Genomic DNA, 288,358 nt, shown 5'->3' on the forward strand with positions numbered 1-288,358 from the left:
ATCTTTTTTGTTTGTTTGTTTTTCAAGGTACGGTCTCACTGTAGCCCAGGCTGAGCTGGAATTTTTTTTTTTTTGATTATTTTTTTCTTTTTCTTTTTTTTTATTATTTGAGATGGACATATTTTATATGTAAACATCATATGTTGGCACCATCTTTTCCCTCTTCCCAGCCCCTTTTCTGGAGAGGCCTTCCTCATTGCAGATGCAGGTCAAGCCCATGGGGATTGTGGGTCACTATGGGGGCAGCAGTCAGTTATGGGGAGAGGCAATGTCTCTGTGAAAAATGTCCCAACTTGTGGCTCTAACAATCTTTCCACACCCTCTTCTGCAAAATTCCCTGAGCCATGCTGGGAACATTTTAAATCTACTGACCTGGAATTCTTTGTTGTCTCAGGGTGGCCTCAAACTCATAGGCTTTCCTCCTAGCTCTGCTTCCCAAGTGCTTGAATTAAAGGCATGCGCCACCACACCAGGCTAAGAATCTTTATTTGTGTGTGCTGCTGTATTGAGGATTTATTAAGAAACCACCTTGCCGAGTGTGGTGGTGCACGCCTTTAATCCCAGCACTCGGGAAGCAGAGGTAGGAGGATTGCCGTGAGTTCGAGGCCACCCTGAGACTCCATAGTGAATTCCAGGTCAGCCTGGGCTACAGTGAGACCCTACCTCAAAAAACAAAAAACAAAACAAAACAAAACAAAAAAGAATCCACCTTTAAACTGGGTGTGGTGGTGCACGTCTTTAATCCCAGAACTCGGGAGGCAGAGGTAGGAGGATCACTGTGAGTTCAAGGCCACCCTGCGACTACGCAGTGAATTCTAGGTCAGCCTGGACTAGAGTGAGACCCTACCTCGAAAAACCAACAATAACTAACTAACTAACTAAATAAATAATCAACCTTTAAATGTCATTCTATTTGAATTAACCTCAACTGTTTAATTCATCACTCATTTAATTTAATTTTAGTTTAAATAGTCCCCCCTTTATTGGTTAGTACAACTACCCAAACTTGGAACAAGTCAACTCTTCAGACTGAAGCCCCGGCTGGAGAAGAGATTTGCAAACATTCCACACAAGCGTGTCGCTGAGTTTACAGAAATGAGGTCTGGGGGAAGGTATGCCGTTCATTTCTAGGTAAGTCGTAGCTTCTGCTTGTTCTTAAGTTGTCCTGAGCAATGTGTCATGCAATCAATGTGGGGACTCACGTGTGGGCGCTGCCTGTTGGCCATAGGGTGGCCGTACCACTAAAATGACATTTGCGTCTATAAAGGGATGTGGGGAGATGCCTAAGTGGTCGGTTATTGAATTGCACTGAAATCCCTTCAAAGATACTGAGATGTTAACTGGGGAGAAAAAAAAAAATATATCCTGTACTTTTTCTTCTCCTTCATTTCTGTCAAATTTAATTTTCTTATTTTCTTTTCCTGAAACTGTAGGAGCTGTCAAGAACATATTGCTGGAAGCCAAATGTGTCATTTTGTCTTTGGCAGTTGAAGAACTTTGATTTTTCTTTCGAGGAGTAATGCATCTCCACTTAGAGGGCAGCTAAGTGAAAGCGCACTTCTGAAACAAGATTTGTTCTGCTGGCTTCCTTCAATTTGTCAAAAAAAAAAAAAAAAGAAAAAGAAAAAAAAAAAAAAGAAAAAAGAAAAAAGTGTCGCACTTTGTAATAACGCCCTGAAGTCTGGGAGTCGTTCCGTACCTGCTGTCTTGTCGGGGTTTTCTCACGGGTGTAGCAGAGAAGAGAGTGATAACATGTATACTGTAATGCTCTGCTTATACAATGACTGGTAAAGCTAATTGTTTAAGCAGGATGCTTCTTATTTATTTTTGATTTTATTTATTTACTCACTTATGAGAGAGACAGACAGAGAGAATGGGCACCTCAGCCTCCCAAGCACCCGGATTAAAGGTGTGCGCCACCACGCCTGGTGTAAGATGAGCTTTCTACATGAAGCGCAGTAGGTGTCATTTAAGAGAAGCATGGGGCCATGGAGAGAAAGTCAAAAGTCAAACTGCTGTCACTTTCATCTGGATAGGGTCGAGGATTGGCAATGAGGAGGGACAGGGAGGGAGTGGTCTAGAAGGAAGTCTCTGAGACTCTGTGTAGGAGTTTGGACTTTATCCTGGATCTGTGAGAGGGTATTGGGGGGCTTAAATCAAGGGGGACAGGAACCTGTGTCAGCAGTGGTGCCACTGAATTGAGACCTTTATTAATGTCAGCATTGTCACCCGCCTTCATGCAGCGACCAGGCAATATGCAGACTCACCCAGAACAAGGCCTCCTCGTTTATCTCTCATGGGTACAACACTTTGGAATGGCCACGAGAGCTGAACAGGCCTTCCTTACCAGCGTGGCCATGGTCTCTGCTTATGTCATTGACGCCTAGGTGAGCAAGCCGGTACTGCCCAGTCTTCCAGTTCCTCAGCTGGAATTGCATGAAAGACTAAAGGATGCTGTAAGGCCAAAGCCTCTAAAATTATACTTTCCTAGTTCAAACTCTCAATGCACCAACTCTAGAAAGTTTTTATTGTTTTAAAAGAGAGAGGTAGAACAAGAGACAGAGAAAGAAAAAGAGAGACAGAGAACTGGTGTGCCAGGCCCTCAGTCAATGCAATCAAACGCCAGATGCTTGGACCACTTGGTGGCCATGTGTGACCTTGCGCGTGCCTTACCTTTGTGTATCGGGCTTACGTGGGATCTGGAGAGTTGAATATGGGTCCTTAGGCTTCACAGGCAAGCACCTCAACTGCTAAGCCATCTTTCTAGCCCTAGAAAGTTATTTAACCTCCTTTTTTTCATCTATAGCATGAAGATAATATTAATAACTGTCCCATAGGTCTTTATAAAGATTAGAAAATTAGAGCCAGGCATGGCAGCACATGCCTTTAATCCTAGCACTTGGGAGGCAGAGGTAAGAGAATCGCCGTGAGTTTGAGGTCACCCTGAGACTACATAGTGAGTATTCCAGGTCTGTCTGTCTGGATTAGAGTGAAACCCTACCTCAAATAAACTAAAAAAAAAAAAAAAAAAAAGATTTAAAAATGCCTATAAATAGCCTATCACTTAACAAGTACTCTTGGTTAGCTATTATTGAAGCATTTACTGTTGGGTTTAGAAATCAAGTCCCAAGACTTGTGGCCTTGGGGATCCAACTTAATCTTACCTCACCTCATCTTCCTCATCAATACGATGAGGAAGACGATAATCTATATTTTTGAGATTTTCAGACTTTTACCATGAAAATCTCTCAGAACACCAGGCTCATAGTGAGCTTTCCAAGAATATTAGCTTTTATTTCAGGGGGGTAAGCCAGGCAGACGGTGATGAGAAGGCCAGACTCTGGGCCCAGAAGGATGAGTGAGTGCCTTAAATAAACTGAGAAGAGAGTGGACATCACCTCCTGGCCAACATCAGGTGGACAATAGCAACAAGAGAGTGTGCCAAACAGTGGCAAGGGGTCACTGGCTATAATACCCATAAGCCTACCCCCAACAATATACTGCCTCCAGGATGCATTAATTCCCAACTCTCCATCAGCTGGGAACCTAGCATTCAGAACACCTAAGTTTATGGGAGACACCTGAATCATACCACCACATTCTGCCCCTGGCCCCCCAAAATTGATAACCATACATGATATAAAATGCAATGCATTCAGTCCAACTTTAAAAGTCTCTATAGTTTTTGTCAATCCTAATGATGCTCAAACATCCCCATAATCCAAGGTCTTTTAATTGAGCCATAATAACAAAAAATCCCCCCCAAACCCAAAATGGCACAGAATAAACACACTGCAAAAGGTGGCATTGAGCATAGGAAAGAAATAGTTAACCAATACAAGATTTCAAACAACTAGGGAAAATATCAAACTCTGTAGCTCCAAGTCCAAGAACTCTAGCCAATAACATGTCTCCAAGTCTGATAATTCTAACCAGCAACAGTTCTCTGGAGTTCCGATTCCACTCCAGCTAGGCTGCTCATAGTCCTGGAAAACTTCATCTGGGGCTGGCAGCTCTCCTTAGCAAACATCTCATAGTCCTGGCATCTCCATTGGGTTTCCACTGCAAGCCATGATCCATCCTCATGGCTCCATCATGTCTCCATGCAGGCATCCAGCAAATCTGCTTCACATTGCCGGTGGCTGTTTCCACAACACAAGATTATGTTGCAAGTTCAATGATCCTCTCTTTCCTGCATTTCTTGTACTCCACAATACCAGGTAGGCAGCCACTTTGTTAATTCAGGGGGGAACAAAGCAGACTTTGAAGAATAGGACACTCGTTCAGCATTTAGACACCTTCAAAAGACTCCATTCTTTCTGTTGTCCCAATGCAAGTCAGCTGGCCCAATCTCAATAGTTGTAATCTCTCATGAAATTGCAGCTGAGCAGGCAAAGTGTCAGACCAAAGATTTCATTTCTGTGTCATCTCCCTCTGCTCACACCAGTCCATTTCTTCTCAAAGCAACTCTGCACAAGTTCTCAGGACACAGGCATAACAGCAAGCCTTTCACATAAACTGCTTCTAGTGCAGTCCAGGCAAAGCTCTTTCTCACCCTCACAAGCCAAACCTCACAGTCCATAGTTCTTACTGCATTCAGGTCTTTCTACCCTGACCAGAATAGTCCATCAAGCAGTACCTACAGCACTGCAGGGCATCTCTTAGGCCAAGGGTGCAAAACCTTCCACATTCTTCTTGAAAATCAGCTTGAAAAGTCCAAAGCCACATAGTCAGGTATTTAACAGCAATTCCACTCCTCTGGTACCAACTTTACTCTTGCAGTCAGGTTTGCATTGTTGGAAGAAATCACCTAAGCAAGAGCAACTTGTGGAAAAAATGGTTTATTTTGACTTACAGACTCCTGGGGAAGCTCCATGATGGCAGGGGAAAACGACAATATGATCAGAGGGTGGACATCACCTCCTGGCAAATATCAGGTAGACAATAGCAACAGGAGAGTGTGTCAAATACTGGCAAGGGGACATTGGCTATAGTACCCATAAGCCTGCCCCCAACAATACATTGCCTGCAGGAGGCATTAATTCCCAACTCTACATCAGCTGGGAGCCTAGCATTAAAACACCTAAGTTTATGGGGGACACCTGAATCAAACCACCACAAAACCAATATCCTTTGAATGCTTAAAAGATATCTGAAATTGACATTGAAGGCAAAATAAGATACCCCACCCCCAACTCCCTCTCTTTTCTTTCCTTCTTTCCTTCTTTCCTTCTTTCCTTCTTTCCTTCCTTCTTTCCTTCCTTCCTCCCTCCCTCCCTCCCTCCCTCCCTCTCTCTCTCTCTCTCTCTCTTTCTTTCTTTCTTTTTTTGAGGTAAGATCTCGCTCTAGCCCAGGCTGACCTGGAATTCACTGTGTGTGTGTGTGTGTGTGTGTGTGTGTGTGTGTGTGTGTGTGGGCCAGAGAACAACTTATTGATGGTTCACTGGTTGGAGATCGGGAGCTCTGTGGTGTGATTCCTTACAGTGGGAGCCCGAGTCACTGAGTCCATGTTGAACGAGTGTTCCTGGATCCTGGTCTGGCCTGTGGGGCATTGCTTCAGAACACAGGCAAGGGGAATGAATTGTGCTTTAGCAAGAGTGGAAATGGAGAACCAGTGAGCTGCTTGAGGGCAAGGACACTGGGCAGAGAGCAGCTGTGTAGGAGCACTGCCTGCAATAGAGGAAGAACAGAAGGCTGAAGAGGAAGCGCAGTAAGAAGTGGAGATTACTCTGAGGCTCAGAAACAGAGCTCTGGCTTCTTCAAAGGATCTCTTCAGACTCCTGCCAGGTAAGGATGCTCCTCTGGGCTCTGACATCTATGCTGTGTCATAACTCAACCCTCCGTAGACAGATTGCATTCCAACTCAGTAGCTCTTTCAATAGACTGAGGAAACTTGAGAGCTTGGGAAGTATAACAGTGATGATTTGCTGCCATCCTGTGGCAGAATCTCAGATACATCCACAGGAGACCAACCTCGGGCAGAAAAAGTTAATGATGCCAATAATAACAAGAGCTGGAAGTGAAAAAGCCTTTTTAACTGCTGACTGTCCAGAAGTGACATGAGCATAAATAGCCTCTGTGTTTGTACCAATGTTCTTATTTTCAGTTTAATTTCAGCTCTGGGATTGGCTATAGTTTATTGAACACTGTATTGCTGGGTATGAGCTTAGTGTGAACTGACTAAACCTTGAAACCACAATTTTGGGGTTCCTTGCCAATGCACCAAGATGAAATAGGAATTGGGGTCCCTTGGCCAAGGCACCAATATATGTACAAGAATTTGGGGATGTACCTGGATTCTTATCTTGTGAATTCAAAGAATTGAAATCCACAAAACAGAGAGTAAAGTTTAGAGAGGCTAATAGATTAAGAGAAAGAAAAAGGAGAGAGTATGAAGAGCTCTTGATCTCATGAGAAGGAAGGGTTGCAAAGCCCACCTCGAGACCCAAATTAAGGTCATTTGTAAGCTCTGAATGGGGGCTGAGCTAACTAACCACAATGCCAGGTTCAGGTTTAATTCTCATTTGTTTATTTGTGTGTGAGAGAGAATGGGCACGCCAGGGCTTCCAACCACTGCAAATGAACTCCAGACACACATGCCACCTTGTGCATCTGGCTAACGTGGGTCCTGGGGAATCAAACTGGGGTCCTTTAGCTTTCTAGGCAAGCGCCTTAACCGCTAAGGCATCTGTCTAGCCCAATTTTTTTTTTCTTTTTTTTTCAAGGTAGGGTCTCACTCTAGCCCAGGCTGACCTGGAATTCACTATGTATTCTCAGGGTGGCCTTGAACTCACAACAATCCTCCTACCTCTGCCTCCTGAGTGCTGGGATTAAAGGCATGTGCCATCGGCAGGTTTAATTCTCTTAGAGAATCTTAATTCTAGGGAAGGGGAAATCCTTCCTAGGAGTTTCCATAAACAGCTCAAGAAAGATAGATCTAGGCAAGAGGTAAGGAAGCCAGATTCTTCTCTGACCTCTAGCAAAGTGGAGACTGCAAAGGCAGGCTTACGGACATTCTCTGCTTTTCCTTTCAGGGGCCCAGTCACCCGAAACTGCCTCAACCTCTCTGATTCTAATGTAGCTTTACTAGAGAAGGAGATGCTGGGTTTGGAGACATGAAGCCACTGGGCCAGGTAGCACAGTGCATCAGAAGAGGAGAGGGTCTGGTTTTGAACTGGAGCTCCTGGATGCCAAGCCAGTGAATAGACATCAGTACTGGGGCTGACCCATGGTCTGGAGAGCTCATGGCCAGCACTATGTGAGAGATCAGTCTGCCTGGAGTTTGAAGCAGGTGGGCTAGAGAGATGGCTTAGGGGCTAAGGCATTTGCTTGAGAAGCCTAAGGACCCAGGTTCAATTCCCCAGTACCCATGTGAGCCAGCCGCACAAGGTGGCACATGTGTCTGGACTTTGTTTGCAGTGGCTAGAGGCCCTGGTATGCCCATTCTCTCTCAATATCTGCCTCTTTCTCTCTCAAAATAAGCAAATAAATCAAATATTTTAAAAATTTATTTATTTATTTATTTGAGAGTGACAGACACAGAGAGAAAGACAGATAAAGGGAGAGAGAGAGAATGGGCGCGCCAGGGCTTCCAGCCTCTGCAAACGAACTCTAGACGCGTGCGCCCCCTTGTGCATCTGGCTAACGTGGGACCTGGGGAACCGAGCCTTGAACCAGGGTCCTTAGGCTTCACAGGCAAATGCTTAACCGCTAAGCCATCTCTCCAGCCCAAAATATTTTTTTTAAAAAAAGAATTCTTTTCCATCCTGCATGGATGGGTCCTTGATTTCTTCCTGCAGATTGGGTACTGGAGAGGAGATGTTATTGTCAGACCATCTCTGCTCCCTATTTGGGCCGGAAGCAAGCGGTCAATGGCAGCCTCTTCTATGTCAACATTTCCCTTGATCTTTGGGGGAGAGATATGAAAGGACTCCCATTAATTTTATGTTAAGCTTCTCCTCTACAACATGGCTCTTTCATGAGGAAATGTTTCAACTTGACCAAGCAATGACCCTGCTGGGACCTGAAGATGGGGCCAGTATCTATGAGTCAGACCTGTAGGATGGCTTCTTCTTTTCTCCAGGGAGGGCCCTTCATCTGTTCTCTCATGGTGCCTGTGCAGTCCAGGGTGAACTGGCAGTGTGATCTGTGGCAAGTCCCAGTCTCAAGAAAGGGAGAAGTGAACGAAATTATGGAGGAAAAACTCCATCAGATAGAAAAGACCCAAATAGTTTGAGTTTCATAAATGAATCAAATTCAAAGGGAGAACGAAGACATGGAAAATCAGTCTTTGGAAAGTCTGTTGTATGAAAAAGAACTCCAGTGAAGATTTCTCTGCTGCCCGTACTAATTCTTTTCTATAATGCATGATCTAGTATTTGGGAAAGGGCTGATATGATTTGCTCTTATTTAAATTTTTTAGTGTATTGATTGAGACAGAGAGAGAGAGAGAGAGAGAGAGGACATTGAGGTCTCCTGCCACTGCAGATGAATTCCAGATGCCTGTATTTGTGATTCTGGCTTTACATTGGTGCTGGGGAATTGAACCCAAGCCCCTCTAACTACTGAACCATCTCCCTGGCTCTGATTTCCCCTCTTACTTGTCAAAGTATGCTTTCATCAAGCCAGCCAAGGCCACTCGTTTTATTTGCCTGAAGAAATTAGGATCATTACAGAGGTGAGAAATCGATCGTCTCCAGGCTCAGATTCTCAAAATAGGATCTTGTTTCAGGACTTGAGAGCAAGCGTTACAGACCGAGTTGATTTGCTAACTTCCCTCATTTCCTTCCTCATTCATCTGAGAGCCAACCACAGAGTTTTCATGCAGGAAGGGAAATGGGCAGTGGAAACACAGTCCTCCCAGCCATGGTTTGGCTCCAAAAAGAAACGCAGCAGTAAGGTTGGAGGGATGGCTTGCAGTTAAAGTGTTTGCCGGCAAAGCCCAAAGGACCAAGGTTTGATTCCCCAGGACCCATGTAAGCCAGCTGCATTAAGTGGTGCATGCGTCTGGCATTCGTTTGCAGTGGCTGGAGGCCCTGGTGTGCCCATTCTCCCTTGCTATCAGCCTCTCTCCCTCTCAAATAAATATATAAAAATAAAAAAGGAGGTAGTAAGGGAAGTTTCTGGCCCAACAGGAAAAGTTATAGAAGCTGGGGGCATCCTAGAGGGATACTCCATGAGTGTGCTACATGTCCTGACCAATACAGGGTGTGGCAAGCGCATCTGAGTCCTTGATCACTCCTGTGAGAGGAGGGAACCGAGATCTGATAGGGATCTGTTTTGTGGGAGCAAATTCCAAGGCCAGTTGAGGACAATGGAGAAGACAGAAGGGAGCAGAAAGACTGGGGGATGGCATTGAAAGGTGCAAATCACTGAATGGAAAATAGCTGAATTACTCAGAAGAGCTTACTTAAATGGGCAAGGACTAGGATTGTTGAGTCAAACTATAAACAAGTAAGCTGGAGAAATGGCTTAGTGTTTAAGGCATTAGCCTACAAAGGCAAAAGACCTCGGTTCGATTCCCCAGGACCCATGTAAACCAGATGCACAAGGTAGTGTATGGATCTGGAGTTCATTTGCAGTGGCTGGAGGCCCTGGTGTGCCCATTCTCTCTCTCTCTCTCTCTCTGTCAAATAAATAAATAAAATTTAAGAAAAAAAAAACAAGTATGTTACAAATTGTCTTGGTCCATTTTGTGCTGCTGTAACAAAATGCCTGGTGCTGAAAAATTTATAATGAATAAGAACTTAGGGGCTGGACAGATTGCTCAGTGGTTAAGGTGCCTGGCTGTAAAGCCTAACAATGTGGGTTCAATTCCCCAGTACCCATGTAAGGCCAGATGCACAAAGTGGCTCATGCTTCTGGAGTTTATCTACAGTGTCCTGCAGGCCTGGTATTGTGCCTATTCTCTCTCCCTTCTTGCAAGTAAATGAATAAATAGGATTTAATTTCTCAAAATGCTAGAGGCTAGGAGTCAAAGATAAAAGGACTATCAGGTTTAGATATGTGGTGAGGACCTGATCCTCTGGAGTGAAGAATACTTTGTCCTCACTTGACAAAGGGCTGGATGGCAAGAACCAATGCTGCATGGAGTCTCTTCTTTTTTTCCTTTCCTTTTCCTCATACAGATTTACTTAATCTATACAGAACTGGGAGATAAAACCAGAGTCACATTAGTGAAAGATTTCTACAAAATGTCTTTGAAAATGAAAACTAGACTTCCTTTTAACATTCCATATCCTCATGAAAGGCGTGGGTTGTAAAAACGAAGCAGTGTATTTAGCATAGACTCGAAGATATCTGTAGTATTTTTTCACACTTATTTCCATCAGCAGTCTGAAAGAGGCAGATTTTTCTGCACCTGAGACTCAAATTGTAATAACCATTGTTGGGTAATAAAGGCAGTTGCACACATCCCCCGAGTCTGAGGATGAAATGGTCCTTTATCAAAAATCCAAGTTTTAAATTTTTTTCTTTTATGGTTTTTTTGAGGTAGAGTATCACTCTAGCCCAGACTGACCTGGAATTCACTCTGTATTCTCAGGATGGTCTCAAACTCACAGCAATCCTCCTACCTCTGCCTCCCGAGTGCTGGGATTAAAGGCATGCGCCACCACACCTGGCTTTTAAAATTTTTATCTATTTGAGAGAGAGAAAGAGGCAGTAAGAAGAAGAGAGAAAGAGAATGGGCATGCCAGGGCATCCAGCCATCGTAAATGAACTCCAGATGCATGCACCACCTTGTGCATCTGGCTTACTTACTTTTGTCCTGGGGAATTGAACCTGGGTCCTGTGGTTTTGTAGGCAACCCCTTAACTGCTAAACCATCTCTCCAGCCCAGATCCCAGTTTTTGCTACACATTGTGGTCTACTGCCACTATAAACAAAATTCACCAAGATTGCATGATGGTGCAAAAAATTGCAGAGTGGGGTTGGAGAGATGGCTTCGTGGTTAAGCACTTGCCTGTGAAGCCTAAGGACCTCTATTGGAGGCCGGATTCCCCAGGACACATGTAAGCCAGATGCACAGGGAGCACATGCATCTGGAGTTCATTTGCAGTAGCTGGAGACCCTGGTGCGTCCATTCTCTCCCCCCACCCGTCTTTTTCTCTCTCTGTCTGTCACTCTCAAATAAAATAAAAAGAAATAAATTTTTTTAAATGCAGTGTAAGTGAATTCAACATTTAAACCTTTTCTGGGCCAGCCTAGTAGCATTACAGTGTTCTAGAAGGTACAGGATGTTGCTACAAAGCCACAAAACTGGGTTGGTGAGGTGATCACTTTAAGGGAGGATGTCCTCAGGTCCCAGTTGTTTCGATTCATAAGGTAATAATAGAAGAGATTCTGAATCCACAGCCTCTAAACATCTAGCTAGAGATATGTGAAAAGCTAAAAGCAGCGGGCAAAATACTATGAATCACACTGCTTTATAAGGCCCTTGAAACCATGTAGCAGACCCAAGATTTAGTCTTCCACACGGAACAAACACCACACAAAATGTAGTGGGTTCCAACGTGGCTTGAGAAAAATATTAAGAGCTGTATGTCCAACAGTCTGTTATGACAACAGTCTGTTATGAAGTGTGATCATTAGTACTAATTTCAAAGTGGATTGTTTTTCTAATATATACTTCATTTCGTCTCGAGGGAGTGCGTTCAGTGCCATTTAGTACCTGGAGGAGAGTATTTACAAGAAGCTGTTGGGGGGAGTATTTATTTTGCTTCTGTTGCACGTTTCTTTCCCTCCACTGTCTGATCCCTTGTTTAACGTGACTGATGGTGAAAGCTTAGATAGTTCTCTACTCTCAACCCAGTTTCTACCAGACAGGACTTTACAAATAAAACATTTTTTAAGGTTTTTTTTTTTTCGAGGTAAGGTCTCACTCTAGTCCAGACTGACCTGAAATTCACTACGTAGTCTCAGGGTGGCCTCCAACTCACGGTGATCCTCTTATCTCTGCTCCCCTTCCCCAGTGCTGAGATTAAAGGCGTTCCACCACACCCAGCTAAAACTTAAATTTTTTTAAAAAAACTTATTTATTTGAAAGACAGAGAGAAAGAGGCAGATAGAGACAGAAAGAGAATGGGCACACCGGGGCCTCCACCTACTGCAAACGAACACCAGATGCGTGTGCCACCTTGTGCATCTGGCTTATGTGGGTCTTGGGAAATTGAATCTGGATCCTTTGGCTTTGTAGGCAAATGCCTTAACTGCTAAGTCCTACCTCCAGCCCACAAGTAAGACTTTTAACAAAGAGAAATAGAGTTTATTCAGTCCACAGAGCAACTTAACAAGTAGTCTGATAGTTTTGCTCAGTACGATGTGCTGTATCCATTTTAGTAGAACCTGGTTTTATAAAATATTTCAGTGCAGATCTTTCCAGGGGCAGTAAAGATGTTCTAGTCATTTGCATAACTTAGCCACATTCAACATGGAAGAAAATTAATTCCAAAATTATGTGCTTAATTTCAGATTTCCCAGATTCAAAGAGTTGGAAAAAGAGATTTGTAATAATACTGTTTCCCTACTGAAAACCTAATCAAAAGTATGGCAGGGGAGGTCATGAGCCTTAGGGGTATAAAGCCTGCTCTTGTCTGGATAAATGCATATACTACTCTCATATATTACTCTACACATAATGTTCATACTCATATATTAATGCTACTCTTACTTCTGGCTAGAGAAGCTTCACTTTTCAGATGGTGATGACCACTGGGATGACCCAAAAGGCAACATAGTGTTGAGAAGAAGGGACGGAGGAGTGGCCAGCACTGAAACATCTCACACCTTCCAAGGTTCAGGGTCCATTGTGGAAGAGGTGGTGGAAAGAATGTAAGAGCCAAAGGAAGGGTACCACTCCTTACATACAACTGTCTGGACGGAACTTGGCCATGATATCCAAAACCTCACAGTGCCTAGCAATACCCACACAAGACCCTCATAATATGAGAAAAAGATGATGACATCAAATTAAAAGAGAGACTAATGGAGAGAGGAAGGGGATATGACAGAGAACAGAGCTATGAAGGGGAAAGCAGGGGAGGGGAGGTAAATACCATGGTTTGTTGTCTGTAAGTATAGAATGTCAATAAAAAATATAATATATATTAAAAATAATAATAGTGTTTCCCTTCCCCACCCCCAGTGACAAAAAGAACTTGAACTGAAGACAGGACCGTGGCTATCTCAGTTTGTCAAGCGAATCAAGAAAGTTAATTGGAGCTGGGCGTGGTGGCGCACGCCTTTAATCCCAGCATTCGGGAGGTGGAGGTAAGAGGATCGCCATGAGTTCAAGGCCACCCTGAGACTCCATAGTGAATGCAGCCTGGGCTAGAGTGAGACCCTACCTCAAAAAACAAAAAAAAAAAAAAAAGAAAGTTAATTGGAATTGAGTGTGCGATGCTTGTTTCTGACCCAACACTAGAGTCCCTTTGGAGCTTTCTGTAAGGGCCTTAATATTCTTCAGTCCTCATGGAGAAGCTCTCATGATCTAATAACATCTTATGTGCTGTGTGTGTGTGTGTGTGTTTGCACATGTTCTGTGCAAGTGCACTTGCACATGTGTGTATGGAGACCAGAGGTTGATGTCGGGTACCTTCCTCAATCACTTTCCATCACTCTCTCCCTCTATCCTCCCTCCGTGTGTGTGTGTGTGTGTGTGTGTGTGTGTGCACACACGCACACGCTCTCATGGTGTCCCATGCACACCCCTGTGGTAGGGTGTACTCTCTTGTGGTGGCTGGATCAGAACTTTGGGTTTGTTTGGCTCCACACTCTTCTGCCAATTCTTTTATTTTTATTTTTAATTAATTAATTTATTTTTGTTTATTGTTATTTATTTGAGAGCAACAGACAGAGAGAGAAAGAGGCAGATAGAGAGAGAGAGAATGGGCGTGCCAGGGCTTCCAACCACTGCAAACGAACTCCAGACACGTGCACCCCCTTGTGCCTCTGGCTAACATAGGTACTGGGGAATCGAGCCTCGAAACGGGGTCCTTAGGCTTCATGGGCAAGTGCTTAACCACTAAGCCATCTCTCCAGCCCCAGTTCTTTTTTTTTGGAATATAACTTTTTATTGACAACTTCCACAAAAATAGACAACATACCATGATCATAATCCCCTCCCACCATCCTCTTCCCAAATCCCGTGTCCATGAATCTCTTCTTTCCAACTAGTCTCTTGTCTATTTTGATGTCATCATCTTTTTTTGCTCCTGTCATGCAGGTCTTGTGTAGGTAGCATCAGCTACTGTGAGGTCATGAATGCCACGGCCATGTTCCCTCTCACAGAGCAAACAAGTCTGATCAGAGAGCAGTTGGTTTCACCCATAACAGATGTGCCACCATTGTACCAGGTGGTGCATTTTGCCTGGCTGACCTTCATAGTCTCTTTTCTAGCTTACTGCCCTCTGCTACTGACTTATTCCAACTAACATACATTTGAAGCTACATTCCACATATGAAAGAGAACATGCAATGTTTGACTTTCTGGGCCTGGGTCACCTCACTTAGTGTAATACTTTCCAGATTTATTTCCCTGCAAATTTCATATTTTAATTTTTATTTACAACTGAATATAATTCCATTGTGAGCCGGGCATGACAGCACATGTCTTTAATCTCCATACTCGGGAGACAGAGGTAAGAGGACCGCCGTGAGTTCAAGGCCATCCTGAGACTACATAGTGAATTTCAGGTCAGCCTGTGCTATGGTGAGACCCTACCTTGAAAAACAAAAACAAAACCAGGCGTGGTGGCGCATGCCTTTAATCCCAGCACTCGGAAGGCAGAGGTTGGAGGACTGCTGCGAGTTCAAGGCCACCCTGAGACTACATAATGAATTCCAGGTCAGCCTGAGCTAGAGTGAGACCCTACCTCGAAAACACAAAAATTTAAAAAAAATCCATTGTATAAATATACCGCTTCTTCATTCTTCATTCTTCAGTTGAAGGGCATTTATGCTAGTTTCATTTTCTATCTATTGTGAATCCAGCAACAGTAAACATGGATGAGCAAGTATGCTTATAATAATGAGCAGAATTTTAGGATGTAGACCAAGGAGTGCTATGGCTGGGTCATGTGATAAATCTATTTTTAGCTGCCTTAGGAGCCTCCACACTGATTCCACAATGGTTGTACCAGCTTACATTCCATTCCATGAACAGCATAGAAGGGTTCCTCTTTTTCCACATCCTCATCAGCATTTATTGTCATTTGATTTCTTTTCCTTTCATTTTTTTTTTTAAATTTTTAATTTATTTATTTGAGAGCGACAGACACAGAGAGAAAGACAGATAGAGGGACAGAGAGAGAATGGGCGCACCAGGGCTTCCAGCCACTGCAAACGAACTCCAGACGCGTGCGCCCCCTTGTGCATCTGGCTAACGTGGGACCTGGGGAACCGAGCCTCGAACCGGGGTCCTTAGGCTTCACAGGCAAGCGCTTAACCGCTAAGCCATCTCTCCAGCCCTCCTTTCAATTTTGAGGTAGGGTCTTGCTCTAGCCCAGGCTGACCTGGAATTCACTCTGTATTCTCAGGGTGGCCTTAAACTCACAATCATCCTCCTACCTCTGCCTCCCAAGTGCTGGGATTAAAAGTGTGTGCCACCATGTCCGGCTTTCATTTGGTTTCTTTCTTTCTTTCTTTCTTTTTTTGTGGTTTTTTCAAGGTAGGGTCTCACTCTAGCTCAGGCTGACCTGGAATTCACTATGTTGTCTCAGGATGGCCTTGAACTCTTGGTGATCCTCCTACCTCTGCCTCCTGAGTGCTGGGATTAAAGGCATGTGATACCATGCCCAGCTCATTTGATTTCTTGATGATAGTCATACTGACAGGAGTGAGATGGAATCTCAAAGGAGTTTTATTTTGTATTTCCCTGATGGCTAAAAATGTAGAACATGTTTTTAGATGATTATTGGCCATTTGTAGTTCTTCTTTTGATAATTCTCTGTTCAATTATATATATATATATATATATATATATATATATATATATATATATATATATATATATATGTATATAGTTTTATTTATTTATTTGAGAGAGAAAAAGAAACTAGAAAGAGAGGATGGGTGCATCAGGGTCTCTAGCCACTGTAAAGGAACTCCAGATACATGTGCCACTATGTGCATCTGACTTATGTGGGTACTGGGGAATTGAATCTAGGTTCTTAGGCTTTGCAGGTTAGTGCCTTAACTGCTAAGACACCTTTCCAGCCACCCCCCCTTTTTTATTGGGCTACTTGATTTCTTATTATCTATTTGTTTTTAAAAATATTTATTTATTTATTTATTTGAGAGGGGGAGAGAGAGAGAGAAAGAGGCAGGTAGAGAGAGAGAATGGGTATGCCAGGGCCTCTATCTGCTGCAAATGAATTCCAGATGTGTACTCCACCTTGTGCATCTGGCTTATGTGGATTCTGGGGAATCAAGCCTGAGTCCTTCGGCTTTGCAGGCAAGCTCCTTAACTGCTAGGCCATCTTTCCAGCCCAGTTGTGGAGATTTTTGAATATCCTAGCTATGAACCCTTGTCAGATGTACAGGTGTCCTCTGCCCGCTCTTACTGGAACCACATCACTTACTGACCCTGACACATACCTTAAAAAAAATTTTTTTTGAGAGTTCCAGTGATTCCCTGATTTCTGTTCCCTATGGGACTGGGGTTATAGGTACATGTGGCCACGCCCAACTGTTTATATGGCTTCTGGGGATTTGAAGTTGGTGATCTCAGCCTCCCTAGGCACTCACTCATGCTTGCATAGGAATCACACTTACCACTAAACCATCTTTGCATCCCTCTACTTTATTCTTTTTTTTTTTTCATTTTTTCATTTTATTTATTTATTTCTGAGAGAGAGAGTGAGAGAGAGAGAATGGGCATGCCAGGGACTTCTACCCTTGCAAACGAACTCCGGATGCATGCTCCGCCATGTGCATCTGGCTTATGTGGGTTCTGGGGAGTTGGACCTAGGTCCTTAGGCTTTGCAAGCAAGCATCTTAACAGCTAAGCCATTGATTGCTCCAGCCCAGTCCTGGAGAATCAAACCTCGGTCCATTGGTCTTTCTGACAAGCACCTTAACCACTAAGCCATCTCTCTAGCCCTCCACCTTATTATTTTTTATTTATTTGAGAGAGAGAGGAAGAGGTAGATAGAGAGAAAGAGAGACCGGGCACACCAAGGCCTCTAGCCACTGCAAATGAACTCCAGACATGTGTGCCCCTTGTGCATCTGGCTTATGTGGGTCCTGGGGAATCAAACCCAAGTCCTTAGGCTTCTACAGCAAACGCCTTAAACACTAAGCCATTTCCCCAGCCCTCCACTTTATTTTTTTAAATTTATGTATTTATGTATGTATTTATGTATTTGAGAGAGAGAGAGAGAGAGAATTGGTGCTCCAGGGCCTCCAGCAGATCCAAATGAACTCCAGATGCATGTGCCATCTTGTGCATCTGGCTTAAGTGGATACTGGGGAATCGAGCCTCTTAGGCTTCACAGGCAAGCGCTTAACCACTAAGCTATCTCTCCAGCCCAACACCTGGCTTTTTTAAAAAATTATTTTATTTTATGTGGATACTAGGAATCCAAACTGAGGTCCTCATGCTGCATGGCAAGCATTTTAGTGACTGAGCCATCTCCCATAATCACAGTTTTTTTTTTTTTTTTTGAGGTAGGGTCTCACTCTAGCCCAGGCTGACCTGGAATTCACTATATAGTCTCAGGGTGGCTTCGAACACAGGGCAATCCTCCTACCTCTGCCTCCCGAGTGCTGGGATTAAAGGCGTGCGCCACCACGCCTGGCTTCATAATCATATTTTAAAGGCCCACTGCTTAACAGCACCATGTTGCTAACATGTGAATTTTGGAAAAGCACATTCAAAGCAAATAATCTGTTAGTGCTCATTCACATTTCCAGGGGCATCTCATTATGCCTAGACTAGAATTCTCATCTTCAGCATGGTCTGTAAGACCCTTTTAGCTGGCCCTCGGTCCCTCTTGGGCTCCAATCCCTTCACCCCACACTTGCTCCATATAGCACCTCCATCCAGTGCAGCTCACACTGCACACCCAGGGCTTGGCACTGACCCTTCTTCCCTCAAAATCCTGGGGCTGGTGTCTCTCCTCACGTAGCTCCTCCTCAGAGAGCCACCTGGACCCCCCTATACACAGTTCTCCAGACCCTCTCCAAGCTTCTCCTGGCTTCATGACTTGTAACGCTGATTACACTTGACCCACGTCTTGGTGTGCTTGGGCCACCCTAACAAAGCGCCAGACTTTGTGGGTTATATAAGACACATTGATTCCTCACAGTTCAGAGGATGGAAGCCCAGGACTGAAGTGGACAGTATGACTGATTTCTGGTGAGGGTCCTTTTCCTGGCTTGCGGACAGCTGATTCCTTAGTGTGTTCTCACATGCTCTGCCTCCAGATGCATTTGCACGAGGGTTACAGTTTGAAAACATACATTTTTGGAGGTGGGGCATGACTTAGTCCATGGAACTTGATGCTACTCGTATATTATTAAAACATAGCTCCAGGGCTGGAGAGATGGCTTAGCGGTTAAGGTGCTCGGCTGCAAAGCCAAAGAACCTTGCTTTGATTCCCCAGGATCCATGTAAGCCAGATACACAAGGTGGCGCGTGCATCTGGAGTTCGTTTGCAGTGGCTGGAAGCCCTGGCCTGCCGGTTGTCTCTCTCAAAAACAAAAACAAACAAAAATAAACACAGCCCCACAAAGGGAGGGTCTTTGTCTACATTGCCCATTTTCTGTGCCTGGAACACATCTGAGACTCTGTAAGCATCTGTTTAAGCACATGAAAAGAAGAAATTGCATTTTCTCTGTGATTCTAGTGGTAGTGAGTAAATTTATGACATCATAGTAATAATAACGCTCCAAGCTAGTAAGTACCCTTTATCAAGCATGAACACAAGCCAGTGACTCTACCTTTGTTTCTTAACTAATCCTCACCAATCCTGAAAAACTGAAGTCATTTTGACAGGACGAGCATGCTGAGGCATGGGAAGTCAAGTAACTTGCCCAGGAGCCACAGCTTGCAGCCAAAGCCAGGATTTAGGAAGCTGCTGGCAACTTCAAAATCCATTGCAGTTTAGAGCAGGTGTCCAATCTCTTGACCTCGTGACGCCGTCCACAAATGGTGCCGTCGTTCACGCCCGTTTCCGCCTCCCCACCAGTGTGCAAGGGAACCTCCTAGAGGGCGTGCTAAGACAGGTTGCTGACCTCTCTGCCTTCCCGTTTCTAAAGGGCTAGCTCTGAGAATTTCCTTTTCTCTTGTTCCCAGCGGGGGGAGGATGTTGATCCCTCCCGTTGCACACGCTGAGAATCAGGCCACAAACGCAGATTGCGTCGAGTCCCTTTTTCTTTTTGGACTCCGATTCTCTTCTGGGTCCACACTCCTCCTTGAGCCCATCAGCGAGGAGTTTTCAGAACACATCCACGTTTCCCCATGATCTGGGCTGCCCAGGACCACCAGGCCTTTGCCACAGGGTGGCAGCAGCTCCCCAGGCACCGGGTGCTCATTAGCACCGCGACCCCCGGGGTCCCCCCACCATGCCAGGCCTGGCTGGTTCTCCAGTTCCTCTTGGCTGGAAGGAGGACGGCGGGAGAGAACCAGGAGGAGCGGGGAGGTCACCGGCGCACAGAGGGGCAGTTTTGTTCTCTGGGAGAGGAAGCTGGGTGGTCTCCCCAGAGTGTCGAATATGCCTTTCACAAAACCATCAAGCTGCGCGGAGTTGCTGGGAGAGCCAAGGTCGACAAAAGCCTTGGAGATCCCGTGCAGCGGCCTGGCCCCTCCTGGAAGAGGAGGGCGACTCTCACGACGCTGGTTTCCAGGGTGACCGCCTCCCGCCCAGAAGATGCTTCCAGCGCTGGGCTCCGATGGAGCTGAGAGCCACACTTCCCTCCTCCAGGGTCACCTCCACGCCTCTTTTTAAAATTTTTAGTTATTTATTCTTGGTTTTTCGAGGTAGGGTCTCACTCTGGCTCAGGCTGACCTGGAATTCACTATGGAGTCTCAGGGTGGCCTTGAACTCACAGCTATCCTCTTACCTCTGTGCTGGGATTAAAGGCATGCACCACCACGCCTGGTCTCTTTTTTATTTTTATAATTTTCTTTTTTTGCATATGTTTATTTTACTTATTTATGAGAGAGAGAATGGGCACGCCAAGGCCTCCAGCTGCTGCAATCGAACTCCAGATGCATGTGCCACCTTGTGCATCTGGCTCACGTGGGTCCTGGAGAAACGAACCTGGGTCCTTTGCCTTTGCAGGCAAGCACCTTAACCGCTAAGCCATCTCTCCAGCCGCACGCCTCTCTCTCTCTCTCTCTCTCTCTCTCTTTTTTTTTTGCTTTTTCGAGGTGGGGTCTCATTCTAGCTCAGGCTGACCTGGAAATCACTCTGTAGTCTCAGAGTGGCCTCGAACTCATGGCGATCCTCCTACCTCTGCCTCCCGAGTGCTGGGATTAAAGCCGTGTTCCACAACGCCCGGCTTTTTAAAAATATTATTATTATTGGGGTCGTTTTGTTCTGTTTTAAGAATCTTCCCCGAGTTCCAGGAACTGTGCTGGGATTTCGATACATTATATAGACGATGTATGTGTAGTCTTACTTAATGTTCATTACACCCCCTGAAAAAAGAGTGAACATCCCCAGTTAGGGTGAGGAAGTCACTGCAAACTCTAGCTTAGTGGTTCTCTGACTTTCTTGACCAGTTACGTAAGTTCACTCTATTAACATCCCTTCCAAATGTGATGGTTGGCTTGGAAATGGTGGACTTTGTCTACCCCTCACCCCCACCCAATGAACACATAGGGGTACAGAGACCAGCTTCGTGTTGTTTGAGATTTGCCATGTGACTGTGGATTCAACGCACCCAGTGCACAGCTTTAAATTCAAATGCTATTCTGACTGTCTTTTTAGCTTTTAGTTTTTCTTTGTCTTCTTAGTTTCTTCCCCTCTCCTCTCCTCCCTTTTTATTTATCTACGTAATTTCGTTTATTTGGTTGAGACAAAAAAAAAAAAAAAATCTGGCTCTACAGCCCAGGCAGGCTTTGAACTTCAGCCCCAAGCTTCCCAAGTGTTGGGATTACAGGGGTTCTGTGCAATGTTTGTTGTTCTAACGTACAGGCTACCTTTGTCATTGTTGGACACTCATGGTTCCTCATGAGCTTAAAGGGAAAAAGTGTCTCCTTGTGGCCCTGTAGTGCCAAAGCTGAGGAACTGGGCAACAGTTTTCAGGCTTGACTGGCTGACAAAAATCTTGGCTCTGTTTACCCTAGGGCAGGCCAACTGATCAGTTTGTTCATTGGACTGAGCTGACTCCTGAAGGGTCTTTATTTTCTCCCACAACAGCTATGTCTTCAAGCTGCTGGCTGGCTGGCTGTTTGCTGGACTTTGTATGCTCTGACCTTGCAGAGCAGTAAGAAACAACCTCAACTTGCCACCTAACTCAATAGATTCACTGCCATTTTTTTTTTTTTTAAAAATAATGTTTCATGCTATTTATTTGAGAGAAAGCAAAAGAGAGAGAGAAAGAAAGAAAGAGAAAGAGACAGAGAGACATAGAGAAAGGATGGGCATGCCAGGGCCTCCAGCCACTGCAAACGAACTCCAGACACATGCGCCACCTTGTGCATCTAGCCAATATGGATCCTGGGGAATTGATCCTGGGTCCTTTGGCTTTGCAGGCAAGTGCCTTAACTGCTAACTCATCCCTCCAGCCCTTCACTGCCATCTTTAAAGTGGCTATATACCTGTCCCTAACTGGGTTGGAGTTCACATTTTAATGTTGTCCCCTTCTGCCCATTGAGTCCTGCTTCTCATGACCTTCAGTCCTGGCTTTAAAGAAGAGGCTTTTGAGCCTGAAGGGATGGCTTAGTGATTAAGGCACTTGCCTGTTAAGCCTAAGGACCCAGGTTTGATTCCCTAGTACCCACGTGGTATCACAAGCATCTGGATGGCTAGAGGCCCTGGCACACCCATTCTCTCTCTGTCTCTCTTTCTAATAAATAAAAATAAATATTTAAAAAAGAAGATGTGCCGGGCGTGGTGGCGCACGCCTTTAATCCCAGCACTCGGGAAGCAGAGGTAGGAGGATCGCGGTGAATTCAAGGCCACCCTGAGACTCCGTAGTGAATTCCAGGTCAGCCTGGGCTAGAGTGAGACCCTACCTCAAAAAAAAACCAAAAAAAAAAAATAATAAAATAAAAAAGAAGATGCTTCTGTAGGAATGAAAATCATTCCCAGAGTCTGGAGTTCTCTGAAGAGGCTTTATAAAGTGCCCCATTCTCTCTTTATGATGACTGGACGGTGATTATCTCTGCGTTACATAATATGAAAACCGAGTGTTTTTATTATATTTTGTTTTGTCGAGGTAGGGTCTTACTCTAGCCCAAGGTGACCTGGCACTCTGTCTGCAGTCCCAGGCTAGTCTCAAACTAACTCAAGGTGTTTCCTTTTACCTCTGCCTTCTGTGATGGGACTAAAGGTGTGCATCACCATGCCGGGCACAATGAGTGCTTTTCTGAAAGGCGTTCCATCCCCCCACCCCGGTGAAATAAAAAAAATGTGCCCATTTGCCGGGTGTGGTGGTGCACGCCTTTAATCCCAGCACTCAGGAGGCAGAGGTAGGAGGATCGCCGAGAGTTCAAGGCTACCCTGAGACTCCATAGTGAATTCCAGGTCAGCCTGAGCTAGAGTGAGGCTCTTCCTCCAAAAACCAAAAAAAAAAAAAAAAAAAAGAAAGAAAAATGTGCCCATCAAAACGATATATTAGTGCCAGTTTTTGTTTTTGTTTTTTGAGGTTGGGTCTCACTCTGGTCCAGGCTGACCTGGAATTCACTGTGTAGTCTCAGGGTGGCCTTGAACTCACGGCGATCCTCCTACCTCTGCCTCCCTAGTGCTGGGATTAAAGGCGTGCGCCACCACGCCCGGCTAGTGCCAGTTTTTTTTTTTTTTTTTTCCTCCAGTACTGTAATGCATTACAGAAAATATTCTATATTTGAGTAGGGGAGGGTGGTAGTAAGGGGAGAAGGAAAGGAGAAAAAGAAAGAAAACAGATGTGAGTCTTGAACTATTTCAAGCATGGATAAGTAAAACACGATTTAATTTATTTAAGATAGCTGTGTGACGTCCTTAAAGGTGATTCATCAAGCTTTTAAACTGTGCTCACCAGATTTACAAGCACATGAGTGATGGTGTTACCAATACAAATAAATAGCAGCAAGTGCCAGACATGCACGTTTTGAAGAATGTTTTTGCTTTGGCAGAAAATCTCAAGAGTAGACTATTACAGTGAAGACCCTCTCCCAGTACACACTTCTTACATAGGTCCACGCACTGAGGCAAATGGCAATGATCTTTACTCTTCAGTTAATTTGTGTATTTTATTGCCACATTCATAAATAATACAGGGCATAGAATGCCATAGTTAACACACACACACATATATATATATGTGTGTGTATATATGTGTGTATATATATATATATATATATATATATATATTTTTTTTTTTTTTTTTTTTTTTTTTTTTTTTTTGAGGTAGGGTCTCACTCTGGCTCAGGCTGACCTGGAATTCACTATGTAGTCTCAGGGTGGCCTCGAACTCACGGTGATCCTCCTACCTCTGCCTCCCGAGTGCTGGGTTTAAAGGCGTGCGCCACCATGCCCAGCTAATAGTTTACATATTTAACTATTATTTGTTATCTAATACTTAATCATCATTTCTTATTTATCTGAGGTTCAAATTTAACCATGAGGAGAGGAGAGGAAGAGATGAGAGGAGAGAAGAGGAGGGGAGGGGATGAGGGGAGGAGGAGAGAAGAGAGGAGAGGCAAGGAGGAGAGGAGGGGAAGGGAAAAAAGAGGAGAGGGGACAAGAGAGGAAAGGTACAAGGATGATCAAGAAAATGGGAGCTCCTTTAGAAAGACCATTGCAGAAACGGTGTGACCAGAAGGAAAGGTGAATTGAAGGCTTTGAGCAATTTCAAACCACTTGATGGCTTTTACATATTATACGGATTAATCCACCTTTTCCTTGCAGACCTTGGAATTTGGTATTAGCCAGGTGAGTTCTCAATAGACAATTCAGCTCCACAGTGGGGGGTCACGGAGAAATCCGCCCAGCGTGAGTTCTGGACTCCCCCCCCCCCCGACTGGCTATTATGACTATGGCTTTTCCGTTTTTTTCATCACTTTCCCTCTGAGGACATTATTCATCATTTCTCTCCCATCTTCCGTTTCCCCTTTTCTGTTGGCTTATTCATTCGGAGTCTGGTCATGACACCTCCCAACTGCTTTGGCCCCTGGACGAGGCCACACAGAACTGGGCATTGTTGCCCCAGATCTGGGACCACCCTGGTGGGAGCAGGGGAAGCTTCTCAGTAACTCACAGGAGGTCGGGTGACAGACAGCAGCCTCAGGTCAAGTGCCCAGCGGGCTGCCCGGAAAGAAGCCCTGGGCTCCGGTCTTCTGTAGGGTCAACACCACAAAGCCCCTTCCAGAGGGAAACCAGTCTTTCCTCCCAGTGTCCTTTAGACCCATGCAAGTAACAGTCCTGGAAAGTCCATGATGTATATAAATAAAGCATAGAAGAAAAAAAGATTATACTGGTGAAGTGAGATTTTTTTTTTTTCCCACATAGAAAAGGGAATGCTATTGTGTTGGGCAGTGAGGAGGGGAGGCAGAATGAATATGGGAGGGCAAGCACAAAGACCCTTACTTCTGAAAATCTAGGATTAAAACAAACAAACAAACAACAACAACAAAAACCTAGAGGCCAGGCATGGTGGTGCACGCCCTTAATCCCAGCACTCGGGAGGCAGAGGTAGGAGGATTGCTGTGAGTTCGAGGCTACCCTGAGACTCCATAGTGAATTCCAGGTCATCCTGGGCTAGAGTGAGACCCTACCTCAAAAATCCAAAAACAACAAACAAACAAACGAAAACCCTAAAAGGTATTTACTCATGACACATTCAAAACAATTTAGCCTAAACAGTTTTTATTTATTTATGAGAAAGAGAGACAGAGAGAATGGGAACACCAGAGCCTCTAGCCACTGCAAAGGAACTCCAGATACATGTGCCACCATGTGAGTCCCGGAGAAATGAACCTGGGTCCTTTGGCATTACAGGTGTGGTGGTTTGATTCAGGTGTCCCCCATAAACTTAGGTGTTCTGAATATTAGGTTCCCAGCTGATGGAGATTTGGGAATTAACGCCTCCTGGAGGGAGTGTATTTTTGGGGGCGGGTTTATGGGTGTTACAGTCAGTTTCCCCTTGCCAGTGTTTGGCACACTCTCCTGTTGCTATTGTCCACCTTATGTTGGTCAGGGGGTGATGTCCGCCCTCTGCTCATGCCATTGTTTTCCTTGCCATCATGGAGCTTCCCCTCAAGCCTGTAAGCCAAAATAAACCTCTTTTTCCCACAAGCTGCTCTTAGTTGGGTGATTTCTACCAGCAATGTGAGCCTGACTGCAACATAGTCTTAGGCTGTCCTCAAACTCACTGCAATCCTCCTGAGTGCTGGGATTAAAGGCATGTGCCACCACATACAGTACAAAGAGAGAAAGAGACTGGGTACACCAGGGCCTCCAGCATCTGGCTTTACATAGGTACTGGGGAATTGAACTCTGGTCATTAGGCTTTACAGGCAAGTGCCTTTACTGCTGAGCAATCTTTCCAGCCCTGAAGTGAAGGTATTTTTTTATGCTGTATAAATATGCTAGATAGCTTTTTAAAACAAGTTTATTTTTCATTTTGTTTTTATTTATTGATTTGAGAGAGGCAGACAGACAGAGGGAGAAAGAGGCAGAGAAAGAGGAATGGGCATGCCAGGGCCTCCAGTCACTGTAAATGAACTCCAGATACATGTGCCACCTTGTGCATCTGGCTTATGTGGGTTCTGGGGAATCGAGCCTTGAACCTGAGTCCTTATGTTTCACAGGCAAGCACTTAACCGCTAAGCCATTTCTCCAGCCCCTAGATAGTTTTTATATACTTCCTTCACCTTCCTTCCTTTGACTTCTACCAGCAATGCGGATCTGACTGCAATAGCAGGCAAGTACCCTAACTGCTAAGCCGTCTCTTCAGCCCCTGAACATTCTTTAATAGTTCCATTTGTGAATAGATTTGTGACTACCCTCTGCCTATGAACTCATCTTTCTGGCCATACCGAGCTGAGTGGCTGTGTTCTTCAACTCTAATGGCCTCTCCCCATTCCAACAGTGACCAGATTCTTAAGCTCCCACTGGAGTGGCTCAGAGTTCATCTTGAGCCCCAAATAGGAAGGAAGCTGGTCCCAGGACCACTTTCCAGTTGACCTTTTGAGACAATTCCCAGAATGTTTCTAATTTATTTTTAAAATTTTATTGATGAGAGAGAGGCTGATAGAGGTTGGGTGCACCAGGGCCTCCAGTTACTGCAAATTAACTCCAGATGCATGGCCACCTTGTGCATCTGGCTCTCTTGGGTTCTGGGGAGTTGAACTTGGGCCCTTAGGCTTTGCAGGCAAGCACCTTAACTACTAAACCATCTCTCCAGCCCACTCATCCCCCCGAATGTTTCTAAATGTCCAGAATCATTCCAGAGATATGCAGATATTTATCCTCTAAATGTTACCATGTTTGGTTCCCTCAGATGTGATAAGTAGCCTCCTTCTATTCCCAAACTGTCTATGTGAATGAACATTGCATATGCTTAGGAAAAAAAAAAATTAGCATCAAGCATAGTGATTCTTAAAATTTTTCATCCTAGGGCCAGGTGTGGTGGCACACGCCTTTAATCCCAGTACTCGGGAGGCAGAGGTAGGAGGATTACCATGAGTTTGAGGCCACCCTGAGACTATATAGTGAATTCCAGGTCAGCCTGAGCTAGAGTGAGACCCTACCTTGAAAAAAAAACAAAAACAAAACAACAACAACAACAAAATTCCATACTAAGATCCTGCAGAGAAAATTAAGTACTTCATCCATAGAAAAATGCACACAGGAAACTTTTTTTTTTAATTGACAGGGCTATAAGCCAACTTCAGTCATGGTCATGACCTGGGTTTCCTGGACCCTGCTTACGAGCCTTTTCTGTAGGTGGTAGAGTAAAACTGGAGGCTCTCCACATATAACTTGAAGCTAGAGATTTATTTCATTGGCAATAAATTCTTTTTGTTTTTACATTAAAAATTTATTTATTTATTTATTTGAGAGTGACAGAGAGAGAAAGAGGCACACCAGGGCCTCTAGTCACTGCAAAGGACCTCCAGACGCATACACCCCCTTGTGCATCTGGCTAACGTGAGTCCTGGGGAATTGAGCCTTGAACCGGGGTCCTTAGGCTTGACAGGCAAGCACTTAACCGCCAAGCCATCTCTCCAGCCCAATAACTTCTTAAAATTTTTGTTTTAGTTATTTATTTGCAAGCAGAGAGATAGCAGAGAGAAAAAATAGGTGTGCCAGGGTCTCTTGCGACTGCAAATGAACTCCAGATGCGTGCACCACCTTGTGCATCTGGCTTTACGTGGGAACTGGGGAATTGAGCCAGGGTCGTTAGGCTTTGCAGGTAAGAGTCTTGACCACTGCGCCATTTCTCAAGCCCAACAAATTCTGTATTATAAAGCTTGAGGGAATGTAACCTTACATAAGTGGTTCTTCATGCATATAGCACTCAGCAGCAGCATGGCTGTGTTTTAAATACCAGCCAAGGACTGGAGGGATGGCTTATCGGTTAAGGTGTTTGCTGTAAAGCCAAAGGACCCAGGTTCAATTCCCCAGGACCCACATTAACCAGATGCACAAGGGGGTGCATGTCTGGAGTTTGTCTGCAGTGGCTGGAGGCACTGGTGTGCTCATTCTCTCTCTCTGCCAAATAAATATATAAATAAAAATAAAAATATTTAAATAGCAGCCTAGAAGTTCCTCACCTCCTTTCACAAATGATAGTAGGAGGAGGCAAATATACCTAATCTGAAGGACAGACAGGAAATCATTTTCTTGGTAATTCTCTTGGTGGTGTTACTGTTTTCTAACCCAATATGAAAATAATTCCATTTATCTGAGAAACTGGAGTCTGGCCTCGGTAGGTATTGCAGTCAGCTTTGCATTGCTGGTAGAAATCACCCAACCAAGAGCAGCTTGTGTGAAAAAAGAGGTTTATTTTGGCTTACATGCTCAAGGGGGAAGCTCCATGATGGCAGGGAAAACGATGGCATGAGCAGAGGGTGGACATCACCCCCTGGCCAACATAAGATAGACCATAGCAACAGGTGAGTGTGCCAAAAACACTGGCAAGGGGAAACTGGCTATAACACCCATAAACCTGCCCCCCGACAATACACTCCCTCCAGCAGGTGTTAATTCCCAAATCTCCATCAGCTGGGAACTAGCATTCAGAACACCTAAGTTTATGGGGGTCACCTGAATCAAACCACCACAGAAAGGCAAGTGCAAGCTGTTACAGCAAAGTGGTCCCTTCATCTGCTCCTGCTTGACCTTCTGTTTTAGAAATTGTGCAGCAGAGGGCTGGAGAGATGGCTCAGTGGTTAAGGCATTTGCCTGTAAAGCCTGAAGACCCAGTTTCAATTCCCCAGGTCCCACGTAAGCCAGATGCACATCATGGTCCATGCATCTGGAGTTCCTTTGTAGTGTGTGCCCTTTCAAGTAAATAAATAAATACTGAGAAGAAGCTGAGGAACAGAACATGCCATTATGTATTTTCCCTATGGCTGACTCCCTGAGCTGGCATCTGCCAAGATGTTACCATGCTGAATGGCACCCTTCCTCAGCATGCCCAGAGCTCACTGCCATATTTCCATGAAAGGAAATTTCATTTTCCTTTGGGAAACAAGAATAATAACAACATGCAGAGACATTAATGTAAAACTATCTTTGTCTTTATTGAAAATACACCTACAAAGTAATGCTTCCCAGTCCACAATGGGTCCACATGTGTGCGGAGTCTATGATGGACTGATGAGAGGCCACCTAGAGGAACTGCTTTCATAAGAAATGGTTAGTATAAAAAAAAAATCACACCATGTAACAGCATTAATCTGACATGATTAATTTTTGTTCTACTAGTGACATAAAATGACTGCCATGTACATTAACTTTTGTAGTGTATTTCCCAAACAGAGCTCCACGTAAGAATGGTTACTCCATCACAGCCTAACATTACCTTTATATGCATGTAATGCTCAGGATCTCTATGAACAACAACAACAAATCTGTAGTTGTGGATCAGATGATGCATGTATAGATTTTCAGTTTGTTAGCATAATTAAGTCCATTCTTCACCATTTTCGGTCAGAAAGTCAAACATGGCCGGTATTATGTGATGGCTCTCATTGAATGTTTTTGACTAGATCCTCCTTAAGGGATTAAAAAAAAGAAGAAGGAAAAAAAAAAAATCTTCTTTACACCTAGGAGCTGCCTTGCTGGAAAGCAATATCCCTGCTATCTTTTTTTGCAACTTCATTGACGTTACCACCATACTGACTCATCGTCTACCATTTTTTTTTTTTTTTTTAGGGACACAAACAAAACTTAAGTGAATCCCACTGTAGTTGAGAGTTCTGAATGATTTGGTATGTGGAATTCCATACACAAAAAATACCTTTACTTGACGGAAAAAAAAAAAGACCCTCCAGGGCTGAAGAAAAAAAAAAAAACACCTCGTTTCCTTCATTCTAAGAACTGATTAAAAGACAAAAAAAATTCAGATAGGAGACCACCTACCCAGCTCACGGACCTGTCCCAGAGAACTCTTCCATTTGACTTTAAGATATCGAAGAAGTGACATCATATTTCGGTACATAGATTTCTTTGGGGAGTGATTCGGAACTGAAGAGATACAGTGCTCAGGTTAATAAAAAGGTTAAAATGCAGCTCTTTTTAGTCTTCCTTCAAGAAGAGCCATACTCTCAGTGTTTTAAAACCTTCCCTTGATAGCATCAACCATCTTCTAGTCTTTCTCAGCTCTTTATAGTGTTCCATGGAAAGACCATGAGCATACTCACTAGTTGCTAGTCTCCTAAATGTCTAATGGTCATTTGAAGAGTGGTGGGAAGCCTTCTTAAGAGCAGTCCCTCCGTCTTGGGAAGAAGAGATTACTTTTCCTGTTGGGAATAACAAGGCAAAGGGTTTCATGAAAAAAATCCTACTTCCGGAATGGTCTTCCACCTGGCCAGTGTATGACCAACATTTTGGACTCAGGCCCTGGTGAAGCACATACCATCCTGCTCTGGAGAAGAATGTCCACTCTCACTAGTGCCCATTCTGAGAACCCTGTGCCCCATGGAATGGCACTTGTACAGGGTGCTCCAAGTGGAAGTAGAAGGCAGGCTCTTTCAGGATATGGAACAGGAAGTCTGGGTTCTAGCAACCCAGGACGCCCAGAGAAGTCACTCATACTCTGGACAGGGACACTGAGGCCTAGGGATGCAACTCGCCTGAGGTCACATGGAAGTGTCACTTCCTGCCCCTCTTCACAGCTGTGCTGCTTGGGTGAGGACATTGTCCAGCTATTGATAAAGCCAAGGACAGAAGAGAAACTAGAAAACCGCTTCTGCTACCCAGCTGGCAACTGATGGCTGATCATCCAGTTGTCAGGTTTTTAAACTTAAATTCAATTGTGTTCTTATGGAATTTTAAAATTTGAAATTTGATTTAAATCTACCCTTTGTTTACTTTCTTAACTCATAAAACAATCACGTAGGATAATTGTGCCATATAAATTTGTAAGGTAATGATTTTTTTTTTATCCTGATACCTTTCTAGGTAAGACTAATATGAAATGTTTTTTAAAATTTCAAATGATGGTGTGTGTGTGTGTGTGTGTGAAATCTATATATTTTGACTGCTGCAAAGTCCTCCCTTGTGTTTGGATGAATCGTGTCCAAGCCTATTGGATAGGGAGGAAAGAGGAGGAAAGAGGCTCACTGCAGGAATGAGCTTAAGGAGATGGACACATTTCATATGGTTTTCCAACTCTTCAGGAAATGCTCAAGAAAACATTTCTGTGTCGGTTACATCTTGGTTTCACTGTCCACAGGTTTCTCAGTTTCACTGTCCTGGGCAATCAGCTGATAGGGTTTTTTCATTTCGTTCTCTTCAATCACAGAGTTACCCATTTCAACATCTTGGTTCTTCAGTTCATGTCGTGACAAGTGCTCAACAATGCCAGCTCCAAGAGAGTCACCCAGCACGTTGGTGGTGGTTCGGAGGCGGTCCCTGTGGGTGGGGCAGGAAGGAAAGGAAATAGCCCTGTTAACATCACCGGAGTCCATCTTCTGTTGTGAACCGACTGGGGAAGGTTAAGCTCTGTGTGGCGTACCCAGCGACTGTATCACTTCCTGCTAAACGCACAATGCCTATAGTCATTTCTGCTAAAAGTTATAAGGAGGGCTGGAGAGATGGCTTAGCAGTTAAGCGCTTGCCTGTGAAGCCTAAGGACCCCGGTTCGAGGCTCGGTTCCCCAGGTCCCACGTTAGCCAGATGCACAAGGGGGCGCACGCGTCTGGAGTTCGTTTGCAGAGGCTGGAAGCCCTGGTGCACCCATTCTCTCTCTCTCCCCCTCTATCTGTCTTTCTGTGTCTGTCGCTCTCAAACAAACAAACAAACAAACAAATAAATAAATAAATAAATAAGTTATAAAGACATGCGCACAGACGGTGAGGATTGACTTAACTTGTTTTCTTTTTACTTTAATTTTCTCTTTCCTCCAATTCATAAAGTATGGTTCAGAGGCCCCTGGAAGAGGGTAAGGGTATCCTTGAGGTTTAAAAAAATAACTATTGGGGGGGGGTGCTGGAGGGATGGCTTAGTGGTTAAGGTGCTTGCCTGCAAAGCCTAAGGACCCAAGTTTGGCTCCCCCAAACCTAAGCCAGATGCACAAGGTGATGCATATGCATAAGATGATGCCTGTGCACAATGTAGCGCACACCCACAAGATGGTGCACGTGCCTGGAGATGGGTTGCAGTGGCTAGAGGCCCTGGTGTGCAAATTTCCAGCCCCCATAAGTAATAAAAAAAATCTTTCAAATAACTGTTCTGTAATAATAAGATCTCTTTTGTCTCCCTAACTCTCATGTTCTCATGAATTTTTCAGACTACATGATGTGTAATGTCACAGCACACTGAATGCAGAGACAGTTAGGACAACGTCAGCTGTCTGATACTATTCAGTGGACTCACAAAACCTAAAACAGTGCCATTCTTTTCACCAACTTCTTTTTGGGGGGAAGGAATGTAATGATTAGTTTCCACAAAAATATTACTTGTTTCAACATATAATGAATTCATTATTGTAACCTTTAAATACATGAAAAATATTAGACATTTTTATAATGATAAATTTTTAAAAATTTATTTATTCATTTATTTTTATTTATTTATTTATTTGACAGCGACAGAGAGAGAAAGAGAAAGAGAGAGACAGAGAGAGAAAGAATGGGCGCGCCAGGGCCTCCAGCCACTGCAAACGAATTCCAGACACCCAGACACGTGCGCCCCCTTGTGCATCTGGCTAACGTGGGTCCTGGGGAATCGAGCCTTGAACTGGGGTCCTTAAGCTTTACAGGCAAACACTTAACCACTAAGCCATCTCTCCAGCCCTATAATGATAAATTTTAATAGACAGAAACCATGTAGTAGATTAAAAGCTTTTGTAGATAATGTTTATATACAAACATATATATACATATATTTTTTTCCCCATGGTAGGGTCTCACTCTAGCCCAGGCTTACCTGGAATTCACTATGTAGTCTCAGGGTGGCCTTGAACTCATGGCAATCCTCCTACCTCTGCCTCCCAAGTGCTGGGATTAAAGGCGTGCGCCACCACGCCTGGCTGATAAGGATAATTTTTAAGTGCAAATCTCAAAAATCTTGAGAGTGGAAGTTTTTATTGTACTAAAATATTCATTTTGTTTTCTTTCTTTGAGGCATGGTCTCATGGATTCCAGGCTGTCCTCAAATTTGTTATGTAGGGCTATAGAGCTAGCTTAGTGGTTAAGGCACTTGCCTGTGAAGCCTAAGGACCTAGGTTCTATTCTCCAGATCCCAAGGAACCCAGATGCACATGGTGGCACATGCATCTGGAGTTCATTTGCTGTGGCTAGAGGACCTGGCGTGCCCATTCTCTCCCTCTCTTCCTTTCCCTCTCTCTCTAATAAATAAATAAAAATAAAATCTTTTTAAAAAATTGGTATGTAGCTGAGAATGATTTTAAACTTCTATTCCTCCTGCCTATACCTCCCAAGTGCAAGGATTACAGGCCTTCAACACCATGCATGGTTCTTATAGTGGTGAGGATTGAACCCAGGGCTTCCTGAGCACTTTATCAACTGAGCTGTATCTCCAGCCCCAAAAGTAGTGGTGTTAATTGAGTGCTGCCGCAGAGCCAGACAGAGGGCTCAGCACGTTCATATGGTAATGTTATTGCAATTGATCCTCCCGGTATCTGTGGGAGGCAGAAGACATGGGCGTCTGTTTTACAGAGGTGGAAACCAATGCTAGTGACATGCCTGGTCCCTTGGCCTTAGTGCCCACCTTGTGCTTGTCCTTGTCACAGTGTTCCAGTGAGGTGATGACCCGTGGACCCCAGCATTCATGTGCTGTGGGCACCTGCTTTGGGACAAATTTACCAAAAGCAGAAGGGAACTTAAAGAGAGAGACAAAGGACAGAGCATGTCTCCTGGGAGGGTGACGGAAGAGTGCACCAAGACTCCCCTAGGTTAGAGTGTGAGGATGCATGGGGTACAGTTCTTGGAAATTTCCCCAGAGCCCCAAATGGATTCCACTTAATGCTGTCTGTCTGCAGGGCTGGTTCCCCGCCCCGCGCGGTGCAGACGGGAACATCTGCCCTGCATTACAGCGTTGGAACGGGAGGAAGTGCCTGAGCCAGCATGTGGGGTCCGCAGCATCGTTCCAGCTGCTGGGCGATGGACGTGTTGTGCAATCCACAGAGGGCCTGGCTGATTTATGGTGGCTTTGCAGACAGCAGGTTTCCCAACTCCGAGATGCTTTATGGAGTGGGAAGGAGAGCAGCCACATGTGCCCCACAGCCCTAGAGGGGAGGGACTCTGCATGGCTTCTCAGCCTGGCTCTCCAGAGAAGCGCCAGGGTCAGGCCACGAGGACAACTTAGTTGCAAGCCAAGCAGCCCCTTTACTTAGCGTGTTCTTGAGTTTTTAAAAAATATTTTATTATTTATTTATTTATTTGACAGAGAGAGACAGAGAGAGAGAGAGAGAGAGAGAGAGAGAGAGAGAGAGAGAGAGAGAGAGAGAGAAGGAGGGAGAGAGAATGGGCGCTCCAGGGCCTCCAGCCACTGCAAACGAACTCCAGACACATGTGCCTCCTTGAGCATCTGGCTAACGCGGGTCTTGGGGAATTGAACCTGGGTCCTTTCCCTTTCCTGGCAAATGCCTTAACCGCTAAGCCATTCCCTGCAGCCCCTTCTTGAGTTCTTTAAGCACGTGTGCCAGGCTGCTTGCCACCCTAGAATAATGTGAGGAGTGGAGCTGTTAGGAGCTGGGAACGATTGGGGGATACTCACAAGAACCAGTCCACAGCGATGATGAGCGTGATGTCGTCTGTGGGCAGGCCCACGGATGTCAGCACGATGACCATGGTGACCAGGCCCGCCTGAGGGATCCCTGCTGCCCCGATGCTTGCAGCCGTGGCTGTGATGCTGTGGGAACAGGTAACACTTACAAATACTCTCACTGGGGAGCTTCCTGCAAGCGCACATGTCCCAGCGCCCTGTCAGGTCCCTGATGCTGCAGCTAGATGATCAGCAGAGGAGCAAACACTTCAGAGATCTGGAAATGAGCTACAGAATCAACGCACAAACACACCACCTAAGATCCATCGTGTACTTGTTATTTACTTTTAATTTCTTTGTTTGTTTATTTATTTGAAAGTGACAGGCAGAGACAGAAAGAGGCAGAGAGGGACAGAGAGAGAGAGAGAATGGGTGCACCAGGGTCTCCAGCCACTCCAAACAAACTACGGATGCATGGGCCCCCTAGTGTGGGTCCTGGGGAATGGAACCTCCAACCAGGGTCCTCAGGCTTCACAGACAAGCGCTTAACTGCTAAGCCATCTCTCTAGCCCCAGTTTTTTGATTTTTTAAAATTTCTTTAATATTTTATTTATTTGCAAGTAGAGAGACAGATAGATGGGAAGAGAGAGAAAGAGAGAGAGAGAGGTGGGGAAGTGGGGGTACGGGCATGCTAGGATGTCCAGCCACTGCCAACAAACCCTAGGTGCATGTGACATTGTGCATCTGGCTTACATGGGTACTGGGGATTTGAACTCCACTCGTTATGCCTTTTTTTTTTTTAAGGTAGGGTCTTGCTCTAGCTCAGGCTGACCTGGAATTCACTATGTACTCTCAGGGTGGCCTTGAACTCATGGTGATCCTCTTACCTTTGCCTCCTAAGTGATGGGATTAAAGGTGTGCACCACCACACTTGGCTTAGTACAGCTTTTTTGTTTTTCTGAGGTAGGGTCTCACTCTAGCCCAGGCTGACCTGGCATTCACTATGGAGGGTGACCTCAAACTCATGGCAATCCCCCTACTTCTGCTTCCTGAGTGCTGGGATTAAAGGCATACAACACCATGCCCAGCTTACTATAGCTACTTAAAAAAAAATTACTTCTTTGTTTATTTTTATATATTTATTTCAGAGCGACAGAAAAAGAAAGAGGCAGAAAGATAGAGAAAGAATGGGCGTGCCAGGGCCTCCAGCCACTGCAAACAAACTCCAGACACATGCGTCCCCTTGTGTATCTCTGGCTAATGTGGGTCCTGGGGAATCGAGCCTCGAACCGGGGTCCTTAGGCTTCACAGGCAAGCACTTAACCACTAAGCCATCTCTCCAGCCCTACAGCTGCTTTTAAATGAAGGAACTGGTAGCTATATTCTTTTCTATGTTCTTGAAAACATTTTGTAAGGTCCAAGAGGCTGGGGGGGTGGGTGGGTATTGCTTAGTGGTAGAGCGCTTGCCTAGCATGTGGACCCCAAGCACTGCAAAGTAACTCACAGGTGAACTTGAGCATTTAAAATGCAATGGTTGGGCTGGAGAGATGGCTTAGCGGTTAAGCGCTTGCCTGTGAAGCCTGAGGACCCCGGTTCAAGGCTCGATTCCCCAGGACCCATGTTAGCCAGATGCACAAGGAGGCGCACGCATCTGGAGTTCGTTTGCAGTGGCTGGAGGCCCTGGCGTGCCCATTCTCTCCCTCTCTCTCCCTCTTTCTCTGTCTGTCGCTCTCAAATAAATAAATAAAAATTTTAAAAAATGCAATGGTTAAGCTGGGCGTGGTGCACACGCCTTTAGTCCCACCACTTGAGAAGTAGAGGTAGGAGGATGGCCATGAGTTCGAGGCCAGCCTGAGACTACATAGTGAATTCCAGGTCAGCCTGGGCTAGAGTGAGACCCTACCTCAAAACACAAAAAAATAAAAAATAAGTAAAAAATAAAAGCAAATAAAATGCAATACTTCCAGTAATGATTTTCATCTAATAATTCCCCTACTAACGTGGAAGACTAACAAGACTGAATTCATATAATTAATGTGGTCAGAAAAAAATTTTAATTTATGAATTCAAAAGCAAAATGACTTGTGAACAAAGTTCTATAGCACTGCGTTTTTTTTCTGGCTTTTTTTTTTTTAAATTTTTGGTTTTTCGAGGTAGGGTCTCACTCTGGTCCAGGCTGACCTGGAATTAACTCTGTAGTCTCAGGGTGGCCTTGAACTCACGGCGATTCTCCTACCTCCGCCTCCCGAGTGCTGGGATTAAAGGCATGCGCCACCATGCCCGGCTTTTGCACTGCGTTTTTTTATATGTGTGGAGTTGGTGTGGACTCTGCTTGCATGTCTGTTACTCATCTGAGATCGTTTGTTACGTATCTGTTTGATAGCATGATATCAGGAATGTGAAACTGCTTTATGAATAGTATGATACTGGCTAGATCTAGTACAGATAAAGTCATGAGTCTGGGTGCAAATGCTCATGGCGCCCCACAATGTTCCCCTTTTATACTAGCATGTCTAGCTGCTATATGGTCACTGAGTGCTGAATCAGAAGGCATAGATAGATGTGAATGGCCAACTTGTGGTTTCCCTTCTTTCCACTGGGTGAAATTTGGAGGTGGTGATGAACCACCCTGAACCACCTGGATAAGAGAAATACACAGGGACGCTAGAACAGCAGCCTTGCTTTCTGATACTGTGGGTGCCTGTCAGCCTTCAGGGCTTTGTGGGGCAGAGCCAAAATTTATTTTTTGCCTTGTTTGGGTCATTATCATTAGTTTAAACTCTCACATGCAGATGGATCTTTTTCCTAATTCAAAGCTTTTCAGTCAATATGCCAAGGCATGCCCAAGAACAGGCTACAGGTGACTGAGACGTTGATCTTCCGGACTCCCCTGTGGTGAGATTGGACCAGGGGCTCCAAGGACCTTGGGTTAGTCCATGACCCTTGGCCACAATTAACTTAATTTTATTATTCTAGTGCACCCCACAACCATCACCCCTTTTCCATAGTACACAATATGAAAACAGAACATGTTTCTAAATAAATGTAGCACAAAAATGTGGAGTAACTGATAGACACTAAAAGAGACCATAAAACCTACACGGGACATAAGTCTGGATTTGATCATGGTCTGGGAGGAGAAGCTGTCAAAGCCGTTTTGCAGAGGTTGTTGGGGGAAATCTGAAGCTAGATTGGATATGCTGCAATTCTTTTCTTATTTTTACTAGCATGTGTAGAAGAATAACTCTTGTTCTTAGATGTCTCCTGAACCATGTACCAGTGAGCTAAAACGTCATGATGAGAGAGAAGAAAGAATGGAAAAACATTAACCATTTTAGATCCAAGTGGAGGATGTCTATTGCAATATTGTTTCACTGTTTTTGTATATATAGGATGACTTTTCTAATAAAAGTCTGATAAGAAAAATGAAAACAATCTGTGGTGATTTGATTCAGGTGTCTCCCATAAAATTAGGTGTTCTGAGTGCTTGGTTCCCAGCTGATGGAGATTTGGGAATTAATGCGTCCTGGAGGGAGTGTATTGTTGGGGGTGGGCCTATGGGTGTTATAGCCAGTTTCCCCTTGCCAGCGTTTGGCACATTCTCCTGTTGCAATGGTCCATCTTATGTTGGCCAGGGGGTGATGTCCACCCTCTGCTCATACCATCATTTTCCCTTGCCATTGTGGAGCTTCCCCTCGAACTGGTAAGCCAAAATAAACCTTTTTTTTTTTTTTTTTCCCCCACAAGCTGTTCTTGGTTGGGTGATTTCTACCAGCAATGCGAACCTGACTGCAACAGTAAAGTGGAATTGCTGCTAAATGCCTGAATGTGCGGCTTTGGCCTTTTGGAGCTGATTTTCAAGAGGAATGTGGAAGGATTTGAAACCTTGACCTAAGAGATGTCTTGCAGTGCTGTAAGTAGAGCTTGATGGACTATTCTGATCAGAGTTGAAAGACCTGAATGCAGTAAGAACTATGGACTGTGAGGTTTGGCTTATGAAGGTGAAAAAAAGCTTTGCTTGGATTGGGTTAGCAGTTTGTGTGAGAAGCTTGCTGTTATGTCCGTGTCCTGAGAAGTTGTGCAGGGTTGCTTTGCATAGAAATGAACTGGTGTGAGCAGAGGGGTATGGCACAGAAAGAAAAATCTCTGGGCAAATTGCTGCCTGTTCAGTTGCAATTGAGAAATTACAACCTTTGAGAATGGGCCAGCTGACTTGCACTGGGGCAACAGGAAGAATGTAGTCTCTTTTGAAGGGGCCTGAGTGTTCAAGAAGTGTCCTGTTCTTCAAAGTCTGCTTTATTCCCCCCTGGATTAACAAATTGGCACCCTCCTGTTATTGTAGAGTACAAGAAATGCAGGAAAGAGAGGGTCATTGAGTTTGCAACATGCTCTTGTGTTTTGGAAATGGGCAGTGGGAAGCAGGTTTGCTGGATGCCTGCATGGAGACCCCATGGGGCCATGAGGATGAACCATGGCTTGCAGTGGAGACCCAGTGGAGATGCCGGGACCTCGAGATGGCTGCTAAGGAAAGCTGCCGGCCCCAGTGAAGTTTTCCAGAACTATGAATAGCCTAGCTGGAGGGGTGGAATTGGAATACCAGAGACTTGTTGCTGGTTAGAATTATTGGACTTGGAGATTTGTCATTGACTAGAGTTGTTGGACTTGAAGCTACAGAGTTTGATGTTTGCCCTGGTTGTTTTAAATCTTGTATTGGTTGAATATTTCTTTGCTATGACCAATGCTATCTTTTGCAGTGTGAATGTTTATTCTGTGCCATTATGGGTTTTTTTTGGGGGGGTCTTTTTGGTATTATGGCTCAGTTAAAAGACCTTGGACTATGGGGATGTTTGAACATCATTGGAATTGTAAAAACTATGGGGACTTTTAAAGTTCGATGAATGCATTGGATTTTATTTCATGTATGGCTATCAGTTTATGGGGGCCAAGGGCGGGATGTGGTGGTTTGATTCAGGTGTCTGCCATAAACTTAGGTATTTTGAATTCTAGGTTCCCTAGCTGATGGGAATTGAAATAAAAGCCTCCTGGAGGTGGTGTATTGTTGGGGGTGGGCTTATGGTGTTATAGCCAGCTCCCCCTTGCTAGTGTTTGGCACACTTTCCTGTTCCTGTTGTCCACCTTATGTGGGTCAGGGGGTGATGTCCACCCTCTGCTCATGCCATCGTTTTCCTCTGCCATTGTAGAGCTTCCCCTCGAACCTGTAACCTGACTGCAACACAATCTGATTTGTTTTGATTTCTAATATACATTGTTAATAATAATTAAAACCCAAGCCCACAACAATGAAGAGCCATTCTGGATAAGGAGGCTTAAAGTCTCCCATTGCTGGCAGACTTATTTGCTCCTTGAATATAGTCATTTTCAGTAGATTAAAGGGTGCAGAGGGTTGTATATGTGTGTGCATGCACACACATACAGGCTATCTTTGGATGGGTACCAAACTAACTGGCTGTAACACTATTTGCCACCGCAGAAGGAAGCAAGGAAGCAAAGAGATTGACAAAAGGTGTGGAAAGGAAAATTATTTTGCACTCGATATTTCAAACATAGTAGAGAAATTCTCTACAAAATTAAGTTTTGAACCTTACTTGTGTGATAAACATTTATCTCATATTGCCTAAAAGTTAACTCAAGAGAAAAAGTTTATGTAGTTATTTATTTATTTGAGAGAAAGAGGGAGGGTGAGAGAGAGAGAAAGAGAGAGAGAGAGAGAGAGAGAGAGAGAGAGAGAGAGAGAGAGAGAATGAGGAAGAGAGAGTGAGAAAGGGTACACCAGGGCCTTCAGCCATTGCAAAAGAACTCCGGGAGTATGCACCACCATGTGCATCTGGCTTACATGGGTACTGGAGAATTGAAGCTGAGACCTTTGGCTTTGCAGGCAAATACCTTAACCTCTAAGCCATCTCTCCAGCTCCATCTAGTTTTTCATAAGAAAAGTTCCTTCAAGGGCTGGAGAGATGGCTTAGTGGTTAAGCACTTGCCTGTGAAGCCTAAGGACCCTGGTTCGCGGCTCGATTCCCCAGGACCCACGTTAGCCAGATGCACAAGGGGGCGCATGCATCTGGAGTTTGTTTGCAATGGCTGGAGGCCCTGGCGTGCCCATTCTCTCTGTCTCTCTGCCTCTTTCTCTCTCTGTCGCTCTCAACTAACTAAATAAAAATGAATAAAAAAATTTAAAAAAAAGAAAAGTTCCTTCAAAACCAAAGCATGAACAAAGGTCACCTACATAAAGGCATGGAATGAAATGTAGTTGCTAGGTTTACTTGTACCGAATATTCTTCTGTATAATTTGACTTCAGAATATTCACATACGAAATGACAAGCTGATTAAATGCACAAGTCTAAAACCAAACTTTTTCTCCCACAGCCCCAAACCCCTGTTTATGCATGATTCCCCTTCCCAAGCAATTTCCTTGTACAACACTGATCTTGCTCTCATTTGTTAAAACCATCCTAGGGCTGGAGAGATGACTTAGCAGTTAAGGCGTAAAGCTGAGAGATCCAGGTTCAATTCCCCAGGACCCACATAAGCCAGATGTGCAGGGTGGTGCATGCATCTGGAGTTCCTTTGCATTGGCTGGAGGCCCTGGTGTGCCCATTCTCTCTGTCTCTTTCATTCTCCTCAAATAAATAAATAAAAACCAAATATTAAAAAAAATTCTTAAGAGAATACTGAGCAGAACTATTTCTTTGTACCTGATTGTGATAATCTGTCCAAAGTTCAGGTCAAAGTTGTTAACTTGAGCGATGAAAATGGCAGCCAATGCCTCATAGAGTGCAGTGCCGTCCATGTTAATGGTGGCCCCCACCGGGAGCACAAATCTGGTGACACGTTTGTCCACGCCGTTGTTCTCTTCCAGGCACTTGAAGGTGATGGGCAGAGTGGCAGAACTGAAAATGACACAACAGGACCTATCAGCTGACCATCTTCCTAGAAATTCTGTGTTTGGCCTTTTGGACAGACAGTTCCTTCCTCTCCTTCTCCCATGTTCTGACTTAAAGGGAACTAAGTCAACACGTGTCTCAGTGGGGGAGAGGGCTCCAGATCAGTGTGGTGCCTTCACGCAGGGTCACTTGGCACTTGTCCTGTGCCTGGCTTCCCCTGAGGCATCACTTGTGATGACTATTCCCACACCACAACAGCCTGTGCCAAGTCACTCTGCCATTTCTCTACTTCTCCCCCAGGCAGATGTCAACTGGAAGATGTGGATGCCAGTGGTTAAGGAAAGGGCGTGGGACTTCCCTTTTGCATCCCTCACCCAGCAGTGTATGAAGACAGCCATTCCCCGAATCCCAAGCGGATGGCCTCAGCACCACAGGTAAAAATGTCGGGCTGGAGGGATGGCTTGGCGGTTAAGGTGTTTGCCTGCAGAGCCAAAGGACCCCGGTTCTATTTCCTAGGACCCACTTAAGAACAAAGGGGTGCATGTACCTGGAGTTGGAGTTCATTTGCAGTGGCTTCAGGCCCTGGTGTGCCCATTCCCTCTCTTTCTTTGCCCCCCTCTATCTCTCTCTCAAGTAAATAAATAAATAAAAATTTAAAAAAATGTCAATTAGATACTCTGAGTTTTAAAACTCAGAACAAAGTACTTCAACTTACCTCCAACATGAGAGGCTCAAGGCGGCCTCGAACTCATGGCAACCCTCCTACCTCTGCCTCCCAAGTGCCAGGATTAAAGGCGTGTGCCCCCACACCCGGCTTAGACACATTTTGATTTTAGGAGTATGCACCCATATGTACAAACCTTGAGGAGGTCCCCAGAGCTGTAATGAGCGCTTGCAGCAACCCTCCAATGAAGACCCAGGGGTTCTTCCGGGTTACCAGAAAGTAGAGGAGCGGCAGGACAATGACAGCATGAATGAGGAGGCCCACAATGACCGTCACTGTGTACATGGCAAGCTGGCCCCCAATCACCCCCATGTCTTCCATCTCAACGATCTTGCCTGCGATCAGGAAGAGGATGCCCAGAGGTGCATACCTATGGAGAAACAGCAAACACAGCCATGGGAGTCGGGATTCCTGCAGGTCATTGGCATGTGAATTACCAAGTAGAGAGAGAAAAAAGACCATAAAATAAAATAAAATAAAGGGTTTCTAAATCTCTACCCAGGAGACTATCAACACTCGTAAGAAACTATTAATTTCTCTTTTCCAAATATTGCCAAATTGGGTTTGTCTTTCACTCAGAATTGCCCGAGGACACATTTCCTCCTCCATTTTCTTTTCTTTCTTTATTTATTTGAGAGTGACAGACACAAAGAGAAAGACAGATAGAGGGAGAGAGAAAGAATGGGCGCGCCAGGACTTCCAGCCTCTGCAAACGAACTCCAGACACGTGCGCCCCCTTGTGCATCTGGCTAACGTGGGACCTGGGGAACCGAGCCTCGAACTGGGGTCCTTAGGCTTCACAGGCAAGTGCTTAACCACTAAGCCATCTCTCCAGCCCTCCTCCTCCATTTTCTTAAGCCAGTTCTCTCATCATACTGGGGGTCACTTTTCTAGTCTTCAGATGCCACCCATCCATTCTTTTGCCTCTTGACCCCTGCTCAGTTCCTGAGTCATATCAATGCCAACATTTGGGCGCATTTTCCTTGGATCAGCCTGCTTCCCAAGCCAGACCCTCCTGCACACCACGCCCGGTTAGTGTTTCTGATCGGCAGTCAGCGTCTCTTACCCTAGGGCCTCTTTGTGACTTTCTCTCTTTGCCACATATCACTGAAAACAGTACTTAGTATTTTCCTTTAAATAATCTATTTTACTTAATTTATTTTCAAAGAAAATTTTGTGTCATTGTATAAACTGAAAACCACTACCATTTGCTACAAATCAGAAGCTCTAAAATGAATTCAGAGCTATTAAAAATCTTAATGTATGGGACGGAGGGGCTGCATAGAGGTTAAAGGTGCTTGCTTGCAAAACCTGATGGCCTGGGTTCGAATCCCTAGGACCCATATAAAGCCAGACACACAAAGTGGCACATGCATCTGGAGCTCATTTGCAGTGGCAAGAGGCCCTGGCATGCCCATCTTGTCTTTCTCTTTCTGTGCCTGCAAATAAATAAATAAAAATATTGAAAAAAAATAATACTGTGTGTGGATCTACTGGTACAATTAGGCTGTAGGTGTTCTAAGTGAGTAATTATCCACAGGCTGCTAGTCACATTTGTAAAGTTTCCCCTCGCAGACTCTGAGAATGAGCAACTGATCAGGCAATGACTTATACAGACTGAAACAACCGTGCCTATTCAAAGGCCCTGCTGCCCGACTTCAGCTCCCTTTGTGAGATGTGCACACTGAGCTACAAGCGAACACAAGGCCAGAGCCAGAGAAGCCAGTCACTCTTAAGGAGCGGGACCTGCTGGGAACTGCGGAGGACTTACTGCAACTTGAATAACACAATGCCTCTTTCAAAAGTCCTTTAAAAATGCAGGCCAGGAAACCGTAGAAATACCTGTTCTCCGAAACGTAATAATTCAATTTTGAATGTGTAGGCGAGTGTACGGCTAGGAAAGCTCTCTCTGAGGTTCATTCAGTGGCCTTTGAATGGACTTCTTTCATAAAAGAGGTGGAAGGTGGGGGCATTCTAATAATATAAAGATAAATGTCCACTTTCAGTCCTGCCAGGGTTTCAAAGGGGCCCTCCAATTGGAGGCTCCTGTGGGGGGAACCACATTATGACCCGTCTTTGTGCCCAAGTTCACATTCATCTTGTGCAAACTCCTCAAAACTGGATTTCTCTGGGCTTCGGGAGCACGAGTGAAAAAGGACAATTTTAATCACGTTGGTAAGTGAGTGCTTTTCTTAGCAATCGATGCCTTCCTGCCCCAGGTGCCAAGGAGGACTCTGGATATTAAAAATCAAGGATAAAAGAAAAAGCAACCCCCATATGAGGCCTATAGCAAGCAAAGGGCTCTCTCCCTCCTGGGGAGAGTTTACTTTCCAAGGTCAGCGTTTCTATTTGGGTTTAGTCTTTCCCTTTGTCTCCTGCTCTGAACTTTATTAAAGGAAGTTCTGTTATAAATCGTGGCTTAGTATTCCATAATTCTTCCCATGAGCCTCCTGTACATTGCAGGAATCTGCCACGTACAGATCTTTCTCAGGGCTCAGAGAAGGGAAACGACATTTTTCCTCATGATCTGGGGTGTCTGTGTTTGCTTTTCCCTCTACTGGGAAAGTTCTTCTCCTGGTCCTTTGTGGGACTGGCTCTTTTTATTCACTTTGGTCTTAGAAAAAAGGAGGTACTGAAGAGACCTTTTAGGCCTTCTTTTCCATCCCTTGATATTCCATGTTACTTTTTTCATAGTATTTGTGACTCAAGAATATGACACATTTGTTTGCTTATTTGCTGCCTGTACCTCTTAAGAGTGTATAAGATGGGGCGTTCTTGTCTTCTCTCTCTCCTGGGGCATCTATAGTGCATGACACTCCAACCTTATCATATAGTAGACACTCAATGACTATATATAAAGTGGGTGGATGGGGTCAAAGGAAGTCAACTTATTAAGAGAGGCTTTACAGATAGGTTCAAGGCCTCTGAGGTCCCAGAAAACTCATTGCAGTTTCCAGAGTGAGATCATTACAATTGCTCTTCTGACTCAGTGATCTTTCTCAGCACAGAACCCATGCTGATGGCAGTAAGCATTCTGTACAGAGCTACCGAGCGCATGAAGATACATACCACATGATCACTGCTACCAATCTCATGATGGCTTCATTAAGCGAATCGAAGAAATCTCTCAGGGCTTGTCCCTGCTCCTTCATGTTCCCAATCACAAACCCGAAGCACATGGAGAACACAACTAGTCCCAGGGCATTGACCCCATTTACAGATCCTGGGATGGGAACCATCTCCTCTCGGATGCGGGTCAGCGTCTCCATGGCCTCCGACACATTGTTGATCACGGCATCCACAAGCGTTTCATTGGACTCGATGGGAACTTTAAAGCTTCTCTTCTCATAGTTGGTTTTAAACTTAAATAAAATAAAAAGCACAGGAGGAATTAAGTAAGTTTTATTCTTTCCTTTACACTTCGCTACTGTCCAACTTTCCTTTAGTGATACATGGTATTTTGTATTGAGAGGATAGTGCTAGAGAAAATATTTGTCTGATATCTATCTGTCTGTCTGTCTGTCTGTCTATCTATCTATCCATCCATCCATCCAGTGGTAAACCCCTGTTTTACAAGGCAGGCACACACACACACACAAATATATAACAAATTGCAATAAGAAAGAGGTAAGTGGTTAAAGATATACTAAACATACACTTTATTTCCCCCCTCAGTGCTTTTGTTTTCCTCTGAGACCTTAATAAAACGATAATGGGTCATAAACCCAAAATATTCAATAAGTGCTTTTAGGATCATGGGCAGATCACCTAACACCCTTTCTTTCACACGTGGCATCTGTGATGCCAGGGTAACTGTTCTGGATTCACCTCCCAGTATTTCACAATGCTCAAATTAAGCATCATATATGAGAATGTCTCATAAAATGCAAAGGACTCTATTCATATCGGCCAAAGGTACTCAGTGAAAATATCCTTCAGAATTAGATCTGGCTGAAAACCTCAGAGGATACTAAAAAAAAAAAAAAAATCCCCCAACCAATGAGTCTTTCAGTCCTTCCTGATGCTATAGGTTTTTATTATTAGGTTCCTGCTTAATAATTATGAATGATGGTACCCTACATTCTCCAAGTCTGTATTATCATTTCTCTCCTAATTCAAGGCATGATTCCCCCCCCCCCCCCCCCCCCGTAGCTTCTACAGAGATGCCCCGGGGAGGAGACGCTGAGAAGGTGTGAAACAATGGAGAACATCACTCTACAACAGAACGAGAGGGGACGCCTAGCCTTGACAGCGCCAGTCAAGCATCACTTACTGGAATAGCCTGCAGGTATTGACTGGCTCTAGAGTCCAGGGAAGAAAGCATGGTGAGACATGGCTGGCCTGGCCATCTTTCTTTTTTTGTTTGGTTTTGTTTTTTGAGGTAGGGTCTCACTCTAGCTCAGGCTGAGCTGAAATTCACTCTGTAGTCTCAGGGTGGCCTCAAACTCACGGCGATCCTCCTACCTCTGCCTCCCAAGTGCTGGGCTTAAAGGCGTGCGCCACCACACCTGGCTATCTATGGCCATCTTTTTGCCACAAATAAGCAGGGGCTTTTCTGATCTATTGGAAAACCACTGTGCCCAAATAAGGACACTGCAGTTGGCAATAGTGTGGCCATATCACAGACAATCACTGGATGGCTGTTAATCTTAAACAGCACAGAAAATTCAACTCTGGTAACTCAAAACTCTTTACTCTCAGGCATTTAAGCAGTTTCTGGCTTTCCCAGGGCAGATTTTCAGTCCTGATCATCCTTTCTTATGCTTCCTGCTCTTTCCCCTTAAGACTCAGTTTTATCACCTGCTCAGAAGATGCAACCTTATTTGCATCCTGATTCAAGCCAAATAGATCTGGGGGGTGATACCTAACTCCTATAAATGTGATACCAAACTAAACACAGTAAATCCGCAAGATTCAGCACTTTTCCCATCAGAAAGAACTCAAAGTCAGTGTTTTGATATCACCTGTGCCAGATGGTCAATAAATGGCCTTGTGTGCTGGGGTTGGCTGGTTGGATTGAAAGAGCTTTATCATTTATGTTTATTGTACTTTAAGGTTTATTTTATTTTATTTTAGACAGAGTGAGTGAGCAAGCGAGAGAGACAGAGAGAGAGAATTGGCACACCAGGGCCTCAGACACTACAATTGAACTCCAGATGCTTGCACCACCTAGTGGGCATGTGCGACCGTGCACTTGCCTCACCTTTGTGAGTCTGGCTTATGTGGGATCTGGAGAGTCGAAGATAAGTCCTTAGGCTTTGCAGGCAAGTGCCTCAACCGCTAAGCCATCTCTCCAGCCTTATTGTACTTTCTGAACAAAGAAATTTAGAGTTTGGTTGCCTAGGATTTTTGTAGAAGGATTTTCTCTGAATCTTACAATGTACTTTCATATCTCCTATTACAAATAGTCAATCTTTTTTTTTTTTTTTTGGTTTTTCGAGGTAGGGTCTCACTCTTGGAATTTACTCTGTATTCTCAGGTGACCTCGAACTCACTGCTATCCTCCTACCTCTGCCTCCTGAGTGCTGGGATTAAAAGTGTGTGCCATCATACCCGGCTCTCAATCATTTTTTAAGGGGAAAACAAAGGAGGTCTTAATGTATAAAACCCAGTTCTCCATGAGGTCAGGGTTTTGTTTTGTTTGTTCATAGGTCCCAGGCAGAGAGGCTAGAGTACTCACACCAGCCGGAGAGGTGTTTGGGAGCTACTATTCTGTCTACAATGTCTGTTTCCTTTTTCATATTTGGGCAACAAAACTTTATAGTCAAGTGAGGTTAGCATGACTTATTTTTATTTATTTGAGAGACAGAGAGAGAATGGGCACACCAGGGTCTTCAGCCACTGCAAACAAACTCCAGATGCATGTGCCCCCTTGTGCATCTGCCTTTCATGGGGTCCTGGAGAACTGAACCTGGGTCCTTTGGCTTTGCAGGCAAAGGTCTTAACCGCTAAGCCATCTCTCTAGCCCAACTTACTGATTTTTTTGTTCCTGAAGAGAAGAAGATATTTTTATCCACTATGCATAGAGCCAAGAGCTACTTGGATATGAGGCTGAAAGGCACCAGATCTCTATAGCCTCTGGGTAGGAGTCTTAGTCATCACCGGGTGCTGCTTTCTAGGAAGCAACACAGAGTAGCAGGAAGAGGACAGAAATATAAGTCAGCACACTGGGTCTGAGTCTGGGCCTCCACTGACCGCTTGTGAGCATTTGTGCCTGTTACATAACCCTCGGTTCTCATAGATGAGGTGAGGTATTCATGTGAGGACTACGTAACACGTCAGTACTTGATATGTCATACTCTGTGGTAGGCACTCCATAAAGGATGATGTGCCTCTCCTTTAGGATCCCTAAGGGCCTTCCCTTAGTAGATGTTTCATAGGTAGGTCAATGATTTTTTTTAAGTTAAACCTAAGTACCAGAATATTCTCTCTACTTTTCATTAAGGCAAATTTATTTGACACATGTCATTTAAATTGGAGTCTGTTTGCTTTGGTGGGCTTTTTGCACGTGAGTGATGGGGAATGGGACATAGGAAGGGCCTTTTGCTCAGTCATTAATACAAGGTAAGAGTCACCCATCCCCAAAGTTATACAGAAAGTCCTGGTGCTTTCTACTTGGTTGACAAGAAAAGTATTTGCTATTGTAGAGAAATGGGAAGGGCAGGGAAAATGGGTCCCCATGGTTTGGTTTCCAAAGAGGAACTATAAAGGTGAGTTAGTGTGTGTAGAGTGTTTACCTGTTTAAAGCAGGCTTCTACCAGATTTGGAGGGAACATGTTCCTGCAAAGAAAATAGTAGTCACTTGAAAATTTTCCCAAATGATAACTTTGTCCCTTAAATACTGTTTCATGGCATCAAAAGTAAAGATGCATTGAACCAAACAGCAAATGGAAAAAAAGAAAGATTTTGGTGGATTTCGTGACTTGAAATGGAACATATGTTTATTCCTAGATGTGGCCCACATAATTTATATTTTTCAAGGAAATCCAAACTTTCCCTCAACTATCCTCTTTTCAGTCTATGGTATTACTCATTTAGTTAATTTGACATCAAACCCTGCTCCTAAGAAAAGTCAGTGAGAACAAAAATGCTTTTTCCTTAATGGCAGCATGGCTGACCAAGGTATTATTCCATGGTGGTCGTTTTGCCACGGGGGTCAGGGGAGAGGCTTCGGGGGCAAATGTTTTGAATCAAAAGCCATAGGTGGGCTGTGGAATTTTCTTCTCTAAAACCTTTCAGAAAGATAGGACACTAACACTGAATTGTAGAGTTTCCAGGGCTCTTAGGTGGTCAATGGGGACAGATGGCCCACAGTATCTGAACTTGAGGCCTCTGTGACAGGGTTTGTCACCTCCTCGGAGACTGTCCAAGTAATGTTTGAGTTCCTTGTGGGGAAGGATAAACACTCTGGCTGGGGAGTATGACAGTGGCTAAGTCATAGCACTCACTTATGTCTCAGCTGACTTCTGGTAAAGAACAGAGGAGATTAAACCGTTATCAGGGCTCCAAGACAGAAGACTAGAAGGAGAAGAGATGAACCAGATAAACTGTGCTGAGCCTGAGATTCTAGAGTTTATACTTAAGGTTACAAACTCTTACTCATCTCTTCCTACTATCTAGATCACCCTAGTCCCTTTTCCTACCCATCTGAGGCTTATGGATTGTTTTCTATGATAGAAGCAAACAGTCAAAGAGGTCATAGGATAAATACTCAAGGCAAACATGTGGGTAGGGCAGGATATTTATTCATAAGCTTAGCACTGGGGTAAAGAAGGGTAGAAACTCACCATGCTCTGACGGACCAACCAGGCTGGGGATGACAAGATCCCAATTCTTCAAACAAAGGTAAAAATTACAAAGACAAAATAATATTCCTAATATTCCTAATTCAAGCTAGCCAAGGGCAAAGCTCATGGAAACACAGTAAAAAAGCTTTCATTCATTGCATAAATCCATTACTAATAAAAAAAAATCATAGTTATCGGCTACAACATGGTAGGAAATACTTTTGTGGGCTGGAGAGATGGGTCAGGTGTTACGTGGACTTCCTACACAAGCATGAGGGCCCGAGATGGCGTGAGGTGGAGTTTAAATCTCCAGATCACATATAAAACAGCTGGGGGTGGCCAGTGCACCTGTAACCCCAGTCCTAGAGGGGAGCAGAGACCTGAGACTCTGAAGAGCCCTGCAAGCTCTGGGGAGACTTTGGCTCAAAACAAGACCAGGGCCAGGCGTGGTGGCGCACACCTTTAATCCCAGCATTCGGGAGGCAGACGCAGGAGGATGGCTGTGATTTCGAGGCCACCCTGAGAATACAGAGTGAATTCCAGCTCAGCCTGTGCTAGAGTGAGACCCTACCTTGAAAACCCAACGAAACAAAACAACAAAAAGGACCAGGTGCAACAGGACACCTGATGGATGTTCTACTCCAGCCACTGCAGGCAAGCAACCCCCGACACAGGTGAGGGTATGGGGTACCACAAGGGCACACTTATGTCCACACACTTCACACACACACACACACACACACACACACACACACACAAAGGCAAGCAAAAAAAAAAAAAGTAAAAATATCAAAAGGAAACATTTTATGGCAGGTGTTACCATTAGGTCATTGTGGTTGACACTCTGAAAAGGTTTTCAAGAAAAGGTCCCATGAAGTGGGTGGGGCTAACAGGCAGATGGTGCAAAGACATCATGGTGGGGATGGAGAGGTGCTGCTAAGGAGACCCTCTGTCCCCCAAATCTCTCTGGACTCTAAGGGCCATAGACACACTCCTTGGGATGGTGGGCAGCATCAGTCCCTTGATGATCAGTGGAAAAGCCCTGCAGAGGAGCATCCAGTACAGGCCAGCGAGGCCGTTGGTAGGTCAGTGGCAAAGAAGGGAGGAAACGGTTAAGTTCTGAAGGGACAGGCTGGGTGAGGTGACCTGGTGGGGGAGTGCAAAGCAGATAGGACTTAGAGGCTTGTGCTGGAATATCTTCCCTTTGCCTGCCTAGATGCACCCTGCTTTCTGCCTGAGTCTTGGGAGATGACACTCAGGGAATTCAGCGTCTAGGTTTGCCTGCCTTCTGGCTCCCTTGGGGTTTGTGTAGTGCACGCACTGACAACCCGCAGGGCAGTCAAAGGAAGAAGTCCAGCGCACGTCCTTGTGGCCCCTTTGAGGCCCTTCTCTGAGACATGTCTCACATGGCTGCAACTCCTTCTGGGCTCCAGTCACACTAGCTCTCTTTCTGTGTCCCTTCATAGCCAGGGGTGGTCACAAAGTCGCTACCTACCCTTGACAAGTCTCCTAGTGTCTGATGGCTCCTTGGAGTCCCATCAGCCTATGTGCACCTTGAAAGCCTACTTTGGAGTGCCTTGTCTTTTCATCAGTTTAGAGAATAGGGACTTGTTACTGGCTGGCTTCAAACTTTGATTTTCCTGCCTCGACCTCCCAAGTGCTGGGAGTATAGGTGTGTACCACCATGCCCAGCTTCAGTGTTCCTTCTGGCTACATATCATGCTTTTTTTTTTTTTTTGGTTTTTCGAGTTAGGGTCTCGCTGTAGCCCAGGCTGACCTGGAATTCACTACGGAGTCTCAGGGTAGCCTCGAACTCACGGCAATCCTCATACCTCTGCCTCCCCAGTGCTGGGATTAACATATCATGCATTTTGTTAAGATGTCACTGATGCCAGGGAAGGTGCATGGAGAGAGAAAAAGTATGAAAGTGCCCACATCAAGCTTATATCTTTCTTCACAGTTCTGTGTAAGGCCAACACTCCTTATTTTTTCTTCCAGTGTTAGATAGAATACATTTTTAATCACTGTCACCCCTCAGTCTTTTATTACTGATCTGCCAAATCCTTCCTTCACAAATAATGCAAACGGAAAACCTTGGGTGAGGAATGATCCGATTCATGTCCCTGCTGACCCATGTTGCTCTGTGTAACGGGCAATGGCACAGATCACTGACTAGATTATGGTCCAACGAGCAGGCCATACTTGACTAATAAACGATCCTCAGAGAGCAGGACTCGAGAAAAGAGTGTTAAGATTATCAGCATTCCAAAGGCAAACTGTACGGTGGGGAGGGTTTGGTGACGGGAGCCTGAATCTGAGCACAGCGCTCACAAGATCACCTCTTGTTCTTCTCACCTCTTTCACAAGAGATCAGAAAAAGACAGATCCTTACTTCCACTTCTGTGAGAAAGAAGTAAAGACGTGTGCCCTTTCCTTTCAAGGCTGGTTTGGTCAGGTACCTCTTCCTGGCTGGCGGGGGGGGAGGGCGGAGGGGGGTTGATTAGCTTTCCAAATTAAGAGGGATCAGAGGGTGGTTAGGACATAGCCCAGGCACGGGTTTGCAAGGACATACCTGATTAAATCCAGGAAGGCATCTGCAGCAGTCACTTGTACAATTTTGCCTTCTCTGTGCATGTTTTCCTTGGTGCCCTTCCCGGGGTGGATGATGATGACAATGATTATGCCAATCACCACAGCAATGATGGTGGTCGTCATGTAATAGACTACTGCTCGCATTCCCATCTTCCCCGAGGCCTTACTATCTAGGGCCGCCATTCCTGGTGAAGGGAAACAGAAGATGTTCAGCAAGTCAGTCCAAGGGATTGATTTTTTTTCCCCCCCAGTGGAAGACATCATGAAAAACATTTCCTTCTTCCCTTATCCTCCAAAACATATAGTATGAGGGATTTGGCCCCACATTTAAACAGGAGATCACACACAAAAAAGATAATGACCTGGGCTGGAGAGATGGCTTAGCGGTTAAGCTCTTGCCTGTGAAGCCTAAGGATCCCGGTTCGAGGCTCGGTTCCCCAGATCCCACATTAGCTAGATGCACAAGGGGGCGCACGCGTCTGGAGTTCGTTTGCAGAGGCTGGAAGCCCTGGCGCGCCCATTCTCTCTCTCTCCCTCTATCTGTCTTTCTCTCGGTGTCTGTCGCTCTCAAATAAATAAATAATTAATTAAAAAAAAAAAAGATAATGCCCTAGGGTGGCTAGCAATCAGTCACCCTCTGCTCACTCACATTCTGCCCCAGGAGTTCATGTGGCCAAGAAACATATGCTCTCCAGTGGCTCGAAAGTGCAATGAATTTCTTCCCTCAATCACAATTAGTTGGGGAACCTCTAAGTGAGAGTAGTGTGTGAAGAAATACTTAAGGGGGAAAAAAAAAGATTTCCAGTGGGATCATCTGACTTTAGCAAAGTTCAAGCACTGTGGCGATTTACAGATGAACTGCTGCTGAATTCTTGCTGAAGAATTATGTTCTGTGAGGTCCTTCTTTGATGTATTTTATACAACATTTGCTTTTATTCTAGTTATTTTGCTGACCTATTCTCAGTTTGCATTTCAGGCACACGTGTTCTAAGCCCAGGGGCCTCACGTAACTCTTCGGCTGTTTGACTTTATCTCATCTAACCAGATGTAAAGATATATATTTTTTAAATTTTATTTTAGCAGAGCCCTTCTTGTTTTGGAGTGCAGTCTGTCTCTCTCTTCTTGTCCCACAGGTCTGGGATACTTCATCCCATGTTCACACCACCTCTCTTCCTCATTTCCAGGACATAGTCACAGTTCACCTAAGGCCAAGTCAAATGTTATCCAAGGTGAAAAAGAAGGCATGACTTTCAAAGTCTTCCCAATGACACAAGCTAATGGGACACACCTCTGCTTCTTGGGCTGGAAAACATGGAAATGATACACTCTCAAAAGGCTGACAAATATAATAAGACGGGCTCTTATGTTTCACACGCTGTTTCCTGGCTTCTCTTCATCCTCCCCAATCCCATTACAACACTAAAATCTAGTTAGAGTTAGACTGCTTTTTTTTTTTTCATTTAGAATTATGTTTCCATAAATGTATTGAAAGGTAATAGTGCCAGGTGTGGTGGCGCATGCCTTTAATCCCAGCACTTGGGAGGCAGAGGTAGGAGGATCGCTGTGAGTTCAAGGCCACCTTGAGAATACATAGTGAATTCCAGGTCAGACTGAGCTAGAGTGAGGCCCTAGCTAGAAAAACAAAAACCAAAACAAGATAATAGTATATTTCAATAATGGATATCAGATCCCAACCATAGCCTAATATTTAGATACTGCCTACATTTATTGAAATGTTCTTAGTTTAAAGTAAATATAAAGAAAAATGTCCACGATTGTTAAATAACTGTTTGGCTCTTTTGTTAAAGATGTTGGTAGCTGACGGTAAGAATTTAAGTAAGGCTTTTCAATTTATAATTTTATGCATAATTGAATTTTATCATCTGTAATTTTTATAAACATTTATTTAATATCTGATGTTTTCATATTTTTTTTCAAGGTAAGGTCTCACTCTAGCTCAGGCTGACCTGGAATTCACTATGTAGTCTCAGGGTGGCCTTGAACTCACGGTGATCCTCCTACCTCTCCCTACAAGTGCTGGGATTAAAGGCGTGCACCACCACGCCCAGCTCTGTTTTCATATTTTTAACAATAGCCTAGATGGCTACATACACTAGAAAGCAATCAAAAGTTGAAGGTTTTAGTTAATATCAAGTAGAATAGAGAGGGAACTTGGGTTCAGATCTTACATATCTACATTTGGTGAACTTGCTGCCTCTGAGGAAAACACTGCAGCTCCCACAAATGAGGAGGCTAACTGTGGCTTTGGGGCGTGAACTTGACTTCTTTTTTCTTTGCCCACTTTCGTGATACCCAGGGTAAGCATCCGCTGACTGAGACGGCACCACTCAGCACTTAGCTGCATGATAAATGGCTGATTTGTTCTCAGCAGAAGCGCTCCATATCTCCTATGCTCATTGTCAGGCTTGGCTCATGGTCCAAAATAGCTTGACTTTGCTGTGTTCGCAATGGTATCTGTGGGAAGGGGCCCACTCTCTCTTGCATGGTGGCCTAACCTGTCACCAGTGAAGCCTGTGGTTCTTCTGGCTCTTTCCCTATCTACTTCAGAAATGGGGTAAGCGCAGCCGGCTGATACCTCCCAGGAGAAACCAGGTATTTTCTTCCTCTGGGAGGGCTTTTTTCCTCCCCTTGCTTCCTGACCCTTGGTGCTGCTCCGTTTGCAGACACGTTCTCTGATGCCCCTGCCCACTACTGCCAACCTGCACCTCTACAGAGGGATTACACATGGTCAAAACAGTGCTGGCCAGAGGGGTGGGAAAAGTATCAGCTATGGGGATGGCACCTCTACTAAGCAGAGTTTATAGGTTTAAAATAAAACAAAAACAAAACAACAACAAAAAAACCAACCCAGAACTGGGGCTACAGGGATGGCTTAGCGGTTAAGGCACTTGCCTGCAAAGCCAAAGGACCAGCTTCGATTCTCCAGGACCCATGTAAGCCAGATAGATGCACATGGTGGCGCATGCATCTGGAGTTCACTTGCAGTGGCTAGAGGCCCTGGCGCGCCCATTCTCACTCTCTCTCTCTCTCTCTCTCTCGCTCGCTCGCTCTCCTTCTCTCTGTCTCTAATTAAAAAAAAGATGGGCGTGGTGGTGCATACCTTTAATCCTAGCACTCAGGAGGCAGAGGTAGGAGGATCGCCTTGAGTTTGAGGCCACCCTGAGACTACATAGTGAATTCCAGGTCAGCCTGGACCAGATTGAGACCCTACCTTGAAAAACAAAAAATATAAAAAACAAACAAAAAACCCAACATGAAACTATTTTCTTCATACTTTGAAATTCTGAAACAACTAAAGACAACCAATCCAAAGGCACTTTATTTTATTTTTGGTTTATTAAGGTAGGGTCTCACTCTGGCCCATGCTGACCTGGAATTCACTATGTAGTCTCAGGGTGGCCTCCACCTTATGGCAATCCTCCTACCTCTGCCTCCCTAGTGCTGGGATTAAAGGCATGTACCACCATGTCCGGCCTTGAAGGGACTTTTTTAGTAACAAGCATCAAATAACAGTCAATAGTCAAAGGAGAATAAGCTGCTATTCTTTCAGCCAAAACCAGATATCTTCATTAACCATTTCTCCATGGAGGTCGTCTTAAAGGAGGGCGGGGGGATCCCTGATGTCCCACATAGGACCACTTTTGCTCACTTCTGCTCCTGGGATACTCCAGCTTGTAAAACTGGAGATCACCAGGAACAAGGCCATATATTGTTGTCAGGGGGACAGCAGGACAGATGTGTACAATCTGATTCACATGCAATCGCCTGATTACTGATGGGACCAGGAAAATGAAGGGTGAACTCTGGAAGACAAAACCCCGAGTGAGCGGGCCATCAATCTTCTCACACCTGAACTTTGCGACCATCCTTTCCCCCACACTGTGAAATATGAGTGACCCAGCTCTTCGCCAGAGACTAAACACACACGAGGGTTGTCTGGGGAAAGGTTCAAGTACTAAATCACATTGGAGAAAAGGGGACCTGAACAGAAATGGCTTAGGCAGGGAAAGTTTGCATAGATTCCTGTCACTCACTTTAAAATGTAGGGCAGAAATGGAGGCTGGGGAGGTGGGGAAATGGGAAGTCACTGGAGTATTGGGATGCTTGTAGGAGTGTGTTACAATAGCCATGTGTCTGCCTAAGAGCAGATTTAAAAGCATATTTGGGGCTGGGGAAATGGCTTAGCGGTTAAGGCGTTTGCGTGCAAAGCCTAAGGATTGTGGTTCGATTCCCCAGGACCCACGTGCGTCTGGAGTTCGTTTGCAATAGCTGGAGGCCCTGATGTGCCCAATCTCTCTCTCTCTCTCTCTACCAGATAAATAAAATAAAAATAAAACATTTTTTAAAAAAGCATATTGTAACATTACAGAGCAAGTAGTAAAGGTAATGGTCTCATTGGCTTCTTGTTTCTCTCTCTTGATGTCTTTTTAAAAATTTTATTATTGGGCTGGAGAGATGGCTTAGCGGTTAAGCGCTTGCCTGTGAAGCCTAAGGACCCCGGTTCGAGGCTCGGTTCCCCAGTTCCCACGTTAGCCAGATGCACAAGGGGGGCGCACACATCTGGAGTTCGTTTACAGAGGCTGGAAGCCCTGGCGCGCCCATTCCCTCTCTCTCCCTCTATCTGTCTTTCTCTCAGTGTCTGTCGCTCTCAAACAAATAAATTAAAAAAAAAATTTAAAAAAATTTTATTATTATTTTTATTTTTGGTTTTTCAAGGTAGGGTCTCACTCTAGCTCAGGCTGACCTGGAATTCACTATGGAGTCTCAAGGTGGCCTCGAACTCACGGTGATCCTCCTACCTCTGCCTCCTATGTGCTGGGATTAAAGGTGTGCACCACCATGCCCGGCTTTCTAAATTTTTTATTTTTTAAAATCTTTTTTGTTTATTATTTGAGAGTGACAGAGAGGAGGAGGCGAGGAGGCAGAGAGAGAGAATGGACATGAACGAAAGCGTTCGACAAAATCCAACATCCCTTCATGATAAAAGTCTTACAGAGACTGGGAATAAAAGGAACATATCTCAATATAATAAAAGCTATTTATGACAAGCCTACAGACAACATATTACTAAATGGGGAAAAACTGCAAGCTTTTCACTAAAATCAGGAACAAGACACTTTTATTTAATATAGTTTTGGAAGTATTAGCCATAGCAATAAGGCAAGAGACACACATAAAAGGGATACAAATTGGAAAGGAAGAGATCAAGTTATCATTATTTGCAGATGACATGAGTCTATACATAAAGGACCCTACAGACTTTACTAGCAAACTGTTAGAGCTGATAAAAGCCTACAGCCATGTAGCAGGATACAAAATAAATACACAGAAATCAGTAGCCTTCATATATGCTAACAACAAACACACAGAGGATGAAATCAGAGAATCACTCCCATTCACAATTGCATCAAAAAAAATTAAATACCTTGGAATAAACCTAACCAAGGAAGTAAAGAATCTATACAATGAGAACTTTAAAACACTCAAGCGAGAAATTGCAGAAGACACTAGAAAGTGGAGAAACATCCCTTGTTCCTGGATTGGAAGAATCAATATTGTGAAAATGGCAATCTTACCAAAAGCAATCTACACATTTAATGCAATCCCTATCAAAATTCCAAAGGCATTCTTCATGGAAATAGAAAAAAACAATCCAAAAATTCATTTGGAATCACAAAAAACCTAGAATATCTAAAATAATACTGAGCAACAAAAATAAGGCTGGTGGTATCATCATACCTGATTTTAACCTATACTACAGAGCCATAGTAACAAAAACAGCATGGTATTGGCACAAAAACAGACATGTAGATCAGTGGAACAGAATAGAAGACCCAGATGTAAGTCCAGGTAGCTATAGCCACCTGATATTCGATAAAAATGCCAAAAATACTCACTGGAGAAAAGACAGCCTCTTCAGCAAATGGTGTTGGGAAAACTGGATATATATCTGCAGAACGATGAAAATAGATTCTTCTCTCTCTCCATGCACAAGAATTAAGTCCAAATGGATTAAAGACCTTAACATCATACCTGAAAGTCTGAAACTGCTAGAGGAAAAAGTAGGGGAAACCCTTCAACATATTGGTCTTAGGAAAGGCTTTCTGAATACAACCCCAATTGCTCAGGCAATAAAACCACAGATTAATCACTGGGACCTCATGAAATTACAAAGATTTTGCACTGCAAAGGACACAGTGAAAAAAGCAAAGAGGCAACCTACAGAATGCGAAAAAAATCTTTGCCAGCTATATATCTGATAGAGGATTAATATCTAGGATATACAAAGAACTCAAAAAGTTAAATAATAAGGAATCAAACAAGCCAATCAAAAAATGGGCTATGGAGCTAAATAGAGCATTCTCAAAGGAAGAAATACGAATGGCATATAAGCATCTAAAAAAGTGTTCTACATCACTAGTCATCAGGGAAATGCAGATTAAAACTACATTGAGATTCCATCTCACTCCTGTCAGATTGGCTACCATCATGAAAACAAATGATCATAAATGTTGGTGGGGATGTGGAAAAAGAGGAACCCTCCTACACTGCTGGTGGGAATGCAATCTTGTCCAGCCATTGTGGAAATCAGTGTGGAGATTCCTCAAACAGCTAAAGATTGATCTACCATATGACCCAGCTATAGCACTCCTAGGCATATATCCAAAGGACTCATTTCCTTAGAAGTACATGCTCAACCATGTTTATTGCTGCTCAATTTATAACAGCTGGGAAATGGAACCAGCCTAGATGTCCCTCAACTGATGAGTGGATAATGAAGATGTGGCACATTTATACAATGGAGTTCTACTCAGCGGTAAAGAAAAATGAAGTTATGAAATTTGCAGAAAAATGGATGGATCTGGAAAGGATTATACTAAGTGAGGTACCCCAGGCCCAGAAAGCCAAGCACCACATGTTCTCCCTCATATGTGGATCCTAGCTACAGATGATTGGGCTTCTGCGTGAGAATGAAAATACTTAGTAGCAGAGGCCAGTAAGTTAAAAAGGAGATATAAAGGGAAGAGAAAGGAAGGGAGGAGGGTACTTAATATGTTGGTATTGTATATATGTAAGTACAATGATTGAGATTGGGAGGTAATATGATGGAGAATGGAATGTCAAAGGGGAAGGTGTGGGGGGGAGGGTATTACCATGGGATATTTTTTATAATCATGGAAAATGTTAATAAAAATTGTGAAAAGAAAAAAAAAATCTTTTTTTTTGTTTATTATTTGAGAGCGACAGAGAGGAGGAGGCAAGGAGGCAGAGAGAGACAAAGAATGGACACGCCAGGGCCTCCAGCCGCTGCAAACGAACTCCAGATGTGTGCGCCTCCTTGAGCATTTGGCTAATGTGGGTCCTGGGGAATCGAGCCTCGAACCGGGATCCTTAGGCTTTGTAGAGTAGTGCTTAACCACTAAGTCATCTCTCCAGCCCTCTTGACATCTTTTTAAAAAGTGTGTGTGTGTATGTGTGTGTACGCACATGTGTGCCGCAATGCACCTAGGGAAGTCTGAGAACAACCTTAGGGTGTTTGTCCTCTCCCTCCACTCTGCTTGAGGCTCTCCCTTCTTATTTTGCTTGAGCAACTTCCTTTCATGTCTACCTGTCTAGCTGGACCGTGCGTTCTCCAGTTCTCTGGGCTCCACCTCCCATGCTACAGGTATGTGGGGCTCACAGACCCATGGATTGTTCTGTGGCTGGTTTACATGGGTGCTGGGGAATTGAACTTGGGCTGGAAGACTTGCAAGCAAGTAGTTATACTGAGCCATCTCCCCTCTCTCCTAACACTTTTATTATGATGAAGCCTGTCATCAGAATCAAGATCTTCTTAAAATCCACAGAGATCTTACATTGTGCTATTGTGAAAGCATCATGATGGCTCATCTAAGTATAGCATATCTGCAGGTTTTGGATAAACCTTATGCTGGTTCACAGGCTTATTCACAAACTCTGACTTCCTATGGAAAACATACATTGACTTCCCTGACATTGTATAATGCAGATATAGTTGCTGCTGTTTTGTAGGGAAAGAGACAAGAACCCAGAAAGTAACCTGCCGGTAATAAGTTTCAGTGGCTGGATGCAAACTCACACATCTTATGGAGTTACCTGCCTTGCATGTACTTGTTATATTGACTTTCTCTAGCCTTCGTGCACTGAGCTGACATAAACTACTTGATGGGAGGAAAAGTCTGTTGGAGGGATGTAATTATGGAAAACCACTTTCCAATTCCTCTGCACTCCCAAATTCAGAAGGCAGAGCTCAGTAGTATTGGTCACTGGGAAGAACAGCAAGTCAGTGTGGAATCTCTACACCTTAAAAACAACTAGTTTGGGTTAGAGAGATGGCTCAGTAGCTAAGGCGCTCGCCTGAAAAGCCTAACAACCTAGGTTCAATTCCCCAGTGCCCACATAAAGCCACATGCATGGATGGCACAGGCACACAAGGTGGCACAAATGCACGAGTATGTGCAGGCATCTGCAGTTCACAGCAGTGGCTAGAGGCCCTGGCATGCTCATTCCCTCTGTCCCTTCTCAATCTCTCTCTCTGCTTGCAAATGAATACAATATACTAAAAAATAAACAAACAAAAAACTGTTTCAGGGCTGAAGAGATGGTTTAGTGAGAAGTCTAAGAATAGGTTCAACTCCCCAGAATCCACATAAGCCAGATGAACAATGTGGCACATGCACACAAGCTGCTTCATGTGCACAAATTGCTACAGGCTTCTGGAGATCATTGGCAATGAATACAGGCCCTGGGGAGACAATTCTCTCACTCTTTCTCTCATATAAAAAACAATTACTTGAAAAAAAAATGGTTCAAAGCATGCAAAGTCTAGTGGACATGACAGGGATGAGGGGACATGCATGTTCTAGTGGAGTGTAGAGGAGAGTGGACATGCATGTTCTAGTGGAGTGTAGAGGAGAGTGGACATGCATGTTCTAGTGGAGTGTAGAGGAGAGTGGACATGCACGTTCTAGTGGAGTGTAGAGGAGAGTGGACATGCATGTTCTAGTGGAGTGTAGAGGAGAGTGGACATGCATGTTCTAGTGGAGTGTAGAGGAGAGTGGACATGCATGTTCTAGTGGAGTGTAGAGGAGAGTGGACATGCACGTTCTAGTGGAGTGTAGAGGAGAGTGGACATGCATGTTCTAGTGGAGTGTAGAGGAGAGTGGACATGCACATTCTAGTGGAGTGTAGAGGAGAGTGGACATGCATGTTCTAGTGGAGTGTAGAGGAGAGTGGACATGCATGTTCTAGTGGAGTGTAGTGCTCAGTGGGACATGCATGTTCTAGTGGAGTGTAGAGGAGAGTGGACATGCATGTTCTAGTGGAGTGTAGAGGAGAGTGGACATGCGTGTTCTAGTGGAGTGTAGAGGAGAGTGGGACATGCATGTTCTAGTGGAGTGTAGAGGAGAGTGGACATGCATGTTCTAGTGGAGTGTAGAGGAGAGTGGACATGCATGTTCTAGTGGAGTGTAGAGGAGAGTGGACATGCATGTTCTAGTGGAGTGTAGAGGAGAGTGGGACATGCATGTTCTAGTGGAGTGTAGAGGAGAGTGGACATGCATGTTCTAGTGGAGTGTAGAGGAGAGTGGACACGCATGTTCTAGTGGAGTGTAGAGGAGAGTGGACATGCATGTTCTAGTGGAGTGTAGAGCTCAGTGGACATGCATGTTCTAGTGGAGTGTAGAGGAGAGGGGGACATGCATGTTCTAGTGGACTGTAGAGGAGAGTGGACATGCGTGTTCTAGTGGAGTGTAGAGCTCAGTGGACATGCATGTTCTAGTGGAGTGTAGAGGAGAGGGGGACATGCATGTTCTAGTGGAGTGTAGAGCTCAGTGGACATGCATGTTCTAGTGGAGTGTAGAGGAGAGTGGGACATGCGTGTTCTAGTGGAGTGTAGAGGAGAGTGGACATGCATGTTCTAGTGGAGTGTAGAGGAGAGTGGACATGCATGTTCTAGTGGAGTGTAGAGGAGAGTGGACATGCATGTTCTAGTGGAGTGTAGAGGAGAGTGGGACATGCATGTTCTAGTGGAGTGTAGAGGAGAGTGGACATGCGTGTTCTAGTGGAGTGTAGAGGAGAGTGGGACATGCGTGTTCTAGTGGAGTGTAGAGGAGAGTGGACATGCGTGTTCTAGTGGAGTGTAGAGGAGAGTGGACATGCGTGTTCTAGTGGAGTGTAGAGGAGAGTGGACATGCGTGTTCTAGTGGAGTGTAGAGGAGAGTGGACATGCGTGTTCTAGTGGAGTGTAGAGGAGAGTGGACATGCACGTTCTAGTGGAGTGTAGAGGAGAGTGGACATGCACGTTCTAGTGGAGTGTAGAGGAGAGTGGACATGCATGTTCTAGTGGAGTGTAGAGGAGATGGGGACATCTATGTTCTAGTGGAGTGTAGAGGAGAGTGGACATGCATGTTCTAGTGGAGTGTAGAGGAGAGTGGACACGCATGTTCTAGTGGAGTGTAGAGGAGAGTGGACATGCATGTTCTAGTGGAGTGTAGAGCTCAGTGGACATGCATGTTCTAGTGGAGTGTAGAGGAGAGGGGGACATGCATGTTCTAGTGGACTGTAGAGGAGAGTGGACATGCGTGTTCTAGTGGAGTGTAGAGCTCAGTGGACATGCATGTTCTAGTGGAGTGTAGAGGAGAGGGGGACATGCATGTTCTAGTGGAGTGTAGAGCTCAGTGGACATGCATGTTCTAGTGGAGTGTAGAGGAGAGTGGGACATGCGTGTTCTAGTGGAGTGTAGAGGAGAGTGGACATGCATGTTCTAGTGGAGTGTAGAGGAGAGTGGACATGCATGTTCTAGTGGAGTGTAGAGGAGAGTGGACATGCATGTTCTAGTGGAGTGTAGAGGAGAGTGGACATGCGTGTTCTAGTGGAGTGCAGAGCTCAGTGGACATGCATGTTCTAGTGGAGTGTAGAGGAGAGTGGGACATGCATGTTCTAGCGGAGTGTAGAGCTCAGTGGACATGCGTGTTCTAGTGGAGTGCAGAGCTCAGTGGACATGCATGTTCTAGTGGAGTGTAGAGGAGAGTGGGACATGCATGTTCTAGTGGAGTGTAGAGCTCAGTGGACATGCATGTTCTAGTGGAGTGTAGAGGAGAGTGGGACATGCATGTTCTAGTGGATTGTAGAGCTCAGTGGACATGCATGTTCTAGTGGAGTGTAGAGGAGAGTGGACATGCATGTTCTAGTGGAGTGTAGAGCTCAGGGGGACATGCATGTTCTAGTGGAGTGTAGAGCTCAGTGGACATGCATGTTCTAGTGGAGTGTAGAGGAGAGTGGGACATGCATGTTCTAGTGTTGCGTAGAGCTCAGTGGGACATGCATGTTCTAGTGGAGTGTAGAGCTCAGTGGGACATGCATGTTCTAGTGGAGTGTAGAGCTCAGTGGACATGCATGTTCTAGTGGAGTGTAGAGCTCAGTGGACATGCATGTTCTAGTGGAGTGTAGAGGAGAGTGGACATGCATGTTCTAGTGGAGTGTAGAGGAGAGGGGGACATCCATGTTCTAGTGGAGTGTAGAGGAGAGTGGACATGTGTGTTCTAGTGGAGTGTAGAGGAGAGTGGACATGCGTGTTCTAGTGGAGTGTAGAGCTCAGTGGGACATGCATGTTCTAGTGGAGTGTAGAGCCCAGTGGACATGCATGTTCTAGTGGAGTGTAGAGGAGAGTGGACATCCATGTTCTAGTGGAGTGTAGAGGAAAGTGGACATGCATGTTCTAGTGGAGTGTAGAGCCCAGTGGACATGCATGTTCTAGTGGAGTATAGAGGAGAGTGGACATCCATGTTCTAGTGGAGTGTAGAGGAAAGTGGACATGCATGTTCTAGTGGAGTGTAGAGGAGAGTGGACATGCATGTTCTAGTGGAGTGTAGAGGAAAGTGGACATGCATGTTCTAGTGGAGTGTAGAGCTCAGTGGGACATGCATGTTCTAGTGGAGTGTAGAGGAGAGTGGACATGCATGTTCTAGTGGAGTGTAGAGGAGAGTGGACATGCATGTTCTAGTGGAGTGTAGAGGAGAGGGGGACATCCATGTTCTAGTGGAGTGTAGAGGAAAGTGGACATGCATGTTCTAGTGGAGTGTAGAGCCCAGTGGACATGCCTGTTCTAGTTGAGTGTAGAACTCAGTGGACATGCATGTTCTAGTGGAGTGTAGAGGAGAGTGGACATGCATGTTCTAGTGGAGTATAGAGGAGAGTGGACATGCATGTTCTAGTGGAGTGTAGAGGAGAGTGGACATGCATGTTCTAGTGGAGTGTAGAGGAGAGTGGACATGCATGTTCTAGTGGAGTGTAGAGGAGAGGGGGACATCCATGTTCTAGTGGAGTGTAGAGGAAAGTGGACATGTATGTTCTAGTGGAGTGTAGAGCTCAGTGGGACATGCATGTTCTAGTGGAGTGTAGAGGAGAGTGGACATGCATGTTCTAGTGGAGTGTAGAGGAGAGGGGGACATCCATGTTCTAGTGGAGTGTAGAGGAAAGTGGACATGCATGTTCTAGTGGAGTGTAGAGGAGAGTGGACATGCATGTTCTAGTGGAGTGTAGAGCACAGTGTGGCCATCCATGTTCCAGTGGAGTGCAAATTGGTTGGGGACTGACTCTTTTTGTGGAACACAGAAGGCAATTAATTTGTTTTGACCTTGAATACTTAAGCCTTGTTTTCATTGCTTATTTCCTGTCATCAGTAAGATCATCAGTTACTTTGTAATGGTTGATACCATGTCCCAGTTCAAGGGAGGTAGGATTTATTTCAGTTTAGAGTTCCAGTATAGTTCACTATGGCAGGGAAGATGTGGTGGCAGTCGCAGGAGGTAGCTCTTCACATTCAGTCCACTGAGAGGATGCCGATTGATGAATGCTGTTGCTCATCCAGCTGTGTCCTTTGTTTTTTTTTAATATTTTTTTTTATTAATTAGTTTTGTATTCAGCAAATAGTCAGTTTGGTACCATTGTTAGACTCATCCGTGACCTACCCCTTCCCTTTTCCCTCCTTGTTGAGGTGTATGGGTCATGCATTGTGGAGTTAGCCCACAGTTATGGGTAGGATAAATTTCCCTGCATACCATGACCCTACATGTGGCTCTGACATTCTTTCCGCCCCCTCTTCCACAAAATTTCCCTGAGCAGCTGTGTCCTTCTGTCCTATCTTGGACTCTATCCCTCCTGGAATGGTGTGCCCACAGTGAAGGTGGGTCTTCCCACCTCAACAGATCTAACCAAGAAACTTCCCCACTGGTGATCCTAGATCCTGTCATGTTGACGAACAATTTTTTCTAAATTTCTTATTTTAGAGGGAATAAGAGCGAGAGGGAGATAGAGAGATAGAGAGAGAGAGAGAGAGAGAGAGAGAGAGGAGAGGAGAGGAGAGAGAGGAGAGATAATGAATTGGCACACCAAGGCCTCAGCTACTGCAATTGAACTCCAGATGCTTGCATCACTTCGTGGGCATGTGTGACCTTGCACTTGCCTCACCTTTGTACATCTGGCTTATGGGGGATCTGGAGAGTTGAACATGGTTACTTATGCTTTTCAGGCAAGTGCCTTAACTGCTAAGCCATCTCTCCAACCCATGCTAATGATTGACATAAACCATCACAATAAGCAATCCTTAAGCAAGTAACCATGTCTGCTAGTCTACCATATGTCCACCAAAGGGTCAAGTAGTAAAAGGAGATCAGACAGGATGTGACCTAGCATATACTAGATTGTACTTTTTTGCTTCTAATACCTGGGTATCTTAGGAAGTAGTTACTTAGAAGAGAGGATCAGAAGGCTTTCTTGAAGGCAATATGAATTTTTTTTTAATTTATGAAGGCAATCCTTTGGTGATTTGTTTAACACAGCAGATATGTACAAAATTTATAGGATTTTGGGGAATTGGTAAGGCGATGTTGCTTAAATATAGATGTAGAACTCTATAAACTGAATTATAAATTAGCTTTCTTTTGTACAATACCTCAGGTGACTTCTTGGAGTAATGAAACATGTCTTTTGCCAAGTATTAAAGGGCAACATAAATGCCAGGTTCCCAAGATTCTATCAACTTCATGGGGTTTCATTCTCTCATCTGTTTAAAAAAAAAATCTATGTCTTGCAAGTTAACGTGCTCCAGCCTGCTCCCCCACGATTCCTGTCTCTGGTTTAGAAACAAGACATCTAACACAGCGGCCTTCTGTTTTGAGTTGACTTTCCAGCTATTCTCAGGATGCTTCATTGTTCTTCCAAGGCCCCTGGACCTGGCCCAGGAGGAGCAGAGCAGGGAGACAGCAGCTGCTGATGCAAGAAGACAGCTCTGCTTCAGTTCTGAGTTCTTTTTAGGTATGTCCCTTTGCCACAACGTGCTCTCAAGCACTCATCTAATGAAAGCCGCCTGTTCTCAGCCCTCCTAGCATTTCAAGACAGGCCGACTTACAGCAAGGGACCCAGCATGAGCTCTAACACGTACCATATTCATGGGAATACAGGGTGATGGGGTTATTATGATAGGAAAACTGAGCTCCAAAGTTACAATATCCTTCATATGTGTACATGGAGAATTAGGTACTATGTCCCCAGCAACTATCCACTGCACGATGCAGGGCACATAGTCACCTAGAAATGAGCTGGAGCCAGAGGGCCAAAAGTTCACAGTGGGAAGCCCACAGGGGGTGAGCATCCAGCAAACCATTTTAAGTCTCTGATTTAAAACCATGTAAACACCAGAATTTTCTTCTGTCTCCTTTATAGACTAGGCGGTAAAAAAATGAAAAACTTGAGCTGGAGAGCTGGCTTAGCGGTTAAGCGCTCGCCTGTGAAGCCTAAGGACCCCGGTTCGAGGCTCGGTTTCCCGGGACCCACGTTAGCCAGATGCACAAGGGGGCGCACGCGTCTGGAGTTCGTTTGCAGAGGCTGGAAGCCCTGGCGCGCCCATTCTCTCTCTCTTCCTCTATCTGTCTTTCTCTCTGTGTCTGTCGCTCTCAAATAAATAAATAAATAAATAAATTAAAAAAAATTTTTTTAAATGAAAAACTTATATGACGCTAATTTACCTTCAGGTAACTCTGTAAAAAACAGATTTCAAATTATTGGTAAAGATTGATGTTATGGGGCTGAGATGAGAGCTCAGTCAGTCAAAGCAAAAGTACAAGCATGAGGACCTGAGTTCGAGACCCAGAATCCAGGTAAGATTTCCAGGCATAGTAGCACGTGCTTCCCAAATCCCAGAACTGGGGAGGTGGAGACACAAGGCCCCCTGGGGCTCAAAGAGGTAGGAGGATCACCATGAGTTCAAGGCGACCCTGAGACTACAGAGTGAATTCTAGGTCAGCCTGAGCTACAGTGAAACCCTACCTCGGGGGGAGGGGGAAGGTGGACAGGGCTGGAGAGATGGCTCAGCGGTTAAATGCTTGCCTGTGAAGCCTAAGGACCCTGGTTCAAGGCTCCACTCCCTAGGACCCACATTAGCCAGATGCAGAAGGGGCTGCATGCGTCTGGAGTTCGTTTGCAGTGGCTGTAGGCCCTGGTGCGCCCATTCTCTCTCTCTCTCTCTCTCTCTCTCTCTCTCTCTCTCCCTCTTTCTCTTTCTGTTTGTCAGTCTCAAATAAGTAAATAAAAATAAACAAAAAAATATTTTTTTAAAAAAAGGTGCACAGTAGCTGGGCATGGCAGCTTTAAATCCCAGCACTTGGGAATGGGGGAAAAGAGGTTGGAGAATTGCTATGAGTTTGAGGCCAGCTTGGAACTACAGAGTGAGTTTCAGGTTATCCTGGGCTAGTGTAAGACCCTACTTCAAAATAAATAAATAAATTAAAAGGTGACAATGTTCCTGAGGAACAATGCCCGAGGTTGTTCTCTGGTCTTCACATGCATATGTGCACGCATGTACATGTGCACATACACACACATTAAAAAAAAAAAGACTATATCATTCTGGTCCTGGTGTTGTAGGTCAGTAATCTCAGCTATTAGGAGGTTGAGAATAAAGAGCGGAAAAGTGAATGAGAAACACTCTTTGTGAAAGACTATTAAATGGAAAAATTGCTAAACCAGACATATTATTAGTGGGTTGCAAGTTCAAGGCCATCCTGACCATCTCCACAAGCCTCTATTTCACAATAAAAACTGTGAAGAGGGCTAGGGATATAGCTCAGTAGTAGAGCACCTTCCACTCCCATCTTACTTTTCCCTCCTTTGCTGATGTATTTCTATCTTTTAGATAAGCCTATAGAAGTAATTGCTATTTTTCTGCACTTTCCATATTTAGCAGAAGGGAATGAATAAAGAAAAATAGATGAAGAGGATGAGGTCTAAAGGAGACTGCTTACTATGCAGGTCGTGAAATCCATTTAGTGCATCATGACTGGTGTTTTTAATCAATTAACGGAAGAGAATAGAAAATAATACTAGAATGCTTTATATGTGCTGAAGGTCAAGTAGTGTTTGGTGGACATATTGCCAGATGTGGGTATGTGTGCCAGACCACACTGTAAAATACATTTATTATTGCAGGGTCAGGTTTGCAAACACTGGTATCCACTGATACCTGACTCAGCTGACAGCGGGGGCTTGAAAAAGGAGCCAGGAGCCCCTTCCTCTTTGCTGCCTGTGACCCTGGGCTGCCCCTCAGACCCAAGAACTTACTTATTTGCACTAGAAGAGGCCAAGGGAATGAGGCTACTGGTCTCTTATCTGGTCAATTCATCTAAACAGGACATTGTGAAAAGGAAAATGTTTTAGAAAAAATTCACTTCATGGAATTTTGAGCAAAGAAGGCAATTTACTGTGTTTTTTTTTTTTTTTTGGTTGTTGTTGTTGATACTCTATTACTTTATTTTTTTATTTATGAGAGAGAGAGAGAGAGAGAGAGAGAGAGAGAGAGAGAATGGGCATGTCAGGGCCTCCTGCCACTTCAAATGGACTCCAGACACACGTGCATCTGGCTTATGTGGGTCCTGAGGAATTGAACCTGGGTACTTTGACTTTGAAGGCAAGCGCTTGAACTGCTAAGCCATCTGTCCAGCCCCTTTGTTGGCTTTTCAAGGTAAAATCTCACTAGGAAGCTCTGGGCGGCATGCAACTCATTATGTAGACTGCATTGGCCTTGAATTCATGGCAATCCTCCTGCCTCTGCCTCCCTAAAGGTGTGAGCTGCCACACTTGGTTTGGCACTTACTTTTCTTGGTGACTTACTGTAAAAAGAGTCAAAACATCTCTATGAAGAGTTGAGTTTTTACAGCTTTCACAGTCCATTAAATCAGAAGCATTTTCACATGGATTTTGACCTAGGCCAATATTTCTTTGTTACTGATGGCTGATCATAATATCACAAAACTTGCTGTTTCATTAGCCTGGTTTAGTTTTATAAGGCTATATGCTTTAAAACAACAATGCTTTGCTGCTTAAATCAGGCAAACCAAGTTTTTCATTTGACCCCTAAAATTTGTCAACAGTCTGGAGCTCTAGTGTTCCCTAGGAGAATAAAGAGCAGAAAAGCAAAGGAGAAACACTCTCTTTTTGAAAGCCTGTTAAATGGAAAAATTCCTGAAGCAGATAATATTATTGGTGGCAGAAAGAAAGTCACATCAGTCACTTTTGTCCTCAGACTGGCAGGACTAAGCATCTCCTGTCCTTTGGCTAGCAGCTGTTTTCTTAAGAATGAATTTAAACAGCAGGAAGCAGGGAGGGGAAACTGTGGCCCAGCATTCACCACTGGTACCTCTAATGCAAGAGTCTCTAGTACCAGTTAGCCAGTCCCTCGGGGGTGGTAGGATCTCTTTCTTGGGGTGCAAGCAGTAAGGTTCCTGAGTGGTCAAGGTTTTATTTTTCTCTACACTGACCATTCAATCAATTCACTGGGATGGTTCCGCTCACACAGTTTGCCCAGTGCCCACCCCCCGGCGACTTCTTCTTACACTGTGCCAGGTCGCTGGAAATGGTTGTAGAGGGCAGCCCTGAAATTCTCTTCTCAGAGGCCCCCAGCTGTGGGTGCGAGACCCACTGCGATGTGATTCAGATACCCATTTACCCCTCACATTAGCCCATCCTTTGCTCACAGTATTGGAATGTGCCGCACAATATGCTTTTTTTGAAGAGGAACCAGAGAGTAATTCATCTTCTTTATGAGTGCTAAGCAGAGCAAGAGGGAGAGGCGAGTGGCCCCGCGACGGGCTGGGCACTAGTGATTAGTAACAGCTGACAGCCTCGGACCAAGACCCTTTCTTTGGTTACCTCATTGTCACAGTGGAGCACAAAGGAAGGACTGTCTTCCTGCCAAGATTTAGAAACCCAGGACCATGGAAAACAGCAGCAAAAAAACCCAAAAAAGACAAGTGTGTGTTGGGCAATGGAGACAACGGGATGACCAGAGTGGCTTGTAGTGGTACCTGTAGAGCTGGCTTTGGGGGCCAGGGGGAATGAACCTGTGGGAAGATGTGCCCATCCACAGGGTGGGTCATCCTCCAGCACCCACCAGGAACATTAATGTTAGTGGGAAAGCAGACGAATTCACTAAGGGAAAGGACCTGCGGAGGCAGTTGAATTGCTTGGGGCTAATGAGAGGAAGTTGTTTGAGGGCCAGAGCCCCAGCCCCAGCCCCCTCGGTCTTTCTCCCCCTAAAAAAAAAAAACAAAACAAAAAAAAAATCAAGACTAGCTACCAGTCACTGGGTGAGTAGTTTGTTAATTTCCCAAATAGCCTTCTTTACATTGGGTGGTATTTCCTGCCCTGGAAAAGACCTTCCCACACGCCTTTCTTATGAAGATGAGCAAGACAGTGTGTCTCCTAGCTGGCAGAAAGCTGAATGGCCATGACCGAATTCTACAACGGGGGCTCCACTTGTCCAGAGTTAACCAAGGGCGTCTAGAGTTGACTGCTGAACATGTCAGACTTCAAGGGGTGCCCTCTTCCCACGGAAGGCCTGTCCCTCACAGAAGAAAAGGAACTGATATGAAAGCCTCATAGAAGTTGGAAGCAACATAAGATCCTGAAAACAAATTCAACCTGACCCTGCTTCCCAAAAGAACAGCTGAAGCAGAAGAGTGGGTTGGACTCAGCATGAAGGCTGAGAAACAGCAGACCCACCCCTGGCGTCAAAGAAGCCACACACATCTGCAGGTGCCATGCCCACCCACTGCCCATTCCTACCCACATTCCTTGGCACGCAAACATTCTGGAGCCAAAAACCAACCTGAGCACTTGGAATTGGACTGAGGTTTGAGCTTGTGGTCTGAGACTGAAATGCAGATGTTTTAAGATGTTTTCCTACTAAAAACAAATAGAATGAACCTTGCTCACTTATTTTCTAAATTAAATCCAGAGAATTTTATCTGCCCTATAAGAAAATACACTTTAGATCAAATTCAGGTTCCCATTTAGGCCCGTTAAGAGTGGGGATGGAGTTGGGGACGAAGGAAAGCAGATTGGAGAGGAGAGAGCTGACAGAATGACCGGAGGAGAGGAGGCTGAGAAGCAGAGGTACACGGAGGGGGAATAGGCTCTCCAGGTGCTTTTATCGCAGTGTATTTCTTGGGCTCTTGGCCAGCATCACCCCTCTACATTCTGATTAGTTTTCTCAGCATTTAAAAGCTCATCAACTGCTCTTATCTAATCTATAAAGGAATGGTCACACCCAGGGAGTCAGAGATTATATTCCTCCAGCTACCCAGAGCCAAACAATCAAGCAATATCACTTCATAGAGTGAAAAAGTTGTCCTCGGCTCTGGAATTGGTTGGTTTTCCTCTTCTCTGCCTTCTGCATAGTAAGAGAACATTCTCTCCTTGGAACAGGAAAAGCATTTTTGCCTGCAGGCATCAGGGCGACAATGGAAGTGAATTTTTCCTGATACGTTCCACGAGTGGCGGCCAACACTCTCCTAACTTTCTTCTTTCTGCAGAAGGGATCTGCCTCTGCACATTAAGCCTGGTTTTGTAATGCTTCTATGCACCATTTCTTTTTGTTTCTTAACTTCCTATTTTGATGCCCCCCCCACCCCAAGGAGTATTTAGGGTTTCTCAAACCTGCTTCAAACAAAATTGTGGACTGATATCATATCATATCATATCATATCATATCATATCATATCATATCATCATATCATATCATATCATACTTCACTTAGCCCCAGTAGACTTTCCAGGATCTAGGAGAGTCTACCAAGAAAGGATATGGAAGTGATTTTTGGTTGCATGGAACAAGGTTGCTAGAATAACAATTTAATTTAACATGGGATTTAGGAGTAAGGTAGATGGTGATACAGTCACTGAGAGTGACCTGGAGATATTGCTGTTAAAAAGGAATATGGAGGGCTGGAGAGATGGCTTAGCGGTTGAGTGCTTGTCTGTGAAGCCTAAGGACCCCAGTTCAAGGCTCAATTCCCCAGGACCCACGTTAGCCAGATGCACAAGGGGGCGCACACATCTGGAGTTCGTTTGCAGTGACTGGAAGCCCTGGTGCGCCCATTCTCTCTCTCTCTCTGCCTCTTTCTCTCTGTCTGTTGCTCTCAAATAAATAAATAAAATAAACAAAAAAAATTTAAAAAAAAAAAAAAGGAATACGGAGGGCTGGAGAGATAGCTTAGCGGTTAAGGCATTTGCCTGCAAAGCCAAAGGACACAGGTTCAATTCCCCAGGACCCATGTAAGCCAGCTGCACCAGGGGCACATGCATCTGGAGTTCGTTTGCAGTGGCTAGAGGCCCTGGTGTGCCCATTCTATCTGTCTGTCTCTCTTCTCTCTATTTACAAATAAATAAATAAATTAAAAAAAAAAGAAATATGGAAATAAAAGGCTTATCTCCTTTTAGATAAAAAAGACTATGGAGATAAAAGTGAAACAGGTTTTAAAGCACTGATTTTAAATCAATTATTCAAGGGCTATGACTGCCCCATTACAAATAGTCAAAACGAGTTGGTGAGGTGGCAGTTATATTATTTTGTGTTATACTTTGTATTTTGTATTATACTTTGCTTCTCATATAAGTGACTATTAATTACTTCTCTACTAAAAAGCTTTAGATTATTCATGAATCAATTCACTATTTATAAAGGGTCTAAATGTTCTGGCCAAAGACCATCTGTGATGGAGTTTATCAACTCCTCCTCACTGGGCAGCTTTGATTAAAAACAACAAAAACAAAAACAAACAAAGAAAACAATGAAACCAGAACTCCTTTGAGGTACATTTTTGCTTCTGGAAGAAACCAGAGACAATCTGGTTCACAGTCACCAGGGTGATTGGTTGTCTTTTCTCCTAAAGAAATATGTACCTTTCTCTAATGGTCACCCACCTTCAATGCTAGTCATGCCCACATGCTCTGGCCCAACTGTCTTTTCTCAGCCCCATCTCTTACTTGGGCTTAGCTTACCCTTTCCTCCCAGACTCTATAGACTACTCAGTATTCCCTGGACGTGACTTGGTTTTCCTGTCTCTGCATCTTTACTCCCCAGGCCTTCTCATTTCCTACACAAGATCTCCAGCTGGTCCAGCCCCTGAATTCTCACAGTGCATTCTTTGTGCCTCTTGGCATCCTGGTCTGCTTTGTTTTAGTCATGTGCATCCCCGTTGGGCTCGCCATTTAAATTTTCAACTCCTGGAGTCTAGAGACCAGCAATGTCTCTTCACGGCTTTATTACCTGCACTGGCTAGCATGCTGCCTGCTCGGAATAAGAGCCCAATCAATGTTATCTTGGACTGGATTCAGCACTCTCTAAGTAAGTGCTTTGTCAAAGTCTCTCCTGAATGTGCTGGAACTCAACAAATTACTCCCAACACAGTGTGATCACTGCAGAGCCTAGTGAACTATTAATATTTCTACCGAGGAAGCGCACAGCTAGGGTCAATTTTTTTTTTTTTTTTTTTTTTTGCCAGCCCTTCCTACTGTTGGTTCCTATTAAGCTTTTAGTCACACCAGTTGCTGCCAAGCTCAGTTACTCCCTACCCTGTAATTGCACAACTGCCTTTTGAATGTAAAAGCAGAAGTGTCCATCTCTTCCCTGGTGGACTTCTTCCTGTTGTCTCTATCCAGTGTCACAGCCTATTGAAGTCATTTTGATTGAGAGCGAATGCGTATGTGGTGAAAGCCATTCTGAAGTTGGGCTTATGTTATCGAAAAACACTAATAGGTGCTTTCTCTGTCTTTCAGACGTGGCTAAAGCTAATGTATCAGGTCACAAAAAATACAAGGTGTAGCTGGACATGGTGGTGCACTCCTTTAATCCCAGAACTCGGGAGGCCGAGGTAGGAGGATCACCATGAGTATGAGGCCACCCTGAGACTCCATAGTGAATTCCAGGTCAGCCTGGGCCAGAGTGAGACCCTACCTTCAAAAGAAAAAAAAAAAAAAAAACAAAAAAAAAAACAACCAAGGTGCACCAGGGTATTTTACTGGAGCATTTCTGGTTATGTCCAGTCTTGTTCAAATCCAGTTCACTGCTTGAGACAGAGCATCACTAAATAGACCAGGCTGGTCTGGAACTCACTATGTATCCTAGGCTGGCCTCATACTTGAGGCAATACTCCTGCCTGTGTCTCTCCAGTGCCGGGATTAAAGGAATGCACTGCCATGTCCAATCATTTCATTTTTTTTTTTTAAAAATCAAGTCCTATCTCACTGTTAAAAGTGGTAGAGAAGATTCCATATTTTTTAGAATAGCCAAAATAAACTGAATCAGAAACTCACAATCAAAATGTTATGATAGGAAGAGACTATTTTTAAAATTTAAAAAGACTCCTGATGGTACATGGAATCTGTGATAGCTGTCTTGTGAGAATATTTTAAGACTCTTTGTAAAACTAGCAGTAATGCAACATGTATTGGTAGTCAGCACCTAGCACATTATTCACACTCAGTAACTGCTAATTATAGCAGGTACAATCAAATGTGTCACCGATCAAGCATTCTGCAAGTTTAAGGTGGAAATCCACATGCTTTGAGCTACAAGACCAACACATGTCAACTACACATCAGTGTATGTAGCTAATTACTGAGAGCTGCCAATGCGCCAGGCCAGTCCTAGTCCAAGGCAACCATGTACTGTTGTCTCTAACTTGCCTTAAACACTTTTATTTATTTTACTTTATTTTTGGTTCTTTGAGGTAGGGTCTTGCTCTAGCCCAGGCTATGTAATCTCAGTGGCCTTGAACTCACAGCGATACTCCTACCTCTGCTTCTGGAGTGCTAGAATTAAAGACATATGCCACCATGCCTGGCCCTTAAACACGTTTATTGTTATTTTGGTCCTGGAGATTGCACTCAGAGCTTGTATAATCTAAAGAAAGCATTCTACCACCGAGCCGTATCCCCAACACTGCACTCATTTTAATGTAAGGGAAACTCAGTTAAGGAGACCATAATGACACAGGGAATCCGCAAACACTCTTAGAAACCAAGTGTGTCATCAGAAAGCCACAATTAGCCACCTAAAACAGGGGCAAAGGCACAGCAGAAACTCTTCTGGTTTGGCTGGTCAAGTCGAGCACTCCAGAAAGTCCAGTCATACACAAAATGATGTCACTTGTTACTGGCGAGGTGGGAACTGAATGCAAACTTCATGGTCTTTGTTAACTTGGGGCAGGTTAAAACTGATTTTTTATTTTATTATTTATTTACTTTGTTTCTTTTCAAGGTAGGGTCTCACTCTAGTTCAGACTGACCTGGAATTCACTATGTAGTCTCAGGGTGGCCTTGAATTCACAGCGATCCTCCTGCCTCTGTCTCCCAAGTGCTGGGATTAAAGGCGTGTGCAGCCACGCCCGGCTAAAACTGATTTAAAAAAATATGTTTATTTATTATTTGAGAAAGAGGGAGGCAGATAGAGAGAATGGGTATGCCAGGGCCTCTAGCTACGGCAAACAAACTCCAGACACATGCGCCACCTGGTGCATCTGGTTTATGTGGGTTCTGGGAAATTGAACCTGGGTCCTTTGGCTTTGCAGGCAAGTACCTTAACTGCTGAGCCATTGCTCCAAACCTAAAACTGATTTTTTAAAGTACCAACTTGCCATTGCTTACATTCATGACGAATGAAATTTTCCCTATCCTGGAAAGTTACCTGCTTTCCTGCAAAGTCATTCCTTTTCTTCCTTCCTTTCTTTCTGTCTCTCCTCCCTATTTCCTTCTTTCTAATTCTAATGTAAAAAATTAGTGATTTTGGGCTGGAGGGATGGCTTAGCAGTTAAGGTAGTTGCCTGCAAAGCTAAAGGACCCAGGTTCGATTCCCCAGGACCCATGTGAGCCAGATACACAAGGTGGCGCATGCTTCTGGAGTTCATTTGCAGTGGCTGAAGGCCCTGGCGTGCCATTCTCTCTCTCTATCTGCCTCTTTCTCTCTCAAATATAAATAAAATAAAATAGTGACTTCACTTGTTTACTGGGGGGGGGGGTGTCACAAGCAGCAAGTCATCTTTCAGGAGCATCTACAACCTGCAAGGCAAAGCAGGACTCAGAGGGCACACTGCCTGAGAGTAGTGAAAAACCCACAGCCCGACCTCTGAAACGGGTCATGGATGAATGACCAGTGAGATCCAGCAAAACACCACGGCGATGTGGACTGGGACTGAGGAATGCCCTCTCTCGACAGACTGCCGAATCAAGCACGAGGAGAAGGGACCTCATGCCTGGTCCTCTTCAGCAAGGAAGCCGAAAGGTTTCTAACATTCACGTTCCAGTTTACAGACATCACTCCCGTGCCTGTAGATTCAGTGCTCGCTCACAGCCATGGTCTTCACTGAGCCACCTCTGGGTGCTTCCTGAGGCGTGCATACCAAATATTTTTATTACCCTCTCTGCTATTATTGTTTCTCAGCATAAATGAGCCCTGAATATTGGAGACCCTGGCATGCCAGTTCTCTCTCTCTCTCACCCACACACACTCTGTCTCTCTCTCTCTCTCTAAAATAAAGACTAAAAATATATATAAAAGAAAATTGACCTCTCTCATAGCTCATCGGGGCTGCAACTGCTATAGAAACTAGTTTGGTAGCTCCTAATTTTCTGGGGGTATTTTGGTACTTTTTTATGAGAGAGAGAGAGGGAGAGAGAGAAAGAGAGGGAGAGAGACAGGGAGAGAATGGGCATGCCAGGGCATCCAGATACTGCAAACGAACTCCAGACACAAGCACCACCTTGTGCATCTGGCTTACCTGGGTCCTGGGGAATTGAACCTGGGTCCTTAGGCTCCGCAGGTGAGTGCCTTAACTGCTAAGCCATCTCTCTAGCCCCAAATTTTGGGTTTTCAAAAACCAAGCAGGATTCCCACAGAGAAGCCCAGGCAGCCTGAGTGTTTTTGGTGGGCCCCTGCTCAACTTCTCAGATGTAAGCATCTTGCTGGGCTGCAGGAAGGAGATGGAGGGGGTGGAGGCCAGGGTTAGCAGCTCCGCGTCTTCCCTCGTCAGGGGTGTGCAGAATGAATGGAACAACAATCCCTGCAGCTCAGGACTCGCAGCATCAATGAAATTGAGGGCAGGAAGGGAATGAAGCATGAACACCCATGGCAGATGCTGCTGGGACTATTTACAGCACGTTCCGTGAAAGCCCAGAGCTATACAGGGTTTGACAGGGAGATAAAGAAAACGGTACAGTCTGTGCTCCTGAGAAATGTATTGACAGTCTTCCAGCAGCCACGGCACAAGTAAAACGTCTCCTGGCTGCTTGTGGCATAGTTTTCTAGTGAGTGGAAGGGTAAGGAATTTCAAGGGGGCGGGGTGTGCGGGGGAGATAAACCGTGTGAAGCATGGGAATATTAATGAATGAGGGATCAGTAATAAGATATGCAGATGAACCTTGTTCTACCACCCACTGTTTTGAAGCCTGAGCGCCTTTCCACCAGCTCAGCCAACTCACACTGCATTTCAGGATACACACAGCTTTCAGTATATTTCTTTAACAGTCCCTGCAGGAGCCTGGAAACCCCTCAGAGGCCAATTGCGAGTCTTCTGAAGTTAAGCAGAAAGCATTTACATTTTCCATATCCTTAGCTAACCATCCTTGGCTCGTCTGAGGCATATGCATGGAGCACTTATATTGTATGCCAGATGCAGGAGCTATAGACAAGGAACACAAACTAGTGTTTGCCAGATCTGGGCATGTAGGGTTGAGAAAGAAGGCATCTGCATGTGGTAGAAAGAGAGGGGACCCAAAGAAGAGGGTATGGGGAGCCCTAATAACATATATGATGGAATTTTGGCAACACCACTCGGGACAACTGGAAAAACTCATCCAAAAAAAAAAAAAAAAAAAAACAGTGATTTTAGTGCCAAATCATCTCTGCTCGTGCATGCTCACCAGTTATGACTCTCAAAGCCAAGAATTTAGCAGTGCTTGTCAGAACCAATAACTAGGTTAGGAGAGTTGGTGAGAGGGAAATGTGCAGCCAGAAGTTAAGTATTTTCGTGAACACGGGAACACACGGAAAGACTAAAAGCTGTTGAAATTCTGTATATGAGACATGAAATAACCCAACTTTGGAGAAACCAGTATCCTTTCCCAGAGCTGCCAGACACCTAGCATCTGTTCACATCTATTATGAGCCCTCTCCTTGGGGAGGGCCACAGAGGAATTGAAAGCAGCTGCTGAGAAGTGTGCTCACAGGGGAAGCCGCGTACACTGCAGCTCTGTGTGTGTGAAACGATTCACTAAACAATACCATTACTGATCAGGGGTACCGCAAAATGGGTGCAGCATTCAATCACGGAGCTTGTGTGAGGTCAATGCGTCAAGAGGTGCAGGATAGGGCTGGAGAGATGGCTTAGAGGTTAAGGCATTTGCCTGCAAAGCCAAAGGATCCCAGTTCAGTTCTCCAGGACCCACGTAAGCCAGATGCACATGGTGGCATATGCGTCTGGAGTTCGTTTACAGAGGCTGGAGGCCCTGGTGTGCGCATTCCCTCCCTCTCCCTCCCCTCTTTCTCACTTAAATAAATAAATAAAATATACATATTTTACAAAAGAGGTGCAGAAAAGCTTATGGAATACACATTAGAAAATGCATTGGAGCCTGGTGTGGTGGTGCACGGCTTTAATTAATCCCAGCACTCGGAGGCAGAGGTAGGAGTATCACCGTGAGTTTGAGGCCACCCTGAGAATATAGAGTGAGTTCCAGATCAGCCTGGCCTAGAGTGAGACCCTACTTCAAAAAAACCAAAAAGAAAAGAAAATGCATTCAAGAGCACATTAGCGCACTGATATGACTTCTCAAATGGCTTCTCAAAGCAGCCTCTGTGCTCTGCAGGGGAGGCTGTTCAGTTTTCTGTACTTTCACCCAAACCATTTCACAGCCTGCAATTTACAGTAGCTAATGTTAATTTGGCCAATTCATTTTTTTAAATGAAGCATTAACTTTATGTTGCGATCTGGAAAAAGTATGTGTGTAAATTTCCTAAGAATTGTTCTTGGTAACATTTTCTTCCTCTGTGCGTTTCCATCCTAGGGTTACTATGAAAGAAGTTTAATAAGGCACCATGTGATACAGCAGGATTAGTAATACATAGCTATATTGGGTTTCTTTCTTTGTTTTTTTTGCTGAACATTTAGGTCCAGTCCCTTGCTTGATGGGTAACTCTGGGAATTCTCTGGAGGCCTTGGAAGACATGAATCTGGCTCTTTGTGTGCGTAACTGTATACCTGTTGTTGATGTGGAGGGTGAAAAGAACGCAGCAATCACACAATGTTCTATTTTAAGCAGTTGCATTCAGCTCTAGGGGAGGAAGAGATGCCCTTTCTCCCCTTGGAAGTCACTAAGAGCTTGCTATTCGCTATTCTACTGTGGGGTAAACTCAAGTTCCAGACTCTGAAGACACCTAACCTGAAGTACTCAGGGAAAAGAAATTGTGTGTGCATGTGTGTGTATGTGATTACACACATGCCCACTCCTCCAGTTGGAGCTGGGGTGCCAAAATAAATCTTTCTTCACATCCGGAAATGCCTGTCAGAGCAGCAAACTAGCTGGCAAGAGAAAACTCCCATGTCATGCTCACTGTTTTCAACAGCAGCACACACTCTCATGTCCTAGGGTGGAATTGCATGCCACGACTTAACTAAAGGATTGAGTCAGTGAATCTTTCCAGGAAAAGCATGGCCAAGCTCTCTCTGCTTGTGTAAAAATAAGTGACGGAGAGGAAAAAGCCACTGCCTAAGTTGGCAGTAAGATAAAATATTTCTTCAAGTCAAGTGACCAGCCCTTTCTCCCTTCCTTCCTTCCTTCCATTTTTTTTTTGTAATTATTTTGTTAATGAGAAAGAGAAAGAATTGGTGTGCCAGGGCCTCTATCCACCTGCAATTGAACTCCAGATATGTTTGGCACCTTGTAAGCATGTGTGACCTTGTGCTTGCCTCACCTTTGTGTGTCTGGCTTATGTGGGATCTGGAGAGTCGAACATGGGTTCTTAGGCTTTGCAAGCGAGCACCTTAACTGCTAAGCCATTTCTCCAGCCCTTTCTCTCTCTCTCTCTCTCTCTCTCTCTCTCTCTGTTTCTTTCTTTTGGTCTAATACTGTCCAAGGAGGCAGAATACCAAGTACAGACTTTGGAACACTGATACTTTCTCCTCCCACAAGAATCTCCAAAAAATGTTATGCAGCATAAACGACTTTTGAAAATGAAAGTGGAGACAGTCATTACTTTGTAAAATAATTTAACACTCTGGAATCTACAAAAAAAAAAAAAAAAAAAAAAAAAAAAAAGACAGTCGTCAGCCCTTATGGGACAGAGAGTTGAACAAATTGGTCTCTGCTTCCAGGATGCAATCTGTTGGAGGAGGAGAAGATAAGATAACAGGTTCACCTAATGACAATGCCAGAGCAGAAAAGGTCAGAAGCACGTGACCTGCAAGGTGAGACCTGAGGGTGAGAAAAGATTTCAGGTGGAGAGGCTGGGCAAGGAGGCCAGGTAGGCGGAGGAGCTAGAGCGCAGCAGGGTGGTGAGCTGAGATGAGAAACAAGACCGAAAGATATAAACAGGCGCTGTGCCAAAGAGGCTCAGAAGTTTGAACTTTATTCCAAAAGCAATGTGGGGAATAAGCTCAGAGCTGAGTTTTGGAAATTTCATTCTGGTTTCATGTAACAGCAACAACAACAGAAAAGCAGACAGGAAAAGAGCTATATACTGAGGCAAAGGATTGAGGAAGGCAGGGAAACCAGAAAAAAAAAAAAAAAAAAAAAGCTATTATAGATCAGAATCAATATGGTATTGACTGGACTAGAGGGAGAGAATGGCCATAGTCAAAAACCAATGGAGTTAAGAATGTAAAATCAGGGCTGGAGAGATGGCTTAGCGGTTAAGCGCTTGCCTGTGAAGCCTAAGGACCCCGGTTTGAGGCTCGGTTCCCCAGGTCCCACGTTAGCCAGATGCACAAGGGGGCGCACGCGTCTGGAGTTCGTTTGCAGTGGCTGGAAGCCCTGGCGCGCCCGTTCTCTCTCTCTCCCTCTATCTGTCCTTCTCTCTGTGTCTGTCACTCTCAAATAAATAAATAAAATATGAACAAAAAATATTTAAAAAAAGAATGTAAAATCAATACGAATGGCCAAAAGAGAAGGAAGTTTCCAGTTTTAACCTCTACTTTCTGTGTATTTCCCTTGATTTTACAAACTCTTCAGTACTTTCCTCCTTTTCCTGTATATATAGCTGAGTTCTCCTCCATATTGATGTTCTTTATTTTTTTAATTTTTTGGTTTTTCGAGATAGGGTCTCACTCTAGTCCAGGCTGACCTGGAATTCACTATGTAGTCTCAGGGTGGCCTCGAACTCATGGGCGATACTTCTACCTCTGCATCCTGAGTGCTGGGATTAAAGGCGTGTGCCACCATGCCCGGTTTCTTCTTTTTTTTAAACCAGAAATAATATACAGCTCTTCCACTTGAACTCACTGTCTTCAGAATAATGAAACAGCTCAGCCAAATTTGCTATTTTGAAATAAGGAATTTTAATGGACGGAAGGAAGCAGCTATCACACGTCAAAGGCTGGCCCTGCCTAACTCCTCGGCCACCTGACAGCTGTGGTTCCCAGGGCTGCGGAAGGGTCTTTCCTCCTGCTTCTCTGTCTGTGACTCTCATGACTGCAAAACAAGCGCCCAGTGGAGAGGGGGAGATGTTAGACAATGCCACAGAGATGCGCCCATCAAGATACAGATGTGGAAACTCAATCTCACATGACAATCTGGTCTCATTGATAAACAAGTTGCAAAAAGAAAAGAGACAGAGAGAACTCCAACTGGCTCCTAAAGATGACACAAATTTTATATTTGAATGTAGCCTGATTTAAACCAACAAACTCAAAAGGAAGAAAAGACATGGACTTTTCTTTATTTCTCTTCTTATCCTCCTCCTCCTTCTATTTTTAAAAATATTTTTATTTATTTATTTATTTGACAGAGAAAGAAGGGGAGAGAGAGATAGAATGAATGGGCGCGTCAGGGCCTCCAGCCCCTACAATGGAACTCCAGGCGCATGCGCCCCTTTGTGCATCTGGCTAATGTAGGTTCTGGGGAATGGAACCTGGGTCCTTTGGCTTTGCAGGCAAACACCTTAGCCATTAAGCCATCCCTTCAGCCCTTTTGGTTTTCTTTTTCAGACAGGGTCTTTCTATGTAGCCCAGGCTGGCCTTATACTCAACTCTGTAGCTAAGGCTCACGATCATCTTTGCTTGGCCTCTCGATGCTGGGACAGCAGCTAGGTTTCATCATTCTAGGCCTAGAAATGGAGATTTTGGAAACTTGACTGATAGTAATACGAGATTCCTGCTAAATTTTAAATACTGATAATGAATAATATGGTTATGTGTATGGAGCGCCTCCCTCTAACCCCAACATTTTTTTAACTGTCCTTAGAGGTAGATAAATGACTCCTCAGAAAATACAGTAGTCCCTCTTTACTCTGTGTTCATGAAAGGAAGTGTCTATTCTCATCCTAGAACCATCAAGGCAGGGACAGTGAGCAAGTTCACCTCCCAGTTAATCTTACCTCCCCACAGGCCTCTCTACATGCAGAGGCGGATGTCTCTCAGAAAGCAAGGGCAGACAGACATTCCCAAGCTTGACTTTCACATTTGCTTAGAAAGAGTGATCTTATTCCATTTCCATCAGCCGGGTATTTTCTCAGCATAGGAGATGCTTAGAACAAACCTGTTGGATCTTTCTCTCTCTCTCTCTCTTTCCCCTCTCCCTGCCCTTGAGCTAGGGTCTTGCTCTAGTCCAGGTGGATCCGGAATTAACCATGTAGTCTCAGGGTGGTCTCAAACTCGTGGCAATCCTCCTACCTCGGCCTCCCAAGTGCTGTGATTGAAGGCGTGCACCACCACTCCCAGCTTGAATCTCTTCTTCTTAATGGACAAAATAGTAAGTTACAAAAAGTCGGTGGCCTGCTCTTTTTGCCTGCCCCCTTTAACTTGGATATGTCAAACAACAAAACACTAGCATCACATATGTTTCTGGTGGGACGTAGAAACTTACTCTGCTCTTTAGTATGTACGTGATAGATAATGGAATTTTCAGAGGATCTTTTTATCAGTGAGCAGATCAGATAAATTCATTTAGCCATGTTGGCTTTGTGACTATGACAGCTAAGCACTCATAAAGAATTTGATAACGGGCTGGAGAGATTGCTTAGTGGTTAGTTGCTTGCTTGCAAGGCTTAAGGATCCAGGTTTGAGTCCCCAGTACCCACTTAAGCCAGATACACAAGGTGGCGCATGCGTCTGGAGTTGGTTGGCAGTGGCTAAAGACCCCGATGTGACCCATTCTGTCTCATTATCGGCCTCTCCCTTTCTCTCAAATAAATAAATAAATAATAAAAATATAATAATAACTGCTGTACAGTCAGGGATGCTCATTATATGTAGTAGAAAAGTGCATTTTTTGGTGCTGTTCTTGAACAATTCTCATTCTCGTGTTCCTTTTTCCTTTTATTGAAATCATAGCAGCCTTTGAATGAATCTCATGAATGTAGTGAGGGTCATGAGAGAACAAATCCTATACAGTTGCCCCCATGGAGTGTTTTCAATGTATATGGCTGAAGGGAAAAAATATATAGTTGTTGTCCCTAAAGACCAGTTACATTCTGCCTTGTCTGCTTACATTCTTTTCAAGTCTTACTCCCAGTGAGGCTGTACTTTTTGAATGTAGATTTGGAGGGTCTATGTAGGTGGAAGTTGCTATCTGTAGGTCAGGTGGGTCATAAGAAGGAGGTGGATGGTGCTTTCAAGAAAACACTGACTCTGACAGAGCCTCTGGACCCCACCAATACTTTCTGAAGCAACCAAAGGTGGAAAGAGCCAGATCCTCAAACTATTGGGAGGCTCATGGGCCATGGCTCAGATGCAGAGGGAGACTATAAGGATCGGGCTAGGTAGATGACAAAGGGGTCAATTTCGCAGGTTTAAATTGGGGTCTGTATTCCAAGTTACAATAATTAATAAAAAGGTTTCTCAGAATAAACCTCAAATTCCCTTGAAAAATTCCTCAGGGGCTGGAGAGATGGCTTAGTGGTTAAGCGCTTGCCTGTGAAGCCTAAGGATCCCGGTTCGAGGCTCGATTCCCCAGGACCCACATTAGCCAGATGCACAGAGGGCGCATGCGTCTGGAGTTCGTTTGCAGTGGAAGCCCTGGCGCGCCCATTCTCTCTCTCTCTCCGTCACTCTCAAATAAATAAATAAAAATGAACAAATAAAAAGAAAAATTCCTCGGGTGAAAATTTGGATGAACTTAAAGTGCTATAGTCTATAGGTGACATGATTGGTCAGAGAAACTCTCCCTCCCCCCTCATTTCTTTTCTATATTGAGACCTAATGGAAAGGCATTTGGAATAAAACTATTTACTGTACCTCTGTGTATTTGGTCCTCAAAGAAATGAGCAAGTTTAATGGTAGGCAGTCTCTTAATTAAATGAAATATTTACATGACTGCATATAGCATCTGTAATTCCACAATAAATAATGGATGATTGACCAGTACTCCTTTTTAATTTTTTATTTTATTTTATTTTTCGAGGTAGGGTCTCACTCTAATCCAAGCTGACCTGGAACTCACTATGCAGACTCAGGGTGGCCTTGAACTCACAGCAATCCACCTACCTCTGCCTCCCGAGTGCTGGCTGTGCGCCTCCACGCCTGGCTCTAACCAGAACTCTTAAGGGCTCACTATAAACTTATGACTGATTTTAGCCTTGTCTAAATAAATGTAGGGATAAACAAAAACAAGAATCAAAAAAGCCATGGAGTTACTGTAATAAATTGTGATGAAGTGCCTTAAATGATAGTAATTGTGGTAACCACTGCCTTTTCTTAAAATCTGATTCCAGTTACAAAATAAAATCAGGGCTGGTGAGATGCCATAGCATTTAAAAGCATTTACTTGCAAAGTCTGACAGCCTGGGTTTGACTCCCTGGTACCCATATAAAGCCAGATGCACAAAGTGGCACATGCATTTCATTTGGAGTTCATATATAGCAGCTGGGAACCCTGGCATGTTCATACTTACTCACTCTCTACCTCTCCTTGCAAATAAATGAAAAATTTTTTTAAAAAATAAGTAAAACAGATCTTTGGAGTCTGGGATATTTGTTAAAGAAGTGTCCTTCAGTTAAAATTTAACCATAATCTCCCTTTCTCTGGGGCTGAAAAAATCCCTACCAACGACTGATTCTCATTATTATTATTATTATTATTGTTGTTTGAGATGGGGTTTCTTATAGCCCAGGATGGCCTTGAACTCACCATGTAGCTGAGGCTAGCCTTGAACTCCTGATACTCTTGCCTCTACCTCCCAAGTGCTAACATTATAGGCATGTACCACCACACCAGCTGGCTCTATCTTAGTTTTCGTAAGTGTTCTGATTATAATGATGGGTAGAGTGGCAGAAATAATTTGCCAATGATTTTATTACATTTTCACTGCTACATTTGTCCTCCTTTCGCCTCTTCTTTCTTCTGAGCAACATTTGGAAAATTTTGAATGCCAAAGAAAATCTTCTCCTTAGCAAAACTTCTATTTGAATCCGAATGTATCTTGATTGAATGTCAAAAGTGAAAACATTTATTTGGAAGGATCAAGGAAGCTTTGCTCCAGTGAAATTCGTGGCAGCTAATTTTGCCTTTTGTATGTTGAAAATAGTCAGTTTATTTCATTTAACTCCTCCGAATCGGCTGCCTTATGAATGGTATGTGGCTGAAAATAGAAACTGATCAACAGTGAGTGTTTGCTGAGAACTTGCAGAGCTTGAAGAGTTTTCAAAAGGAAAAGATCAAATTAGACTTTTGCCTCAGAAAATAATCATAAAAGGAAAACACTCCACATTTCTAATAAAATAATTAATGAAAACATATTTTATATAATGTGGTGTGTCCTTGGGATCTATATTTTATTAGGCTAGAGCTTGGCTAATATCATTAGGAACTTGGATCAGGGATCATTTCAGTCAGAAACACTCTGTTCAAGCCAGGTCTCTCCTTGACCTTTGTGGGTGAATAAAGTGTGCTGTAAAATTCCTGTCACTTCTGCCTCTCATGGCAGCCATATTGTTGCACTGAGGCAGGACGGAGGCACCCACAAAGTTCTATGTAGTCTTTTTCTCTGAAATATCCTTTCAACAGCATCTTGGGTTACTACTGAAATAGAAAGTTCTCAAAGACTTAGGGACTTTTCCCCTGAGAGAAACCACAGCTATGACGCTGCGGTTTCCCTCTCTTACACAATACAAAAAGGCATCCTTTCGGACAAGAACAGAGCTTGCAGAGCCCTGGCCTGTGGGGCATGCGTTGTGGAGGAGCCTGACTACGAAGCTCAAAGCCTCTGCCTTCATGCAGCTTGCATTTGGGGAGGAACCTGGCACCGAGCCACCCAAAGCAAATCACAGGGCCAGAGAACAAAGCTCACACACAAACCCGAGTGTGGCTGCGTACAGGCATGGTGGTGGATGGCGTGGAACAATGCCCAACATTCAGATTTCCAAAAAGTTTGGGATATTTTGTTTACTTTTTTTTTTGAGGGTTTGTATTTTATTATGCCCCTGTGTAGATTTCAACACAGAAAGATAATCTGAAAAAGCAAAATAAGCAGAAGAAACCAGTTGTTAGTGAAAAATAGCCAGCCCTTGTTAGCAAGGACAGCGCAGGCAGTCCTTGCTCAGTGCTCCTGACAATAGCGTATCCTCTGTCTAACCAGCAATCCATTCTGTCTCCATTAATTGTACCAAGATACCTTGAAAAATCAAAAAAAAAAGGAGATTTGAAATGTGATAATGTGGTCCTTATCATACAAGAGTAGGCCATGTTTATTTTCCCTTAACATCATAGCTCTGTAGCTTGGAAGATTACTTAATCGCTTACATGGACTGGAGCGATGGCTTAGTAGTTAAGGCGCTTGCCTGAAAAGCCTAAGGACCCATGTTCAACTCTCCAGATCCCACGTAAGCACACAAAAGTGAGGCAAGCACAAGGTCACACATACCCACTAGGTGGCGCAAGCATCTGGAGTTCGATTTCAGTGGCTGAAGCCCTGGCCTCTTATCTCTCCTCTCTCTCTGTCCCTCTCTCTCTCTCTCTCACTCTCTGTAGAAAATAATAATAATAATAGCTTACACTTCTACGAAAGAATTTTTTTGCAGTGGGAGGCAGAGGGAATCTTAAATAAATATACTGGAATGACATAATCCACACATTATGCCAGGCTCTGGTATCTATGACTTCTGCAAGAGTGGATTAAACCCATTGTAGATAGAAAATATTTAGGAAAAAAAACTTACATTTGTACTGAATACATACGAACTTCTTTTAAAAAAAAAGCCATTATCTCCTAAACAGTACAGTCTAATACCTATTTAACTAGCCCTTCATTGTATTACTTAGGTACTATAAGTAATGCAGAAATGACTGAAAGTGCTTGGGAGGGTGTGCGTAGGTTCTATGAAAACACTATACCACCTTATGTAAGCAACCTGAGCCTCGGCAAACTCTGGTATTTAAGGGAGTTTCTGTCACCAACTGACTTTGAAGGACCTTGAAGGATGACTGTCTTTATATTATATATAAAACCAGGTGTCAACAGCAATACAAGAAATTGCTGATGTTGGGCTGGGGAAATGGCTCAGCAGTTAAAACATTTGCTTGTAAAGCGTAAGGACCATGATTCGATCCCCCAGGACTCATGTAAGCCAGATGTACAAAGGGGTGAATGTGTCTGGAGTTCATTTGCAGTGGCTGGAGGCCCTGGCACGCCCATTCTCTCTTTCTCTCTATCTGCCCCTCTCTCTCAAATAAATAAATAAATAAATAAATAAAAATGCATTTGAAAATTGTCATTGTCTCTCTGGTTAAAAAAATTACTGATGTTGGGCTGGAGAGATGGCTTAGCGGTTAAGCGCTTGCCTGTGAAGCCTAAGGACCGCGGTTCGAGGCTCGGTTCCCCAGGTCCCACGTTAGCCAGATGCACAAGGGGGGCGCACGTGTCTGGAGTTCGTTTGCAGCGGCTGGAAGCCCTGGTGTGCCCATTCTCTCTCTCTCTGGCTATTTCTCTCTCTGTCACTCCCAAATAAATAAACAAAAATGAACAAAAAAAATTTTTTTAAATTACTGATGTTGTATTTAAAATTTAGCAATAATCTGTACTGTGCTAAACTGGGTTTTCTTTGTGTGTGTGTATATATACATGTTCATATGTGTATGAATGTGTAGGACAGGGTTGTGGGAGCCAGAGGTCGAAATCAAATTATCTTCCTCAATTGCTCTCCACAGTAGTTTTTTTTTTTTAAATTTTTTATTTATTTATTTGAGAGCGACAGACACAGAGAGAAAGACAGATAGAGGGAGAGAGAGAGAATGGGCGCGCCAGGGCTTCCAGCCTCTGCAAACGAACTCCAGATGCGTGCGCCCCCTTGTGCATCTGGCTAACGTGGGACCTGGGGAGCCGAGCCTCGAACCGGGGTCCTTAGGCTTCACAGGGAAGCGCTTAACCGCTAAGCCATCTCTCCAGCCCTCCACAGTAGATTTTGGAGACAGAGCCTCTCACTGAACCTGGAGCTCATTGAGTTGGCTAGCCTAGCTGGCCAGGAAGCCCCAGTGATCCTCCTGTCTCCACTTCCCTAGTGCCCCAGCCTGTACTTGGATTCTTGGGGATTGCACAGCAAGCCCGACACTGACTGAGCCCTCTCCCCAGAACAGCACATACGTTTTCTGCGGCCTCTGCTGGGAACTTAAGGCATGAAACGGAAGTGCATTGAAACCAAGTCTGGTGCTGAGGATGGCTGGTTCAGAAAGCTTTGCTGGCCTGCTTCACTTTGCTCTTTATTGAGAGCCAGAAGGTCTTAGAAGTCATTACTCAATTATAGAGCGTTTAGGGCTGGAGAGGTGGCTCAGCAGTGAAGGCACTTGCCTGCAAAGCTAAAGGACCCAGGTTCGATTGCCCAGGACCCACGTAAGCCAGATGCACAAGGTGCTGCATACATCTGGAGTTCATTTCCAGTGACTGAAGGCTCTGGTGTGCCCACTCTCTCCTCTCCCTCTCTCTAGCCCTCTTTCAAATAAATAAATAAAAAGAAATTTTTTTTTTAAAAAAAGATAGAGAGTTTAAGATGGATTTGAAGTCTTATTTGCAAATGTTGACGATCTCACTTGAAAACAACCGTAGAAAGAGCATTATAATGAGAATAAATTCAATCTATTTTCAAAGACCTAAAAAGAACTTTGAGCAATAGACACTCTGTAAATTGAGCTACAGGAGACCATGCAGCTTGTAAAATCCACTCTATACCAGTGAGATCTGTATCAGCCCCGGACTCTTAGCATCCACATTCCTTGGCAGGAACTCCTGTAGAATCCAGGGGACCTCTTGCTGCAGCCTGTCCTTTTCCCACCTCTACCCTTGGCCCCAACCACCTCCTTGGGTCAATCATCAGGGTGGCTGAAGAAGGTCTGAGCTTAGAGATATCAGATCGTTGATTCCAAGACCTCTCATTCTGGATACCCAAGTATTTACATGACTCACCTCTGAAAATAAAATCCAGGATAGGCAGAAAGGAATCTAACTCAAGGCAGTGAGTGACACTGCTTTGAAAGCTCTGGGTAGTAAAAGCTTGCAGATCCAAAATAAAACCCAAATACCTGTAGCTGTAGTAAGTTATACTAATAGTCAAATAATAAACATTGAGAGAAAAGGAGAGAAGGAGGGAGGGAAAGAGAGAGAGGCAGAGGGACGGGAAGGGGGAGGGGGAGACTACGCTGATGGCATTTCATCTAGACATAAATAATGAAATGATACCATTTGTTGGAAAATGGAAATAACTGGAGATCATATTTAGGGAAATAAGCCTTTTCTTTCATGTGTGGCCCATCGATTGTATACAGATACATAACATCTTTTATGTATATATGTATAGAACATGAACTAGGGAGTATGACTGTCTAGGAGGATGAATTGGAATAGCAGAAGTGAGGGGACCAGGAGAAAGCAGAGGATGAGAGATGAATATGGTCAAAGAACAAGACGTATTTGTATGAAAATGTACAATGAATGTATGCCAATAAAAATTCATACTAAAATGTTCTATCAACCTTATTTTTTCTTAATTTTTTTGTTTTATGTTTATTTATTTATTTAAAAGTGACAGACAGAGAAAGAGGGAGAGAGAGAGAGGGAGAGAGAGAGAATGGGCACACCAGGGCCTCCAGCCACTGCAAATGAACTCCAGATGCGTGTGCCCCCTTGTGCATCTGGCTAACGTGGGTCCTGAGGAATCGAGCCTCGAACTGGGGTCCTTAGGCCTGACAGGCAAGTGCTTAACCGCCAAGCCATCTCTCCAGCCCTCAAACCTTATTTTTAACTATAAAAATGTGACAAATTTATGCCACCTTAACAATTTTAAGGTGTGCAAGCTCAGTATATTCAAACTGTTTTGTTATTTGCCTCATTTTAAAATTAACTGTTTTTGCCGGGCGTGGTGGCGCACGCCTTTAATCCCAGCACTCGGGAGGCAGAGGTAGGAGGATCACCATGAGTTCGAGGCCACCCTGAGATGACAGAGTTAATTCCAGGTCAGCCTGGACCAGAGTGAGACCCTACCTCGTAAAACAAAACAAAACAAAACAAAACAAAACAAAACAAAACAAAACAAAATTAACTGTTTTTATGAAGTACAACTAAAGGAGTTGATGTATATTGTATTTTTTGTTAATTTTTTGGTTTATTTTTATTTATTTATTTGAGAGTCACAGACACACAGAAAGGGACAAAGAGAGAGAGAGAGAGAGAGAGAGAGAGAGAGAGAGAGAGAGAGAGAAAGAAAGAAAGAAAGAAAGAATGGGCACACCAGGGCTCCAGCCACTGCAAATGAATTCCAGACGCATGCACCTCCTTGTGCATCTGGCTAACATGGGTCCTGGGGAATCAAGCCTCGAACCAGGGTCCTTAGGCTTCACAGGCAAGCGCTTAACCGCTAAGCCATCTCTCCAGCCCAATGTATATTGTATTTTAATGGAAGAAAAGCTTAAGAAGGATTTTAGAATCTCTCTTTCTGTATGTATATATATAGTAATAATTTTTTTGAGGTAGGGTCTCACTCTAGCCCAGGCTGACCTGGAATTCACTATGGAGTCTCAGGGTGGCCTTGAACTCACGGCGATCCTCCTACCTCTGCCTCCTGAGTGCTGGGATTAAAGGTGTGTGCCACCACGCCGGGCTTAGAATCTATATTTTAAAGTATTTCAACAATTATCTTAATGGAGCCAAAGTCATTTGAATACACAATTATAATACCCAGGCTACTTATCTTATGACTGGAAGTTTTGGCTAAAATCTCTACACATGAAAGCAAGATTCTTCCTGTGCCTAAGACAACCAAAGTGTATTTGTAATGAATCATCACTATAGGACAATGTCACTTGATTCCTTTTCTGAAAAACAATTTTTTTTTTTTTTTAATTTGAGAAAGAGAAACAGATACAGACAGGGAGAGAGTACTGGCATCCAGGGCCTCCTGCTACTGCAAACAAACTGCAGACACATGTGCCACATAAAGCACCTGGCTTTACATGGGTACAGGGGAACTGAACCCAGGGCATTAGGCTTTTGCAAGCAAGCACCTTTAACTGCTGAGCCATCTCTTCAGCCTTCAACTCCTTTTTCTATTTTTGGGGGGACAAGCCCAATAGACTGGCCTGTGTGTGTGTGAGAGAGAGAGAGAGAGGGTGGGGGAGAGAAGGGCATTCCAGGACCTCTGGCCACTGCAGTTGAACTCCAGATGCATGCGCCCCCTTGAGCACATGAGTGATCCTGCGCTCTTGTGTCACTTTGAATGTCTGGCTCACGTAGGACCTGGAGAGTCAAACATGAGTCCTTAGGCTTCACAAGCAAGCACCTTAGCCACTAAGCCATCTCTCCAGCCCTCAGCTCATTTTTAAAAATTTTAAATATTTTTATTTATTCATTTGAGAAAGAGAGAGAGAGAAAGAAAGAAAGCAAAAAAGAAAGAAGGAAAGAAAGGGTGCATCAGGGTCTCCTGCCGCTGAACTTTGTATATCAGGCTTTATGTGGGTACCGGGGGGATAGACCCTGGGTCATTGAGCTTCACAGGTAAGCACCTTTACCACTGAACCATCTCTTTAGCCTCCTTAACTCCTTTTTAAAAATTATTTATGGGCTGGAGAGATGGCTTAGCGGTTAAGCGCTTGCCTGTGAAGCCTAAGGACCCTGGTTCGAGGCTCGGTTCCCCAGGTCCCACGTTAGCCAGATGCACAAGGGGACGCACGCGTCTGGAGTTCGTTTGCAGAGGCTGGAAGCCCTGGCGCGCCCATTCTCTCTCCCTCTCTCTGTCTTTCTCTCTGTGTCTGTCGCTCTCAAATAAATAAATAAATAAATATTTAAAAAAATTTATAAAAATTATTTATTTGCAGAGAGAGAGAGAGAAGAGAGAGAGAGATAATGGGTGAGCCAGGGCCTCTTGCCATTGCAAACAAACCCCAGATGCATGCACTACTTTGTGCATCTGGCTTTACATGGGTACTGGGGAACAGAACCTGGGTCATTAGGCTTCACAGGCAAGAGCCTTAAGCACTGAGCAATCTCTCCAGTGCCAGCTTCAACTCCTTTTTTTGGGTGAGAGAAGTTTGTTTTCATAGAAGTGGTAATTTTCATGTGTTTTATTATTTGCACTGTTTGGTAACAAGCATTTAAGAGTACTAATTTATAGTACTAATTACAGCAAAGAATCCTTAAGAATGTACATTGCTATGACTCATGACAGGTTATACAGTAATTGCTATATAGTATATGATTTTTAAAATTTTTTATTTATTTGAGAGAGAAACACACACACACACACACACACACACACACACACACACACACATAGAGAGAGAGAGAATGAGGGAAGGGGTATCAGGGCTTCCAGCCCCTGCAAATGAACTCCAGACGCATGTGCCACCTTGGGCATCTAGCTTATGTGGGTCCTGGAGAATCAAACCTGGGTCCTTTGGCTTACTATATGATTTTTTGAAAGTGCAACTTTAATATGGAAGGAATAGTATAATTCAGTAATAAAAAGTCAATGTAACTAAAGGCAAGCAAAGAACTAGTCATGCCTCCAAGGACAATTTAAAATAATAGCACATGAAAAACATTCAACATTATTTTCATCAGAAATATGCATGTTAAAATATAATAAGATAGCACTTTCATATTCATTCAGACAAAATATATATAATAACAAAATGGCAGTTAACAATAAGTATTGGCTAGAAAGTGGCAAAGACAGAACCCTCACATACTGCTTTCAGGGATAGAAGAGTGCAGCCATTTTGGAAAACAGTGGCAGTTCTTCAAAAAGGAATTGTTACTATAAGATATAGTAACATGGCAAGGTGTGGTGGCACATGCCTTTAATCCCAGCACTCGGGAGGCAGAGGTAGGAGGATCGCCAAGAGTTCAAGGCCACCCTGAGACTACATGGTGAATTCTAGGTCAGCCTGAGCTATAGTGAGACCCTACCTTGAAAAACAACAACAAAAAAATAGATATAGTAACTATTCATATACATATAGTGAGGAGAAATGAAAACATATTTTTATAAGTGTTCACAATCTAATGAAAAGAACAATTCTAATATCTTCCAACTGATGAATGGATAATTAAATATGGTATGTTCTTATAATTAAATATTATTTAACAATAAAAAGGAACCACACACTGACACATGAAATGACATGAATAAACCTTGAAACCATTATGGTAAAGTTAATGAAGTCAGTCACAAAAATAGTGTAGGATCCATCTACACATGTTAAGAATAGGTGGATGAACAGGGAAAGAAAACAGTTTAGTGTGAGTCTAGCATTGAGGGAATGGGTGAATTGAGAGATAATGGTCATGAGTGCGAGGTTTCATTCTAGTGTGGGGAATGTCTTCTAAAATTGATTGTGGGTCTAGAGAGATGGTTTAGCGGTTAAGCGCTGGCCTGTGAAGCCTAAAGACCCTGGTTTGAGGCCATATTCCCCAGGACCCACGTTAGCCAGATGCACAAGGGGGCACATGCATCTGGAGTTCTTTTGCAGTGGCTGGAGGCCCTGGTGCACCCATTCTCTTTCTCTTTCTCTCTATCTGCCTCTTTCTCTCTCTGTCTGTCACTCTCAAATAAATAAAATAAACCAAAAAATTTAAAAAAATATACACTTGATTGTGATTATATATAAAGCCATTATTACATTGTTGATTTAAAAGGGATAATGTGTGCAAGTGTGAATGACTTCTCAAGAAACTGATTATAAATAAGTGTGATCTCAAAATGAAATATATCTATCTTTACCAATTCCAGGCAGTAACTTTTGGGATTTCATATAAATGAAAGGATCTCTTTTTTTGATTGTAACTTTCTAAGGAGTAAGTGGTGAGTGGCAAAATGTTGGCAATAAGTCCGGAGGTAGCGACCGCATGTCTGATATGTATACGAAAACACTGGAAAATGTGCTTGCTTGAAGTACACAGCACTTTTTAGGCACTTGACCTCACTTGGGAGTTAAGTTCAATTCTGATGTTTACTTAATGGTAAATTATGTGGTGACTGCCAGTCATGTTCCCACAGAACATCTGTGTTCTATAAGCTGCACTTAAAGTGTTTTCTGCTAAAACCAAATAATGGTGCCTTGTATCCAATTCAAAGAAAAATAACAGAGTAAAGGTAATAGGAGAAATCTCTCAATTTAAGGATTTTTTCACTATAATTTTTCCTTTAGCCTCTTTCCCTTCACTTATGTGAATGCTAACAGAAAAAGGGCTTGAAAGCAATGAAGTATTATACATATGTGACATTAAAAATTTTGAGCCAGGCATGGTGGCGCACGCCTTTAATCCCAGCACTCAGGAGGCAGAGGTAGGGGGATTACCATGAGTTCGAGGCCACGCTGAGACTACATAGTAAGTTCCAGGTCAGCCTGGGCTAGAGTGAGACCCTACCTTGAAAAACCAAAAAAAAAGAAAGAAATTATCAGTCATGTTCAGATATAATAGGTTACAAATAATACAATTTATTCTTATACTGCATAATAACCATCTTATATCAAATGTCTTCTTTGTATAGAATTCAACATATAAACTTTCTATTATTTTTGTAAAAATGTGAATTTTCAGTGTGTTTGGGCATACTGATGTCTGGCTCTTTGAGATATCTTCAGATAATCAAGCACAGGGTCCTAAGATAAGACTAGATTTCTACTCTCATTTTTTTTTTTTTTTTTGTTTTTGTTTTTGTTTTCTAAGGTAGGGTCTCACTCTAGCTCAGGCTGACCTGGAATTCACTATGTATTCTCAGGGTAGCCTTGAACTCTTGGCGATCCTCCTACCTCTGCCTCCTGAGTGCTGGGATTAAAGGCGTGTGCCACCATGCCCGGCTTTTTTTTTTTTTTCTTAAAAAAGGCCAGATTTCTATGCAGAAGCTATTAATGTTTCCATTTTTTGTCTTAAACACTCAGTGTATAGCTTAGGTATGCTGGTATTAAGGTTTTGTTTATGGATGGGTTCTTTATATTGCAATTTGAAAAAACTTAGAATATACTTGAGGAAATTAGTTTTAGAATAACGACACTCAGCTCTGAGAATATCATGTGCAATGCATTCAAAATGCAGCTCAATTACAAATAATTTAAATATCATGTTTACATAATATACTTAGAGCACACTTGGTATTCTAACAATTCTGCTTTTAGAAATCTACCTTTCAGAAATAAGACACAAACTGATATTGATATTGAATGTCGAGTTTTTTTTGTTTTTGTTTTTTTTGTTTTTTGTTTTTCGAGGTAGGGTCTCACCCTGGCTCAGGCTGACCTGGAATTCACTATATAGTCTCAGGGTGGCCTCGAACTCACGGTGATCCTCCTACCTCTGCCTTCCTAGTGCTGGGATTAAAGGCGTGTGCCACCACGCTCGGTTGTTGTTTTCTTGTCCTGTTGGGGCAGGGTCTCACTATGCAGCCTAGACTGACCTTGCACTTGTATGAAACTCCAATTTATTTTTTCCAATATTTTCATTTATTTACTTATTTGTAAAGAGAAAGAGAGAGACAGAATGGACATGTCAGGGCTTCCTTCCATTGTAAATGAACTCAAGACACATGCGCCACTCTGTACATCTGGTTTTCCATGGGTACTGGGGAATTGAACCCATGCTATCAGGGTTTGCAAACAAGTACCTTTAACCCCTGAGCCACCTCTTCAGCCCCTGAAACCCAAATTTCTGCAGTCCTCCTGCTTTTTTGCCTTCCAAATGCTTATATCACAGGTTTGTACCACCCAAATGGCCAGTGTGGATTTTTGAAAGAGCAAAATGCTGTAGAAAATTTATTCATACAGTAATAAGACGTACCAGCATGTATTATTATATATAGTAGAATACTGATGAACTATTTTTGACCAAACACACTGTAGAACAGATAAGCTTCTCTCTCTTTCTCTCTCTCTTTCTTTTTTTACAGAGAGAGAGAGAATTGGTGCACCAGGGCCTCAGCCACTACAATCAAACACCAGATGCTTGAGCCACCTAGTGGGCACATGCGACCTTGTGCCTGCCTCACCTTTGTGCATCTGGCTTACATGGGATCTGGAGAGTTGAACATGGGTCCTTACACTTCGCAGGCAAGTGACTTAACTGATAAGCTATCTCTCCAGCCCTGCATGTAAGCTTTTTTTTAAAAAAAATTAGTTTTTATATTTTATTTTTATTTATCTATTTGAGTGAGACAGATAGGCAGAGAGAGAGAGAGAGAGAAAGAATGAGAATGGGTGCTGCAGGGCATCTAACTGCTGCAATCAAACTTCAGACGTATGCTCCATCTTGTGCATCTGGCTTATGTTGGTCCTGGGGAATCGAACCTAGGTCTTTTGGCTTTGCAGGCAAATGCTTTAATTGCTAAGCCATCTTTCCAGCCTTGCATGTAAGCTTTTTAAAACAAAGTAGGAGGCTAATAGGACACATTTTCTAGTAGGCATTGTGTGTCAGGAGATACTTAAAATGCTTTATGAGCATTAACTTGGATCTTTTCAACAGGCTGAAGAAAGATTACCATTATTTCTTTTTTGTAGTTAAGAAACTGAGGGAAGCCAGGTCTGGTGGCGCACGCCTTTAATCCCAGCACTTGGGAAGCAGAGGTAGCAGGATCATTGTGAGTTCACGACCACCCTGAGACTCCATAGTGAATTCCAGGTCAGTCTGGGCTAGAGTGAAAAAACCCTACCTCAAAAAAGAAAAAGAAAAGAAAAAGAAAAGAAAAGAAAAAAGGAAGAAACTGAGGGAAAGAGGTCTAAGTGTCTGGTTCAAGGTCGCTGACCTGGGAAGGGGCCCACACTGGGTTTTTCACTAAGTCTAACCTCAGTGCTTAAACACTGTGGTGGTTTGATTCAGGTGTCCCCTGTAAATTTAGGTGTTTTGAACGCTAGGTTCCCAACTGATGGAGATTTGGTAATTAATGCCTCCTGGAGGGCATGTATTGTTGGGGGTGGGCTTATGGGTGTTACAGCCAGTTTCCCTTTGCCAATGTTTGGCATACTCTCCTGTTCCTGTTGTCCACCTGATGTTGGCTAGGGGGTGATGTCCACTCTCTGCTCATGCCATTCTCCCCTGCCATTGTGGAGCTTCCCTTTGAGTCTGTAAGCCAAAATAAACCTCCTTTTTTCCCCACAAGCTGCTCTTGGTTGGGTGACTTCTACCAGCAATGCGAACCTGACTGCAACACACACTGTCATACATCGCTTCACCAACAGCTGATGGTGACTACCTCTGTCTACAAGGTAGCATTTTCCTCTTCCTTATTTGCATGTCAATACTTACATGGGCCATTTTTAATACATTATGCATGGCTTTTGTAATTAAGGATCACCACTGTCAGGCTGCAGAGATGGCCTAGCAGTTAAGGCGCTTGCCTGCACAAGCCTAAAGACCCAGGTTTGATTCCCCAGTACCCACATAAGCCAGCTGCACAAGGTGGTGCATGCATCTGGAGTTGGTTCGCAGTGGCTGGAGGCCCTGACACACCCATTCTCTTTGTCTCTACCTATTTCTTCCTCTCAAATAAATAAAATTAAATTAAAAAAAAAAGAGTCACCATTGTCATGGTATACTGTCAGTTAGGTAGGATGAACTAAGTGTCATTAAAAATACACAAAACATGGTCCTCAGGGACGCCTTTAATCTAGATGGGAGGACAAAACATTGCTGTGTTCGTTGGTGACGCGTGAATAAGGAAGGGGATCATTGTTGTCAGGTCGAGACAACAGGGAGAACTTCGTGTATGGGTTAAAGCTAAGCTGGAAGAGTTAAAAGGGCTTCTGTAGCCCTGGGGAAGAAGTTGTGTCAAGAGACAACCACACCAGGAGGGAAGATTGAGGAGTGGAGGCCACTAGAATGACAGAAAGCAGGATTTGCACCAGGGAAGCCAGGGTCAGCAAAGCTGGGAAAGTGGCTTGGAAAGGCTGTCTTGGGTTTGGGTCTCCTTTGCCTCACCTGGAATTCAGACCTTTTTTTTTTTTTTTGAGAGAGAGAAAATGGGCACATCAGGGCCTCCAGCCACTGCAAATGAACTCCAGCCGCAAGTGCCACATTGTACATCTGTCTTACGTGGGTCCTGGGGAATCGAACCTAGGTCCTTAGACTTCGCAGGAAGTGCCTTAACTGCTACGCCATCTCTTCAGCTCCCAGACTCTATTCTTGAAGCACTGCAAAGAATGTAGGAGGTAAAGGCTCACTGGTTTCCAGAATCCTTTGTGAGGAAGAGAAAACACAGTGCAGCTGGGCACTTGGGAGGCTGAGGTAGGAGGATGGCCATGAGTTCAAGGCCACGCTGAGACTCCATAGAGCGACACAGTGCAGAGCATGGTAGTACAGTCCTTCTGAGATAGACGTGGACTCATACCTTGGGGTACATCTATTAGAAGAGAGACCCGTGAGAAACCACAGAAGGCTTCCCCACCCAGAGAGTAGCTGAGCTAATTAGGGCCTGAACTAAATGGTGCTTGGGGGACTGTTGCAGTCAGGTTCACATTGCTGGTAGAAATCACCCAACCAAGAGCAGCTTGTGGGAAAAAGAGGTTTATTTTGGTTTACAGGCTCGAGGGGAAGCTCCATGATAGAACGGGAAAATGATGGCATGAACAGAAGGTGGACATCACCCCCTGGCCCACATAAGGTGGACCATAGCAACAGGAGAGTGTGTCAAACACTGGCAAGGGGAAACTGACTATAACACCCATAAGCCTGCCCCCAACAATACACTGCCTCCTGGAGGTGTTAATTCCCAAATCTCCATCAGCTGGGAACCTAGCATTCAGACCACCTAAGTTTATGGGGGACACCTGAATCAAACCACCACAGGGACTGTGGCATGAGAAACTAACGAATGATTCTAGAAGAATTCTGTTGGAAAATGGTGGTTGTCAACTATGAGTCCATACTAGAATCACCAGGAGAAGTGAAGGAAACTTCAATTCTCAAGCTTCATACGTCCTACCCATACACTGAAGATCTCGTAGGGAAGGAGTGATTTGGGGCCTGGGTGCTGCCTCCAGGGAGTGTGATTAATCTGGATAGGACAGTATGTCCTCTCAAACTGAACTCTGGAAGTCAGAAATGCCTAAGACAGCAGTGTCTCACTTCAGAGACAGCCCCACCCCTCCCCCACCCGCCACCTGCTGCCCTCAAGCATAAATATCCGGGACAGAAGTCATTCCCTACCTTGCTTTTCTGGAGCTGTTATCTTATTACAGTAGAAAACCTTCCATTCCCACAAGCCTGAGCTCCACACTGGTCTGAAGGCATCATCACATAATAATGAAGGGGGAATACTGTTTGTTTGTTTTCTTAGACATGAAGGACACTTTTAAATTTTCTTCCTTATTCATTGAAAAAAAACCAAAACAAAACAAGATTTTCTTCCAAACCAGAACTGATCCAAACCACAGGCTAACTTGAAGCTACTGAGATTCACAGATAAGAGTTTCCAACTCACTAGGCCCAACCTTTTGGAAAGCAGTATCCCATGTGTGAAGAACTTCTGTTCCTCTTTCGCCATAAAAAAATCTTTCTAGGGTTGGAAAGATGGCTTAGTGGTTAAGCACTTGTCTGTGAAGCCTAAGGACCCCGGTTCGAGGCTCGATTCCCCAGGACCCACGTTAGCCAGATGCACAAGGGGGTGCACACGTCTGGAGTTCGTTTGCAGTGGCTGGAGGCCCTGGAGCACCCATTCTTTCTCTCTCCCCACTCTTTCTCTCTCTGTCTGTTGCTCACAACTAAATAAAGAAAAACAAACAAACAAACAAACAAAATCTTTCCACCTCATCCAGTTTTGTAGGATTTATTGTTTTCTTGCAGCTGGTAATAGCCATGTTAATGGAGAGCTGGTTCCAGATTGTGTCTCCACTCAGTTGCACAGCAGTTAGAGCATTAGGTTTATTTGGGATGGGGGTGGGGCACATCAGGGTGTGAGAGGTGGCCAGGATGGCAGACAGGCTCCAAAGCAAGCCCATCAGAAACACACAGGGACACTTTGGTGTTCAAAAGGCACCATCTGAGAGTTCCAGGTCAGCCTGGGCTAGAGTGAGACCCTGGCTGGGAAAAAACAAAGTACCATCTCACAACTGCTCAAATTGGATGTGGTGGCACACGCCTTTAATCCCAGCACTCAGGAGGCAGAGGTAGGAGGATCACGGTGAGTTCCAGGCCACCCCGCAACTAGATAGAGAATTCCAGGTCAGCCTGGGCTACAGTGAGACCCTATCTTAAGAAAAATAAAACAAAACAAAACAAAATAAAAACTGTCCTCTTGGGCTGGAGAGGTGGCTCGGTGGCTAAAGGCTTGCTCAACACTTGCCTCTCTACTGTTCCACTGGGCACAAGTAGGGTGGTATCAGGTGGAGCTGGGTGGCCTCCTTCCAGGGTGCTGGGCATGTCCAGGAGCCAGGCATTACAGCTCAAGAGCTCAAGTCTCCTGGCTCCTCTCTGAAGGGACCGTTTCTAGGGCTGAAACCCCAGCAGGCACCTTATCTCCCTGACTTTTCATCTGCAACACATTCCCCACGGTGACTTTATGGTATTCCAAGATCTTTGTTGCCCAGGGGGGCTCACAGGACCCCACCTCTGGCTCTCATTTCATTTAACGGCTTGTCATGAAACGTCCAGGTTAACGGGACCAAACACCCAAATGGACAAACCCTTCCTCCCTCTTAGAGTTACTCGCTGGCAAAGGAGCCCAAATAATGGAGAGGGAGAAGAGAGCTGATGGGTGCAGGGTTCCTGCCTCACATTGTTCCCCTGGTAGATTTCTACCCATCACTGTTTCCCTGAATGCTGTAATAATCATAAACCACACTATGAACTCTTGGAGGACAGGAATATGCCTTGTTTCCTTGGGCTCTAGGGAAATACCTGTCATGTATATGTCCTTCATAAATGCTGACTGAATGAAGTTGTCTGTAATGGGAAAGTATATGCTTGCTTTCTTTTTAAAATTGTTATTGCAGTTATTTATTTATGTATTATTTAAGAGCTAGACAGAAAGAGGCAGATGGAGAAAGAGAGAATGGGGGCACATCACGGCCTCCAGCCACTGCAGATGATGCATGTGCCACCTTGTCCATCTGGCTTATGTGGGTCCTGGGGAAGCGAACATAGGTCCTTTGGCTTTGCAGGCAAGAGCTTTAACCGCTAAGCCATCTCTCTGGCCCAAGTCCATGTTTACTGTGATAGCAAGACTTTAGTAGTTTTGTCTATATCTCACTTAAACCTAAACCCATGGGGGGTAAAAACAAACAAACATAAAATAGACATTTAATTACTCATAGATGCAAAAAGTCAGAATTTATCTTATCCGTGGGATGGGCTCCCCCCACTATATCCTAACCCCCGCCCCTTTTCAGGTAGGAATTGTTCAGTCTCCCTTCCTTCCCAAATGTTGGTGAACAGCTTTTGGGAGACAGTGATTTGGGAAAAGCCTACAGGCTTCAAATAAAACTTCATTAGGACCAGGAGTGGTGGCGCACGCCTTTAATCCCAGCACTTGGGAGGCAGAGGTAGGAGGACTGCCAAGAGTTCGAGGCCACCATGGGACTACAAAGTGAATTTCAGGGCCAACTGCTCTTGATTTGGCTAACTGATCTGCTCAGTGGAATGGATCCCAAAGCTGGAGCTGGGAATCAAGTGAGAACCATATCCAAAAATGAGCTCTCTCTCCATTATCAAGCTCCCACCAATCGCGGGCTACAAGAGGGCCTACACCCATTAAATTCTCTCTAAAAAACAAAGGTTATCCCATTTATCTGGCACTTTCACTCTCTATTGGAGAATTTGCTTCTCTTTTTCAGATGAATGCAGATTCTAAGGAGAGAACCACCCCATCACACCTCAAAAGGGCCCCAGCTGAAACTAAGAATAATTGGGGAAATGGGTAAGAGTGCTGCTTTCTTGGTGAACCTGGTACCAGCACAAGGGTGAAGGAGATAGACACAGAAAACAATCAACTCTTGTCAAACCAGAGATCCAGAGACCCAGAGGCTTCCAGGACCTTATCACTGAAGTAGAACCTAAAACGAACCCATCATGGCTCAGGGAAATTTGCGGAAGAGGGGGTGGAAAGAATGTCAGAGCCACACGTTGGGTCATGGTACATAGAGACATTTCCTCTTCCCCATAACTGATGGCTAATCCCACAATGCACAACCCACGTTCCCCAATGAGGATGGTACCTGCGGAGAGGGAAGGACAGGGGGGAGGAGGGCAGTAACGATGGTACCAACTTGACTATTGTATACACTGAGTACAACACTAATAATAAATGAAATAAATGAACCTTCATTAGGGTTGGCTCCTTTCCAGGTCTCCATGAAGCGGGGTTGGGTGTTGAATGGATGCAGGTTTCAGTGAGCCAGCAAAGCTCCGCTCCCAACATGTGCAATTCACTGGCCCTGTGGAATCCGGGGAATCCCTCACGGGCCGAGGTTCTCAGGAAAGACTGGGGAAGTTGTAAACCCCATGACAATGTTTAGAACGGTGCAGCCGTGATAAAGGAAATCGAATCCCATGCCGCAGGCCAGAAACCAATCCCCTCCAGTGGGGAGGGAAAATTTTTCTTTAGTTCCCATGTTGTTACTAGATTAGCTCTATGGGTTCTTTAGTTTACATTAACAGGAACGTGGTTGCTGCAGGGGCCTTAGACAAATGAGGCTCATGGAAGTTGGAGCCTTCATGACATGCCCCTAAGTTCAAGTCCTTTCTTCTTGCTGTTGAATGTTCATTTGTACAGTGGGAGCTGCCGGATGATAGCTCTGGCTGCTATCTGTTCTGGTCCATAAATGCCCTGAGTATTTATTCAAACTGCCCTTCGCTCCACACCAGAGCCTCATTAGCAGATATATTCAATTTCTCTTAAGTGACCTTGGCTATCATTTTTGCAAAGATCTGTCCTTAGAAATGGTCAAGCAAAGAGGGGCAGACAATTGGAAGGTAAACAGCAGCAATGGCTGGAGCATAGTTACATCAGTGTTTCCCATGCAGGGAAAATGCAAGGGCTCAGGCAGGACAGAAACTCTTCCTTCCTTTATATGAAGTCAAACACCATGCAAAAGGTCATTCTTTTCAATCCCCTTCATTTTTTTGAATGTTATTGGAAAGTCTTATTTTGGGGCTAAAGTGTACTGAACACCTTGTAGACATTGGCTAATTACTTCTTTTTAAAAATTATTTATTTGAGCCGGGTGTGGTGGCGCACGCCTTTAATCCCAGCACTCGGGAGGCAGAGGTAGGAGGATTGCCGTGAGTTCGAGGCCACCCTGAGACTACATAGTGAATTCCAGGTCAGCCTGAGCCAGAGTGAGACCCTGCCTCAAAAAACCAAAAAAAAAAAAAAAAAAAAAAAAAAAAAAAAAAAAAAATTATTTATTTGAGAGAGAGAGAGAGAAGCAGATAGAGAGAATGTGCATGCCAGGGCCTGTAGCCACAGCAAACAAACTCCAGATGTGTGTGCCACCATGTGCATCTGGCTTATGTGGATACGGGGGAATTGAACCTGGGTCCTTAGGCTTCACAGGCAAGTGCCTTAACTGTTAAATCATCTCTCCAGCCCTAATTACTTTCTTTTTACAAACCATGGCAGTGGGTGTTTTTGTTAGGCAGCTATCAATTTATAATTTCATAATACTGTAATTTATTTCCTTCACAAGCCAAAGGATAGGAGGTTTCCATTGTTGGTAATGATTTGGAACTGTGTAAGAAACATGTGCTAACTTAAAGAAAAATTTAAGCAAATGCCAAGGCATGGTGGTGCATGCCTTTAATCCCAGCACTCGGGAGGCACAGGCAGGAGGATCGCCATGAGTTTGAGGTCACCCTGAAACTACATAGTGAATTCCAGGTCAGCCTGAGCTAGAGTGAGACCCTACCTCAAAAAACCAAAAATAAATAAATAGAATAAAATTTATAAACACCCCCCCTAAAAAAAAGAGGGAAGCAGACAGAGTGAATGGGCATGCCAGACTGACCTGGAATTCACTATGTAGTACCAGGCTGGCCTCGAATTCACGATGATCCTCATTTACTGAATTTTGACTTTGGGATGGAGTTGCAAAAACACTATGCAGACCTTGTGTTTGGAATTGTGTTCTTAAATGCCAACCAGATTGTCGCTATCTTTTTAGGAATGCAGAGGACCAATGGAATTGGAATAGGACTTTGCTTACTCATATTGCTGCTGAGGGAGTTGTGGGGTTTGGGAGACATTTCTCCTCATCCTCAATGCACATCTTCTTGGAAACTGTATCTTTGGACTCAGGTATGCCCAGTGCCTAGCTCAGCTCGGTGTCACACAGTGTGTAGCTGTGAATGAATGAATGAATGAATGAATGATATAAGATGAACTTCATCCATTTTATGGCCCCAGCATAGATGTGACCGCATGGCACTACATTTGCTACCTTGGTCACTGCCCCTCTCTTTCACTTGCTGCCCCGCTCCATGGAGACCATCTGCTGAAAGCATCCCTTCCCACAAAACTGGGGTGACAACAAAGCTTTCTTCTGTGGTGAGTGACTGCTGGGGGAGGGGGTAATGTGTACCCTTAGCCTGACAACATGAGCTTTTTGCAAGGGTTCTGAAGGAAGGAGGCATTCAGAAGGATAGCTATGTCCACACAGCACAACCGGAGATGACATTTAATTATTATCCAGTGAATGAAATCAGGCTGCACCAGCCAAACAAACTCATATTTCTGGCATGAAATAGCTAGCTTGGCTGCCTGTCCTGACCAACTCAATAGAAAATGGTGCCAGACTCCTATTTTATTGTGTGGTGTGTTGGCACAGAAATATTCTTCTTGTTCACTTAAAAAAAAAAAGGTTCTTGAGTACAAATGTAGCCGTTAGGCTTCCACCCAGCTTCTCCTGGTGGCTTCTGGAATGTTAAGACACACCAGGGGTGCTTGGGAAGATTAGATTTCAGTTCAGGACAAGGAGAACATGGCTTACAGGGGCCTGAGAACAGTAACTCACAAACAGGAGAGTTCCAAGTACAAAAGTCTAACTTGAATTTCTCAGTGTTCAAATGTGACTTTGAGGGCTCTGGATGTCGCTCAGTGGTATAACACTTGCCCAGCATGCACAAGACAGAGAGTGTGATTCCCAGCATGGCATCAGAACGCAAAACAAAACAAAATAAGATGTGATCACAGTAAAGCAAATGCATAGCCATGTTCTCTCTATAGAATCTTCCAAAACAAAATGTCTAGTCCAACAAATGCAATAATGATTTTATCCAATTTAATTTTCATTTGCACAGGCCCAGCCACTTTTGAATGTAGGAGCAGAAAGTCTGTGAAGCATTTTTCTTTCTTTCTTTCCTTCTTTCTTTCCTTCCTTCTTTCCTTCCTTCTTTCTTTCTTTCTTTCTTTCTTTCTTTCTTTCTTTCTTTCTTTCTTTCTTTCTTTCCTTTCTTTCTTTCCCTCTTTCTTTCTTTCCTTCTTTCTTTCTTTCTTTCTTTCTTTCTTTCTTTCTTTCTTTCTTTCTTTCTTTCTTTCTTTCTTTCTTTCTTTCTTTCTTTTTTGTTTGAGAGACAGAGAGGGAAAGAGGCAGAGAGACAGAACGGGTGTGCCAGGGCCTTCAGCCACTGAAAACTCCAGACGCATGAGCCCCCTTGTGCGCATGTGTGACATTGCGCACCACGGTGTGTCTGGCTTATGTGGGACCTGGAGAATTGAACCTGAGTCCTTAGGCTTCATAGGCAAGCACCTTAACTGCTTAAGCCATCTCTCAAGCACTGTGAAGCATTTTTCCACTGGGAAATACTTCCTATAGCAGAGTGACTTCTGAAATCGTACTATGATGCTCTTGTCTAGGGCAGAAAACACCCCCCACCACACACACACACAGACATCTACTACAAACACCTCCTACACACACACACACACACACACACACACACACTCTTACTAGTACTATACAATGTGATCATACGGAATAAGGAGAAGAGAGTCTTGCTTTATAAGAAGCTGTCTGCGAGGCAGTGATAGACACAGTGCTCAGTAGCTAATTCCACAAGAGGTGGGCTTTGACACCAAAGACTAAATCAGGTGACATGAGATGACCAGTGAAAACATGTTTGTACAAATTTAGTGAACATTTCTCATAATTGGTAGAATTAACATCCACTTGTGAGTTTTGGTATTAGTTACCCAAGTGTTAGACTGCTTTGTTCTGTTTTATTAACTGACTAATTGATTGTATTTACTTATGAGAGAAAGGGAGAGAAAATAAGAAGGGATGTTCAAGGGCCTCCTGCCACTATGAACACTCCAGATGCATGATCGAACCCAGGCTGTCAAGCTTTGTAAGCAAGTACCTTTTAATGGCTGGGCCATGTCTCTAGCCCCTTGTTTTTGCATTCCTGTGTGTGTGTGTGTGTGTGTGTGTGTGTGTGTGTGTGTGTGTGTACTGTATCAATATTAAAAAAAAAAACAAAAAACAAAAAACACCTAGTATCGAAAGCCAGGCATGGTGGCCCATGGCTTTAATCCCAGCACTTGAGAGGCAGAGGTAGAAGGATCGCCATGAGTTCAATACATAATGAGACTACATAGTGAATTCCAGGTCAGCCTGGGCTAGAGTGAGACCCAACCTCAGGGAAAAAACAAAACAAAACAAAACAACCCCAACTAGATCAGAATTTTCTTGAAAACAGAGAAGATTTTGCCCTTATTGGCCCATGGAAACACTCAGTGGAACTGTTGATCTTCTACTTTTCAGGCCCCAGCCATCCCCGTTTGTCCACATTACTGCACTATAATCACCCCCACTAGTACCACACTTAGGTTCTTTCTTCTGGCGAAGAGAAATATTTCTCTGTTTCCATGACTATAAAAGCAGGCGAACAAACAAGCAGCCTGAAAGGGCATCTTCATAGAACTATGTCACCCACTTGATGACGTTTGAGATTACTTTCCCACTCCTGAATAATGGAGCCTTACTTGGTTCCCTCCCTAGGTAACACACATTCCCCAGTTACATCTCTCAACACAGAGATCCTCCAGGGGCCTGTGTGATTTGCAAACACTTTTTTTTTTTCCCTCTTTCCGTCCCTATTGGTTTCGAATCTTTGTACTCAGGACCAGAAAGGAACTTCTCATTGAATCAATCATTCCTTCTAATTAGTCATAAGTAACTAAATTACTGCATAGCTTGGAAATGATTCCTTCGAGACTAACACCTTAAGTAAGAAGATCTTTGCCACAGCTAAATTATGCCCCTGAAGTTCCTTGTCTTAACACAGTCCTGCAATTAGATTACATCATAAGGGTTCATTTTATAATGGTTGCTTGCAACTTAAACAATATACATATATTGATAGTTTAGCATTTCCCCAAAATGTGTTTGGAAATCTAGGATTGTTCAAAGAGACAGTACTAAGCTAATGACAAAAACTTATGGCTAAATATACTTGGGAAACAGTTGCTTTCCTACATGATTTCTCATATGCATTACTTCCAAAATAATGCTAATAATATTGTTATTATTATCATTTTATTTTACTTAGTGGTGCTGGCAATCAAATCCAAGCCTTGTACATGCCAGCTAAATGCTTCTACTCTGATCTATATACTCTGTCCCCAAATTATTATTATTATTATTATTATTATTATTTTGTTTTTTCGAGGTAGGGTCTCACTCTGGTCCAGGCTGACCTGGAATTCACTATGTGGTCTCAGGGTGGCCTCGAACTCATGGTGATCCTCCTACCTCTGCCTCCCAAGTGCTGGGATTAAAGGCATGCGCCACCACACCCAGCTCCCAAATTATTTTTGATTAGCCAACACCCTTCCCATCCACCATCTTGTCTATGGAATACACGCTGCACTATAATGCAAATTAGCCTGGAATATATCATAAACAGCATAAAGAATGACTGTGTATTGCCTCATAAAATAACATTAAGTGTAGTTTTCTCTAGATTTATAAAAACAAATAAATATTGGTGGTTTCTCAAAGGTTTGAGCAAAAATTTCTTTTTAATCATACAAAGGGATTGCATCATAGTATTTTTTCCTGAAAAATTATTCAACCACAGCTCTTATTGCTTCAGTGAAATTCAATAACAAGTATCTAAAACACCAGGGAATTTCATTGCAGGGTAAATGTCAATTGGGACTGTTACCACAGGGATGTGATGGTTTTTCTAACTGCATCATATTAAGGCTTTCCCTGGGTTAACAATATGGGTTTCCAGTACAGTTATGAGAAAGCAGAAACACTGGTTCTTTGTGAGAACAGAGAGTAGAAAGGAATCCAGGACCCATCAGTGTGTGTCCAGGAAAAGTACAAGTTCTCCGTTGCATAAAAAAAAGTACCCCAAAGGTCTCTAGGACTAGTTTATGGCCAATTTATCATCCATTATGAGTTTCCATGCATGCAATTACTTGCTTAAGGCCCTGGACAAGTGGAAGCCAATAGAGATCTGCAAAAATCTGACATAGTTCCTGTCCAAGCAAAGGCCAACCCTCCAAGGCATGTAACAGTCATCATGCTGCCCCCGAACCATCAAGTTCTCATCACGCAGTCTTGGGAGATTGTAAATATATCTGAGAACTCCCTAGGAAGAGGGGGGACGGTAGAGGCAGGGCACACAAAGGTGAAACGGGCTGCCTAAGAGGCGTACGACCGCAGGCGGAAAAGAGAACATGGTTAGTTATAGCTGAGTTCCAGGCTTTGACTACAAACTCAGACATCACCCTGCTGTATGCAAATCCCTTCTCCCAAGACAGAGGTGTGCTGTGGGGAAAGAGAAGAGTGGGCAGGAAGGAACGTACTATAACGCTTTCCACAACGTGTTGCCTCTGTCTGTGTTTATCGATCACATAACTGAGTATTCTTTAACCTTATACACACACACACACGCACACACACAGTTATAGAAAACAGAATCCTATCCTGCAAAGCTATCACTGGTTAAACATCCAAGTGTCAATGGACAAACTATCCAGTGGGGATATCTCCCACCCCCTCCCAGTTCTCCCAGCAGAATATAAAGGCAGTAGGGGAGGGGCAGCTGGAGAAGGAGATGACATCATGCAGGTACACCAGGAAAAGACAGTGCTGGTGACAGCAGATTTGGTGAGTGTGTGGTGGGCATTACCTCTTGATGAGGCTTCCAAGAAGGCTCCCGCTCAAGTCCTGGTGGCTCTGAGAACAAGCATTCTTGCATCAATAGCTAATAGGCTGTCCAACCAGATGTTATCTGGGTGGGATAAGAGGGTGAGAAAACAGACCTGTTGTACGCTGTTGTCAACTACATCACTGTGGTCAGAGAAGGCTGGCTGTGTGGTGTTTAGCAGGACACCTCTTTCTTGGTGAGGCAGACCAGATTACGTGGCTGTTTAAATCCATTCCTCTTGTGATTGGTACAATATGAGAACTAGAATCATTCATGCATTACTGTAGCCTCCTTTCCATCATTTTGAAGGGACTTTTTATTTTTTTCTAGAACAGAGCATGCATCCAGCAGAAACCTCAAGCCATGGCTTTTCTAAGCGATCTTTTGCAATAAGCACACTTAAACACGCAAAAAATAAAATAAAATAAAATAAAATAAACAAATAAGTAAAACAAAGCAAACAACAAAATCGGCCCATGGTACCTGTGACAAGGCTGGAGATGATAAGGGGTAGGACCAACATCTGTAACATTCGCATCAGAAGCTCTCCAGGAAAGGAAAAGTATTTGACTTCCCGGTAGTTCATTTTGTAGGGTCGGAGGGTAAATCCAAGGATTGTACCTGAAGTGAAAAGAAAAAAAAAAAAAAGAAAGAGAAAGAAAAATTGAGTCTTTTAAAAACCAAGGCAACAGTTTTTGAAAAATGAACAAGTATCTGGTGGGTGGTTACTCATGTCTGACAAGAGTAAATCTATTCAAGGTGTAAGTGTTATTACAGCTTGCAGAGCGTCTGTCTTTGCGGTGGTTATCTGGAAGGGTTTCACTGAATCCAAGGCTTCAACTAGAATTTGCAGAAAAAGCAAGCAAATGAAAAATGTCTTCATCTAATGTGGATGCAGTGGAACCCATTTTGACCTGGCTTGTTGCGAAGGTACAAAAATCGGCAAGATTAGGAGACAAATCGTGTCATTATGAACAAGTGATGTGGAGAGGAAAGACTTATGATAAAGCCTTTGCTACACCAAACAGTACAATTGCTAGATAACCACTTCTAAAGGATAACAGTTTTAGTTTCCAATTAAAAAAAAAAACCCTCGGGCTGGAGAGATGGCTTAGCGGTTAAGCGCTTGCCTGTGAAGCCTAAGGACCCCGGTTCGAGGCTCGGTTCCCCAGGTCCCACGTTAGCCAGATGCACAAGGGGGCGCACGCGTCTGGAGTTCGTTTGCAGAGGCTGGAAGCCCTGGCGCGCCCATTCTCTCTCTCTCCCTCTATCTGTCTTTCTCTCTGTGTCTGTCACTCTCAAATAAATAAATAATAAAAAAAAGACTTTAAAAAAAAAAACCCTCATGTTCACATTGCTAATCCATTACCCCATCTCTCCCTGTCTGCACACCCCACATCGCCCTCTCTCTACAGTCTTCACACTGCTTGGGCATCTGTGTGGTGTACCCTGGTTGGTTGCTGCCAAGAGATGACTCCAAAATAAGCAATGACTTTTTCCTTAAAATTTCCCATTGAAGCCACGCGTGGTGGTGCACGCCTTTAATTCCAGCACTAGGATGGCAGAGGTAAGAGGATTGCCGTGATTTTGAGGCCACCCTGAGACTACATTGTGAATTCCAGGTCAGCCTGAACTAGAGTGAAACCCTACGTTGAAAAACAAAACAAAACAAAAAATTCCCATTGAAAACTTGGGGTGAAGGAAGGAATGAGAGAAAGAGAAAGTAATTTTCTTATTTTTCCTTCTGCTTGGAACACATTGTCCATCTGGCTTTATGTGGGTATTGGGGAATTGAACTGGGGCCAGCAGGTTTTGCAAGCAAGTGCCTTTAACCACTGAGATGGTTCCTAGGGGCCTCCTAGCCCCTAAGATACATTTCATTTTATTTTTGTTTATTTTAATTTATTTATTTGAGAGTGACAGAAAGAGAGAAACAGGCAGATAGAGAGAATGGGCATGCCAGGGCCTCCAGCCACTGCAAACAAGCTCCAGACGTGTGTAACCCCTTGTGCATCTGGCTAACGTGGGTCCTGGGGAATCGAGCCTCGAACCGGGGTCCTTCAGCTTCACAGGCAAGTGCTTAACAGCTAAGCCATCTCTCCAGCCCTAAAATATATTTTATATTGGAATCAAATGATAGCTGATACCTGCTGACATATTAAAAATTAAAATTAACAAAAGTATCATAATATTTGCTTTCTCTATATTTTATCCAAACTTCCTCTCCTTGTCCAAGGAAATTTATGTATTCTAATATTGTAAATATTTTCAAACTTCTGCTTTTACATGTGATTTTATTTTATTTTGTTTTTTAAAGGTCCATGTAAATTATAGAGAAAAGGAAATGCCCATTACTAAGTTCACTTGAAGCCACAGGGTGGGGGTGGATATAGGAAAAAGCGAAGAAAGCCAGAGAGATGCAAGGTTTTCATAAAGTTACATCAATGTTTTACTGAAAATGAAATAAGATGCAAAACTCATTTCAACTGTCACTACAAGTCCAATTTCATTTGTTGGGTCCCAGCAACCATGATGCATAGTTTCTTCAACTATATATAGACTGATGCTGTAATAAGTACCCCAATGTACGTGACTAGAAGACCCAGCTGACCCAATTTTGGGGGCCTTCAGGAAAAAAAACTTGCAACTCCCCCTCCCACCACAACTTAAAAGTAATATGCTCCAGAGGAAAAAGCCGACTTGGAAAATACAAAGAAATGGGAGCAAAAGCCTGCCTAGGAATAATCCTACCACTCAAGTAAAGGAGGAAATAACAGATGCACTCCGCGCTCTAATTATATGCCAGGCATTGTTGTCAGTATTTTACCCATTAGCAACTTAATACCCACAAACAAACCGGGGAGGTAGGTGCCATTTTACCACCAGCTTACCCAGGGAGAAATCTAATCACAGTATATGTAAATCCTACCCAAAGTCAAACACATGCAAGTGGCAGGGATTTAAACACGGGCCGGTTTCCACTCATGTTCCGCCCACCTGTGGAACTCCAGGCTCGCAGGAAGAGCAAAGGCAGCTAGTGCCAAAGCTTTGCAGTGAGTTCTTTCTGGAATGTTCTCATATATAGATTATACTTTTCCACACTGGGTCACCATAAACATCATGTTTAGACCAAATAATATCAGACTCAGTAATTGCATCTGGGGTTACTTAATCCTTCCTCTGCCGTGGAACCCTTAGGTGGTATAGCACTTTTCACCTCTATGAAGAACATGACAGGGAACACATCCCAGATACTGAAAAGTTAAAACCGGGGTAGTCATGAGCCCTAGGGGTGTAACATCTGCTGATGTCTGGAAAAATATATATACTATGCTTATCAAAATACCCAGTAAGCACTTCTCTTAATATTTATACCCTTATATTAATGCTACTCTCACTTTGGGTAGAGAATCTTCTCTTTTCAGATGGCAGTGACCTTGGGATGGCTCAGAAGGCATCATAGTGCTGGGAATAAGTGACTGGAGTACTGAGTAACATCTCAATCACAACTTCCAAGGCTCAGGGTCTAATGCGGAAGAAGTGGCAGAAAGAATGTAAGAGCCAAAGGAAGGGTTGGACTCCTTACAACGTGCTCCCTCCAGACACAAAATGGCCTGGATATCCATGACCTCACAGTGCCTGACACTACCTACACAAGACCATAATAAGAGGAGGAAAAGATGATGACATCAAAATAAAAGAGAGACTGATTGAGATGAGGAGGGGATATGATGGAGAATGGAATTTCAAAGGGGAAGGGGGGGGGAGGAAGGGTATTACCATGGGATAATTTTTAAAATCATGGAAAATGTTAATAAAAATTGAGAAAAAAAAAAAGAACATGACGTCTTCATCACATCTAGGGCATTTGGAGTGCACTGGTAGGGAAAGGGAACAGTTGTTTGAAGGGTGTGACTACTATCAGACTGATTTCCAGGAGTTTAATGCTCCACTAGTCAATGAGGCTTCATTTTCCTTATTCCACCAGCACAGCTTATCATAAAACACAATCAAAACAAGACCCTGATTGTTTATTTATTTTTATTTATACATATTAAAGTGCTTTGTGTGGGGGTGGAAGGAGACCCATGCATGCTATGGTATGTGTGTGAAGGTCAGGACACCCTTCCATTTTCTTTTTCTTTCTTTTTGTTTTTTGTCCATTTTTATTTATTTATTTGAGAGTGAAAGAGACACACACACACACACACACACACACACACACACACACAGACAGGGCACGCCAGGGCCTCCAGCCACTGCAAATGAACTCCAGATGTGTGTGCCCCTTGTGCATGTGGCTAACATGGGGCCCGGGGTCCTTAGGCTTCACAGGCAAACGCTTAACCACTAAGCCATCTCTCCAGCCCCATTTTCTTTTTCTTAATTAAATATTTTTATTTGTTTATTTGAGAGAGAGAGAGAGAGAGGATGGGCATGCCAGGGCCTCCAGCCACCGCAAATGATCTCCAGCTACATGTGCTGCCTTGTTCAGCTGGCTTATGTGGGTCATGGGGAATTGAACCTGGCTCCTTGGGCTTCACAGGCAAGCGCCTTAACCACTAAGCCATCTATCTCTCCAGCTCTCTTGTTTGGCCACTAGCTGGCGCATGCGCTTCAGGATTCTCCTGGTCCCACTTACGATTACCACACACAGCTGGGATCACAAATGCACGATCCAGTTTGTGTCCGGCTTTGTCATCTGGTTTTGCTGTCTGACTTTATGTGGATGCTGGGGAGGATGGAACTCAGGTGGGCAGGCTTGCAAGCAAACACCTTTAACTGTTGAACCATCACCATAGCCCAGACCCCAACAGTTGAAGAGTTTATGTATGTGCACATGGTCAATGTAGGTTCCTTATGCAATAAAGAGGCTTACCCTTTGTTCATTTGCTATAACCATTGTTCTAATCTTCTTGTCTTATAATACTGCTTTAAGATAGTAGCACAGCCAGGCGTGGTGGTGCACACCTTTAATCCCAGCACTCAAGGGACACAAGTAGGAGGATCACCATGAGTTCGAGGCCACCCTGAGACTACATAGTGAATTCCAGGTCAGTCTGGACTAGAGTGAAACCCTACCTCGGAAAACAAACAAACAAACAAATAAACAAACAAAAAAGTAAGGGCTGGAGGGATGGTTTAGGGATTAAGGCGTTTGCCTGCAAAGCCAAATGACCCAGGTCCGACTCCCCAGGACCCACGAAAGCCAGATGCACAAGATAGTGCATGTGTCTGGAGTTTGCTTGCAGTGGCTGGAGGACCTGGCACACCCATTCTTTCTATTTTTCGGCTTCTTTCTCGCTTTCTCTCTCTCTCCCTCCCTGCCTATTTCTATATATCCCTCCCTCAAATAAATAAATACAAATAAGACATTTTTAAAGTAACACAAAGAAGCAAACAAGAGCTAAATGGTGCCAATATGAAGGAAGTATTTATTCTTTCTAAACACTAGATGAAGTTGATCTCATCCCTCAAGTCCAGCCTATGTCGACATTCCTTCTGCATTGGATACACTGGAGGTGTCCAGCCTCTTTCTCCCATTGGGTGTTTTACCACTTCTCTCTTTTCTTCCCATTAAACCCACATTTACCCAGTGCAACCCAAAGTTAGCCAACCCAGGAAATGAGTTCTGGGCAGTATGTGACTGATAGAGTCCCGAAATTCTCCAATCTGCCAAATCGATATGGAACACTGTGTATCGGCACAGCCACAGCCAAGGAGGGAAGGGCTCAAGATGAGGTGACATTGTGTCTCCTGCCTGGCTGCGTGGCGCAGCCCGGCGCCTGCTCCTCTGGAGCGTGCCTCACTTTCTTTAGGTTCTCCACTACAGAACCCCATCTTCTTTTCACCAATTTTAAAATATATTGTTTATTTATTTGAGAGAGAGAGAAAGAATGGGCATGCCAGGGCCTCCAGCCACTGCAAATGAACTCCAGGAGCATGTGCAGATGGCTGATGTGGGTCCTGGGGAATTGAACCTGGGTCCTTACGCTTCTCAAGCAAGCACCTTAACTGCTAAGACATCTTTCCAGCCCCTTTTCATCAGCTTTGAAGGTTAGTATGTGTAACAATGGCTTCCACTCTGGTACTTTGACACGTGCCATTATACTTTGTTTTCATTTTGAGGCAGTTGAGGGGTATCAGCCTACCCCCCAAAAATATAAGCAAGGACTGTCCTTGGGTCTATAAGGAAGAATCTGTTTTTTTTTTATTATTATTTTTCTTATCTCCTTCCTCCTAAAACTGTGCCAGAGGAGGTTAATAAGTGCCTCCAGTCTTATCTCTTCCTTCCTTAGAAGATAAAGGAATGTAAAAGGATTGTTCTTTTCCTGGGCATCAGGACTGAAATGACCAATTCTGTTCCTAATTAAGTAGGCTCCCTTACAGACCCCAACATGGGTCTCTGGGTTAACATTTCCATTGCTGGGAACTCTGTTTCTGCCATATAGGAGTTCTGTACTCTCTCCCTTTCTTCCCTCCTTCTTTTCTTATTTATTTACTTATTTATTTGAGAGAGAGGGAGAGAATGGGCACACCAGGGCCTCTAGCCACTGCAAACTCCAGATGTGTGCACATCATGTGCATCTGGCTTACGTGGGTACTGGGGAATCGATCCTGGGCCCTGAGTCTTCTCAGGTGAGCGCCTTAACTGCTGAGCCATCTCTCCAGCCTCCTTTTCCCCCTTTCTTAAGCTCTGTGTCTATGAGCACTAAGCCCTGTAATCAAATCTTCCTAACCTTTCTCCTCTGGCTTATGGGTTTCGTTGGTGGAAATTCATAAGAACATTGAAGGCCACTGACTCAGTGGGAGCTCTGCATGAGCAACAACTTCTGGTGTCCTGGCTCCTGAGTTATTTAGCCCACCCAGGAGCCGAGATAAAGCTCTGATGTTCTCAAAATGATCCCAAACTCCCATGTCAATTTGTTCTCTTTCTCCATTATCCCCTGGCTAGTTCCTTTTTCTAGCACAGCCTGTTCCCTTCTGCTTTTTTTTTTTTGGGGGGGGGGGTTTCGGTAGGGTCTCACTCTAGTCCAGGCTGACTTGGAATCCACTATGTAGTCTCAGGGTGGCCTTGAACTCACAGTGATCCTCCCACATCTGCCTCCCAAGTGCTGGGATTAAAAAATACATATTTACTTATTTGAGAAAGACAGAGAGAGAAAGAGAAAGAACAGGTACACCAGGGCCTTCTGCTGCTGCAAACAAACCCCAGACACATGCGCCACTTTGTTCATCTGGCTTTATGTGAGTACTGGGGAATCAAACCTGGGCTGTCAGGTTTTGCAAGCAAACACCTTTAACTGCTGAGCCACCTCTCCAGCCCATCTCTGCTTTCTTATATGTATTCTCTTACACTTCTTCCTCCTCCCTAAGATCTCATCTTCCCTCCTCATAATCTCCTTTCTAGTTTCATGGTCTACACACACAGAGGAACACATACATAAACACCCACATATGAACACTCACAATTTTAAATCTAGATTTCCTAAAAAAAGAGAAAACATGAAATTTTTTCTTAATCTGGCTTATTTTACTTAACATGATGATTTCCTGTTCCATTTTCCTGAAAGTGCCATGATTTAGTTTTTCTTTAAGGGTGAATAAAATCACACTGTGCATATGTACTACACTTTATCCATTCATCTGTTGATAGGCATCAAGTCTGGTTCAATGTAATCATTATTGCAATAGTGCAGTAAAAAAAATGAATGTGTAAGTATGTCTTCAGTAGATTATTTTCTTTCCTTCTTTAAAAAAAATGTTTATTTAACAGAGAGGGGCAGATAGAAACAGAGAGTGGGCACACTAGGGCCTCCAGACACTGCAAACAAACTCCAGACACATGCACCACTTTGTGCATCTGGCTTTTTGTGGGTACTGGGGAATTTAACCTTGGTCCTTAAACTCTGCAGGTAAGTACCTTAACTGCTAAGCTATCTTTCCAGGCTCTCTTCCCTTCTTTACTCTCTCTCTCTCTCTCTTTTTTTTTTAATGTTTTGGGGGATTGAACCTAGGACCTCATGAGTATGGGCATACACTCTACCAACTAGATTCCCAACCCCAGAACTGTGGAAACAGCAGAGGGAAAACAACATTCACTTATAAGACATGGTTTTAAGTTAAAGGTTTTGAAGAATGATGATGTCTAGAATAGAAACAGATCGTAGATACATTTTGAATTAGTTTTGTCCTGGGTTATGTTTTTAGTTGGTTTAGTGTCTCCTGGTTTGCCAAATGAGTCATCTGTACTCTTGGGAAAGAGTATTTGGGGAAGAGGGGGAGGGACATACTTATTGAGCCCTTGTTATGTGCTAATGGTGGTATTTAATCCTCACCACGCTTTTATGAGGCAGATATTATCGTGTCCATTTTAAACATGAATAAACTGATGCTCAGAAGTCAGTTAACTTGCTCAAGCTTAAAGAGTTAGTAATTGGCTGACTGGGAAGTAAACACAACCCAGTGATCTTCCTACTGTACTTTAAGTGTCTCCGATACGAGCACATCTTTGTAGCCTGGGCTTAAGGCCAGTTTTCAGTGAAGCCCAGACATGGCCTAAGTAATAATCTTGGACTTCTTAGAGTTGTCCCACAGGCACTGATACATTGTGGAATACTTTACAACATTCTTTCATAGCCGAGGACTTCAAAATATAGTCATTAGGGCTGGAGAGATGGCTTAGCAGTTAAGCGCTTGCCTATGAAGCCTAAGGACCCCGGTTTGAGGCTTGATTCCCCAGAACCCATGTTAGCCAGATGCACAAGGGAGCACATGCATCTGGAGTTCATTTGCAGTGGCTGGAGGCCCTGGAGTGCCCATTATCTCTCTCTATCTGCCTCTTTCTCTCTTTCTGTCACTCTCAAATAAATAAATAAAAATAAAAACAATATACATATATATATTACTAATAACAATATGCATGTATATATACATATACATAAATACATACATACATTTATTGTTATTAGTAATAGGCCATTGCTTAAAGTGGAAATACCAAGTGCCCCTCCCTGCTTTTCTCCCTCTTGTTTTGAGACAATCTTGCTTTGTAGCCCAGGCTGGCTTGGAATTCACTATGTAGCCCAGGCTGGCCTGTACTTATGGCAACCTTCCTGTCTCAGCTTCTCATGTTAGGATTACAGGCACATGTCTTCATGCTCAACTTACCAAATCCCTTTTTAATGGAATCATTTAATTAAGCTTATATAAGTTTATTAACTAAAATAATCTGCCTTTTCCTTCACTGCACCCTCTTTGGTCAGTGGGAAACAGCAACAGTAGAAGTAAAAGGGACATTACATGAAAAGATCTCTCAGGGTTTAGTTCTTAACAACAGGTAATTGTCACTGGGCACATGACAGGTACCCAGGCCTCACTATCATATTTCCTTACAAATACCATTGAGTCCAGAGCAATTAGTACCCAAGTGCAGCAAAGAACCACCGTCAAAGTTTGGGCAAGTGCATTACCAAAAATCACACAGCTGTGGGCTGGAGAGATGGCTTAGCAGTTAAGGGACCTGCCTGTGAAGCCTTAGGACCCATGTTTGACTCTCCAGAGCCCATGTAAGCCAGATGCACAAAGGTGAGGCAAGCACAAGGTCGCATATGCCCTCTAGGTGGCGCAAGCATCTGGAGTTCAATTACAGCAGCTGAGGCCCTGGCACGCCAATTCACTCTCTCTTGCTGTCTCTCTCTCCCTCTAAAAATTAAAAAAACCCAAAAATCTCAAGAGTCATGCTGCTAATCTGAGGCATATAAGTTGTTATTTCATATTTTGCCTAGTTTTTGTTCTATTTTGTCCTAGGTTAACTAAATTAGAGCTTAAGTTGAGGAAAGGTTTTGTGTGTATATGTATGCGTTCGTGTGTGTACCCTAGTGTGTGTAGAAACTAGAGGTTGACATCAAATATACTCCTCAGTCACTCTATATCTTATTTTACTTATTTTACTTTATTGCACTAAGCTCGGAACTCACTGAATGCCAGCCAGAAAGCCCCAGTGCTGGGATCTTCCCAGGCCAAGTGTTGCATAAGGCTTTATACGTGGGCAGTTGGGGGACTAAACTGAGGTCCTCCTGCATGTGTGACAAGCTATCTATTGTGCCACTTTCCTAGTCCCAAGGTGTTGTTGGCTTTATTTAAAATGAAGCTTTTCCCAACTCACTTATTGAGTAAGTAAACAAAAGCCATTTTGGTTGGGTTTCTGCCCCTTGCTAGTAATAGGGTAAGCCAGCTCTCAGCATCAAATCAAGAGGAAATGCTCTCAATGCAGATTGCTTTTTTTTTTTTTCTTAAGTGGTTAAGGTTACTGATTACATTTATCCCTGCAATGAGTAAAGCCTTCCTTGAAACACGTTCTCACAGCCTGACTTCTGAGAGCCCTCTTCACCGCCCTTCCTGCCCATACGAGCCAGCAAGGAGAGGTTTTCAAATAAGGTCTCAGGAGTCCCATTTACCTTTGGTAAAGCCGATCAGTCCATGAGAAAATGACCTTCATTAGTGGACACTTATTTGGAGAACACTGATTGATGGCCCCAGAATCAACAAAAACCTTTACCTCCACCAGAATCTCAGTGCAAAAGAACAGATCTTTATTGTTGAATAGTCTACAAAACTAGCAATAAAAATTGGACTAATTCTCTGGCAAGATTTGTTGGAGCCCAAACAAAGTCTTCCAAATGTCCATCTTGGTGACATAATACATGAATGATATTCAGATTGGTCACTCTGGGACCATAGTCTTCTAGTATTCTTGTTTAAACATTTTAAAATGATTTCTAGAATGTAGGAGATGTCTTAACTGAGACCGTTACAGTGATCAAAATTCACTGTGTTGGTTGACTCTTGTGAAAATGATGTGTTTTCTCTAGGACTATCTCTCCCCTATGAAAAGCTCATGAAGGGATTCCATCAAGGGTCAATGTTTCCCCTGGGGCATACACACAACAAACATTCTGGAAGAATGAAGAGCATCTTACTTTCTAAGCTAACAGTGTGAGCTCACAGGCGTCTCAGAAGAATGTGTCTTGGGGCTTGCTTTTCAAGGCTAACTACTTACAAGTTAAAAGGTCAGAAACTTATTTTAAGAATGTTTTGGATGCCATCTGATGAAATTCTTGACAACGTTAAATTATAGAAAATCTTTCAGAATAAAAGGATGAGACACAGTTTGAAGTAAAATTCAAATCAAATCACCCAGTTTAACTTCTGGCAAATGTTGGAGTTTGAAATAGGAAATTTTGCTGACGTTCTTCTATCTACAAAGTCTTTTCTTGAATGGATGGGCAGACCAAAGCCTTCTATGTTCCTAGTTGCAATGCAAAGTGCTCCAAGATGGGCAGGGAAGAGTAGTGAAATTCAGATGCCCAAAGGAAATAGGCTTTGCTGCAGTCGTTCTTTGGAAACAAGTCCTAAGCCTCATCCCCACAGCAGTCAGGGGTCTGGTTGACCTGCATTAGTCCTGTGGGCTTTCTCAACCAGCTGCTTCTAGAGGGGAGCTGCACTCAGAAAGAGAACAGCATGCGGATGGAGAGCTCAACATTCTACACCTCGCCCCCTTACCTCTCTCCAAGACCCCAGATTAGCCCTTTGCCTCCTAGACTTTGACTCTTTGAAAGCTTATAAATGAAGCCAGGCATGGTGGCCTTTAATCCCAGCACCCGGGAGGGGGCAGAGATAGGAGGATCACCGTGAGTTCGAGGCCACCCTGAGACTGCATAGTGAAGTCTAGGTCAGCCTGGGCTAGAGCTATCTCAAACAACAAAATCAAAAACCAAAACCAAACAAAAAACTTGAGGTTCCTTTCTTCATCTGTGCAGCTGGGTCTGAATGAACTATGAAATCTTATATTCTTAGGCTTCTAGATTCCCAAACAAGAAGTGAAATAGTTTCTCAGCTTTAATTCTCTCACACAGCAGATTTATTTATTTATTTGAGCAGGAGAAAGCAAGTGTAGGACTACAGAAAGATCATGAATTCAGAGATGGGGCTTGGGGCTTGATGCTATCAGCACATCAGGTCAGTAATTTACACGAATGATTTAATCTTCACGTGAAAGCTGGAGGATTTAGTATCCCTTTCTTGTTGAAGAGATGAAGTGTGGAAAGACTATGCCACTTGCATTTCAAGTGGTGTGGCAGAACAGTCTCTCAAACTGAGGCCTGTTTCTAGGCACACGGTCCATAATTATAACCTCATGAGATTTTTTTTTTTCCATTTTGTTAAACCTGGAAAATGGGGATAAAGCCAGGTGTGGTGGTGCACACCTTCAACCTCAGCACTCGGGAGGCAGAGGTAGGAGGATCTCCATGAGTTTGAGGCCACCCTGCGACTACAGAGTGAGTTCCAGGTCAGCCTGGGCTAGGGAAACCCTGCTTTGGAAAAAAAAAAAATCAATCAATAGATAAATAATGGGGATAAATTGTAACAAGGGATATTTAAGATCCCCTTGAGTTTTCCTATTCTCAGCAAAATGTCCTGAGTTTAAAGGATCCATGTACACTTAAAGCATTGTATATCGAAGATGTTTCATATGAATTAATTGTTTCTTCTAATGAATTCGAAGCTTGATACTGCATGTGAAAATATTCCACGAATTTGTCCATTACAGTGTTTATGGCAAGTATGCAATAAATATTAAATAAAATTAAATAAAAAAATAAACCATTTGTGAAAGCAAATAAAAGCTTCAATTTCAAGACTTGTCTGTATTTGGAGAAGTCCTGTCTCAGGCCAAGCAGGTGGAAGTACTGGGCATAAAGTTCCATCTGCTTATTTTCACAAACAGGTCAAAGGTGTAATGGTGAATTCACCTGACCAAGAGCTCTGCTGGTCCCTGGCCTTTAGTCGCAGGCCAAGCTTCCAAACATTTCCTGGTAAGAAGTTACTCTGTGTTGGAGTCAACTTCTCAGCCCTTCCCCCAACCCCCATGTTCCCACATCCTTCAGAGATCTGGGCCCTGGCCTGGCTCACTCTTTTGTCCTTTGGTATTTCCTGTTGCTTGAGGTGGAAAATACCTGCCTTCACCAATAGTGCCCAGAGGAACCAGCCTGGGAAACCAATGGCCAAGCAGAACACTGACAGAGGTTCCGCATCTGGGAGAGAGCAGCAACAGAACATCACAGTGCTTGACAAAAGCCTGGGGCTCTCTTCCTAGACCCCACTAATGAAGACCGTGCAGGGCTCAAAGTGCAGCTCCGCGGAAAAGGAAGTATGTACAAAGCTCCAGGTTCAATCCCCAATATACAGAGCCCCCCCACCCCACACCCTTTGAAATGGCTATTTGAGCCTCCCCCTTTTTTTGAGGCAAGCCCAACAGATTGCCTTTTTTTATGCAAAAGTGAGAGAGAGATTGGGGTGCCAGGGTCTCCAGCCACTGCAATTGAACTCCAGACGCGTGTGCCCCTTGTGTGCATGTGTGGCCTTGTGCGCTTGTGTAACTGTGTGTCTGGCTAACGTGGGACCTGAAGAGTCAAACATGAGTCCTTAGGCTTCCAGGCTAGCACCTTAATGGCTAGGTCACTTCTCCAGCCCTATTTGAGCCCTTTTAAGTAACCATTTGTTGCCCACCTATGGGTGACCTAACACCCTATTAGGTAGATCCTTTTGGAATGTATGAACAGACTTCTAGCTTCCACCAACCCAACAGCTAAGAATGTCAAGAGAGCATCTGAGGCCTATCACAGCCAGTTCCCTGCCTTGCTATAATGCACCTACCTGATGTACCCGCCAATGTGCTTATTTCAAAAGTGTTTTGACTTATGAATTTCCTCATTCTGTTACTATGAAAACTTTATGAAACTGTTACCCCATTGCAACATGGAATTTGGGGTAACTTAGATCTGTGTACTTGGACCATGGTGACTCCTTTGTGGCTCTAGAATGAACTAAATTCTCTTACTCATTTTGAGGTGAGAGGTTTTTTTGTTTTTTTTTTTTCATTAGCGTGAGTGAATAAGAAATTCAAAATGACATACACTTGAAGTCTTTCAAGTCCTTCACCAGGCTTTTCGCACCTGTATTTATGTGCTTACAAGCTTTTATCTTCTTCCTTAGCATCCAGGGAGACCTTCTTGTACTTAGATGCTCAGGTTATCAGCACAAGGATTCTGGGAGATTACTTGTGGGTTGGATGCTCCACCTCCCTCTGTAGCCCAAAGAGCCAGCACTGGCCTGGGAGTTTGCTTACTCTTCCTTTCTTTCTTCTTCCTTCCTTCCTTCTTTCTTTCTTTTCTCTCTTTTTTTAATGTTTTTAAAATTTAGTTGAGAGAAACAGACAGAGAAGAGGGAGATAGAGAGAGAATGGGCACGCCAGGGCCTCCAGCCACTGCAAATGAACTCCAGATGCGTGCACCCCCTTTGCGCATCTGGCTAATGTGGGTCCTGGGGAATCGAGCCTTGAACCGCGGTCCTTAGGCTTCAGAGGCAAGCGCTTAACCGCTAAGCCATCTCTCCAGCCCGTCTCTCTTTTTTTTTTTTAAGGTAAGGTCTCACTGTAGTCTAGGCTGACCTGGAATTCACTAAGTAGTCTCAGGATGACCTCAAACTCGGGGATCCTCCTCCTTCTGCCTCCCAAGTGCTGGGATTAAAGGCGTGCATTACCACACCTGGCCCTGTCTCTTATTTCTAAGAACCATAACCATAGAGAAATTGCTCGATGTTTCAGCTTCTGAGCTTCTGTTATGAGAGGCTTGGGACAGACAGTGATGAAATTGAAACCCTGTCCCCTCCCTTCTGGTTTGGCTTGAAGGCTGTAGATAGTAGCAAGAGTTGTAAAAATGCTTCAAAAGTTGAATGAGCTGGGCATGGTGGCACATCCCTTTAATCTCAGCACTCTGGAGGCTGGAGGATCATCCTGAGTTCAAGGCCACCCTGAGACTACATAATGAATTCCAGGTCAGCATAGGCTAGAGTGAGACCCTATCTCAAAAAAAAAAAAAAAAAAAAAAGAAAGAAAAGAAAAGAAAAGAAAAAGAAAAAAAGTTGAATGTATCATAGACATAAGAGCTTTTGATATCTCTTCTGAGTTACATCTAGGCTTTGGAAGGGGACAGAATATTTGCATCTGCTTAATTCTATCCCCAAATTTCATTTAAAAAGTCTCTAAACCATTTTTCTCTTTTTCTTTTTTTAAAAAATATTTTTACTTATTTGCAAGCAGAGAGAGATAGAAGAGAGACAGAGAAGATGGATGTGCCAGGGCCTCCAGCCACTGCAGACGAACTCCAAATGCATACACCACTTTGTGTATCTGGCTTCACACGGGTACTAGAGAGTCTAACCAGGGTCCTTTGGCATTGCAGGCAAGCGCCTTAACCACTGAGCACTCTCTTCAGCCCCAAATTTCATTCTTTTAAATTGTACAGATTTCTTTAGTGTCCTTAATTTATTTAACTGGACAGCTTACATAACCTCTAATGTACATTCACCCTTAACTATTGGTGGCTGCAAAACTTTCCTGAAAACCTATAATATGGAGAAGCAAATAACTGTAAACTCTATGGTGTGCAAATTAGAAATGCTTTTCAAAATTACCAGTGTGTGTTCCTTGAGACTTCTAGGGGTGTACCCCACAGACACACTGTACCTGGGTGAAATAACTTTTGTACGGGATTATTCATCACATTGCTTTTATAGTACTAGCTAAAGGTTAAAAACAACCTAAGTGGGCTGGAAAGATAGCTTAGCAGTTAAACGCTTGCCTGTGAAGCCTAAGAACCCCGGTTCGAGGCTCAATTCCCCAGGACCCACATTAGCCAGATGCACAAGGGGGTGCACGCGTCTGGAGTTCATTTGTGGCAGCTGGAGGCCCTGGCCTGCCCATTCTCTCTCAATCTGTCACTCTCAATAAATAAATAAGGGCTGGAGGGATGGCTTAGTGGTTAAGGTATTTGCCTGTAAAGCCAAAGGACCCAGGTTTGATTCCACAGGACCAACGTTAGCCAGATGCACAAGGGGGTGCAAGCGTCTAGTGTTCATTTACAGTGGCTGGAAGTGCTGGAGCACCCATTCTCTCTCTCTTTCTCTCTCTCTCCTTCTTTCTCTGATAAATAAATAAATATTAAAAATGTTCTTAAAAAAATAAAGAAAAACAAAACAAACAAAAAAAACCAACCTAAGTGTCCATCAACTGGGGATTGCTTAGATAAATTATGGTACCCCATACAGTGGGAGCCTCGATGTACCAGTAAGGAAAAACATCCAAGATACATTCCTCAGGGGAAAAAAAGCACGGTAGAAAGAAAACTTTGTACACTATTCCATCATTTGTGTACAAGAGCAAAGCTTATGTCATGTTATATAGCCATGTTCACAAAATTATTCTAAAGCCACACAAGTAGTGCATACCAGGGCAAACCAGATCTCTGAGGGGCAGGAGTGGGAGGGATACTTTATTTTCATATCTCTTTGTAATTTTATTTTGGATTATGTAAATTCACTAACCGCATAAGTAGATAGCAAAATAAATAAGCAAAAAAAAAAAAAAATCTCTGGTTCTAAACATTTGTTTTTAAGTCTTACTGAATTATTTCCTATCATATTTCTCCTAGAGGCATGGATTCTGCTAAGAAGTTTTTTCTGTTCTACTGTGGTTTTTCTCCTTAGTCTGGCTTTAATCTGGGTCAATGGTAACTTGCCTTGGGTTGAGCAGGGGAGAGGAAAAGCTCTAGGTGCATGGTGAATGTACCACCTTGGCCACCGGCTCTTTCCGGGAATTAAGGAACCAAATCTGAACCGACTCTGACTTCAGTCATTGTTACAGGTTCTTGGTTGGATCTACCAGTCAGCTTTCCCATTTACTGGGTGTTATGTGCCCAGCTGGAAACAAACCGCCCAGCAAAGGTGACGTTCTCTTTGACTACCAATCATCTTGTGGCAAGCATCGCAATGGGCAGAACTTGTACAGTTCTGGGAATTTTACTAAATTTCATGTTTTTGTTTTTGTTTTTTGAGGTAGGGTCTCACCCTAGCCCAGGCTGACCTGGAATTCACTATGGAGTCTCAGGGTGGCCTCGAACTCACGGCGATCCTCCTACCTCTGCCTCCCCAGTGCTGGGATTAAAGGCGTGAGCCACCATGCCCGGTGACTTTAAAATTTTTTGTTGTTGTTGTTGTTTTATTTCTTGTTTTTTGAGGCAGGGTTTCACTCTAATCCAGGCTGACCTGGAATTCACTATGCAGTCTCAGGCTGGCCTTGAACTCATGGCTATCCTCCTACCTCTGCCTCCCCAGTGCTGGGATTAAAGGTGTGCACCACCACATGCGGATTTTTTTTTTTTTAAATTTTGGACACTTTCTTACATATACAAAATGTATTTTGATCTCACTTGCCCAGTTCCTTTCCTCTCTTCCTTTCTCTTTCTCTAAAACCCTTCTTCCCATTAGATCCTCACCCTACTTCCATGCATGTTTGTTTTGACCCGCTGAGTTAAATTAGGATTGTTTGCATGATCATGGTTGGGAGATTATTACTGGAGAATGGGTAATTACCAGTGGCTGTTTAGCATACTGCCCACATCCCAGCAACAATCTTTCTGCCACAATTTATTTTGGGAAGAATGTGGACCACTTCCTCATCAATGATACACGGACAGGCTCAGTCATGTACATATGACTACATCTTCTGAGTTCATGACTGTCATGGACTTGGAGCATCCAGGACAGAATTCTGCAGCCTTATTGGCCATCCTCCTGCTCATTACGTCCTCTCTTGCTTAAAGTTTCCTGAGTCTTGGGGTGTGGTTCAGATGTCATGTTTGGGGCTGAGCACACACTAGTTGCTGACTCTTGGTAACTCTGCCATCTATGTATCTCATGTTAACCCCTGAATCTCAGCTTTTGAAAAAATATATATTTTATTTTTATTTATTTATTTGACAGAGAAAGAGGGGGACAGAGAGAGAGAGAGAGAGAGAGAATGGGTGTGCCAGGGCCTCCAGCCACTGCAAGCAAACTCCAGATGCGTGCACCCCTTTGTGCATCTGGCTAACTTGGGTCCTGGGGAATCAAACCTGGGTCAGTTAGCTTTGCAGGCAAATGCCTTAACTGCTAAGCCATTCCCTCCAGCCCCCCTCTTTTTTTTTTTTTTACAGGATGACTTCAAACAAACACGGTGCTGGTAATAGATGATGTATCTTTCTCTCTTTGATAATGGATGCATGCATGTGAATGTACATGGATGTGTGTGTCCATGTATAGAGAGGCTGTCTTCGGATGTCTTCCTTGATCACTCTCTACCTTGTTGACTGAGGCAGGCTCTCTCCACTGAACCCAGAGCCCACTGATTTACATGATCTAGCTACCCAGCTTGCCGCAGGGACCTGTCTCCACCTTGGGAGCGCTGGGATGACAGACATTTGCTGCCACGTCCTGCTTTCAGGGGGGTTCTGGCAATCTGAACTCAGTGTGGAAAGCGTTTTACTGACCAAGCCATCTTCCAGCCCCCCCCACCCCAATCTCTTAGGAGACTCACAAATTCCTTCTTGATGCCTTCAACCGTTCACCAGAAAGCCGGTCACTAGCGAGCTGGTCAATACATGAGTCCCTTGGGTTTTGCCCTACTTGCTTTCATAATGGAATTTTTAAGTGATGCAGTGTCTAGCAGAAGGGGTTATCTTTTCAGAGTGAGATGGGCAGGAACTCTCGACTCTCATTAGGGATAATTGAGGGTCATCTTACGAGGCTCTCTTCCTAACAGCTCACTGTCTGCTCTGGGATGTGGCAGCAATTGGTGGCCTGGAAGCCTTATTGGGGAACTGGAGACATCTCTTTGGGGACATGAAGAATGGACTGACTGTCTCTGCAGATAAGGACTCAGTCTTGAAATTCAAAACGTGACTGCGCTGTGTCTAAATTTACCTTCCAGGCTTTGGTAGGATGCACACAGGGAGAGGGAGAACCTTCCCCAATTCACTCATCCACAGTACAGTAATCTTTACAGAAATCTCCCTCTTTGGGAAATTTATCTTTCTCTTTTGGTTCCAAACCCTTTTTGAGTATCTTTATTTTTTTCCTTAATATACAAATAATTCCTTATGTTTCAATGTCTTCATAACTATGAGAACCAGAAATTACATTTTTGCTTGTTTTTAAAATTTTTATTTAGGGCTGGAGAGATGGCTTAGCGGTTAAGCGCTTGCCTGTGAAGCCTAAGGACCCCGGTTCGAGGCTCGGTTCCCCAGGTCCCACGTTACCCAGATGCGCAAGGGGGCGCACAAGTCTGGAGTTCGTTTGCAGAGGCTGGAAGCCCTGGTGCGCCCATTCTCTCTCTCTCCCTCTATCTGCCTTTCTCTCTGTGTCTGTCGCTCTCAAATAAATAAATAAAAATTAAAAAAACAAAAATCAGAAAACATTACCTATTAAAAAAAGTTTTTTTATTTAGCTCTTGACAGAAAGAGAAGGGGGAGATGGGGGGGAGAATGGGCACACCAGGGCCTCTAGCCACTGCAAACAAACTCCAGATGTATGTTCTACCTTGTGTATATGGCTTACATGTGTACAAGGGAATCAAACCTGGATCCTTAGGCTTTGCAGGCAAATGACTTAACTGCTAAGCCATATCTCTAGCCTTAGAAATTTCATTTTTATTGAATGTGGCTATCTTCTTCTTTTGATTCTAGTTTGCTGGTTTCAAATGGCTTACAAATATAAAGTGAAGGTAATTTTTTTTTTCTTTTGGTTTTTCAAAGTAGGGTCTAGCTCTAGCCCAGGCTGACCTGGAATTCATCACATAGTCTTTCTGTATTAAAAGATCTTGGACTGTGGGAATGTATGAACATCATTGGAATTGATAAAAACTATGGAGACTTTTAAAGTTGGATAAATGCATTGCATTGTACATCATGTGTGGTTATCAGTTTATGGGGGCCAGTGGCCGAATGTGATGGTTTGATTCAGGTGTCCCCCATAAACTTAGGTGTTCTGAATGCTAGGTTCCCAGCTGATGGAGATTTGGGAATTAATGCCTCCTGGAGGGAGTGTATTGTTGGGGGCGGGCTTATGGGTGTTATAGTCAGTTTCCCCTTGCCAGTGTTTGGCACACTCTCCTGTTGCTATTGTCTACCTTATGTTGGCCAGGGGGTGATGTCCATCCTCTCTGCTCATGCCATTGTTTTCCCCTGCCATCATGGAGCTTCCCCTCAAGCCTGTAAGCCAAAATAAACCTCTTTTCCCCACAAGCTGCTCTTAGTTGGGTGATTTCTACCAGCAATGCGAACCTGTCTGCAACATAGTCTTAGGCTGTCCTCAAACTCACTGCAATCCTCCTGAGTGCTGGGATTAAAGGCATGTGCCACCACACGCAGTACGAAGAGAAAGAAAGAGAATGAGTACACCAGGGCCTCCAGCATCTGGCTTTACATAGGTACTTTACATAGGAATTGAACTCTGGTCATTAGGCTTTACAGGCAAGTGCCTTTACTGCTGAGCAGTCTTTCCGTCCCTGAAGTGAAGGTATTTTTTAAGCTGTGTAAATATGCTAGATAGTTTTTTTAAACAAGTTTATTTTTCATTTTGTTTTTATTTATTGATTTGAGAGGGGCAGACAGAGAAGGAGGGAGGGAGGGAGGGGGAGAGAGAGAGAGAGAGAGAGAGAGAGAGAGAGAGAGAGAGAGAATGAGCGTGCCAGGGCCTCCACCACTGCAAATGAACTCCAGATACAAGCGTCACCTTGTGCATCTGTCTAACTTGGGTCCTGGGGAATTGAGACTCGAACCGGGGTCTTTAGGCTTCACAGGCAAGCGCTTAACCACTAAGCCATTTCTCCAGCCCCTAGATAGTTTCCTTGACCTTCCTCCCTTGAGAGAGCACATCTTTTGAGTTGCTAAAGAAGAGGTGACTATCCTTGGCATAGGGAATAAGCTCTTAGCAATTTCAATAGCTCTAAATCTTGACATTGAACTCATAATCTTATACTAGGTGAGTATAATGGCTAAACTTGGTGTCCCAAAGTGCATTGTGTTTTCATCTCCTGGCAATGATATAGCATCCCAGCCGCCAGACCAAATAAATACCTAATGAATGGTATCATCCCCAGACTCCACAAATACAGAATGCGCTGACACCTGGAAGGTACAACTTGGAAAAGATGGTGCTTGGAGGCCTTTCCTCATCGTGATTATGTGAGCATAAAAACAAGTCTCGCAATATTTTATGCCTGATTCTTGACAGATGAGCGAAAGTGGCTTCTGCAGTGCCTCCTTGCATCCTCAAACACTGGCTAGGAAACGACTGTCATCAGACAGAGCCAAAGGCACAAAGGCTCTCAAGAAGTCACAGGGACACAAGGATGCTGTGTGTTTCACTGGAGAAGCCAGCTTGAATGAGCTGGGAGGCTGGGTCCAGAAAAGGGACCTTGCAATGGTCTAGCGTCATGGCTGGATCATGAAATGAAATACTAAGTACCTTGTTCCTTGTATTTCTGTGATTTAAGGGAAGGCAAACAAGGGTTCAGCATCATGTAATTTGGGGGTTGGAAGCAGACATGTAATTCAGATCGACTTTAGTGAGATGTGAGCCTCAGAGGTTTGGCCTTCAATCGTAAATGAGTTAGCATAGGACAGAGCTGGGCCTGAAGAGCCCGAGCTTCTCCACTGCATCCCAGACCCCGGCACACAGGAACCAGGAGGTGGGTGGGCTGCGGGGGGCACTCACACCGCTGCCCCAAGTGGTAAGAAAGCACTTAGAAACTAACGCCACAAGAAATGGAAGGCGCTAATTACGGTAGGTTCTGTTTTGAACAATTTGATTACCTACTTGAAAGAGAAATCTGAAATTGCTGTTTTCTTTTTTTTATTATTATTTAATTTATTTATTTGAGAGCAACAGACAGAGAGAGAGAAAGAGGCAGAGAGAGAGAGAGAATGGGCGCGCCAGGGCTTCCAGCCCCTGCAAATGAACTCCAGACACATGCGCCCCCTTGTGCATCTGGCTAACGTGGGTCCTGGGGAACTGAGCCTCGAACCGGGGTCCTTAGGCTCCACAGGCAAGCACTTAACCGCTAAGCCATCTCTCCAGCCCTGCTGTTTTCTTTATATGTGAGTTAACGCGAAGTAGGACAGCAACACAAAATCCAGAGGTACTCTTAGAACCACATCGAACCTTCTTCTCTACCCCTGCTTCAAAGTAACCTTGACCAACTCTCTCAAGGTTCCCCCCGGTCCCCTCACCAGCCCCCAACTCTGAGGAGCAGCAGATGCAGAAACACTGCCGAAAATGAGAAAACCAGGGAGGTGGTGAGCTCTCCCATGGGACCCAAGTGGCGTGAACAAACACTGAACTCTTGAGATTATCGTATGTATCCCAAACATTGTTCTCAGCCACTCCCCAGCCTCCAGAAGGAGGAGTCCACTGTCAGGTGCTCTCTCCATTGGGCAATCTCATTATGATAGCAGTGGAGCTGCGTGGAGGTTTCTTTCTGGTTCTGCTCAAGAGGTCAAGGAGGAAAGAGCTAGATAAGGGTGGTATCAATTACTCTCAGCCTTTCCTTTCGGCCTCTCAAAGCCCTTTACAACTATTAAGTCTCTTCCTACAACTCTCTTGGCTCTAGCCAAGGAAATACAAGCCACTTCTAAGCCTACATCAGTTTTGGCAGCTCCCTCACCCTTCTCCCTAAATCCCTGGGCCTGGTTCTCTTGCTCATTAGCATCACCAAAGCAATGCACCCAAACTGCAGCTGCACCCCCAGCAGGGAAGTAAGCCAGACTGAGGGCTGGTTTGCACCCAGTCTAGGGGCACCTGACTTCTCAGGCTCTTTTAAGTTTGTTATTTAAAGTGACAAGGTATGTGCATGGCAGACCAGAATATAGATCTGGGCAGAGGATAGTGATGATCATTCTATTTCACACATGAAGAACCAGAGGCTCGGGTTCGGAACTGGGAGGTAAGCCTAGGCTGTCTGACTTCAGCACCCAGAGCTGGGATCCCCATTATCTCTAGGGTGGGGTGGGGGGACCCTATCATGCAATAGGAGACAATTCCCTGGGATGATTTTTGAGAGTGACAGAGAGGTCTGGTTCCGTATGTGCCATGGGTATACGGGCCAGACGTGTCCACTGCCACACTTGCATGTTTCCTGTAGGGTGAGGGTGGAGGGGGGTGGGCAGAATTAGAGAGGAAGCAGACTCCAGTCCTTACTTCCTATAGTGTGTCATTTTACCAGGGCAAGGATGGCAGATCCATGGTTTCCTTCCTCCAGGGCTTCGGCCCCAAGAGCTTCCAATCCAGGCAGCAAAGCAGGGGAGACCTCTGCCTCAGGCCCACCATTTCTCCTAGCTTCCTCAAGTTTCTTTCTTATTTCCCCTAAGTGTTCAGAGACCATTACTCTGAAGCTGCAAATGTATCATATCCTTCCTTCATTCTCCGGATTCCAGGTTTTCAACCTGCCTGCAAGTGCCCCTCTGCCAGGGGCTTTAGGAAGTAGAGGAATGGCAGGATGGGTGCCAGACTCTGCCTGCTCCACTCCTATTGGCAGACCTTTCAGCCCCACAGCTGATCGTGAACCACGTGAGTTAATCTGTTTGGCTGAACCAACTAGCAGCTCCGCTAGGTAATGTGCAAGCGTGTGAGGCATGGGATGCATGACTGTATTTTTCAAAGCCAAGTGTTCTTGGGCTTGAAGACCTGAGGAGCTGATGAAGGACAACGGCCCCGTGCACTTGCTGTTCTAATCACCATCTAAAGGCAGCAGTCCAATCCTTACCAGGGTGATGGGACTACCTTTGAGTGTCCGTGATGTCACACAAGGAAACCAAGGCTTCTTGAGGACCACACACTGACTAAATAATAAAACTCACGGTGGAATACGGACCCAGCCCATTCTTCATCAAAAGCCACCCTGTTGATTGAATGATGAATTTGGTATTTCTAGGGCTCCCAACGTTTTGGAATCTCGAAAGTACTACCACAGAGAGAGACCACATAGTATAAAACACGATATGAATGATATCCCATCTTAAAAGTTCAGATTACCAACTTCTCTGTCACCAACTTTGACTCATATATTCCTTTCTCATCTTATTTTGCATCCTGCTCGCTCAGTGAACTACTTTTGATCAGAGAAACAAACTACTGTACAAGCTACCCAATCTTCAGTATTTGTTAAAAACATTTTTTAATTATCATGCAAACTATTAGGTTTTTTAAATTTTTAATTATTTATTAGATACAGAGAGAGGGAGAGAGAAAGAACTAGAGAGAGAGAGAGAGAATGGACACGCCAGGGCCTCTAGCCACTGCAAATGAACTCCAGGGGCATGCGCCACCTTGTGCATCTACCTTATGTGGGACCTGGAGAATCGAACCTGGGTCCTTAGGCTTTGCAGGCAAGCACCTTAACTGCTAAGCCATTTCTCCAGCCCACTATTAGGTTTTATTATGATATTTCAACTTCATTTATTTTTGTTGAGCTTCCTCCCCTCCTCTTCCATCCTTCTGCCTCATTATACTCTTTCACCCTTAGTAGCCTCTTTTCTGTTCTCAAGACACATGTTACTATTAACTAACCTGCTTTCTCAACACTCCTTTTTCCTTTCTTGGTCCCCTTCCTCGTTTCGTGGCTCATACCAACACACACACACACACACACACACACACCCACACACACAGAAAGCTCAAATCTGCATATAAGAAAGAACATCAAGTATTGGTCTATCTAGGTCTAGGTTATCTCACTTAAAATATGATAACCAACATATCCATCTGTTTTCTTGCAAATTTCATATTTTCATTGTTCCTTATGGCTGAACGAAATCCCACTGTGTATGTGCACCACATTTTCATTTTCCATCCATCTGTTGATGGACACCTAGGCTGATTCTGTTTCCTTAGCATTGAGGTTTTTATATTAATAAGTTAACTGATTTATTTAATAGAGAACAGATAATCAGTGGTATTTGATTGAGATTTAAAAAAAAAATCAAACTATGTAAAAACTTCAGAGGAGGGAATATTTCACCAGATACCACTGCCTGCCCCAAGAGGCCTCACCATACTTACCACTTTTTTGTGATATTATTAAATCGCATTGAATTTTGGTCTGTTTAGGTTTATTGCCAAAGAAAGTTAGAGAATAGGGGGAAATGTTTGATAAAAACATAGTTGAGGGCTGGAGAGATGGCTCAATGGTTAAAAGCACTTGCTTGCAAAGCCGGATGGCTAGGGTTTGATTCCCCAGTTCCCACATAAAGCCAGATACACAAGGGGGAGTGTGCATCTGGATTTTGTTTGCAATGGCAGGATGCCCTGGAGTACCCACACACTCTTTCTTTCTCTCAGCCCCTTTCTCTCTCAAATAGTAAAATAATTTCTTTAAGTAAATCAGGGCTGGAGAGATGGCCGAGCAGTTAAGGCGCTTTCCTGCAAAGCCAAAGGACCCAAGTTCAATTCCCCAGGACCCAAGTAAGCCAGATGCACAAGGTAGCACATGAACCTGGAGTTCGTGTGAGGCTGCTGGAGGTCCTGGTGCACCCATTCTCTCCGTCTTCCTCTCCCTCAAATAAATATAAATAAAAATAAAAAATAAATCATCAATATATATTCTGAGAAGTCAATTTTTTTTCAAACCCAGGTAAAGACAACTTGCAAATGAATTTCCTTAGTGAGTGCATGTAGAGAGTGAGATCAAAAGCAACAGGCTACAGAGAAGGCTTTTTTAAGGTGTTTGCCTGCAAAGCCAAAGGACCTTGGTTCGATTCCCCAGATCCCACATAAGCCAGATACACAAGATGGCTCTGTGTCTGGAGTTTGTTTGCAGTGGCTGGAGGCCCTGCTGTGCCCATTTTCTTGCTATCTCTATCTGCCTCTTTCTCCCAAATCAATAAATAAAAATAAAATATTTTTTAAAAAAGCAAAGGAACTAGTTCCATGTCTGTGAATCCCATCAAGTAAAACCACTCATTTCATATATTACTATCTACAGATTACCACCATTTGCAGCTGATCTTATGACCCATTTGCCTGAGATATTATTTTATTTGCAAACTCATCCTTAGACATAACAGAGTCACTTTATGTGTCTTCTAAAAAAAATATTGGTTTACTTATTTGGAGACAGAGAGAGAGAGAGAGAGAGAGAGGAAAGGAAGGAAGGAAGGAAGGAGAGAAGATGGATATGCCAGGACCTCCTGCCACTGCAAACAAACTCTAGATGCATGTGCCACTTTGTTTTTTTTCTGGTTTTCGATGGGTATTGGGGAATGGAACTTGGGCCACTAGGTTTTGCAAGCAAGCACCTTTAACCATGGAGCCATCTCCGCAGCCCTATATTATGTGTCTTGAACAACACAAAGGACTCACTCTGTTTTCAGCAAGATATTTGGGTCACTCTTAACAAACTTGCCACAGTTTGAAATGAGAACGTGCTTTCTGAAGAAAGGAAAACAGTGGCCCCTCTCAGTGTGATCTTTCTGTCTGACAACAGCCCAGGCAGACATGTTAACTCGTTTTTTTCCTCACAAACCCCCTTGAAGGGACCTGGAGCTTGTCACTACCTTCTGTCACGTTGCCGGCTGGCTCCTGTTATATGAAGTTTGGTTATATCATATTTATACTTTGACACTGCTTACAAATGGCATCAAGTTGCACAGGTTATTCCTTACAGAGGAGTGGTGCTGACATATTCACATTATATGTTATTTTAACACACGAATCCACATGTCTCCACCCCTTGTCCATAATGCTTTTACATTTCAACTTCCATACATTAAATGCACATGCATTTTATTTCCAAAAGACAAAACCAATTGAGCAGAAATGCATCCCAACACATAAAGTTTTCCAAGTCCCTTTCACTTAAAGCCATCGAAGCTTAAGAGTTTGAAAACTAATAGCTATAGTTCTTCTCATATCATCTTTCTGGAAACTATCTCCTCCCTCCACAGATAAAGAGCTGGTGTCCAGGCATATTCTTCCCCCATTATTTTGTGTAGGGTTCATATATACACGGAACCCAATGACAAAAGCCAAATGGAACCTTTGTTTCCACTGGGCGTTCATTGGAGGAAACACCGACAGAGAACGGAAGGTTCTTCCTTCTCTGCTAAATCGGTTTACTTCTAAGTCGTCCCTTTGCTATTCTAAGTCTTTGGTGTAGCCTTGGTGGCCCCTCTGACTGCCAATGAGCTCTTTTTACGTGTTTCTTTGTCCATGCCTTCTTCTTATTGCTCCTCAGTCCTTGGTTTCCATCAGGAAAGCCAACCATGAGGGCACCCCGCCAAGTTATCTCCCCCAGCCCGGCCAGCTCCCGCGGCCGTTCTCACAAATGGGAGGAAGGGCCTCCCTGAGCTAGGAAGTGCCCCCCCCCCAGCCCCTGCAGAAAACAAACCAAGTCCTGGCACTTTCTCCCTGTTTACTAGGGGTGTGGTCTCGTCACATTTAGGAACTTTCTTCTCTCCTAACCTGCCTTTCTCTCCTGCTCAGGTTTTACTACTTCCCATTCCTCTACTCTTTAATGGAAATATTTCTGTCTTCGAGACTGAACTCTTCTGGTATTTATAATACCACTTCGAATAGGTATTTCTGTATCCTTTCTAAACACACTTTAGTATTGCTCAGCTTTAGCAGTATCCATATAGAACTGAAAAGCAAATCGGTCTCTGTTCAATGGATGAGAAAGACATGGATGAAATTATAGAAGAGAAGCCAGGCGTGGTGGCGCATGCTTTTAATCCCAGCACTCGGGAGGCAGAGGTAGGAGGATCGCCGTGAGTTCAAGGCCACCCTGAGAATTAGGTTTCCTCTTGAATTTAATTGTTTAATTGAATAAGTCACATAGTAAAATGACAATGTTGTATGAATGCAACCAGTAGTGCTTGCTAACTGGACTATCAGTCTGTACGTGGAGGCCCTTCTCTTCTCAGCACCGTTCATGGTATGTCAGCTAGCTGGCAGTGAAGAGGCAGGATGGCTCCTCTGGTTATCAAAATGGCCTCCGGTGTTAGGTTGGGTTTGACGATCTTCTCTAGCATTTACTAGCCTTGAGAATTTGGGCACACTGCTTGATCTCTCCATGGCCAGATTCATCTATAAAATGAGGATATTTGTAACCATCATACCTACTTTCTTGGGCTTGTCTGAGGACTAAGTGAACAACATATGGAAAGACCCAGAGGGAGCAGAAAGGCCTTATCCAGATGTTTGCTGTGTCCCTCAGCAACTGCTTAGCTTCAGAGGCAAAAACCAACCAACCAACCAACCAAACAAACAAACAAACAAACAAAAAACCCACAAGGTAAGGCTGGGAGTGGTAGTGCATGCCTTTAATGCCAGCACTTGGGAGGCAGAGGTAGGAGGATCATTGTGAGTTCGAGGCCACCCTGAGACCACACAATGAATTCCAGGTCAGCCTGAGCTACAATGAAACCTCAGAAAAACAAAAACAAAACAAACAAAAATGAGGTAAGGATACTGTACTTTGGATTGACACTAGAGCAGACACAGCACTAAAACGTTTCTAGAAATACAGGCAAACTGGGAATCTACTAAAGAAAGCCATGATGCCTCTGGGTGAATGGGGGCATGTTTTCTTTGAGTAGCTCTATAGCCAACTGAACACTCACTCATCAATAATTACTAAAAGGAGGCACGTGCTGGGTGTGGTGGTGCCAGCTTTTAACCCCAGGACTCAGGAGGCCGAGGTACAAGGTCTGCCATGAGTTCGAGGCCACCCTGAGATGACATAATGAATTCCAGGTCAGCCTGGGCTAGAGTAAGACCCTACTTTGAAAAACCAAAATATTAAATAAATAAATAATAAAAAGGAGGCACACGGGATATACCTACAATCTTGTAACAAATTATACTCTCCTCACATATTTCTATCGGCCTATTTTGTTGACAAAGTTATAATGACATTTATACGTTACAAGATTTTTATTGTCATTACATTTGTAATTGATAGAAACATTGCTATTTTCAAGATAGAGAGCAAACCTTTAGATGATGCTTTTTGGGGGGGGTGGTAAATGCTAGAAATTTAAGCTATAACATTCTTTATAACCTGCTATTGATTTATGTTTCCAGTCTAAAGATATCTACATTGGTTTGTTAAAAAAAAAAAGTTCAGATAATTTTTTTCAACTGTATTTTAAGGTAAGGTCAATGTCCTCTGTAAGTAATAAGCTAAAACTTCAAATAGCCATAAACCAAATGAAGCAATGTTTTACTAGTGCAGACTGCTGTCAACCATGTTTAAATTAGTAAGGGACTGAAATATTTCAACAACGACATAGCTAGCTAAGGCAGCTCCATGAGGCAATGAATGAAAGAGATCTGTGTTCACACTTTCCCAATTTACCTTCCCCAGTCACTGAGTGAGAGAATGCAAACACAGGAGAGATTGGAGCTCTGTGTGTAAGCACTGATGCTCAGCTTCAGGCCAGCACCAACTAGAACAGAATGGCTATTAGGGCCCCACATTGCATTTTGGATACACTAATTTTATAAACTGCTTTTAAGTGCAAGTGACTTTGTATAAAGATTACATGGCTAAGTCCAGCCTGCATTCTTGTTTATTTTTTTTTTCTATTATTTAGCTACTCCTGCCTAATGATTCAATGACCACTCCTTTATCTCCACATGAATTAGGAGAATGCTTGATTTATTTCTCCTTTCCACACAATCAATAGGTAAGCATAATGTCTAATGATACTCCTTTCATATTCCCACATATCATAGATTGCTCCAACTAATTTTCCCTGGGGAAAAAAAAAAAATTTCAAAAGCAGAAAAAAAAAAAAGCCTGGGCCATCATTTGGAATACCTATGATCTACCTACCTGATAGTGTTCTCAGGCTTGCAAATGGCCCAGAGAAACAAGAGACAGGCTTTTATGTTTGTTTGTTCGTTTGTTTTTGTCCCAACTACTTACCCACAATGACAGCGGTGACGGTGAGCAGCACAAAAGCATTCCGGAACAGGTAACTTTTAACATCCTCCCTGGTGATGCTCTGCACTTTCTTCTTGGCCAGAAGTGTGCGTTTGCGAACTCCTTGCTGGAACCGCTCCATCCGGCCCCCTGTCCTGGGCTCTTCTCCACTGCCTTTGACCATCTTTGCTTTCTTTAGGAGTGTTTGTTCTTCGTACTTCAATGTCCTGAAATTGTCCCCAGTCAGCTCAACCGCCTCTTAGGTGCCGGAGACCAACAGCTAGAACTGGAGAGAAAAAAAGACCTGAGTTACAGCCTGGGAGGGGGTGGCCGTGAGGAGACAGTGCCCCATTCCAAGAGCAGGCTGTGGGCAAGTTGTGTAACAGCAGGAGGATCAGATGGGAGAGCTGGAATAGCCCCACTTCCAGTCTGCAATGCATGGTGTGTTACTGGGCCAAGTGTGAAAAATGGACATAAGGTCAGCAGAAACTTGTGTTCTGTTTTTCAGTTTTTCCTTCCCCTCCAAGGAGGCTAATGAGGGATTCTTCCAGAACCTGATGTGACACAGTACCCACATTATCATTCTATTCCTCCCAACCAAGCCAAGTGCTCTTTGTACAACTTAAAGCACTCAACTAAATGTCCAGTTGAACTGGACACACAGGAAGTGCCCCGTAAATACTTGATAACTCGTCTTATACACGGTTGAAGGCATAACCATGTCAATCGAAAGAATCGATAAGCAGCTGTTGATATATGCAGCGTGGTACTAGGCTGTCTTTTTTTTTTTTTTTAAACTAAGAAACTTGAGAGTATCAACTTGTAAATACAGTCTTAAAAAGAACGCAAGTGCCCAGGGGACATGAGAAATACATTTGACTCTTTTTTTACAGGGCACTTTTGAATTTTTTTTTTCTCCCCACGAAATAAAGCACAGCGCTCCAGGCACATCTATAAATTACCTGAAATCACAATTCATTTTCATGCTATTACAAAGTGGCATGTGTGTTTGTGGCAAACACAGTGTGGAGTCTTCTGCTGAAATGATCACCCAGTGTCTCAGTCTTTTAAAACTTGGGATTTCTCAAACAGATGAGGAGATGAATCCAATTTTCATTCCAAACATTACAGACCAGACGGTGGCTTCTGGTTTCTTTAAAGGCCTCTTAGGTTATTCAAATACAATTAAGTAACCAGGTACTTTTTCTTTTCCTTGCTGGAAATTAGCTGTTCTGAGAAACCAAAGGCTTTCTCCTGCTGTTTTACAAGAGTTCTAATACCCAGGTTTTTTTTTTTTTTTTTTTTTTTTGCCACGATCAACCCCTGTAATCGCAGCCAGCGTGTGCGTCTGTGGGGTGGGGTGGGATGGAGGTATGGGTAGCTGCAAACCCAGGCTCTCCCCAAAGTGCTGGTTAGTTAAGACTCAGGGGCTGGGGGTGGGGGGAGGGCGGTGGGCAAGACTGACCTGTGACTTTTCAAAAACACTGCAGGTTGAGGTCACTGATGAGAAGACCTACAACGTGCTACACCACATTAAAAGTGTAGGGAGTACGGAAGAAAGGGAGAGGAGAGAATCCAGATATTTATTTATTTATTTTAATTTATTTACTAATAGCTCTGATGCCCTTTGCCAGGGTGTGTGCTATTCATTTTTTTTTTAAGCAGACTGCCTGGCTCAATCTTGATTCTTCTCTAAGAAAAGTCTCTTGCCTTCAGAGGTCTCTGTCTCTCTCTCTCCCTCCAAGCCCCTCCCCCTCCCCAGACCTCGGCTAGAGCCCGAGGTGACGGCACCGCTCCTGACTCAGTTACTCGGGGGACAGTGAGGTGGTGCTGGGGGGAACCTTATCCACCAAGATGGCCAGTTCTTCCCGGCTCGGCTGCTCCTCTGCCAGCCAGGCGAGCCATCGCCCGGGCAGCGAAGTGAGCGCGAGGGTCCAGCGGGCGGGGAGACCCAGGGACGTGCACTGACCTGCAGGGAGCGGGCCGGCGGCTGGCCGGGTCCGGGGACGCGGCCCAGGTGACCAGGTGACCAGGTGAGGTCCGGCGGGTCCCGGCGGCGGCGCGGCGCGTGGGCTCCGAGTGACTATCACCAGCCAGCCGAGGAAGGGGGCGGGGCCTCCGCGCCGGGACGGGGGAGGGGGGAGGAGGGAGGGGCAGGGAGGGAGGGAGGGGAGCCCCGAGCTTGCAGGAATATTGATTCGTTGGGGATCATCAGAATCACGCTGGCTGCCTTCCCCCTCCCCCCGCCCCCTTTAGACACCGCTTTCACGCTTTCTCCATTGACTTTACGCCTTTACTCCCGGCAACTTTGGAGGCAGAGGTAGGAGGATCATCATGAGCTCGAGGCCACGCTGACATTACATAGTGAGTTCCAGGTCAGCCTGGGCTAGAGCGAGACCCTACCTCGAAAAGAAAAAAAAAAAAAAAAAACAAATTGCAAAATCAAAGCCGGGCGTGGTGGCGCACGCCTTTAATCCCAAGCACTTGGGTGGCAGAGGTAGGAGGATCGTCGTGAGTTCGAGGCCACCCTGAGACTACAGAGTGAATTCCAGAGCCGGATCGAGACCCTACCTTGATAAACTAAAAAAAGAAAAGAAAGAAAGAAGTGCAAAATCAGGACCCCGGGATCCCAAAACCAAAGCGCGCGCGCGCACACACACGCACACACCCGGGGGCGCGCGCGCACGTTGGAAGTCCTCGCAGCCTGTGTCCCCCAAGGCTATATTTAAATGACTCCACGTTAGCGCAGGTTTCCTCCCCTTAAGGGAGCCTGAAGGTGCTCTTTTGCCTGATTTTTGTACGACGGCTAGGAAAAAAAGAAGGCGCGGGGGAAGTGCCCGCCAATTAGCGTTGGGAATACGATTGTCATTTCTTGGGACGATCCTGTGGAGTGCCATCAAGTCGAGAGAAGAAAAGCCATGACAATTCCTCTAAAACTTGTATCAAGTTACCTTGAAACACGTGACGAGACATGCCTCTATTTTAGCAATGCAAACTCCAGTCTAACGAATCTTAATTGAGCTCAGGCTGCCTACGCTGCAAACAGTGAAAAGGTAAGGGACAATGGAAACAGGATCTTTGCCAAACTATGAAGTAAAAGGCATTTTAACACCAAAAGTATCAGTGCACACTTGGGGAAGAGGGGGCGGGTGGGGCTCAGGATTTCAAACGACAATTTATGTTTAGGGGCTTCGGTTTTAAAGGATGCTCAGTACCCCTCCCACGCTTTTAGGAGTTAGAAAGGTTTTAATTTGCTCTTCTACTCTATTTTCTTAAAAGGAAAACTGCAAAAGTACATATCCAAAAATTGAATTAAAAAAAATAATAGTACTTTACTTATTTTATTTATTAGAGAGAGAGAGAGACAATGGGCGCACCAGGGCCTTCAGCCACTGCAAACAAACTTCAGATACATGCGCCACCATGTGCATCTGTCTTACGTGGGTCCTGGGGAATCGAACCTGGGTCCTTTGGCTTTGCAGGCAAGGTCCTTCACTGCTACGCTATCTTTCCAGGCCTGTAAATTATTTTTTGAGCCTGACTGAAACCCCTAAGCTTAAAACTCGTTTAGCAGGAAGAAAATAGCTTACCAACGAAAAAAAAAAAAAAATCGTGCCAGAGTTCTGTGTCCTTGTTCTTGCATTCCCTATGCAAAATTCCCTCAGTTTTTTGTTTTTTCCCCTTTCAGATTTTTGAGGTAGGGTCTTGCTCTAGCCCAGGCTGACCTGGAATTCATTCTGTACTTTTAGGGTGGCCTTGAACTCATGGCAACCCTCCTACTACCTCTGCCTACCGAGTGCTGGGGTTAAAGGCGTGCGCCCGGCATCGCTCAGTTTTTGTGTCTGTTATCCAGCAGGGAAACCTGTGCTTTCATTCTTCATTAGCAAAGCCAGGAAGCTTCAGGGAATTGCTCCCTGCCAGCTTCCATGGCTCATATATGTGCTTTTGAACAGCAACTGCGTTGGTTGGAAAGCAATGGCAAATCCTGTGGGTGCCCTAAATGACACATTAGCAGCAGTCCTAACAAGTTCCTAATTTGGCATCATTTTAATAATTTATTGGGAATACGTTTCTCGTAACAGTCTCTGCCCTCAGCGGTCTTTCCTTCCCTCTGTTCTCTTAGGCCACCTAGCAGCAGTGCCACATTGCTCCACATGTCATCAAACCATGCGTCCTGCCCTTTCTAAGACCATGTCAAGTTCTGGATTCTCAGCTCAATGGTGAGTCCTTCGAAGGCAGGAACTTATCATGTGCCTGATATATACAATCATTAAAGAGGTCTTATGAATAGCTGGCATCAGGGTGGAGAACAAAACGTTTTAAAACTTCTGTGGTAAAATAAAACTGTTTTGACATTGTTACCTCTTGCTTAGGTGCATAAAACAGTCTCATTTCTCAACATTTATAGGCTGCTCCAGGTCCTGTCTGAGCCATGTATATAGAATTGATATGTGTACTTTTTCTTTTCTTTTTTTTTTTTGGTGGTGGTGGGGGAGGTTTTGAGGTAGGGTCTCTCTCTAGCCCAGGCTGACCTAGAATTCATTATGTAGTCTCAGGGTGGCCTTGAACTCATGGCCAACCTCCTATCTCCGCCTGGGATTAAAGGTGTGACCACCACGCCTTTATTTCTATTTTCTTGTGGAAATGGGGACTTGAATAAAAATCTACATATTTAAAGTGAAGTTTCAAACCTAGTAGCATTTCTATTTTCATTTTTCTTTCTTTCTTTCTTCTTTTTTTTAAATCTTTTCTTCCACAAGCAAAAAAAGGACTGGAAAACCATGCTTTTAGATAGCACAGATGTGAGAAGACTGATTTCCCTTCTTTCCTTTCCTTCTTCCTCTAATCCGTGAAGCTTGGCTTAAAGCATTTTATTATTACAGCTTGTGTAGACAGTATGGGAGTCTGTTCCCCTTAGAGAAGGGAACTAATCTACCACTGAGTTCTGCTGGATGTAATAAAACCTAATGAGAGAATGAGATGAAAAGACTGTTCAGAGTTCATCTGAATTTACACATTTTTTGGTCTGGGGCAAATACGGGGAATTACTTCTTTTGAGAATGTCTTTCTTCCTTACTTACTCTCCTCCCTCGTTTCTTTCTTTTTCTTTCCATTTCTCCCCTCCCCTCTTCTCCCTCCCTCCTCTCTCCCCTCCTTTCCTTCCTTCCCTTCCCCTCTTCCTTCCACCTTCTTTTCTTGGAAAGGTATAGTAAAAATACCACATGGGCAATATGAGTTAATTTAGGGTGTTTCTCCCCATACCCCTTTCACCTTATAGGCAGGACTTTTGAGGTTTAAAACATTTTTTCCCCTGAATAGAAACACTAAATAAGGGCTGGAGTGATGGCTTAGTGGTTAAGGTACATGTCTTTGAAGCCTAAGGACCCAGGTTCAATTCTCCAGGTACCACATAAACCAGATGCACATAGTGGCACATGCATCTGGAGTTTGTTTGCTGGCACACCCATTTTCTCTCTCTCTCCTTCCCTCTTGCTCTGTCTGTAACAAATAAAAATTTAAAAAATAAAAAAAACAGACACTAAATAAATGAAAGATCAAAACAAATTATAGAAACACCTCTGCATAATGTATTACATTTAGAGCTTCTTGGCAAATATTTAAAAAAAATATATAGCTACTTAGGATGGGAGACACAGAACCCAGGAATGTTAGAATTCCAGAGTGAAAAATAAATAAATAAATAAATCTTCACACTATAAACACACACATGGTGAATACAGTTCCTTTTGAAAAATCTGCCAAAATGTTCCTTTGAATGCTCAGTGATGACCTATGTTATAGGTAAATTTTTTCTTCTGGGGAAAAAAATGTTAGTGTAACAGAAGTCAGTGTATCCTTAAATGAAGCATTTCCACTAATTGGCTTGAGGAAGGAGTGAGCGTGGTAATACTTAAGTGTTGAGCTTAACAAAGTGCAGGACAATCAGATTACAGCTCCCGAAGTTGAACTCTAGTGGGCTGGAGAGATGGCTCAGTGGCTAAAGTGCTTGCCTGCATAAGCCTAACTACCCAGGTTCACTTCCCTACTATGCATGGAAAGCCAGATGCACAAAGTGGCACATCCATCTCCTGTCTCTTTCTGCTTGCAAATAAATACATTAAAATTAAAAGTAAGAACTCTAACTCTTGTGAAGTGGAATTTTAAAATTTTTTTGAGAGCAAAACATGGGGGGGGGGGAGAATTTTCTGTTTTTGTTTTTAGTTTCAGGAGGAACTTTTGTTTCATTCCTCTCTTAAATACCTTCCATTTTAGGATCATAATAAGAGGTATGGGTTCTCCTTCTGTGCTTTGGAAATTGCAGAATATTAAAGCAATGACCAGAACCTGACTTGCCTACTGTGCGAACAGTGGAGAAAAAGGCTAGGAATAAAAAGTTTGTTTCCAGGGCTGGAGAGATGGCTTAGCAGTTAGGCGCTTGCCTATGAAGCCTAAGGACCCCAGTTCGAGGCTCCATCCCCCAGGACTCACATAAGCCAGGTGCATAAGGTGGCTGGCGCATGCATCTGGAGTTTGTTTGCAGTGGCTGGAGGCCCTGGCGCACCCATTCTCTCTCTGTCTGCCCTTTCTCTCTCTGTCGCTCTCAAATAAATAAAAATAAACAAAAATTTAAAAAATAAAAAAAAGATTGTGAATGGGCTGAGGGCAGGAGCTCCAGGGACAGTGTCTACCATCGGGCATGCATCGCTATAGGCACTCTGGTGGCTCATGCTGCAGAAGAAGCAAGGAGGGCCCCACATACCCAGTTAAAGACCTTGAACTCAGCTGGGCTGATGGTCCATGCCTGTAACTCTAGCAACTGGGTTAGACAGCTAAGACAGGACTGTCACCAGTCAAGGTCAGTCTTGAGTACATAGTGAGTTCCAGGCTAGCCTGGGCTATGCAAAAAGACCCTGTGACACATCTCTCTACACTGCCAAAAATAAAAATAAAAATGGGGCTGGAGGGATGGCTTAGTGGTTAAGGCATTTGCCCCGAAGCCAAAGGACCCAGGTTCGACTCCCCAGGACCCACATTAGCCAGATGCACAAGGGGGCAGACACATCTGGAGTTTGTTTGCAGTGGCTGGAGGCCCTGGCACGCCCATTCTCTCTCGCTCCCTCTTTGTCTGTCAAATAAATAAATAAAATATCTTAAATTAATAATAAAAAATAAAATAAAAATGAAGACCTTGAGCCCTATTCTTAGGTAGTAGGAACCACAGGATTTAAACATAGGAGTGATTTTAATTTTATCTAAAATTACATACATACAAAGTCTCTAAATGAGTAGGATTTGAGACAGGATTTTCAACATGCAGATGTTTGCTCTTATTCCTTTATATGAAAACTAAAGAGGGTCTACTGTTTGGTCTGATTTCACCAGGCTATTATTATCACTTATACTGCACAATAAAATTATCCCACTTGTCCAACATGAGCCAAACCTCTGTAAAAACTGTACTGTTGGTCCAGTTGGGAAGATGGTGAAAGTTAACTGAAGTTAAAGGCTTCCACAAGTGTCAGTAACAACCATCAACATTTTTACAGGACTTTCTGGCTTTGTTAGTACCTCTATATACATCATCTAATTTAATCTTTAGGACAATGTTTTGAAACACTTTCTGTTAATACTGTTTCCCCCATGTGTCCAGATGTTGGAATGGAGATTCAGAGAGATTAAGCAAATTACACAGGATGACAGACAAGACAAGAGTTCTGTGTAAGCAGTCCTTAGAACTTTGATTTCTCATCCTTTATCTCCTTCCAAAGAAGTCACCAGTGCGTTTTATTAAACACAGGTAAGAAAGGAAGTAAAGAACATTGAAAGGAAGGTCTGCCACTTGTGTTTTTCCGGGAAGTCTAAGCTCCTCCCACTCATGGGTCCAGCTGGGTTGGCTGGCTGCACCCCGCCCCCCAATGTGCTCCCACATCTATGCGTGTAAATTTTCAAAGTTATTACCACTTGTGCTTCTATAGTTCTTCCCCTCAGTCTATCTGTGAGTATAACACTTGATGGAAGCGGACCAGGAAACCTCAAACTTCAAAACTTTTTCAATTGCCCGGTGTGGTGGCGCACGCCTTTAATCCCAGCCCTCGGGAGGCAGAGGTAGGAGGATCCCTGTGAGTTCGAGGCCACCCTGAGACTACATAGTGAATCGCAGGTCAGCCTGGGCGAGAGTGAGACCCTACCTCGAAAAACCAAAAAAAAAAAAAAAAAAAAGGAAAAAAAACACTTTCTCAATCATGATATAAATATATCTAATAGGGTTTTTCTGTTGACTCGCTTCTCTTTCCCCTGGTAGGCTCTTGAAATACTGCTTCAATCCATAGATTCTACACACCTTAGTTGGGAAAGAAGAACAAGGAAATAAGGTTAGCATATCCCATAATTCCTGAGTACCAAGTTCAGGTTTCATGCTAGGTTCTCTTGACTCAGGGTCCCATTATGTCTGCAGTCACTACACCTCGTTCTCCCCTTCCAGTTCTGAATGTTGTCCATAAAAATTACACTGACTGGGTTATTTTTCTCAAATTCTATTCCTGATTATAAATCATGTCATGCCAATAATGAGCCTGCCATATCCTCTATGTTCTATTTAGTTAGAGACACATTTATATATATATATATATATATATATATATATATATATATGTGTGTGTGTGTGTGTGTGTGTGTGTGTGTGTGTGTGTGTGTGTGTGTATATACACACACTCAATGATTAATAGCTCCTCATTAGGTTTCTCTGCCACAAATTAAAACACGAACATAATACAGTCACCAAATGAAGCTTATTGGAAAAGGCAGGGTTTTATGAAGCGCAGCGATGACATGGGTCTTTTGTAACTGTTTGCTGGTATAGAATCATAATTACAGCAATCAAGACGGATACACATCTTTTATAAAGGGAAAAAAAGTAATTATAATTTAAAAGCACACAGCCCAAAGTTGCCATCACAAAAACGACTATTATAGCAACTATTTTGCGTTTGGACACTTTTTTGGCAGGAAGTCTGGGCATTGTTTATTGTGAGTCAGAAACAGGCACTGAGAAAATATGCAAATTTTTAAGTAACAGAAAATGCAGCTTTGAGCTGAGAAAACAGGGGAATGGGTGGAAATGGTCTGAGCATTGATCATAAATCAACCTCAGTGGCTGAAATAATTTTTGGTCAACGATGCTGTTTCAGCAGTCTTGGAGTGGGGTCAGAGTGAAGTTAGTTTATGCACTGAGACACAACATTTAAGATTTATGCTGAGGAAAAAAGTCCGTTATCTGCAATGGGTGGACTGACACTAAGCAGAAGGGTCAGGAAAGAAGTTAAGGTTAACAGGCAGGCTGCATAAGGGAACTGATACAGCCCCCATGAGACAGTTCACTTCCGGGTCATAGAAGAGGCCCAAAGAAGCCTGACTCAGCTGCCTCTCCACCAAGGAAAAACTGTACTCAGTGACATAAAATTAAGGCAGGCCACCAGTCCCGCCAATAGACTTCTGCTCTAGCATCTTTATTTCTGTGAGACTTACTTGAAGTCCAGTAAGTGCTTCAAAATCTCAGCATGAGCTGGCCGTGGTGACGCAGCAAGCCTTTAAAGCCAGCACTAAGGAGGAAGAGAAAGGAGGATCTCTGTGAGTTCAAGGCCAGCCTGGGCTTCAGAGCGAGTTCCAGCTCAGTCTGGGCTAGAGTGAAACCCCTACCTTGAAAAAACCATACAAACAAAAAATCTTAGCATGAACAAGTGAAATCAGAAAAGATAATGAAGGGCAAGAGAGGTGACTCAATGGGGAAAAAAGGTGCTTTCTTGCAAAGCCTGATGGCCTGGGTTGGATTCCTCAGTACCCATGTAAAGGACAAAGTGGTACAAGTGTCTGGAGTTCCTTTGCAGTGGCAGGAGGTGCCCATTATCTCTTTGTCCGTCTGTCTGCTTCTTTCTATCTCTCTCTCAAATAAATAAGCAATATATATATTTTAAAGGTAGTAATGGTAATAGAGAAAAACTCACCAAGTCTAGGTGGGGTTCAGGTGATCTGGGTAAGCTTGAGCAAATATTGTAGGAGGTACTCTCCTCCGAAAGAAAGATGAGGTAAGATCTGGGTTTCAAACCTTTTAAACATTTTGTTTAAATAAAATCTCATGATGAGGGCAAAATTAGTATGTATGCGTTAGTATGTATGAAACGTCACCTGGGGATGTGTTACTTTGAATGTTACTTAAAAAAAAAAATATCTTACAGGGCTGGAGAGATTACTTAGTGGTTAAGTGCCTGCTTGTGAAGCCTAAGGAGCCCAGTTCGAGGCTTGATTCCCCAGGACCCACGTAAACCAGGTACACAAGGTGGCACATGCCTCTGGAGTTCGTTTACAATGGCTGGAGGCCCTGGTACGCCCATTCTCTATCTGCCTCAAGATGAGAAAAATATTACACATCAATTATAACCCTGAAGTGGGAGCCACTGGGTTCTTCCGGCTTCCTCTCCCATCTCTCTTCTCTCTGATGCCAGCCTCTAGATCATGGGTGTGGTCCAAGTGCCAGGGCAACATATGGGAGTGACTGGGTCAGGATCTGAAAATACTCAGATTCTAAGACTAAAGGTCCCACGAGCTGAAATAACCTCTAAGGAAAAAGGCAAGTGACTTGAGATGAGCCGTAAGAACCGCACAGCGCTGGTGTAAAGACACCTCAACTACCACATCTTAGCCCGTGCAACTTGTACAGACGGGGCTTGTTTGAACAAAATGGACTGCAAACAGGATGCGTGGGGTTTGTGCTTCGGCCTTAGCCCCTGAGCAGTGAGTGTAATTAAACCGATTGGACTGAGGCTGGCCACCTGTTTTATGGTCTTGTGACCTAGCTAAATGTCAGGATGAAGGTGGGGAATGAAACAACAAAATTAAATGGTTTGCCCCAACTTAACCAAGTAAATGCCAGCATCAAGACCCGAACCCAGGATGGGTGGTGCCAGCTCCACTCAGTTTTCAGAGAAGCAAATTGCCCTATGACACCAGTTGTATCCAGTGGAAGTCTGGTCCCATGTGATTCCTTTGTGAGGCAGATGCTTTCAAATCTAGTATTGTGGAGTTGAGCTATCCCATATGACAGCTCCTCGCCGCTTGTCACTGTGGAGCCCTTGAATGCAGGTGGTGTCAGAATCTAGGTGTCTGCCTCATGTGTAAAGAAGTACACACTGGGGATGGCTCGTGGCAAACGCCACGGCAGGGTGGCAGGTGAGGCAGAGAGGACTTGCAGGTGGAGGTGCGAGGCCGAGGAGTGAGGGCTGACTGGGGACCATCGCACCCTAGCCTGGCTGCAAGCCCTGCTGGAATGCCCTGAGCATGGCATCGGGAGCCTCAGAAAACCGCAGCCAGAGGGCTTTTGGTGCAGAGATTCCAGACTTCCTGGACACACTTCTCCAAGACTTCCCAGCCCCATTGAGCCCAGAGAGTCCTTTGCCATGGAAGGCCCCCGGGACAGCACTGAGCCGGGAGGAAGTAGAAGGCGAGCTGGCCGAACTGGCAATGGGCTTCCTGAGCAGCAGGAATGCTCCTTCACAATTAGCTGCATCTCTGACCCATGAAGCCATTTCCCAGCTGCTACAGACACACCTTTCTGAATTCAAGAAGTTGCCCGAACAAGAAGAGGTGGATGAGGAAGAGAAAGCTCCTGTAACCTTACTAGATGCCAAAGGCCTTGCATGGAGTTTTTTTTAACCAGCACTGGCAAGTATGTAGCCACTAGCAGAAAGAAGCAGGTTCCATTGACTGCCCAGACCCCACAGTGGCAATGGCTGGTCTCCATCCATGCCATCCGGAATACCCGCCGCAAGATGGAGGATCGGCTCGTGTCCCTTCCTACCTTCAACCACCTCTTTGGCTTGTCGGACTCTGTAGACCATGCCTACTTTGCTGTGTTTGATGATCATGGAGGTGTAGATGCTCCAAGGTATGCTGATGTCCACATGCACGTTAATGCTGCCCATCATCCGGAGCTGTCCACAGACCCCACAGGAGCCCTCAAAGAAGCCTTCAAGTGCACCGATGAAATGTTTCTCTGCAAAGTCAAGAGAGAGCGACTGCAGAGTGGCACCAAAGGCGTGTGCACACTCATTGCAGGAACAACTCTGCACATTGCCTGGCTCGGGGGCTCCCAGGTCATCCTGGTACAACAGGGATAAGTAGTGAAGTTGATGGAGCCACATGAACCTGAACGACAGGATGAGAAGGCACACATTGAAGCACTGGGTGGCTTTGTCTTCTCTCATGGACTGCTGTCTCCAGAGCCATCGGGGACATCTTCCAGAAGCCCTACGTGTCTGGGGAGGCAGATGCAGCTTCCCGAGAGCTGACATGCGCCAAGGACTACCTGCTGCTTGCTTGCGATGGCTTCTTCGATGTCGTCTCTCACCAGGAAGTCTCCAGCCTTGTCCACAGAAGGGCAGTGGGTTCCATGTCGCTGAGGAGCTGGTGGCTGAAGCCCGGGAGGAGGGCTCCCACGACAACACCACAGTCATGGTTGTCTTCTTCAGAGATCCCAAGGAGCTCCTGGATGGTGGAGCCCAGGGGACAGGGGATGTCCAGACAGAAGTAAGATGCCAGGATTTGTCCTCTGGCCTCTCAGAGCTTGAGACCAAACCCTCACAGAGAAGCTAGATGGTCCAGGCTCCCCTGTGCCATCTTTACCCTTTCCCCTGCCCTTGTGATCCTTCCCTTCGGAGACCTAGGACCCAGCAGATGTAGTGGACAGGGGTGCCCACCCACACAGCACTCCTCCAGCACCCCAGCCACTCATGGTGCCTGCCACAGCCTGTCCTGATGGCTGTAAAATGATGGTAGGCAGCAGGTGGATCTCAAGGGAGCATAGGAAAATGACCTCACCAAAGAAAAAGATGGCCAGGCGGTGGCCAGCTCTTACTCCCCCTTCCCTGCCGTGTTGGGACCAGAAACCATGGGCACCTGGTGGCAGCCTCACCAAAGACGAGTGTGTCATGAGGCACCCTCGTGCAGAACTTTGAAGTCCATCCTAGGGTTGGGCCTAGCAGGCAGGTATCCAGCCTGGGTTCTCATGGTGTCTACCTGTGCCCATGCCATGGCTGGGGAAGGTTCCTATTGACAGATAAGTTTGTGGTCCTGTCTTGACCATGCTGGTTTCCTAAAGAGGGGAGATGGGCCTGGCTGGAAAGAGTACCAGCGAACTGGCCCACCGCAACTGTGATGTGCTGGGACTCACCAGAGCCTTAGGAACTTTTTCCCTCAAGTGTTCTGGGAAGGTGAAGTCAGAACCCATAGTGACAGGATGCACCTGTGTCGTGTGTGCTCACATTTATTCCAGGGAAAAGTCTAATTCAGATACAGCATTCAGGTTTTACTTTGTCAGTGCCAAGATAAGTCTACAGCATCATGTCATTTAACCAGAGCTTAGCATTTATTTTATTTCTTGGAAAACAAGTATTTTACCTTTGTATTAAAAAAAAAAAAAGAAGTACACATTGAATTTTGAAAATTTAGTTCTCCCTCGAATTTACAAATATTTCATTAAGAGCATTTATATCGATTTCATGTTCTAATAATGCCGTGTGTGTGTGTGTGTGTGTGTGTGTGTGTGTGTGTGTGTGTGTGTAAGTTTGCATGGGCCATGGTGTGTGTGGAGGTTAGAGGACAAGCTTGGGTGTCAGTCCTTGTGTTCAGTATGGTTTGGGACAGAATCTCTCTGGTTGCTGCGGTACATGTCAGATGAACGGGTCTGCAAGCTTGAGGATTCTCCGGATGCCTCTTCCCATTGCCATAGGTGTGTTGGGATTGCAGATATGTGTGCTATTTGTGTCTGGCTTTCCACGGATTCTGGGCATCTGGACTCTGGTCATCAGGCTTGCACAGTCAGCTCCTTTAACCATGAAGCGGTTTCGCTGTTCATTTTTGAACCAGAATTGCAATGTTTTGAATATGTCGAATTAAATGAAATATATGGCTTTGCCCTTTTGCAGTCCCTGCTGGATTGGCAGCTATTAAAAGGAAACGCAATCCGTTTGTGACTTTAGATCGAAGCAAGAAATGTAAAAGGCATTCCAATACTTTTCTCACACTTGGAGGACAGGTGTGTCTTTCCCCTTTTTCCAAAGCTCTAAGGCAGAAGCACACTGCCCATCTGAAAGGATGATGAAGTTCAGGTTGTGTGAGGACACTATAAATGTCAGAAGATTGGCAACGCAGTCCAGGTTGATAGGGAGAAATGTGTTATCTACATCAAATGGGAACAGCAGGAAAAGGCTAATGACGCAACTGTCCTCGTCAGCAGTCACCACAACTTACCAGGCTGAACTGGGCAAAGACCACGCAAAGATCCTAGAATGGGGGCTTCAGAGATGTCACAATGGTTAAAGCTCTTGCCTGCAAAGCCAAAGGACCCAGGTAAGTCGGTACCCACGTAAGCCAGATGCACAAGGTGGAGTAGGCGTCTAAAGTTCCTTTGCAGTGGCTAGAGGCCCTGGCATGCCCATTCTCTCTCTTTCTCTGTCTCTCTCTGTGCTTTTTCCTAATAAATCAATAAATAGATCATGCCACTAAAGAGATGGCTTAGCGGTTAAGGCACTTGCCTGCGAAGCCTAAGGACCCAAGCTTGATTCTTGGTCCCATGTAAGCCAGGGGCACAAGGTGGCACATGCATCTGGAGTTTGTTTGCAGTGGCTAGAGGCCCTGGCATGTCCATTCTCTCTCTCTCTCTCCCTATCTCTGTCTCAAATAAATAAAAAAAAATAGGGCTGGAGAGATGGCTTAGCGGTTAAGCACTTGCCTGTGAAGCCTAAGGACCCTGGTTTGAGGCTCAGTTCCCCAGGTCCCATGTTAGCCAGATGCACAAGGGGGCGCACGCGTCTGGAGTTTGTTTGCAGAGGCTGGAAGCCCTGGCGTGACCACTCTCTCTCTCTCTCCCTCTGTCTTTCTCTCTGTGTCTGTTGCTCTCAAATAAATAAATAAAAAATTTTAAATAAATAAATAAAAATAATTAATAGATCCTGGAATGGAAGGCCAAATCTTGCGAAATATAAGAAAAAAACAGGCCGTGCGTGGTGGCGCACACCTTTAATCCCAGCACTTGGGAGGCAGAGGTAGGAGGATTGCCGTGAGTTTGAGGCCACCCTGAGACTACATGGTGAATTCTAGGTCAGCCTGAGCTACAGTGAGACCCTACCTCGAAAAACAAAAGAAAAACAAAAACAAAAAAGAAAAAAAAAAAAAAACAATTGAGAAGATGTAGGAATGATCTCATATACAACTTTCATTTTTAAAAAGCATATTGTGGGGCTGGAGGGATGGCTTAGCAGTTAAGGTGTTTGTCTGTCAAGCCAAAGGATCCGGGTTCAATTCCCCAGGACCCATGTAAGCCAGATGCACAATGGGGTACATGCGTCTGGAGTTTGTTTGCAGTGGCTGGAGGCCCTAGTGTGCCCATTTTCTCTCTCTCTTTTTTCCCTCTCTTTCTCCCTGTCAAATAAATAAATAAATAAATATATTATATATATATATTTTTTTTTACAAAAGAAGCATATTGTGATTGTTTGCTTCTATTTCCTCTTGCATCCTTTAAATTTGCTAACAGAGAAACTTTTTAAGTTACATATGTGGCTCACATCATATTTCCATTGGGCAACAATTCCTACACAGTGATTTCTCTTCATAGAATACTCCTTGGGACGGACAGGATTGGCAGGACTACTCAGATGTCCTCTCCAGCCCAACTTGTTTAAACAGATTAACACGTGGTAAGAGTATTCTGGTCTCTGAAAAGAAGTTAAATGCTAAGGATAATAGTAATAACTATGAAAATAGCTACCGCTTATTAAATCTTTTCTATGTGCTAGGCACTGTGCCAACTCCTTTATATTTGCCTCGTTTACTTGTCACAACAATCCTATTGTTAATACATTTTATTATTCCCATTTCAGCAATGAAGGAATTGAGATTCCCAGAGAGTCAGCAACTGCCAGGATCAGGCTGGTTGAGTGGTGAAACTGGGGTCCTCCTGCCTCGGGCCTCCTTCGTTGAAAGCACAGGCTCTTTGGTGTCACACAATTGTGTCTCATTGTCACTAACTTTCCCAAAGAAAATACTGCCCCAGGAGGGGACTATGATCAAATACATTGTGGACATATATGAAAATTATCAATGAAAAAAAGTTGGAGGGCTATTAAGTACAGGAGAAAGAGTTAACCTGCTTAAAAAGTTAATGATAATGGGCTGGAGAGATAGCTTAGCAGTTAAGGTGCTTGCCTGGGAAGCCTAAGGACCCAGTTTTGATTCCCCAGGACCCATGTAAGCCAGATGCACAAGGTGGCACACACATCTGGAGTTCATTTGCAGTGGCTGGAGGCCCTAGTGTGCCCATTCTCTGTCTGTCTCTCTCTCTTAAATAAATAAATAAAAATTAAAAATATAATGCCAGGCGTGTTGGTGCATGTCTTTAATCCTAGCACTTGGGAGGCGGAGGTAGGAGGATCACCGTGAGATCGAGGCAACCCTGAGACTGCATAGTGGAATCCAGGTAAGGCTGAGCTAGAGTGAGACCTTATCTCAAAAAATAAAACAAAACAAAACAAAAAAATTTTAAAGAATTTTTAAGTTGGAAAGAAAAGAGAAAATACCGTCATCCTCATATTCCTGAAAATTCTCACTTCGCTTGAAAGGGAAGAGGGGATATACACAGAAAGCGGACAGGATTGCAGTCCCCAGGATCCTATGACATAGTGGGAGAGACATGCCCAGTGAATTACAAGGGCAGAGGAAGAGCTGGTGAGAGAAATTAAGAAGTAAAATTCCTGTGGCACAGTGGTGTAGTAACAGATAGCAATGATGTAGTGTGTGTTCCAAAGCTAGGGTTGGAGAGATGACTCAGCAGGTAAAGGTTGAAAAACGTGCTGGCTTGGGCTCAATTCCCTAGTCACTCATATATAGCCAGACAAGTATTTATTTGTAGTAGCAAGAGACCCTGGTTTTCCCCCACCATGCAAATTAATAAATACATTTGAAAAAGAAAAGGCTAGAAAAAAGGATTGTGGAAGTTTTCACCATAAAGGCAATAAATGAGGAATAAACATATAGCCCGGTTTTAAATGTCATACAACATATAGGAACATGACATCCCACTGACATGTACAATTTTGATATATTTATGTATCAGTTAAAATGAATAAAATAAAATTCACTAGGCAAGTGGGAGAAAGATTGCCTTTAGTCATGGGGGAGAAAAGATTTTTTTCACGGGAGAGGCAGCATTTCAAATAGCTGGAAGGTTTCTCCAGAAATAGGAAGAGGAAGGAAGGCATTGGAGGTGGCAAATGATGGCAGGAGCCAAAATTATAAATATAGTATCCTGTGAGAGGGATGACCAACAAGGATCCTAGAGTGAGCTGTTTATAGCCAAAAAGAGAGAAAAGGTGAGAGAGAGTGAGAGAGAGAGAGAGAGAAAGAAAGAAAATAGAACAAGATAGAGAGATATCCATTGAGAACAAAAACCTGTTATTTAATGTAATATGAAGTACAGGAGTAGGAAGAAAATAGAAAAAAAAAAAACCCATACCTTTCTCTACAAGGCAACTACAACATTTCTTTGGTTGAAAAAACCGGTTTTCAGGTGTGACTTACAAAATCAAGGGTAGGTTTGTGTTAATGTACTGTGTAGAATGCCAAAGTCTTTTTTCCCTTGGCACAAACAGCAGAAACATCATTCACAACAAAATCAGCCCAAAGTCCTTCCTGAGCTAAAGGAATATGCCGTGTGACAGATGCCAAACCATGATTCTTTGGTTGCAAATGTCCCACCATATTCCAAGGCATCCAAGAGCAGAGTCGTGATGTCCATGCTCCATCCGAGCTTTGGTCTAAGCCTTGACGGTTTCTTTTTCTTTTTCTTTCTATTCCATTGGAAAAAGACCTGTCTTGGAGACAATTAACTCAGCAAGTAATAATGTCTACCAGGCTGACAGAAAAGACTAGATGCAGAACCTTTCATCACATGGGGAACAGTGATTTTATTCTATAATTTTCAGGATTCCTTGCACAGTGTGTTTCAAATATAATATTTGAAACCAATGCCTGGACACAGTGGCTAGAGTCTCCCCTTTCTAGCTTGGCTATTTGAACTTACATTCTTCCTCTCCCAACTCCAATGGGATTCATAGTTGGGTTTTTTTTTTCTTTTCTTTTCTTTTTTGGTTCTTTTAGCCCTGCTTTCAGATTTTTTAAATTTTTATTTTACTTTTTTTTTTTTAATATTCTATTTACTTATTTGAGAAAGAGGCAGATAAGTAAAAGAGAATGGGCACACCAGGGCTTCCAGCCACTGCAAACAAACTCCAGATGCTTGTTCCACCTTGTCCATCTAGTTTACATGGGTCCGGGGGAATTGAACCCAGGTCCTTTGGCTTTGGAGGCAAGGACCTTAACCGCTAAGTCACCTCTTCAGCCCTATTTTTGATTTTTCCAAGGTAGGGTCTTACGCTAGTTCAGGCTGAGCTGGAATTCACCACATAGTCTCAGGGTGGCCTTGAACTCACAGTGATCCCTCCCAAATGCTGGGATTAAAGGCGTGAGCCGCACCATACCTGGTTTATTTTTATTTTTTTTGAGGCAGGTGTCACTCCAGCCTAGGCTGACCTCAAACTCAAAAGGATCCTCCTACCTCAGCCTCCTGAGTGCTGGGATAAAAGTTGTGAGCCACCACACCCAGCTTTCTATTTTCAGGGTTCAGATAGAAAGTAAAGGCTGTTTATAGAGAAGTTAAAAGATTAAAATGCAGTACTAAACTGAGTGTGGTGGCCTTTAATCCCAGCACTTGGGAGGCAAATTTAGGAGGATCGCCATCAGTTCAAGGCCACTCTGAGACTAGAGTGAGACCCTACCTTGAAAACGCAATAAAACAAAACATAATCCCCCCCCCAAAAAAAAACAAAAACAAAAATAAGCAGTATGAATGTAATTCCAGCCCAGGGCTTGACCCTTGGTTAAAATGTACAGTGATAGCCAAGTGTGGTGGTGCACGCCTTTAATCCCAGCACTTGGAAGGCAGAGGTAGGAGGATCACCGTGAGTTCGAGGTCATCCTGAGACTACATAGTTAATTTCAGGTCAGCCTAGGCCAGAGTGAGACCCTACCTCGAAAAACCAAAAAAGAAAAAAGTGCAGGGCTAGATCATGGAAGAAGGCTTGCTGAAGCTAATTTATCCTTTCCCAGCACCCAGCAAACTTCCTCCTTCCAGAATGAGTCCCATCAAGAAGGTATCTGCTGCTGCTGGATGTGGTGGCGCACACTGGTAATCCCAGCGTTTAGGAGGCAGAAGCAAGAGGATCACCACAAGTTCTTGGCTACAGAGTGAGACTGTCTCAGAAGGGGGGTGTGGGGGGATTTACTGTCAGATACTTACTTTAGCCACCAGAAACGCCTGGATTTCCAATTACTAATCGGAGACAGAAAAATATGCCACAAATCCACATAGTCTCCATGCCTGGGGTTCTAGCCAGGTAGAATTCATCACTTTCTTGTTGGTCATTTTGAACTTTTTCTTGGGTCGTTTTGGTATGGTGCCAATCTTCAGGTCGAGATGTGGAGGCTTTATGGGAAACGGCTTTCCTTCACACAGGTCCTGACTTACTGGGTGCTTTGTGGAGACTTAAAAACGCACAGTGGCTATGAATTGAAATTGGTGTTATTACGGTAAAAAAGAGTAAAGAAAAGAAAAAAGGATACAGCATAAGTACTCTTTAAAAGGATAGAAGTAGGCTTCAGCCAAAAATGGGACATTGATTCAATTCAGACTAAATAATGACTTCAGAATTTTTTTCTTGAAGTTCATGTCATATTTCAACTCCTTAGTTAGCCTCCAAAGTCCCACAGGTTTTCTTTTCTTATTCTAGTGAACCCTCAGTCATGACACAGAGCTTACATTTGTGAATGAGCTTAATTAAATTATTCTCTTTAAAATTTTTGAAGACTTGGGTCTTCACAGTGGCTTCTCTTCACAAAACAGTACGAAATGTGGAATAAATGTTAGTATTGCTTTCCTTTCTTACCACTTCACACTCCAAACCTCGCAGTTAGCAGTTTATTCTCTTTGTGCAATAACTTGATGCCCAGCACAGTTTAAGGCACACTAGATACAGTGGTAGATAAAGGGGAGATGTCTTGACTTGAATAGAATTCTAGGTGGGGAGAGAGAGAGAGATTGACCCGAAACAAAAATTCACCTTGCTTGAGGAAAGAACTTTGGATCTCAAGAGTGAGACTAAAGGCCAGTATAGGCCTCACACCAAGGAGTGTTTTGTTTTGTTTTCTGAGATAGGGACTTACTCTAGCTGAGGCTAACCTGGAATTCACTATGTAGTCTCAGGCTGGCCTCAAACTCACCGCAGTCCTCCTATCTGTGCTTCCTGGGTGCTGGGATTAAAGGCGTGTGCCACCATGCTGGCCAGAGTGTAGTGGTCTTTTTTTTAAAGGCTGACAACATATTGGGGATTTAGCTCAGTAGTAGCAAGTGCAAAGTCCCAGGCTCAAGTCTGTACCAATAATCATCATCATCATCATCATCATAATAATGATAAAACAAGTGAAGTCTGTGTGTGGTTAGGAGAGTGAGGAGCCAGTTAGGAGATGACCAGCAATGAGCTGATGGTAGCTTGGACTGTGAAAAGTGACACAATTTGAGGATGTAGTTTGAAACAAGAACAGTCGGCATTTGATTTAAAAAAAAAAAAAATAGACAAAACGTGTAAAAGAAAGAGAAGCTGGGTGTGGTGGCGCTCACCTTTAAATCCCAGCCCTCAAGAAGCAGAGGTAGGTTGATCTCCTTGAGTTTGAGGCCACTCTGAGTATACAGTGAAGTCCATGTCAGCCTGGACTAAAGTGAGATCTGACCTTGAATAACCAAAAAACAAACAAACAAACAAAAAAAGAAACAAAGAAGAAAAGGGGGGGAGGGAGCTGGCTCAGTGGCATGCCTTTAATTCCAGCACTTGGGAGGCAGAGGTAGGAGGATCGCAATGAGTTCGAGGCCACCCTGAGACTCCATAGTGAAAGTCTGACTGCCTGGGTTCAATTCCCCAGTACCCACATAAAGCCAGATGCACAGAGTGGTGCATATATCTGGAGTTCATTTGCAGTGTCAGGAGGCCCTGGTGTGCCCCTTATCTCTTTCTCTCTCTCTCTCTCTCTGCTTGTGAATAGAAATAAGTAAATGAAAAATCAAAAATAGTGTTTCTTTAAAAACAAGAAAAGAGCCGGGCGTGGTGGCGCATGCCTTTTGAGTTCTAGGTCAGCCTGGACTTGGACTAGAGTAAGACCCTACCTTGAAAAACCAAAAAAAAAAAAAAAAAAAAAAAAAGAAAAAGAAAGAAAGAAAGAAAAGAAAGAACTTGGTAAGATGAAGGTAAGGTTTTAGGCTTGACTTTAACTGAAGTGGATGAGGGGCAAAAACAAAACAAAACCAAAGAAAACCCCAAAAAACCCACAGGCTATGAAGAGCTCTAGTTTGGATTCTTTTAACTTTCCAAGTCCAGGGTATCAGTGGCATTCTAGAGACAACCGAGGCTGGTTCTCCACATCTGGACTTGTCACCCACACAGAATTTGAAACTCTTTACAGACAAGTCAAGGGAGTGTGGAAGTATCTAGCGTTGAAGAAGGTTCATGAATGGTGTGGAGGAACTGAAAGAGAGAGACGGTCTGAGGTATTTTGTTGAACATTGTGTGTGCTAGTTTGCCAAGCGCTATCCTAAAAGCTGCAATGATATCTTATTATTCTGCCTCATTTTGTTAGCCCAATTTTCATAACCATTTACTGGCTCTTAGAGGATGACATCAAGGTTTTTGATGCAGCCAAAGGAATGTAGTTGTAGTTTACTGATTTGGGGAAGATAGGGAACAGATTGTGTGGGTGTGGTCAGGACAGGAGGTCATAACTAGACAATCAAGTGGGGAAGTAAAATAAGCCGGTTCTACAAAAGAAAGAATTCGTGGAGGAGAGGCCTGGCTAGAGATTAGATTTGTTTTATCAGCCCATCTGAAAGCGTTTGAATGGAGTGTGTGTGGCTGGAGAACAGAGAATCAAGGGCTGGGCTCTGGCTTCCCCTGTGGCTACAGAGGGAAAAGATACCCAAGCCCTGGGAGGGATACAGAGATGCAAGCAAAAGTGGTATTTAATCTGCCCATTGCCTTAAATATTACCTTAAATTAAAGTAGCTTCAGATTCTCTCTATGGACAGGACATTCATAGCAAACTGTTGGTTTTCTTCCAGCCATCTCTGTATTTGATTACATATATATATATCTGATAAAATCACAACTATATAATGTTTAGGTTCCTTTCCCGTGGCAATACTTTGGGATTATGCTTTCAGCTGGCCAGCATTGCCCATTGCTTAGGGATTCTCATCCCTGTGATATGTGAAGTTGGACACAGAGGAAGGAGTTCCTCACCCCTGGGCTGACATGTTAAGATGCTACTCAGAATTTCTGTTGTGATCTGAAGGGTTAGAGCTGGGTGGTCATGTAAATTAACTCTGGAGGTTTTATTTCTTTTTCTAACTTAAAAAATATTTTTATACTTGTGAGGATGGACAGAGAAAGAGAGAGAGTGAGAGAGAGAATGGGCATGGCAAGGCCTCTTGCTGCTGCTCATGAGCCGTAGATGCATACACCACTTTGTGCATCTGGCTTCACGTGGAGACAGGGGAATTGAATATTGTCTGTTAGGCTTTGCAAGCAAGTGCCTTTAACCCCTGAGCCTTCTCCCCAGGCTTCGTTTTCTAACTTTAATGTTTTAGTTTTGTTTGTTTGTTTGAGGTGGAGTTTCACTCTAGCCTAGGCTGACCTGGAATTCATCTCTGGGTGGCCTCGAACTCACAGTGATCGGCTTTTCTTTTTCTAATTTTAGACAACCTCAACGGGACAAACTACTTGACTAGATTTTGTTTTTTCACTTTCACATTCTTGTCCTCTAAGCTATGTCAAGATCATTCCCTGGAGTACTGAATCCTCCCAAATTGTATGGCTAGGGATCCGTCGTCGTGAACTTGGATGGGAAAAGCATCATGTGTTTATTTTCATTAACCTTTAAATGAAATTCAGCAATTCCTTCAATAATGGATGGAGGCAGCAAATTATATTAGCTGTTCCTGGACTCTGTCATCAGTTGGAAAACATTATTTTGCAATTGTTTTTGGATATCACTGCTTGGAATTGCAGGGGTTTATAGACCTGCCGCTATCTTTTGTTTACGGATTCTCTGACTTGATAAGGCAGAAGGGGATCCTGCTCTCTCTCAACTTATGTTTCGCTTCCCATCTGTGGACCCCCCCGCACCAAGCTTGGAGATAGTACAATGAGATGCTTCTAGATCCCTTGGCCAAGGTCACTGACTTCATTCCTAGTGTATCTTCTTGTCAGAGGTTTTACATGTTTGGATGGAGAACCTACTGTTCCTCCATGACTTCCAAATTCGAGCGTGCCTTGGAAAGAACTCCCCACTCAAAAGTTATAGAACTAGCCGGGCGTGGTGGTGCACGCCTTTAATCCCAGCACTCAGGAGGCAGAGGTAGGAGGATCGCGGTGAGTTCAAGGCCACCCTGAGGTTACATAGTGAATTCCAGGTCAGCTTGAGCTAGAGTGAGACCCTACCTCGAAAAACCAAAAACAAAAAAAAACAAACAAAAAAAAAACAGTTATAGAACTGTACTGTACTTTCAATATTTTCTCCCAGCTTGTTTGTTTTTAGGAGATAGGTTCTTGCTAGATAGTCTGGCTGGCCTAGAACTTGGTTTGTAGACCACACTGGCCTTAAACTTGAGGTGATTTGATTGTGCTTTGCAAGTAGAGTGGTGGGATTATAGGCACAGACCACCAATGGCTTCTTTTTAAACACATTTATATATATATATACTTATATATATATATATAAAATATGAGCATGCAAATGAACTCCAGTGCGTGTGCCACTTTGTGCATCTGGCTTTACTTGGATACTAGGGAATGGAACCCAGGCTGTCAGACTTTGCCAGCAAGTGCCTTTAACCATAGAACCATTTCTCCAACCCCCACTGCTGCTGCTTTCAGCATTTTAATAAAGCTTTCATTTTGTTTTACATCTCGCACTTTAATCTGATTGGAATTTGTTGTAATGTAAAGTTCTAACCTTTTTCTTTCCTATCTCCTTTCCTCCCCCCTTTCTTCTTTTAGCTAAGTTTCATAACGCACTTTAGACGGGCCTGAACTCACTATGTAGTCTAGGTTGCTGATATCCTACCTCTGCCACCCAAGTGCTGGGATTAGAGGTATATAGCTGTGGTGGTTTGATTCAGGTTTCCCCATAAACTTAAGTATTCTGAATGCTAGGTTCCCTAGCTGATGGAAATTGGAAATTAAAGCCTCCTGGAGGGAGTGTATTGTTGGGGGTGGCCTTACAGATATTGTAGTCAGTATCCCCTTGTGTTTGGCACACTCTCCTGTTGCTGTTGTCCACCTGACGTTGGTCACGAGGTGGTGTCCACCCTCTGCTCATGCCAACGTTTTCCCCTGCCATCATGGAGCTTCCCCTCAAGCCTGTAAACCAAAATAAATCTTTTCCCCAGAAGCTTCTCTCGGTTGGGTGATTTCTACCAGCAGTGTGAACCTGACTGCAACAGTAAAGTGGTACCGAGGAGTGGGATTGCTGCTAGATACCTGACTGTGGTTTTGGCCTTTTGGAGCTGATTTTTCAAGAGGAATGTGAAAGGATTTGAAACCTTGGCTTAAGAGGTGCCTTGCAGTGCTGTAATTACAGCTTGACAGACTATCCTGGTCAGAGTTGAAAAACCTGAATGCAGTAAGAACTATGGGCTGTGAGGTTTGGCTTATGAAGGTGAGAAAGAGCTTTGCTTGGACTGGGCTAGAGGCAGTTTGTGTGAAAAGCTTGCTGTTATGCCCATGTCCTGAGAAGTTGTGCATGGTTTCTTTGCGTAGAAATGAACTGGCGTAAGCAGAGGGATATGGCACAGAAAGAAAAAAATCTTTGGGTGAATTGCTGCCTGTTCAACTGCAGTCGAGAGATTACAACCTTTGAGATTGGGCCAGCTGACCTGCACTGGGGCAACAAGAGAATGTAGACGCTTTGGAAGGAGCCTGAGTGCTCAAGGAGTGTCCTGTTCTTCAAAGTCTGCTTTATCCCCCCCTGGATTAACAAAATTGGCATCCTACTTGGTACTGTGGAATATAAGAAATGCAGGAAAGAGAGGCTCATTGAGTTTGCAACATGGTCATGGGCAGTGGGAAGCAGGTTCGCTGGACGCCTGCATGGAGACCCCATGGGGCCATGAGGATGAACCATGGATTTCAGTGGAGATGCGGGGACCACAAGATGGCTGCTAAGGAGAGCTGCCGGCCCTGGATGAAGTTTTCTAGGACTGTGAGCAGCCTAGCTGGAGGGTCGGAATTGGAACTCCAGAGACTTGTTGCTGGTTAGAATTATCAGTCTTGGAGATTTGTCACTGACTACAGTTGTTGGACTTGAAACTACAGAGTCTGATATTTGCCCTGGTTGTTTTAAATGTTGTGTTGGTTGAATATTTCTTTGTTATGCCCAATGCCATCTTTTGCAGTGTGGATGTCTATTCTGTGCCATTATGTTTTTTTGGGGGGGGGATTTTTTGGTGTTATGCCTCACTTAAAAGAGCCTGGACTATGGAATGTTTGAACATCATTAGGATTGGTGAAAACTATGGGGACTTTTAAAGATGGACGTAATGCATTGAATTTTATATCATGTATGGTTATCAGTTTTTGGGGGCCAGAGGTGGAATGTGGTTTGATTCATGTGTCCCCATAAATTTAGGTATTCTGAATGCTAGGTTTCCTAGCTTATGGCAGCTGGAAATTAAAGCCTCCTGGAGGTGGTGTATTGTTGGGGGTGGGCTTGTGGGTATTATAGCCCCTTGCCAGTGTTTGGCACACTCTCCTGCTCCTGATGTCCACCTTATGTTGGCCAGGGGGGTGATGTCCACCCTCTGCTCATGCCATCATTTTCCCCTGTCATCATGGAGCTTCCCCCTCAAGCCTGTAAGCCAAGATAAACCTCGTTTTTTCCTACAAGCTGCTCTTGATCTGGTGATTGCTGCCAGCAAAATGAACCTGACTGCAACAGTACCACTACCTCTGGCTTCTTCCAGCATTGCAATAGAGCTTTTGTTTTGTTTTACATGTAGCACTTTAATCCAATTGGAATTTGTTGTAATGTAAGATCTAACTTTTCTATTTGTTTTCCTAAAATGGTAGCCAAGTGTCTTAATTGAAGTCAATTTTTCTTCTAATGTACCCTAATTTTTTTAAGCAACTTTACTGTATAATTTGCATACAATTAACATGCACAATTTGGTAAGCTTTAACTTATGTATATACCCTTGAAACCATCACTGTCATCAAGATAGTGAATCATTTTTATTTTAAATAATTTATATTAACTTATCATTTCAATAGTTAATATATTTGTATTTGTTCAAGATTCAATAACATAATGTTATGGGGTAAAATGTCTCTGTGTTACTCATATTTAGACTAGAGCCTCAACTATTCATTTCCCTTTTTGGATGTAACTAGTGTCATTAGTTTCTTTTGTGTTTTGGCATGGACATTGTATGCATATGTATGCAAGCATATATGCTACACAAACATGCAAAATAGTACATATGTACATTGCTTTTTCCTTAGTATTTCTTCTCATTCCATGTCTGTATTTGAAAAGCTTCTCCATTCTTTAAATATTTTTTTTTTAAATATTCATATATATATATATGACAGAGAAAGAGGGAGGGAGAGAATGGACATGCCAGGGCTTCCAGCCACTGCAAACTAACTCCAGACATGTGCGCCCCCTTGTGCATCTGGCTAACGTGGGTCCTGGGGAATCAAACCTGGGTCCTTTGGCTTTGTAGGCAAATGCCTTAACCACTAAATCATCCCTCCAGCCCAGTATTCTTTAAATTTTTAAAAAATAATTATTTGTATGTGTATCTCTTGAAGTATGTGTGCATGAGTGTGTGTGTGCATGTGTGTGTGTGTGTGTGTGTGTGTGTGTGTGTGTGCATGCACATGTTTGTGCCAGGGCCTCTTGCCACTGCAAATGAATGGATTCTGGTCGCATGGTAAATTCCTCCCCGCTGAAAACACCAAACAACTATTTTGTTTTTTTTTTTTTTGGTTTTTCGAGGTAGGGTCTCACCCTGGTCCAGGCTGACCTGGAATTAACTCTGTAGTCTCAGGGTGGCCTTGAACTCACGGCGATCCTCCTACCTCTGCCTCCCGAGTGCTGGGATTAAAGGCGTGCGCCACCACGCCCGGCACCAAACAACTATAGCTTTATCAAAAGCAGCTGGGCGTGGTGGCACATGCCTTTAATCCCAGCATGTGGGAGGCAGAGGTAGGAGGATCCTGGAGAGTTCGAGGCCATACATAGTGAATTCCAGGTCATCCTGGAACCTAAACTGAGACCCTACCTCTACAAGACAAAACAAAACAAAACAACAGCGAAAAAGCAGCTGGGACAACTCATGAGAGACTCTGTTGATATTCACCCAGAGAAGGACGGGCATAGGGAAGGTCATCAGACCCCCACATGAGATCTCAGGCACCTCCCGTGCCAGCTGTACACAGTGATGCAGGAGGTCTTGGGGCCTAAAAGGATATAGATGACAGTTAGCTCTGCCAAAGTGGCTGTGTGGGGGTCTCCATGCTCTCTGTAAGTAAACTGTCACTCAGAGGCAGAGGAAAGAGCGTTTGCAAGGGTAATCGCGACACCTGAGCAGCCATGGGGCGGTGGTCACCCAGGATGGGATGAGACTTCTCAGTATGGCTGTTCTGGGGGGTTCTGTGTTCTGTAAGCAAGCCCTCACCTGAGGCTGAGGGAAAAATGTGGAAATGTGGGGCGGGGAGGAGGTAACCCTGGTACAGTGAAGTCCTAGAAGCAGCCACTGGGGGTCCGCATCTGGCTGGGATGAGACTTCTCACTGGTGGGGTTGTTTTGGGTTCTCTTTGTTCCTTTAACCCCTCACCCTTTCCTGTAAGGAAACCCATTAAGTTTGGTTTACCCAAACTGGTTTTGGTGTAATTGTACTTTGATCTGCTGTCTAGGCTCTATCTAGGGTGAATAGACCTGATTCTGTGTCTTCCTAGGGAAAGTTTTACACAACAGCAGGTGCTTATGCCACGTTTTGTGTCTGTTTTACTTGGGTGGCTTGAGAATTGAACCCAATCTGCAGGCTTTGCAAGCAAGCGCCTTTAATTGCTGAATCATCTTTCCAGCACCTTTCTTTTTTTTTTTTTTAAAAAATTATTTTCATTTATTTGACAGAGAGAGACAAAGAGGCACACACACACACACAGATATATATATATTTCCACATATATGTATATATATATGGAGAATGAGAGAGAGAGAGAGGGAGAGAGAATGGGTACGATGCCAGGGCATCCAGCCATTGCAAATGAATTCCAGACACATGTGCCACCTTGTGCATTTGGCTTTCATGGGTCCTGAGGAATTAAACCTATGTCCTTTGGTTTTGCAGGCAGCACCTTAATCACTAGGCTATCTCTCTAGCCCCCCATTATTTTTTTAAAAATATAGGATGATCTTGTGTGAATATAGTCAATGAATATTTACTGACATATTATGGCACTTTTCTAAGCTTTGATATATCGGTGGGCAAAACAAACAAGAATTCCTTCCCACATAGAGCTTAAATTCCAAGTAATATGTATCATAAAGTAATCAGTTCCCAAATAATAGATACTTAGATGGTATTCAGTCTTTTGCTATTATATACATTATAGTACTCAGTACATGCATATATCATTTTTGTGCATAGGATATAATTCTATTAGAATTTCTTGGTCAAAGTGTATGCATATTTAAAATTATTGACTAGGACAGTCAAGTTATTTTCAGTAGAAGTTATCAATTTATGCTGCTACCAATAATATATTGGTATTGTTGGTTGCTCTATGGATTATTTAAAAAATCTTTCATTTATTTGCAAGGAGAGTGTTGCAATCAGGTTCACAATGCTGGTAGAAATCACCCACCCAAGAGCAGTTTGTGGGGAAAAAAGGGTTTATTCTGGAGGGGAAGCTCCATGATAGTAGGGGAAAATGATGGCATGAACAGAGGGTGGACATCACCTCTTGGCCAACATCAGGTGAACAGCAGTATGAAACGCTGGCAAGAGGAAACTGGCTATAACACCCATAAGCCCGCCCCCAACAGCACACTGCCTCCAGGAGGTGTTAGTTCCCAAATCTTCATCAGTTGGGAACCTAGCATTCAGAACACCTAAGTTTATGGGGGGCAGCTAACTCAAACCAGCATGGAGAGAGCAAGCAAGCATTCACGGCTCTTGCCGCTGCAAACAAACTCCAGGTGCATGTATCACTTTGTGCATCTGGCTTTATGTAGGCACTGAGGAGTTGAACCCGGGCCATTAGGCTTTGCAAGCAAGTGCCCTTAACTGTTGAGCCATCTCTCCAACCCTGGATTATTTAATATATGATTCTTTGTGCCAATTTAACAGGCCATATAAAAGCTATTTTACATGTCTGTGTATGTGTATATTTATTTCTGGACCCTTTGATCTGTCTGTATTTTCCATGTATGAACATCACAGTTTTAACAATGATAGCTTTATAATATAAACATTTTGCTGTTCACAATTCTCTTTGCTATTCTTATCTACTTTTTATTTTTAAACACGTATTTAAAATTAGCTGGTATATTCTAGTATTTGGTAGGGCTTTCCCAGGGAGCCCAATACATACACATTCCCCAATTAACATTGTTTTTCTTCCTTGGAATGATTTACAAGTAATGCTTGATACAATTTCACAGACAAAGAATCCTTGATGCACTCTTCAACTGCTTTTGGTTGTAATTTGAACAGTGAGTTCAACCTTTTCTGGTTAATTTTGCTTCAAAATAGTGTCATCCATCCTTTTATAATCTAGCCCATAGTCTAGCTCTGCCTAACTCTCTTGCCTCAGTCTAACTCCAAAGTGATCCTGTGCCCACTTTGTACCCACTTCATGTCCTCAATGGTGTCCATGAAATTGCTGTGAGCCCCCCAAATCTGGAAGGAAAGACCCAGTACTATCTCTGATTTGTTCAACTTGGAACTAGAATAACCTGAATGACCACCTAACCTCTAGGCATTCATCCCCCCCACCCCATAGGATTTGGCTGTATCCTACCTGAACAGCAGTGGGTCAAGCAAGTCTCTTCAGTAATTGCTTAGCTCCTTTTAACATACTCATTACTCTGGGCAGACAGTCCACCTTACTCCTAAACCTCATTCTTGAGCTATCTGGTTCTACGGTGTTCTAGGTCATTATTTCCCAACATATGTTCTAGCAAAACATGATGCTTACTTTTAAATTGATGCATGAATGTAGGTGGACACCGGAAAAGAAAGATTTTAATTGTATCTTAACATGGGGCTGAAAAGAATGGATTTATTTTATATTTGAATGTATTGATGAAGAATAAATAATCCCGCTTTATTGCATAATGTCCTAAAGAACTAATGAGAGCTGTGATTACACCATTTTGCAGTCTTTCTCTGCACATGTGCTTTGTTTGAAAACTTTCTGATTTCAAAAATAATTCTCTAAGAGCCACTGAGTTCAAGTACACGCCACCGAAGAGCTGAGCACTGATCATAGCAGCTGTGCTGGGCTTTGGGAGGTCTAAGAAACTTAATTAGAAAGAAATTTGGCTCCAGTTTCTTCTTTTTGTCTCTCTCCCCCCACTTGAAAAAATAAAGCCTGGCCATTTTAAGCCCCTTTAAAAAAATCATTCTCTAGCTTCCTTTTGATTTGTGTTTATTGTTAAGTTTTCCCAAGGGAAGGCTGAAGGCAGCCGCAGAATAGCTCAGGCGCAGTGTTCTATTCCCTTTCCATCTTAGGGCAGCAGATAAGAGCTCTGAAGATGGGAACACGAACAAATTAAACTCTCACAGCATGACTTGGGCACTTTATAATAATCTTTCTCACAGTCCCAAGTCCCTGCACTAGTTACTTCATATCCATCTTTTTAACCCAGCAGAGAAAGAAGACTTTGAAAGACCTTGGTCTCCCCATTCCTGCTGAGAGCCTCTACTGCAAGACCCTGTGCAAGCAGTCTTCCAAAAAAAAAAAAAAAAAACAACAAAAAAAACCCCCTTTCATTTTCTTTCCATCTCTGGTTTCTGGGCCACAGTCTTCTGCATAGGGATGAACAGCTGAATAAATAAATACAGATGACTATAGCAAACTACGCAGTTTTCCCTGCTGCCACATGGATGCTCTCATGAAGACATGGACCAAAAGTGTCCTGATATAAGGCATTGGCATTAAGCACCGAGCGAGCGTCCTGTACAAAATAGGGTTGCAGAGCTGCTGGAGAGATAAACACAGCCCATCATATTATTGTAGTCAGCAGCTTTCCAACAAAGATTTTCCTAAAACCAACCAAGCTAATTGATTGGATGATTGATCATCTTCTACACACGAGGCTTATGAAATAAATGAGACGTGTTTGTGCCTTTTATGGCTGCGGAATGGTGCAAAGATATAAGCAGTGATTCACAGTTCAGTCTCTGAAGACAGTTGTCCTGAGAAATTTTAACTCCATTACTTACCTGCCATGAACAAGTCACAAAATCCTTTCCATGTGTCTTCATTACAAATATTATCTTGCTCGTATCATCATTGTGGATATTCAGTGACCTGGGTGCATGTACCTGCTACATAATAGCTCTCAATATAAAGATTGAACATTATATTAAGTTAGGCTATAACACAAGCTGCTGTAACAGAGGACTCAAAGTTCAGCAGATAGCACAACAGAGGCTGCATTTCTCCCTGTACAGGTTTGGGGCTGAAAGGACATCACCACCATTTTCAGCATGTAGCTTCCATCTCTGAGGCCAAGATGGTTCTTTTGGCTATTATCACATCCAAGCTAGCAAGAAAGGGAAGAAACCAGGGAGCTCATGTGTGACCCTCTTTATGATATGAAGTAGCACATCTCACTTCTGGTTATAGTCTATAGGCCAGAACTGAATCACATATTGGTGTCTATCTATATTAGAATGGTGAGAACTTGTTTTCTAACTTACCATGTCATCAATTGCAACTTCTAACTTCCACTGTGTGGTATGGTGGGCCACATCCACATCAGCTATGGCTATTGTTAGTAGTCCACTTTAGGACTGGTGGCTGTGGTTGCCTTGGAAGGTCATAAGAGGTAGTCTCCTAGCTACAAGGGTAAAGAAAAACACTTAGGGGACTGTGAGATAACTAAGTCAGTCTTGTAAGCATGAGGACCCCAGTTCAATACCCAGTGCCCACACAAATGGCCATGCATAATGGTGTGTTCTTGTAATCCCAGCCTTGGGGAGATGGAGACAGCCACCTGGAGCTTGCTGGCCAGCCAGGCTAGCTTAATTGATGAGCTGTGTAGCTGAAACCTTATGTATACACAGGGGGAGAGAGAGAGAGATCCTAACCAAATATCAAAGATGATAAATGAAACATTACAGCTGGGCATGGTGGCACACACCTTTAATCCCAGCACTTGGGAGGTAGTGGTAGGAGGATCACCATGAGTTCAAGGCCACCTTGAGACTACACAGTAGATTCCAGGTCAGCTTGAACTACCTCAAAAGAAGAAGGAGGAGGAAGAGGAGGAGGAGGAGAAGAAGAAGAAGAAAAGGAAAGGAACATGACAATTAATGCCACATAAATACAAAAGATCATTAGGAAATACTGATGCAGAATTTTGGGTTCAAGCAAAGATTAAGTTCCATAAAGATGCAGGAGATCCCAGGTCAGTGGACCTCAACTTTTGGATTCTTATCTGAGTTAACAATGTATTTAAAATACAGACTCCAAGAAGGGTAAATTATGAATTATGAGGTTTATCTTATAGATAATTAGGATCCAGAGGGTAATGTTAGCTGAAAGCCTCAAGTCAGAAAGGAATTATTCCCCTTGCCCAACTGGGGAGGGGATGTGGATAAAACCTCCTTCACAGAGAAATCTCCAAGGAAGATGCCTCTGGAGAAAGCACTCAATCAGGCAAGAGAAAGAAATAAAGCAGGGCTGGAGAGATGGCTTAATGGTTAAGGTGTTTGCCTGCAAAGTCTAAGGACCCAGGTTCAATTCCCTAGGACCCACATAAGCCAGATGCACAAGATGGTACATGTCTAGAGTTCACTGTAGTGACCAGAGGCCCTGGTGCATTCATTCTCTCTCTCTCTCAAATAAATAAATAAATAGGAAGAAAGAGATAAAGGGTATGCAGGATAAAAAAAAAAAAACAACCACTCTGTATACAAAAAGCAGTTAAATTTTATATATCAATAGTGAAGTCACCGAAATCAACAGAAAGCAATCCTACACACAATAGCTATAAAATGTACATAAGGGGCTGGAGAGATGGCTTAGCGGTTAAGCGCTTGCCTGTGAAGCCTAAGGACCCCGGTTTGAGGCTTGGTTCCCCAGGTCCCACATTAGCCAGATGCACAAGGAGGCGCATGCGTTTGGAGTTCATTTGCAGAGGCTGGAAGCCCTGGCGCGCCCATTCTCTCTCTCTCCCTCTATCTGTCTTTCTCTCTGTGTCTGTCGCTCTCAAATAAATAAATAATTTTTAAAAAATTATTAAAAAATGTACATAAGACTAAACCTAGCCAAAGAAATTAATGAAAAATTCAAACACCCTGGAAAGAGTTGAGAATGACATGCACATAAAAAAGGGGAAGCTAGGGCAGGAGAGATGGCTTAGCAGTTAAGCACTTGCCTGTGAAGGCTAAGGACCCTGGTTCAAGGCTCCATTCCCCAGGATCCACGTTAGCGAAATACACAAGGAGGCACATGCATCTGGAGTTCGTTTACAGTGGATGGAGGCCCTGGCATGCCATTCTCTCTCTCTCTTCCTGTCTTTCACTTTCAAATAAATAAATAAAAATTAAAAAAATAATAAAACATTAAAAGAAGGGAAAGATACCCCCTGATGATGGGCAAAGAGCATCTCACTAGTGGTCGTGTTCTTATATCAGTTAGGGGCAGAACAGGTGGGAGCCGTTTGTTCATCCTAGCTTGATGCCTGCTTAGAGGCCAAAGCTGTTTCATGCCCAGGGCACAATCCTGAAAAATAAGTGCTTTCTATGGCTTATCTAAGAAAGTTTGTAATTATGTGATACCTTTCAAACTGATGGACATAAGATATGGAGATCATTTTACAAGCAAATAAAATATGCAAGGAATTCTGAAAAGGTATGTTTAGAACTGATAAAAGATTAGAAACTAACTTTCTAAAAATTATAAATAAATAAAAAGGGAAAGATATCCCATGTTCATGGATTGGAGGAATGAAGATTGTTTTTGCAATTCCTATCTAAATACTCATGATATTCTTCACAGGATAGAAAAAAAGAAAAGAAAAAGAAAACTCCAAAAGCTTGTAAGGTCCCATAGGGGATTCCAAAGCAATCCTGAGCAAAAAGAACCACACTGTTGTAATAATTAACTTCAGAAATACTGCAAAGTATAGTAACTCAAACGGCACGCCCATGGTATAAAAACCGACACATAGCCAAATAGAGCAGAATAGAAAGGTAGGGAAAAGTCTACACACTTACAACAAACTGGTTTTATCAAAGGGAAGAAGAACATTCACTGGAGAAAAGTTTTCAATAAATAGCATGGGAAAATTAAGTATCCATGTATAGGATAAAGAAACTGAATCTGGGCGTGGCACACGCCTTTATCCCAGCACTCAGGAGGCAGAGTTAGGCAGATCATTGTGAGTTCGAGGCCACCCTGAGACTCTAGTAAATTCCAGGTCAGCCTGGGCTAGAGTGAGACGCTACCTTGAAAAACAAAACAAAACAAAACAAAAAAAAGAAAGAAACTGGATCTCCTCTCTCTTACCACATACAAAATCAACTTAAAATGGTTAAATAGTTAAATGTAAAACCTCAAAGTACTCAAAGAAAGTAAGGAAAACATCTCAGTATACCAAATGGGCAAAGATTTCTTTTGGCTAAGACCCTGAAAGCACAGGCAATAAAAGTAAAAGTTGTCAAGCAAGATTATTAAACTCAGAAACTTTCATACACAAAGAAACTCATCAACAGAATTAATAGATCTCTTACAGAATGTGAGAAAATATTTTTGGACTACTCTTTTGAGATGGGACCACATTTCAGTATGTACAAGCATCTCAACAGCAAAAACAAATAAATAATCTGATTAAAAATGAACAGATAATCTTATCAGACATTTTTCCTGAAAGATATACACTGCCCAATATCAGTAATCATCAGAGAAATGAAAGTTATTACGGCAATGAGATAATCATCTCACCCCAGTAAGAGTGGCTATCATCAAAAAGGAGGACTGGAGAAATGGCTTAGCAGTTAAGGCATTTGCCTGCAAAGCCAAAGGACCCAGGTTCGATTCCCCAGGACCCACATAAGCCAGTTGCACAAAGGGCACATACATATGGAGTTCATTTGCAGTGGCTAGAGGCCCTGGGGTGCTGTTCTCTCTCCCTCTCCCACTCCCTCTCTCTTTCTCCCTTTCTTCTCTCTCTCTCTCTCTCTGATGGCAAATAAGTAAATTTAAATTTTTAAAAAAAAAACTTTAAAAAAAGGAAAAAAAAAAGTGACAAATGCCAGTGAGCTAGTGAGAATGCAGAGAAACAAGAGATCTCATATGTTGCTGGGAATGGAAGTTAGCACATCTACATGGATATTCCTGAATTTAAACAAACAAACAAACAAACAAAATAGAACTGCCATTTGATATAGCAATCTTACTACTGGGTTTATATCCAGTGGAAATAAAATCAAATCAGTATGTTGAAGACACCAGCATTTTTACTTTAGTGCAGCATTATTTACAACAGTCAAGTCACAGGATTGACATAAATTTTCATGGATAGATGAATGAATTAAGAAAATGTGTTATATCTACATATAAAAATGTGCATATAGGTACACACATGGTCAGATATAATTCAGGCATAGAAAGAATAAGGTTCTGTCACTCATAGAAATGTGGATGTAAATGGGGAATATTTTGCTAAGTGAAATAAGTCAGACACAGACAGACTGGTTTGTGGAAGCTGGAAGTTGACTTTATAGAAACCGGGGAATAGGAGCTGGAGAGATGGCTTAGCAGTTAAGCACTTGCCTGTGAAGTCTAAGGACCCTGGTTCGAGGCTCGATTCCCCAGGACCCACGTTAGCCAGATGCACAAGGAGGTGCAAGTGTCTAGAGTTCATTTGCAGTGGCTAGAAGCCCTGGTGCACCCATTCTTTATCTCTCTCTGTCTGCCTCTTTCTCTCTCTGTCTGCCGCTCTCAAATAAATAAATAAAAATAAACAAAATAAAATTAAAAAAAAATAAAAGAAACAGGGGAGTAATGGTTGCCAGAAACTAGGAAGAGCGCGAGAAGAAGGGATGGAGTAGAGCCATGCAGTTGGATAGAAGGAATTACTTCTAATGTTATGTACCACAGTACTAGAGCTGTGATTGACAACAGTAATCATATAATTTAAAATAGCTGCTAGAGAGGATTTTGAATGTCACCAACATAAAGAAATGGTGAAGAGAAGTGATGGATGTGCCAATCATCATCCTGAACCACCATACATTGAATACATGCATGGAAATGTCACAAAGTACCCCATAAACATGTGCATTGCGTTAGTTGAGAATAAAGTACATCAGATAAAAAGAAAGACGAGTGATAGCTACCCCTGAGATTTCAAGCCATTTAAGTAATCTCAGAAAAAATAATGAGCCCTTATGTTCAAATACGGCATGGCACTTCTTCTCTCTCATTGTGGGCAGGAGACTTTGGAAATGAGTGTCAGCCAGTGTATTGAAAGACCTTACTTGCAAATGTATTATAAGATCCAGTCACCTAAAGTTGGTTGCTGTTTTGTTTTATAATTCTTTATTTTTCAATTTATTTTTGCACTCTGATTTTCTGAGGTCATTTTAATCCATGAGGAAATAAGTGCCGAGTCCTCTTCAAGCGTAGACACAGCGTACGTGGGTGAAGACTACAGAGGTGTGTTAAGGGTATAGACACAGGAGCTGCTTAGCAAGACAGCGGGACCCAGATGCAAACAGGTGTAGGCTGCCTGGTCCAGTGAGAACACCGTATAACAAGCCCCAAGTGTACTTAGTACCCTTGACAGTCATGTGGATCCAGGTACCTTTGTCCATAAGCAGTGATCTGGCATCACGTGTCCTCAGGACTCTTTTGGAAATTCCATCGATTTCAGAATGAGTCAGAATGAGCAGCTCATAGACTGGCACCACACATGTGGAATCCTGGGTGGGAGACCTGCCACAAGTAGAGCCCTATTGCATAGACTTTCTTTTCTTATTGTTATCACTGCTAACAGTAGGGTTTGGGGGGGTGAGGTTTTGCTTTCTTTTAGTTGTCGAATATCCTCTTACCTTCTAACACTATGACACAAAGACAAACCAAGCAATGACAACAAAATACAAAGTTTGACCAAAAGACGGTGTTAAGCTTTAATACACTGAATGCAATTTCATCTCTTCCTAAATTATGCCAAACTTTGGCAGATAAATGTAAAATGGATGCTTTGAAAGCAGGGAAGGAGATGGAGGAGGGAAGAAAGGTTGGAGCAGAGACTTAAGTATGAGGCCAACTTTTCTGAGCTAGCAATTGGTTACAGTCAAGGGACAGGCTCTTGATTGCCTTGTGAGATTGGTACATCTCATGTTCTTCCTTTCCCCATAACACGTACAACCTTAGGTGGGGATGGGCCAGTTATAACACAGTCTATATTTCTAGCCTCCTTATTTGATGTGGTTTAAAAAAAGTCTACACACACACACACACACACACACACACACACACACACACACACTCAGTTTCATTTTGTAGCCTAGGCTGTTCAGGAACTCCCCATGTAGCCCAGAGCCTTGAATTTACAGAGAACCTCTCGATTCAGCCTTCTAGTAACAATCTATGGCTTCTGAGTGTTTCATTGTCCAAAAAGGTAGGTTTCCATGTGACTTGTTTATATCCTCTTAGATTTTGATTAGCCCTCCGTCCACCTTTCCTTTACTCAATATCTTCCCCTGACCTCACTTAGGCCTTTTCACCCCATTAATTTGTTCTTCTACTTACATATATACAATACCATCCTATTAAGTGCCTCCTCCCTCCCTTTCTATTCCTTTTATATCCCCTTTCTATTTTACTGGCCTCTGCTACTGAGTTTTATTCCTACTCCCAGTACTTGGGAGGCAGAGGTAGGAGGATTGCTGTGAATTCAAAGCAACCCTGAGACTATTGAGTAAATTCCAGGTCAGCCTGGGCTAGCTAGAGTGAGATCTTACCTTGAAAAACCAAAAAATAAAGAAAGAAAAAGAGAGAGAGGTTCAATGTCTCTTTTCTGCATCTGTCTATGTTGATCTGGAAGGTGAACTGGAAGGCTGGAGTTCCAGCTCCTGTAAAGAACTTTAGAGAGAAAAGCCAGTGGTGAAGGTGGCAGAAGAGAATGAAGTTGTGGGTCTCTGATGACGCTGTTTAGATTCAAACCAGCCCCAGAATATGTCTTTTATTAATTAATTAATTAAAATTTTTTGAAGCCTACAACACCCGCTGGTTCATCTTCATTGTTTAGAATCATCACGACAACACAGTTCTTGGTGTATCTGTTAGAGTGTTCCCTGGAAAGTTTAATTGAGGAGGGCTGTCACCCTGTGTGTGGGTAGAAAGGGAGGGAGGGGGTCACTTAATAGGATGGCATTGTATATATGTAAGTGGAAGAATAGATTAATGGGGGTGAAAAGGCCTAAGTGAGGTCAAGGGGAGACATTGAGTAAAGGAAAGGTGGATGGAGGGCTAATCAAAATCTAAGAGGATATAAATAAGTCACATGGAAACCTACCTTTTTGGACAATGAAATGCTCAGAAGCCATAGATTGTTACTAGAAAATTTTCAGTGCCAGGGATGGGATACCTTCTAGTGAGTTGCTGGCCAGGGAGGTCCCTGATGCCCCCAAAACATTACATGCCATTGCTGAGGCCCTTGGTTTCCCACCAGGAATAGATGGTAAGACCATATTGCTGAAGACACCACTACTTGGGCTGCCAAGGTCACTGAGAAATCCTGCTGGAGCTGAGCTGAAAACCTCCTCAATGTAGGCCAGCTGACAGAAAGCTGGAAAAAGCCAGACTGCATGCAGTTCAATGGGAGAGAGAGAAATCACCAGTGAAGATACTCAACAGTGGACACTGTAAGCCTTTAATTTGGCCAGCCATGCCAAATGAGCCAAGAGATGCAATATTGGCACTTCTGTTACGGGGGAAACCAACTGCTCTCTAATTGGACTGAAAGCCCGTTCCATGGAGGCGGGGGGAATACATCCCTTATACCGAAAACCTACAACAGGGGTAGTCATGAGCCCTAGGGGTATAACGTCTGCTGGTGTCTGGTTAAATGTATATACTTTGCTCACCAAACTGCCCAGTAGGCACTTCTCTTAATGTTCATACCCATATATTAATGTTATTCTCACTTTTGGTTAGAGAAGTTTCTCTTTTCAGATGGCAGTGACCTTGGGATGATTCAGAAGGCACCATGGTGCTGAAAAGAAGTGACAGAGGAGTGCTCAGCACTGAAATATCTCTATCATATCTTCCAAGGCTCAGGGTCCATTGCAGAAGAGGTGGTGGAAAGAATGTAAGAGCCAAAGGAAGGCTAGGATTGCTTACAATGTGTTCCTCCAAACACAAAAAAGCCTGGATATCCATGACCTCACAGTGCCTGACACTACCTATACAAGACCATCATAATAGGAGGAAAAGATGACATCAAAATAAGAGAGAGATTGATTGAGAGAGGGAGGGAATATGATGGAGAGCAGAGTTTCAAAGGGGAAAGTGAGAAAGTGAGGGGAGGGAGGGAATTACTGTGGGTTATTGTATGGAAGTTGTCTATAAAAATAAATTATATATATACATATATACACACATATATATATGTATGTATGTATGAGTTGCAGTCAGGTTTGCATTGCTGGTAGAAATCACCCAACCAAGAGCAGCTTCTTGGAAAAAGAGATTTATTTTGGCTTACAGGCTCGAGGGGAAGCTTCACGATGGCAGGGGAAAACAATGACATGAGCAGAGGGTAGACATCACCCCCTTGCCAACATAAGGTAGACCACAGCAACAGGAGGGTGTGCCAAACACTGGCATGGGGAAACTGGCTATAAAGCCCATAAGCCCGCCCCCAACAATACACTCCCTCCAGGAGGCATTAATTCCCAAATATCCATCAGCTGGGAACCTAGCATTCAGAACACCTAAGTTTATGGGGGACACCTGAATCAAACCACCACAGTATGTATGTATGTATGTATGTATGTATATGTATATGTATATGTATATCTCCTTTTTTTTTATTCTTTTACTTTTTGGTTTTTCAAGGTAGGGTCTCACTCTAGACCAGGCTGGCCTGGAATTCACTAAGTAGTCTCAGGCTGGCCTCAAACTCACAGTGATCCTCCTACCTCTGCCTCTCAAGTGCTGGGAGTACAGGTGTGTGTCACCACACCCGGCCCTCTTTTTTAATATTTTACTTATTTGAGAGCAAGAAAGAGGCAGATAGAGTGGGGTGGGGGGTGGGCAAGAGAATGGGTGCACCAGGGCCTCTATCCATGGCAAACGAACTCCATATGCTTGCACCACCTTGTGCATCTGGCTTAAGTGGGCATTGAGGACTCAAACCTGGGTCCTTAGCCTTTGCAAGCAAGCACCTCAACTGCTAAAGCCATCTCTTTAGCCTTATTTTCAATGTTCTTTTCCATGACATGAAACCCATTTTATTCTCAGCCTGCTTGAGCTCTTTTAAACAACTTCTTCTTCTTCTTCTCCTCCTCCTCCTCCTCCTTCTTCTTTTTTTCTTTTTTCATGGCTTATAGGCTCAAGGGGAAGCTCCATGATGGCAGGGGAAAACTATGGCATGAGCAGAGGGTGGACATCACCACCTGGCCAACATAAGATAGACCATAGCAACAGGTGAGTGTGCCATCTCCTAAACATTTTTTGCACAGTACTTTAAACTTTTTATTCTTTCTCCTTAAAAATGTCTTTTTATTAAAAAAAAACTTTATTTTTATTTATTTATTTGAGAGAGAGAGAGAAAGTGGCAGAGGGAGGAAGAGAGAGAATGGGCATGCCAGAACCTCCAGTCACTCACTGCAAAGTAACTCCAAACACATGCGTCCCTTTGTGCCTCTGGGTAACGTGGGTACTGGAGAATCGAATTGAGGTCCTTTGGCTTTTCAGGCAGATGCCTTAATTGCGAAGCCCTCTCTCCAGCCCCTCTTTCTTCTTTAAATATTTTATTATTTATTTATTTGACAGAGAAAGAGGGAGAGGGAGAGAATGGGCATGCATGGCTTCTTCCAGCCACTGCAAACAAACTCCAGGCACGTGCACCCCTTGTGCATCTGGCTAATGTGGGTCCTAGGGAATTGAACCTGGGTCCTTTGGCTTTGCAGGCAAATGCCTTCACCACTAAGCCATCCCTCCAGCCAAAACTAACTTTCTTTCTTTCTCTCTTTCTCTCTCTCCCTTTCTTTCTTTCTTCTTTCTTAAAAAAAAAAAAAAAAAAAAAAACAACATTTGATAGAGTTGCTTCCCAAGACAAGATGGGGTCAAAACCTTTGTGTTATCTATAGCCATCATTTTTCTCCCCATGGATGCCCCCAAACCCCACTGTCCCTCCCCTGCAAAACATTGTTGATTTGTGAGAATTATCTAGAGAGTCCTGGCAGGAAACATATTTGGAATCCATTAGCTTATGAAAGGGTGTTGACATCATCCGGGGAGGGAGCAGCTGGAGGGAGACCAGGTGTGGTACTGAGTTCGGGGCACTCTTGTGTTGGTTTCCGCTGGAGGGAGAAAAGCCAGCAGAGGGTACCAAGAAGAAAGTAACCCTCACGACAGCTTGTCTGCCTTCCTTCTTGTACAAGCGTTTTTTTGAGTGGCTAGGTGTGCTCCACACTGTGTCTGTGTGCATATTTACTTGGAAGGAAAATACTTCTAACAAATCCCAGTGAACAGAGTAGCAAGGTGAAGCAGCAGAAGCCCTGAGGTAAGATGATATGCAAATGTGCAAAACATTCCATCACACACACACACACGCACACACACGCAAACACAATTTAGATATATGACATGAAAATAGAAGGGGGACTATTTTAGAAGAAGAAGGGGATTAGTGGGAGAAGGATAAGAGAAGGTAATATGACTTTGATCCAAGTATATTATATAAACTATATCAATAGATGAACATATAATGAAACCCATTAGTATGTATAATTAATATTATGCTAATCAAAACTTTAAAAATAAACAAGAACCAGATACAGTTCTTTCTTTCTCTTACTTTTTCCTTCCTTCCCTCCTTCCTTCTTCTTTTTTTTTTTTGAGGTAGGGCCTCACTCTAGCTCAGGCTGACCTGAAATTCACGATGTAGTCTCAGGGTGGCCTCGAACTCGTGGCCTCTACCTTCTGAGTACTGGAATTAAAGGATTGTGCCACTATGCCCAGCCCCTCCCTCCCTCCCTTCCTTCCTTCCTTCCTTCCTTCCTTCCTTCCTTCCTTCCTTCCTTCCTTCCTTCCTTCCTTCCTTTCTTCCTTTTTCTTTCTTTCTTGAGATAGGGTTTCATTCTAGCCCAGGTTGACCTGGAACTCATTCTGTAGCCCCAAGTTGGTCTTGAACTCACAGACATCCTCTTACCTCAGCCTCTTGAGTGCTGGGACTGAAGGCATGAGCCACCATACCCAGATAAGAGAAGGAAATCAACAAGGCACTCATGTCTGCCTCTGGCCTTCCATGCCTTTTACACAGTACCTCTTGTGCAAGACTTTCAGTATAGTGTCTGAAGGTCCCAGGTGAATTCAAGTTTCTTTATCTCTGATGAAAAACCCAGATATGAGCAGGGGGCTCAGAATTTCCCATTCAGGGACCTTCTGGGGAGCTTCCTGGGGAAATGGCCAAGATCAGCATTCTCCTCATTGGTATTGTGAGACTAGCGGCTCCTGTCCGTGTGTCCCAAGGTGGGGAAGGGCTTACTGGTGAAGACAGGACCTGATCAAGGCCTTTGGGAGAAGGATAAATATTCCTTTTATTTTATTTGCTTGTTCTATTTATTTAAAGATAACATGAAAGCAACTTTTAACAACTATTGGTCTCATGTTGCCAGAATTGGAAAAAAAAAAAAAAAAGAAAAGAAAGAAAGAGACTGGCTGTGGTGAAAACTGCCCTTAGTCCCAGCACTCAGGAGGCAGAGGTAGAAGGATGTTGGTAAGTTCGAGGCCGCACTGAGTAAGGAAAAAAATTACATTGACATACCATGGTGAGGGCTATTAACAGAATTTATTATTAAGCTCAATGGAAGGACAAGAGAAGGAATAATATTATGCTTTTAGCTATCTCTGGTCCCTTTATGAGCCTGTATAAGTAGAAGCACTTTCTGTGTAAGATCCTTGTCTCTTTTTTTTTTATAACTCCATTCATTTTTTTTTAAAAAATCATTTATTTTGAGCTGGGTGTAGTGGTGCATGCCTTTAATCCCAGCACTCAGGAGGCAGAGGTAGGAGGATCACTGTGAGTTCAAGGCCACCCTGTGATGACATAGTGAATTGTAGGTCAGCCTGGGCTAGAGTGAGACCCTACCTCGAAAAACAAAAACAACAACAACAAATATATATATATAATTTTTATATATTATATATAATATTAATATATATAATATATAATATTATATAATATATATTATATATATTATATTATATTATTATTATATTATTATTATTATATTATATTATAATATAATATATTATATAATATATAAAAAATATATTATATATATTATAACTATAACTATAACTATATATATATATGTATGTATATATATAATTTATTTATGAGAAAGAGACAATGGGTGCTCCAGGGCCTTCAGCCACTGTAAATGAACTCCAGACACATGCGCCACCTTGTGCACCTGGCTTTACGTGGGTCCTGGGGAATTGAACCTGAGTCCTTTGGCTTCTCAGGTAAACACCTTAATGGCTATGCCATCCCTCCAGCCCAGATCCTTGCCTTTTTAAAAAATATCTCCACGCAGCAGATGTCATTGAGACTCTCTGGAGTGGAAGAGAAGGAGATGACTGTAAGTAGGAGTAAGACGTTGGCCTTGTCCTCCAGGATAATGATGGAGAAAGTCAGCTCTGGACATAACTGAGTGAATGGGCGGTGGGAGCAGTTGATGTGAGGTGCTGTGAGTGCACCAGGAAAGGAGCAGTGGTATTTGTGGGAGATCTGGGGGTTCATGTCCTTACTCTTATGGTGAGAAGAGTGCTGGATTTGAGAGGGTTGAAGTTTAGGGGTAGTACAGGAGAACTCTAGTGACCTTCTACTGTACTTTTGGATAGGAAACAAAGCAGTGGACTTGGGAGACGTAGCTCCAAGGTCTTGAGTGAAGGCACTCATTACCTGTGAGCATTGATCACCAGCCTCAGAACAGCACTCACCTGGAAGGGATGCGGATGGGTCTGGGAAGCATCAGACATGGAAGTGGATGGTCTTTATTTTTATTATTTTTAAATGGATTTAAAATTTTTATTTTATTTTTATTTATTTGAGACAAAGAGAGAAAGAGGCAGATAGAGAGAGAGAATGGGCATCCCAGGGCCTCTAGCCACTGCAAACGAACTCCAGATGCCTGTACTACCTTGTGAGTCTGGCTTATGTGGGTACTGGGGAATCGAGCCTGGGTCCTTTGGCTTTGCAGGAAAGCACCTTAACTACTAAGCCATCTCTCCAGTGCCCATTATATTTTATATATACATATATATATATATATTATTTTTGATACTTTCATACATATATATATTTTGATGCCATTTTCACCAGTTACCCCATTCCACTAAAATCCTTTCTTTTCTTCCTGCCTCTGGGCACACACATTCTAAAGGAGTCACAGTCCTTTCTCCTTGAAGAAGCATAGGCAAAATTATGCATATGGAGAAATTTGGTAAATACCCCATGTGATTGTGGTTCTGGGAGGAGGGAGGATTGAGCTGTGATCTTAAAAATTTAATTTTCTTTCTTTCTTTCTTTTTTTTCAAGGTCAAGTCTCGCTCTAGTCCAGGCTTCACTATGGAATTCACTATGTACTTGCAGGGTGGCCTCGAACTCACAGCGATCCTCCTACCGCTGCCTCTGGAGTGCTGGGATTAAATGCACGCGCCACCCCTGTAGGCTTTTCAAGGCTCACAGGGAGTGTGGCTTTTAGCAGAAGGGCACTGTCCAGCAGCAGCTGCTGGAACAGGGAATGATGGTGTCAAAAGCACTCAGGAACGTGAAATGGAACAAAGGGGCAATGCCACAGGGCACGCTGACCACACACACACACACACACACACACACACACACACACACACACACGTATTAGAGCTGGTCTGAGGGGCAGCAGGGCAGGGATATATCCTCCCAGAGTGTGGACCTAGAGTGGACGCTCCGGATGTGCAGGCCACACAGCACTGCGGACCACGTGGGAAGAGGGAAGGAGTGGATGTCACTCCTTCACCTTTGTCCCTGTTCTGTTGCAAAGGGAAAAGTTATGACGAAAGAGCTTGAAAAACAGACAAGCAAAACAGGGCAAAGGAAAGCTGACCTAGGCTGGGTTACCAAGACAATGGCACATGAGGGCAACTGGGGCTGGTGTTTTTGGCCTGTGAAAGCCAGGTGTGGTGGCGCACGCCTTTATCCCAGCACTTGGGAGGCAGAGGTAGAAGGATCGCCATGATTTCAAGGCCATCCTGAAACTCCATAGTGAATTCCAGGTCAGCCTGGGCTACAGTGAGACTCTACCTAGAAAAACCAAAAAAGAAAAAGAAACGAAAAGAAATGGCCTGTGAAGTGTTTTTCTTTGTTCAGCATCCAAACTTAGACTGCCACATCATCTGTACCCCCTGACATCCCTAAAGGCCGTCTACACAAGAAGAAAGGAGGGACAGAGGGAGGGAGAGAGAGGGAGAGAACTCATCATTTTGGTGTAGTATGTTTTTTGCTTTTGTTTGTTTGTTTTTATTTGACAGTGACAGAGAGAGAGAGAGAGAGAGAGAGAGAGAGAGAGAGAGAGAGATAATGGACATGCCAGGGCCTCCAGCCGCTGCAAATGAACTTCAGACGCGTGGGCCCCCTTGTGCATCTGGCTAACGTGGGTCCTGGGGAATCGAGCCTCGAACTGGGGTACTTAGTCTTCACAGGCAAGCGCTTAACCGCTCAGCCACCTCTCCAGCCCCATAGTACGTTTTTTTTTTTAAATTATTTATTTATTTATTTGAGAGCGACAGACACAGAGAGAAAGACAGAGGGGGAGAGAGAGAGAATGGGCGCGCCAGGGCTTCCAGCCACTGCAAACGAACTCCAGACGCGTGCGCCCCCTTGTGCATCCGGCTAACGTGGGACCTGGGGAACCGAGCCTCGAACCGGGGTCCTTAGGCTTCACAGGCAAGCGCTTAACCGCTAAGCCATCTCTCCAGACCCCACAGTACGTTTTGAAAACAATGCAGAAGAGGGAAAAATAAGGCTTAGAGAGAGAGTAAGTAAGAAGACATTGGGTCCCTCCATGGGTGTGGAGGCTGCAGGAGACAGGAGGGATCCACAGAGGCATGCTCATAGGGGAGAGATGTGTCTGAGGGAGAACTAGCTTGGAATGTGTTCTGTGTGCATTGCCCCTCTAGGCAGCAGATCTCTTTCCCCGAGTATGTGGGTTTTGTGCAGGTAACGGTAATTACTGTGAAGTTGTCAGTGCAACAAGAATATCTTAAAAGAAGCAAGAGGGGCTGTAGAGATGGCTTAGCAGTTAAGGCACTTGCTTGAGAAGCCTAAGGACCCAGGTTAGACTCCCCAGAACCCATGTAAGCCAGACACACAAGGTGACACGTGCACAAAGTGTCTGAAGTTTGATTGCAGTGGCTAGAGGCCCTGGTGTGCCAACTCTCTCTCTCTCTCATAGAAAATTAAACATAAATAATAAAGAAACAAGAGCTGTGGACTGAAACTAAGAAGGTTACATAGAAAGTATGGATGGAAAAATCAGAATGTTCCTTCGTAAAACTAACTGACTTTGGAATATCGGACCCTGACTTAGTGACACTTTACAGGAAATACATTTATAGTGTTCTTTTTTTTTTTTTTTTTCAGATGTGAGGTTTCATATAAGTAACAAGTATGCACTACGGACGCAAATTGCTGAGGCTGCACCAGTAAAATCGTGATCTACAGAGATACGGGGAATAAAGGCATACATAGGAAGGGAAACTGAACATTTAGTTGGCTCTGGTAATAATGAAGAGTTTGGAAGACATGTTAGTGGCTCACAATTTCAACCATAAGAAATTGTTGAAGGCACCTAAGGAGGTTTTTTTCTTTTGTCCTCTACAAAGTGGTGATAATTATTACAATAATATGTAATTCTTACGTAACAGTTTATTTGATACAGTCATATTTATACACACTGACTCTTTTATTCCCGACAGCAACCCGATTAGATCTTCTGTTATTGTCTCCAGTTTTAGAGATGAAGAAAATGTATTACGCAGCACAGAAAACAATACGGTAGCTCTTTGTCCTATACTTTTGTTTTTACCATGGCCACATGTAATTTGCATATATAGTGAACAGAATTTTTACTCTAATATGGTTAAATATGAAAGCAGGACCAATGATAATAAACCTCTTTTCCATCTTATTTTTTAAATATTTTATTTAATTAATTTATTTGCGACACACACAGAGAGAGAATAGGCACACCAGGGCCTCCAGCCACTGTAAACAAACTCCAGATGTCTGCGCTCCCTTGTGCATCTGACTTACCTGGGTCCTGGAGAATTGAGCCTCAAGCCGGCATCCTTAGGCTTCACAGGCAAGTGCTTAACCATTAAGCCATCTCTCCAGCCCCACTCCATCTTATTTTTAATATACATTTTCTTTTGGAGGTAGAGTCTCACTCTAGCCCAGGCTGACCTGGAACTCATTCTGTAGTCCCAGGCTGGCCTCAAACTCATGGTGATCATCCTACCCATGCCTCATGTGTACTGAGTTCAAAGGTATGTGCCAGCGCACGCAGCTTTTATTATACTTTTTTTTTTTTTTTTTTTTTTTGAGGTAAGGTCTTGCTCTAGCCCAGACTAACCTGGAATTCACTATGTAATCTCAGACTGGCCTGGAACTCACAGTGATCCTCCTACCTCTGTCTCCCCAGTGCTGGAATTAAAGGTGTGTAGCACCAGGCCAGGGAGAGAGAGAGAGAGAGAGAGAGAGAGAGAGAATGGGCACATCAGGGCCTCTAGCCACTGCAAACGAACTCCAGATGCATGTGCCACCTTGTACATCTGGCTTTATGTGGGTACTGGGGAACCAAACTCAGGTCATTAGGCTTTGCAGGCAAGGGCTTTAACTGCTGAGCCATCTCTCCAGCCCCTAATGTGCATTTGTAATGACCCATAGCTGTTTGTGTTTATTAAATACAGTGTGATATTTCAAAATATCTATGTAGTGAGTATATTGTCTCAGATCTCTGTGTGTGCAGTGCATGCAACCCCACCTTGTTAAGAACAGCATGCAAGAGACTAGCTGTCCAAAGGACCTACAGCTATGCTTGAGTGAACTGCCTCCATTCACTCCTTGTCTTTGACACTTCTGTTTCTATTTGCCCCGTCGTGGGTCATGACCAAGAAGATTCACAAGGCCACGAGATGGTCCCTCAGTGGGAAACATGGGAAACTACAGGTTCAGAGTACGTGAAGTACGTGCTGGGATGTGAAGACTGACCAGTACTGACGAAGCTGATATGTTTAGAAAATGAGGTAAAGTTTCTTGTTATACTATTTTTGTCATTTGCTACTTGATAGCTCTATTTGAAACTTTTGTAGTAAGCAATTTTCAGCAGCAACAAGCTAATTAAAAAGCAAAATCGGCCAGGTGTGGTGGCGCATGCCTTTCATCCCAACACTTGGGATGCAGAGGTAAGAGGATCGCCGTGAGTTCGAGGCCACCCTGAAACCACATAGTGAATTCCAGGTCAGCCTGAGCTAGAATGAGAAGCCTAAGGACCTAGGTTTGATTCTCTCGTATCCACATAAAGCCAGGTGCACAAAGTGTCACATGTACCTGAAGTTCTCTTGCAGTGGCTAGATGTCCTGGCATACCCATTTTCTCTCTGTGTGTCAAATAAGTAATTTTTTTTAAAGCAAAAAGCAAAACCCAAGCTGGATGTGGTGGCACATGCATTTTTTTTTTCTTTTGCTTTTAAGCTTTCACTCTAGCTCAGGCAGACCTAGAATTCACTATGTAGTCCTCCTCCCTCTGCCTCCCTAGTGCTGGAATTAAAGGTGTGTGCCACCATGCCTGGCAGAGAGAATGGGTATGCCAAGGCCTCTAGCCACTGCATACAAACTCCAGACACATGTGCCTCTTTGTGCATCTGACTTACGTGGGTCCTGGGGAATTGAATCCCAGTCCTTAGGCTTCACAGGCAAATGCCATAACTGCTGAGCCATTTCCCCAGTCTGACAAATGCCTTTAATCTCAGCACTTGGGAGGCAGAGGTCGGAGGATTGACGTGAGTTCGAGGCTACCCTGAAACTACATAGTAAATTCCAGGTCAGCCTGGGCTGCAGTGAAACCCTACCTCCAAAAAAAGAAAAAGAATAAAAGCAAAAACCCAAACCAATAACAATGACTACAATGAAACAAAACCAAAAACCTAAAAAAACTAATTTAGTGAAAAAACCAAAAACCTGAAAAAGCAAAGTTAGTGAAAAATTAGATCTGGAATGGTAATTTCTCCAGATAGTCGAGGGTTATTAAAAATTGGATCTGAAATGTCCCTGAAATCCCATAAATTAATGGCTTGGTCATTAATTTGGCATTCTTTTATGTTTTGTTTTGTTATTTGGATTTTTTTTTTAAATTTTAGTTTTTTTGAACTAGGGTCTCTGGCCCAGGCTGACCTGGAATTCACTATGGAGTCTCAGGGTGGCCTCGAACTCACGGCGATCCTCCTACCTCTGCCTCCCGAGTGCTGGGATTAAAGGTGTGAGCCACCACGCCCGGCTTCATATTTGGATGTTTTTTATTAACAACTTCCATAATTGTAAACAATATCCCATGGTAATTTCCTTCCTCCCCTCATTTTCCCCTTTGAAACTCCACCCTCCATCATATCCCCTCCCCCTCTCAATCAGTCTCTCTTTTATTTTGATGTCATCATCTTTTCTTCCTATTATGATGGTCTTGTGTAGGTAGTGTCAGGCACTGTGAGGTCCTGGATATCCAGGCCATTTTGTGTCTGGACAAGCACATTGTAAGGAGTCCTACCCTTCCTTTGGCTCTTACATTCTTTCCACCACCTCTTGTGCATTAGACCCTGAGACTTGGAACATGTGATAGAGATATTTTAGTGCTGAGCACTCCTCTGTTACTTCTTCTCAGCACCATGGTGCCTTCTGAATCATCCCAAGGTCACTGCCATCTGAAAAGAGAAGATTCTCTGACCAAAAGTGAGAGTAGCATTAATATATGGGTATGAACATTAAGAGAAGTGCTTACCGGGCAGTTTGGTGAGCATAGTATATACATTTAGCCAGACAGTTGCAGAAGTTACACCCCTAGGGCTCATGACTACCCCTGTTTTAAGTTTCAGTATCAGGGATGTATTCCGTCCCATGGAGCGGGCCTTCAGTCCAACTAGAGAGCAGTTGATTTCCCTCATAACACATAAGCTACTATTGCATCTGTTGGCTCATTTGGCCTTGCTGGCCAAATTTAAGTATTGAAGTGTCCACTGTTGAGTATCTCCACTGGTGATTTCTCTCTCTCCCATGGAACTGCATGCAGCATGGCTTTTCCTAGTTTTCTGTCAGCTGGTCTACATGGAGGAGGTTTTCAGCTTAGTTCCAGCAGGATTTCTCTGACCTTTCAGCCTAAGTATGTGTAATGTTGAGGAATAGGGTCTTACCACCTATTTCTGGTGGTAAATCAAAGGCCTCAGCAATGGCCTATAATGTTTTGGGGGCATCAGTGACCTCCCTGGCCAACAACTCACTGGAAAGTATCCCATCCCTGGCATTGAAAATTTTCTAGCAACAATCTATGGCTTCTGAGTGTTCCGTTGTCCAAAAAAGTAGGTTTCCATGTGACTTATTTATATCTTCTTAGATTTTTTGTCCACCTTTCCATTACTCAATCTTCTCCCCTGACTACACTTAGGCCTTTTCACCCCCATTATTCTGTTCTACCTACATATATACAATGCCATCCTATTAAGTTCCCCCTCCCTCCCTTTCTATTCCCTTTATATCTCCTTTCTAGCTTACTGGCCTCTGCTACTGAGTTTTATTAGATTAAAAAATATTTTATTTATTTGAGAGAGAGAGAGAGAGCCAGGGCCTCCAGCCATTGCAAATGAACTCCAGACCCACGCACCACCTTGGGTTTACGTGAGTACTGGGGAGTGGGTCCTTAGGTGAATGCCTTCACCTCTAAGCCATCTCTCTAGCCCTGGATTTATTTATTTATTTATTTATTTTGGGGCAGGGGTTAACTCTAGCTCAGGCTGGCCTGGAACAACACATGGTGATCCTCCAACCTTAGCCTCCCAAGTCATAGAATTAAAAGCGTTCACCACCACACCTGGCTAAGAGGTAGAGCCCAGAGTGTGTCTCCAGGTCATGCAGTGTACCCTTCAAGGGGTGGTGTGACCCCAGCCCTTTCTTCCATTTCCCAGCACAGAGGTGAGCGGCTCTGCTGTACCAGGTGCTTTCCACCATGATGAGCCAGGAAATGGGCCAATCAATCAATCATGGACCAGGATCTCCAAAACGGTGAGCCCAAAGGAACCTTTTTTCTTTATAAGTTTATTTACCTCATTTATTCGTTACAGTGATGGAAAGCTACTCAGACAATGACGAATGAAAATTTTGCACATAATGTTTGTTGACATTTGTCACCATCTGGGGGTTTTAATGATGTCACTGACATGAAAAGCGGAAGACACACATCTTCCAAAGAAGCAGCAGCATGTACTTCAAAGTCGGAAGTTGTTTGAAGAGGCTTGTGCTCAAAGAAAACAACCTGACATGTGCAGCTGCGGAAAGGGTTGTTTACACATCACACTTTGAAGTGACTTTTCATTTAGCTCAAATGTCTGTTTTCCCAAGTTAATTTCAAGCATCTCCAAAATGTATTTTGCCTGCACAAAACAATGTTAAACTGTTGGCTTCATGAGCACTCTAAGAATTTTACAAAGCAACTAAGTAAATCCAGTTTTATGGCTAGCAAAGTCCTCAGATACTAAGGCAATCAAGTTCATTCCAGCTAATGGCTGTATTGCTTTCCATCTGACCATTCATGAGTGTGAAGGGTAAGTTCTCAGAAGTTCATTTGCTAAAGGATAAACATCTGACATAATTGTGAGTACCCTGATTCATTTAATTAAAATAGCAACATTGAGCTAGGTATGGTGGTGCAAGCCAGTAATCTTAGCACGTGGGAGGTGAGGCCTTGTGAGTTCAAGCCAGGCTTGGCCGTTCTAGCAAGTTCAATGGAATCCAGTCTTTGCTACATGAGATCCTGCCTTAAAAGACAACAGGTAGGGCTGGAGAGATGGCTTAGCAGTTAAGGTGTTTGCCTGCAAAGCCAAAGGACCTCGGTTCGATTCCCCAGGACCCATGTAAGCTAGATGCACAAGGGGGCGCACACATCTGGAGTTCGTTTGCAGTGGCTGGAGGCCCTGGTGCACCCATTCTCTCTCTTTCTCTCTCTCTGCCTCTCTCTCAAATTAATAAATTAAAAATAAAGTTTTCTGTTTTTGCTAAAGACAACAAACAAATAGGGACTGGAGGGATGGCTTAGGGGTTAAGGCGCATGCCTGCAAAGCCTAATGACCGGGGTTCAATTCTCCAGGACCCACATAAAGGAGATGCACAAAGTGGTGCATGTGTCTAGAACTTGTTTGCAGCAGCTGGAGACCCTAGTGTGCCCATTCTCTCTGTCTTTCTGTTTGTAAATAAATAAAATATATTTTAAACAACAACAAACAAACAAAAAAACAAATCAAACCACATCAAAACCCAAAGGTTGAAAATATTTGTCACTCTGGTGACATTTTTGTTATAAATTTTGGTAGAATGTAGAGCCATAACAAAAACTAAATTCTAATTATGATAACTATGAGTCATGCGTGTACTAGGGTTGATTGTGGCACACACAATTCCCAGTTGTCTTCAAAAACTTTAAATACTTTTACCTATTTGCATAGGTACTGTTAGTAGTTAAATTTCACACACATGGGCTGGAGAGATGGCTTAGTGGTTAAGTGCTTGCCTGTGAAGCCTAAGGACCCCCTGGGTTTGAGACTCGATTCCTCATGACTCACGTTAGCCAGATGCACAAAGGGGTGCATGTGTCTGGAGTTCGTTTACAGTGGCTGGAGGTCCTGGCACACCCATTCTCTCTCCCTCTCTCTATCTGCCTCTTTCTCTCTCTGTCTGTCACCCTCAAATAAATAAAAATAACAACAACAAAAATTTTAAAAAATTCACACACACACACATACACATACACACACAGTGTACTGGAGGTTGAACCGAGGATCTTGTACATACTAATATTTTTACATGTACATTGAGTCATCGAATGCTTTTGTGATGAGGTTCTTGTTCAAACACAAACAGGAACCTTCTGCCCATCAGCATCGCAATTTTTGTTTGCCATCTGCCATGAGATGGAACTTGTAAATGTTTGAGCCTTTTGAATTACTTGGCAAATCGCCTAAATTAGATCATTTAGGTAAGATGGTGTCTACCAGTTCTTTCCCTGTAAAGTCAAGGGACAATTTATGAAGATTATTTGTCAGGGCTGGAGAGATGGCTGAGCGTGTAAGAACACTTCCTGTGCACACACGAGGGGCTGAGGAGACCTGAGACCACTTGAGTTAGATTCCCCGGATCCACATAAACAGCCCAACATGGCAACACATGTCTACGACCCTAGTCTTTTCAGGTGCCAGAGACCCAGGAATCTCTGGAGCTAGTGAAAAACTGGCAAGCTGCCGAACCAGTGGCTCAAATAAGAGCAGGCAGAAAAGCATGGGACAGAGCTGGAGAGATGGCTTAGTGGTTAAGCGCTTGCCTGTGAAGCCTAAGGACCCCGGTTCGAGGCTCGGTTCCCCAGGTCCCATGTTAGCCAGATGTTCAAGGTGGCGCACGCGTCTGGAGTTCGTTTGCAGAGGCTGGAGGCCCTGGCGCGCCCATTCTCTCTCTCTCCCTCTATCTGTCTTTCTCTCTGTGTCTGTCACTCTCAAATAAAAAATAAAATAAAATAAAATAAAATAAAATAAAATAAAATAAAATAAAATAAAATAAAAAAGCATGGGACAGGTCACCTGATGTTCTGCTCCGGCCTCCAGCCACTGCAGGCCAGCGCATGGGGTATTGAGTGAGCATCACACGAGCATCCACCACATACACACCACAGTGCACACACAAAAACAAATAAAAAATTACTTGGCAACTGTGAAAATGCAAATTCATCTTTCTCTCACTGTATTGAATATCACTTTTTTCCCCTCGTTATCCTGAATTTGGCAAGTGAGAACTTCAAGCTAGTTTGTTATTTTTTTTAAATGTTAGATGATTTAAAAATTTTTTGTTTATTTTCATTTATTTATTTTGAAAGTGATAGAGAGAGAAAGGGGCAGAGAGAGAGAGAGAGAGAGAGAGAGAGAGAGAGAGAGAGAGAGAGAATGAGTGCCCCAGGGCCTCCAGCCACTGCAAATAAACTCCAGATGTGTGTGCCCCCCTGTACATCTGGCTAATGCGGGTCCTGGGGAATCGAGCCTCGAACCAGGGTCCTTAGGCTTCACAGGCAAGCGCTTAACCACTAAGCCATCTCTCCAGCCCTCTTTATCCTTTTGATAGTCCCTCTTGAGACTGCAGGATCATGTGTTCTTTCTCTTCCAACCCTAGAATGAAGTTTTTTATTTTTTATTTTTTCCCTTTTCTCCATGGAGTCTTGGCTTTTCAGTAAATGATATTTATAAACCTAGGCCTGGGTAAAAGTATGCTTATTGTTAAGTGTTGGGCAGTCCTAACATGAACACACACAGGCAACTATGACATGTACAAATCCTCTCCTTTTATTTTATTTTTTTGTTTTTTGAGGTAGGGTCTCTCTCTAGCTCAGGCTGAACTGGAATTCACTAGGTAGTCTCAGGCTAGCCTAGAACTCACAGTGATCCTCCTACGTCTGTCTCCCTAGTGCTGGGATTAAAGGCATGTGCCACCACACCTGGCTTCACTTCAAATCCTTTCTCTTTGAATGTATACACAAGCATGAATTTACTGACACCCTCACTTCAATCCAGCTTCAGAGGATGTCTTCTCTCTTTCACATCTACAATGACTATGTTGGATATAAGTATGAATTTGCCCATGCCTAAATACATAGAAGGTAGACTCAGAATTGCTCACTGTGAAAATCAGGCCCTTTAACTAGAGTGTAATATGTTTGCTACTTTATTAGGCATAAATTACACATAGTGAAATCCAGGCATTGTAAATGTACAGTTTGGTGGATTCATTTCGGTATACCTATGTAATATAGTCCCTGTCAAAATAAGAACATCTCCCCACTCCAGTGAGTTCCTTCTTACCCCTTCACAGTAAGCCTTTCCTCAGATACACACTCTATGCTCCAAGGTAACCGTTCTAGAACTTCATATCTAGGTCAAGAAATATTCTTGTAAAAGTTTCTTCTGTTTTAACTTGTATTGTCAGTTCTGTGATCTGTAGCAACTTGATTTTTTGAATGATAAAATAATAATTGAAGGTCATTTTCTCTCATACACATATTTCCAGTTGTTTCAAAATTATTTGTTGTAAAAGGTTTCTTCTTTTTTTCCCCCCTCATTTCAATACTTTGGCACCTACATTGAAAATCAGTTAACGATGTGTAAGTATACTTCTGGATTCTTGCTTTGCATTGATAGTTTTATATCTTTAGTTTAAGGCATGCTGTCTTGATTAACTATAGCTGTATAGTTAGTCTTTGGATAAGTTAGTGAGTCCTGTGGATTTTAACGTTTTCAAAAATATTGTTTGTTGGGCTGTGGAGATGGATTGGTGGTTAAAGGCGCTTACTTGCAAAGCCTGACTTGCCAGGGTTCAGTTCCCCAGGACCCCTGTAAAGCCAGATGTACAAAGTGGCACATGTATCTGAGTTTGTATTGGCAAGAGTCCCTAATGCATTCATTTTCTCTTTCTCTCTCTGCTTGCAAAATGAATAAATAAATAAATAAATATGCTTTAAAAATATTGTTTGCTTAAACTAATTTTCATTTTATTCCCAAATTTAGAATCATTTTCTCAGTGTTTATAATGTTCTAGCAGGAGTTATAACTGGAATATGATTATAAATTGATCTATAAATGAATTTGAGGAAAGCTGACATTTAATATTTTCTCTCTTGTGTGCATGTGTGTGTCTAGAGTATGTGTGTGATGTGTGGCATATGCACATGTTTGTGGACATGAGACCAGAGGAGAACACTGAGTGCCCTTCTCCTATCAGTTCTCTGTGTGTTGGCTCTAGTTGGGGGCTCCCTCTCAACCCTGATCTGCTGCTCCCATGATTCTAAATCTCTACACCCGCAGACTGGGATAATCAAGTCGTGTGGCCATGCCATGGGTTCTGGGGAGGTAAACTCTGCGGTCTCCACCTAGAGAGGCCACATTCTTAACCACTTAACCACCGAGCCGTCCCCCTCAGCCCTGAGTGTTTGACTATACATTTTGTCTCTTCATTTACTTTGATCTTTAATTTATCTTAGCAGTATTTTATAGTTTTTAGTCTAAGAACCTAGGACATGTTGATGAAATGTACTCTTACACATTTCATGCATTTTGATATATTTTTAAATTGAATTGTTTTAAAATTTCAAGTTTTTGCCATTAGTATAGAGTGCCATACATAAATAAGTAAAAATAAATAAATCATATTTTATTTATTTATTTGAGAAAGAGAGAAAGTGGGGGTTAGAGAGAGAGAGAGAATGGGCATGCTAGGGCCTGTAATTGAACTCCAGACACATATACCGTAACTGGCTTACAGGGGTACTGGGGAATCAAACCTGGGTCCTTAGGCTTTGTAGGCAAGCACCTCAACCACTAAGCCACCTATCCAGTCCAGATTTTCAAATTCTGATTTTTTAATCATGTGACATTGATAAATCCACTTGCTAGTCTTTCTCATAGCTTTGTGGGTTCCTTGGGCTTTCTAACTTAATATTTTTGACATCTGTGGTTAGAAACAGTTTTAGTTTTCTTTTCTTTTTAAGAGTGACTTTGCCTTTTATTTATTTCTGACGTGCCTTATTACAGTGGTGAGTTGTTCTTTGTGTTTGTGTAAGATTGATGTCACGGAGCTGTGGGTATTTTATTATCACTCAAGTCATTGTTCTTTTAGCAACATGTCTTTTTTTCCTTGTTGCTTTCAAGCTTTTCTTTAGATCTTTGGTGTTCATTGCTTAATTATGACATGTCTGAAGGAGGTTTGCTTTGTCCTTATCCTACTGGGGATTTGTTGAACTTTGCTGGATCAGGCTGAGAGTCAGCTGGCAGATAGCAACCTCAGTACAAAAGAGGGGAGCCAAGACCAGATGGTCAAGGAAAGCCGTCAGAGAGCACAGCACATGGCCAAGGCTGCGAGACCCTTGCTTGGGCCACGTCCCTGGCACCATGGGCATTCGTTTGGGAAAACAACTGGGTATGTAGTCATTCAGAGGGAGCCAGGTACCAGAAAACATAGGCTTTTTGTGAAGTGAGTAGGGCTGACTTGAATACATCTTTCAATTTTCCAATATTCTCCTTTGAAAGGCCTCTGTCAGACCAGTGGAATAGGTGTGAATATTACCCAAATCCTTTTCTGCAGTGGATGAGGAGACAGCACAGAGGTTCTCATCACCCCTCCATTCATAGCAGTGACACAGGGTTGAATCCCGCTTTGGAACCTCCTGTCCTTCATAAGCCCTCAGAATAGTTACCAGTGTGGAATAAACCTCTTGGGCTGTTCCTCTGCTAACATGGGAAGTGAGACATCTTATAAAGGCAGGATAGAGGAGGACAGTACCTTGCTACTTAATTTTAATATTAAAAAAAATTCCAGGGCTGGAGAGATGGCTTAGCAGTTAAGCGCTTGCCTGTGAAGCCTAAGGACCCTGGTTTGAGGCTCGGTTCCCCAGGTCCCACGTTAGCCAGATGCACAAGGGGGCGCACGCGTCTGGAGTTCGTTTGCAGAGGCTGGAAGCCCTGGTGCGCCCATTCTCTCTCTCTCCCTCTATCTGCCTTTCTCTCTGTGTCTGTCACTCTCAAATAAATAAATAAAAATTACAAAAAAAAAATTCCAGCCAAGTCAGGTGTGGTACCACTTGTCTTTAGTCCCAGCATGTGGGAGTGTGAGGCTGGAGAATCGCTGTTAGTTTGAGGCCAGCATGGGGGTACAGAGTGAGTTCCAGGTTAGCCTGGGCTAGAGTGAGACCCTACCTCGAACAGATGTGACTATGATCTAAATACATTTTGTACAAACGTAAAAATTGTCAAAAAAAAAATAGAAGAGGGACTAGATACAAAGAAGGAGACATGCAAAGGGGTTGGGGGAAACGGGAGGGAGGCGGCAAAGAGCTATGTTCATGGTACAGTGTGTGTGTGTGTGTGTGTGTATGTATGTGCGGCCAATATAAAGTTAAAATATATGTCATTCACAGGTAAATGTATGGGAATAAAGACCATTGTGTTAAGTAAAATAAATACTCAGAAAAAAAAAAGCAAAAACAGGGCTGGAGAGATGGCTTAGTGGTTAAGTGCTTGCCTGTGAAGCCTAAGGACCTCAGTTCAAGGCTCGATTCCCCAAGACCCACGTTTGCCAAATGCACAAGGGGGTGCAGGCATCTGGAGTTTGTTTGCAGTGGCTGGAAGCCCTGGTGCACCCATTCTCTCTGCCTCTTTCTCTCTCTGTTGCTCTCAAATAAATAAATAAGAAAAAAAAAGAAAAAAGCAAAAACAAAATAAAAAGGAATTCAGCTTCATTTCATTCCTCATGTGGGTAAAGAAGGGAATGTTAGTTACAAAAGTAACTAAGAGATAATATATTTAATGTTGTGGATAGCCACCCCAATGATATCACCAGAGATGTAGTCTACATGTTTCTTATAGAGATTAGTGGTTTTTATTTATTTACTTACTAATTTTTTGGGGTAGAATTTCACTCTAGCTCAAGCTGACATGGAATTCACTATGTAGCCTCAAAGTGGCCTCAAACTCACGGTGATCCTCCCACCTCTGCCTCCTGAGTGCTGGGATTAAAGGCGTGAACTACCATGCTCAGCTGAGATTAGTGTTTTTAGTGCAGAAGATGTGAGAATACACTTACCAAGTGAATAAAAATTTCTTTCATTTCTATTAGACTGATTTTTTTTTTTTTTTTTTTTTTTTTTTTTTTTTTTTGGTTTTTGAGGTAGGGTTCACTCTAGCTCAGGCTGACCTGGAATTCACTGTGTAGTCTCAGGGTGGCCTCGAACTCTTTCGGCAATCCTCCTACCTCTGCCTCCTGAATACTGGGATTAAAGGCGTGCGCCACCACGCCTGGCCAAGACTGATTCTTAAGAAGGCAGAATTTCAGGTCGCTACATATTTTATAAATTTGAGCTTGGTTAGATGCTGAGACCAATGATAAATATGTTTCTGTGAAAAAGATATTCGGAGAGTGAAATTTAAGTGGTTAATTTTTTTTATATTTATTTATTTATTTAAGAGCGACAGAGAGAAGGAGGCAGAGAGAGAGGGAGAGAATGGGCGCGCCAGGGCTTCCAGCCACTGCAAAAACACTCCAGACAGGTGCGCCCCTTTGTGCATCTTGCTAACATGGGTCCTGGGGAATTTAGCCTCAAAATAGGGTCCTTAAGCTCCACAGGCAAGTGCTTAACCGCTAAGCCATCTCTCCAGCCCATGAAGTGGTTAATTTTAACTAGTTAAATTTGCCAGGAGTTATTTTGTTTGTGATCTGCTTTTACTCTGTTTGGGCCAGTGGTGTTTTTGAAATGTTTATCTACCCTTGGAGATTTCAATGATGAGAACATTTTAAGAACTCTTAAAAAAAAAAAAAAAGAAAGAAAAAAAAAACCCTCTTCTTTAACTGCAATCACCTGTTGGCATGTGGTCAAGACATAATTCACAGTGAGACATTTGTTCTTTGGGATTATTCCACAACCATCAGGCAAAAGCTTGTCTTGGCAGTTGTGTATTCCAGAGGTCTTGATGGGGAGAAGGGCTGTCTGTATTGTTGAGGATGACTCATATAAGGCTAAATTCCTTTATCCTGTGTAGGGTCATGTGGTCAAGCATATTCTGAATATGGCATTTGCTTTTCTTTACCCATTACTAACTCGCTTCCCTTCCTTCCTTTCTTCTTTCCTTTCTTCTTCCTTTTCTTTTCTCTCTCTTCTTTATTCTTCCTTTGTTCCTTCCTGCCTTCCTTCTTTCCTTCCTTCTGTTCTTCCCTCCCTCCATTCCTTCCTTCCCTTTCTTCCTTCCCTCTTTCTTTCCTTCCTTCCTTCCTTCTCTCCCTCCCTCCCTCCCTCCCTTCTTTCTTTCTTTCTTTCTTTCTTTTTTTCTTTCTTTCTTTCTTTCCTGCTTTGCTAAGTTGCCCAGTCTGGACCTTGCTCAGTCCTCCAGCTATTTTCTTTTTTGGTTGCCACCATGCCTAGACTTTTATTTACTTTTTCCTTTAAGTCACTTTTTTCTCAGTTTTGTCACTGTGATGGAAATTGGACTAACAAAAAGGGTAGAAAATCTAAGTTTATTTTTGAGTATATTGAATTTGAGTATCAATGGAGAGGTAACTAATAATAATTGAAGTCTAATGTACAATAAGAAGAGTACTTTCATCCTTCTAATTGCTTTGTCTTCTTCTAATGTCCTGGCTAATGTCTTAATGTCTTCTTTGCTTCTACATCCCTTTCTTTGCTTTCTTCTACTTTCTACTTCAATGCATATCATGCCTACCTAGAGGAGCAGGCAATGGAAGAATTTCACCATACTAACATTGATATCATTTTCTTAATTTTTTTTTGGCTATGTGTAAGTAATTGTTTTTTGAGGTAGCTCAGGCTGACCTGGAATTCACTCTGTAGTCTCAGGGTGGCCTTGAATTCATGGCAATCCTCCTACCTCTGCCTCCTGGAGTGCTGGGACTAAAGGTATGCACCATCACTCTCGATCCCAATTCCCTTGTTTTAAGATCAGTGAAATATGAGCAAAACTCCTTGTTCCTTTCTGGGATCATGTGATGGGTATGGTGTTTTTCTTCCTTTATCCACCACCAGGTTGCTTTTATGTGATCACCATGGTTGGCTAAGAAGTCTCTTTTAGATGTGAGGATATAGCTTAATTGGTAATGTCTTAGATGTCTTAGATGCAGGAGGCGCTCGGTTAAATTCTTAGCACCCCTCCAAAAAAGGAAGTGCATTTTACCATATAGTAAGCATTTATCTTACGTTTGCTGTTTTAGCACAAAACACTTTTTACATACGTATCTTATTTTCCTCCATTCAACGGACACAAGGAGGCTTTATCAGGTAAGGAAGGAGAGATTCTGAGATATCAGGCAAGAACTTCAGCTTGAGCTGGGTGGGGGGAGGTCAAGAGACTAATTAATGCTCATGAGGTAGGATGGAAGGATAAGCAAAGCAGGTGTCAGAACTGGAATAGGATGGTAAAATATAATGTGCTGACACCAGAGACTTGAAGGGGGTCACCAGCAAGCAGCAGAACATTGCTCAAGGCTAAGCTTCTTGTGGGATGGAGCGGCACATGGGTACACTTAAAGAACGTCCAAACCGACCACATCCAATATCATGTGCTAACAGTACAGGATTATAGTGTGCTTGGAAAGGGAAAGAGAGAGGTAGAGATGAAGACAGGGTTTCCTTCCAGGGGCTGTGGGAGTGACATATGCATCCCAATTGACCATATATAGTTGTTAAATTCTAAAATGAACTGAAAAGTAAAACAATTTGGAATAGGTAAGAGTGCCTAATGCTGTGTGAGAGTTAGGTGTGAGCTGAGACTTGAAAAGGTTGGGGAGACATTTTACCAGGTAGGAGCCCAGGGCAAGGATGTTACATAGATCATAAAAAGTACAGACAGCCGGGTGTGGTGGCACACGCCTTTAATCCCAGCACTTGGAAGGCAGAGATTGCTGAGAGTTCGAGGGCAGCCTGGGACTACAGAGTGAGTTCCAGGTCAGTCTTGGCAAGAATTAGACTCTACCTGGAAAAGAAACAAACAAACAACCCTCAAAAGAATAAAGACAATAGGGGCTGGAGAGATGGCTTAGCAGTTAAGGCATTGGGCAAAGCCAAAGGACCTTGGTTCCATTCCCCAGGACCCACCACGTAAGCCAGATGCACAAGGCAGCCTGTGTGTCTGCAGTCCTGGTGCGCCCATTCTCTCTCTCTCTCTCTTCCTCTCTCAAATAAATAAATCAATAAAATTAAAAAAAAAAAAGACAAAAGCTTAGAAGTCTACAAGTTTATGTGGGTTTGCATTGCTGGTAGGAATCACCCAACCAAGGACCGTTTGTGGGAAAAAGAGATTTATTTGGCTTACAGGCTTGAGGGGAAGTCCCATGATGGCAGGGGAAAACGATGGCATGAGCAGAGGGTGGACATCACCCCTGGCCCACATAAGGTGGACAATAGCAACAGGAGAGTGTGCCCAACACTGGCTATAACACCCATAAGCCTGCCCCCAACAATACTGCCTCCAGGAAGCTTAATTCCTAAATCTCCATCAGCTGGGAACCTAGCATTCAGAACACCTGAGCTTATGGGGGACACCTGAATCAAACCACCACATTCTACCCCTGGCCCCCATAAACTGTTAACCATCCATGATGTAAAATGCAGTGCATCATCCAACTTTAAAAGTCCCCATAGTTTTTACCAATTCCAATGATGTTCATACATCTCCATAGTTCAAGATCTTTTAGCTTTTAAACCCATAATGGCACAGAATAAACATTCATACTGCAAAAGATGTCATTGGGCATAGCAAAGAAATATTCAACCAATACAAGATTTAAACAGGGCAAACATCAAACTCTGTAGCTCCAAGTCCAACAACTCTAGTCAGTGACAAATCTCCAAGTCTGATAATTCTAACCAGCAACAAGTCTCTGGCATTCCAATTCCACTCCTCCAGCTAGGCTGCTCACAGTCCTAGAAAACTTCACCCAGGGCCGGCAGCTCTCCTTAGCAGCCATCTTGTGGTCCCAGCATCTCCACTGGGTCTCCACTGCAATCCACGGTTCATCCTCATGGCCCCATGGGGTCTCCATGCAGGCGTCCAGCGAACCTGCTTCCCACTGCCCATGACCATGTTGCAAACTCAATGACCCTCTCTTTCCTGCATTTCTTATATTCCACAATACCAGGTAGGATGCCAATTTTGTTAACCCAGGGGGGGGGTGGGAATAAAGCAGACTTTGAAGAACAGGACACTCCTTGAGCACTCAGGCTCCTTCAAAATAGTCTACATTCTTCCTGTTGCCCCAGTGCAGGTCAACTGGCCCAGTCTCAAAGGTTGTAATCGCTCTCTCTCTCTCTCTCTCGTTTTTTTTTGGTTTTTCAAGGTAGGGTCTCACTATAGCCCAGGCTGACCTGGAATTCACTATGGAGTCTCAGGGTGGCCTCGAACTCACGGTGATCCTCCTGCTTCTGCCTCCTGAGTGCTGGGATTAAAGGTGTGTGCCACCACACTCGGCTAAAGTTGTAATCTCTTGATTGCAGCTGAACAGGCAGTAGTTCACCCAATGATTTTTTTTTTTTTTTCTGTGCCATATCCCTCTGCTTACACCAGTTTATTTCTATGCAGTGCAACCCTGCACAACTTCTCAGGACATGGGCATAACAGCAAGCTTCTCACACAAACTGCTAGCCCAGTCCAAGCAAAGCTCTTTCTCACCTTCGTAAGCTAAACCTCATAGTCCATAGTTCTTATTGCATTTAGGTCTTTCAACTCTGACCAGAATAGTCCATCAAGCTGTACTTACAGCATTGCAAGGCACCTCTTAGGCCAAGGTTTCAAATCCTTCCATATTCCTCTTGAAAATCAGCTCCAAAAGGCCAAAGCCACACAGTCAGGTGTCTAGCAGCAACCCCACTCCTCTGTACCACTTTACTGTTGCAGTCAGGTTCGCATTGCTAGTAGAAATCACCCAACCAAGAGCAGCTTGCAGGAAAAAGAGGTTTATTTTGTCTTATAGGCTCGAGGGGAAAGCTCCACAATGGAAGAGGAAAATGATGGCATGAACAGAAGGTGGATATCACCCCTTGGCCCACATAAGGTGGGTAATAGCAACAGGAGAGTGCCAAACACTGGCAAGGAGGAGCAGGCTATAACACCCATAAGCCCACCCCCAACAATATGCTGACTTCAGGAGGTGTTAATTCCCAAATCTCCATCAGCTGAGAACCCAGCATTCAGAACATTTAAGTTTATGGGGGACACCTGAATCAAACCACTACAGTGTGGATACAAGGTAAGCATAAAAGATCCTAGCAGAGGGCTGGAGAGATGGCTTAGTGGTTAAGTGCTTGCCTGTGAAGCCTAAGGACTCCGGTTCGAGGCTCAGTTCCCCAGGTCCCACGTTAGCCAGATGCACAAGGGGGCAACGTGTCTGGAGTTCGTTTGCAGAGGCTGGAGGCCCTAGCGCGCCCATTCTCTCTCTCTCTCCCTCTATCTGTCTTTCTCTCTGTGTCTGTCGCTCTCAAATAAATAATTAATTAAAAAAAATCCTAGCAGAGATAGAACAGCTCCCACACTGAGACTGCAGTAACAGGTGGACATCTTATCACCCACTAAGTGGAAGGGCGAGGCTGGCAGAGGAAGGCAGCAACCAGAGCCTCTTTCTAGCAGAGAATTAGTTGGGCTGCTGACCCTGGTGGCCCGTGCGCTTCTTATTTTGTTATGACCTTTATGTTCCACAGACTCGAGGAGACAGTGAGTGGCCGGTCATGCATGAGCTGCTTAGCAGTAAACGCCCTCCCCCTTGTTCCTCTAGTCTGGACAATACATTTGCTGTAAATCTTTCTGCCACACATAACACAAATCTCCTTCCTTGGGACTCGGAGGCTCACAGCTCTTTGTGGTGAAGATTCCATGAAAGAACTGAATCAAAATTGAGTGTTTGCTAACTGCAGGAGTTTGGTGGCATGGAAAAGACAGGTGATGAGGTAGCTGGTATATGAAGACATGAGCAGGCCACCTAGCAACATAGGTCATTGTCCACACTCAGACACAGGAGGAGAGTGTGGACACAGCACTTTGGTCCAGGTCAAGATCACACTGGCAAAACAATATTTTTTTCCTTAATGTTGGGAATACTGTAGACTTTTCAGCAACAGGTGGTAAAAGGAGTTTTTAGAAGCAAGTGCCTTTAACCACTGAGCCATCTCTCCAGCCTCAAAGGGACTTTTTTTTCCTGGTTTTTTGAGGTATGGTCTCAGTCTATCTCAGGCTGACCTGGATTCACTATGTAGTCTCAGGGTGGCCTCGAACTCATGGCGATCCTCCTACCTCTGTTTCTGGAGTGCTGAGATTAAAGGTGTGCACCACCACGCCTGGCTTCTCAAAGGGACTTTTGAGAAAGACTATTCTGGATGCATGAAGAATGTAAGAGTCTTATTTTATTTGCATTTTCAATTTTTGGATCCTTAGGAAGTAGAAGGAAAATTTTATATAATTGCCATGAAAAGGACACTCACTGGACACCTATAAGTCCCTTAATCTTTTAGGTTCCAGAAGTTAGGGTAAATGTAGGAACAAGTTAAAGAAAAATGGCCTGAACTTTGGTTGAGAAGCTGAACTCCGCAGTCATTTTTGTCATTTCTGAGCCTTGTGTAGTGGTTTTTTTCTGAATGTGTTTTATCTGTGTTTGCTTCAACTGCAGGGGACAATCTGTTCAGCCACCAGAAGGGATACCTTCAAAGAGTTTTCTTGGCTAAAGTCCACTCACGTGGTCAGCTGTGACCTCATCTTACTGCTCCAGGGGCCCTGGTTTGGGGCCTGACAGCTTGAGCTCCAGCTTTGTCTAAGAAGCAGAGAGGCCCTTCTTTTGAATGCCTCTCATTTTGGAACATGCCAGAAATCTCCAGCTTGCTTGCTAAATATTTTTCCAGATTTTTTTTTTTTTTTGAAATAATTTAGCCCATTGCCCTGGTTATTGTCAAGGGCTCCACAGGGAGAGCCAACTGCCTGTAATCTTTTTACAAACAAATGGCAAAGTGGGAGGTTGGTGGTGGTTGGGGGGGGGGGGAAGGGGCAGGGAGAGTGGTGCTTTCTTCCTTTGCTGCTGTAAAATTTTGAACTGTAAGGGAAGAAAAACAGAAATGCTCCTTCAGATTTTCCTAAACCAACTTGTGAACTTGATTTTTCTACCAGTGACCATAATATTTATCTTATGGCAAATTTCACACTTTAAACTTGAAGCTGTTCAGGAAAGGCTGTATGCTCCCATCTTCTCCCCTCCCTCCCTCCCTCTCTCTCCCTCCCTCTCTCTCTCTCCCTCCCTCTCTCTCTCCTTCTTTCAAGTGTTGTGATGTTGCCCAGGAGGACCTTAAGCTTCTGGCCTAAAAAAAAAATCCTCCTGCCCCAGCCTCCCAGTGGTACAGGCATGTATCATGAAGCCCAGCTTTTCTTTCTTTTTTCTTGAACGTGAGGCCCCAAAGCCATATCCTGCAACTTCTTGAAGAAGAAGCCATGCATCAAAAAACCTTCCTAGGGCTGGAGGGATTGCTTAGTGGTTAAGGCACTTGCCTGCAAAGCCAAAGGACCCAGGTTTGAGACCCCACGTAAGCCAGATGTACAAGGGGACGCATGCATCTGGAGTTCGTTTGCAGTGGCTAGAGGCCCTGGTATGCCCATTCTCTCTTTCTCTCTATCTGCCTCTTCCTCTCTCTCAAATAAATAAATAAAATATTTTTTAAAAATTGAAAAAATCATGCAGTGCACACCTTTAATCCCAGCACTTGGGAGGCAGAGGTAGGAGGATCACCGTGAGCTCGAGGCCACCCTGAGACTACATAGTGAATTCCAGGTCAGCCTGGACTAGAACGAGACCCTACCTCGAAAAACAAAACAGAGCAACAACAACAACAAAACGAAAATTGATAAAAGAGCAAAACACCTCTCTACCTGGGAATGGCGGTGCATGCCTTTAATCCTAGCATTTGGGAGGTTGAGGTAGGAGGATTGTGGTTAAGTTCGAGGCCACCCTGAGATTACAGAGTGCATTCCAGTTCAATCTGGGCTAGAACGAGACACTACTTCAAAAAAACAAAAACAAAAAAGAACCCCCAAACCCTCTTTCGTCTGCCCTGCTGACACAACTACAGACAAATTCACCCCCAACTACTGCATTCAAAATGGCTATGCAGGGCTGGAGAGATGGCTTAGCGGTTAAGTGCTTGCCTGTGAAGCCTAAGGACCCCGGTTCGAGGCTCGGTTCCCCAGGTCCCACGTTGGCCAGATGCACAAGGGGGCACACGCGTCTGGAGTTCGTTTGCAGAGGCTGGAAGCCCTGGCGCGCCCATTCTCTCTCTCTCCCTCTATCTGTCTTTCTCTCTGTGTCTGTCGCTCTCAAATAAATAAATAAAAAAAAATGGCTATGCAGATTCAGTTTGAAGAACAGCTGAGGACCTTCTTGTAGGGACTGGGGGCAGATGTCTTGTAGGGATTGGGGGGCAGCCCCAGAGAAGGAGGCTACACATGGTGTGCATCCACTTCCAGCACAGGCTTCCCCTGCCAGAAACAACTTATTCCCTAAAGGGCTTCTGACTCATGCCTCTAATAAGACTAGGATGGTTTCCTGGCTGCAAATTTGTCCTGTTGAAATGTATTTTTCTTTTCTTTTTGAAATTTGAATTCTGAGCTCATTTAACTTTAAAACGTATTTATATTTATTTATTTGCAAGAATAGAGAGAATGGACACAGCCTCGGCGAATGTATTCCAGATGAAGGTACCATCTTGTGCATCTGGCTTCATGTGGATCCTGAGGTATCAAAACCAGGCTGTCAAGTTTTGCAAGCAAGTGCTTTTTAACCACTGGGCTATCTCCCCAGCACATGGTTCTGGTACTTTTTGAAGCTCAAGAGCTCAATTCGCTATATTCACTTGCAAGGTTGGATTTTAAACTCTACATGTGCAAAACCCAGGTTTCTGCTCTGTTGGCTGAAATATGCCCAGTGTCTGGTGTAGTGAATGGAGCCCTGTTCCACTGCGACAAAATAATTGCTCACGGAATGAATAGCGACATGAACATATGAATGAATGGCATAATATTCCCATGTGGCCCTACCAATGAAGAAACCATTTTGGACACATTAGACCACCCCAAATCACCTCAGGAATAAATTAAGAAACATATTCCTGAATATTTTGAGGTTTTCATTTGGGACACAGCTCAACAAGTGAGGTCATTGGGTTTCTGACCATAGTAGAGTGCAGGTAAGTTGGCAAGAGGAATGTGGGGTGCTGTGGAAACAGCTCTGTTAGGAAAAAAGAAGCCATGTGGCATCTGAGAAAAGTCAGGCCTAATCTCAGCACACAGAGGAGTGTGAGACTATTGAAGGCGGGGCCAGATCATCCTGTAAAAGCCACAAGGCCCGAGATCATACTCATGTTCTGCTACAGTATAATAACTGAACCGGCAGTGAAAAGTTCCAGCAGCTGGAAATTTTATTGATGTAAACTGGTTTATTTCCCTATGTTGGTGGACCACAGTGGTATTAGAGCTCTTTGGCATGTCAACTTTTATCTTCCGAGATTAAAAAAGCACCACTTTTTGATATAAAACTCATCATATATCATTTTGTGTCCATTTCACAAACCCAAGGACAAGAGGGTGAATGTTTCACCATCCTTTGAGGAGGAAAATCCAATCCTCTCCTATTCTGCTGAGAAAACAAGTATCTTCTGCAGTAGGTTTGGCAAAAATTTCCCCCAGCAGAGACAGTAAGAGAAAAAGGTGATGGGTGAGAGAGAGAAATAGAGAGAGAAATAAAAAGAAGTGACCTTCAGAATGTCAGGGATGCTAAGCAATGCAGTTATTATTTTGTCACAATAAATGAAAATATGCAAAGCAGTAGAAGAGTCTAATACTTTCATGAGAGACAAGTAGAGACGCACACCCTGGAAGACGATGAGGAAGTCTTACTCAGACAGTGAGGAGAAGGTGCTTGCCAGCAGGACAGTGGTTCTTCTAAAACTCTCTTTTAAAATTATTATTAGTGGACTGGAGAGATGGCTTAGCGGTTAAGCGCTTGCCTGTGAAGCCTAAGGACCCCGGTTCCAGGCTCAGTTCCCCAGGTCCCACGTTAGCCAGATGCACAAGGGGGTGCACGCATCTGGAGTTTGTTTGCAGAGGCTGGAAGCCCTGGCGCGCCCATTCTCTCTCTCTCCCTCTATCTGTCTTTCTCTCTGTGTCTGTCACTCTCAAATAAATAAAAAAATTAAAAATAAAATACAATAATTATTAGTTATGTACACAGTGTGTATAAAGCCATGTTGGTCACGTTGGTACCATCGCTAGCCAACTCCCTCCTCTGCAGGGACCCTCCTCATTGGGGAGTGGGGGTCGTGCATTGTGGGGTTAGCCTTCAGTTATGGGTAAGAGACAATGTCTCTGTGCATAATGTCCTAACATGTCCATGGTACATCACACAGTATTTCCTTCAGCTTTCGAGGTAAGCTTTCTAGGTAGGATTTAAGCCACAAAGAAGTCCATATTCCCAGAATTTAATATTTAGAGTGTACACATGAGCTCTTCTTTCCTAATTATTTTAAGCAGGCACCAGGTTGTCTAGCTTGGGAAATAGCCAATCAATTAACATCTGATGGGAAAAAGTATTCTAAGAATTAACTACGTAATTACAATTTCAAGAGTCTTTTGCATTCAAATAATTATTGGACAGATTTTGCAGGTTAAGAGGCAAATCAAGAAGAGAAAGATGATATTTCTAAGTCCCAGTTGATAATGATTGTGAAAATAAGATTATGAGGAAAACCAACAATGTGTGGTGGTGCAAGCCTGTGACGCATGTAATTCAACCACTTGAGAGGAGGCAGCAGAGGGATCATGAGTTCAAGACCAGCTTGAACTACATAGTGAGACCCTGTTGCATAACAATAACAAACAAAAGACAAAAGAACCAACAAAACACAGTCCCCCAAAATCAACAGAAAAAAAAAAGAAAGAAAGAAAACTAATAGAAATTTTAAATAGAAAAGTCCATGTTTAAAAATTGCTTTTCATGATTCTGGAGAGATGGCCTAGTAGTTAAGGCACTTGCCTGCAAAGCCTAAGGACCCACATAAAGCCAGATGCACAAGGTGACACATACGTCTGTAGTTTGTAATGGCTTTCATGGGTCCTGGGGAATCGAACTGGGGTCCTTAGGCAAGCACCTTAACCACTAAGCTATCTCTCCAGCCCCAGAACAAGTTTGCAATAAATGAAAGAACCTTACTAGTCAATTTTAATTGAGACTTCCACAAGAAATGGCAAAGAACATGAATAGGAGGTTTACAGAATTCTATAAATGACACTTAAATTATGTATACTATACATCAAGTAAATGAAAGCAACATGAAACACAGGACAGGTTTTGCTTATCAAAGTTTTAAAAAATACAATTCTTTATCAGAAAGAGAGAGAGACAGAGATAGAGAGATTGAGACTGAGTCTGTGGTTGCCAGGGCTTCTTACTGTTGCCAACTCCAGACACATATGCCACTTTGTACCTCTGTCTGGGTTAATATGGATCCTTTAGCTGGGGAATTGGACCCAAGCTGGCAGACTTTGCAAGAAAGTGCCTTTAACCACTTAGCCAATCTCCCCAGCCCTAAGTTTTGTTTATTTTATTTATTTATTTTTGGTTTTCTGAGGTAGGGTCTCTTTCTAGCTCAGGCTGACTATATAGTCTCAGGGTAACCTTGAACTCATGGCAATCCTTTTACTTCTGCCTCCCAAGTGCTGGGATTAAAGGCACGCGCCACCATGCCCGGCTTTGTTTTTTTTTGTTGTTGTTTTTTAATAGTAATTGCTCTAATGAGTACAGTTGTACCTAACTTATAGGAATATAAATGCTGAAATCTTTATGAAAACAGTCTTTAATAAGCTATTGCTACAAAAGCTTTAATCTACAATTATTGACTCAAAAATTCAGTTTGGGCAATTTACCTTAAGGACATAGCATAAAGTTTCAAGATGCATGAAGAGGACATTTACTATTGTCAATTATATAACCTCCATTTCTTTTTTTAAAAAATATTTTATTTATTTATTTGAGAGAGAGAGAGTGAGAAAGAGAGAGAGAGAGAGAGGAAGAGACAGATATAGAGAGAGAATGGGCAAGCCAGGGCCTCTAGCCACTGCAAACCAACCCCAGAAGCATGTGCCCCTTTGTGCATCTGGTTTATGTGGGTTCTGGGGAATTGAACCAGGTTCCTTAGGTTTTGTAGGCAAATGCCTTAATTGCTAAGCCATTTCCTCAGTCCCCTTTTTATACCTGATTTTAAATGTCATTTTTCCTTCTGTCTAGATGTCTTTATTTCTTAGTGACATCTTATTATGAAATATAGTACAAACATAGATTATTTTATTTCAGAGATTTAATAATTTCACCAGAAAATATCTCAGTATTGATGATGTATCGAGTTTTCCTGGTCTATATTATGTTATTTTACTTTTTCAAGTTTATAAATTCTATATTTTCTTTATTTTACAGTATTTTTGTGACTATGCACCTAGCACATTTTATGCTTTTAAAAAAAAATTAAAATTCTTTTTGTTTATTTTTATTTATTTATTTGAGAGTGACAGAGAGATAAAGAGACAGATAGAGAATGGGCGCACCAGGGCCTCCAGCCACTGCAAAGTAACTCCAGATACATGTGCCCCTTTGTGCATCTGGCTTATATGGGTCCTGGGGAATCAAGTCTCAAACCAGGATCCATAGGCTTCACAGGCAAGCACTTAACCACTAAGCCATCTCTCCAGCCCTCTTTTTTTTTTTTTTTTTTTTAACATAAAATGTACTTAAGTTGGAGTGGTTTCATCCTCTCTATCATTTTTGTTCTCTCTGTTTTTTTCTGACATCAAATGCACTTAGCTTGAAGTGGCTTGATCTTCTATCATTGCTATAGTTTGAATCATGAATGTCTTCCAAAAGGTCTGTAATAGTAAAGCTGCTTGATGCCCAGCTTGTGGTGCTATTGAGAGAAGATGGGTCCCCGTGGAAGGTGATGTGCTCTTGAAGGTTCTATAAGGGCACCAGTCTCCTTCCTTTTCTCTTTCTCTGATTCTGGCCATGAAGAAGTGAGCAAGCCGTCTCCACCACATGCTTCTGTTCCCAGAAGAAACACCTTAGTCTTGGGTGAGGTGACCTAAGGTTAGAGGTATCACCCTTAGAGTAACTGCTGTCTGAAAACAGAGCAGAAGAATGGTTAATGGGACCAGAGGCCAGCAAGAGGATAGTACACTTTTTTTTTTTTTTTTTCGAGGTAGGGTCTCACTCTATCCCAGGCTGACCTGGAATTCACTATGGAGTCTCAGGGTGGCCTCGAACTCATGGCAATCCACTACCTCTGCCTCCCAAGTGGTGGGATTAAAGGCATGCGCCACCATGCCCGGCTCAAGAAGTTTTTAGTAACGAGGAAATAAAGAAGTAAATACAACTTGCAAGACTAGCAAGGTGGGCAGACTGAAGAGAATCCAATGGCTCAGCTTTGTTCATTGTGGTTTTTATTGAGGATTCAACAGGAGTCGGAATGACAATGTGGACACACAAAAAACCATGCTTGTGTGGATGAAATCAAGGCTCTACCTTTTGGGCCAAATGAGGAAGAATTATTTACCACATTTACATTCTATTGTTGTCGGTTTTATTTTGTAGTTAGCTAAGAGTGTTGTTTAAAGCCAGGATAAGGGCTGAAGATATGGCTTAGCAGTTAAGCACTTGCCTGTGAAGCCTAAGGACCCCGGTTCGAGGCTCAGTTCCCCAGGACCCACATTAGCCAGATGCACAAGGGGGCACATGTGTCTGGAGTTCCTTTGCAGTGGCTAGAAGCCCTGGGGCGCCCACTCTCCTCTCTCTCTCTCTCTTTCTCTTTGTCTCTCACTCTCTCTCTGCCTCTTTCTCTCTCTGTTGCTCTCAAATAGATAAAAATGAATAAATAAATAAAAATTTTTAAAAAGCCAGGATAAGTATTTGAGACCGGACAGTGTTAACCACATTTATTGCTTGTTAATTTATCCTAAAGTTTGAATCATCTATAAAGCTATCCTATGCTGGCTTATTTTGAATTTTTCACTGTTGTGGAAGTGCCTGGAAATGTTTCACCCAGCTTGGAGATTTTCCAACACTCAATAAAAGACCAGCGTTAGGACATTTTTGAGCTGCCTACTTGAGAATCTTCCTCCTCCCCCAATTCCCTAAGCCAGCACTTCTCATGCCACCACACACCCGAAGCAACAGATGACCACCAACTGGAACCTCTACCACCAGGAGCCAAAATAAACCTCTTTTATTTTGTCACATCCCTACAAAAGTAATACATTATTGTAGTAGTTACTGTCTTCTTCTTGTGACAAAACACCTGATCGGAAGCAGCTTATGGAAGGAAGAGTTAAGCTTGGCTTTACATTTCCATGTGGTAGAGGCTGTCATGGTCCAGAGGACGTGGCAGGCTGAAGCAGGAAGCTGGTACTTGCTCGGGCACACAGGAAGCAGCGAGAACAGCAAGCGGGGCTGGACAGTAACCTCAAGTCCCGTTCCCAGTGGCCTGCTTCCTCGAGCAAGGCTCCACTTCTAAAGGTTCCACCATCTTCCCAAGTAGCACCAGTAGCCGGGGGCCAAGGGTTCGAACACATGAGCCTCTGGGAGGACGTCTTACATTCAAACCTCCACGATTATCACAACACTAGTCATTTAATGGCTTGTCTTTTACTTATGCATTTTCCTCTTTTTCTATCAGGATATGCCTTCAAACCATTGCTTTCAAAGCTGGCCACATTTATTTAGCTTCTTTCTGTATCTAGTTTACTTATTTGGTCAATATTGGCCAAGTATTTTGATATATATGTCTTTTTTTTTTCATCCCACATATCTGTTTACATTTCATGTTGCATTGTCTTCATATTTGTTTTGATGTAATAGTCCTGTTAAGGTTCTTCTGTAGCGCACATTCTGGAAGAATCTGTTTCTATGTCTTGGGTCTCATTTCATTCTTATTTTTTCATTTGCAGGCTGTATTTCTGCATATTTTTGCTAGGTATTCAGAGCTTGTAATTAATGCCTTTACTCTTACTTATGCTTGGAAAACCTTGTCTAAACCTGCATTTTCATAAATCATGGGGTGTGGACATATTCCCTATTCATGACAGTTGATTCTGATATCCCACACTCTGTCGCCATCACTTACTCAAGCATATCTGCAGCTACAGGTAGTTCCTGGCATGCGGACAGCTCCCTTCCATTGAGCACCTGCATGTATCCTCCTTGCTGCCTGAAGGCCTTCTTTGGCACCGTGGGCATTTGCTTGATTAGGTAGAGGCATGACCTATAGGTGTGGGTGAAGTTCTGCTCCTGGGGTTAACCCCCAACTAAGCAGAGTGGGGGGGGTGAATGCATACTGGAGGACTCTGGCCACTAATAATGTGCTGAAAACATGGACGTAGACATCACCTGGTCTCTTTGAACCACCATAGAAGCAAACAGACCATGGATGTGTCCAACAACAGGGGCCGTCTCTCATCAAGGCTTCTTTAGTAATTGTCACATTCCATGTCCACCATGTGAGTACGGAAAGCAGTGCTGGACATTTGGTATGATACAATTGCTCAAGGAAATTAACAGGTGGAGAGTTGAATACCTTGGACCTGTTATACAGTCGAGGGAAATTCATTCTCCCTACTTAACATTGGCAAGTATTTTAAGGTATGGGTTTGCCATCTCCACCTATACTGTCTTGTCAGCACCACTGGCTTAAGGCAGGATTTATGGTTTATTGTAATCAGATCTGGGCTGGGGATATGGCTCAGTGGTTGGAAGTGCTTGCTTGCAGTAGGATTTTGCCTGATGTTGCCTTGGATCCACTGGGGAGCCACTGATAAATCTGCACCTGGTGTAAGAACAACTTATCAAATAAGGGCTAACAAGGTCAAGGAAGCCAGTGACTCATATACCTTGAGGGTTTTACTTTATTAAAGGAATATGAGATGGACAATGACTATAGGACTGATCTGTCCTTCCATATGCTGCATTATGCATAAAAAGTTGGAATGTCTCCTCAGTTCCCCAGTAGGCTAGTGCATGGTGCTTTGTCCTTGGCAGTTAAAATACAATACACTGAAGAGGAGGTAGGAGGATTGGGTACTCTCACCCTTACTCTTCTGTTACAATCAAGGAATTTTATTTCAGGCTGGAGAGATGGCTTAGCGGTTAAGCGCTTGCCTGTAAAGCCTAAGGACCCCGGTTCGAGGCTCGATTCCCCAGGACCCATGTTAGCCAGATGCACAAGGGGGCGAATGCATCTTGCGTTCGTTTGCAGTGGCTGAAGGTCCTGGCGCACCCATTCCCCCCCAACCATCTGCCTTTCTTTCTGTGTCTGTTGCTCTCAAATAAATAAATAAAAATAAACAAAAAAAATTAAAAAAAGAAGTTAATGCTAAAAAAGAGAATTTTATTTCATATTATTACAATGTTTGGTTCTATAGTGATATTTCTACTGGGGATAAAAAGCAAGTAATTTTCCACCAGACATGTTATCACCAGTACTGGATTACATATGGAATGTCAATAGATCATCCAATTAAAAAACAAAAAGAGGAGACTTCCGGTTAAGATGGCGGCGTAGGTACCACGCCAAAGCAGCCTGGGGGGGGAAGACCAAAAAAAACTCAGCAAAATACACACTTTTACTAAAAAGTGAGGTGTATAGGAAGTTGAGGCGGCAGCGGAGAAGTGGAAGAGTTATAGAGCATCCAGAGCCTGCACAGGCGGGAACAGCGGCTCCGGGGCGGCTCGGCTACCCGCCGCAACCGCGGAGCGGCAGAAAACCGCCGGACTCTCGGCTCGAGCCGCAGGACAAGCCAGGTGCGGGATTTTCCCCTCACACCGCGCTCTCCGCAACTCGGGAAATGTGAGGGGAGAGCGGCAGCGAGCAACGGAGGGAGGAGCAGACCGCGAGGTAAAAGCACACGTGGAGAAGCGATACAACCAGAGCAGCCGCGGCTCCCTCCCCTCCCCCGCCGCCTGAACCCAGCTCCAGCGAACACAGCAGCGGCCCGGGACCTGGCCACGCCAACTTGGGCTGACGGCGGGACCCAAGCAGGAGCAGAATTCGGCAGCAACTTCAGCAGCTCCAGCACCGGTACCAGTGGCCCCAGCAGCAGCGGACCCAGGAGCGGCAGCGGTGACAGATCCCGCAGCAGCGGCTTCGGGGTGAGCAGCAGCGGTGGACACGGCAACGGCAGCTTCAGCAGCGGTGGGGGCTCCGGGGGTGGCACCTACAACAGCTGCAGAGGCGGCAACAGCGGCTCAGTTTGCCCCGTAGGAAAAGCAAGTGCCCAGCTCCAGAAATCAGAACAGCAGCCCGACGACCCAGGCAGCAACTTGACTGAGACCACAATCACCCAAGGTAACTGGGATTGCACCAGGGAAGGGTCTCACTTGGTCACAAGCTGACTTGGATACCTCAACAGACCAGAAATCTAAACCTCTTTGTTGATAGAGGATCTGGTCATTATAATAACTACTCTTGCATACATACTCGGGGCTGTTTTTGATGGAATGGGTACAGTGTTTAGCTAAATTTTAGAATCTACCAGTATATTATTCCACTCAGCCTGCTTGAATACTCCTATAGCAGGGAAACTCAACCCCTAAGAACATCTTTGTAGCTACTCTGAGAGTCTTAAGAGCCACACCTAATACCTTAAGGTCCTACCCTGAAAATATATTACATCAAATCAACTGATACAGCTAAGAATACACAGCTAGCTAGAAAATCCAAGCATTAACTTAATCCAAGATGCAAAAATATATACATTATAACACAAGAAACACTAAAAAGCAAGACGATATAAATCCACCTAAAAGTATTAATGCATCAGAAATGTCCTCCAGTGAGGAAGAGTTAGAGGAAATGCCTGAGAAAGAGTTCAAAAGAATAATTATAAATATGTTCAAAGAGGTCAAAGAACACATGAAAACAATCAAAGAAGAAATCAAAGAGGAAATCAAAGAGGAAATCAAAGGAATCAAAGAAGAGGCAGGACACCAATTTAATGAAATAAAGAAGGCAATACAAGACATAAATAGAGAAATAGAAATAATAAAGAAAAACCAGTCAGAATTACTAGCAATGAAGAACACAGTTAATGAAATAAAAAACTCTGTAGAAAATCTCACCAGTAGGATGGATGAGGGAGAGGACAGAATATCTAAGCTAGAAGATCAGGTGGCAGACCTAATGCAGTCCAACAAAGAGAAAGACAAACTTATAGAAAAATATGAGTGGGAATTTCAAGATATTCGGGACACTATGAAAAGATCCAATATAAGAATTCAGGGCATAGTAGAAGGAGAAGAATTCCACTCCAGAGGCATAGTAGGCATCTTCAACAAAATCATAGAGGAAAATTTTCCCCAAATTGGGAAAGAGGTGCCAATACAGATACAGGAAGCCTTTAGAACCCCAGCCAGACAAAACCCAGAAAGAAACTCTCCTCGCCACATTATACTCAAACTTCCAAACACACAAACCAAAGAAAAAATATTGAAAGCAGTTAGAGAGAAAAATCAAGTTACCTACAAAAGCAAGCCCATCAGGATTACAGCAGATTATTCAACACAAACTTTTAAAGCCAGAAGGGCCTGGAGTGATATATTCCAAGTTCTGAAAGATAACAACTGTCAACCAAGGTTACTTTATCCTGCAAAGTTATCCATCCAAATAGATGGAGAAATAAAGACATTCCATGACAAAAGCAGGTTAAAGGAATATCTGAAGACAAAACCAGCTCTACAGAAAATACTTGATAGAATCCTCCATGCTGAACAAAAGGAAAAGCACACATATAAGGAACCTAGAAAAAACCAGCCATACTCAAATACCAGTTAACAGAAGAGAGCACAGGTAGAACAAGTAACACACACACACACACACAAATGGCAAACATAAATACACACCTTTCAATAATATCTCTTAATATCAACGGTCTCAATGCCCCAACAAAAAGACATAGATTTGCAGACTGGGTTAAAAAGCAGGAGCCTACAATTTGTTGTCTTCAAGAAACTCACCTTTCTACAAAGGATAGACATTATCTTAGGGTGAAAGGTTGGAAGACGGTGTTTCAAGCAAATGGGCCTAGAAAACAAGCAGGGGTTGCTATCCTAATATCAGACAGGGTGGACTTTAGTCCGAAGTTAGTCAAAAAAGATAAGGAAGGTCACTTTATATTGATTAAGGGCACACTACAACAGGAGGACATTACAATCCTAAACATATATGCACCTAACATGGGGGCTCCCAAATTCGTCAAACAAACACTATTAGAACTAAGGTCACAGATAACACCAAACACGGTGGTGGTGGGTGACTTTAACACCCCACTCTCATCAATTGACAGGTCATCCAGGGAAAGAATAAACAGAGAGGCATCTGGACTAAATGAGGTCATAGAAGGAATGGACCTAACAGATATATACAGGACATTTCATCCAAAGGCTGCAGAATATACATTCTTTTCAGCAGCACATGGAACATTCTCTAAAATAGACCATATATTAGGACACAAAGCAAATCTTAACAAATTCAGGAAAATTGAAATAATTCCTTGCATTCTATCTGACCACAATGGAATTAAACTACAAATCAGTAGCAAGAAAGGCTATAGAGCATACACAAAATCATGGAAACTAAACAATACACTACTAAATGATGAGTGGGTCAATGAAGAAATCAAAAAGGAAATCAAAAAATTTATAGAGTCAAATGATAATGAGAACACAACATACCAAAATCTCTGGGACACAATGAAGGCAGTTCTAAGAGGTAAATTTATAGCCTTAAGTGCCTATATTAAGAAATTAGAAAGGTCGCAAGTAAACGACCTAATGCTTCGCCTTAAAGCCTTGGAAAAAGAAGAACAAGGTAAACCAAAAAGTAGTAGACGGGAAGAAATAATAAAGATTAGGGCAGAAATTAATGAAATAGAAACAAAAAGAACAATCCAAAGAATTAATGAAACAAAGAGTTGGTTCTTTGAAAGGATAAACAAGATTGATAAACCCTTAGCAAATCTGACCAAAAGAAAGAGAGAAGAGACACAAATTAATAAAATCAGAGATGAGCAAGGTAACATCACAACAGATTCCAGAGAAATTCAAAAAATTATAGGGACATACTATAAAAGCATATACTCCACAAAGTATGAAAATCTGAAAGAAATGGATGATTTCCTTGATCTATATGACCTACCTAAATTAAATCAAAATGAGATTAATCACTTAAATAGACCTATAACAAACATGGAGATCCGAGCAGTTATCAATAATCTCCCAACTAAAAAAAGCCCAGGCCCGGATGGATTCACTGCTGAATTTTACCAGACTTTTAAGGAAGAGCTAACACCATTGCTTCTTAAGCTTTTCCAGGAAATAGAAAAAGAAGGAATCCTACCAAACTCCTTCTATGAGGCCAGCATCACCCTGATACCAAAACCAGGCAAAGATAGAACAGAAAAAGAAAATTACAGACCAATCTCCCTCATGAACATAGATGCAAAAATTCTCAACAAAATATTGGCAAACAGAATACAAGAGTATATCAAAAAGATCATTCACCCTGACCAAGTAGGCTTTATCCCAGAGATGCAGGGATGGTTCAACATTCGCAAATCTATAAATGTAATACATTACATAAATGGGTTGAAGGACAAAAATCACATGATCATCTCATTAGATGCAGAGAAAGCATTTGACAAAATCCAACATCCCTTCATGATAAAAGTCCTACAGAGACTGGGAATAGAAGGAACATATCTCAATATAATAAAGGCTATTTATGACAAGCCTACAGCCAACATATTACTAAATGGGGAAAAACTGGAAGCTTTTCCACTAAAATCAGGAACAAGACAAGGGTGTCCACTGTCTCCACTTCTATTTAATATAGTTTTGGAAGTCTTAGCCATAGCAATAAGGCAAGAGACACACATAAAAGGGATACAAATTGGAAAGGAAGAAATCAAGTTATCATTATTTGCAGATGACATGATTCTATACATAAAGGACCCTAAAGACTCTACTAGCAAGCTGTTAGAGCTGATCAAAACCTACAGCAATGTAGCAGGATACAAAATAAATACACAGAAATCAGTAGCCTTCGTATATGCTAACAACAAACACACAGAGGATGAAATCAGAGAATCACTCCCATTCACAATTGCATCAAAAAAAATAAAATACCTTGGAATAAACCTAACTAACGAAGTAAAGAATCTATACAATGAGAACTTTAAGACACTCAAGCGAGAAATTGCAGAAGACACTAGAAAGTGGAGAAACATCCCTTGTTCCTGGCTTGGAAGAATCAATATCGTGAAAATGGCAATCTTACCTAAAGCAATCTACACATTTAATGCAATCCCTATCAAAATTCCAAAGGCTTTCTTCATGGAAATAGAAAAAACAATCCAAAAATTCATTTGGAATCATAAAAAACCTCGAATATCTAAAATAATACTGAGCAACAAAAAAGAGGCTGGTGGTATCACCATACCTGATTTTAACCTATACTACAGAGCCATAGTAACAAAAACAGCATGGTACTGGCACAAAAACAGACATGTAGATCAGTGGAACAGAATAGAGGACCCAGATGTAAGCCCAAGTAGCTATAGCCACCTGATATTCGATAAAAATGCCAAAAATACTCATTGGAGAAGAGACAGCCTCTTCAGCAAATGGTGTTTTGAAAACTGGATAAATATCTGCAGAAGGATGAAAATAGATTCTTCTCTCTCGCCATGCACAAGAATTAAGTCCAAATGGATTAAAGACCTTAACATCAGACTGGAAACTTTGAAACTGCTAGAGGAAAAAGTAGGGGAAACTCTTCAACATATTGGTCTTGGCAAAGACTTTCTGAATACAACCCCAATTGCTCAGGCAATAAAACCACAGATTAACCACTGGGACCTAATGAAATTACAAAGATTTTGCACCGCAAAGGACACAGTGAAAAAAGCAAAGAGGCAACCTACAGAATGGGAAAAAGTCTTCGCCAGCTATATATCTGATAGAGGATTAATATCTAGGATATACAAAGAACTCAAAAAGTTAACTAATAAGGAATCAAACAGGCCAATCAAAAAATGGGCTAAGGAGCTAAATAGAGAGTTCTCAAAGGAAGAAATACGAATGGCATATAAGCACCTAAAAAAATGTTCTATGTCACTAGTCATCAGGGAAATGCAGATTAAAACTACATTGAGATTCCATCTCACTCCTGTCAGATTGGCCACCATCATGAAAACAAATGATCATAAATGTTGGCGGGGATGTGGAAAAAAAGGAACCCTTCTGCACTGCTGGTGGGAATGCAATCTGGTCCAGCCATTGTGGAAAACAGTGTGGAGGTTCCTAAAGCAGCTAGAGTTTGATCTACCATATGACCCAGCTATAGCACTCCTAGGCATATATCCAAAGGACTCATCTCATTTCCTTAGAAGTACATGCTCAACCATGTTTATTGCTGCTCAATTTATAATAGCTGGGAAATGGAACCAGCCTAGATGTCCCTCAACAGATGAGTGGATAATGAAGATGTGGTACATTTATACAATGGAGTTCTACTCAGCGGTAAAGAAAAATGAAGTTATGAAATTTGCAGAAAAATGGATGGACCTGGAAAGTATTATACTAAGTCAGGTAACCCAGGCCCAGAAAGCCAAGCGCCACATGTTCTCCCTCATATGGGGATCCTAGCTACAGATGACTGGGCTTCTGTGTGAGAATGAAAATACTTAGTAGCAGAGGCCAGTAAGTTGAAAAGGAGACATAAAGGGTGGAGAAAGGAAGGGAGGAGGATACTTAATAGGTTGATATTGTATATATGTAATTACAATGATTGTAATGGGGAGGTAATATGATTGAGAATGGAATTTCAAACGGGAAAGTGTGGGGGTGGGGAGGGAGGGAATTACCATGGGATATATTTTATAATCATGGAAAATGTTAATAAAAATTTAAAAAAAAAAATAAGAAGAAGGAAATTAAAAAAAAAAAAACAAAAACAAAAACAAAAACAAAAAGAGCCATCAACCCTAATAATCATCAGACTAGGGTGTGTGAATAGGGTGTGCGTGTGTGTGTGTATGTGTGTGTGTGTAGGCCAAAGACAACTTTGAGTGTCATTCTTTAGGTATGTTGTCTGCTTTTTTGAAACTGTCTCTCAATGGCTTGAAGCTTGCCTATTAGGTTAGCCTGGCTAGCGAGCCAGCAAGCTCCAGAGATCCTCCCATCTCTGCCTTCCCAAACTGGGATTATAACCACACAGCACCATGCCTGACTTAAAGACATATTTATTTACTTCACATGTATATGTTCATGTGTATATATGTGGGTGTTTGAGTGTGTATATGCATGTTAAGACCAAAGGACAACATTGGATGCTGTTCCTTAGGAACAATGTTCACTGTTTTACAAACAGTGAATGTCATTGGTCTAGAGGCTAAGTCTGGCCAGGGAGCCCTGAAATCTGCTGAGATTACAAGTGTACACCACCATATTTGACAAGTTTTAAATTTTATTTTGAGAGAAAGAGAGAGAAAGGGAAAGGGAGAGAGAATGGGCATGCCAGGGCCTTCAGCCACTGCAAACTAACTCCAGAGGTGTGTGCCCCCTTGTGCATATTGCAAACTTGTGTCACTGTGTATCTGGCTATGTGGGACCTGGAGATTCAAGCATGAGTTCTTAGGCTTCACAGGCAAGGCCAGGAATGAGATGAAATCTCAAAGTAGTTTTAATTTGCATTTCCCTGATGGCTAAGGATGTAGAATATGTTTTTAGATGTTTATGGGCCATCTGTATTTCTTCTTCTGAGAGCTCTCTATTTAGTTCCATAGCCCCCATCCCCTCCTTTTTTTTTTTTTTTTTTTTTTAATTTTTCAAGGTAGAGTTTTACTGTAGCTCAGGCTGACCTGGAATTTACTATGTAGCCTCAGGGTAGCCTTGAACTCACGGCGATCCTCCTACCTCTGCCTCCTGAGTGCTGGGATTAAAGGTGTGTGCCACCATGCCCGGCTCCCCATAGCCCATTTTTTGATTGGGTTGTTTAATTTCTTATTTAGTTTTTGAGTTCTTTGTATATCCTGAATATTAATCCTCTGTCAGATGTATAGCTGGCAAAGATTTTCTTCCATTTTGTAGGTTGCCTCTTCATTCTATTCACGATGTCCTTTGCTGTACAAAAGCTTTCTGAGCAACTGGGGTTCTATTCAGAAAGTCATTGCCTATGCCAATATGTTGAAGTGTTTTCCCTACTTCTTCTTCTAGCAGTTTCAGAGCTTCAGGTCTGATATTTTATCTGATCCATTTGGACTTGATTCTTATGTGTGGAGAGAGATAATGATTTATTTCCACCCTTCTACATATAGATATCCATTTTTCTCAACACCGTTTGATAAAGAGGCTGTCTTTTTTCTCAGTGAATATCTTTGGCATTTTTGTCAAAATCAGATGGCTGTAGCTGTCTGGAATTACATTTGGGTCATATATTCTGTTCCATGAATCTATGTGTCTGTTTTTGTGCCAGTACCATGCTGTTTTTGTTACCATTGCTCTGTAATTTAGTTGAACATCAGGTCAAAAATCACTAGGCTTATTTTTGTTGCTCAGAATTGTTTTTGCAAATTGAGATTTTTTTTGTGCTCCCTATGAATTTTAACATTGTTTTTTCTATTTCCATGAAGAATGCCATTGAAATTTTTATGGGGATTGCATTAAATGTGTAGATTGCTTTTGGTAAGATTGACATTTTTACAATATTGATTCTGCCAAACCAAGAGCATAGGATATCTTCCATTTCCTAGTGTCTTCTTCAATTTCTCTCTTGACTGTTTTAACGTTTTCATTGTAGAGATCCTTCACTTCCTTTGTTAGGTTTATTCCAGGGCACTTTATTTATTTATTTATTTCATTTAAAAAACTATTTATTTATTTGAGAGAGAGAGAGAATGGGCACACCAGGGCCTCTAGCCAAACTGCAAATGAACTCCAGATGCATGCACCTCCTTACGCATCTGGCTTAGGTGGGTCCTGGGGAATCAAACCAGGGTCCTTTGGCTTTGCAGGCAAACACCTTAATTGCTAAGCCATCTCCTCCAGCCCTATTTATTTATTTATTTTTATTTTGTTAAAATATTTTATTTTTATTTATTTATTAGAGACAGAGAGAGAAGGAGAGAAAGAGAGAGAGAGAGGGAGGGAGAGAGAGAGAGAGAGAGAGAGAGAGAGAGAGAGAGAGAGAGAGAGAGAGAATGGGCACACCAAAGCCTCTAGCCACTGCAAATGAACTCCATAAGCATGTGCCACTACCTACATCTGGCTTATGTGGGACATGGAGAATTGAACTTGGGTCCTTAGTCTTCACAGGCATGTGCCTTAACCGCTAAGCCATCTCTCCAGCCCATATTTATTTATTTTTAAGGCAATTGTGAATGGGAGTGATCTGGTCAGATTTGCTAAGAGTTTATCAATCTTGTTTATCCTTTCAAAGAACCAACTCTTTGTTTCATTGATTCTTTACATTTCTTTTTTGTTTCTATCCCATTATTTTCTGCCCTAATCATTATTATTTCCCCCCATTTACTGATTTTTGGTTTGCTTTGTTTTTCTTTTTCCAAGGCCTTAAGATGGAGCATTAAGTTGTTTACTTGTGACCTTTCTTATTTCTTAATTTAGGCAGTAAAAGCTATAAATTTCCCTCTTAGGACTGTCTTTATTGTATCCCAAAGGCTTTGGTATGTTGTGTCATAATAACCATTTGATTCTATTATTTTTTTCTTGATTTCTTCAATGATTTCACTGAGTAGTGTATTATTTAGTTTCCATGATTTTTTTTTGACAAACTAATTTCTTGTTTTCATACATACATATATAAATACATACATACATACATATAAAGTGTGTATGTGTACATAATTTTCAAGATCCCAAGTTGCATACCCTCATACCTACAAGAGTGCATAGCATCCCTTTCTTCAACTGAACCAGGCATCACTGGCTGCTCTGAAAACTCCACGAGCATTGGCCTTGACCAGTACTTCCCTTTGAACAGGTGCCTTCCGTAGGCTCCTGTTTCACAGTGCAAGCTCTTTCATTAACACCAATGCACCAAAGTCTCTGCAGTTAAATACAAAGTGACACCATCTGAGCTAGCTGACGAAAACCTTTAAGAGTTTCCATGATTTTGTGTATGTCTATAGTTCTTCTTGCTGTTGGTTTGTAGTTTAACCCATTGTGATCACATAGAGTACAAGAAATTATTTCAATTTTCCTGTATTGTTAAGATTTGCTTTGTGTTGCCGTATGTGGTTTATTTTAGAGAATGTTCCACATGCTGCTGAAAAGAATGTATATTGTATATTCTGAAGCATTTGAATGGAATGTTTTGTAGATATCTGTTAGGTCCATTTGTTCTATGACATCATTTAATCCAGATACTTCTCTGTTTATTTTTATTTTTTGCTGGGATGACCTGTTAATTGATGATAGTGGGTGTTAAAGTCACCCATAATAGTACTTGGTTTTATTTATGACTTTATTTGTTTAATGAAATTGGGAGCACCCATGTTAGGTGCATATATGCTTAGAATTGAAATATCCTCCTGTTGAATTGTTCCTTTAATCAATATAAAGTGACCATATTTATCTTTACTAACTAATGTTGGTTTGAAGTCTATTCTGTCAGATACTAGGATAGCAACACTTTCTTGTCTTCTAGGCTCATTTTCTTGAAATACCATTTCCATCCTTTCACCGTAAGGTAGTCTATCTTTTATAGAGAGGTGAGTTTCTTTGAGGCAATAAACAGAGGAATCCTGCCTTTTCATTCAATCTACAAGCCTGTGTATTTTGGTTGGGGTATTGAGGCAATTGATATTAAGAGTTATTATTGAGAGATATGTATTCATTCTTGTCATTCTTTCTTTCTTTTTCTTTTTTTTTTCTTTCAAGACAGGGTCTTACTCTAGTCCAGGATGACCTGTAATTCACTATGTAGTCTCAGGGTGGCCTTGAACTCATGGCAATCCTCCTACCTCTGCCTCCGAGTGTGGGATTAAAGGCATGTGCCACCATGCCCAGCTATTCTTGTTATTATTATTTTATAGACCTTCCCATTTTTCCTTTAGTCTCTTGGATTAACTATTATTTGAATCTGGTTTTATTTTTTTTCCCATTTTCTTATTTGTGTGCTTTTCTTTCTCCTCAGTGTGAAGTACTTTCAAGTACTTTCTATAGAGCTGGCTTAGCCTGTCTTTGTTGTGGAAAGTCCTTATTTCTCTGTCAATTTGGATGGGTGGCTTTTCTGGATATAGTAATCTTTGTTGACAATTGTTATCTTTTAGAACTTGGAATAAATCATTCCAAGCCCTTTTGGTCTTTAAAATTTGTGTTGAGTAGTCTCCTGTTATCCTGATGGGTTTGCCTGTATATGTGACTTGATGTTTCTCTCTAACTTCTTTTAATATATTTTCTTTGTGTGTTTAGTAGTTTAATTATAAAATGGTGAGGAGAGAGTCTTCCCTGGTTTTGTCTGGTGTTCTAACTGCTTCTTGCATCTGTATTGGCATCTCTTTACCTATTGGAGAAATTTTCTTCTATGATTTTGTTGAAAACACCTACTATGCCTTTGGAGTGAAATAGTTCTAACCCTGAATTCTTATGTTTGATTTCTCCATAATGTCCCAAATGTCTTGAAAATCCCATTCATACATCTCTATTAGTTTATCTTTCTCTTTGTTGGACTGTACTAGATATGCCACTTTTTCTACTAGTTTAGATATTTTGTCATTTCCTTGATTCATTCTCCTGGTGAGACTTTCTTTTCTAATATTTTGTTAAATTTTATTTATCTATTGGTTTGAAGAGAGAGAGAGAGAGCAAGTGGGCATGCCAGGGCCTCTAGCCACTGCAAACAAACTTCAGATGCATGCCCCCATCACCCTTGTGCATCTGGGTTATGTGTATCTGGGTTATGTGTATCATGGGGAATTGAACTGGCAAACACCTTATCTGCTAAGCCATCTCTCCAGCCCTGGTAAGACTTTTTATGGAATTTTTTATTTGATGTACTCTGTTTTACATTTCTAGTATTTATGATTGTTATTTCTTCAGTATTTCTATTTCCTTACTCATGTTATTGACTTTTCTTTCTTTGCTTTCTTTTCTTCCTTTTTTTTTTCCAAGGTAGGGTCTCTCTCTCTAACCCAAGCTATCCTGAAAATTTGGAATTCACTAGGTAGTCTCAGGGTGGCCTTGAACTCATGAGAGTCCTCCTACCTCTGCCTCCCAAGTACCAGTATTAAAGGTGTGTGCTACCATGCCCAGCTCTGACCTCCTTATTTCATTAAGTTGGTTTCCTGTGTTCTCTTGGGATTCCTTTAGGAGTTTGTTTTCTTCTTTGATTTCTTTGAACATAATTATAAATCATTCTTTTGAATTCTTTGTCAGGTATTTCATCTAAATCAGTCTCACTGGAAGTCATTTCTGATGGATTTTGATTTTTGGTGGAATTATATTATCTTACTTTTCTGTGTTTCTCGTATTATAATGTAGAGATTTTTGCATCTTGAGTTAATTTGATGCTTGGATTTTTAATTATCTGCTGTATTTTTAGATGTGTAAATAAGAAGTTATATATCTTCAGGGTAGATACCTAAGGTGCCTGGTGTGTTTCTTATATTACTCTCCAAGTAACAGCGGAAGTGACCCTAGGTGTTGAGTTTGCCTGCTATGCAAGTATTCTAGTAGGCTGGGTGGAGTGAAATACAGGCAAAGTCTAAATTTCAACTGATCAATATACATACTCAATCAAAACCAGCATGGAGAGATGGCTTTGCAGTTAAGATGCATGTCTGCAAAGCCTAAAGACCTAGGTTCAATTTTCCAGGTCCCATGTAAGCCAGATACATATGGTGGCACATGCATCTGGAGTTTGTTTGCAATGGCTAGAGGCCCTGGCCTGCTCATTCTCTCTCTGTCTCTAATACACAAATAAATAAATTTATAAAAAAACCTCAGCACTGAGTATTTATGCAAGAGTGGGGATTAAGACACAAATAATCCAATAAAACCAAAGTCCCTAAAGATGTGTGTTGGCCCACGCACTTAATCCTATCAACTGGAAGGCTGAAATTCCTAGTCTTTAGTGGGTTCCAGGTCAGCCTGTGAAACCCTATGAAACCCTGCCTCTAAGGAGGGCAGAAGAAAAAGACAAAAAGGTACTATAAATCAGGAAAAGTCAAAAGCAACAAAAGTCAACCCCAAAACATAGCTTCTTCAAGCATGGCAAAGCTGACCAAGAGTATATCAATCAAATCTATCACATAACCTGCTCTGACATGGAGGTGTGATTAGCACTTCCAGTGAAGGCCTGTATATCTGAATTTGGGCCAGGTATTGACCCAGTTCAAATAGGCCCCGTTAACCTTTTGGGATAGCTTCCACTCTCACCTATGCCAAGTATCCACCTGGTTCCCTCCTTGTTGCACTGTGGGCTTGGCTAGTCTGGTTGGGTCAATGGATCTGCAGTTCAGATTGGCTGTGCTGGATGCTGTGTGACTTGGGGGTGGCCAAGAACCCTTGGAGTCTCAGGATCTACAGTGGTACCTGGTGCTGGTGGTTGGGTGAGGAAAGTCTGTTGAGAGTTTCTGAAGTTGTTCTGGAGCTGCTCAGTTGGTCTCTGCTGTCTTCTGCTTCAAATTTTTTGACTTCGTGAGGCTAGTGTGGGCAGAGAATCCCTTCACTGGAGTTCGGCTCCTGCCAGCTCAGGCAGGGGTGGGCGTGTAGCTCTTCCCGGTGGACTGGGATAGCCGGAGCTGTGGCTGGAGCCAATTCTGGCTGGTTGTGTAGCTGCTAGAAGCTCTGGGTCTCTCCTGCTTCTCTGCTGTAGTTAATTATTCCTTATATACTTTCAATTTTTGGTAGAAGACTATATTGTGGGGTTCTTCTGCTCCCCCTCCCCCAGTTTGGTTTGGCATGGTTACTATGCTGCCATATTAGCCAGAAATCCTCTCTGCAGCCTTTTGAAATGTCTTTTTTTTGTGATGTGGTACAACAGGGACTCTTCATTACTAGTCAGTTGTGAAGGGAAATGTAGCTTTTTATCTTTCTGCAACAGACCTAATCTGGACAAGCCTCACCTGACAGGTTATAAAGAAATGATAAATGGGCTGGAGAGACGGCTCATTGGTTAAGATACTTGCCTGCAAAGCCTAATGTCCCAGGGTTCAATTCCCCAGTACTCACGTAAGCCAGATGCACAAAGTGGCACATATATTTGGAGTGGCTAGCGGCCCTGATGCTCCCATCCTTTCTCTCTCTCTCTCTCTCTGCTTGCAAATAAATAAATAAATAAATAAATAAATAAATAAATGTTTAAAAGAAACGATTGGCATCTTATTCATGGTTTCTAGGTTTCTGTTGTAATATGCTTACTTTGGGAAAATGTTTTCCTTCCTTCCTTCAACCCTTTCCTTCCCAAGATGGCATTAGAACCTTGAGGAAACAGGGACTTAACCTCCTGGCAAGGGGAAGAGGCCCTCTGGCAGCACTCTTTCCTCTTGCTTGGGTTGCTCTCGGCCCTGGGATGGTGAGTCTGGCCTGGGCTCTTTGGATCCTCTTTCATGTGCTTTTCTTACCTTCCCATATCCTTCTTGGTAGAGGCAGAGCTCAGGAAGAAAACAAGAGCTTATCAATATAATATGTTAGATGCCTGTTTGTTGTGCTTACCTTCATGTTGCTGGACAAACACCTGACCATCTCCCCAGGTCCTCTTTCTCTTCTTATAGAGGTACTAATCATATTGTGATGTATCACATTCATGATTCCAACTAAAAACTACTCACTTCTTAAAGGGTCCACCTCCAAATGTCATCACATTGATAATTATAATGGTAACAAATGCATTTCAGTTCATGGTGGCTCCCTATGCATTTGACGTTTTCTACACGCTATTCCTAATATCGTCGTAGCTATATGTCAAACCACCCCTGAAGACACAGACAAACTGCCCAATTCTATAGGTGAAGTTCTGGACCTTTGTTCAGCAGGGCAGTGTAGACAAATCACAGCTATAGTGACTTCAGGTTTTGTCTTTGAGCAGATCAGGATGAGGTTCCCTGTTCTCTCAGTAAATGGTTTCACCCCAGTCCCCTCATCTGCAAAAAGGGCCTGATAATAAAATAAACATAAATAGATATTCATGTAAATATTGTCTAAGCATGCTAAGCATCTTCCATTAGAACCTTAGTACGCTTAAATTTCTCAATACAATTCTATTATTAGATTTATTTAGTTGATGAGGAAATTGAGGCATAGTGAAGTCATCACTTGTTGGAGACTACACTGCTTTTTGGTCAAGGGGCCTGAATTCTAACCTAGCTGATTTCTAAAACCTAAAACATACAATCAATGGTTGGAATTTTTTGCACTTTTTAATTTTTATTTATTTTGAATATGAGAGGATTTGCTCTTATGTACCCAGCTCCTGTTCCCCTGGGGCCCTCCTCAGTGGGCTTGTGGTGTTCACGGTGGGGTTCTGCAGGCCTCAGTCAGTCCTTGAGGGGTAGTGGGGTGACTGTGCCTCAGGATATTCCTACCCACTCTGCGGCTCTTGCAAGCTTTCTGCCCCCTCTTATGCAGTGTTCCCTGAGCCATGGCAGGCCTCTTGGCAGTCTGATTTAGTGTTGAACTCCCTGTAGCCTCTGAATTTCTGTTTTGAAAGGTTTTGATTGACCACCATGTCTGGACCCATCACCCTTGAGCTGGTTGTCAGTCTAGTAGAAAGAGCAGTGTTTATGTTGCCACCTCTTCTGCAATTTCTCCTGGGTCCTGGAAGATGTGGTCGAGGTGGCACATATCATTGTGGGAAGTCAGCTACCTTCTTATCAGTGGAGCTTAGTTCTTTGTTTTCTCTGCCATCTTCAAAGCAAAGCAGATTCTCCAAGCAAGAATGAGAGTACCCTGAGTTAACAGGGGTATGTAGAGTCATTTGAGAACCCACTCTTCTTCTCTAGAGAAGAATGGGGACTTCTTTCTGAAGTCTATGAGTTTCCTGACCATGGGATTCTGACTAAGTTTCCAGCACCAGTTACGAGTTCTCTCCTACTGAGCAAGCCTCATGCCCAGTCAGAGAACAGTTGGTTACTAGTGGAGGCTGTGTGCCACTATTGCCAAGTGTACACTTCTTGCCCGGCAGGTTGATTTTGCAGTCTGCAGGGTTCCCTGCTTATTCACGCTGTTGGTGGTTGTTATCCTCTAGTGACTCCCATAGGGCTTTCCAGCTCAGGAGGGACAGCCAGGAGGGAGCTAATTTCCATTTGGGTTCCAGCATGATATTCTAATGTTCTGTGACCACGACCTGTGGTGTCTTCAGTAATAGGGCCTTCCGTTTTAGCTCTGGCAAGTAATCAAGTGTTCTGCCAATGGTTTACATTGTTTTGGGGACAAGTGATTCCCTAGCTAACAGCTTGCTATGTGGGGCAACCCAATTCTGAGCCTAGGATTTACTGGCCAGAGTCCATGGTTTTAAGGTTAAGCTTCCCCCCACTTCTGCCCAGACTGTTTTCCCTCCATCTTTATTAGTGATTATATCTTATAGAATGCTGGCCAGAATGAGTGTTTCTCTGTTGTCTTAACTTTTCTGTAATTCCCTCCCCACTTTCCTTACCCTCGTACCTCCCGTAAGCCCTTCCTACTATTGATAATCTGTCCCTTCCTTAACCTGCTCTCATTTTAGTTTCATGCCCATATTTCTGGTGCTTACTACTATTTTGTACTCATCTTCACCTGATCCCAGTTAGGAAACACAGATGAGAGAATACATGTGGTGTTTATCTTTCTATGCCTGTGTGACCTGTCTTAGCATGATTTTTTTCCCCCAACTCCATCCATTTTCCTGCAAATTTCATTATTTTATTCTCCCTTACCACTGAGTAGAATTCTACTGTGTATGTGTACCACATCTTGCATTATCCATTCATCAGTTGGTGGGCATCTGGGCTGATTACAGTTCCTAGCTACTGTGAATAGAACAGCAACAAACATGGCTGAGCAAGCATTTCTTTTTATTAAAAAAAATTTATTAACAACTTCCATGATTGTAGACAATATCCCATGGTAATGCCCTTCCTCCCCCCACTTTCCCCTTTGAAACTCCATTCTCCACCATATCCCCTGCCCCTCTCAATCAGTCTCTCTCTCTTTTTTAAAATTTTATTTATTTATTTGTTTATTTTAGAGCAAAAGACAGGGAGGAAGAGGGAGAGAGAGAGAAAGAGAGAGAGAGAATGGGCACGCCAGAGCCTCCAGCCACTGCCAATGAACTCCAGACGCATGTGCCCCCTTGTGCATCTGGCTAACGTGGGTCCTGGAGAAATCAAGCCTCGAAACCAGGGTCATTAAGCTTCACAGGCAAGCGCTTAACCGCAAAGCCATCTCTCCAGCCCTCAATCAGTCTCTCTTTTGTTTTGATGTCATGATCTTTTCCTCCTATTATGATGGTCTTGTGTAGGTTGTGTCAGGCATGGTAAGGTCATGGATATCCAGGCCATTTTGTGTCTGGAGGATCACGTTGTAAGGAGATCTACCCTTCCTTTGGCTCTTACATTCTTTCTGCCACCTCTTCTGAAATGGACCCTGAGCCTTGGAAGGTATGATAGAGATATTACAGTGTTGAGCACTCCTGTCACTTCTTTCTAGTACCATGAATGCCTTCTGAGTCATCCCAAGGTCACTGCCATCTGAAAAGAGAAGATTCTCTACCAAAAGTGAGAGTAGCATTAATATATGGGTATGAACATTAAGAGAAGTGCTTACCGGGCAGTTTGGTGAGCATAGTATATACATTTAGCCAGACAGCAGCAGATGTTACACCCCTAGGGCTCATGACTACCCCTGTTTTAAGTTTTCAGTATCAGGGATGTATTCCCTCCCATGGAGCGGGCCCCCAGTCCAATTAGAGGGCAGTTGGTTTCCACCATGACAGACATGCCACTATTGCATCTGTTGGCTCATTTGGCCTGGCTGGCAATTTTTGTTGTTGTTGTTGTTTGTTTGTTTATTTATTTGAGAGCAACAGACAGAGAGATAAAGAGGCAGACAGACAGAGAGAGAGAGAGAATGGGCACACCAGGGCCTCCAGCCACTGCAACTGAACTCCAGACGTGTGTGCCCCCTAGTGCATCTGGCTAACATGGGTCCTGGGAAGTTGAGCCTCGAACCAGGGTCCTTAGGCTTCATAGGCAAGCACTTAACTGCTAAGTCATCTCTCCCTGGCTGGCAATTTAATACTTGCAGTGTCCACTGTTGAGTATCTTCACTGGTGACTTCTCTTTCTCCCATTGAACTGCATACAGAATGGCTTCTTTCAGCTTTCTGTCAGCTGGTCTACATGGAGGAGGTTATCAGCTCAGTTCCAGCAGGATTTCTCAGTGGCTTTGCAGCCCAAGTATGTGGAGTCTTCAGCAATAGGGTCTTACCACCTACTCCTGGTGGGAAACCAAGGGCCTTGGCAATAGCCTGTAATATTTTGGGGGCATCAGAGACTTCCCTGGCCAACAACTCACTGGAGGTATCCCATCCCTGGCACTGAAAATTTTCTTGTAATAATCTACAGCTCCTGAGTGTTTCATTGTCCAAAAAAGTAGGTTTCTGCATGATTTATTTATATCCTTTTAGATTTTGATTAGCCCTTCATCCACCTTTCGTATATTCAATCTCTTCCCCTGATCTCATTTGGGCCTTTTCACCCCCAATAATCTATTCTATGTGAGTAGGAAGAAAACTCAGTAGCAAAGGCCAGTAAGCTAGAAAAGAGATATAAAGGGAAGAGAAAGGAAGGGAGGGGGGTACCTAATAGGATGGTATTGTGTATATGTAAGTAGCAGAATAAATTAATGAGCAAATATTTCTTAGTGAATAGTGGTATATTCCCAGGTATATGTTTAGATCAAATGGTAGATCTATTTTCATCTTTTTCAGGAGTCTCCATACTGATTTCCATGGTGCTTGTACAAGTTTGCACTCCCACCAGCAGTGGGTTAGGATCGCTCTTTCCTTACAGCCTTGCCAGCATTTGTTGTTACTCAACTTTGTTTGTTTTTCTATTTTTTCGAAGTAGGGTCTCACTCTGGTCCAGGCTGACCTGGAATTCACTATGTGGTCTCAAACTGGCCTCGAACTCATGGTGATCCTCCTACCTCTGCCTCCTGAGTGCTGGGATTAAAGGTGTGCGCCACCATGCTTGGCTTTCCCTCTCTTTTTTTTTTATGAATGCCATCCTGACTAGAACAAAATAAAAATCTCAGTTGTTTTGATTTGTATTTCTGTCATGGCTAAAGATGTTGCCTATCGCCTTAAGTGTGTAATGGCCATCTATTTTTTCCTTTGAGAATTCTTGTTCAATTCTCTGCCCTACTTTTTTTCTTTTTTCTTTTCTTTCTTTCTTTTTTTTTTTTTTTTTTTTTGAGGTAGGGTCTCACTCTAGCTCAGGCTGTCCTGGAATTCACTCTGTAGTCTCAGGGTGGCCTTGAACTCACAGTGATTCTCCTACCACTGCCTCCTGAGTGCTGGGATTAAAGGCATGCGCCACCATGCCCAGCTCTGCCCTACTTTTTGATTGGTTTGTTTGATTGTTTAATGTTTAGTTTTTTGAGTTCTTGGTCAATTCTTGTCAGAGACATAGCTGGTGAAGATTTTCTCCCATTCTGGTGGATGTCTATTGATTCTGTTGATGGTTTGCTTGTCTTTACAGTAGCTTTTTAGTTTCATGCAGTTCTAATGGTTTAGTGTTCATTTAATTTCCTGTGCTACTAGGGTCTTATTCAGGAAGTCTTTGAATCCACCTATATTGTGGAGTGTTCTCCCTGTTTTTCTTCAGGTAATTTGAGAGTTTTAGGTCTTATGTTGAGGTTCTTAATCCATTCAGAGTTGACTTTTGTGCATGGTGAGAGAAGTGGATCTAATTTCTACATGTAGTTATGCAATTTCTCCAGCACCATTTGTTGAAGATGCTCTAGTGTGTATTTTCTGGCCCTTTGGTCAAAGATCAGGTAGTTGCAGTTACTTTTAATTTCGAAATGGGACTTCTATTCTATTACGTCAATTTGTATGTCTGCTTTTGTGCGAGTACCATGGTGTTTTAATTACTGTGGCTTTGTAGCATATCTTGAAATCAGGTAAGGCAGTACTTCCAAACTTTTTTTTTTTTTTTTGAGGTAGGGTTTTACTCTAGCTCAGGCTGACCTGGAATTCACTCTATATTCTCAGGATGGCCTCACACTCATGGCAATCCTCCTACATCTGCCTCCCAAATGCTGGGATTAAAGGTGTGTGCCACCACATCTGGCCTCCAGACATATTTGTTGTTGTTGTTGTTGTTTGAGGATACTTTTGGCTATCTGAGGCCTCCTGTTCTTCCATATGAGTTTTGAGACTATTTTTTTTTTTTCTATCTCTGTGAAGAATGTTGCTGGAATTTTCACTGGAATTGCACTGAATCTGTAGAATACTTTTAGTAGAATGGCCATTTTCACAATATTTATCCTTCTAATCCATGAGCATAGGTGGTCTCTCCATCTTCTTATATCCTCCTTAATTTCTATCTTTAGTGCTTTTATGTTTTCTTTGCATAGGTATTTCACTTCCTTAGTTATTGATATTCCAAGTTATTTAATTTTTTTGGAGCTATTGAAAATGGTAAAGTATCGCTTATCTCTTTCTCCATGTTTATCTATGGTATATAGGAAGGCTAATGATTTTTGTGCATTGCGTATCCTGCCACTTTACTAGAAGAATTCATTGCCTTTAGAAGTTTTTTGATAGAGTATTTTTGGGGGGGGGGTCACTTACATATAAAATCCTGTCACCTGCAAATAGGGCTAGTTTAAGGTCTTCCATGCCAATTTGTATCCCTTTTATTCGTTTCTCTTGTCTTACTGATTGAGCTAAGGCTTCAAGTACTATGTTGAAAAACAATGGTGAGAATATACACTCCTGTCTTGTTCCAGACTTAATTGGAATCCTTTGAGTTTTTCCTCAGTGTGATCTGAACCTTAGGTGAATTATAAATAGCCTTTACTATATCGAGATATGGTTCCCCTGACCCTAGTCTATCCAGTATTTTAAGCGTGAATGGGTATTGTATTTTGTAAAAGCCTTTTCTGAGTCTATTGAAGCAATCACGTGATTCTTATGCCTAAGTTTATTTTTGTGGTGAATTTCATTATCAGTTTCTGTATATTGAACCATCCCTGCATCCCTAGGATGAACTGAGAGGGATGATGCTTTTGATGTTTTCTTGAATTTGGTTTGTGAGGATTTTATTGAGAAGTTTTGCATTTAAGTCTATTGGGGTTATTGGTCTACAATTTTCCATTTTTGTTGTGTCTTTCTCTGGTTTATGTATTAGAGTAATGTTTCATAGAAAGAATTTGAGAGTGCATTCCCTCTTTTTATTTTTCCTTCCTTCCTTCTTTCTTTCTTTCTTTCTTTCCTTCCTTCCTTCTTTCTTTTTGAGGTAGGGTCTCATTCTAGCCCTAGCTGACTTGGAATTCACTATGTAGTCTCAGGCTGGCCTCAAACTCACAGTGATCCACCTACTTCTGCCTTGCAAGTGTTGGAATTAAAGGCATGTGCCACCATGCCCGGCTTTGGTTTTCTTCTTTTTTTTGTTTTGTTTTTTTGTTTTTTCAAGGTAGGGTTTCACTCTAGCTCAGGCTGACCTGGAATTCACTATGGAGTCTCAGGGTGGCCTCGAACTTACGGTGATCCTTCTACCTCTGCCTCCCGGCTGCTGGGATTAAAGGCATGTGCCACCACGCCCAGCTTGGTTTTATTCTTGAATAAAGGTTTGGTAGAACTCAGCAGTGCATCCATCTATGCCTGGACTTTTTTGGGGGGAGCTTTTTTTAAATTACTTTTTCTCATTAAATTACCTAAACAAACCTATTGCCTCTATCTGTTCTTTCATTTCCCCACTCCCTCCGCTCATACCTGATGTAGGTTAACGCCTGGGAACAGAACTAGTGGACAGATTCAGACCATATATATATACATATCAGTTAGTCTTATATGGCTGAGACAGAGACAAGGACCTGAGCAGTCTTTGGGCCTGCCTCCATGTTGAGGAGTTGACCTTAGGTGGAGCATTAAGAGTTGGGGGACAGTGAGTTGTATTCTGTGGCCAAGACCCCTGAAGTGACACTGTCTCCTTGAAGAAGGGAAGGCTGGAGGATTTATGTTCACCTCACTGCACCTTGTGCCCAGTTGGCTGAGCCTTGCCTGGGGGGCACAAATTTCCAAATACTGGGCAGACAGCAGGACTCCACTGTATGTGAATATGAGGTGCCACTGGAAGGAGACAAGTCTGAGCACCCCCCCAGAACTGTCCAGCACAGATGCAGCTGAAATCAGAGGTGGGCGTGTGGCACCACGTCTCTCTCACACGTGCTTCCTGCCCCCCATGCAGGTCCCCAGTTCCAACCTCTCACCATACTCCCTAACACAAGGCGATCAGACTTAGCTAACTGATTGCCATTCACTTAGTTTACCTAACCCAAGCGGCAGGCGTGAGAAAAGTGTGGTATAATTTGGACAATGTCTTTGGCCATATGATCACAGGTTTGCCCACAGAGATCTCTTCAGAGAAAGACCAGCTCAAACCAGCTGTGTTACTTCTGTGAGAATCGGTAAGACGCTGACAGTCGCGACCTCCTTGACACCAATAAGCCATGCTTTGCTTTATGACCTTACAAGGAATCTACACCAGGTTAATACAAGCAATTATAGTGGTGCGATTATCTGTATAGGGAAAGGTACTGAGTGCTGCATGAAACATTCAAAATTGGAATGTTTTCCTCTGCCAACAGTCCAAAACTTCAAAAGCAGCCTGGTCGCTGCACACAGAAAGCAGTTTTCTTGGAATTTGGCCAATGAAAGTTTTCCTTATTTATTTCAGCCCTTACAATTGTGGGTCACTATGGCACTGATTGATTTTTCTTTCCTTTCTTTCCTTTTTATTTTTGTCAGTATGTGTCGAGTATATTACCCAAAAGGTAAAATGCAACAAAAGTAAATTGAAGTAGGATGTCTGTGGACAACTGGTATTTTCTGTTGGATTTTCACTGTTTTCCTGAGAGCTCAGATTGCCAGCCAGCCAGCCGCTAGAGGAAGGTTTTTTATTAAATCTCGTCATTCAGAATTTTAGAGCTTAAAACTCCAGGTCCTGGCATCTTTAGCAGATGGGAAAACAGAGTATAAGGGAAAGAAAGTGACTTACGTAAGGTTTCAGTATGAATTAGAGGCAAATCCAATGAGACAACCCCCTTCTCCTTGCAGGCTCATGTTCTAAGAGAGGCCAGTGTGGTCCTATCCCACAAAGGTTTTTTGTTTTTTGGTTTTTTTTTTTTTTTTTTTTGGATCAATTCTTTCTGCTCCTGGTTCTCAGATGGGGGGTTGGTTGTACTGATGAAATAAACTGATAGAGACATGTGGCTTAAAATGGTCTTTGCACTTGAATAACAGCATACTGAGGTTCATGGGGTAGGGATTTGCCTGGAAGTGGCCTCCACATGTCAGGAAGTTTTCTTTCCTTTTCCCTTCTTCCCTGAACTCGAGATCCAGGCAAATTTATTTCTCCTCGGGGTCCCTTCAGTTTTTGCTTAATGAGAACGGTGGCTGCTGAGCGTGTGACTGACACTTGGTTATGCACAGCTCGTATTCATCTTCCTGAGAAAGGACATTGCACAAGAAAGGATTGCCAAGGGCAACCCTGGTGGCATTTTTGAGAGAGCAGCAACATTCCCAGCACTGGGAGGAAGCGCCAACTGCTGACCAGCGGATGGAGGATGGAGGGATGGCGGGAGACCGGGCTCTTACAGGATTTAGGACACTCCCATGCACCAGACTTCGGGTTCTTTCATAGCTCCCATCAGGCTTGCTTGCTTTGTACCCACCCCGAGTTCTGATTTCCAGGACACCTGAGCCAAGTTTAGACTGGAGGGAAATACTTGGGGGAGTAAAATCCAGTCGGTTGCAAATGAGTTACAACATCTCAATTACTTTCATGCACCAAACAACACTTCCCTGTCAGCTGTAGGCACCCGAACTGATTCATTTATTGGAGACCCTTGCTAAGAAATGCAAATCTCTGGCTTGCCTATAGCAAGGGTCCAAGCAATGCCTGTAGAGGCTTAGCACACAGTGACTTGGACTAGAATTTGCTGGGCGTGTGGCCTGGCTGGGATGGGGTAACTGGCAAGCTGGCTGGAGCCAGTGTCCCTGCGTTAGGCCCGTGATGTTTATGTCAAGCCAGAACCAAAGAAAATGGATTCTGCTCATTCTGTGGCCCGGTCTTGCCTGGGGAGACAGGGGGCAGAAGAAGCAGTTGTTTCACGTTCTTGGCACTTTTGGTAGCGCCTGTTAAACTCCACTCCTGACTTCCCCTTGCCTCAGCGCCTTCTTCCCTGCCTTGCTGTCACATCCAGAATAGCAAACACATACAGCTATGCATTTAACAGAACGTGACTTTTTTCCCATAGATCCCATTTTTTAAAAATTATTTATTCATTTATTTGAGAGCGACAGACACAGAGAGAAAGACAGATAGAGGGAGAGAGAGAGAATGGGCGCGCCAGGGCTTCCAGCCTCTGCAAACGAACTCCAGACGCGTGCGCCCCCTTGTGCATCTGGCTAACGTGGGACCTGGGGAACCGAGCCTCGAACCGGGGTCCTTAGGCTTCACAGGCGAGCGCTTAACCGCTAAGCCATCTCTCCAGCCCAGATCCCATTTTTAAAAAATATAATACTTTATTTATTGATTAGAGAGAGAGAGAATGGGTGTGCCAGGGCCTCTAGTCACTGCAAATGAACTCTAGGTGCATGTGCCACCATGTGCATCTGGCTTACGTGGGACCTGGGGAATCGAACCTGGGTCCTCAGGCTTTGCAGCAGGCATGCGCCTTTACTGCTAAGCCATCTCTCCAGCCCTCATTTTTTTTTTAAGAAAAGGATGAAATGATCCTTCAAATTCAGATTTTCAGATTTTAATTCAAATTGAATTAGAAAGAAAACCTCATACTTTTTAAAATTTTTTTTTAAATTTATTTGAGAGTGACAGACACAGACAGAAAGACAGATAGAGGGAGAGAGAGAGAATGGGCGCACCAGGGCTTCCAGCCTCTGCAAACGAACTCCAGACGCGTGCGCCCCTTTGTGCACCTGGCTAACGTGGGACCTGGGGAACTGAGCCTCGAACCGGGGTCCTTAGGCTTCACAGGCAAGCGCTTAACCACTAAGCCATCTCTCCAGCCCGAGAAAACCTCATACTTTTGTTGAGGCATAATTGACATAAAATGAACTGTACATAGTTGAAATGTACACTGTGATATGTTTTGACATATGTAGTCACCAGTTGATTGTGGTGAAATCACCACTAGAGTCAGGGTAATAAACATAGTCATCACCCCCAAATTTTCCTCTTGCTGTTTTTTAATCTATCCCTTGCTCCTATTCCAAACTATGCCTATCCCGCCCTCAATATCCCCAGGCAATCACATATCAGCTTTCTCTCAGGCTAGATTAGTTTCCACTTCCCAAAAGTTTACATAAATAGAATTATATAGTATATATTCTTTTTTCATCCAGCTTCTTTCATTTAGCATAATTACTTTGAAATTCATCGATGTTGAGTGAGCTCATTAGTTTGTAGCTTTCAAAGAATGGGCTCATTCAAATGTTGAATTTATTGGCATGTCGCTCTTAACATTTCCTTGCTTTAGTATCTGTGGAATTTATTATCTAGACACCTCGTACATTCCTATTGCTAGTGATATTTCTTTTCTCTGTTCCTTCCCTTGGTATTTTTGGGTAGAAAACTATCAACTTCATCACCTATTCATTGATTTTTGTTGATGTTTTTCAAGCAAGTGGCTCTTGCTTTCACTAATTTTGTCTACTGTTTTTCTAGTTTCTGTTTGATTTTTCTTTCTTTCTTTTTTCTTTTTCTTTTCTTTTTTTCTTTTTTTGAGGCAGGGTCTCAATCCAGCTCAGGCTGGCCTGAAATTCACTATGTAGTCTCAGGGTGGCTTCAAACTCACAGCAATCCTCCTACCTCTGCCTCCCAAGTGCTGGGATTAAAGGTGTGTGCCACCATGCCTAGCTGTTCAATTTTTTAAGAAATATTTTATTTTTATTTATTTGAGAGAGAGAGAGAGACAGACAGAGAGACAGAGAAAGAGAGAGAGAGAATGGGCACACCAGGGCCTCAGCCACTACAAATGAACTCCAGACATATATGCCACCTTGTGCATTTGGCTTCTGTGGGTCCTGAGGAATAGAACCTGGGTCCTTTGGCTTTGTAGGCGAGCACCTTAAGTGCTAAGCCACCTCTTCAGCCCCTGTTCATTGACTTTTTTGCTCCAGAATCTCTTACTATTTCTTTCTGCTTTGCTTTATTTCTTTGGTTTAATTTGATCATCTTGTTTTAGTTTCTGAGGATGGAAGCTGAAGCCACTGACTTGGGAACTTTCTTTCATCTGATGTAGATGGTTACTGGTGTGTGTCAGGGAAAACACAGTGGCTTGTTCAGCGACCCTCAACTTGTGGCCATTTCTCCGCACCAGCAACCAAGCAGCCCATGCTGCAGCAGACACCAGCTGTTCAGCGATGACCCTGGCTACCCAGAGACGGCGTTGGATGCACAGGCTGAGCTCTCAGTCCCAAGACTATCTTGGTTCAGGTGCCCGTCACAAGCCCCAGGTTGGTTTACCTGCTCTTCTCACCTACTACCTAAAGCTCATCCTTCCCTCAATATCCTCCTTAGATTAATTAATTTGCTTGAGGGGTGGGGGGGGGGTCGCAGAGCTCAAGGGAACACATTTGCCCATTTATCACAAAGTGTACTATATATTATGAACGACTCAGGTGAAGTGATGCAGGGTGTGGAGTATAGGAAATGAGAAGGGAGAACTAGAATGAGCTTCCGTGCTCAATGAGCTCTTTAAACTCTCTTTCTCAGTTTTTTTTTTTTTTTTTTTTTTTTGAGGTTGTAGAGTCACACTCTAGCCAAGGCTGACCTGGAACTCACTATGTAGTCTCAAGGTAGCCTTGAGCTCATGGCAATCCTCCTACCTCTACTTCCTTAGTGCTGAGATTAATGGCATGAGCCACCATGTCTCGCTCTAACCTCTTTTATTTTGAATATTAGGGAGAGTTTACTGGATATCTAATGCTAGTAGACTAGACAAAGAAACCTGTGATGGTCTGCTGGCTTCTTCTTAAAAATTTTTTTTTGTTTATTTTATTTATTTATTTGAAAGTGAGAGAGAGAGAGAGAAAGAGGGAGAGAGAGAGAGAGAGAGAATGGGCACGCCAGGGCCTCCAGCCACTGCAAACGAACTCCATACGTGTGCACCCCCTTGTGCATCTGGCTAACATTCCTGGGGAATCGAACCTTGAACCAGGGTCCTTAGGCTTCACAGGCAAGTGCTTAACTGCTAAGCCATCTCTCCAGCCTGTCTGCTGGCTTCTTGGACATTCCATGAGGGACTGTTCTATCCAGGGTGTCGGGGAGGAGTACTATGGAATAAGGAAGGTATTTATGACCTGCTGTATGATAAGAATAGATCAGAGAATTTCTTTGTGGCCAGCTCCAACACTGGAATCAGTGTGTGGTGTGTGTGTGTGTGTGTGTGTGTGTGTGTGTGTGTGTAGGTTGGATACTGAGAGAATCAGTTTCTGTCACCTGCCTTGGAAAAGAAAATTACTATTTCCTGTGAGCTACTTTAGAACAAGGAGTTATTATGAGCCAGAAGCATAGATAAAAGTCACAGATAGACTTTTCATAAAAAATGGACATTGAAATCTGGAATTTTAATAATGGCTTTAGAAATGTCCTCTTGAAGTTCTGTCAGCTTTTTTTGTTTGTTTCATGTTATTTTCTGTTCTGTTATTAGCTGTGTATGTTTTCAAAACTGTTACGTCCTCCTGAGTCCACTCCTTTATTGTGTGGGACCTAGTAGATGGCTAGCAAGGCCTGACTCTCCGGCCACATGTGCAATGCTGCACATAGGGCAGATGTGACCCGCTGTTAGTGGGGAAAGAACTGATGGGGAGGCTACATCTCACGTCACATCACAGACAGTCATTTTGTCTGGGGCAAGAAAGGCCCATTGCACAGACACGAAGGCTAAAGTCCTCTGACCTTGGGCAGAGGGTGGGGAAGAGTCCCCGGGGCTGCTGTTGACAACCCTTACCCTTACCCTCCGTGGCCTTGCCAGTATGTTTCAGACTTCTCACAGTCTAGGGACTTCCTTATGACAAATGACAAGTGGGTGAGGGTTAGTTTTGTTTCCCGACACAGCCCGCTTCAGCAAGTGACTGATGAGAGCCCGTGGACAAATCCCTGGGTAACTTCTCCCTTTGGGTTTGAGCCTGTCCTCAGTAGCTTCTCAAGTAGGCTCAGCAAGCATGGGCCTGACTCTGCAGGGCGCATTCCCTCCTTCCTCCTTCCTGTTTCCCTCTTCTCCTCCCGTGCCTCTTGAAACCATCACCTTTTGAGGTGGTTTGAATGTAAATGCCCCCCCACACCCATAGCCCCAAGTGCTTGTGATTAAGTTCCCCACTTTGGTCCCCAGCTACTGGAGCCTTTGGGAGGTGGAGCCTTGCTGGGGGCGTAGTGTTTTGGGGGCAGATTTCAGGGTAGATGAGTGTAGCCCACTGGGTACTTAGAGCCCGCTCTCTCTGGCTTCTTCCCTGTGCCACAGATGGTGAAGTTGTGAGCCTTCTGCCAAGGTGGGTTTTTTTTTTTTTTTTTTTCTGCCATGAGGATGCTTCCCCTCAAAACTATAGAGCTGAAATAAATCTTTTCCTCTCATAAGTTGCTTCTAGTCAAATGTTCTGTCCTACCGAGAAGCAGCTAGCTGGGCTGGAGAGACGGCTTAGCGGTTAAGCCTGTGAAGCCTAAGGACCCCGGTTCGAGGCTCGATTCCCCAGGACCCACGTTAGCCAGCTGCACAAGGGGGCGCACGCGTCTGGAGTCCGTTTGCAGTGGCTGGAGGCTCTAGTGCGTCCATTCTCTCTCTCTGTCTGCTTCTTTGTCTGTCGCTCTTGGATAAATAAATAAAAAGAAACATTTTTTTTTTTTAAAAAAAGAAGCCAACTGCTGCAACTCTCCATACTCTGTATTTTTGTCCTTATCTCAGGTTCTGGGAGGCAGCCAAAGTAAGTAAGTGCAGGAGAGGCTGTGGCTGTGATGAGAAATCCCCCTGGATGTGTTTGTCCCATTAAAATCAGAGCATTCAAGGAAAAGTTGGAAATTCCTTCTATGTCGCTCTGGGGATAAACTGTAATGGGATTCATGGCCAAAAGAATGATTTTTAAATGTCTCTTTGGACAGGGACATGAGACTATCAAAGGACAAAAGTCCCCTGAAAGGCACGATCAAATGCTTGCTTAGGTACAGAAACGCCGACACAGTGACAGCCCCTCAGTGAGGCTGCGAGTCCGGAGGGCTTTGGTGGCTCCAGCCTTGTGCTTTATTTGCTGGCAATGTCTCTAGCCCTGCCAGAGGTCCTGAGGTTGCCATAGTATTCATAAACAAACTTCGCAGTCAACTGACTTTGGGGAGTGACGCAGTGCTAAGCGGATTGCTTAAGAATGACGGTGCAGCGAGCAGTTCAGAAGTCTGCCTCTCTCTCTCCTCAAAGGAGGCTATTCTACAAAGGGTTAGGGCACACCTACAAAATGCCAAGCTCTATGCCAGCAACAAGGGATGTGCAGACGATTAGGATGCTGCTCCTGCCCTGGGGACACGGCCAGCAAGCTGCCTGTATTGAGTACGGTGGTCGAAACGGGAAGCGGGTGACTTGGAGGCAGGGCACAGCAGTTGCTCTCCCATTTGTGGGACAAGATGCCTGATCCGAAGCAGCTTACGGAAGGAAAGGGTTTATTTCGGCTTACGGTTTTGAGGGAAAGTTTCTATCATGGTGGGGAAAGCACAGCAGGAGCAGACGGCCAGTGTCACATTGTCACACCAGCAGGGAGGACGTAGCAAGGCGGAAGAGCACCTGGCAGGCAGGGCCAGCTCGCCTCAAGGCCCGCTCCCCAGTGACGCCCCTCTCCTGCCAGGCTCCACTTCCTAAATGCTCCACAGGCTTCCCAAGCAGTGCCACCAACTGGGGATCAAGCATTCAAACACAGTCTATGGAGGACCTTTGATTTATTTATTTTTCCTCAATTTTTATTAACTTTTTCCATGATTATAAAACATAACCCATGGTAATACCCTCCCTCCCCACTCTTTACGCTTTGAGATTCCATTCTCCATCATATCCCCTCCCCATCTCAATCAGTCTCTCTTTTATTTTGATGCCATGATCTTTTTGGAGGACCTTTTATTTTATTTTTATTTTTATTGACAGCTTCCATAATTGTAAACAATATCTCATGGTAATGCCCTCCCTCCCCCCACCTTCCCCTTTGAAACTCCACTCTCCATCGTATCCCTCCCTCTCTCAATTAGTCTCTCTTTTATTTTGATGCCATGATCTTTTCTTCCTATTATGATGGTCTTGTGTAAGTAGTGTCAGGTGTTGTGAGGTCATGGATATCCAGGCCATTTTGTGTCTGGAGGAGGAGCATGTTGTAAGCATTCCTACCCTTCCTTTGGCTCTTACATTCTTTATTTTTTTAAAGTTTTTTTGCTTATTTTTATTTATTTATTTGAGAGTGACAGAGAGAGAGAGAGAGAGAGAGAGAGAGAGAGAGAGAGAGAGAGAGAAAGAATGGGCATGCCAGGGCCTCCAGCCACTACAAATGAACTCCAGATGCATGTGCCCCCTTGTGCATCTGGCTAACGTGGGTCCTGGGGAATCAAGCCTCAAACCGGGGTCCTGAGGCTTCACAGGTAAGCGCTTAACTGCTAAGCCATCTCTCCAGCCTGGCTCTTAAATTCTTTCCGCCACCTCTTCTGCAATGGACCCTGAGCCACGGAAGATATGATTGAGATATTTCAGTGCTGAGCACTCCTCTGTCACTTCTTTTCAGCACCACGGTGCCTTCTAAGTTATATGCACCACACAGGGTGAGCTCTTGAAGGGCTTGGGAAGGACTGATGACAACAGCATTTGCTGAGCATTTCCTATACCAAAGCATTGTTCTCGGCTTGGATCTGGAGTAACTACTGCAAAAACTTTCAGGATAAATGTGATCACTCTTCTTAGATGAGTCAACAGGAGTCAAATACTTACTCAGGGTCCACTTGGCAGGGCCAGGGTTCAGCAATCCCAGAGCACACAAGACTGCAACAACCATATGCTGCAAGACAGTGGGTATGGATTACTGATCTCTGACGCTCATGATCAGTATTGCTTCCATCGACTTGAGTCCCAGACGTGAGAGCAGAAGCCAGAATTCCCCTGGGAGGAAGCTTCCAGAGACCCTAGAAAAAGCAAAAAGATGACCAAGTTCTGTTTCAAGTAGTCGTGTTTCCTTGGGAACACATCCTCTTTTCTCCAGGGATGATGACTGCGGTACAGGCAAGCAGCCAGAGGCCTGAGCACTAAAACGTGGATGGCAAGGGATTCTTAGAGTACACAGGGCTAGGATTCCAGTTCTCTGGGCTTCATGAAACCCAGATTATTGTCTTGACCTCGAAGATACAGAGATCAGAGAGTTTGGAAACACCAGAGCTCAAAACAGGGCCCAGTGTGCTAGGTAGAGCCATGAGGAAGGTACTCAGGAAGGAAGGAGTGGCATCTGTATGTAACCCAGAACAGTCCTCCCGAGAACAGTGACACTGAGTGAAATGTAGGTAAGAAAAGGCTTGACAAGAGAGAGCAAGCAGAAACAACTGAGAAAAAACACCCAGGCCCCTGCTTTGTAGGTGGTCAGGCATGAAACACTTGGTAGGTGTGGGGGTTTGATTCAGGTGTCCCCCATAAACTTGGGTGTTCTGAATGCTAGGTGCCCAGCTGATGGAGATTTTGGACTTAACTCCTCCTAGAGGCAGTGTATCGTTGGGGGCGGGCTTATAGGTATTAAAACCAGCGTCCCCTTGCTAGTGTTTGGCACGCTCTCCTATTGCTGTTGTCCACCTGATTTTGGTGAGGGGGTGATGTCCACCCTCTGCTCATGCCATCATTTTCCCTGCTGCCATGGAGCTTCTCCCTTGAGCCTGTAAACCAAAATAAACTTTTTTTCACAAGCTGCTCTTGGTTGGGTGATTTCGACCAGTAATGTGAACCTGACTGCAACAGTAGGCTTTGATTTCTCAGGGAGTCCCAAGCCAGGTTGAAGAAAGGCTCTCTCTACCAGTACCAACATGGGACTAGAGGGACGACCTGAGCTTGGCTGGACACAGGAAAGTCCACTGTGCTGGCCACAGGAGCAGTAGCCTTGAGGCTCAAGCCCTCCAGCAGGAGCCTGCAGTTTGGCCAAGGAGGATGGGGAGTGCCTCGGTGGTCCATTCAGGTGCTTTCCACTGAAGCCAAGTTATGAGCAATGCACCTCAGTCCTTGGCTATCTTCCCCATGAACTTCCTCACACTGGAGCGCCATTTGCTTGGGCTGCTGGACCTCGAGAGCAAAGATAATGGAGAAGAGAGGAAGATGGAATTTGGCCTAAACACATTCAAAAGATTCCTCCCCACCCCCTCACTTCTCCTTTCCTTCTTTCATTAAAAAGGGAAGAAATGTGGGTTGGACAGATGGCTCTGTGGTTAAGGCGTCTGCCTGCAAAGCCTAAGGACCCAGCTTCAGTTCCGCAGCACCCACGTGAAGCCAGATGCACAAAGTGGCACATGCACCTGGAGTTCATTTGTAGTGGCTAGAGGCCCTGGCATGCCCATTCTCTCTCTCTCTGCTTGCAAATAAATAAATATTTGCCTTCGCGCAAGGCAGCGCGCCTTCCAGCCTCTTCGGTCCTACAGAAAACCATCGTGCTTGCACCTCCTTTCCCACTGTGGCCACCGAGCATCCCCCATCTCCGCCAGCGTCTCTGGCCCTCTTCCCGCACGCGGTGTCGGTAACGCGGTAACCCTCGTCCCGGCTTCGGCACTGCTTACTTTATGTCCCTTGCACTCAGTGAACCTGGTTTTGTCCTCAGGCTTAGGAGAAATCAGGGTTCTCTTCCTGCACAGGCTAGTGGCGAAAGCTGGCCCCCCCCTCCGCCCCCCCCCTCCGCGATCAGGGGACTGCGGGAGGGCTGGCGGTGGTCTCCGGAGCGAGCGGCTGCAACCAGTCCTCTGTTCCCGCGTCCCAGCCTCCTTCTCCGAGAGGTTCTAACCCCGGGGCAATATTTGTTTTTAAAGGGGGAAAAAATGCAAATAGTCTGAAAGGTCACGAAGTGGGCTGGGCAGGTGGCTTTAGAACTCAAAGGTACTTGCTTGCACAGCCTGCCAACACAGGTTCAATTCCCCCAGCTACCCACGTAAAGCCAGCCAGACATTCATTTGTAGTGGCAAGAGCCCTCGGCGCACGTTCACAAGCATGCATGCATGCACATGAAGACAGGTGAGGGCTGTGAAGACTTAGAGAAAAGTAGCACTGGACTCAACCCACTTCCAGAAATGGCTAGTAATTACTTATGAGTCCTTTTGAGCATTTCTAGTTGAAACTCAAATTAGTTCTTAGATTTCTCGCTTATGGTCTATTTTTTGCTCCTATAACAAAATACCCGAGGTTGGGTAATTTCTAAAAAGGTTTATTACCTCATGGTTCTGGAGGCTGGAAGTCCAAACAGCATGCTGCAGACTCTGATGAGGAAGCCCTGACTGTGTCTCATTATGGAAGATGATGCCATGGCAGGAGTGATGTAAATGGGAGAGATCGTGTGACAAGACAGGAAATCAGAGAGCAGAGAAGAGCCCGTCTTGTTCTAGTAACACGTCGTCAGAAACCAAGGAGAGTCCTATAAGGACTAATAATAAATCTTCCCCTGGAGCGAGGTTCTCAACAACTCAAGTACTTTGCACAAGGCTCCACACCTTAAAGGTTCTATCACCTCTTAATATTTCCATACTCGAAAGCCAAGCTTCCCACTCATAAACACTTGGGGGACACACTCTTCCAAACAACAATGTGAACACGTTTGGGTATTTTCTACTTTCCAAAATTTTGTTGGAATCTTTCCTTCCATGGCCTTTAGATTTGTAGCTTGGGGAGGGAGTCTTTTTAGAGGCGTTTTTAGTGCCTTGGGAGGGAGACACAGTAGATGGCCAGGCTCAATCTGCCAATGTTCACAGAAGTCACCATTCTTTACTGTTTCTTTAGCTGGTGACCAAAGCTCACTTCTGAGTCAATGCAGGTGGGACCTGGGTTCAATTGCGGCACCCTAATTGGCCAGTCAGCTGGTCAGCCTGTCCACTGGCATCTTAAGAAGAACCAGGACCTCATGTTAGGGACTCAAGGTCAACATTAGTCACACTGTCAGCTAATCTTGGTTTCTGGAGAACGATCGGAGCAAATAGAGTGTGGGAGGACTTAAACTGGATCGTCCTTTCCTCTTTGAGGGATAAATGATGCATCCACAGCCCTCTTACACTTCAGAGAAAGCTTTTCTCCACTGTTTTTCTGGATCCAAAATCCTATAATTAATATCATCAAAGGAACAAGCTTCAGTCTCCTGCAGGGTAAAGCAACAGGGAGTATGAGTTATCCTCTGTTTGGGAAATGCCGCCAGTGGAGGGCAGAGGCCCAAGCAAAACTCCTTCCAAGACTGGTAAATGGATCCCCAACGTTACCCCTTTGGGAGAAGCCAAGGAGAGCTGGCGAGGAAGCAGTAGCTTTTTCTTTAGTAAAGTGGGGAGGGCAGGCAGGAACTTAGGGGACTAAAGAAAGCTTCTCTCCCATTCTGCTGCGCTCTGGATAAGTGTCTCCCAAAGTCAGTGTGCAAATCTTGGTCTCTATGGTTGTGGCACTGGGAGGTGCTGTGGACCGTTAAGAAGTGACACCTGGTGGGAGATGCTTAGGTCCCTTGAGGTATGCTCCCCAAAGGGATTGTGGGGTCCCTAGTCACCTCCCTCCCTTTCTTCCCTCGCTTCCCCCTCTTCCCCTTTCTCCTTCCTGGCACCAGATGTGAGCACTTGATGGTGTGTCACCCTTGCCAGAAGCCCAGCTAATTGGGTTGCCTGATCTTGGACTTGAATCTCCAGAACCATGAATGAAAATAAGCCTCTTTTTTTTTTTTTAACTTCATCAATAGCTTGTGTCAGGTCTTTTGTTATAGCGAAGCAAATCTTTATAATATATACCTTCACCCTTTTCCTAGGCAGTGGCTCCATATTTGATGACACAAATACACCCTAGTAAGTACTGCATCTTAGTGATGAGCGTGTTGATCCCGTAGGGATAAAACACAAGATGTGGGCAGGGAGGATGCTGTGGGGATAGGTGCCAGAGAAAACTTGCCCATCTTTTCAGGTCTGTTGGTTGCTGGCTGGTCCTTTTGTAGACATTCTTATTGCCAGGGCAGGAGAGATCTTCCTTATAGCAGTGACACATCAATGTTGGCTGACAGTTGAAAGGGCGTGGAGCCCAGTCAAGCAGCCTGAGGCAGGAATCTTCTCTAGACACTGGCTTTCTTATCTCAAGACCCTCATGACTTGGAACAGTTCAAGGTTGTCCTTCCTCAGAAGTAGTCGACATTACTCAACAGCTACCAGGAAGTTCAAGCAAGAGTGTCTGGCTCGGGTATGGCAAAAAGGAGGAGTTATAGACACTTATGATTGAAGTTTTCTTCTCTGTGTTTATTCCAGAGGTCTGGAACATAATTTGCTATGGAGGAATGGACTGCAGTGTTCAATGAACGTATTTGTTAAAATAAAAATTTTAAGTTGGGGGGCTGGAGGGATGGCTTAGCCATTAAGGAGTTTGCCTACAAAGCCAAAGGACCCAGGTTCAATTCCCCCAGGACCCACATTAGCTGGATGAACAAGGAAGCGCATGTGTCTGGAGTTCGTTTGCAGTGGCTGGAGGCTCTGGTGTGCCCATTCTCTCCCTCTCTCCCTCTTTCTCTGTCAAATCAATAGAAAATAAGAATAAATATATTTTAAAATAGTTTCAGGCTGAGGAACTGCTCAGTGGATAAAGTGATTGGCATGTAAGCATGAATACCTGAGTTTGGGTCCCCAGAACACACATAAAGCCAGACATGACAGCATCTGTAATCCTGGAGTGCCAATGGCAAGATAGGAGGTGGAGACAGGAGGATTCCTGGAAGCTCATTGGCTAGCTAGCCAAGCAAATGTAGTGGGGAACAATGGAGACCCTCCCTCAAACAAGGTGGAAGGTGAGACCCCATATCCAAGATTGTCCTGTGGCCACCACATGCCCATACACATACACCAGAACATGCATACACACGCACACACGATCTCAAGTCCCATTTCATTTCCTGAGCTAGAATGGATGCACTTTACAATCTTTATTTAAAAACAAACAAACAAACAGGGTTCCCAGGCAACTACTTGAGAAAATTTGTCAAGTTGCAGAAAATATGATTCACTCACTTTCTGGGCTCTTCCTTCAAGAATGAATTCAAGGCTGGGCTAGAGAGATGGCATAATGATTAAGACACTTGCTTGCAAAGCCTAATGACCCAGGTTCAATTCCCCAGTACCCACATAAGCCAGATGCACAAAGTGGCACATGTATCTGAAGTTCATTTGCAGTGGCTAGAGGCCCTGGCGTGCCCACTCTCTCTTTATCTGCCTCTTTTTCTTTCTCCCTCCTCTCTTTATCAAATAAATACATGAATAAGTAAAATAATTTACAAAACATAATTAACTCAGGGCATCTGGGTTGGGGATTGGGGATTTATATTTTTTAGCAAGAAACATAGTCAATTCTTACCTGTAAAACTGGACCGATTGTTTTAGACCAGGGGACATTGAGGTTATTTTTTTTGGGGGGGGGGCCAAGGTCTTGCTGTGTAGCCCTAGCTGGCATGGAACTTCCTGTGTAGCCCGGACTGGCCTCAAACTCTGCCAATCCTCTTGTCTCATATGTGGCAGAGGGTCTTCACCCATGGCAAGCTAATGAGTATAAAAGAATCAATAAAAGAACATTTTCCCAAGGCATTTAGGCTACTCTGATATGAGCCTCACTTGACTGGAAAAAAAATATCAGAGTCTGGAGAGAGTAGAGGGTTAGAGGAGGAAAGTGTGGTGATGGCCTCCCTTCCCCTCTCTCCTTCCCTCCTGCTCTCTCCCCCTCTCTCTGCTTGCTTTCCCACCTCCCTCTCTGCCTTCCTCCACCCCTCCTTTCTCTCTCTTTCCCCTGCTTACTACAATAGCCTTTGGTAGAGCAAGTCCAAACTGTGCAGTTCATAACTGTGGCTGCGTTGATTCAGGGCTGCACAGTACCTTTTCCTTTGCATAAAATCTGCTGATTCTTGACGTCATTAGCCCCGGCAAGTACAGCCAAATGGGCCTCCACACCTAGACCATAGCAACAGTGACATAATAACCTAGGACAGGACACTTTGCAACTTGTAGATGCTCCAGGAAGTTCCCCCACCCCCCGCCCACGGTTCCTCACTGGGGTCTGCATCAAACAGTTGATAAAGAAGTCTTCATTGAACGGGAGCTCTAAGCGAGGCCCAGAGCTAAGTCCTAACGGATGCTTACCAGGGGAGGAACAGACCCTTTAACTCGGACTGATTCAGACCGGGCTACTTTGGGATTGCCTTGTATTCTTATTTTCATGGAAACAGCCCACTAGGTTTTTTTTCTAGCCAGTAGGTCCTGGGGAGCAGCAACAGGTTTGTAGAACAAAGAGAAACAGAGGAGAAACAGAGGCCTCACTCCTCTTCACTGGACCACTAGTTGGAATTTGGGTATCATTTGTTTTTTTCTGTTGTCACAAAGAAGAAAAGAGGAGTATAGGGAAAATGTGAGTCAGAGCCCAGGAGGGCTCAGCAGTCACTGGCTCCTTGGAAGCTTTGATTGCACCAGCCTGCATTTCTTCCCCTGCCAACCTATTTGGATCCAAAGATGGCATGGGATTGCTGGCACCAGAATTCTACCTCAATACTGGAGAAGGTAGAAGGAGAGAAGGATTAGGGTAATGAAAGAATTCAGTGGCTGGAGAGATGGCTTAGCGGTTAAGCGCTTGCCTGTGAAGCCTAAGGACCCCGGTTCGAGGCTCGGTTCCCCAGGTCCCACGTTAGCCAGATGCACAAGGGGGCGCACGCGTCTGGAGTTCGTTTGCAGAGGCTGGAAGCCCTGGCATGCGCATTCTCTCTCCCTATCTGTCTTTCTCTCTGTGTCTGTCACTCTCAAATAAATAAATAAAAATTAAAAAAAAAAAGGAATTCAGAGTTAGGAGGAGAGAATTCATATTTCCAGTGTGTTCCATCAGTGAGGGCAAAGGTCCCGGAGTGGGAACAGGAAAGTGAAGAAGGAAAGAAAATTCATGATATGGAAACAAACTCCAAGGAGGAAGGAAGAGAGGGATACAATGTACTGTTCATGCTTTTGGGTTCAGTGAGCACACACTACACCCCCTCTTTGCTAGCTCCCAGCTTATAAATTAGCTGATTTTAAAGATTTTTTTGCATCTTAATTATTATATTTTAAGCAAAATCACCATTAAAAGTTTTATTCATATTTAGACATCTCTCTCTCTCCTTTTTTTTTTTTTTTTTTTTTTTTTTTTTGGTTTTTCAAGGTAGGGTCTCATTCTGTCCCAGGCTAACCTGAGGTTCACTAGGTAGTCTCAGAGTGACCTCGAACTCACAGCAATCCTCCTACCTCTGCTCCTAAGTGCTGGAACTAAAGGCGTGTGCCACCATGACCGGCTTAGACATCTCTCTTATTCAAACCTCTACCTCATTAATGTGTTTGTGCTACATGGATAGATAATTTAGTATTTTCTGTTTACCTCAGTCACCTTTTGACCTCTATATGTGCTTAAACTGCTTTTATGGTGGAGACACTATTTCATTTCCTTCCAACTCCTCACACATGCTCCTCTGCACAAACTCGGTGCTTCAAAGGTGCCTAATGGGGCTGGAGAGTGGCTTAGTGGTTAAGAGGCTTCCCTGTGAAGCCCAAGGACCCTGGTTCAATTCCCTAGTGCCCATGTAAGCCAGATGCACAAGGTGGCACATTCATCTGGAGTTTGTTTGCAGTGGCTGGAGGTCCTGGAGCTCCCATTCTCTCTCTATCTGCCTCTTTCTCTCTCAAATAAATAAATAAAGTACATGCTTTTTAAAGTGCCTAATGGACTTTGTCCTCATAGGAGGACACTATGACAGTCCTCTGGGTGGTGTCAGAATGGCTGGACTTGACTATGGGATCTGTAGCAATTCTGCCTGTGGGAACTTTGCCTTAGGTTCTAGAATGTTCAGGCTGCTGTATAGTCACCTGTCCCCATGAGAGTTGGTGTCCCCTACCTTAGGCGTTGCTGGTCTGCCCAACTGTAGTTTGGAACCCTGCAATGTGCCTTCCCTTTGGCCCCACTCTTCCCCCCCCCCCATGTTCTGAGTGACACTGTGTGCTCAGACAGAACTTCTGGTTCTGCTAATCTCACTTACTTGGCTGGGTCCCAGTGAGGGCCTCTGTAACCCTTTGCTCTGAGCCAAGGAGAGTCATGTTCTAGCAAAGATCTTGTGAAACAAGAATAGTCAACTGTGCCACTTTGAAGAAATTTTCTATGGGTCTTCCAAACTTGTCATCTGCTAAACATCTTTATAATTATCATTACTATTATTATTTTTTTACCAGCCTCACCCAGGTTGATGAATAAATTTTGCCATTCACTCAGAACCTGAGCTGCTAAGAAAGGAGAAACATACACCTGGCTGTAGTCACACTGGTTGGTGACTTGTCACCAAACCCCCTCAATTCATAAGGAAACATAATGAAATGATAAATGATAGCTGGGTATAGTGGTGCATGCCTTTAATCCCAGCACTCAGGAGGCACAGGTAGGAGGATAACCGTGAGTTCAAGGTACCCCTGAGACTACATAGTGAATTCTAGGTCAGCCTGGGCTAGAGGGAAACCCTACCTTGAATACTCCCCCCCCCAAAAAAACCAACAATAACAAAGAGAAGAAGATAAATGAATCAAGACTTACTACTGGAGTCCTTTAAAGTATCAGCTAGTCTAAATGAGGAATAAGGCAACATTTTGTATCTTGTAGAGAATATAGAAAAACTTAAGGGTACTGAGTTCTGGAAAAGATAAATCCCAATGCTGATGGGAAAAAGGCAGTTCAGCCTGGTACATGACTTAGTGCAGTCATAGGAAATGGTCCAGTGTGGTCCTGGTCCATTTTCACAATGAGCCTGTGCCCTTCATGGTAGCTTCCAGGAATCCTGCTGCAGGGTGGCTGGAGGTCTTCCCATGGGGAATCTGGGGTCTCTGTACTAGCATAGGAACACATAGGGAAGGAAGGCAAGAGAGAGATGGCTCAGTGGGTCAAGCGCTTGCTTTGCAGGTGTGAGTATCCAAGTTCAGATGATCAGAACCCACATAAAGCTGGAAGCTGAGGTGCTGGAGTCTGCAATCACAGCACACATAGGGTGAGAAGAGAGGTGGAGTTAGAAAGACCTGAAGCTTGTGGGCCAGCTAACCTGGTGAACCCAGTCAGGAGTAACGAGAAGAGCCTGCCTCAGGCAAGATGGAAGGTAAGGCCCGACATCCAAAGCTGTCCTCTGACCTGGATTCTCATGCTGTGGCATATGAGCACATGCACGCACACACGTACATGTGCACACGCACAGACACACACACACACACACACACACACACACACACACACACACATCCTAAAACACTTTCAGGGATAAATAGCCTGGAGAGCCAGTGGCTGTTGCTTATTTTGTGTCTGCAATGTATTATAGCTTTAACCAACCACAGTTCTTGCAGACTTTGGGGTTCCTAGGAACTTTCCAAGAGGTTCAGCAAAAAGGCAGAGTCCTTGACCCTTATTCTAAGAGATTCTGAGTAGTGCTGAAGCACACCTTGGAATCTGATGCACGGGGTTTGGATGCTGCCGTAAGCAACCCAGCTCAGCTCCTAACAAGAAACTTTCCACATACTGTGGCACTGAAATCAGTCAGTTTATCATGCACTTTGAATGTTCCCTTTGTCCATGAATAAATTTGCAATATCACACATGAATCGTCAATATTTCACACATGAATATGGGTTCATCAAGTTCCACTGGATCTGCTAAGTGCTATCACCTAATTATTATGCAATATCAAAACATCTCATATGTTAATATCACTAGGTTGAGTTTTTGATTATTACAAATCTTCTGAGACTACAGTGTTCTCAGCATTTCAATGGACCACAGAATTTCAGGTGTATTCAAAGGATAAACCAGGTAGAAGCTATTTTGGTCTCTCTCTGACTGCTATCTTTCCTGTGGTTATAGCATGTGTGGTTTGTTGAAAAACTGGGTGGAAGGATATGTATTCTTTATTCAGTAACTCAGGACACTGACTTATCTTCCTGTGTATGGTGGTTTGATTCACATGTCCCCCATAAACTCATATGTTCTGAATGCTAGGTCCTAGCTGTTGGTAATTTGGGAATTGGAGCCTTGCTGGAGGAGGTGTGTTGTTGAGGGCAGGATTGTGGGTATTATAGCTAGCTCCCCCTTGCCAGTGTTTGGCTCAATGTCATGCTGCTTTTGGGTCAGGTGTTTTGTACCAGGAACATGAAGAAACATGAAACAGAAACATGAAGAAAATTGGTACCAAGAAATGGGGTTGTTATTGCTAGAAACCTGACTGTGACATTCAGCCTTTTTGAACTAATTTGTAGATGGAAAGTGGAAGGATTCGAAACCTTGGTCTAAGGGATGCTTTGTAATGCAGAGGCAGAGTTTTATGGACCATCTTGGTCAGAGTTGAAAGACCTAAATACAGTAAGAATTGTGGACCATGAGGTTTGGCTTATGAAGGAAAGGAAGAGCTTTGTCCAGACTGGGAAAAGGGCAGTTTGTATGAGAGGCTTGCTGTCACGTTTGTATCCTGAGAATTTGTGAAGGATTGCACTGTGTAGAAATGTACTAGTGTGAGCAAATGGATATGGCATAGAAAGAAAGTAAGCTTTGGGATAAAACTGCTGCCCATTCAGCTGCAAACATTTGAGAAATTCCAACCAGTGAAATTGGGCCAACTGTGTTGCATTGGGAAAGCAGAAAGAATGCAGACTCTTTTGAAAGTAAGGGGCCTGAATGCTGAGGGAGTGTCCTACTTTTCAAAGTTGGCTTTACTCCCCCATCAATTAACAGTTTCATAGCTCACCTGGTACTGTGGAGTGTAACAAAGGCAGGAAAGAGAAGGTCATTGGATTTGCGATGCAATTTGTTTTTTTGAAAATGACCATGGGCAGCGTGGGGCAAGGTTGTTAAAAGTCTCTGCATAGAGGCACAATGGAGCCATGAGGATGAACTGTGGGGTACAGTGGAGACCCAATCGAGATGCCAGGGCTATGAGATGGCTTCCAAAGAGAGCTACCAGCTTGGGTTGGAATTTTCCCTGGGCTAGGAGCAGCCCAGCTGGAGCGACGGAATTGGAACTCCAGAGATTCATCACTGGTTAAAAATGATGGACTTAAAGCTCTGTTTGTTTTGTTTGCCCTGTTTGTTTTAGATCTTGTATTGGTTCAATATTTTCTTACTATGCCCACAATGTTATCCTTTGCAGTGCGCATGTTTATTCTGTGCCATTATCTTTTTTGGTTTTACAGACTAACAGTTGTGAGACTTTGAACTATAGGTATGTTTGAGTGTCATTGGGATTGATAAAAAACAAAACAAACAAACAAACAGAAAAATTATGGGGACTTTTAAAGTTGGACTGGATGCATTGCATTTTACATAATGTATGGTTATCAGTTTAAGGGGGCCAGGGGCGGAATGTGGTGACTTGATTCAGGTGTTCCCATAAACTTAGGTGTTCTTTTTTTTTTTTTAATTTTATTTATTTATTTATTTGAGAGTGACAGACACAGAGAGAAAGACAGATAGAGGGAGAGAGACAGAATGGGCGTGTCAGGGCTTCCAGCCTCTGCAAACGAACTCCAGACGGGTGTGCCCCCTTGTGCATCTGGCTAACGTGGGACCTGGGGAACTGAGCCTCGAACCAGGGTCCTTAGGCTTCACAGACAAGCGCTTAACCGCTAAGCCATCTCTCCAGCCCAACTTAGGTGTTCTTAATGCTAGGTCCTCAGCTGGTGGCAATTTGGGCATTGGAGCCTGCTGGAGGCAGTATATTATTGAGGATGGGTTTGTGGGTGTTATAGCCAGCTTCCCATTGCCAGTGTTTGGCTCACCCTCCTGCTGCTGTTGTCCACCTGCTGTTGTTGTCCAGGAGGTGATGTCCATCCTCTGCTCATGCCATGTTTTCAACTGTTTTGTGTATAAGATACCTTTACTATCATTGGAGTCTCAAAAATTGTGAGCCAAAATAAACCTTTTTTCTATTTTTAGCTGATTATTTGTGTATTTGTTATAGTAATGGAAAGCTGATGCAGACACAAATTAACTTTTGAACATAATATAGAATGTAATGTAGTTTTTTTTTCTTTTTTCTTTCTTTCTTTCTTTTTTTTTTTTTTGAGGTAGGGTCTTGTTCTAGCCCAGACTGACCTGAAATTCACTATGTTGTCTCAGGGTGGCTTTGAACTCACAGTGATTCTCCTACCCCTCCTTTTGAGATTAAAGGCATGCACTACCATGCCCAGCTCTTAATGTATGTAGATCTTTTTTTTAATTTATAGATTTTATTTTATTAATTTTTTTTATTTATTAGAGACAGAGAGAGCAGAAGAGAGAGACAAGAGAGAGAGAGAGAGAGTGAGAACGGGTGCGCCAGGGCCTCTAGCCACTGCACACAAACTCCGGGTACATACGCCACCATGGGCATCTGGCTTATATGGGACATGGAGAATCGAACCTGAGTCCTTAGGTTTCACAGGCAAGTGCCTTAACCACTAAGCCATCTCTCCAGCCCAATGTATGTAGATCTTTTTGACACAACCCCACTTCCAACTCTTTGTGTTTTGGCCAGAAATTATGTGTCAGTCCTGGTTCAAGAGACAAATAGAAGTCTGCTGGAGGCTCTGTCTCCCTCTTGCTTCTTGACTGGACTATGGGATGATGAACAGGTTTCAAGAAGCCATACTGGCATCATGGAGGAAAGACTTATGGTCCAAAGAACTGCATCAACAGAGATGTGCATTGCTTCTTATGGAAAGCAAACTAGATCCTTGTTTGTTATTTGCAATCACTATGTGTCCTGTGACTCAAATAAGGTGCTTCAGGGCACGCATAGAAAAACAAATAAGATGGCTGGAGGGATGGCTTAGTGGTTAAGGCATTTGCCTACAATGCCAAAGGACCCAGGTTCGGTTCTCCAGGACCCATGTAAAGCCAGATGCACAAGATGCACCTGGAGTTTGTTTGTGATGGCTAGAGGCCCTGGCATGCCCATTCTCTCTCTCTCAAATAAATAAATAAAAAGAAAAGAAAATCAAGAAAGAAAAAATTCAAAAGATAAGATAACTTAACAACCAGGTATGATATAGAAAGCAAGCATTTGCATGTAGTTTGCACATACTGTATCTACTTAAAACGAATACAATGATTAAGTATTAAGTGGGTAGTAAAATTTCCCATTTTCTATTTTGAACTTTATTGGCATATTACTTACACACCAAAAATGTATTTTTTAAGCTATGTCCCATGTAGAAGTGATACTATTGTATGGTTTTCTCTATGGCAGATATTTATATACCCTTGGGAATGAAAATCATAGATTTTGTTGACTTCTGTGTCGCTTAATTTTTAATTCCTTACTTATCTTTACTTATCTTTGTCATTTTCTTCATTCTAATTTCTTGGGCTAGACTTAATTTGAGTTTAAGGTCAATTATTATATTTCAGCATTTCTTCTTTTTGAATGTAATAAATATTGGACAAAAAATGAATTTTTTCTTACTTAGTTGGCGATGGGCTCCAATTGTCTCATAATCCTTGCTGTCAAACAATAAGTAGATTAAGGTTCCTATCTTCAATGCAGAAGAAATGATCATCAACTGAGGCAAACAGAGGGTACCCAGCTTGTGGCTGGACCCAGAAACTTTCCACTCAATATTCAAGTCATAGTCGATAGTCACCACCAGGTGGCGCCCAGCCTCAACTGGGGTCTGGGTGAATTTAGAATTTTTTTAAAGTTTTGTCTTAATTGACCATTTTCACACTTGAACACAATGTAATTTGATCATAATCCCCCCAATACCTTCTTTTGTCCCACTTTCCTTTGTCTTCTGTTTTATTGACTTTTCTTTGGCCAACCTCCATTATCTGTGTTACCCTCAGTATTGAAAACCCAATCTAAAACCAATGGCTGAGAATGCCATAGGATTAAAAAAAAAAAAAAAATCGTTGATGGATAATAATACATTTCTGGGTACCATCTCATGTTTCAATACATTTATATATTGTTTAATGATAGAATCTGGGCGATTAGCACCTCATTACCTTGCATTACTATTTCTTTATTATATTATTATTCAAAAGCCACCCTTCTAGCCATCTTAAATATAAAATATATTATTATTGGTGTCAGTCATCTTGCTGTGCAGACAAGCACCAGAAGTTATTCTCCCATTTGTCTGGAACTACGCCTGTTTCCCATTCTCCCTCCCCTAGTGCTCTGCAACCTGGTAACAACTGCACTCTCCACTTCTTTTTTGGTTTTTTTTTTCCCCTTATTTATTTTTATTTATTTATTTATTTATTTTTGAGGTAGGGTCTCACTCTTGCCCAGGCTGACCTGGAATTCACTCTGTAGTTTCAGGGTGGCCTCGAACTCATGGTGATCCTCCTACCTCTGCTTCCCGGGTGCTGGGATTAATGGCGTGCACCACCATGCCCAGCATACACTCTCCATGTCTATGAGAACACCTTTTATAAGATTTCACTTGAGAGTGAAATCAAGCTGCATTTTTTTCTTTCTGTACTTGACTTATTTTACCTAACATCCTCCAGGTTCGTTAATACTGCTGCAAATGGCAGTATTCCGCTCTTCTGCAGGGCTCAGTGGTATTCCACTGTGTAGGTATGAATACCATATATCCTGTGACTGCCCTCTGACCATGGGCATGTAAGCTGGTTCCATATCTTGACCGTTATGAACATTGTTGCCTTACACATGGGAGTGCAGGCTTCTCCCTGATATACTGATTTCCTTCCCTTTCTACATATGTCTAGTAGTTTCTGTACAATAAAGAAAATAATACACAGAGCAAATAAACAATTTATAGAATGGGAGAATAAACTTGCAAAGTATTCATATGATAAGGGCATAATATTCAAATATACTTAGGGAACTCCCCCCTTCCAAGTAACCAGATCAAATGGGCAGAAGAGACCTAAGTACTCATATATATATAATCTTTTATTTGATTATATATATATGAGTACTTAGAGAGTGAGAGGTATGTTAAGACCTCTAGCCACTGCAAATGAACTCCAGAAGCAAGCTGGTTTACCTGGGTCCTTTGGCTTTGCAGGCAAGTGCCTTAACCGCTAAGCCATCTCTCCAGCCCATTCTTTCTCAAAAGAATAGATATTTTAGAGGGAGACAGAGAGACAGAGGGAGAATGGAGCCAGGACTTCAGCCACTGCAGTTGAACTCTAGATGCTATGTCACCTTGTGGGCATGTGTGACCTCACACTTGCCTCACCTTTGTGCGTCTGGCTAAAGTAGGATCTGGAGAGTGGAACATGGGTCCTTAGGCTTCCTAGGCAAGCACCTTAACTGCTAAGCCATCTCTCCAGCCCCCTCCAGGCCATTCTTAAGATATACAAATGAGCACAGAGAGATGACCCATGCTTTGTATCAGTTAGCAAAAGGGAAAAACACCTCTAGGCTGCAGGGAGACACTCACACCATTGCAGTTACAGGCTTCTGTGAAGCCTCAACTCACAGGTGTTGGTAAAGATATGGGAGAAAAAGGGACCCTTTGCATGGTGGGCAAAGGAAACACTATTGGTCAGAATGTAGATTGGTACAGTATGGGCATTTCTCAAAATATTGAAAATAGAACTACCATCTGACCCTGGAATCAAATTCAAAGTTTGATCCTGACCTGGGCTTTAAAATTTCTTATTTATGTGATTCTCTTTCTTTTCCCCTTTTTCTTATCTCTCTTCCTTCCCCCTCTCTCCATCTTTCTTTTATTGTATATTTTATCTTTATACTATTTATCTCCTTAAAAGTATTTCAAATATTTTATTTATTTTTTTCCAGATAAGGTCTCACTCTAGCCCAGGCTGACCTGAAACTCACTCTAGTCCCAGGCTGGTATTGAACTCATGTCAATCTTCCTACTTATGCCTCTTGAGTACTAAAATTAAGGTGTGAGCCACCACACCCTGTTCAACTATTTATTAGTTACAGTAAATATTTTTTGCATAGTTCACTATTTATCCAATATATTCAATATTTTATTGTTCCTTTAACTCCAAACAAGGATTTAAGAACCTCTCCTATCTACCATGCTGTTTTCCTTTACTATTTTAATGTTGCCTGCCTGTGGGCCTTTCAACTAGCTCTTCCTTTTGCTGTTAAGTCAGTAGTTAGGGATCCATCTGTTCATGATTCCCTCTCACTTCACACTCTGCCATAGTTCAAATATGTTTTCTTCTGAAGTAATTTCTTCAGAGCTAGATTTCAGTGGTAACTTCTAGATAGACCTTATTTTCCAAAAAAGTTGTTTTTCTCATTCACTGAAAGCAGAGAGAGAGGGGGGGGGGGGAAGAAGAGAGACAGATAGAGAGAGAATGGGCATCCAGGGCCTCTAGCCACTGGAAATGAACTCCAGATGCATGTGCCCCTTGTGCATCTGGCTTATGTGGGTCCTAGGGAATTGAACCTGGGTCCTTTGGCTTCATAGGCAAATGTCTTAACTGATAAGCCATCTCTTCAGCCCTCCAAAAATATTTCTGTGGGCAACCAAACTATGATTTCTGCTTAGCTTATTTCTTTTCTTATTTTTTTATGTGTTTATTTTTTGAGGTATGGCCTCGCTCTAGTCCATTCTCAGGGTGGCCTCAAATTCATGGTAATCCTTTTACCTCTGCCACCTGAGAGCTGGATTAAAGGTGTGTGCCACCATGCCCGACTTCTTTTCTGATTTATTTATTTTATTGTCAACTTCCATAATTGTAGACAATAACCCATGGTCATTCCTCCCTCTCCTCACTTTCCCATTTGAAACTCCGCTCTCCATCATATCCCTTCCCACTCTCAATCAGTCCCTTTTTTATTTCAATATCATCATCTTCTCCTCTTATTATGATGGTCTTGTGTAGATATTGTTAGGCACTGCAAGGTCATGGATATCCAGGCCATTGTGTGTCTGGAGGAGTACATTGTAAGGTGCCTTACCCTTCCTTTGGCTGATATATTTGTTTTTATGTATTTATTTATTTATATAATTGAGAGAGAGAGAGAGAGAGAGAATGGGTGCACCAGGGCCTCTAGTCACTGCAAACAAACTCCAGATGCATGTGCCACCTTGTGCCTCAGTCCTTTTCTGATATTTTTAAAGAGGCTTTTTGTATGGTTTTATTTAAAAGTTTGGCTTCAGGCTGGAGAGATCACTTAACAGTTAAGGTGCTTGTGGGCAAAGCCTAAGGACCCAGGTTTGACTCCCCAGGACCCACGTTAGCCAGATGACAAGGTGACACATGCGTCTGGAGTTTGTTTGCAGTGGCTAGAGGCCCTGGCATGCCCATTCTCTCTCTCTCTCTTTTTCTCTCCCTCTCTCTGTCTATAATAAATAAAACTAAAGACACAATGATTGAGATGGCGAGGTAATATGATGGAGAATGGAATTTCAAAGGGGAAAGTGGGGGGGTGGAGGGAGGGAATTACCATGGGATATTTTTTTATAATCATGGAAAATGCTCATAAAAATTAAAAAAAAAAAACTTGGATAAATTAAAAAAAACTTTAAAAAGTTTGACTCCAGTTATATTGTTGTATGGGAAGTTTGTTGCTTTGTTTTGTTTGATTCTGCTTGGGACATCAATAGCTTCCTTCAATTCTGGAAAACTACCCATCATTAAGAATATATATATAATTCTAACTCCTTTCTCTGCATTGTCTTCTGGAATCTATGCTTCAGTTCCGTTGTAATTTACCAGCAGAGCTCTATGTCCTCTTAAAGTCTCTTTGATGTTTTCTGTGTTGTTTTTCTCTCTGTATTTCATTCTGGCTAGCTTCTAAAATCAATCTATCAGCTCACCAGGTCTTTTTTTTCAACTATATGAAATTAGATTTTAACTGGAATTTAAATTTTTCATGATTATTCTTTTTGTTCTAGAAGTTACATTTGATATGCCAAATTCTTCTTTCACTTTTTAAGAACCTACCACTTGGATGTTTTATTTCATCATCTTTTATTGTCTCAGGTTAATCAGACCTGCTTTGATGCACCTTTTAGGCTATTAATATTTCTAGTCCCTGGGATAATTATTCTCCCATGTGCTGTGTCAACTAATGCTCCACCTTGATACCTTATAAAGGGTAGGAAGTAACTTTTTATTATAAGCTTTCATTTTCTCTTTCAGTTTTACTATGTACCCTGAACTGAGGATAATTTGTAATACAGCTATCTCAACTGTGTGTCTATCTGTCTAGATTCCTATGGCTTCCACCTGGAATGGATCAGTGATTATGCTAATTTATTGCTTCAGATTCTCATTACACTAAGAGCTTAAGCTCATATTCACAGATCTAGCTTGCTTTGGGGGTTTTCACTGGATGTATTTATTTTTTCCTACTCAGAGCCCAGAAATGTAACCTAACATCTTATCTCTCTCTCTCTCTTTTTCTCTATCTCTCTGTAAACAAAGTTCTTCCAGCTTCCTTTTCAAGTCCTGAAAGGAGTTTTGAGAGTCTTGGTTTTAAACAAAGGTTCCCGTCTAAACAGCATATAGCCTAAACTTACTGTAGGCCTGTATCCAGGCCTTATTCTTTCCTGGTCTCTTACACATTAGCCAGAGCTCTCCCTGTTGGTTTTCAGTTTTCATTTTGTAGCTAGCACCCGAGAGATGTCTTGTCTTCCTCTCTGGCTATGTATTTTAAGGTTATAAAATTCTTTTTAAAAATATTTTATTTATTTATTTGACAGGGAGAAAAAGAGGGAGAGTGAAAGAGAATGGGCACACCAGGGCCTCCAGCCACTGCAAATGAACTCCAGACATGTGCGCCCCCTTGTGTATTTGGCTTGCGTGGGTCCTGGGGAATTGAACTTGGGTTCTTTGGCTTTGCAGACAAAGGCCTTAACTGCTAAGCCATCCCTCTAGCCCAAGGTTATAAAATTCTTAACCAGCATTTGCATGTACTTGTTATAGGAAGGAGAGTTTTTTTTTTTTTAAGGTGATGTTGCCACATCAGCATCAAAAATCATTTTTTGCCATATTGTAGACATCATACAATTCTCATTTTACTGAATCTGGCCAAATCCTCCCTCTTTTCACTGCCCTCGGCTCCCAAGGAGACTGAAAGGACAGAGAGTCCTATAATCCTTTAGTCTGATATGCTCATTGATCAGATGAGGAACCAGACCCCAACTTGGACTTCACATTTAGATTCTCTACCTAGAACCCTTTTCAAATTCATTATCCTGAACCAAATGTGAAGAAAGAAGTATTCAACTTAGAGTCAGAAAACCAAGGTTTGCACCTCAGGCTCTGCACTTGCCAGCGTTTTCATCTTAGTGAGCCACTTTAGAGGTTCTTATGCAATTATAAGACTGCCTGACATGTGACTTTTGACTTAGCAGGTGTGAAAATTCCTGGTCCATGCAGGCATTAAGCATTTTCTTTCTTCCATATGATTAAAGTCCCTCACACTTCCTGTTTAAAATATTAATTTCTTGCAGTTGTGCAGCTTCATAACCCCCTCCCATCTTTTGTCCCCTCCTCTCCTGTGTTGGTTCGAATTAGGTGTCCCTCAGAAACTCATGTGTTCTGAATGCTTGATCCTGGTTGATGGCAGTTTGGGAAATGGAGCCTTGCTGGAAGAGGTGTGCTGTTGGGGAGCAGCATATGGATGTAATGGCTGGCTTCCTCTTGTTAGTGTTTAGCTCGCTGCTATGCTGTGGTGTTCCTGTGGCAGAGGTGATGTCCAGCCTTTGCTTATGCCATGCTTTCCCTGCTACCACAGAGCTTCCGCTGGAGTCCATAAGCCAAAATAAACCATTTCCTTCCACAAGCTGTTTTTGGTCATGTGTTCTGTGCAAGCAATGAGAAGGTAATTACAACAGGAAACTTGGTTCTGATAAGTAGGGTGGTTTCTGCTAGAAACCTGACTCTTGCTTTTGGCCTTTTAGAACTGATTTGCCAGAGGAATGTGGAAGGATTTGAAACCTAAGAGATGCCTTGCAGCATTGCAGGCAGAGTTTGATCGGCTGTTTTGGTCAGAAAGTTGAGAGACCTAAGTGCAGTAAAACTATGTTTGGTTTATCTGCATGGTGGACCAATGAAGCCATGGCATGGATGATCCATGGTTTTCAGTGTAGACCCAAGGATGTTTTGGAGATAACAGGACTATGGGATGGTTTTTACTGCACTTAGGTCTCTCAACACACCTGCCTGAAATGGCCCAGTGGCCATTTCCAAAGAGCAAACTGCATTGTAAATCCAATGACTCTTTCCTGCATTTGTTATACTTAATGGTATTAGGTGATCTACCAAATTTGCTGATCCAGTAGGGAATAAAGATGACTTTCAACTTCAGCAATCAGATCTACTTTAAAAAAGAAACAACAAAAAAAAGAGGGCCAACATTCTTTATGCTGTCCCAATGCAAAACAGCTGGCCCAATCTCAGTGGTTGTAATCTCTCAAATAATTGCAGCTGAACAGGCAGCAGTTTCAGCCAAAACTTTCATTTCTTTCTGTGCCATGTCCATTTGCTCACACCAGTCCATTTGTATGCAATGCAACCCTACACAAGTTCTCAGGACCCAGGCAGATCACAGCAAGCCTCTCGCACAAACTGCCATAGCTCGGTTTCAGTGTAGACCCAAGGATGTTTTGGAGATAACAGGACTATGGGATGGCTTCCAGAGAGCTACTGGCTTAGGATGGAGTTTTCTCAGGCTGTGAGCAGCTCAGTTGGAGGGGCAAAATTGTAACTCTAGAGACCTTATTACTGGTCAGAGATGTTGGACTTGGAGCTATGGAACTTGATTATTTTCCATGTTTGCTTTACATATTGTATTGGTCCACTATTACCTTGGTATTCCCAATGTCATCTTTTGTAGTAGTATGATTTTTAAGTCTTTGCCCTTAATGTGATGTTTGGTTTTACAGCTCACAGTTAGAGAACCTTGGACTCTGGGGATGTTTAAACCGTGTTGGGACTGATAAAAAATTATGGGGACTTTGAAAATTGGACTAGATATGTTACATTTTCATCATGGGTGGTCATCAGCTTATGGGGGCTAAGGTGGAATGTGGTAGTTTGAATCAAGTGTTCCCTCATAAACTCATGTGTTCTGAAAGAATGCTTGATCTCCAGCTGATGGCAATTTGGGAATTGGATTCTTGCTGGAGGAGGTGTGTTGTTGGATTTGGACATATGGCTGTTATAACCAGCTTCTCTTAGCCAATGTTTGGCTCACTGTTATGCTGTGGTGGTTCACCTGCAGGGACAGAGTTGATGGCTAGGCCGTGCTCATTCCACATTTTTCCTGCCATCATGGCATGGAGCTTCCCCTTCAAGTCCAGAAGCCAAAATAAACCCTTTCCTCCCACAAGCTGCTTTTAGTCTGGTGTTTGGTGCCAGCAATGAGAAGGTAACGGCATTATCCCCCATTCCCTTCCCACTGAATGAGTTTTCTTTTTTGTGTATACAGGTTCAAATGTGTATGGATGGGTACATATGTGTAAGTTTGCATGTAGAATGCCAGAAGCAGACATTGGGTATCTTCCTCAAATGCTTTCCACTTTATTTTTATTATTTATTTATTTATTTAGAGCAACAGACAGAGAGAGAAAGAGGCAGATAGATAGATAGAGAATGGGCACACCAGGGCCTCTAGCAAAGGACCTCCAGACGCATGCACCCCTTGTGCATCTGGCTAACATGGGTCCTGGGGAATTGAGCCTTGAACTGGGGTCCTTAGGCTTGACAGGCAAGCACTTAACTGCTAAGCCATCTCTCCAGCCCTCCACCTTATTTTTTAAGATGTGCTCTCTCATTGAGCACAGTGAATTAGTCTAATGAGCTAGTTAGCTAGTCTAGCTAACCCAAGGATTCCCTGCCTATGCCTCCCCAGTGCTGACACTTAATGTACTTACTGGGAATCCAAACTCAGTTCTTTTTGCTTGTGAAACTAGCAACTTATTTACTGAGCCATCTCTCTAGCCCACATGTTTCCTTACTGAAGAATATTCTCAGGAACGAATGACTTCAGATTGATTCTTCTTTTTTGGGGGGGGTTATTTTCTTTCAACAATTAAGAAAAATTGCCAGGTGTAGTGATGCACATTTGTAATCCAAATTCTTGGGAGATAAGAATGAAAGGATCAGGAGTTCAAGACTGCCCTTGTCTACATGGTGAGTTTGAAGCCCATCTTGATTACATGACACCCTGCCTCAAAAGAATTAAGAAAAGTAAGCCTGCATTTTTTATTTTATTTTTATGTATTTATTTGAGAGTGACAGATAGAGAAAGAGGCAAAGAGAGAGAGAGAGAATGGGCACACCAGGGGCTCCATCCACTCCAAATGAACTCCAGACGCTTGTGCCCCTTTGTGCATCTGGCTAACGTGAGTCCTGGGGAATTGAACCTTGAACCAGGGTCCTTCGGCTTCACAGGCAAGCGCTTAACTGCTAAGCCATCTCTCCAGCCCTTTGTTTTGTTTTTTTTGAGATAGGGTCTCACACTATAGCCCAGTCTCACCTAGAACTCCCTGGAGACTCCAAGCAGAAATCATCCTGCCTTAGCCTCCCAAGTGCTGAGACTACAGGCATGAACCAGCACGCTTTGATGTGCTATGCTATTTACATGCATATATCTTTATCATTCAAACCCACTGTGCCCAATAGTGCCTGCCATCTGTACCCAGAGGACACTGACGAGTAGGAATCTGCTTTTCTTTCAGACCAGTGTCTTAGCTTTCCTCCTTGTGGGGGAAATTTGTATGCCCTGGGGGTTGATGAACTGTTAGAATACATATGAGACAGGAATTAAATGGAAAACATGAAGTGATCTGACAAAGGCTGCAACTTGATACGGGTTCTGCACATACTTGACAAAAACGCGAAGTAAAACATCGGTCTGAGCAGAGCGTCCTTAGCGGCAGCAATCACGTCACTGATAACCACAGGCTGCTGATGGATCTGCTGCGGAGCCTCCTGTGGATAATCAGTGTTTGGCTGGGCCTGCAGCATGCATCCCGAGGCAGCCAGCCCATCCAAGGGTCCCGTGATGCAAGGCAGGGAGCAGCAGCAAGTCAGCAGCAATGTCAGGAAGTGAGGGATCACTTTACCAGTGCAAGCCACAGGAATCTTGGGCAAGCCAAGAGCAATCAGGAAAATTACGTTTTGGCAAAATGACATGGGTCAGCTCTCTTGGCCTCATGAAGGGCTCAGCATTCCACAATCCACTGTGGCTTTAATCACATCAAACCTCTGTGTGGTTATAAGATGGCTGGTTTGCAATGAGCTCAAACTACAGTTCTGATTTACTATTATAATCATTTTGTGCCTAGTACTTTGTGGGGATGAAGGAGGATTTAGAAAGTATAGTTTCTTCTCCTAAGATCTTCAGTCTAATACCCTCCCAACTGAGCTGTTTTGGCTGGGTGGTTCCATCTAAGGTCTTAAATTTGATTAGTGGGTCAGAGTTTGCATACACAGTACACTTGAAGATGGCAGTGAAAAATGTGATGAATCAAGATTCTCATTTGAAGAGTCACAAAGATCTAACTCAATAAAAGGGTCTGAGAAGTTGTACAATGGAGAATACCATGCAGCCATGTTCAATTCCAAGTTTCACAAATATAGTTGACCTTGGAAATTTCTCCCCTCCCAATTGTCCAGGAGTTTGGAGGTCTTTGATTCTTTGGTTGAAAGTAGCAGAAACAAACTCTAGCTAAAAAGAGTAAAAACTTTTCTTTTTTTTCCTGGAAGAATAATATCAATTTACAGAATTGTCAGAAAGGCGGGCGGACCAAGCTGCCTTCTCATGTGGCCAACCTGATAGCTGGCAGAACTTAGCCTCAATACTTAAAACTGGATCCTATGAATGAAATCTGGAGGGAGCCCCGTGACTTCATGTATGAGGAAGCTGAAATGGACTGAGGAGAAAAATGCTGGACCCCACCCAAATCACCTGGCCAGTGATGACGGGAGAGCTTGGTACCAGCCATTTCCAAAACACTGCCTCCTTTCTCCTAATCTCTTCTGAGTGGACACCTTGTACCTCTGAAAAAAATGGCATACTTCTTCACATATGGTAGGAAGGAAACCATGTCCTAAGAGGTTGCTTGACTTTGTATGACATACTGCTCCCCCGACCTAACTCGATAGATCTTACATCTACAAGGTGACAAAATGTGTGCTAATTTATTTCACACCGCACTTAACTTCCCCAAATACAATACTTTTGAGGCAACCTAGCATGCTCCTGTAAAAGCAGTTCAAGTGTGTTTTCTTTGTAGTGTGTGTGCATGTTGGATGCATGCTTCTGTGGTGTGGGTACATGTATATGAGTGTACGTGCATGTATGTGGAAGCCAGAGCTTCCTCAATCTCTCTCAAACTTCCTCATTGAGACAGGCTCTCTCATTGAACCCAGAGCTCACTGATTCGGTTAGTCTTGCTGGCCAGTTCGCCCTGGGTCTGCCTGTTTCCACCTCCTTAGTACTTGGATTATAGGCACCTGCTGCCACACCAGGCATCTGTGTGACTTCTGGGGATCTGAACTTGGGTCCTCAAGCTTGCATGGCAAGCACTCTATTGAGTCTTCTCCCCAGCTTTTCAATTGTTTTGTTTTTGGAAAATTTATGCTTTCTCATGGTCATGAGTCGTACGATGGGAAAGCTTCATTGGTCTTTTGCATCTCTCCTTTTCTTCCCTCCCCGCCACCCCATGTCTGAGAGAAACTACCCTGCCTCCTCCGTGAAGCAGGTGTAGCTGCTCCTCATTCTCCTCACCTAGAGTTGCAGGTGAGACAGCACTCGGCTCAATTCAAATTTCAGGGCTGGAGGGATTGCTCAGTGGTTAAGGCATTTGCCTGCAAAGCCAAAGGACCCAGGTTCGATTCCCCAGGACCCACGTTAGCCAGATGCGTAAGGTAGCGCATGTGTCTGGAGTTGGTTTGCAGTGGCTGGAGGCCCTGGTGAACCCATTCTCTCTCTCTCTCTCTCTCTCTCTCTATGTCAAATAAGTAAATAAAAAATTAAATATTTAAATTTCAGGTAAACTGTTTTAGTATAAACACATTTCAAATACACGAGGCATGGTTAAGTAGAAAGCACTTTTTTTGGTGAAGCTTAAATGGAAATTTCAGTTGTATTTTTGGTTGCTCAGCCTGCTAAACTAATCTGACCTTCAGGCACATGCACGCTCACTCATCCTTTCTAACACTTCTCCCAATAGTTGCCTCTTTCTTCATAATACCACAGGCCAGCCTCTCACCACTGAGTTGGCACATAGCAAATACGCCTTAACAGCTAGGCTGCTTTTGTCTCTCCCGTACCCTGAACGTTCTGTTATGAAACTACTTATAATATGAAGTTATTACTGATCTGCGCTTCATCTCCATTAGTCTGCATATCTAATGTCAGGAAGAGCCATGTCTCTATATCTTAGTCATTAGAAGTAGTTGGTGATTAATGAAGGTGGCTGAAAAAAAAAACAAGAAAAAAAAGAAAAGACACTCAAGCCATAGTTAGCTAGTGGAAGAAATCATCTTAAGAAAGCATTGTGCTGCATTTCATGTGAATCCTAGTTTTTGTTTTTTTTTTTTTTTCTTTGAGAGAGAGAGAGAATGGGTGCACCAGGGCCTCCAGCCACTGCAAATGAATTCCAGAAGCATGCGCCAACTTGTGCATCTGACTTACATGGGTCATGGAGAATCGAACTGGGATCCTTTGGCTTTGTAAGCAAACATCTTAACTGCTAAGCCATCTCTACAGCCCTGAATCCTAGTTTTTTAAAAAATATTTATATATAGTATGTATTTATTTAACAGAGAAAGAGGGAGAGAAAGAGAATGGGTGCACCAGGGCCTCCAGCCACTGCAAACTAACTCCAGACTCATGCCTCCTTGTGCATCTGGCTAATGTGGGTCCTGGGGAATTGAACCTGTGTCCTTTGGCTTTGCAAGCAAACTCCTTAATTGCTAAGGCCTCCTTCCAGCCCAAATCCTAGTTTTTAATAATTTTTAGTCATGAATAATTTAAGGTATAAAAATCCCATACCTACCAAGTAAATATTGATAGTATGTTGGACAAGTTATTGTGTTCAATATTCAAGTTCCTTATCTGTGAAGCAGGGACAATGTATTTTACTAGCATTATGAGACAATGACTGTTCCTGTCTAGGCCAGAGAAAGAGGGGGCAATAGTCCTGGTGCCCTGGGGGGGCCTTCCACGTGCCAACCTCCTTAGCCCATTCTCCCCCACTGACACATTGAGGGTGGGGGTATTTCTTCTTAATTTTTTCATTTTTGTGATCAGGGAGAGGTCTCAAGTTCTAGAGCCTCCATTTTGGGACTCAGCAGTATTTATATCTTTCTTTTTTTCTTTTTCTCTTTTATATGAGTCATTCATCTAAATGGGTGGGACCAGGGGGCTTTCTAAGTGGCTTTATCACAGAGACAACCTTCCCGTTTTCAGAAGCATTTTAACAGAAAGCAAACTTAGTGACTCAGGATTATCATTGTGGACTGTGACCTCAGAGATACTGTGAGATTTTTGTTTAATACAAGGAGAAAGAAAATGTGCTGGGTTAACTGAGGGAGCAACCCAAATCCTTTGTCTTCCTTGATTTCAGGGACGATAAGGTGGCTATAGGTAATTCAGTGCCTCAGTTCAAAGGGACAGGATGCGAGACAGGTTTATCCAGTACCATTCCCAGTTTGTAAAGAAATCACTGTGGTCTAGGTGCTGTTTGATCTTGACCTTGCACACGGAAAGGGAAGTGTTTAAAAGTTACAGGCTCTCAGGTCAGACATTTGTGGTCTTCAGCCCAGCTTTGTCTTTCACTGGAAAAAAAAAAAAGTGTTTTTGCTCCATTTATAATCACATCTGCTATGTAGGGTTATTATATTCATTGCCACAAAACACCCCAAACCTGACACAAAGCATCTAGTAACTATTAACTCTCAGGATATGCAGTTTATGGCTAAAGACATCTTAGTAGCCAGCAAAGCCCAAGTCCAACTTGCATCCCACGGTTCCGTTTCATAAGTCATTTGCCAAAGGAGAGAGAAGACTCAGAGTTTCGGATATAGTCATCAGAACCTTCAAAACCTTCACCTGGAAGAAATACAACTCCATCTTTGGCTTAAACATTCTTAGCAAGAGACAAGCAGGTCAAGCATCAGTGGCATCAGATGGCATGGTGGTTCCACCGCGGTGGTGACCCAGGCATCTTCTTGTCTCTACCACTTCCATGTCCCGGTCGGCAGAGGAGGAGTATGGGAGCATCAACCTTTCCTTCAAGAAGTCAAGGCACAAGTGGGGCATCTGTGTTAGCCCCATTCCCAGCGGGCTGGCCGTTCCCCACAGCAAGGCGAGCTGGACGTCCAGTCTCTCTTCTGGGGAGCCGCGTGCTCAGCCATCACTAAGATATGGAGGAGGAGTGGTGATGGGAAACTTAGGTGGTCCTCTCCAGCTCATCACCCTTCATCTTTTCTTCAAGCTGTATTTGTGGCCCACTCTACTACTGCCCTACACGGGCTACGGCACGTTTAGCAGGAGGGTGAGCGGGTCTGCTTGTTTATTAAACATCCTGGGCCTCAGTGATTTTCTTTCTTCGTTGCTCAGTATCCTTTCTCATTGCCAGCCTGTCATAGCCCTTGTCTGGAGGTCTAGTCCTTGCACCTCTCTTCTCTCATTTCCCTTCTTCACATTTTTAAAAAGATATTTTATTTCTATTTATTTTATTTGACAGAGAAAGAGGGAGAGAGCAAGAGAGGGAGAGAGAGAGAGAGAGAGAGAGAGAGAGAGAGAGAGAGAGAGAGAGAAATGGGCACACCAGGGCCTCCAGCCACTGCAAACGGACTCCAGACGCGTGCGCCCCCTTGTGCATCTGGCTAACGTGGGTCCTGGGGAATTGAACGAGGTTCCTTTGGCTTTGCAGGCAAACGCCTTCACTGCTAAACCATCCCTCCAGCCTGACTTCTTCACACTTTTAAAGATTGGAAACTTGCAGCATTATTTTTCTACATAATATGTAACATAAAAGCAAACTAGTTTGAGTGAAGGCTAATTTATCACAACTTTTACGATCAGCCCATGGTGACTACTCAATCATGCGTCTCTATTGTTTCCTGTTTCTCAGTAGTGTGAGAATAGTTTTGATTCCTAGGAAAGGAAATTTTTGTATTAGCAGAGGCAAAGAGGTGATACATAGGGACTGTGATTTGATGAAGCAATGTAGCCTTGAGGGGAAGTTAACAAGAAGTCCTCACCCCAGCACCTCAAGAGTAAACAATGGCACAGACATTCAACGTTAAACTGAGGAAGGAATGCAGCAGAAATGAATGTAAGAAAGGACAACCAGAATCCAAAGGTTAGAAAGAACTTTTAAAATTTGTAAACATAATTACTTGCTCCCTGTGGAGATCTGGAGTGGCCATCACTGTCAGGATATTTTTCTAATTTAGAGTATGATTTTGGGAGGGGGAAATCTACAGTTTGTCAAGGCCATGGCTAAGCTGAAGTTGGGAAACCCCAGTCTTGGAGTTAGTAATGTGCCCATCCTTCTGAAAGCCGAAAGGAAAGCCATTGAGATGCAGGTCAGCTCGGGGCTCTGGCAAGGAAAGAACTGGGAGCTGGACTTGAGCCTCACGCAGACTATTCTAATAACTAATCCTCTTTGTAACGGTCAATTTACATGTTAGAAGTTCTAAAAGGCAGGAAGCATAGAAATGGGCTTTGAATTTTCTTCTTTAGATTTCGTTTCCAATTAATCTTTTCTGAGACAAGAATTGCAGTCCACCACAAACTGTTCTGAAGCTTGCAAGAGCACGTTCCGCTCCTTGGGACAAGATGCTAACATTAAAAAGGGAAGAAAACAGCTCAGTGTTCAGTTGACTATTTTGTTCACTCCAAATATGAAAGCAATTTCTCATAGAACTAGAAGAACAGGAGCTTTATGCAATAGCAACTTATTTAGACTCGGGGCTGGACAGGAGTGCTCAGGTGTTGTAGGGGACCGTGGTGGGGGAGATGAAGGAACAGGGACTCAGACATGCCAAGCCATCCTCAGAAGTTGCTCTGCGGGCTCGTGGTAGAACTGGGACAAAAGAAAACTCAGTCTCACCCACTGCTCCTTCATCCCAGAATGTATCTGCATGAAGAAAATGAATGGCACCCTGGGCCCAACTAATTTTTTGAATGTTTTGTGAGTGGAAGGTTTTGTGTCGTATGAAATTTTATTTTATTTTATTTTGCTCGTCAGAAGATGAAGGCCCCCTTGTTCCTGAGTGAGGCTATTTGACGTGATCTCAAAGGCAACATGAGGCCTGGCTTCCTGTCTGTGTAGCATTTTCTGCTTCTCCTGCTTCTGGGCTTCAAAGGATCTCATTATTTTGTTCTGAGGTAGATGACTAACCGATGGCTGTCTCCCATTACAGTGGTGATCAGGAACATTCCCTGAGAAGACCACCACCTCTTATCACCAGTTCTTAACTATTTGTCATCTGTGGCTTGAAGCTTTTGAAAGGTAAAATTGAAGGATCTCCCCCCTCCCCCCCAAAAAGTGCACACACATTTTATCCAGGGTCTTAATGCTTCTTAAAGCCCCCGCCCCTTTTTAAAAATTTTTTACAAGATTGAAGGACTCTTACCTTTAAATAAATCAACTTGTCTCATTAACTGGCTGGTTTGAACAGGCAGAACCTAATGAAACTGGGAGAAAAAGGAGCTTCCCTGACGGGGGGGGGGGGGGGGGGGGGGGGAGAGAAGTCAAGGCAGAGTCCCAGATCAGCGAGGAGGAAGGAGACAAAGAGACAAAGGAGAGAGAAAGTTTCTCAGGGGCATTTGGAGGGAAGCCAGAGACTAATCTTTGTGACTCCATCACCTTGTCTAGGATTCATTGGAGTTGTGACTTCCAGCTTTCCTAACTCACTTAGCAGGCTTCTGGCCTCTGGAATTATTCCAAAGTCACACACCTTCTTGGAAGTGTTCCCTGACACACACACACACACGCACACACGCACGCACGCACACACACCCTCTAAAGCAGTACTGTGCTGATGAGTAAGATGTCCAGAGAAGAGCTGAGGCCTTGCCTCTTAGCGTCTTGCCACTTTATGCTGCTCACGGATCTTTTGGGCTCCTCTGAGGGGTGGGAAGTCCTTTGAAATATGCTGTGGGGAGATGATACATCATCCTGAGAGAGACACGAGCTTGGCATGAACGCTGAATGGTGATATATTGATAAACATCAAAAGCAGCAATGAATTCCAACAAGAAAGGGAGTTGGAGCCACTCCAGAGAGCCAGGTTTTGTTTTCCCAAAGACAGAGGTGATTTGCAATGATCAGCTGGACATGGCTGAGAATGAGTATGCGTTCCTGTGAGCAGTGAGGAGAGCTGCTTCAGAGCAGGGACCTGAGCCACCAGGACACATATGGCCCCTAGACTCGATGGCAGTTCCAAGGAAAGGGACTGTGGATGCTGAGCAGCCATTCCAAGTACTCAGGGAGCTGTAACAAGTCTTGAGTCATTTTCCAGGTCCCTACTGTTGCTTTATTATTATTATTATTATTGTTATTGTTATTCTTTTTTCAACGATGAAACCCTTCTATCAAGAAAAGGGGTTGGGACTTAGTGGTTAAGCACTTGCCTATGAAGCCTAAGGACCCCAGTTCAAGGATGATTTCCCAGGACCCATGTTAGCCAGATGCACAAGGGGGCGCACGCATCTGGAGTTTGTTTTCAGTGGCTGGCATGCCCATTCTCTCTCTCTATTTCTCTTTCTGTCTGTCACTCTCAAATAAATAAACAACAACAACAAAAAGAATATTTCCCCCTCATTTAAAAAAATGGGGGGGGGGGTCGGAGGCTGGTTGTGGTGCACCTTTTTTCCCAGCACTCGGGAGGCAGAGGTAGGAGGATCCATGAGTTCGAGGCCACCCTGAGACTATATAGGGAATTCCAGGTCAGCCTGAGCTAACGTAAGACCCTACCTGGAAAAACAAAAAAAGTGTGGGGAGGGGTCAGAGAGATGGCTTAGCAGCTAAGGCACTTGCCCAAGGACCCATGGACCCATGTTCAACTCTCCATATCCCACAGTAAGCCAGATGCACGAAGGTGAGGCAAGTGCAATGTCAAACATGCCCACTAGGTGGCGCAAATGTCTGGTGTTAGATTGAGGCCCTGGCACACTAATTTTCTCTCTCTCTCTCTCTCTCTCTCTCTCTAAAATTAAAAAAAAATCTTAAAAATAAAGGAAAGAATCCCAGCTAAAGGTGACTGAGATGTGGGGCTGGATATTGAGAACCAGGTGGTTGGCCATATCTACACAGAACTACCCCCAAAATAGTTTATGCAGTCTTTGACGATTTGTACTCTCTAATGGGTATTTAAATTTATTTTTGTCTATTTAATTAAATAGCTACAGATGGTCAGAGCAGATCAGGATCTAGGGTTTGAACCAGCCAGCCTTGGAAGGTATTATAGAGATATTTCAGTGCTGAGCGCTCCTCTGTCACTTCTCAGCACCATGGTACCTTCTGAGTGAGTCATCCCAAGATCACTGCCATATGAAAAGAGAAGGTTCTCTAACTGAAAGTGAGAGTAGCATTAATGTATGGGTATGAACATTAAGAGAAGTGCTTATTGGGCAGTTTGGTGAGCATAGTATATACATTTAGCCAGATAGCAGCAGATGTTACACCCCTAGGGCTCATGACTACCCTGTTGTAGGTTTTCAGTATCAGGGATGTATTCCCTCCCATGGAGCAGGCCTCTAGTCAAATTAGAGGGCCATTGGTTTGCTCCATAACAGACATGCCACTATTGCACCCATTGGCTCATTTGGACTGGCTGGCCAAATTTAAGGCTTGCAGTGTCTACTGTTGAGTATCTTCACTGGTGATTTCTCTCTCTCCCATTGAATTGCATGCTTTTTTATGTATAGCTTTTTGCAGCTTTCTGTGAGCTGGTCTACATGGAGGAGGTTTTCAGCTCAGTTCCAGCAGGATTCATCAGTGACTTTGCAGCCCAAGTATCTGGAGTCTTTAGCAATAGGGTCTTACTATCTATTTCTGGTGGGAAACCAAGGGTCTTGGCAATGGCTTGTAATGTTTTGGGGGCATCAGAGATCTCTCTGGCCAACAACTCACTAGAAGGTATCCCATCCCTGACACTGAAAATTTTCTAGTAATCTATGGCTCCTGTGTGTTCCATTGTCCAAAAAAGTAGGTTTCCATATGACTTATTTATATCCTTTTAGATTTTGATTAACTCTCCATCCACCTTTCCTTTACTCAATCTCTTCCCCTGACCTCACTTAGGCCTTTTTCACCCACATTAATCTGTTCTTCTACTTACATACATACAAGGACTGGAGAGATGTTTTCTTGGTTAAGGCACTTGCCCGCAAAGCCAAAGGACCCAGGTTCAGTTCCCCAGGACTCACAAAAGCCAGATACACAAGGCAACTTGCTTTCTCAGTGACCCAAAACTCGGGCATGTGGAGGCTTTAGCAGGAGGGACTTACCATGTAGCTCTGTTGGGCAACCAGGAGCGTTGGCAATAACCTGTAATGTTTTGGGGGCTTCAGGGACATGGCAATAACCTGTAATGTTTTGGGAACTTCAGGGACCTGCAGGCCAACAATTCACTGGAACGTCCTTTATTTTGGCTCATGGTTTCAGTGGATATAGTCCATCGTGGTGGGAAGGCATGGCATCATCTGGGGCGACTGTCCACAGGGGACGAGTATGGATGGCAGCTCCTCACATCTTGGTAGATCAGGAACCAGACCATGGGACTGGAAGCGAGGCTAGGCCAGCACCCTCTAGGCCCAGAAAATGAAGGGCATGTCACTGCTTGAGACACCCACGTGGGAAACTGTGCTGAAACAGAGAGCAGGACCACAAGCACTGTAGCCCAGAAACATGGTAGCTCTTCCCACAGCCATTAAAACTCAAATGAAAACAAAGATAAGTTAAGCCGGGCATGGTGGCCTTTAATCCTAGCACTTGGGAGGCACAGGTAAGAGGATCACTGTGAGTTTGAGGCCAGCCTGAGACTACAGAGTGAATTCCAGGTCAGCCTGGGGCTAGAGTGAGACCCTACCTCAAATAAATAAATAAATAAATAATAAAAGCTGTAAGTTAGAACAGAAATTTACTGCCACCATCTCCAATGAAGTGAGCATCTGTTTTGTGCCAGGCACTTCCTGGGGACTGGAGCATCCTAGAACTAATAAATAAAATAAAATAAAACATCAATATCATAGCTTGCCATTATCTTAGTCTTTGTAATGTTAATAACATGATACGGCATTATTGGGTAAATTATAAAGTGGCTACTTTTTGTTTGTGATACCTTTCCAAGGTGAAGGTGGCACATCTGGCAATGGCCACAGGAAGTAGCTTGAGTGTCAAATATTCCTCATATGTTTAATACTTAATCCCCAGTTGGCGGTACAGTTTGGGAAGGTTGTGTATCCTTTGCAAGGTGGGGCCTTGCTGGAGGAAGTGTGTCCCAGGCTTAGTGGTTAAGGCCCTCTTGACAGAGAGAGAGAGAGAGAGAGAGAGAGAGAGAGAGAGAGAGAGAGAGAGAGAGAGGGAGGGAGAGGGAGAAAATGGGTGCGCCAGGGCCTCCTGCCACTGCAAACGAACTCCAGACACTTATGCCTCCTTGTGTATCTGGCTAACATGGGTCCTTGGGGAATCGAACCGGGGCCCTTTGGCTTTGCAGGCAAATGCCTTAATGGCTAAGCCATCCCTCCAGCCCACAGACATTTCTTTATGTAAAATGTGTAGAGTTGAATACAGAGATGCCTAGAAGGTAAAGCTACCAAGAATTAGTGACCAGTTTGTGCTCAGCCCTAAATATGACACCTAAACCACACACCCCCTCTGATGCTCAGGGAACCTCGAGGAAGAGGGAGCAGAGTGAAGGTGAGAATGGGAGGGTGAGAAGTGGGGCTCCGGAATGCTGCCTTTGGGATAGTCTAAGTCTGCTATAGTCGTGGACTCGCAGCAGATGTGGTTTTCTGCACAAGATGTCCATATTCCACCCTTGATAAGGACAAGGGCTTCATGAGACCCCATCACTGATGACGGCTGGGAGAGGAGGAGTCGTGCCCTTTAGTGGTGCAACCCACTGGGTGATTGCCATTCTCCAATCCATGATGATGCAGGCAACTCTAATTTAAGTTAGTGGGGAAAAAAAGTAAAAAAACAAAAACAAACACAAGCCAGATGTGGTGGCGCATGCCTTTAATCCCAGCACTCAGGAGGCAGAGGTAGGAGGATTGCTGTGAGTTTGAGGCCACCCTGAGACTACATAGTGAATTCTGGGTCAGCCTGGGCTAGAGAGTGAGATCCTACCTCAAAAAAGACAAACAAAGGGCTGGAGAGATGGCTTAGTGGTTAAGCGCTTACCTGTGAAGCCTAAGGACCCCGGTTGGAGGCTCGATTTCCCCAGGACCCACGTTAGCCAGATGCACAAGGGGGCGCACGCGTCTGGAGTTCGTTTGCAGTGGCTGGAGGCCCTGGCGCGCCCATTCTCTCTCGCTCTCTATCTGCCGCTTTCTCTCTCTGTCTGTTGCTCTCAAATAGACAAAAATGAGCAAAAAAATTAAAAGAAAAAGAAAAGCAAACAAACAAAACAACCTCAGGCCTAGAAGTAGGATGATGATGTAATGGCTAAGGGCATGAAGAAGGGTTTTAGCCAGAGAGGAATGAGGGCAAGAGAGGGTAGTTGGGGGGCGTGCTATCAATATGAATCATACACATATGTAATTGACAAAAAAAAATCAGTAAATTTAAAATGAAGACAAAGGGTGACAACAAATGCTAGCAAGAATGTGGGGAAAGAGAACCCATTTTACACTGCGGGCAGGAATGCCACCATGGAAAGCAGCATGGGTGGAAATTAGTACTAGAAATACTCATCTCAGGGCTAGAGGGATGGCTTAGTGGTTAAGGCACTTGCCTGCAAAGCCAAAGGACCCAGGTTAGATTCCCCAGGACACACGTAAGCCAGATGCACAAGGTGGCGCATGTGTCTGGAGTTCGTTTTGCAGCGGCTAGAGGCCCTGTATGCCCATTCTCTATCTGTCTATCTGTGAGGTAAATAAAAATAAACAAAAATAAAACTGAAAAATAAAAAAGAAATACATTATTCCTGGAAATATAACCAAAGGATCTAAGTCTACATATACCACAAAAACTTCGCATATGTGTTTATTGCTGCACTACTCACAATAGTCTAGATATGAATGAATGGGTAAAGAAAATATGGTATGTACACACAACAGAGTTTTATGTGTGTGCGTGTGTGTGTGTTGTGTGCGTGTATATGGGTACACGTGTGTGGGTGCAAGTACATGTGTGTGAACGTACATATGGAGACAGGAGGTCAGGTTTCTTCCTCAATTGTTATTTATTAAGACAGCCTCTTGCTTATTGAGTTCATCTAGCTAGCCAGCTTGCGGTAGACATCCTCCTGTCTCCCTCTTGAATGCTGAAATTCCAGGTGCATGCCCCCATGGGCAGTATTTACATAGGTACTGCAGATCTAAACTCCAGTTCTCATGCATCACTGGTAAGCATTTTGAAGCTCGAGCCATGTCCTCAGCCCACAATAGAATTTCATTAGACCATAAAGGATGAAATTATGTCATGTGTAAGAAAATGGATGTGCTGAAGATCATCATATTAAACTAAATAAGCTAGAATTAGAAAGAAAGATATCACATATTTAGTTTCATATGTGGAATATAAATTTAAATACACACACACACACACACACACACACACACACACACATTAGGATTCCGAATGCTGGAAGATGGAGAGGTGACTCAAAACGGATCTGGCCTCTTTCACTCCCCAGTGACTAGCAAGCACTTACTGAAGCCTTGCTGGCCTTAACCTGGAGGAGCAGAAAGAAAGAAGCAATGTTCAGAGTGAGAAAAAAAAAATGCATTTCCTAAAATGGGGAAAACCATAGGGCAAAGTCTCCATCCTGAGCCTGAGGACCGTGACATTGAGCAAATGTCCGCGAATGTTGAACTTTGACAGAAGACCAGATGCTTTCCAGGACTGGTTACCTGACTGAGCTGGACACCATCCCAGCCCCAGGGGTTGAATCACTTTGAACTAGACTAACACAGTTGTAATCAGAGGCCACAAATGGGTGTTCTGTTCAGGGGAAGCCAAGAAAGGGCCTGGGAAATTCATGGGATTTCTTATTATCCGAGTCAGGCTCAAGACCAGGGGATGCTGTCAGGGAGCCTGGAGGAAAAGCCCCATGGAGATGGGAACTCAGCAGATGGCTCCCCTCAATGGCACGGAAGGGGAGGTGGCTGTAACTGGAATGGCAGACGTAGGATCTTCACTTAAGCCACTTAAGCCCTAGCAAATCCCCTCTCTGAATTAGCCACACAGGCAGGATTGAAGGTGGGATCACAAGCATTGATTTTCCTCACTGCCCAGCATGGGCCTTGTGGAATTGGCCATCAGTATGATGTTTTCGATTACTGAAAAGAATCCAAGCAAATGTTTGCCCTGTTCCAGTCCCAACAAGCGTGGCTTCTCTCAACCAGCAAGACGTAACCTCTTTGGATTTAGAGAAGGAAAGGCTGAGAGAAACTGCATGAGAAAAGGACAAAAAAAAAAAAAATCTTAGAAAATTTTTAATGTTTCTATTGTGTGTTTCTAGGACTGGCGGATGTGAAATTCTCAGAAACAACTGTCTGGACTAAAGGGGAGTTTTGAAAAAAAATCTTTTGAAAACATATATTTCAGAATCATCATTGCTTCTTTGATCTCACATTACTCCCTTCTCCATTACCACCTTGTTTTTACAATAACCGAGTGAACTGAAATAATTTGTTTTGAAAAGTTAGGGGAGAATTTTGTGATACTTCTGGGACCGAAATGGAAACCCTTATGGTTGACCAAAGGAGGGGTGAGGGATGACACCCTTAAACTAGAAACACTAGAGAGTGGTATTTCAAGCAGGGCTCTAAGAGTCCTGGGCTTTGGATGTTGGTCATGCAATGCTTTGGTTCTCAGCACAAATAAATGATTTGTTTCTCATCATATCTGGCTGCCTCACTTACATTGACCACCGTCTTCCCACTTACTACTTAAAAATTGTTTGGACCCAACAAACCCAATGACTAACTTCAGATGGCTGTCTGTGTTTTATTTTTCCGGCTTTGAACCCAAATCGTTTACTCATTCAGTTTCAGGCGAAACATTGTGGTTTTATTATCTTGCTACCCTTCTTTTCCCAGGCTGAATCCCGCGGGCACTGTCTGAGCATTTATTCATCTGTTTATTCACTTGACAAATAGGGTGCTGAGTTTCTCGGGCCCTCAAGGATGGACTAGGTGCTGGGATGCACTGTGCTAAGCTCTGTGCCGTGGTAAGGCTCCTCGTGAGTTCCTCAGGGTATCTCTGCAATGTGCTTTTTCTACAAGGAACTGGGCCAGAAGGATCTTGACCTCTTCACCTGACTCACCCGGGCACCATACAAGCAGAGTTCTCCCAGTTCTCTTAGGTGATAAGACACCCAGAGCAAAAGCGAGGCATTAGAGTTACACTCCCAGTGGGGAAGAGTTTGAATGAGGACTTTGATTGCATATGTCCTTGGCGGGGGGGTTCCCTGTGATCCAGGGAATTATTGAGCATAGCTTTTGCCCCCCCCCCCAGAAGCTGTATATCAATTAACATAAGGCATTCATTACATAGGGAGATAGCGCTCTCTCCCCAAGTCCGGCATCCAGATTCCATTTGCACAGCAAGGAGCTCTGGGTAGTCCGCCTGCTACCAAATGTTTGCTGGGCCTATGGGTTCAAAGGCTCACCCTCCCACAGCTCTACCCATCCAGCACTTGGAGCAGGAGACTTTTTTTTTTTTTTTTTTTTTTTGCTGACTCGATTTATTTATTTATTTTTAAGCTGCAGAGTTCACTCAGTTATATTCCTCACTCGTTGGAACTATCTTCATTGTCCACACGCAACTCCTCACTGGCTAGCTGTTTGTTTTGTCCAGAAAACTCTTTTGCCCACCCTAGTTTCTTATCCTTTGTTGGATTTGTTCTTTATTTATTTTTATTTTTAAATAATTTTTTTGGTTTATTTTTATTTATTTATTTGAGAGCGACAGACCGAGAAAGAGGCAGAGAGAGAGAGAGAGAGAGAGAGAATGGGCGCGCCAGGGCTTCCAGCCTCTGCAAACGAACTCCAGACGCGTGCGCCCCCTTGTGCATCTGGCTAACATGGGACCTGGGGAACCAAGCCTTGAACCGGGGTCCTTAGGCTTCACAGGCAAGCGCTTAACCACTAAGCAATCTCTCCAGCCCAGGATTTGTTCTTTAATATATATGTGTGTGTGTGTGTGTGTGTGTGTGTGTGTGTGTGTGTGTGTGTATGTGTGTATATATATGTGTGTGTGTGTGTGTGTGTGTGTGTGTGTGTGTGTGTGTGTGTGTATGTATATATTTGGACCCAGGAATGGCACCTGCCTGTAATAACAGCACTCAGGAGGCTGAGGCAGGAGGAATACGAGTTTGAGAATAACCTGGGCTACATAGTGAGATTTTTTTTTTTTTTGTCTCAGAACAACAACAAAATGTATATTGTTTGAATTACATATTTTTCATCTTTTTTTCACAAATAGGACCTTTTATTTGTCACTATTAAAACCAGAATTTAAAAAAAAATTTTTTTTTGTTCATTTTTTATTTATTTATTTGAGAGCGACAGACACAGGGAGAAAGACAGATAGAGGGAGAGAGAGAGAATGGGCGCGCCAGGGCTTCCAGCCTCTGCAAACGAACTCCAGACGCGTGCGCCCCCTTGTGCATCTGGCTAACGTGGGTCCTGGGGAACTGAGCCTGGAACCGGGGTCCTTAGGCTTTCACAGGCAAGCGCTTAACCGCTAAGCCATCTCTCCAGCCCTAAAACCAGAATTTTAAACAGACTCTTGCACCGGCGGCTCGTATCCATCAGCTCGCTCAGCCTTAGCGCCTGTCTCGTCACCAGTGGCCTTTCCAGAACTACTGCCTTCGCCATGAAGCTCCATGAGTTTTCCCAATTCAAATTTGGGCTTCTTCAGCATTTTTAGTTTTCTAACGAAGACATCATGAAGAGGGTAAATAGACTGGCAAGCCTTTTCTGTGTCTTTCCCAATGCTGTCTCGAATCAATTTATTAACCACTTCTCTCAAGTCTTTTGTCTGCACCTCTTGGGTCATGATTTCCATCATCTTCTTCCTGATCTGGTGGACCTGTTGGTGTTGCGCATAGGATGTCTTGCGGATCTGGTTGTTGCGTTTTTTAGTAAAACCAACACAGAACAGATGAAGCAAATAGCCGTCGGTTGTCTTGACATCAACATGAGCTTCAATCATGGTCTGCCACTTTTTGACCATGGAACACACATTTTGTCCTGGGTGAGTTCCATGCCATGGAAGTTAGTCAGACAGTTTTTGCCCTGAACATCTTCAGTGATGAGTTTGAACTTCCTGAAGGCAACTTCATCATTCTGCAGGTCAGCAAGGCTCACTTCAAAGACACGCCCCTTGAGGCCATCAGAGGCAATTTTGGTTCCTTGAGTCCTGGTGACTAGCGTCTTTCCAATGTTTCGAATATTAAACATAGCCGGCGCCTTCACATCACACCAACCTTTCTTAGAAAATGGATCAACCACTTTCTTCTTGGCTCCCTTCTTGCCGCCTTTCGTAAGACCCTTGTTCTTGCCAACCGCCATGGTGCTGCTCAGGGAGCCAAAAGGGCGGAAGTGCCCACATTTTTCATCTTTAATTATAGCCATATAACAATAAGTGGAATAGGTAGTATAATATAGGCACTTATGGTATATCACCTAGAATCAAACCTTTTCTGACTTTTTGCCACACTTGCTTGATTTTTATATAGATTTTTTAAAATATTTTTGAAAATTTATTTATTTATTTGAGAAGGAGAGAGAGAGTGAAAGGCAGATATATAGAGAGAATGGGTGCTCCAGGGCCTCTGCCCATTGCAAACGAACTCCTGATGCATTTGCCACCTTGTGTATCTGGCTTATGTGGATACTGGGGAATCAAATCTGGGTCCTTAGGCTTCACAAACAAACACTTTAATGGCTAAGCCATCTCTTCAGCCCAATTTTTTACACAAATCTAAAATATATATTTATTTGCAAGCAGAAAGAGAGAGAGAGAACCCCGGACCCTCTTGCCATTGCAAACAAACTCCAGACACACGCCATCTTGTGCATCTTACATAGGTTTTTAAAAGTAGGCTATCAGAATCATGTTTAATAATTTTCACTTCTCTGCAAGCTTACCTAAGGAAGAGAAGAGTATTTCAGAGAGTGTACTGTGTCAAGAATATATCCTCTGGGGCCCAGGAAGGTAGTTCAGTAGTTAAAGGCACTTGCCTGCAAAATCTGATGGCCCAGATTCAATTACCCCAGCCACCTACACAAGCCAGACACAAAAACTGGTGCAAGCATCTGGTGTTCATTTGCAGTGGCAAGAATCTTTGATGAGTGTACACACACACACACACACACACGAATAACATTTAAAAAGAATATATCCTGGGCTGGAGAGATGGCTTAGCGGTTAAGCGCTTGCCTGTGAAGCCTAAGGACCCCGGTTCGAGGCTCGGTTCCCCAGGTCCCACGTTAGCCAGATGCACAAGGGGGCGCACGCATCTGGAGTTCGTTTGCAGAGGCTGGAAGCCCTGGCACGCCCATTCTATCTCTCTCCCTCTATCTG

At 43.4% G+C, this 288,358-nt stretch overlaps 1 protein-coding gene, 1 non-coding gene and 2 pseudogenes across 2 annotated transcripts; 2 read left to right on the forward strand and 2 right to left on the reverse strand.

Annotated features, from left to right (window-relative positions):
• Positions 1-28,875: 28,875 nt before the first annotated feature.
• Positions 28,876-142,630, reverse strand: Slc1a3 (solute carrier family 1 member 3). The gene is made up of 10 exons (XM_045132799.1): positions 142,539-142,630; positions 140,573-140,855; positions 111,190-111,327; positions 52,537-52,741; positions 48,915-48,957; positions 45,247-45,539; positions 42,314-42,547; positions 41,265-41,459; positions 34,563-34,697; positions 28,876-31,235 (listed from the first exon to the last, which is right to left on the reverse strand). The coding sequence occupies exons 2-10, from the start codon at positions 140,751-140,753 to the stop codon at positions 31,031-31,033; spliced, it is 1,629 nt and encodes a 542-aa protein (XP_044988734.1). The 5' UTR covers positions 140,754-140,855; positions 142,539-142,630; the 3' UTR covers positions 28,876-31,030.
• A 9,270-nt stretch (positions 142,631-151,900) lies between these two features.
• Positions 151,901-153,214, forward strand: LOC101605290 (annotated as a pseudogene).
• A 21,391-nt stretch (positions 153,215-174,605) lies between these two features.
• LOC123454393 lies at positions 174,606-174,747 on the forward strand. Its single transcript, XR_006633358.1, has one exon. It is a non-coding gene; the product is annotated as a small nucleolar RNA SNORA48 (small nucleolar RNA).
• Positions 174,748-286,236: 111,489 nt separating this feature from the next.
• On the reverse strand, positions 286,237-287,348 carry LOC101605578 (annotated as a pseudogene).
• Between the last annotated feature and the right edge of the window lie 1,010 nt (positions 287,349-288,358).

The sequence above is a fragment of the Jaculus jaculus genome, chromosome 13, assembly GCF_020740685.1.
Source record: "Jaculus jaculus isolate mJacJac1 chromosome 13, mJacJac1.mat.Y.cur, whole genome shotgun sequence".
In the NCBI taxonomy this organism is placed as follows: Eukaryota; Metazoa; Chordata; class Mammalia; order Rodentia; family Dipodidae; genus Jaculus; species Jaculus jaculus.

Bases quoted from the DNA above. Each gene is read 5' to 3' on its own strand.
- Slc1a3 (XM_045132799.1), bottom strand. From the start codon at position 140,753: ATGGTCAAAGGCAGTGGAGAAGAGCCCAGGACAGGGGGCCGGATGGAG. The intron at 48,958-52,536 runs GTATGTCCTTGC...TTTTCTTTGCAG, and splicing joins GCCTTCCTGGATTTAATCAG to GAACATGTTCCCTCCAAATC. The intron at 42,548-45,246 runs GTATGTATCTTC...GTTTCTCCATAG, and splicing joins TTGGTAGCAGTGATCATGTG to GTATGCACCTCTGGGCATCC.